Source organism: Ranitomeya variabilis, chromosome 5 (genome assembly GCF_051348905.1).
Source record: "Ranitomeya variabilis isolate aRanVar5 chromosome 5, aRanVar5.hap1, whole genome shotgun sequence".
NCBI classification, from domain to species: domain Eukaryota; kingdom Metazoa; phylum Chordata; class Amphibia; order Anura; family Dendrobatidae; genus Ranitomeya; species Ranitomeya variabilis.
Window position 1 is genome coordinate 632,862,931 of NC_135236.1, and position 288,358 is coordinate 633,151,288.

Consider the following 288,358-nt stretch of genomic DNA (forward strand, 5'->3'; position numbering starts at 1 on the left):
CTCCAAAGACTCCTTAACATAACTCTGCATGGCGGTATGTTCAGGCACAGACAGGTTGAAAGGTCGGCCCTTAGGAAACTTACTGCCTGGAATCAAGTCAATCGCACAATCACAGTCCCTACGCGGTGGAAGGGAACTGGACTTGGGCTCATCGAATACATCCTGAAAATCAGACAAAAACTCTGGAATTTCAGAAGAGGAAGAAGAGGAGATTGACATCAAAGGAACATCATTATGAACCCCCTGACAACCCCAACTAGTCACAGACATAGATTTCCAATCCAACACAGGATTATGTACCTGCAACCACGGGAAACCCAGCTCGATAACATCATGCAAATTATGCAACACCAGAAATCGACAATCTTCCTGATGGGCTGGCGCCATGTGCCAAAACTGGGGCTTATTTTTAGCCAAAGGTGTAGCATCAATCCCCCTTAAAGGAATAGGATTCTGCAAAGGCTGCAAGGGAAAACCACAACGCCTGGTAAACTCAAAACCCATTAAGTTCAAGGCGGCGCCTGAATCCACAAATGCCATGACAGAAAATGATGACAATGAGCAGATCAAGGACACCGATAACAGAAATTTAGGTTGTACAGTACTGATAGTAAATGAACTAATGATCCTTTTTGTCCACTTAGGGCAGACTGAAATGACATGAGAAGCGTCGCCACAATGACTTTGCTCTAAGGATGACGCCACAGCGCGCACAGTTTGACGCTCCCGCAAGCGCCGATCAATCTGAAAGGCCAGAGACATAGAATCACTCAGACCGGAAGGCGTGGGAAACCCCACCATAACATCTTTAACGGATTCAGAAAGACCCTTTCTGAAAATTGCCGCCAAAGCATCATCATTCCATTTAGTCAACACAGACCATTTTCTAAATTTCTGACAATACAATTCTGCCACCTCTTGACCCTGAGACAGGGCCAACAAGGTTTTCTCCGCTTGATCCACAGAATTCGGTTCATCATATAATAATCCTAAAGCCTGAAAAAAGGAATCTACATTAAACAAGGCTGGATTCCCAGGTTCCAGGAAAAATGACCAATCCTGTGTATCGCCACGCAGCAGGGAGATGACAATTTTAACCTGCTGAATGGAATCACCGGAGGATTGCAGTCTCAGAGCAAAAAACAGTTTACAATTGTTTTTAAAACCCCAAAATTTGGACCTATCACCAAAAAACAAATCAGGAGTAGGAATCTTCGGCTCTAAAGCAGGAGTCTGAACAATATAATCAGAAATACCCTGTACCCTAGCAGCAAGCTGGTCTACACGAGAAGCTAATTCCTGAACATCCATGCTGGCACATGACTCCTCAGCCACCCATAAATAAAGAGGGAAGAAAAGACAAAACAGACTACAGAAAAAAAATGGCTCAACACCTTTCTTCCCTTCTTCTGAGATGCATTTAACTCAATATGGGCAAGTTGTACTGTTATGATCTGGTGACCTTGGAGCCGCATGAAACTTTCTCTGGAGTCGGTGGAACCTGTACTGACCGCAAATCCTGAACTAACACCGCAACTAGAAGTAGCCGTGGGGTGTGCCTAATATACCCTAGACACCTCGACACAGCTGGAGGACTAAATACCCCTATAGATGGAAATAGGAATGCTACCTTGCCTCAGAGCAGACCCCCAAAGGATAGGCAGCCCCCCACGAATAATGACTGTGAGTAGGAGAAGAATAGACACAGGCAGGTAGAAAACAGGATTTAGCAAAAGAGGCCACTCTAGCTAAATAGGAAAGGATAGGACAGATTACTAGGCGGTCAGTATTAAAACCCTTCCAAAAATATCCACAGCAGATAATACAAAAAGTTCCACAATCTAACTAAAGACATGGAATGTGTTGTGAACTCTATTTTTAGGCTCCCTCTAGTGGTCACAAGCGGTACTGTGTAGTTTTGTCTTTCTGCAGGTTGGCTGCATCAGCTGGTTCGTTATCCTTGGTTGGTTTCCTATTTAACTCACCTGGATACTCAGTTCCTTGCCTGCTATCAATGTATTCAGTGCTCTTCAGATTCCTTGTGATTACCTTGCTCCCAGCCTCTCCAAGACAAGCTAAGTTTTTGACCGTTCATTTTTTGATTATCAGCATTCATCATGTTTCTTGTCCAGCTTGCTAAGATGTGATCCCTCGCTTGCTGGTTGCTCTAGGGGACTGAGTTTCTCCCCCCACACCGTTAGTTGGTGCAGGGGTTCTTGAAATCTCAGTGTGGATATTTTGTAAGGGTTTTTTACTGACCGCACAGACCCCTTTACTATTTTCTGCTATCTAGTATTAGTGGGCCTCATTTGCTGAATCTGTTTTCACCCCTGTGTATGTGCCTTCCTCTTACCTCACCGTTATTATTTGTTGGGGGCTTCTATATCTTTGGGGATTATTTCTCTGGAGGCAAGAGAGGTCTTTCTTTCTCTCTAGGGGTAGTTAGTTCCTCAGGCTGGCTCGAGACGTCTAGGATTTTTAGGCACGTTCACCGGCTACTTCTAGTGTGTTTGGATAGGTTCAGATTTGCGGTCAGTCCAGTTTGCCACCTCCCTAGAGCTTGTCCTATGTTTGTTACTTAGCTGGAGTAATTCGTGATCCTCAACCACTAAGGATCATAACAGTATAGCAGGCCAAAAAAGTGTTTAATGCATCGCAGAAGTGGGATAAAAAGTAGACCTGAGTACATTTTTTTATTTTTCCTCCCGCTTTTCCTTTGCTGCAGTCTGTTTAGCTTCTTTCATCCCCTTGAACTCTGGGTGGTTTTGAGCTCAGCTGCAGACATGAATATTCAGACTCTGACTTCTAGTGTGGATCATCTTACTGCACGGGTGCAAAGTATTCAGGATTTTGTTATTCATAGCCCTATGTCAGAACCAAAGATACCCATTCCTGAGTTGTTTTCTGGAGATAGATCTAGGTTTCAGAATTTTAAGAATAATTGTAAGTTATTTCTGTCTCTGAGACCTCGTTCCTCTGGTGATTCCGCTCAGCAAGTTAAAATTGTTATCTCCTTGTTGCGTGGCGACCCTCAAGATTGGGCCTTCTCTCTGGCGCCAGGAGATCCTGCATTGCTTAATGTAGATGCATTTTTTCTGGCTCTTGGACTGCTTTATGAGGAGCCTAATCTTGAGAATCAGGCAGAAAAAGCGTTGCTGGCTATCTCTCAAGGTCTGGATGAAGCAGAGGTGTATTGTCAAAAATTTCGGAAATGGTCGGTGCTTACTCAATGGAATGAGTGTGCCCTGGCTGCAAATTTCCGAGAAGGTCTTTCTGAGGCCGTTAAGAATGTTATGGTGGGGTTTCCCACCCCTACAAGTCTGAGTGATTCTATGGCTTTAGCCATTCAGGTTGATCGGCGTTTGCGGGAGCGCAAATCTGCTCATCCTTTGGCGGTATTTTCTGAACAGAGACCTGAGTCTATGCAATGTGACCGAACTCTGACCAGAATTGAGCGACAAAGTCATAGACGTCAAAATGGGTTGTGCTTTTACTGTGGTGATTCTACTCATGTTATCTCAGCATGCTCTAAACGTTTAAAAAAAATCACTAAACCTGTCACCATTGGTACGATACAGCCTAAATTTATTTTGTCTGTTACTTTGATTTGTTTTTTGTCGTCCTACCCGGTTATGGCTTTTGTGGATTCGGGTGCTGCCCTGAATCTGAAGGATTTGTCGTTTGCCAGGCGCTGTGGTTTTGTCCTGGAGCCTTTGGAATTTCCTATTCCTCTGAGGGGAATTGATGCTGCGCCATTGGCTGAGAATAAGCCTCAGTATTGGACGCAAATGACCATGTGCATGACTCCCGTACATCAGGAGGTGATTCGCTTTCTCGTTCTGCATAATTTGCATGATGTTGTCGTTTTGGGTCTGCCATGGCTGCAGGCTCATAATCCAGTTTTAGATTGGAAAGCTATGTCTGTGTCAAGTTGAGGTTGTCAGGGAATTCATGGCGATACTCCGTTGGTGTCTATTGCTTCTTCCACTCCTTCTGAGGTCCCTGAGTTTTTGTCTGACTACCAGGATGTATTTGATGAGCCCAGATCCAGTGCCCTGCCCCCTCATAGGGATTGTAACTGTGCTATAAATTTAATTCCTGGTAGTAAATTCCCTAAGGGACGACTTTTTAATTTGTCTATACCAGAGCATCCCGCGGTGCGGAGTTATATAAAGGAGTCTTTGGAGAAGGGACATATTCGCCCATCCTCTTCCCCTCTTGGTGCAGGATTTTTTTTTGTGGCCAAGAAGGACGGTTCTTTGAGACCTTTTATAGATTATTGTCTTCTGAATAAAATCACAGTCAAATTTTCAGTATCCTTTGCCACTATTGTCTGATTTGTTTGCTCGGATTAAGGGGGCCAGTTGGTTCACTAAGATAGATCTCCATGGTGCGTATAACCTTGTGCGCATTAAACAGGGAGATGAATGGAAAACAGCATTTAATACGCCCGAAGGCCATTTTGAGTACTTAGTGATGCCTTTTGGACTCTCTAATGCTCCTTCTGTGTTTCAGTCCTTCATGCATGACATCTTCTGAGAACATCTGGATAAATTTATGATTGTTTATCTGGATGACATTTTGGTCTTTTCTGATGATTGGGAGTCCCATGTGAAGCAGGTCAGGATGGTGTTTCAGGTCCTGCGTGCTAATGCTTTATTTGTGAAGGGCTCAAAATGCCTCTTCGGAGTACAGAAGGTCTCCTTTTTGGGTTTTATTTTTTCTCCTTCTACTGTGGAGATGGACCCAGTCAAGGTCCAGGCTATTCATGACTGGACTCAGCCTACGTCTGTTAAGAGTCTTCAGAAGTTCTTGGGTTTTGCTAATTTTTACCGTCGTTTCATCACTAATTTTTCTAGCGTGGTTAAACCTTTGACGGATTTGACCAAGAAGGGTTCTGATGTGACTAATTGGTCTCCTGCGGCCGTGGAGGCCTTTCGGGAACTGAAGCACCGGTTTTCTTCAGCTCCAGTCTTATGTCAACCAGATGTCTCTCTCCCCTTCCAGGTCGAGGTTGATGCTTCTGAGATTGGAGCAGGGGCTGTTTTGTCGCAGAGAAGCTCTGATGGCTCTGTGATGAAGCCATGTGCTTTCTTTTCAAGAAAGTTTTTGCGGAATTATGATGTTGGTAATCGGGAGTTGTTGGCTATGAAGTGGGCATTTGAGGAGTGGCGACATTGGCTCGAAGGAGCTAAACATCGTGTGGTGGTCTTGACTGATCACAAAAACCTGATTTACCTCGAATCTGCCAAGCGCCTGAATCCTAGACAGGCTCATTGGTTGCTGTTTTTCTCTCGTTTCAACTTTGTGGTCTCATACCTGCCTGGTTCGAAGAACGTGAAGGCTGATGTACTTTCTAGGAGTTTTGTGCCTGACTCTCCAGGAGTTTCTGAGCCGGCTGGTATTCTCAGAGAGGGAGTGATTTTGTCTGCCATTTCCCCAGATTTGCGACGAGTGCTGCAGAAATTTCAGGCGGATAGACCTGACCGTTGTCCACCAGAGAGACTGTTTGTCCCGGATAGATGGACCAGCAGAGTTATTTCCGAGGTTCATTCTTCGGTGTTGGCGGGTCATCCTGGGATTTTTGGTACCAGAGATTTGGTGGCTAGGTCCTTCTGGTGGCCTTCCTTGTCGCGGGATGTGCGTTCCTTTGTGCAGTCTTGTGGGATTTGTGCTCGGGCTAAGCCTTGCTGTTCTCGTGCCAGCGGTTTGCTTTTGCCTTTGCCTGTCCCGAAAAGGCCTTGGACGCACATTTCCATGGATTTTATTTCGGATCTTCCAGTATCTCAGAAAATGTCTGTCATCTGGGTAGTGTGTGATCGTTTTTCCAAGATGGTCCATTTGGTGCCCTTGCCTAAGTTGCCTTCCTCCTCCGATTTGGTTCCTCTATTTTTTCAGAATGTGGTTCGCTTGCACGGCATTCCTGAAAATATTGTGTCTGATAGAGGATCCCAGTTTGTGTCCAGGTTTTGGCGGACTTTTTGTGCTAAAATGGGCATTGATTTATCTTTTTCGTCGGCATTCCATCCTCAGACTAATGGCCAAACCGAGCGAACTAATCAGACGTTGGAAACTTATTTGAGATGTTTTGTTTCTGCTGATCAGGATGATTGGGTGACTTTTTTGTCATTGGCCGAGTTTGCCCTTAATAATCGGGCTAGTTCTGCTACTTTGGTTTCACCTTTTTTCTGCAATTCTGGTTTCCATCCTCGTTTTTCCTCGGGTCAGGTTGAGTCTTCTGACGGTCCTGTGGTGGATTCTGTGGTGGATAGGTTGCAGCAGATTTGGAACCATGTGGTGGACAATTTGAGGTTGTCACAGGAGAAGACTCAGCGCTTTACCAACCGCCGCCGCGGTGTGGGTCCCCGACTTCGTGTTGGGGATTTGGTGTGGCTGTCTTCTCGGTATGTTCCTATGAAGGTCTCCTCTCCTTAATTCAAGCCTCGCTTCATCGGTCCTTATAAGATCTTGGAAATCCTTAACCCGGTGTCTTTTCGTTTGGATCTCCCAGCATCGTTTGCCATTCATAATGTGTTCCATAGGTCTTTGTTGCGGAGGTATGTGGTACCTGTGGTTCCTTCTGTTGAGCCTCCTGCTCCGGTGCTGGTCGAGGGAGAATTGGAGTACGTGGTGGAGAAGATTTTGGATTCTCGTATCTCTAGACAGAGGCTTCAGTATTTGGTGAAGTGGAAGGGCTATGGTCAGGAGGATAATTCCTGGGTTGTCGCCTCTGATGTTCATGCGGCCGATTTGGTTCGTGCCTTCCACGCGGCTCATCCTGATCGCCCTGGGGGTCTTGATGAGGGTTTGGTGACCCCTCCTCAAGGGGGGGGTACTGTTGTGAACTCTATTTTTAGGCTCCCTCTAGTGGTCACAAGCGGTACTGTGTAGTGTTGTCTTTCTGCAGGTTGGCTGCATCAGCTGGTTCGTTATCCTTGGTTGGTTTCCTATTTAACTCACCTGGATACTCAGTTCCTTGCCTGCTATCAATGTATTCAGTGCTCTTCAGATTCCTTGTGATTACCTTGCTCCCAGCCTCTCCAAGACAAGCTAAGTTTTTGTCCGTTCATTTTTTGATTATCAGCATTCATCATGTTTCTTGTCCAGCTTGCTAAGATGTGATCCCTCGCTTGCTGGTTGCTCTAGGGGACTGAGTTTCTCCCCCCACACCGTTAGTTGGTGCGGGGGTTCTTGAAATCTCAGTGTGGATATTTTGTAAGGGTTTTTTACTGACCGCACAGACCCCTTTACTATTTTCTGCTATCTAGTATTAGTGGGCCTCATTTGCTGAATCTGTTTTCACCCCTGTGTATGTGCCTTCCTCTTACCTCACCGTTATTATTTGTTGGGGGCTTCTATATCTTTGGGGATTATTTCTCTGGAGGCAAGAGAGGTCTTTCTTTCTCTCTAGGGGTAGTTAGTTCCTCAGGCTGGCTCGAGACGTCTAGGATTTTTAGGCACGTTCACCGGCTACTTCTAGTGTGTTTGGATAGGTTCAGATTTGCAGTCAGTCCAGTTTGCCACCTCCCTAGAGCTTGTCCTATGTTTGTTACTTAGCTGGAGTAATTCGTGATCCTCAACCACTAAGGATCATAACAGGAATGTATGTCTGCCACTCCAGAGAATCCAACAAGACTGAGAAAATACTGACACAATCTAAGCTGGACAAGAAAACACAAAGAATAGCACTGAATTGTGAAGCACATCGCATGTGTGCCACAGGAAAAAAAAACAGACACTTTTCTTTGCTGATTTGGCAGAAAGGCAGGAGGAACCAAGCAGAGGTCCAACACCTCCCAACAACAATTGACAACTGGCAAGGACTAATGAATCCTGCACGCCTAAATACCCCAGTCAGAACTGCAATCAGCAGATACACCTGACCAGGACTGCAACTCAGGGGCAACTGCATTACCACCTACAACCACCGGAGGGAGCCCAAAAGCAGAATTCACAACACCTGTCCCCCCCAGGCGTTTGTTACTGAAAGAGCCACCTTGTGCAGCAGTAATGCTGCACAAGGAAAAGGTAGCTCTTTTAGTTTAGCTCCTTGCAGACGCAGAACTTAACACTTATAAAATGTGTCCCCTCATACCGTGAAACTGTCCCGGAGGTGGGACTTTCCTTCGTAATGTGACGCAGCACAGCCGTCATTCCTACCCCCTGTAGTAATTATAGGGGATAACTCAGGAGACTGTTTGCGTGGAACAAGACAACTACAGGACACAGTTTTATAAGTGGTAAAGTCTATATTATCACACGGTGATTCAAACAGGTGCAGAGAGAAACTCAAGTCCACAACACTTGGTGCAAATAATAAACGCAGCTTAACAGTCTATAGGAAACTTCAGAGGGAAATGCAATCAAGCAGAAAGTCTATGAAGCACAGTTATTCTTGAGGAAACTTGACACAAATAAATCCTTGTTTAGTCCAAACACAGCAGGAACTCAGAGCAGAGTAGCAGGATCACCACACAGGTTCACAGGAGCAGGTGTATAGCCAGGGAGTAATCAGAGGTCAGGAGCTGGATGCAAGGCAGAATACTCTAGCACAGACTGAAGGCTGGGGTGGAGTTTTATAGCAGGAAGACACAGTGCACATGAGACCAAAGACGCCATCTTGGAAAAGGGCAGTATTGCACAAAAGGTAAAAAAATGTTCAGAGTCCCGACACCCCCTTGGCGCCGTGCGCCGCCTCCTTAGCTTTGTTTGAATCTGTCCAGGAGCCTGCCCTGTTATGTTCAACCTTGGCCATGTGCTGTTTGCTCTGCCCATCTTCTGACATCATTTGGTGTCACGCAGACTGGGGCTGTGCGGCTGCGCTGCCCGAGATCCCACCTCACAGTCTCTTCTGATTTAATCATACTGCTGGCCTGGGATCCATGGGCATGCGCAGTGCATGTCTTCACCTCAGGCTCTCACTCATCTCCCTCCGCCTTCTTCAGATGGTGCGCCGTCAGGCAGGCTCTGGGACAGATTCAAACAACGCTAAGGAGGCGGCGCATGGCACCAAGGGGGTAGGGATGATTGCTGTGCTGCATCCTATTATGAAGGAAAGACCCACCTCTGGGATGGTTTCACGGTATCAGGGGACACATTTTATAAGTGTTTAGTTCTGCGTTTGCAAAGAGCATAATTAAAAGAGCCACCTTTTCCTTTTGCATCATTGGTGCTGCACAAGGTGGCTCTTTCAGCTATAAACGCCTGGGGGGGTTAAAGGTTCCCTTTCAACTATCTCCAATTAGGCCTTGGCATACACTCTGCTCCTCCTGCTGACCCTGGGCTCCAACACCGCCAGTTGCTGCTCGGAAGTGCTGGCTGCACAGAGAAAACACTCGCCACTGTGTCAGTGGGGTTCAGTAACGTCAGCTGCTCCCCTGCTATGTATCCGGCAACGTGTCCTGCAAACGCCACGCAGACACAACAGACAATAAGCTGCCTCCAGTGCAGGCTTCGTCCTACACTCTGCTCCTCCTGCTGACCCTGGGCTCTAACACCGCCAGTTGGTGCTCGGAAGTGCCGGCTGCACAGAGAAAAACACTTGCTCCTGTGTTAGTGGGGTTCAGTCAGGGCCGGACTGGGACTAAAATTCAGCCCTGGCATTTGAAGTTACACAGGCCCACTTGTCACATGGTGACTGTATAATATCTTTGTACACTTGTAGGCAGGGCCGGTTTTAGGCAAAGTGGGGCCCTAGGTAAATTTTAAAATGGGGCCCCAAATGCTAACGTATTGCACATCACACAAAAGCATTTCGGTTGTATTTACGTGCGCTGAGTTCAGGCCGCTAAATGAGTTTGATCGACAATACGGAAGTTGTTCAACGCTTGTTTCCCGGCCTCTTTTCACCAACTGAGGAATAATGATGGGACAGAACGATCACTAATAGATCACTATCAGATCACCATACAGTATCATGTTATCAGCAGCACATCTACAGTTTACGCTGGCGATGTGCTGCTGAGAGCAATGATTTTTGTTCCAGCAAGAACAATCTGAATATGCAGCATTTTACTTGTTTAGTAAAATACATCCCATAGTCCTCCATATATTATAATGTGCCCCACAGTCCTCCATATAGTATAATACACTCCCTATAGTCCTCCATATTAAAATACACTGCTCAGTCCTCCACATAGTATAATACACTCCTCACAGTGCTCCATATAGTATAATGCACCGCCATAGTCATCCATGTACTACAATTCACTTCCCATAGTATAATGCACCCCATAGTTCTTCATATAGTATAACGTATTCCCCATAGTCCTTGATACAGTATAATGCAGCCCACATATAGTATAAGGCAGCCACCCCACAGAGTATAATGTAACCCCCCATAGAATATAATACAGCCCACCTCCCCATAATATATAATGTAGCCCCCCATAGAATATAATGCAGCCCCCCATAGTATATAACACAGCCTCCCCCATAGTATATAACACAGCCTCCTCCATAGTATATAACACAGCCTCCCCCATAGTATATAACACAGCCTCCCCCATAGTATATAATATACCCCCACAATAGTATATAACACAGCCACATAGTACATAACATGGCCTCCCCCATAGAATATAATATACTCCCCATAGTATATAGCAAAGCCCGCATAGTATATAGCACAAACCGTATAGTATATAGCACAGCCTGCATAATATAGCACAGCGCGTGTAGTAGATAACACAGCCCACGCAGTAGTATACAGCACAGACCAAAGAGTAGTATACAGCACAGCCCAGAGTACTATATACAGCACAGCCCACAGAGTACTATATACAGCACAGCCCACAGAGCACTATATACAGCACAGCCCACAGAGCACTATATACAGCACAGCCCACAGAGCACTATATACAGCACAGCCCACAGAACACAGCCCACACAGTAGTATACAGCACAGACCAAACAGTAGTATACAGCACAGCACAGAGTACTATATACAGCACAGCCCACAGAGCACTATATACAGCACAGCCCACAGAGCACTATATACAGCACAGCCCACAGAGTACTATATACAGCACAGCCCACAGAGCACTATATACAACACAGCCCAGAGTACTATATACAGCACAGCCCAGAGTACTATATACAGCACAGCCCACAGAGCAATATATACAGCACAGCCCACAGAGTAATATATACAGCACAGCCCACAGAGTACTATATACAGCACAGCCCACAGAGTAATATATACAGCACAGCCCACAGAGCAATATATACAGCACAGCCCACAGAGTAATATATACAGCAAAGCCCACAGAGTAATATATACAGCACAGCCCACAGAGCAATATATACAGCACAGCCCACAGAGTACTATATACAGCACAGCCCACAGAGTAATACATACAGCACAGCCCACAGAGTACTATATACAGCACAGCCCAGAGTAATATATACAGCACAGCCCAGAGTACTATATACAGCACAGCCCACAGAGCAATATATACAGCACAGCCCAGAGTACTATATACAGCACAGCCCACAGAGCACTATATACAGCACAGCCCACAGAGCACTATATACAGCACAGCCAACAGAGTACTATATACAGCACAGCCCACAGAGTACTATACACAGCACAGCCCACAGAGCACTATATACAGCACAGCCCAGAGTACTATATACAGCACAGCCCACAGAGCACTATATACAGCACAGCCCACAGAGCACTATATGCAGCACAGCCCACAGAGCACTAAATGCAGCACAGCCCAGAGTACTATATACAGCACAGCCCACAGAGCGCTATATACAGCACAGCCCACAGAGTACTATATACAGCACAGCCCACAGAGCACTATATACAGCACAGCCCACAGAGCACTAAATACAGCAGAGCCCACAGAGCACTAAATACAGCAGAGCCCACAGAGCACTAAATACAGCAGAGCCCACAGAGTAATATATACAGCACAGCCCACAGAGTAATATATACAGCACAGCCCACAGAGTACTATATACAGCACAGCCCAGAGTACTATATACAGCACAGCCCAGAGTACTATATACAGCACAGCCCACAGAGTACTATATACAGCACAGCCCACAGAGTACTAAATACAGCACAGCCCAGAGAACTATATACAGCACAGCCCAGAGTACTATATACAGCACAGCCCACAGAGTAATATATACAGCACAGCCCACAGAGTACTAAATACAGCACAGTCCAGAGTACTATATACAGCACAGCCCAGAGTACTATATACAGCACAGCCCACAGAGTACTATATACAGCACAGCCCACAGAGCACTATATACAGCACAGCCCACAGAGCACTATATACAGCACAGCCCACAGAGCACTATATACAGCACAGCCCACAGAGCAATATATACAGCACAGCCCACAGAGCACTATATACAGCACAGCCCACAGAGCACTATATACAGCACAGCCCACAGAGCACTATATACAGCACAGCCCAGAGTACTATATACAGCACAGCCCAGAGTACTATATACAGCACAGCCCAGAGTACTATATACAGCACAGCCCACAGAGCACTATATACAGCACAGCCCACAGAGCACTATATACAGCACAGCCCACAGAGCACTAAATACAGAACAGCCCACAGAGCACTAAATACAGCAGAGCCCACAGAGTAATATATACAGCACAGCCCACAGAGCAATATATACAGCACAGCCCACAGAGTAATATATACACCACAGCCCACAGAGTACTATATACAGCACAGCCCACAGAGCACTATATACAGCACAGCCCACAGAGTAATATATACAGCACAGCCCACAGAGCAATATATACAGCACAGCCCACAGAGTAATATATACAGCACAGCCCACAGAGCAATATATACAGCACAGCCCACAGAGTACTATATACAGCACAGCCCACAGAGTAATATATACAGCACAGCCCAGAGTAATATGTACAGCACAGCCCAGAGTACTATATACAGCACAGCCCACAGAGTACTATATACAGCACAGCCCACATAGTACTATATACAGCACAGCCCACAGAGTACTATATACAGCACAGCCCAGAGTAATATGTACAGCACAGCCCAGAGTACTATATACAGCACAGCCCACAGAGTACTATATACAGCACAGCCCACAGAGTACTATATACAGCACAGCCCATAGAGTACTATATACAGCACAGCCCACAGAGCACTATATACAGCACAGCCCAGAGTACTATATACAGCACAGCCCACAGAGCACTATATACAGCACAGCCCACATAGCACTATATACAGCACAGCCCACAGAGCACTAAATACAGCACAGCCCAGAGTACTATATACAGCACAGCCCACAGAGCACTATATACAGCACAGCCCAGAGTAATATGTACAGCACAGCCCACAGAGTACTATATACAGCACAGCCCACAGAGCACTATATACAGCACAGCCCAGAGTACTATATACAGCACAGCCCACAGAGCACTATATACAGCACAGCCCACAGAGCACTAAATACAGCAGAGCCCACAGAGCACTAAATACAGCAGAGCCCACAGAGCACTAAATACAGCAGAGCCCACAGAGCACTAAATACAGCAGAGCCCACAGAGTACTATATACAGCACAGCCCAGAGTACTATATACAGCAGAGCCCACAGAGCACTATATACAGCACAGCCCATAGAGCACTATATACAGCACAGCCCACAGAGCACTAAATACAGCAGAGCCCACAGAGCACTAAATACAGCAGAGCCCACAGAGCACTAAATACAGCAGAGCCCACAGTGCACTAAATACAGCAGAGCCCAGAGTACTATATACAGCACAGCCCATAGAGTACTATATACAGCACAGCCCACAGAGTACTATATATAGCACAGCCCACAGAGTACTATATATAGCACAGCCCACACAGTAGTATACAGCACAGAGCACAGCCTGCATCTCTTCTCTTCCTCCACCCCCCCGAGAATGGCCCCACACAGTCCAGTAAAAAAAAAAAAAACCTCTCCTCACCTCTCCTCGTGCCCCGCATTGCTTCCTGGTTCCTGCTCCTGTCTCAGCAGCTGCAGTCTGCCCGGGACACAGCAGGTGCGCGATGATATGACGTCATCGCGCACCCGCAGTGTCAGAGGCAGAGCGGGGAATGATGGGAGAGGGAGCGACAACGGACGCTCTCTCCTCCATCATTGCGTTCAACTGTACCGGCGTCTATACGCCGGTATAGTTGAATGCGATGGCGGGGGCGGGGGGAGGCGGATCGAGCGGCCCACTACTGGCACCGGCCCTTCTGGCATTTGCCAGAAGTGCCCGATGGCCAGTTCGGCCCTGGGTTCAGTAACGTTAGCTGCTCCCCTGCTGTGTATCTGGAAACGTGTCCTGCAAACGCCACGCAGACACAACAGACAAAGAGCTGCCTCCAGCTCAGGCTTCGGCCTACACTCTGCTCCTCCTGCTGACCCTGGGCTCTAACACTGCCAGTTGGTGCTCGGAAGTGCTGGCTGCACAGAGAAAAACACTCACCACTGTGTCAGTGGGCATAGCTCCCAACCGTCCCTCATTGTGCGGGACTGTCCCAGATTTGATGTTTTGCCCCGCAGTCCCGCACGGGACGCTCTGATCCCGCAGACAGCAGGAAAAGCGAACCGACACGCCCCCTTGTGTTAAGCCACACCCCTGTGTTAAGCCAAGTCCTGGGTCACCTCCCGACTGACCAACCCCCCCCCGCGCGCCCCCCGCCCGCCTTCCTTGAAGACGATACTCACCTTGCTCCAGCGATGCCTGGTCTCGGCGTACACAGCTCGTCCTGAATGAGCAGTCATGTGGTACCGCTGATTAAGGTCATGAATATGCACATATTCATGACCTTAATGAGCGGTATCACGTGACCGCTCACGCAGGAAGAAGGTGCTGCGCCGGGAGTCTGGACATCAGCACGGCTGCGCGATGTGAGACAGGTGAGTATGAGGGACGGGGGACGGGGGGATGAAGGAGGACATAAGCCGGCGCGCCATGCAAGATTGGAGCAGGAGCGGGGGCGTGGGGGGATAAGCCATGCATCCAGGGGGGAATATGAGCCATGCATTCAGGAGGGGGGATATGAGCCATGCATTCAGGGGGGGGGAATATGAGCCATGCATTCAGGGGGGGGAATATGAGCCATGCATTCGGGGGGGAATATGAGCCATGCATTCAGGGGGGGAATAATATGAGCCATGCATTCAGGGGGGGGGAATAATATGAGCCATGCATTCAGGGGGGGGATGTTGTGAATTCTGTTCTTGGGCTCCCTCCGGTGGTTATAAGTGGTAGCGCTGCTGTCTGTCCTTCACAGCAGTTATCAGGTGTGTCCACTCTGGACTGGGCTATTTAGTCTGGCTTCACCCTTTAGTCAGTGCCAGTTGTCCATTGTTTCTGGAGGATTCACATCCCTTCATGGTTTCTCCTGCTTCCTGGTCTTTTCACCAAGATAAGTTCAGCTTGTTTTGCAGCCCACATTTTGTGGGCCTCATTGTTCAGTGCATTTCATGTTTTTTCTTGTCCAGCTTAATCTGTGTAAGGATTTATGCAGTCAAGCTGGAATCTCTGGAGAGGCAGATATACCCTCCATGTCTTTAGTTAGATGTGGAGTTTTTTGTATTTTCTGGGGTGGATATTTCCTAGTATTTTAATACTGACCGCATAGTTCTCTGTCCTATCTTTCCTATTTAGCTAGATTGGCCTCCTGTTTTTAGCCTGTGTATGTTTTTTCCTCTCCTCTCACAGTCAATATTTGTAGGGGGCTGCCTATCCTTTGGGAATTTTCTCTGAGGCGAGATAGTTTTCCCTTTTCTATCTATAGGGTTAATTAGTCCTCCGGCTGTGTCGAGGTGTCTAGGATCAGTAGGTACATCCCACGGCTACTTCTAGTTGCGGTGTTAATTTCAGGGTCCGCGGTCAGTACAGATACCATCTTCTCCAGAGTACGTCCAATGCTACTCCTAGGCCACCAGATCATAACAGTACAACTGGCCAACAATAAGTTAACCGCATCTCAGAAGAAGGGGAAGAAAGTGCTGAGCCATTTTTTTTTCTGTACTCTGTTGTGTTTTTTTTTCCCTCTTTACCTCTGGGTGGTTCAGGAGCTTGGCGCTGACATGGATGTTCAGGGACTTGCTTCTCGTGTGGATCAACTTGCTGCTAGAATACAGGGTATTTCCGATTATATCATTCAGACTCCGGTTTTAGAGCCTAGAATTCCAACTCCTGATTTGTTTTTTGGGGACAGGTCTAAATTTCTGAGCTTTAAAAATAACTGTAAACTGTTTTTTGCTCTGAAGCCCCGTTCCTCTGGTGATCCCATTCAGCACGTTAAAATTGTCATATCTCTGTTGCGTGGCGACCCCCAGGATTGGGCATTTGCCCTGGAACCTGGGAATCCGGCGTTGCTTAATGTAGACACCTTTTTTCAGGCGCTTGGGTTATTGTATGATGAACCTAACTCTGTAGAGCATGCTGAGAAAACCTTGTTGGCCCTGTGTCAGGGTCAAGAAGCGGCAGAATCATATTGCCAGAAATTTAGAAAATGGTCTGTGTTGACTAAATGGAATGAGAATGCTTTGGCAGCAATTTTCAGAAAGGGTCTTTCTGAATCCGTTAAAGATGTTATGGTGGGGTTCCCCACGCCTGCTGGTTTGAGTGATTCTATGTCTCTGGCCATTCAAATTGATCGGCGCTTGCGTGAGCGCAGAGTTGTGCACGCTATGGCGTTGTCTTCCGAGCGGAGTCCTGAGCCTATGCAATGTGATAGGATTGTGTCTAGAGCTGAACGACAAGGATTCAGACATCAGAATAGGTTTTGTTTTCACTGCGGCGATTCTGCTCATGTTATTTCTGATTGCCCTAAGCATGTCAAGAGAATCGCTAGTTCTGTTACCATCAGTACTGTACAACCTAAATTTCTGTTATCTGTGACCCTGATCTGCTCATTATCGTCATTTTCTGTCATGGCATTTGTGTTCAGGCGCCGCTTTAAATTTAATGGACTTAGAATTTGCCAGACGTTGTGGGTTTCCCTTACAGCCTTTGCAGAGTCCTATCCCTTTGAGGGGGATTGATGCTACACCATTGGCTAAAAATAAACCTCAGTTTTGTACACAGTTAACCATGTGCATGGCGCCAGCCCATCAGGAAGATTGTCGTTTTCTGGTGTTGCATAATCTGCATGATGCTATTGTGCTGGGGTTTCCATGGTTACAGGTGCATAATCCGTTGTTGGATTGGAAATCTATGTCTGTGACTAGTTGGGGTTGTCAGGGGGTTCATGATGACGTTTCTTTGATGTCAATTTCCTCCTCCCCCTCTTCTGAAGTTCCTGAGTTTTTGTCAGATTTCCAGGATGTTTTTGATGAGCCCAAGTCCAGTTCCCTTCCACCGCATAGGGACTGTGATTGTGCTATTGACTTGATTCCAGGCTGTAAGTTCCATAAGGGCCGACTTTTCAACCTGTCTGTGCCAGAACATGCCGCCATGCGGAGTTATGTTAAGGAGTCTTTGGAGAAGGGGCATATTCGGCCATCTTCTTCTCCATTGGGAGCAGGTTTCTTTTTTATTGCCAAGAAGGATGGCTCCTTGAGACCCTGTATTGATTATCGCCTCTTGAATAAGATCACGGTCAAATTCCAATACCCTTTGCCTTTGCTCTCTGATTTGTTTGCCAGGATTAAGGGTGCTAGTTGGTTTACTAAGATTGACTTTCGAGGGGCATATAATCTTGTTCGTATTAAGCAGGGCGACGAATGGAAAACTGCGTTCAATATGACCGAGGGCCATTTTGAATATCTTGTGATGCCATTCGGACTCTCTAATGCTCCATCTGTGTTTCAGTCCTTTATGCATGATATATTTCGGAATTATCTTGATAAATTCATGACTGTATATTTGGATGATATTTTGATTTTTTCGGATGATTGGGAGTCTCATGTGAAACAAGTCAGGATGGTATTTCAGATCCTTCGTGATAATGCCTTGTTTGTGAAGGGGTGTAAGTGCCTCTTTGGAGTACAGAAGATTTCTTTTTTGGGCTTCATTTTTTCTCCCTCATCTATAGAAATGGATCCGGTTAAGGTTCAGGCCATTCATGATTGGATCCAGCCCACATCCATGAAGAGCCTTCAGAAATTTTTGGGCTTTGCTAATTTTTATCGCCGTTTCATTGCCAACTTCTCCAGTGTGGTTAAACCCCTGACCGATTTGACGAAGAAAGGTGCTGATGTGACGAATTGGTCCTCTGCGGCCGTTTCTGCCTTTCAGGAGCTTAAACGCCGATTTACTTCTGCCCCTGTGTTGCGTCAGCCGGATGTTTCTCTTCCTTTTCAGGTTGAGGTTGACGCTTCTGAGATTGGGGCATGGGCCGTTTTGTCTCAGAGGAATTCTGATGGTTCCTTGATGAAACCGTGTGCCTTCTTCTCTCGTAAGGTTTCGCCTGCGGAACGCAATTATGATGTCGGTAATCGTGAGTTGTTGGCTATGAAGTGGGCATTTGAGGAGTGGCGACATTGGCTTGAGGGGGCTAATGTTGTGAAATTGGATTCTGGGCTCCCCCGGTGGCCACTTGTGGAATTGAACTTGTGTGCATCATCCCCTCTGTTCACCTGCTCCTATCAGGATGTGGGAGTCGCTATATAACCTTGCTCCTCTGTCAGTTTCTTGCCGGTCAACAATGTAATCAGAAGCCTTCTGTGCTTGTTCCTGCTACTAGACAACTCCCAGCTAAGTTGGACTTTTGTCCTTGTGTGTTTTTGCATTTTGTTCCTGTTCACAGCTGCTGTTTCGTTACTGTGTCTGGAAAGCTCTTGTGATCGGAAATTGCCACTCTGGTGTTATGAGTTAATGCTAGAGTCTTAAAGGAATTTCTGGATGGTGTTTTGATAGGGTTTTCTGCTGACCATGAAAGTGTCCTTTCTGTCTTCCGGCTATCTAGTAAGCGGACCTCGATTTTGCTAAACCTATTTTCATACTACGTTTGTCATTTCATCTAAAATCACCGCCAATATATGTGGGGGCCTCTGTCTGCCTTTTGGGAGAATTTCTCTAGAGGTGAGCCAGGACTGTCTTTTCCTCTGCTAGGATTAGGTAGTTCTCCGGCTGGCGCTGGGCATCTAGGGTTAAAAAACGTAGGCATGCTACCCGGCCACTTCTAGTTGTGCGGCAGGTTTAGTTCATGGTCAGTATAGTTTCCATCTTCCAAGAGCTAGTTCTCATATATGCTGGGCTATGTTCTCTCGCCATTGAGAATCATGACAGTTTGACCGGCCCAAAAAAGGGTTAAATTACTGGCTGAGAAAGGAGAGAAAAAAGAAGTCTGCTACAATTTTTTTTTTTTTTTTTTCCTCTAGTTCTGAGTGTGCTCTTAATTGAATCACTTGCTAGTCTGCCTATACTGCAGCCTTCCTCTCTTTCTCTCCTTCTAATCCTTGAATGGCTCTGTGTTCACCTGTTTCAAATGGATCTTCAGAGTGTAGCTACAGGTTTGAATAATCTCGCCACAAAGGTACAAAATTTGCAAGATTTTGTTGTTCATGCACCTATGTCTGAGCCTAGAATTCCTTTGCCTGAATTCTTCTCGGGGAATAGATCTCACTTTCAAAATTTTAAAAATAATTGCAAATTGTTTTTGTCCCTGAAGTCTCGCTCTGCCGGAGACCCTGCACAGCAGGTCAGGATTGTAATTTCCTTGCTCCGGGGCGACCCTCAAGACTGGGCTTTTGCATTGGCACCAGGGGATCCTGCGTTGCTCAATGTGGATGCGTTTTTTCTGGCCTTGGGGTTGCTTTATGAGGAACCTCATTTAGAGCTTCAGGCGGAAAAGGCCTTGATGTCCTTGTCTCAGGGGCAAGATGAAGCTGAAATATACTGCCAAAAATTCCGCAAATGGTCTGTGTTTACTCAGTGGAATGAGTGCGCCCTGGCGGCGATTTTCAGAGAAGGTCTCTCTGATGCCATTAAGGATGTTATGGTGGGGTTCCCTGTGCCTGCGAGTCTGAATGAGTCCATGACGATGGCTATTCAGATCGATAGGCGTCTGCGGGAGCGCAAACCTGTGCACCATTTGGCGGTGTCTACTGAGAAAACGCCAGAAAATATGCAATGTGATAGAATTCTGTCCAGAAGCGAGCGGCAGAATTTTAGACGAAAAAATGGGTTGTGCTTCTATTGTGGTGATTCAACTCATGTTATATCAGCATGCTTTAAGCGTACTAAGAAGCCTGACAAGTCTGTTTCAATTAGCACTTTACAGTCTAAGTTTATTCTATCTGTGACCCTGATTTGTTCTTTGTCATCTATTACCGCGGACGCCTATGTCGACTCTGGCGCTGCTTTGAGTCTTATGGATTGGTCCTTTGCCAAACGCTGTGGGTATGATTTGGAGCCATTGGAGGCTCCGATACCTCTGAAAGGGATTGACTCCACCCCATTGGCTAGTAATAAACCACAATACTGGACACAAGTGACTATGCGTGTTAATCCGGATCACCAGGAGGTTATTCGCTTTCTGGTGCTGTATAATCTACATGATGTTTTGGTGCTGGGATTGCCATGGCTGCAATCTCATAACCCAGTCCTCGACTGGAGAGCTATGTCTGTGTTAAGCTGGGGATGTAAAGGAACTCATGGGGACGTACCTTTGGTTTCCATTTCATCATCTATTCCCTCTGAGATTCCTGAATTCTTGTCTGACTTTCGTGACGTTTTTGAAGAACCCAAGGTTGGTTCACTACCTCCGCACCGGGAGTGCGATTGTGCCATAGACTTGATTCCGGGTAGTAAATACCCTAAGGGTCGTTTATTTAATCTGTCTGTGCCTGAACACGCTGCTATGCGAGAATATATAAAGGAGTCCTTGGAAAAGGGACATATTCGTCCTTCGTCATCTCCCTTAGGAGCCGGTTTTTTCTTTGTGTCTAAGAAAGACGGCTCTTTGAGGCCGTGTATTGATTATCGACTTTTGAATAAAATCACGGTTAAATATCAATATCCGTTACCACTGCTTACTGATTTGTTTGCTCGTATAAAGGGGGCCAAGTGGTTCTCTAAGATTGATCTCCGTGGGGCGTATAATTTGGTGCGAATCAAGCAGGGGGATGAGTGGAAAACCGCATTTAATACGCCCGAGGGCCATTTTGAGTATTTGGTGATGCCTTTTGGTCTTTCAAATGCCCCTTCAGTCTTCCAGTCCTTTATGCATGACATTTTCCGCGATTATTTGGATAAATTTATGATTGTGTATCTGGATGATATTCTGATTTTTTCGGATGACTGGGACTCTCATGTCCAGCAGGTCAGGAGGGTTTTTCAGGTTTTGCGGTCTAATTCCTTGTGTGTGAAGGGTTCTAAGTGTGTTTTTGGGGTTCAAAAGATTTGTTTCTTGGGATACATTTTTTCCCCCTCTTCCATCGAGATGGATCCTGTCAAGGTTCAGGCTATTGGTGATTGGACGCAACCCTCTTCTCTTAAGAGTCTTCAGAAATTTTTGGGCTTTGCTAACTTTTATCGTCGATTTATTGCTGGTTTTTCTGATGTTGTAAAACCATTGACTGATTTGACTAAGAAGGGTGCTGATGTTGCTGATTGGTCCCCTGATGCTGTGGAGGCCTTTCGGGAGCTCAAGCGCCGCTTTTCTTCCGCCCCAGTGTTGCGTCAGCCTGATGTTGCTCTTCCTTTTCAGGTTGAGGTCGACGCTTCTGAAATCGGAGCTGGGGCGGTGTTGTCGCAGAGAAGTTCCGACTGCTCCGTGATGAGACCTTGTGCTTTTTTTTCCCGTAAATTTTCGCCCGCCGAGCGGAATTATGATATTGGGAATCGGGAGCTTTTGGCCATGAAGTGGGCTTTTGAGGAGTGGCGTCACTGGCTTGAGGGGGCCAGACATCAGGTGGTGGTATTGACTGACCACAAAAATTTAATTTACCTTGAGTCTGCCAGGCGCCTGAATCCTAGACAGGCGCGCTGGTCGTTGTTTTTCTCTCGGTTTAATTTTGTGGTGTCGTACCTACCGGGTTCTAAGAATGTTAAGGCGGATGCCCTTTCTAGGAGTTTTGAGCCTGACTCCCCTGGTAATTCTGAGCCCACAGGTATCCTTAAAGATGGAGTGATATTGTCTGCCGTTTCTCCAGACCTGCGGCGGGCCTTGCAGGAGTTTCAGGCGGATAGACCTGATCGTTGCCCACCTGGTAGACTGTTTGTTCCTGATGATTGGACCAGTAGAGTCATCTCTGAGGTTCATTCTTCTGCGTTGGCAGGTCATCCTGGAATCTTTGGTACCAGGGATTTGGTGGCAAGGTCCTTCTGGTGGCCTTCCCTGTCACGAGATGTGCGAGGCTTTGTGCAGTCTTGTGACGTTTGTGCTCGGGCCAAGCCTTGTTGTTCTCGGGCTAGTGGATTGTTGTTGCCCTTGCCTATCCCGAAGAGGCCTTGGACGCACATCTCGATGGATTTTATTTCGGATCTGCCTGTTTCTCAGAAGATGTCTGTCATCTGGGTGGTGTGTGACCGTTTCTCTAAGATGGTCCATCTGGTTCCCTTGCCTAAGTTGCCTTCTTCTTCCGAGTTGGTTCCTCTGTTTTTTCAAAATGTTGTTCGTTTGCATGGTATTCCTGAGAATATCGTTTCTGACAGAGGGACCCAATTCGTGTCTAGATTTTGGCGGGCATTCTGTGCTAGGATGGGCATAGATTTGTCTTTTTCGTCTGCTTTCCATCCTCAGACTAATGGCCAGACCGAGCGGACTAATCAGACCTTGGAGACATATTTGAGGTGTTTTGTGTCTGCGGATCAGGATGATTGGGTTGCTTTTTTGCCTTTGGCGGAGTTCGCCCTCAATAATCGGGCCAGCTCTGCCACCTTGGTGTCCCCGTTTTTCTGTAATTTGGGGTTTCATCCTCGATTTTCCTCCGGTCAAGTGGAATCTTCGGATTGTCCTGGAGTGGATGCTGTGGTGGAGAGGTTGCATCAGATTTGGGGGCAGGTGGTGGACAATTTGAAGTTGTCCCAGGAGAAGACTCAGCTTTTAGCCAACCGCCGTCGTCGTGTTGGTCCTCGGCTTTGTGTTGGGGACTTGGTGTGGTTGTCTTCTCGTTTTGTCCCTATGAGGGTTTCTTCTCCTAAGTTTAAGCCTCGGTTCATCGGCCCGTACAAGATATTGGAGATTCTTAACCCTGTGTCCTTCCGTTTGGACCTCCCTGCATCCTTTTCGATTCATAATGTTTTTCATCGGTCATTGTTGCGCAGGTATGAGGTACCGGTTGTGCCTTCCGTTGAGCCTCCTGCTCCGGTGTTGGTTGAGGGTGAGTTGGAGTACGTTGTGGAAAAGATCTTAGACTCTCGTGTTTCCAGACGGAGACTCCAGTATCTGGTCAAATGGAAGGGATACGGTCAGGAGGATAATTCTTGGGTCACTGCCTCTGATGTTCATGCCTCCGATCTTGTCCGTGCCTTTCATAGGGCTCATCCTGATCGCCCTGGTGGTTCTGGTGAGGGTTCGGTGCCCCCTCCTTGAGGGGGGGGTACTGTTGTGAAATTGGATTCTGGGCTCCCCCGGTGGCCACTTGTGGAATTGAACTTGTGTGCATCATCCCCTCTGTTCACCTGCTCCTATCAGGATGTGGGAGTCGCTATATAACCTTGCTCCTCTGTCAGTTTCTTGCCGGTCAACAATGTAATCAGAAGCCTTCTGTGCTTGTTCCTGCTACTAGACAACTCCCAGCTAAGTTGGACTTTTGTCCTTGTGTGTTTTTGCATTTTGTTCCTGTTCACAGCTGCTGTTTCGTTACTGTGTCTGGAAAGCTCTTGTGATCGGAAATTGCCACTCTGGTGTTATGAGTTAATGCTAGAGTCTTAAAGGAATTTCTGGATGGTGTTTTGATAGGGTTTTCTGCTGACCATGAAAGTGTCCTTTCTGTCTTCCGGCTATCTAGTAAGCGGACCTCGATTTTGCTAAACCTATTTTCATACTACGTTTGTCATTTCATCTAAAATCACCGCCAATATATGTGGGGGCCTCTGTCTGCCTTTTGGGAGAATTTCTCTAGAGGTGAGCCAGGACTGTCTTTTCCTCTGCTAGGATTAGGTAGTTCTCCGGCTGGCGCTGGGCATCTAGGGTTAAAAAACGTAGGCATGCTACCCGGCCACTTCTAGTTGTGCGGCAGGTTTAGTTCATGGTCAGTATAGTTTCCATCTTCCAAGAGCTAGTTCTCATATATGCTGGGCTATGTTCTCTCGCCATTGAGAATCATGACAGGCTAAGCACCGTATTGTGGTCTTGACCGATCATAAGAATCTGATTTACCTGGAGTCTGCCAAACGTCTGAATCCTAGACAGGCCCGATGGTCCCTGTTTTTCTCCCGTTTTGATTTTGTTGTCTCGTATCTTCCGGGTTCAAAGAATGTTAAGGCTGATGCCCTCTCTAGGAGATTTTTGCCTGATTCCCCTGGGGTCCTTGAGCCGGTCGGCATTCTGAAGGAGGGGGTGATTCTTTCTGCCATCTCCCCTGATTTACGACGGGTTCTTCAGGAATTTCAGGCTGATAAACCTTACCGCTGTCCAGTGGGGAAACTGTTTGTTCCTGATAGATGGACTAGCAAAGTGATTTCTGAGGTTCATTATTCTGTGTTGGCTGACCATCCTGGGATTTTTGGTACCAGAGATTTGGTTAGTAGGTCATTTTGGTGGCCTTCTTTGTCACGGGACGTGCGTTCCTTTGTGCAGTCATGTGGGACTTGTGCACGGGCCAAACCTTGCTGCTCACGCGCCAGTGGGTTGCTTTTACCTTTGCCGGTCCCTGAGAGGCCTTGGACGCATATTTCTATGGATTTTATTTCGGATCTTCCGGTTTCCCAGAGGATGTCGGTTATCTGGGTGGTTTGTGACCGGTTTTCTAAGATGGTTCATTTGGAACCTTCCTCTTCTGAGTTGGTTCCGTTGTTTTTTCAGCATGTGGATCGTTTGCATGGCATTCCGGAGAATATTGTGTCCGATAGAGGTTCCCAGTTTGTTTCCAGGTTTTGGCGGGCCTTTTGTGCTAGGCTGGGCATTGATTTGTCTTTTTCTTCCGCATTTCATCCTCAGACAAATGGCCAAACCGAGCGAACTAACCAGACTTTGGAAACTTATTTGAGATGCTTTGTGTCTGCCGATCAGGATGATTTGGTGGCTTTCTTGCCATTGGCCGAGTTTGCCCTTAATAATCGGGCTAGTTCTGCTACCTTGGTTTCACCTTTTTTTTGTAATTCTGGGTTTCATCCTCGTTTTTCTTCGGGGCAGGTTGAGCCTTCTGATTGTCCTGGGGTGGACTCTGTGGTTGACAGGTTGCAGCAAATTTGGGCTCATGTTGTGGACAATTTGGTCTTGTCTCAGGAGGAGGCTCAGCGTTTTGCTAACCGTCGGCGGCGTGTGGGTTCCCGGCTTCGGGTTGGGGATTTGGTCTGGTTGTCTTCCCGTCATGTTCCTATGAAGGTTTCTTCCCCTAAGTTCAAGCCTCGGTTTATTGGTCCTTATAGGATTTCTGAGATTATCAATCCAGTGTCTTTTTGTTTGGCCCTTCCAGCCTCTTTTTCCATCCACAATGTTTTTCATAGATCTTTGTTGCGGAAATATGTGGTACCCGTCGTTCCCTCTGTTGATCCTCCTGCCCCGGTGTTGATTGATGGGGAGTTGGAGTAGGTTGTTGAGAAGATCTTGGATTCTCGTTTTTCAGGTTTTTTTTTTTATTGCCAGGAGGATAATTCTTGGGTTGTTGCCTCTGATGTTCATGCTGACGATTTGGTTCATGCCTTCCGTTTGGCTCGTCCTGATCGGCCTGGGGGCTCTGGTGAGGGTTCGGTGACCCCTCCTCAAGGGGGGGGTACTGTTGTGAATTCTGTTCTTGGGCTCCCTCCGGTGGTTATAAGTGGTAGTGTTGCTGTCTGTCCTTCACAGCAGTTATCAGGTGTGTCCACTCTAGACTGGGCTATTTAGTCTGGCTTCACCCTTTAGTCAGTGCCAGTTGTCCATTGTTTCTGGAGGATTCACATCCCTTCATGGTTTCTCCTGCTTCCTGGTCTTTTCACCAAGATAAGTTCTGCTTGTTTTGCAGCCCACATTTTGTGGGCCTCATTGTTCAGTGCATTTCATGTTTTTTCTTGTCCAGCTTAGTCTGTGTAAGGATTTATGCAGTCAAGCTGGAATCTCTGGAGAGGCAGATATACCCTCCATGTCTTTAGTTAGATGTGGAGTTTTTTGTATTTTCTGGGGTGGATATTTCCTAGTATTTTAATACTGACTGCATAGTTCTCTGTCCTATCTTTCCTATTTAGCTAGATTGGCCTCCTTTGCTAAATCCTGTTTTCAGCCTGTGTATGTTTTTTCCTCTCCTCTCACAGTCAATATTTGTGGGGGGCTGCCTATCCTTTGGGAATTTTCTCTGAGGCGAGATAGTTTTCCCTTTTCTATCTATAGGGTTAATTAGTCCTCCGGCTGTGTCGAGGTGTCTAGGATCAGTAGGTACATCCCACGGCTACTTCTAGTTGCGGTGTTAAGTTCAGGGTCCGCGGTCAGTACAGATACCACCTTCTCCAGAGTACGTCCAATGCTACTCCTAGGCCACCAGATCATAACAGGGGGAACATGAGCCATGCATACAGGGGGGATATGAGCCATGCATACGGGGGGTGGAATATGAGCCATGCATACAGGGGAAGGGGAATATGAGCCATGCATACAGGGGGGGATATGAACTATGCCTACAGGGGGGAATATGAGCCAGTTTACAGGGGGGGTTATATGAGCCATGCATACAGGAGCGGGAATATATGAGCCATGCATACAGGGGGGGGGAATATGAGCCATGCATACGGGGGGGGCAATATGAGCCATGTATACAGGAGGGGGAATATGAGCCATGCATACAGGAGGGGGGGATATGAGCCATGTATATGGGATGGGAGGGAGATGAGCCATGCATACAGGAGGGGGGGTCATTATACAGTATTGAGCATCATGTGGGATCATTATACAGTATGGAGAACTGTGTGTGGCCATTATACAGTTTGGAGCATCATGTGTGGTCGTTATACAGTATGGCACATCATGTGTGGCCATTGTACAGTATGGAGCATCATGTGCGGTCATTATACAGTATGGAGCATCATGTGTGGCCATTATACAGTATGGAGCATCATGTGTGGTCATTATACAATAAGGAGCATCATGTGTGGTCATTATACAATATGGAGCATCATGTGCAGTCATTATACAGTATGGAGCATCATGTGCGGTCATTATACAGTATGGAGCATCATGTGCGGTCATTATACAGTATGGAGCATCATGTGCGGTCATTATACAGTATGGAGCATCATGTGCGGTCATTATGCAGTTTGGAGCATCATGTGCAGTCATTATACAGTATGGAGCGTCATGTGTGGCCATTATACAGTATGGAGCATCATGTGCGGTCATTATACAATATGGAGCATCATGTGAGGCCATTATACAATATGGAGCATCATGTGCAGTCATTATACAGTATGGAGCACTGTGTGGCCATTATACAGTATTGAGCATCATGTGTGGCCATTATACAGTATTGAGCATCATGTGTGGCCATTATACGGTATGAAGCACTGTGTGGCCATATTTTTTTGTTTAATTATTGTATATGAAACAGTGTGATCAGCAGTGCTAAACGGGTGTGGTTGGGACGTGGATATGGGTGTGACTAATTATGAATGGGTGTGGTCAGAGGCGTGGCCTAAAATTTGCCACTGCGCGCATTGCGCGCCGCAACCTTTGTCCCTCTTTCCCGTCTTCAAAAGTTGGAAGGTATGTCAGTGGGGTTTAGTAACGCCTGCTGTTCCCCAGCTGTGTAGCCGGCAATGTGTCCTGCAAATGCCACGCAGACACAACAGACATTAAACTGCCTCTAGTGCAGGCTTCGGCCTACACGCTGCTCCTCCTACTGACCCTGGGCTCCAACACCATTAGTTGCTGCCTGGAAGTGCTGTTTGCACAGAGAAAAACACTTGCTCCTGTGTTAGTGGGGTTCAGTAATGTCAGCTGCTCCCCTGCTTTGTATCCGGCAATGTGTCCTGCGACCGCCACGCTGACACTCCTTAAGATATTAAACTGCCTCCAGTGCAGGCTTCGGCCTACACGCTGCTCCTCCTGCTGACCCTGGGCTCCAACACTGCTAGTTGGGGCTGTAGGAAGACAATCTTGAATAGGTCCCCCTGGTTCCAGTACCGTCAGCTGGTTCCGGGCAGAGCCTGTGGCTTAGGTGCCTCCTTCTGGGTATCCGAGTTCCACCAACGTCAGGTGGTACTTGGTAGTGCTTACTGGCACGGGTACCTCCTGCTTAGTAACCGGGTTCCAGTACCGTCAGCTGGTCCTCGGTAGTTCCATTGGCTCTTGGACCTTTGGGTAGCCATCCGTGTTCCAGTACCGTCAGCTGGTTCTTGGCATTTCCTCAGCCTTCTTGTACCTTCTGCTAGATTTCCAAGTTCAAGACCCTAAAGACGACGACCCTGAAGACCGAGAAGCTGAAGAACAAGAAGCTGCAGAACAAAGAGCAGAAGAACATTAAGCATAAGACTAAAAATCTGAGCAAAAGATATTATCTAAATTATAAGCAGAAGAAGACTAAGCAGTGTATGGGGGTGAGTCTGTTCCTCCTCGTGGTGCCCCTTGAAAAAGCCTGCTGCTGCAGGCCAAACTGAACGCGGACAAATCCTGTTGTAACTCTTGTGACAGGCAGAACGAAAGGTGTAACCTTCACACTTTTATAGATAACAACGACAGGAATGCCTGTCACAAATAAGAATATGATGAAGTAGAATATGAAGAAGAATAATAGTTTAATAAAAAGAATATGAAGAATGTAACAAAAAAAATAATAGGTAGAAGATGAAGAAGAAGATAAATAAGGTGAAGAAGAATTTGATGTCAAAGATGCTGCTGCTGAGGATGATGAAGAAGAAAGTGTGGGAGAAGTAAAAAAGAAGGTGAAGGGCATGGAAGTAGTGAAACATCAATATCTGACAAAATAAAAAAAATCTTAACATAGTCAATATCTTTGTAACTCCGAACGTCTTAAAAAAAAAAAAAAATTCCTGCTATTCTATTTGATTGGGCTAAACCTCTATGCCTTTAATGTCTCCACCACCTCCCCCAATACATCCTACATTATTCTTAGTTGTTTTCCTTCATGTAGAATGAACCTACAAGGAAAGAAAGGGTTTATTTTAATTCCGATATTTTGGTCCCATTGACTTGCATTGGTATCGGGTATCGGTATCGGCGATATCCGATATTTTTCGAATATCGGCCGATCGAATCCGATACCGATACTTTAGGATATCGGAAGGTATCGCTCAACACTAGCCCTTACACTCTGTTGTCTGAGTAGTATTATGCCCAGCCACGGTGAAAGGAGAGCGGGCGTTCGGTGTAATGATCTCTGTTCCATGCGGCTTTGGCTAGCGCACTAAGGCACCCGTGTCTCCACACCCTATATTAGGCATAATGATTTTTAAGAGGAAATGTGACCTTCTGATTAATCATGGCAACATAGTTTTATCACAAACCATGGAGTTGCAAATAGGGCCTTTTGGCTGAACCCTGTATTAGGCTTAATAATTTTTAAGAGGAAATCTGGCCTTCTGGATCCTCACTGCAACACAGATTTGCTGTTTTTATGGTTCAATAAAGCATTGCCACACAGCTTTACTCTCACCCTGCACTGTCTGAGTAGTATTACGCTCACATATGTAGGAGAGCGAGCGTTCGGAGGGATGATCCCTGGTTCAAGCAGTTTCGGGATTTTTACTTTTACCCACTGTGAATTTACATAACTGTATTCATATGGGTTTGAAAATTTAGTTTTGCCTTCTGTTCAATAAAATTTTTATTTTTTGAGTTGGCCATTTATATTCATTACCTCATACTGATATGTGGGATACAACTTTGCTAGATATATTATACTCTGTGTGCAGAATTACTAGGCAATTTATTTTTTTTAGCGTTTAATTTTATCATTGAATAACTCCAGTGCTGTCAGTCAGTCCAAAAGCTAAAACTTTATTAATTCTGAAACCTGAATCTTAAGAAAGCAAAAGTGAGTTTTTGTCTTTCTTAGGAGAAATCCCGTCTCCACTATGTGACAAAACACGCAGGCGGCAGACCTGCGTAAACGGACATGCGGCGCATCTTTTCTGAACGCAGCATGTCTATTTACAGTGCGGCGACGCTCCGTCGCCGCGCCATAACTTTCCCATAGATAATCATTAGATGCAGTAAAATCGCATCTAATGATTAGTGAAATGCGTAGAAACTGCGTTAATGCAGCTTACTACGCATGTCACATGCCGGCTTACCTGTTCCGCCGCAGGAAGCCCCATGTCAACTGCAGTTCTCGCGGTAAGATAAGTTCTCGTGATAATAACTTAACTTACCGCGAGAACTGCCGTGCACGTGACCGGGGGTTACCTCCAGTCACACTAGGCTGGTTCTCACGGCCAGCTAGATCATCTACAAGCTCTGCTATGTCTGGATATCAGGAATCCAGATGTAGCAGAGCTGGACTCATCGTGGGACACTCGTTATGGGATATCTGCGGACAGGGAGTATGAATTTGTTTTGTTTTTTTGCTTTTTTGCAGGACAAGGGTCTTCAAGAGGATTGAGCGTACAATAAAGATATGGTCAAAAAGTGTCTGTAATCATTTCATTAAAATACTTTTTTCTAGTGTCTGTTTTATTTACACTTTACTAGGAATAATAATGGATAGGCGTCTTATTGACGCCTCGTCATTATTAACCGGGCTTAATGTCACCTAAGGTGTCATTAACCTCTTATTATCTATTATCTTATCTTATCTATGCAGCGTGCAGCTGCATAGAAATACATGCAGCTGCACGCTCCGCACCCGAGTGCCGGCGGTAGTGCCGGGTATTAAGATGCGAGACTCGTCCGAGTTTCTCGCTTGTGTGATCCATCTATCGTATCTATCGTATCCATCTATCCATCGTATCTATCAATCAATCATCTGTTTATCTATTATCTATCTATCGTATCTATCTATTATCTATTTATCTATTATCTATCTATCATCTATCAATATATCTAACTATCGATATATCTATATTTATAGATAGATATATCGATAGATAGATACCATAGATAAATACGATAGATCCATAGATAAATATGATAGATAGATAGATAGATAGATACAATAGATAGACAGACATGATAGATATGTATCGTATCTATCTATTGCATCCATCTAACGTATGTATCTATCTATCTATCTATCTATCTATCTATCTATCTATCTATTAATCTATCTAGCTGTGTGTGTATATTCTTCAATGGAGTATGTAAATGAAGAGGTTGGACAAGAAATGACATCACAATTCTTTTTTTTTGTATATCTTTATTGAGCTTACAAAAACACACACAAATCCGCATGAAAAAAACGCATAAAAAACCGCATGAATTATGCGTCACAAACGCGTCAAAAATGCATGAAAAATCCAGGTGACCTGCCAGTGACCTCAGGTGCAGATTTGGTGCAGATTTTACCTGCGTTAAATCCTGATCAAATCCTGATGCAATCCTGAACATGGACACATACCCTAAGTGTGCAGAATTATAATGCAGCTAAATGAAAAAAGAAAATTATCACATCTCAATTGTATATTTTTATGTTAACCCCTTCCCGACCCATGACGCCACATAGGCGTCATGAAAACCCGTGCCAATCCGACCCATGACGCCTATGTGGCGTCATGGAATGATCGCGTCCCTGTAGATCGGGTGAAGGGGTTAACTCCTATTTTACCCGATCTGCAGGGAGAGGGGGAGTGGTGCTTCAGCCCAGGGGGGGTGGCTTCACCCCCCCGTGGCTACGATCGCTCTGATTGGCTGTTGAAAGTGAAACTGCCAATCAGAGCGATTTGTAATATTTCACCTAAAAAACAGGTGAAATATTACAATCCAGCCATGGCCGATGCTGCAATATCATCGGCCATGGCTGGAAAACCTGAAGTGACCACCCCCCACCCCACCGATCGCCCCCCCACCGCTCCGTTATGGGGTCCGGTCCCCTCCGTCCTGTGCTCCGCTGCCCCGTGCTCCTGCCCGCTCCCCCGTCCTGCTGTCCGCTCCCCCCGTCCTCCGATCACCCCCCCTGTGCTCAGATCCACCCCCCCACCACCCCTTCATACTTACCGATCCTCCCGGTGTCCGGCCGTCTCCTCGCTGGGCGCCGCCATCTTCCAAAATGGCGGGCGCATGCTCAGTACGCCCGCCGGCCGGCAGATTCCTTACAGGTACATTTTGATCGCTGTGGTAGGTTCTACCACAGCGATCAAAATAAAAAAAATAATAAATAAACCCCCCCCTTTATCACCCCCATAGATAGGGACAATAATAAAATAAAGAAAATATATTTTTTTTTTTTCCCACTGTGGTTAGGGTTAGAACTAGGGTTAGGGTTAGAACTAGGGTTAGGGTTACGGGTAGGGTTAGGGTTATGGCATGTGCGGATTTGGCAGCGGATCCGCAGCGGATCGGCCGCGGATCCGCAGCGGATCCGCGGCGGATCCGCAGCGGATCCGCGGCGGATCGGCCGCGGATCGGCAGCGGATCGGCCGCGGATCCGCAGCGGATCGGCCGCGGATCCGCAGCGGATCGGCCGCGGATCCGCAGCGGATCGGCCGCGGATCCGCAGCGGATCGGCCGCGGATCCGCAGCGGATTGGCCGCTGCGAATTCGTAGCAGTTTTCCATCAGGTTTACAGTACCGTGTACACCTATGGAAAACCAAATCCGCTGTGCCCATGGTGCGGAAAATTCCGTGCAGAAACGCTGCGTTGTATTTTCCACAGCATGTCAATTCTTTGTGCGGATTCCGCAGCGTTTTACACCTGTTCCTCAATAGGAATCCGCAGGTGAAATCCGCACAAAAAAACACTGGAAATCTGCTGTAAATCCGCAGGTAAAACGCAGTGCCTTTTACTTGCAGATTTTTCAAAAGTCGTGCGGAAAAATCTCACACGAATCCGCTACGTGGGCACATACCCTTAGGGTTAGGGTTGGAATTAGGGCTAGGGTTGGAATTAGGGTTACGGGTGTGTTGGGGTTAGGGTTGTGGTTAGGGGTGTGTTGGGGTTAGGGTTGTGATTAGGGTTATGGCTACAGTTGGGATTAGGATTAGGGGTGTGTTGGGGTTAGTGTTGAAGTTAGAAATGAGGGGTTTCCACTGTTAGGGCACATCAGGGGTCTCCAAACGCAACATGGCGCCACCATTGATTCCAGCCAATCTTGCATTCAAAAAGTCAAATGGTGCTCCCTCCCTTCCAAGCCCCGACGTGTGCCCAAACAGTGGTTTACCCCCACATTTGGGGTACCAGCGTACTCAGGACAAACTGGGCAACAACTGTTGGGGTCCAATTTCTCCTGTTACCCTTGCAAAAATAAAAAATTACTTGCTAAGACATAATTTTTGAGGAAAGAAGAATTATTTTTTATTTTCACGGCTCTGCGTTGTAAACTTCTGTGAAGCACTTGGAGGTTGAACGTGCTCATCACACATCTAGATAAGTTCCTTGGGGGGTCTAGTTTCCAAAATGGGGTCACTTGTGGGGTGTTTCTACTGTTTAGGCACATCAGGGGCTCTGCAAATGCAACGTGACGCCCGCAGACCATTCCATCAAAGTCTGCATTTCAAATGTCACTACTTCCCTTCCGAGCCCTGACGTGCGCCCAAACAGTGGTTTACCCCCTCATATGGGGTATCACTGTACTCACAACAAACTGGGCAACAAACATTGGGGCCCAATTTCTCCTGTTACCCTTGTGAAAATAAAAAATTGCTTGCTAAATCATCTTTTTTGAGGAAAGAAAAATGATTTTTTATTTTCACGGCTCTGCGTTGTAAACTTCTGTGAAGCACTTGGGGGTTGAATGTGCTCATCACACATCTAGATAAGTTCCTTGGGGGGTCTAGTTTCCAAAATGGGGTCACTTGTGGGGTGTTTCTACTGTTTAGGCACATCAGGGGCTCTGCAAATGCAACGTGACGCCCGCAGACCATTCCATCAAAGTCTGCATTTCAAATGTCACTACTTCCCTTCCGAGCCCTGACGTGCGCCCAAACAGTGGTTTACCCCCACATATGGGGTATCACTGTACTCACAACAAACTGGGCAACAAACATTGGGGCCCAATTTCTCCTGTTACCCTTGTGAAAATAAAAAATTGCTTGCTAAAACATCTTTTTTGAGGAAAGAAAAATGATTTTTTATTTTCACGGCTCTGCGTTGTAAACTTCTGTGAAGCACTTGGGGGTTGAATGTGCTCACCACACATCTAGATAAGTTCCTTGGGGGGTCTAGTTTCCAAAATGGAGTCACTTGTGGGGAGTTCCTACTGTTTAGGCACACCAGGGGCTCTGCAAATGCAACGTGACGCCCGCAGAGCATTCCATCAAAGTCTGCATTCCAAAACGTCACTACTTCCCTTCCGAGCCCCGGCATGTGCCCAAACAGTGGTTTACCCCCACATATGGGGTATCACCGTACTCAGGAGAAACTGGACAACAACTTTTGGGGTCCAATTTCTCCTGTTACCCTTGCAAAAATAAAAAATTCTGGGCTAAAAAAATATTTTTGAGGAAAGGAAACACATTTATTATTTTCACGGCTCTGCGTTATAAACTTCTGCGAAGCACTTGGGGGTTCAAAGTGCTCACCACACATCTAGATTAGTTCCTTGGGAGGTCTAGTTTCCAAAATGGGGTCACTTGTTAGGGAGCTCCAATGTTTAGGCACACAGGGGCTCTCCAAACGTGACATGGTGTCCGCTAATGATTGGAGCTAATTTTCCATTCAAAAAGCCAAATGGCGTGCCTTCCCTTCCGAGCCCTGCCGTGTGCCCAAACAGTGGTTTACCCCCACATATGGGGTATCATCGTACTCAGGACAAACTGGACAACAACATTTGGGGTCCAATTTCTCCTATTACCCTTGGAAAATTAAAAAATCCTGGGCTAAAACTCATTTTTGAGGAAAGAAAAATTATTTTTTTATTTTCACGGCTCTGCGTTATAAACTTCTGTGAAGCACCTGGGGGTTATAAGTGCTCACTATGCATCTAGATAAGTTCCTTGGGGGGTCTAGTTTCCAAAATGGGGTCACTTGTGGGGGAGCTCCAATGTTTAGGCACACGGGGGCTCTCCAAACGCGACATGGTGTCCGCTAAAGATTGGAGCCAATTTTTCATTCAAAAAGTCAAATGGCGCTCCTTTCCTTCCAAGCCCTGCCGTATGCCCAAACAGTGGTTTACCCCCACATATGAGGTATCAGCGTACTCAGGACAAATTGGACAACATCGTTCGTGGTCCAGTTTTTCCTTTTACCCTTGGGAAAATAAAAAAAATGTTGCTAAATGATCATTTTTGTGACTAAAAAGTTAAATGTTCATTTTTTCCTTCCATGTTGCTTCTGCTGCTGTGAAACACCTGAAGGGTTAATAAACTTCTTGAATGTGGTTTTGAGCACCTTGAGGGGTGCAGTTTTTAGAATGGTGTCACTTTGGGGTATTTTCAGCCATATAGAACCCTCAAACTGACTTCAAATGTGAGGTGGTCCCTAAAAAAAATGGTTTTGTAAATTTTGTTGTAAAAATGAGAAATCACTGGTCAAATTTTAACCCTTATAACTTCCTAGCAAAAAAAAAATTTGTTTCCAAAATTGTGCTGATGTAAAGTAGACATGTGGGAAATGTTATTTATTAACTATTTTGTATCACATAACTCTCTGGTTTAACAGAATAAAAATTCAAAATGTGAAAATTGCGAAATTTTCAAAATTTTCGCCAAATTTCCGTTTTTTTCACAAATAAACTCAGAAATTATCGACCTAAATTTACCACTAACATGAAGCCCAATATGTCACGAAAAAACAATCTCAGAATCGCTAGGATCCGTTGAAGCGTTCCTGAGTTATTACCTCATAAAGGGACACTGGTCAGAATTGCAAAAAACGGCAAGGTCATTAAGGCCAAAATAGGCTGGGTCATGAAGGGGTTAAAAAATATGATCAATATGGCCACACTTCTTTTCAATAACAGTCAAAAGCATTCCATCCATAGAGTCTATCACTATTTGAAGAAAGTGTCTTCTAAAAACTGGCTGTAGGTTTGGAGTTGATTTTGAGTCCATATTCAACCTGAAAAGATCCAGCTAGCATATCTTCAATATTTCCGGCCCACAGTAGTACCCCATCTCAACATTCCTGACATATGTGTCAAAGTGGAGGTCTATGCCTGTTACTGATGCAACCACAGGCCAATCCATCTGGTCCATCAGGATATTTCTTGGTCCAGTCTCGATGTATCAACGTACATATGTGTCTTATTCAGTAGTGGTCAGGTTTTAGCCCTCCTTACCTCAGCCATGTCTCTAAGCATTAAATACCTTGTACTTCTGGGCCTACACGGTGGTTGCAGTCTTCCTGGTGGCTTCAATTTTGATTCTTCTCAAATCTTTGGCAGTTAATGTTATGTTATGTTTTTCCTCAATGTGTTTTTTTGCAACCCTGTTGAATATTTGCAACAAAACATTTGATGGTTCTGTGATCACTCCCCAATATCTCAGCAATCTTAATAATGCTGCATCCCTCTGTAAGACTGTTAACAATTTTTCCAGTCAGTTAAATTTGCTTTTTTTTGGTCCATTTTGTGGAAATTAAGCTGCCTAATAATTCTGCACAACTTCATAAAGGTTATTTTGTCTTTAGGACTTATCCCCCTCATTACACAAATACATATCACCTGATCTGCTTCATCCAATAAGCATTCAAGTTTATACAGTTTAGAGTTGGAAAATCTGCATAATAATAAAGATGATGTGGTCAAAATACTCACGTGCCTAATAATCCTGTGTATAGTCTCACAGTATATTCATGGAATAATGATGATGACCAACCTCCGCACAATATAATTTTTGACTCACTGGAAACTTCTTAAGTTCTATTCTTAATTCTCCCACTTCTCTTCCTACAGCTTTGGGATATTTTCTAAAAGTAGAAACTATAAAGAAGGAACAATCTGTTTTTTTTTTTTTTGAAATCTTGCGTTCCGCTGGATTCAATGGTTAACTACTAGAAACTCCCTAATAATGGCTTCAACATATATTTTCCTATATAGCTTCCTGGCAAGTATTGAACTTAAGTATTTTACTCAATAAAACTCTAAAAAAAAAAAAACATGAGTGATGCTGTTTATATAAAAACACAACCTTTTTTAAATCAACCCCCTTAGCCATAGGACAGTATTCTGTACTCCAATGATCTCCAGGAGGAAATGTTTTGAACCAAGATTGCCAACAATCTGTGAATGCACAGATAGTCTAAACAAAATGGATTATACTTATTATTTTACCTTTCATATTATCTCGAGCTTTAGAAATATGCAATCATGTAATAAAGAAGTAAGAACACCCCATAGAAAGTGGGTTTCATCTGAGGACTAAGATGGCAGCCATCAGAGCTTTCATCAGGGCCCTGTTTGCCATGACAATCCATCGGCACCGTGCATTGCAATCATATTGCGGAAGGTGAGGTAATAAGAGCCGATGCAGTAATTAAACAATTTAATGCCGCTGTGTGTGATTGATAACAGCAGTGTTTAAATGGGTAAACAGCATAAATCAGTGCTAGTTCCTTAAATATTCCTTCTGTGTTTCACAGCCAGCATCTGCCATTTATGGTGCAGGTTCAGCTACTGAGTCTGTTCCGTACACCGGCACCTGTCATGTTGTGAAGCATTATCAGGTTGCAGGGTCTATTTTTGGTGAAGTTCAAGATGATCAGACAGTATCTTTTCATAAAATGAGAAATTCATAGTGCATTCTGAGGTGGGTACAATGACCACTCGCTGATGTGGAGCGCCCCCACTGTCGCAGGGCCGAGGGGTACCCGGTACCGGGCCTCTCTGTCTCGGTTCTGGGTTTGTCACGGTGGCTAGACCCGGTCCGTGACCCTGCTAAGGGGCGTCCAGTAAAAGTTGAGAGTGATAAGGTGTGGTGCAGGGTGCGATGAATAACGAGGACACAGGGTTGCAGTCTCTTTACCTCTTTACTGAAGGCTTCAGGATCCTCAATCCAGAGTACGGTTAACAGGGCTGTCTGAGACCGGCCGGTCCGATGGCACCTCCAGAGTTCCCTTTGCAGGTGGAAATCTGTGCCTTCCTTCTAGCGCTTGTGTGTTGTAGTCCTTCCCTGCTGAGCACCACGGGATAGTCCTCACAACTGTTGTGTCTGTTTCTGATGTTCCCTCACAACTGATTCTGATGTTCTTCTCCGTCCCCCAGATGATATGGCTAGGACGCACCCGTATGACGGGTAGGCCTGGAGTTCTTCCGGGACCCTAGAGTCGCCCCTCTCCCACTGTTGCCCCCTGTGTCTGCTTAGGTGATTTAGGTGAGACAGCCCGCCTATAACTGACTGTCCTGCCATTCGTTTGAAGTAAGGCTTGGAGCCAGTACTTCCTCGGCGTTTCCGGCCACCGGCTACACGCCTCAGTAGGATGTTGCCTCGATCTTACAGCACGACTCCTACTGGTGTTTTCTCCTTGCTGCTTTGATCTCGTTTCTCACTCTTCACAATAAACCTCGCTTCTTGTCCTTTCTTGGGGTACCGCCGCGATGAAGTGCAGGCGCGGTCCCATAACGTTCTTTCTGTTCGCTAGGCCTCTGTCAGGATCCCACCCCTGACAGGGACCCCCCTGAATATTCCCCTGCAACACCCTCTGCCACAGGATGTTGCCTGGTTCCAACCCAGTCAGCTTTCTGTCTAACTTTCTATCTAACCCCCAGTTTTAGCAGATTGTGAGGAGTGGCCTAATACATAGTGCCCTTTGCTCCCCCTGGAGGCCAGACTATGAAGTGTATTGGTGTCTGTGATACCTGGTCAGGTGAACTCCTCCAGTGCCTTCAGACGTACCATCACTCCCCTTAGCGGCGGAGCGATGTTACTGCAACGACCAGGTCTCTGGGGCACTTCACTCTCCCCCGGTTAAATCCAGTACTCCCGGACTGGGAAGAAAACAACAATACATGTCAGCAAAAAGACATACAATTTTGAAATGCAATAACAAGTAATAAGTAATAAGAACAGTGCTTCCCTTTATGGGAGGTGAGGACTCTTAAACGTTACAAACATGGTTAAATATTTTAAATAACAGACTATAAATAACTTCTATTACCCAACCGGGTATTCTACTGAGTGCAAATTCTGAACAATAATTCAACATTGCCTTTAAGGACGTATAAGCTGGATCCACTAAAGGCCTAGGATAAAACTTCTAAAATATAAATTAACTCTTCTTCGTCTTTCTTTCCTAAGTGCAATATTTTCTTGTTACTCTCTGATTGTCTCATGCAGGACCACCTGTCTATCTGCCCAGGCCTACTGCCTTTTTTCCTAGTACAGTATCACTGAGCCATCTCTCTATGGCTCCTAGGAGGACTCACTCACTAACCCCTACGGGTTCACTTTCCTGTCCTCATTCTCCATCACATTATTAAGCATTTCCTATAATCAACTAACTAACTACATATAACTTTTCAATGTAAAACATTATTTCTATTTATTCTCTTGCAAGGCGACATTGTATCTTAAATACAACTAACGAACATTCCCTTTAAGAGGGAGCCAAGTTTCTTTGATGTAGTGCAGCTACTCATGCTGCCAGTCCATGTAGACAGAAACTCCAATGCTGTTCCCAGGAACAGTTTCTTCGCAAAGAGTTCTCTTTTGTTGTAAAACCAGTAGGGGGCACCTTTAAGAAGGTGCAAACTATTTACAATAAGTTTGTAATCATGCAGTGTTCATGATCCAGCAGTTCTCTGTAACAGTGATAAAAAGGAAACAAAACAAAAAGGCAAAATAGGGATCCCGGGTAAACTAAGGGATCCCTTTAAGAGTTAACCCTAGTCGGGTTATAGCAGCAGAGAAACACAAAAAGACAAACAGTTAACTATATACATTTTCGTGGTTCCGAGGTTTATCCTCTTAGAGGGTTACATTGCATCAATTGGTGGCGGACACTCGCCGGCCGGGGAGGTTGTGGCCTTCCGTCTTCGGCGGGTGCGGTTTCAGTATGATTAGTTGGTCTCCCAGACATGGTCAGATCACCCGGTGTCTGGATTCGAATATCGGCTGTGGTTGCAAGTTCAGTGGCAGCAAAAATACACACCGTAGCAACAGTAGCGGTGTTGGTCAAATCAGGGTTGGTCATCAGCGGGACAGCAGGTGGTGCTACCACCGGCTCACACCGTTGGACATCTCGAGCGCACCACCCCTGCGCGCTCCGGTGGCGGGTGTAGGTCACCTGGTCCCCTTTATATGGTAGCTGTGTGTCATATCGATTGCAGGATGGAGTTTTCACATTGTAGCTGGTAAAGAAGATGTCAGTCGGTAGTCCCGGTTCCTGTATAGAGCCCCAACCCCGCTTCGGGTGAAAGGCTAGTACAGTCCCCTGCCTGACTGAGTTCCTCCTGTTGTGTTCAGTCTTTGGTCTCTGTATTCTCGGTGGGTCATTTGGTTCTGTCTCCCCTCGGTTTTGCCATTGTCGAATTTAGCATTGTTCATACTGTTCCCAGGTGAGCGCAGCAATGCTGAGGCCCTCCTGCCTGGCCCCGTCTGGCGCGATCCGCGGGGTGTCCCATTGGAAGGTCACCCCCTTTGAGCTCACATCTAGCGGTTCCCCCATCGTGGTTGGTAGTGGAGGCACCAGCTTCTCCATGGTGCCTGGGGTCAATATCACTAGCTCAGCGGTGAAAACTCGGTTATTGTCGGGCTGGCGAGTGGTCACGGGAGCAGGGTCGGTCAGGAGAGTAGGATCAGTCGGGGGAGCAGGGACGCTTTCCATACCTGCATCTGATGTGATTCCACCGATGTCAATCTGTTCCGTTGACAAGGACACTGGAATCGACTGCAGCCCGGACTGCGGTTCCTCCAGGGCGATCTCCTGATGCAGCTCCGACCCCCATTGCTTCGCATCGGCTGGCTCCATGTTCGGTCCGGACCCTCCAGCTGTAGTGGACTCGGGTCCGTCTCCAGTGGACGAGGACAGGCCGGGATCACTTCGCCATCGCTCGAGCACTCGCTGATCATCTTCGTTGTCCTGCATTCGATGGCTACACATGCACCTGGCTCTGCCATTTCTAAGGGGGGGAGCTCCCTCTTCACCTCGTTCCCGCCGTTGCAAATCAGGGGGCGGTTCTCCTCTGCTTCTGGGCAGGTCGTCATCTCGCAGCAGTAGCCGGAGGGGGTGGTCGCCACCTTTGGCGCCGCTTCGGTAGTCTCCTCCCATGGCACGCCCTTCTTCTTCCTCTGCGCTCCCCGTGGCGCTGTAATGGCGGCGGTTTTGGCGGGAACTTCTGGCGGCAAGTGGCAATCCACAGTCTTTGTAATAAGACACAGTCCAAGCACAATAAATCACAGTTCCAAGGCACACATGACCTGATTCTTCAGGCTTAAGTAGATCCTGTTCGTGATGCCAAGTTGGAGCGCCCCCACTGTCGCAGGGCCGAGGGGTACCCGGTACCGGGCCTCTCTGTCTCGGTTCTGGGATTGTCACGGTGGCTAGACCCGGTCCGTGACCCTGCTAAGGGGCGTCCAGTAAAAGTTGAGAGTGATAAGGTGTGGTGCAGGGTGCGATGAATAACGAGGACACAGGGTTGCAGTCTCTTTACCTCTTTACTGAAGGCTTCAGGATCCTCAATCCAGAGTACGGTTAACAGGGCTGTCTGAGACCGGCCGGTCCGATGGCACCTCCAGAGTTCCCTTTGCAGGTGGAAATCTGTGCCTTCCTTCTAGCGCTTGTGTGTTGTAGTCCTTCCCTGCTGAGCACCACGGGATAGTCCTCACAACTGTTGTGTCTGTTTCTGATGTTCCCTCACAACTGATTCTGATGTTCTTCTCCGTCCCCCAGATGATATGGCTAGGACGCACCCGTATGACGGGTAGGCCTGGAGTTCTTCCGGGACCCTAGAGTCGCCCCTCTCCCACTGTTGCCCCCTATGTCTGCTTAGGTGATTTAGGTGAGACAGCCCGCCTATAACTGACTGTCCTGCCGTTGGTTTGAAGTAAGGCTTGGAGCCAGTACTTCCTCGGCGTTTCCGGCCACCGGCTACACGCCTCAGTAGGATGTTGCCTCGATCTTACAGCACAACTCCTACTGGTGTTTTCTCCTTGTTGCTTTGATCTCGTTTCTCACTCTTCACAATAAACCTCGCTTCTTGTCCTTTTTAGGGGTACCGCCGCGATGAAGTGCAGGCGCGGTCCCGTAACGTTCTTTCTGTTCGCTAGGCCTCTGTCAGGATCCCACCCCTGACAGGGACCCCCCTTAATCTTCCCCTGCAACACCCTCTGCCACAGGATGTTGCCTGGTTCCAACCCAGTCAGCTTTCTGTCTAACTTTCTATCTAACCCCCAGTTTTAGCAGATTGTGAGGAGTGGCCTAATACATAGTGCCCTTTGCTCCCCCTGGAGGCCAGACTATGAAGTGTATTGGTGTCTGTGACACCTGGTCAGGTGAACTCCTTCAGTGCCATCAGACGTACTATCACTCCCCTTAACGGTGGAGCGATGTTACTGCAACGACCAGGTCTCTGGGGCGCTGCAGATGCACAAAGCAACTCTAATCAAGAACATCTGGTGAATTAATATCTTCTGCTACTGTGCCAAAAATGTCCGCCTCATCTGCCCAGAGCACATTGTTCCAGAAGCTCTGTAAATATTCATGTGGAAAAATTAGTTTTATACTAATGGTCTTGGAACATCTCATGATAAGGAACTGAGGTTCTTATAGCCATCTTGGAGCATCTTGTATTCTGTCATCTGGCTAAACTTGCCATGACAAAATCTTCCAGACTTTTAGATAATGTTTTGCAGAGTGGAATGATTAATCTTGAATGGTTTAATAATCCTTTCCATCCTTATCATGTCTTGTTGGCATCTGTAACCTTCATTTTGAAGAACTCTAGAAAGCTCTTTGGATGTAGACATGTGATACCGCACATACAAAACAAAATATCTTTAGCATCTGTATATGAATGGTACGACAGTGCCTGATGGACCCCTCTAACTCATAATCGGGGCCCATCGGAATCAGTTGAATTTCTGTTCTCATTGACAGCAAAAATAAAGTTGGATTTTTAGCTATCAATTCAGATTGAATTGTTAGCAAGAAACATTGGTGCTCATTTAATAGACCACACACACATGCAGACAACAACTGTATGGGGAAAAACTATTGTTTATACAATCGTTCATGTCTCCATATAGCATCATATTGTTAGCAGCACTTCCCCTGTTTGCATGAGTGATGTGCTGCCGACAACAATGATTTTTATGCCAGCAAATGATCTGATCACACAAAAACCAAGCATTTTGTTCGTTCATCAGGAGATCGACAGCATGTGCAATAACTGGAAACAGGCATCGTCTAAACTTTAAGCTGAGAATTTTAACATTTACATTGGCATTGGAATATTTTGAAAAAGACATTGTCTCTTTTGTTCTTTTGCTCCATTGCTGGGCGCTGATAAGGTCTTGTTTAAGTTCCTCTTACAGACTTTGCCAATGTCAAAGAGGAAGCATTAAAAGCTATTGAGACATACTCTGTGTCCACATAAACTTACACTTGACTCACTGCAGGAGCTTATAGAATGATGCAACTAATAGAACTGATGTGTAAAATAATTGATGGCTGGCTGCCTGGTAAGAAATGTTTTATACCAGTTACTATATCAGTATCCTATTCCTAACAATTACAGAGTAGCCATCTACAATGGCCTGAGAAAGTATTCATTCACTCCTTTGGTTTCTTACCTATTTTGTTACATTACAACCTGTAGCGTCAGTGTCCCTGCACATTTCTCTCCTCCACCGACAGGGACTCACTCACCGCCGCGGTCCCTGTCCTGCACTTCAGTCCCTTCTGGCTGCTGCCCAGGGTCTGAGCACTACTCTCAGACCCCCAGACACTGTTCTAAGGACCTGTGTTCCCTACTTCTTAAAGGGACAGCAGGCATTATCCTAAAGTGTCCACAGCCAATGGTTGGGACACACTTGTTATTTAAGGCACCTACACCTAATGGGAGTTGCCTGCACAATGTGTAACGTTTTCTGCACGCATGCTTTTTCTCAGGTCTCCTGTACCCACTTGTCAGTTTAACTGTCCTGTACCTGTCTGCTCATACTTGCCTTTGTTCCTATATTTCAGCTGTACCCGGCAGCACTTGCCTGCTTGTATATCAGCCATGCCCACCAGCACTTGCCGTGCCTACCTGTACACCAGCTGTACAAGCCTTCACTTGCTGTGCTCTCCTGTATCTCAGCCATACCAGCCTGAACTTACCGTTCACACCTGTATCTGCCAGTGCCTCCCTGTTTACCAGCCGTGCCCATACCTGCTGCTCCTGTGTTATTCCCATGCCTGTCTGTACCAGTTGAACCTTCCCTTCTAGGCCATTTTAGCTTCCTGCCCCTTGGGGATCAACATCAGAGGTCTGTCCTGGTGTAGCACCTGGAGTTCTTCTGGAACCAGGTCTAACCCCACCATCAGGGGCTCTAACGAAGAGTCAGGTGTTCACTAGATAAGCCCTTCCAGGCTCTAGTTGGATCCACCACTCCCATTGCACAACCTGTGTTTAAATATTTTTTTAATCAGATTTGTGTGTGTTGCATCAGCACTAATAGTCTAAGTTGGTGAAGTGAAGTGAGAAAAATCTATGCATAAAGTAAATTTATCTGATAAAATACCTAAAAATTTGCCTTTGCATAAGTATTCACCCTTTTGCTATGATGCCCTCAAACATTTCTGGTGCAAGCAATTACTTTCATATGTCAAATCTTTAGTGAAAGGAACGCTAAATATGTGCAATATATGTGTCACATGGTCAATCAATTTATACATACTTTTCTGAAAAACCACTGAGGCTGCAACACCATTAAGCAAGAGGTACCTCTAATCAGACAACACGATGAAGACCAAGGAGATCTCCAAACAAGTCAGGGACAATGTTGCTGAGAAGTACAAGTCAGGGTTTGGTTATAAAAAATATATGCCAATCTCTGATGATTCCCTTGAGCACCATCAAATCCATTATCTTTAAATGGAAAGAATATGGTACCACAGCCAACTAGCCAAAAGAGTTCCGCCCACCAAAACTCTCAGCCCGGGCAAGGAGGGCATTAATTTGAGAGGCAGTACAGAGACCAAAGGTAACCCTGAAGGATCTGCTGTGTTCACAAGCAGAGACAAGTGTTTCTGTCCATATGACTAGTGATGGGTGAACTCATGGATGTTTGGATTCTGCTGGATCAGCCAAACATCTAAAAAAGTTCGGTTTGGGTACCAGAACGTTACCCGAACCCGGACCTCATGCAGATAAATGGGGGGTCCCGAACATCCATTGTTTGTCACACTGTCATCTGCATGACAGCGCTGCAACACAGGCTCTGGATGGCGGTAAGATCATTACTGTAGGTCAGAGAGCTGCGGTTCCCACTCTGTCAGATGACAGCGTGAGCCAGCAGCTGTGACCAGCGGTAAAAAGATTACTACTGTGAGAAAGTTCACCGGAGTTCAAACCTGACAAACCTCTGTGAGGCCACTGGTGTTCATCGGATTTGAACTCCTGTGAACTTTTTCATGGCATCTCAGGGCTAGACACTGCAGGAGCAGTTATGCTTCTGTCAGTGTGTTTAGGATGATGGGAGATCAGTCACTGATGTGACTGCTCTCCAAATCTTCCAAGTCTTCGTAGGACAGTATGCATTATTTTCACATCAGACAGGTGAGGGAAATGGTTGTTTATTATTTTCTATTTTTTTTCCAGGGGACAAGGGCTTCAATGGAATAGGTGTAAGATGAGTACAATGGTTGCTTATCATTTTCTGTTTTTTACAGGTGACACGGACTTTAATGGAATAGGTGTAAGGTAAGTATAGCTGTGCTTTTGCATCTTTATTGCAAATAAAGGTGTCTATGTCTTTCTTAAGATTAAAGTATTTTATTATGGCTGTGACTTTTACACAGTCTAAGTATGGGATTAGTAATGGGGTGTCTTATAGACGTCTCTACATTACTAATCTGTGGGCTTAATGTCAGTGGCCATAAAACAGCTGATAGCAACACCACAACCATTACCCCACTTGCCACCAAACCAGGACAAGTCAGAAGAGCTAGGCAAAGTGCCAGAATTGTTGCATCTAATAGATGCACCTTTTTTGGGTTGGCTGCAAGCTGCTATATTTAGTCCTGGGGGGCAATATCCATGGCCCCTCAACAGATTGAGAATACCAGTCCCCAGCTGTTTGCTTTAGCTTGGCTAGTTGTCAAAAATGGAGTGTCACCATGCCATTTTTTTTAACCCCTTTACCCCCAAGGGTGGTTTGCACGTTAATGACCGGCCCAATTTTTACAATTCTGACCACTGTCCCTTTATGAGGTTATAACTATGGAACTCTACAATGGATCCCAGTGATTTTGACAATGTTTTCTCAGGACATATTGTACTTCATGATAGTGGTAAAATTTCTTTGATCTTACCTGCGTTTATTTGTGAAAAAAATGGAAATTTTTATGCCATTAAATCACAGATTTATGTCACACAAAATACTTAATAAGTAACATTTCCCACATGTCTACTTTACATCAGCACAATTTTGGAACCAAAATTTTTTTTTGTTAGGGAGTTATAAAGGTTAAAAGTTGACCAGCAATTCCTCATTTTTACAACACCATTTTTTTTTTAGGGACCACATCGCATTTGAAGTCACTTTGAGGGGTCTATATGATAGAAAATATCCAAGTGTGACACCATTCTAAAAACTGCACCCCTCAAGGTGCTCAAAACCTCATTCAAGAAGTTTATTAACCCTTCAGGTGTTTTACAGAAATTTTTGGAATATTAAAAAAAAATGAACATTTAACTTTTTTTCACAAAATATTTACTTTAACTCCAATTTGTTTTATTTTACCTAGAGTAACAGGAAAAATTGGACCCCAACAGTTGTTGTACAATTTGTTCTGAGTATGCTGATACCCCATATGTGGGGATAAACCACTCTTTGGGCGCATGGCAGAGCTCAGAAGGGAAGAAGAGCCATTTGACTTTTCAATGCAAAATTGACTGGAATTGAGATAGGATGCCATGTTATGTTTGGAGAGCTCCTGATGTGCCTAAACATTGAAAACCCCCACAAGTGACACCATTTTGGAAGGTAGACCCCCTAAGGAACTTATTTAGATGTGTGGTGAGCACTTTGACCCACCAAGTGCTTCACAGAAGTTGATAATGTAGAGCTGTTAATATAAAAAATAATATTTTTTCACAAAAATGATCTTTTCGCCCCCAATTTTTTATTTTTCCAAGGGTGGCAAAAGAAATTGGACACCAAAAGTTGTTTTGCAATTTGTTCTGAGTACGCTGATACCCCATATGTGGGGGGAAAACCACTGTTTGGGTGCAAGGGAAGGAGCGCCGTTTGACTTTCCAATGCAAAATTGACTGCAATTGACATGGGACGCCATGTCGCGTTTTGAGAGCTGTTGTGAATTGGACTTTTTGGCTCCCTCTTGTGGTCACTAGCGACATGACACTTTGAGCTTCTTTCTCTAGCTTGGTACCCACCTGGCTCGTTAGTCCAGGGGTGTTGCTATTTAAGCTTCCTGGATTTTCAGTCTGGTGCCTGGCATCGTTGTAATCAGTTCCTTTCTGTTTGCTCCTGTCTGCTGGTCCTGGTTCTTGCAAAATAAGCTAAGTCCTGCTTCCTTATTTTTTGGTTATTTGCATTTGCTCTTATTTCTGTCCAGCTTGTACCAAATGTGATTCCTGATATAGCTGGAAGCTCTAGGGGGCTGATATTCTCCCCCCGTGCCGTTAGACGGTTCGGGGGTTCTTGAATATCAGCGTGGAAATTTTGATAGGGTTTTTGCTGACCGTATAAGTCATCTTCCTATATTCTGCTATTAGTCAGTGGGCCTCTCTTTGCTAAAAACCTAGTTCATCCTTACGTTTGTCTTTTCTTCTTACCTCACCGTTATTATTTGTTGGGGGCTTGTATCCAACTTTTGGGGTCTTTTCTCTGGAGGCAAGAAAGGTCTATCTTTTCCCTTCTAGGGTTAGTTAGTTCTCCGGCTGGTGCGAGACGTCTAGAACCAACGTAGGTACGTTCCCCGGCTGCTGCTATTTGTGGTGCTAGGTTCAGGTATACGGTCAGCCTAGTTACCACTGCCCTATGAGCTGTTTTTTTGTGTTTGCAGACTTGGTAATAAATTCTGAGACCCTCTGCCATTGGGGTCATAACAGTATGCCAGGCCAAAGGTGTATGTTTAATGCATTGCAGAAGTGGGATAATAAGAAAGGAAATTCTGAGTTGTTTTTTTTTTCTCTCCTCTTTCTTCCTCCCCTTTACCTCAGAGTGGCTTGAGCTTGCTGCAGACATGAATGTCCAGACCTTGATTACTAGTGTGGATCAGCTTGCTGCTCGTGTGCAGGGTATTCAAGATTTTGTTACCAGTAGTCCTATGTCAGAACCTAAAATACCTATTCCTGAACTGTTTTCTGGAGACCGATTTAAGTTTAGGAATTTCAGGAATAATTGTAAATTGTTTCTATCTCTGAGACCCCGTTCGTCTGGAGACTCAGCTCAGCAAGTTAAAATTGTTATCTCTTTCTTGCGGGGCGACCCTCAGGATTGGGCTTTCTCGTTAGCGCCAGGAGATGCGACATTGGCAAATATTGATGCGTTTTTTCTGGCGCTCGGGTTGCTTTACGAGGAACCCAATCTTGAAATTCAGGCAGAAAAAGCCTTGCTGGCTACCTCTCAGGGCCAGGATGAAGCTGAAGTGTATTGCCAAAAATTTCGGAAATGGTCCGTGCTTACTCAGTGGAATGAGTGTGCTCTGGCCGCAAATTTCAGAAATGGCCTTTCTGAAGCCATTAAGAATGTGATGGTGGGTTTCTCCATTCCTACAAGTCTAAATGATTCCATGGCGCTGGCTATTCAGATTGACCGGCGTTTGCGGGAGCGCAAAGCCGCTAATCCTCTGGTGGTGTTGTCTGAACAAACACCTGATTTAATGCAATGTGGTAGAATTCAGACTAGAAATGAACGGAAAAATCATAGACGTCTGAATGGGTTGTGTTTTTACTGTGGTGATTCTACACATGTTATATCAGCATGCTCTAAACGCCTAACAAGGGTTGTTAGTCCTGTCGCCATTGGTAATCTGCAACCTAAATTTATTTTGTCTGTGACTTTAATTTGCTCATTGTCTTCCTACCCTGCTATGGCGTTTGTGGATTCAGGTGCTGCCCTGAGTTTTATGGATCTGTCATTTGCCAAGCGCTGTGGTTTTGTACTTGAGCCGTTGGTAAATCCTATCCCTCTTAGAGGTATTGATGCTACGCCATTGGCGGAAAATAAGCCGCAGTTTTGGACACAGGTAACCATGTGCATGACTCCTGAACATCGGGAGGTGATTCGTTTTCTGGTTCTGCATAAAATGCATGATTTTGTCGTTTTGGGTCTGCCATGGTTACAGACCCATAATCCAGTTTTGGATTGGAAGGCAATGTCAGTGTCAAGTTGGGGCTGTCAGGGAATTCAAGGTGATTCCCCGCCGGTGTCTATTGCTTCCTCTACTCCTTCGGAAGTTCCTGAGTATTTGTCTGATTATCAGGATGTTTTCAGCGAGTCCAGGTCCAGTGCTCTTCCTCCTCATAGGGATTGTGACTGCGCTATAGATTTGATTCCAGGTAGTAAATTTCCTAAGGGAAGATTATTTAATCTGTCTGTACCTGAGCATACCGCAATGCGTTCGTATATCAAGGAGTCTCTGGAGAAGGGGCATATCCGTCCATCCTCTTCCCCTCTTGGTGCAGGATTCTTTTTTGTGGCCAAGAAGGACGGATCTTTGAGACCTTGTATAGACTATCGGCTTCTGAATAAAATCACTGTTAAATTTCAGTATCCTTTGCCTCTGTTGTCAGACTTGTTTGCCCGGATTAAGGGTGCCAAGTGGTTCACCAAGATAGATCTTCGTGGTGCGTACAACCTTGTGCGCATTAAGCAAGGAGATGAATGGAAAACTGCATTTAATATGCCCGAAGGTCATTTTGAGTACTTGGTGATGCCTTTTGGGCTCTCTAATGCTCCTTCAGTTTTTCAGTCCTTTATGCATGATATCTTCCGGAAGTATCTGGATAAATTTATGATTGTTTATCTGGATGATATTCTGGTTTTTTCTGATGATTGGGACTCCCATGGTAAGCAGGTCAGGACGGTGTTTCAGGTTTTGCGTGAGAATGCTTTGTTCGTTAAGGGCTCAAAGTGTCTCTTTGGAGTACAGAAGGTTCCCTTTTTGGGTTTTATTTTTTCCCCTTCTGCGGTGGAGATGGACCCAGTCAAGGTCCGAGCTATTCATGATTGGACTCAACCCACGTCAGTTAAGAGTCTTCAGAAGTTCTTGGGTTTTGCTAACTTCTACCGTCGTTTTATCGCTAACTTTTCTAGCGTTGTTAAACCTTTGACGGATATGACCAAGAAAGGTTCTGATGTTGCTAACTGGGCTCCTGCAGCCGTGGAAGCTTTCCAAGAGCTGAAGCGCCGGTTTACTTCGGCGCCTGTTTTGTGCCAGCCTGATGTCTCACTTCCCTTTCAGGTTGAAGTGGATGCTTCTGAGATCGGGGCAGGGGCCGTTTTGTCGCAGAGAGGCCCTGATTGCTCTGTAATGAGACCATGTGCTTTTTTTTCTAGGAAGTTTTCGCCTGCTGAGCGGAACTATGATGTTGGCAATTGGGAGTTGTTGGCCATGAAGTGGGCATTTGAGGAGTGGCGTCATTGGCTCGAGGGTGCTAAGCATCTGTGGTGGTCTTGACTGATCACAAGAATCTGATGTATCTCGAGTCTGCTAAACGCCTGAATCCTAGACAGGCCCGTTGGTCATTGTTTTTCTCCCGTTTTGACTTTGTGGTCTCGTACCTACCAGGTTCAAAGAATGTGAAGGCTGATGCTCTTTCAAGGAGCTTTGTGCCTGACTCTCCTGGAGTTTCAGAGCCAGCTGGTATTCTTAAAGAGGGAGTAGTCTTGTCAGCCATTTCTCCGGATTTGCGACGTGTGTTGCAGAGATTTCAGGCTGGTAGACCTGACTCTTGTCCACCTGACAGACTGTTTGTTCCTGATAAATGGACCAGCAGAGTCATTTCCGAGGTTCATTCCTCGGTGTTGGCAGGGCATCCGGGAATTTTTGGCACCAGAGATTTGGTGGCTAGGTCCTTTTGGTGGCCTTCCTTGTCACGGGATGTGCGGTCATTTGTGCAGTCCTGTGGGACTTGTGCTCGAGCTAAGCCTTGCTGTTCTCGTGCCAGCGGGTTGCTCTTGCCTTTACCTGTCCCGAAGAGGCCTTGGACACACATTTCCATGGATTTCATTTCAGATCTTCCGGTGTCTCAGGGCATGTCTGTCATCTGGGTGGTATGTGATCGCTTTTCCAAGATGGTCCATTTGGTGTCTTTGCCTAAGCTGCCTTCCTCTTCCGATCTGGTTCCTTTATTCTTTCAGAATGTGGTTCGCTTGCACGGCATTCCTGAGAATATCGTGTCTGACAGAGGATCCCAGTTTGTTTCCAGGTTCTGGCGATCCTTTTGTGCTAAGATGGGCATTGATTTGTCATTTTCGTCTGCCTTTCATCCTCAGACTAATGGCCAAACGGAGCGAACAAATCAGACTCTAGAGGCTTATTTGAGGTGTTTTGTTTCTGCAGATCAGGATGATTGGGTGACCTTCTTGCCATTGGCTGAGTTTGCCCTTAATAATCGGGCTAGTTCCGCTACTTTGGTTTCGCCATTTTTCTGCAACTCTGGTTTTCATCCTCGTTTTTCCTCGGGACATGTTGAGCCCTCTGACTGTCCTGGGGTAGATTCTGTGGTGGATAGGTTGCAGCGGATCTGGAATCATGTGGTGGACAACCTAAAGTTGTCACAGGAGAAGGCTCAGCGTTTTGCCAACCGCCGCCGCGGTGTGGGTCCCCGACTTCGTGTTGGGGAATTGGTGTGGCTGTCTTCTCGGTTTGTTCCTATGAAGGTCTCCTCTCCTAAATTTAAGCCTCGCTTCATCGGTTCTTATAAGATTTTGGAAATCCTTAATCCAGTGTCCTTTTGCTTGGATCTTCCGGTGTCGTTTGCCATTCACAACGTGTTCCATAGGTCTTTGTTGCGGCGCTACGTTGTGCCTGTGGTTCCTTCTGTTGAGCCTCCTGCTCCGGTGTTGGTTGAGGGCGAGTTGGAGTATGTGGTGGAGAAGATCTTGGATTCTCGTCTCTCCAGACGGAGGCTTCAGTATCTGGTCAAGTGGAAGGGCTATGGTCAGGAGGATAATTCCTGGGTGGTCGCCTCTGATGTTCATGCGGCCGACTTAGTTCGTGCCTTTCACGCTGCTCATCCTGATCGTCCTGGTGGTCTTGGTGAGGGTTCGGTGACCCCTCCTTAAGGGGGGGTACTGTTGTGAATTGGACTTTTTGGCTCCCTCTTGTGGTCACTAGCGACATGACACTTTGAGCTTCTTTCTCTAGCTTGGTACCCACCTGGCTCGTTAGTCCAGGGGTGTTGCTATTTAAGCTTCCTGGATTTTCAGTCTGGTGCCTGGCATCGTTGTAATCAGTTCCTTTCTGTTTGCTCCTGTCTGCTGGTCCTGGTTCTTGCAAAATAAGCTAAGTCCTGCTTCCTTATTTTTTGGTTATTTGCATTTGCTCTTATTTCTGTCCAGCTTGTACCAAATGTGATTCCTGATATAGCTGGAAGCTCTAGGGGGCTGATATTCTCCCCCCGTGCCGTTAGACGGTTCGGGGGTTCTTGAATATCAGCGTGGAAATTTTGATAGGGTTTTTACTGACCGTATAAGTCATCTTCCTATATTCTGCTATTAGTCAGTGGGCCTCTCTTTGCTAAAAACCTAGTTCATCCTTACGTTTGTCTTTTCTTCTTACCTCACCGTTATTATTTGTTGGGGGCTTGTATCCAACTTTTGGGGTCTTTTCTCTGGAGGCAAGAAAGGTCTATCTTTTCCCTTCTAGGGTTAGTTAGTTCTCCGGCTGGCGCGAGACGTCTAGAACCAACGTAGGTACGTTCCCTGGCTGCTGCTATTTGTGGTGCTAGGTTCAGGTATACGGTCAGCCTAGTTACCACTGCCCTATGAGCTGGTTTTTTGTGTTTGCAGACTTGGTAATAAATTCTGAGACCCTCTGCCATTGGGGTCATAACAGAGAGCCCCTGATGTGCCTAAACATTGAAACCCCCCACAAGTGACATCTTATTGGAAAGTAGTCCCCTAAGGAACTTATCTATATGTGTGGTGAGCACTTTGATCCACCAAGTGCTTCACAGAAGTTTATAATGTAGAGCGGTAAAAATAAAAAATCATATTTTTTCTCAAAAATGATATTTTCGCCCCCAATTTTTTATTTTCCCGAGGGTAACAGAACTGGACCCCAAAAGTTCTTGTGCTATTTGTCCTGAGTATGCTGATACCCCATATGTGGGGGTAAACCACTGTTTGAGTGCATGGCAGAGCTGGGAAGGGAAGGAGCGCCGTTTGACTTTCCAATGCAAAATTGACTGGAATTGAGATGGGACGCTGTTTGGTGTCGAGTTCCTGCCTCTGCACAGGGGCAATCTCAGACCATCTCCGCTGCGGTCTCCCATTCTTCTCCAGCCACAGTGGAGCCAGCACAGTGGAGACGTCGGTCCCAGCGTCTGTCTCAGGCTGATACTGGGTGACTGGTTACTACTGTTCTTTCAGTCTCTGCCTTTGTAGCCAGCGCTGATCAGCAGCGAGCAGACCTTTCTGGGACTAAGTCCTGCTTTTCCCATACTGGGCATGCCCACGGGATGACCTCCCATTGGAGGTCGGGGGTCACATGCGCAGGTCCTGAAGCAGTTCCTGTTGGACCACTAGGAGGGTCCTTAGTGCTAAAACTATAAAAGGTGTGCATGGCCGCACGGCCATGCGCTAGTATCAAACCTATGTTATGAGCTCAGCGCCAGTGTGGTCATGGTTGTATGTGGTCAGGGTTTGGCTTAAATAAGCCCCTAGAACACCGGCACCTCCGGTGAGGAGTTTTGTGTATGTGGATTCAGGGCTGGCGTATAGCCATTAGAATTCCGGCTCCACCGGAGAGGAGTTGCTTGTGTGTTAGTCTGAATGCATGACCACTGCATGCAATAGTCAGCTGACACCCGGCCGCGTGGCTGATCGGTGATGACGTACTATCCCGTCGGTGGTCATACGGCCCCATACCACCTCGACGGGATAGTACGCCAGATGTCAGAAATGGGTTAATTATTTAAATAATTTAAAAAAATGGTGTGGGATCCCTCTATTCTTGATAACCTGCCATGATAAAGCTGACAGCTGAGGATTGCAATCCACAGCTATCAGTTTTGCCTGCTCAGCTTATCAAAAATAGAAAAGACCCCATGTCATTTTTTTTCAATTTAATTATTTTTAGCACAGGTGGTGGCTGATGAATACTCCCATCATCGGTGTCTGCTCTCACTGTTATCAGTGACAGCAGGCATAGGCTGACGGGAGTAGCACACTTTCATTAACTGATGCATGTGACCAGAGGTAATCTTTTTTCTGCCCGTCACGGCTGCTGGCTCATACTGTCATCTGACAGCAAGGGAACCACAGCTCTCTCACCTGCTGTAATGATCTTACCACTGATCAGAGCTGCAGATGACAGCATGGGTAACAGTAGCACAGACTTCCAGGAGAATTCTGTGCCTGAAAATTAGGTCTCTGATACAGACCTCGAACTTCATTGTTCGGGTTCACCCATCTCTACATATGACCACAATGGTAGTATTATAGCAAATAAAGAAGTAACCCCCAATGTATGAGTAGGAATACATGAGCATATTTCCTAAAGCAACATAAAGAGTAACAGGGAAAGTACAATGAAGAAAGTATAAATACCAAATGCTGGGAGGTGTGTGGCAATGTCCCCAAGATGTATGACATTTTTTTTTCACATTTTTAGTCTAACTGTATAACTATGTTTTATAATACATTTTTAATATGATGTAATAAATATTTATATATTTATCACTACTTTTAATTACATATACAGGTACTTCTCACAAAATTAGAATATCATCAGAAAGTTAATTTATTTTAGTTCTTCGATACAAAAAGTGGAACTCATATATTATATTGAGTCATTACAAACAGAATGATGTATATCAAGTGTTTATTTCTGTTTTGTTGATGACTATGGCTTCCAGCCAATGAAAACCCAAAAGTCATTATCTCAGTAAATTAGAATAATTGACAGAAAACATCTGCAAAGGCTTCCTAAGCATTTGAAAAGGTCCCTTAGGCTACGTTCATATTAGCGTTGCGTCAGGCGCAGCCGCGGCGACGCATGCGTCATGCGCCCCTATATTTAACATGGGGAGCGCATGGACATGCGTTGCACTTGCATTTTGTGACGCATGCGTCACTGTGGTGCATGTGTCAGGGCGCAGAGGACGCTGCATGATGCAGTTTTTTCTGCGCCAAAAACCATGCAAAAGTGGACGCATGCGTCACAAAACGCTGCGTTGTGCATGCGTTTACATTTGCGTTGTGCGTTGCGTCGCCGACGCTGCACCACACAACGCAAATGTGAACGTAGCCTTAGTCAGTTTCAGTAGGCTCCACAATCATGGAGAAGACGGCTGACTTGACAGATGTCCAGAAGGCTGTCATTGACACACTCCACAAGGATGGTAAGCTACAAAAGGTCATTGATAAGGAGCTGTCTGTTCACAGAGTGCTGTATCCAAGCATATTAGTGGAAAGTTGAATGTAAGGAAAAAGTGTGGTACAAAAAGCTGCACAAGCAACCGGGATAACCGCTACCTTGAAACAATTATTAAGAAAAGACTATTCAAAAATTTGGGGTAGATTCACACAGAGTGGACTGCTGCTGGAGTCATTTCTTCAAGAGCCACCACATACAGACATATCCATTACATGAGCTGGACAGTGTCGCATTTCTTGTGTCAAGTCACTCATGACCAATAGACAACGCCAGAAGCGTCTTACCTGGGCCAAGGAGAAAAAGAACTGGACTGTTGCTCAGTGGTCCAAGGTGTTATTTTCAGATGAAAGTAAATTTTGCATTTAATTTTTGAAATCAAGTTCCCAGAGTCTGGAGGAAGAGTGGAGAGGCCACAATCCAAACTGCTTGAGGTCTAGTGTGAAGTTTCCAGAATCAGTGATGGTTTGGGGAGTCATGTCATTTGCTGGTGTACGTCCACTGTGTTTTATCAAGACCAAGGTCAGTGCAGCCATCTACCAGGAAATTTTAGAGCACTTCATGCTTCACTCTGCTGACAAGCTTTTTGGAGATGGAAATTTCATTCTCCAGCAGGACTTGGCTCCTGTCCATACTGTGAAAAGTACCAATACCTGGTTTAAAAACAACAGTATCACTGTGCTTGATTGGCCAGCAAACTCGCCTCACCTTAACCCCATAGAGAATTTATGGGGTATTGTCAAGAGGAAGATGAGAGACACCAGACCCAACAATGCAGATGAGCTGAAGGCTGCTATCAAAGCAACCTGGGCTTCCATAACCCCTCAGCAGTGCCACAGGCTGATCTCCTCCATGCCACGCCACATTGATGCGGTAATTGATGCAAAAGGAGCCCCGACCAAGTATTGAGTGCATTTACTGAACATACATTTCAGTAGGCCAACATTTCAGATTTTAAAATCATTTTTCAAGCTGGTGTAATAAAGTATTCTAATTTACTGGATAATGACTTTTGGGTTTTCATTGGCTGTAAGTCATAATCATCAACATTAACAGAAATAAACACTTGAAATAGATCACTCTGTTTGAATGACTTTATATAATATATGAGTTTCACTTTTTGTATTGAAGAACTGAAATAAATTAACTTTTTGATTATATTCCAATTTTGTGAGAAGCACCTGTATGTCTAACAACATGCATTTTCAATGTAGTTTACAAATTGCTCACATTTGCTTATTGCTTCACACAGTTGAAGTATATCTTCAATAAAATGACAGAGGTGGGAAAACTTGAAAAATTGTCAGTGTATCAAGTACTTATTTTCCTCACTGTATATGGAACTATAGAGAGAGTTATCTTTCTTCTAGACGTCGAGAACTATTTCTTTACAAACAAATATATTATTGAAATCTGTCCATGTAGAAGCTATCTAGCAATAGCTGTATTCACAGACTGGAGATACTGGTATAAGGGTATACAGCTGATACAGGCTGGTATGATTTCCAAGAGTGGAAATGTACAATGCATGGTGAAATACAGGTTGCTAAAGGTGCCTGATATGCTATAATTGGTTGTCATCCATTTATCACTTAGACTAATGTATGTATGGTAGATCATTTAGCATCCCATACGCCCACTCAATCACCTGTTACATCTAGATTCCATCTCCCTTCATTTATTGCGATGGGAGGTCGAAATACAGTCTGCAAGTACTTGCTTGGTTGTATTCGAAACTCACATAACGTTTCTTCGGAAGAGCTGGTTTCCACTTAAAGGATACCTTTCCATTCCAAGGTGGTCAGACCTGGACTGAACAAGTCAAGAGACTGGGGAACCTTTGTTTCTGGAGAGATGGGACTGACATGTATATATTTATATATCACATATCCTGTGTAGTTGCCCTAAATTACTGTTGCTAGACAACCCTTTTAGTTGCTCTGATGTTTTTGATTGGGAAAAGAAACTCAAGTATTTCATGAGACTGTCTATTAAAGTGACTACACTGAGAAATGTGGGTCTCAGAGGTAGTGTCTCTCCTTGTGTAGGGTGACATGCCTGACATGTTTGTGTAAGGAGACTTTTAGCAATCCTAAATGTCAATATAGACCCTTTAATGAACCTTGTCATAGGATTTAGGACAAAAACTAAAGCCATACGAGAATCTCAATTTTCAGACTCGTGTTTCAGAGCGATGCCTCTGCATATACTAAGATATGGGAGTTTTATGTATTTTCCGGAAATTAGACGGTGATTCAAATAGAGATAGGGAACAAGGACTTATGTGACTAATGATGATCTCTGTACATTACTAATACTCCACAGAGAACGCAGTCGATAAATCCCATAAAATATATCTTTATTAAATACATTAAAAAGTCAATAATACATAGAAAAAGGTACAAAGGAAACAATGGGGTAGATAGAAAAGAACTATTGTCCATGCACAAAGCACATAGGGCTATGGTGTGACACCCCCTGAGGAAGGAGCATCTCGGTGTTCCGAAACGCGCGTCGGGGTGGGCTCGGGGTCTTTCCACCGTGGATGCACATCAGGTAATTCATTCGGGAGTACATATATGTATATTATTAGTGACTCCGATATGGTCTTGTGCATTTGCTATATACTACTGACCTCAGGATGACTATTTAATAGTGATGTGCTTCCAGATATATTTTTATCCACCTTGTGTGGTTTGGTATTAGCATCCGATTATGGATTACTGCGGTGTTATGACCCCATAGCCCTATGTGCTTTGTGCATGGACAATAGTTCTTTTCTATCTACTCCATTGTTTCCTTTGTACCTTTTCTATGTATTATTGACTTTTTAATGTATTTAATAAATATATATTTTATGGGATTTATCGACTGCGTTCTCTGTGGAGTATTAGGATCTCTGTGTTTTCAGCTGTCCCTTGATTTAGTCCTAGCATACACACATGGAGCACCAATGTAGGTGTCCATTTGGGTTTAAATAATATGCGTGTCCCCTGTGTGTAAAATGTATGCCACAATATTATCTTTGTTCTGTACATTACTGCAGATTATGTTGGTGGTATACAAGCACTAGAAAATAAAGTAATAGAATAAATAATAGCTTTGATTCTACAAGACACTCCCTATTCACCTGTAGGTCATTGTGGACTAGAACATTATGGTGAGACTTCCTGTAGTTTGTGTTTTCTTCTGCTTTAGGAGGGGTGGAGGAGCCCAGATAAGAGCAGATTATGGTAAGCAGAGGATGACTTCTTCCACCACAGGGTTTTGTTTTAATTTACCACAAATCCATCAAAGATAGACTCTGTGGTGAGGAATTTCCCAGCTCAAACTGAAATAACACAGACTTCAAAGACACTGAACATTGAATGACCTAATAGTCTTCTCATGTCTGACTCCCCCGGGTTATCTTATTAAAGTGAAACATAAACCATTAGGTACAAATGCATGATGACTCCTAAGAAATTCCTCTACATTGCCGGAACCTTTGTGGATTTCTCAATTGTCAAGTTTAGGCAAAATGTATTTAATTTGGGTGAAGTAATACAGGAACTGTACAGTCTGTTTAAAAGTTTTAGGCTACGTTCACATTTGCGGTCAGCGCCGCAGCGTCGGGCGCCGCAGCGGCGCCGCATGCGTCATGCGCCCCTATATTTAACATGGGGGCGCATGGACATGCGTTGTGCTGCGTTTTGCGCCGCATGGCCGCAAGCGTTGGACGCAAGAAACGTATCAAGTTGCATTTTTTTTGCGTCCAACTTTCGGCCAAAAACGGCGCATGCGGCGCAAAACGCAGCGTTTTAGCGTGCGTTTTGCCACGTTTTTGTTTGCGTTGTGCGCTGCGGCGCCGACGCTGTGGCGCACAACGCAAATGTGAACGTAGCCTTAGCCAGGTGTGGAAAACTTGATGCAAATCAAGAATGCTTTAAATTAAGTTTAATTATTTTTATCAATTAACAAAGGTTGAACTTTATGGGCCTAGGACTTTTTTTCAACCTATGTAACAAAATGGAAATTGAATGAACAAAAGAAAATCTAAATCAAATCAATATTTCATGTCACTACCGTTTGCCTTGATATTAATTCAGCAGGTAGGTTGTTCCAAACATCTTGTAGAACTAATTATTATTATTATTATTCATTTTTATAGCGCCATTTATTCCATGGCGCTTTACATGTGAAATACGGGGCAAATATAGACAAATACAGTAAACATGAGCAAAAACAAGGCACAGGGGTACATAAGGAGGGAGGACCCTGCCCGCGAGGGCTCACAGTCTGCAGGGGATGGGTGATGATACACTAGGAGAGGGCAGAGCTGGTTGTGCGGCGGTTCAGTAGGTTCAGGATCACTGCAGGCTGTAGGCTTGTCGGAAGAGGTGAGTCTTCAGGTTCTTTTTGAAAGTTTCTATGGTAGGCGAGAGTCTGATGTGCTGGGGTAGAGAGTTCCAGAGTATGGGGGAAGCACGGGAGAAGTCTTGGATGCGGTTGTGGGAAGTAGAGATGAGAGGGGAGTAGAGAAGGAGGTCTTGAGAGGATCGGAGGTTGCGTGTTCATGTCACAGATGTATGGAGGAGATAGGTTGTGGATGGCTTTGTAGGTCATTGTGAGGGTTTTGAACTGGAGTCTCTGGGCGATAGGAAGCCAGTGAAGGGCTTGGCATAGGGGAGAGGCTGGGGAATAGCGGGGAGACAGGTAGATTAGTCGAGCAGCAGAGTGTAGGATGGATTGGAGTGGTGCCAGAGTGCTAGAGGGGAGTACAGAGAGTAGGAGGTTGCAGTAGTCGAGGCGGGAGATGATAAGGGCATGCACTGGTGTTTTTGTGGTGTCACGGTCAAGGAATGTGTGGATCCGGGAAATATTTTTGAGTTTGAGACGGCAGGAGGTGGCAAGGGCTTGGATATGTGGCTTGAAAGAGAGGGCAGAGTCGAGGATCACTCCGAGGTACCGGGCGTGTGGGACTGGGGAAAGTGAGCAGCCATTGACATTGATGGATAGGTCTGGTGGAGGGGTAGAGTGAGATGGGGGAAAGATGATGAATTCTGTTTTGTCCATGTTCAGTTGTAGAAAGTGAGCAGAAAAGAAGGCTGAAATAGCAGACAGACAATGCGGGATTTTGGTAAGTAAGGAGGTGAGGTCAGGTCCGGATAGGTAGATCTGCGTGTCATCAGCATAGAGATGGTACTGCATACCGTGGGATTCTATGAGCTAATGAACTAATCACATAACTTCAGTTAATTATTCTTGCACAAATCCTTTTGACTTTTCATATAATCCTAGACAGTGTCACAGAGCAAAATTAATCTACGTGACCCGCACTGATGCTATCCTTAATAATAATAATAATAATAATAATAATAATAATAATTTTATTTATATAGCGCCAACGTATTCAAAATCGCTTTACAAATTATAGAGGGGATTTGTACAGACAATATACATTACAGCATAACAATAATCACTGTTCAAAACAGATACCAAGAGGAGTGAGGCCCCTGTTTGCAAGCTTACAAACTATGAGGAAAAAGGAGAGACACGAGAGGTGGATGGTAACAATTGCTTTCGTTGTTCGGACCAGCCATATTGTAAGGATTGGGTGTTCATGAAAAACTGCATGAACCAGTTAAACAGCCTAAATATGTAACAGTACAGACACAGAGGGTTTATTAACTGCATAAAGCGTATGAGCACATGATGCGAGTAACCTGATTATGGTTTAAGTTTTTTGAATTGGCAACACAGAGATAGTTAGGTTAATGCATTGAGGCGGTAGGCCAGTCTGAACAAATGCGTTTTTAGGGCATGCTTAGAACTGTGGGGATTGGGGATTAATCATATTAATCTGGGTAGTGCATTCCAAAGAATTGGCAAAGCACGTGAAAAGTCTTGAAGATGGGAGTGGGAGGTTCTGATTAATGAGGATGCTAACCTCAGGTCATTAGCAGAATGGAGAGCAAGGGTAGGGTGGTAGACTGAGACCAGGGAGGAGATGTAGGGTGGTGCTGAGCCATGGAGTGCTTTGTGGATGAGGGTTATAGTTTTTTGCTGGATTCTGGAGTGGATGGGTAACCAGTGTAATGACTGGCACAAGGTAGAGGCATTGGTGTAGTGGTTGGTGAGGAATATGATCGTGGCTGCAGCATTCAGGACAGATTGGAGCTGGGAGAGTTTTGTAAGAAGGAGGCCGATTAGTAGAGAGTTACAATAGTCCAGACGAGAATGAATGAGTGAAACAGTAAGAGTTTTTGCAGAGTCTAAAATAAGAAAAGGGTGAATTCTAGAAATCTTTTTGCAGTGCAAATAACAAGAGCGAGCCAGTGATCGGATGTGGGGGGTGAATGAAAGCTCGGAATCAAGAATGACCCCAAGGCAGCGGGCATGTAGCTTGAAAGTAATGGTGGAACAGCACATGGAGATGGCAATGTCAGGCAAAGGTAGGTTAGTAGAGGGAGAGAACATGAGGAGTTCAGTTTTTGACAGGTTCAGTTTCAGATAGAGTGAGGACATGATGTTAGAAACAGCGGTAAGGCAATCACGGGTGGTTTCTAAAAAGGCAGGCGTGATATCAGGGGAAGAAGTGTATAATTGGGTGTCGTCAGCATAGAGATGGTACTGAAAACCAAATCTACTGATAGTTTGTCCAATAGGAGCAGTATACAAAGAGAAGGGGAGGGGGCCTAGGACTGAACCTTGAGGAACCCCAACAGTAAGAGGAGGGTGAGAGAAGGAGGAACCAGCAAAAGATACAGTGAAGTCAGAGAGCTCGGAGGACAACCAGGAGAGAACGGTGCTCTTGAGGCCGATGAAGAGGAGCATAGTGAGGAGGAGCTGATGATCCACAGTATCGAATGTTGCGGAGAGATCCAAGAGAATTAGCATGGAGTAGTGACCATTAGATTTAGCTTTTAGTAGATCATTGGAGACTTTAGTGAGGGCAGTTTCAGTAGAGAGTAAAGAGCGGAAGCCAGATTGTAGAGGGTCGAGAAGAGAGTTATCTGAGAGATAGCGGATAAGACGGGAGTGGACCAGGCGTTTGAGGAGTTTAGAGATGAAGGGAAGATTAGAGACAGGTCTATAATTTGCGGCACAATTTTGGTCGAGGGAGGGTTTTTTAAGTAATGGATGTATGATGGCATGCTTAAATGAGGAGGGAAAGATATCGGAAGAGAGAGAAAGGTTGAACATTTTTGTTAGGTGAGAGGTGATAGCCAGGGAAAGGGACTGGAGGAGATGTGACGGAATGGGGTCACTGGTGCAAGTGGTCGGGCGAGAAGATGCAAGGAGCCTGATTACTTCTTCTTCTGTAACTGGTTCAAAGTCAGAGAGTGAACTAGATGCAATGGGGGAGGGAGGACAGTGCATGGTATGAAGGGATTGGGAGATAATTTCCTGTCGGATGTGGTCAATTTTTTCTTTGAAGTAATTGGCCATATCATCAGTGTAGAGATCCATGGTTGGGGCCTGCACTCTCGGGTTGAGTATGGAATGAAAAGTGTCAATGAGATGTTTCGGGTTATTGGACAGCGAAATGATGAGGGTGTTAAAATGGGTGTGTTTGGAGAGGTGAAGGGCAGAGTTGTATGTTTTAAGCATGAACTTATAATGGATGAAAGCTTCGGGTAGATTACATTTTCTAAACCAATGTTGATACACAATACACAGATTGTCAATACATAACACCTGTGCCCAATCAGGGGATTAGATAAACAAAATCCCATGCAGCAATTATATATATATCCTACAAGAGAATACTGCAGAAAACCAGGATACATAAATATGTAAATTTTATTAAATAAAAAACTAATAAACAAACATAATTCAAGATGCTTTAAAAGGTGAATACTACAAAGGAGCCGCAGATCAGAGGTTAAACAAATGCTAGATAAAATGCCATTGTCCACATTGACATAAATTGGTGTAAATAGCAAGTCCAAAAATAGGAACAATCTACTAAGCTGGTACAAAAACATCCAGCACCAACACCTATTGCAGACAAAAGGAACATAAGAAGTTAAAGTAAAGCTATTCCCATTGCCATCTGAACAAGCAGCGTTAAAGACATTAGAGGAATTGGCCATCGAACACCAGGGTCCATCTTTAGGTAAGATTCCCCACTCTCTTCGCCCCAAATCTACTAAATTCCCTCCTCTATCGGCATGTCCTAACGTGGAAATTTTTGTTCAACTTGCCACCAATGATTTGGATAACATACCATCCTATATCCATAAAGGCAATTTAACTATGTCTCAGCATCAGTGTATCAAACGCCTTAAAAATCTGAAGGACATTGTAATTAAACCGGCCGATAAAGGCGGAAATATTGTTATATGGCCAACTAAGTTGTACGAAGCGGAGGCATATCGCCTATTGAGAGATACATCTTGTTATAAAAAATTAACGTACAATCCTTTATCCTCATATAAGGAACAACTACGGAAGATTTTATGGAAAGCAGAAGAAAGGCACATTATTACTACTGAAGTACGAGATATCCTATTGGTCAAGGATCCCCGAATTTCTACATTATACCTCTTACCCAAGGTTCACAAAAACCTACGGGTTCCCCCAGGTAGGCCAATCGTATCTGGGGTGGGTGGCCTTACGGAGGGCATTGGAAGATACATTGACTCGTTCCTCAAGCCCCTGGTGGAGACGATCCCATCTTACACTCGGGATACGTCTGATTTTTTAAAGAAGATTGACTCGATTCACATTGACGAGGATATGATCCTCGCCACATGTGATGTTGAGTCTCTGTACACTAATATACGTCACCAGGATGGCTTGAGGGCGGTCTCCCATTTCCTGGCCATGACAGACCTGTCAACTGATGATTCTGAATTTCTGTTGATTTTGTTGGAATTTTTGCTTACAAAATTTTTTTTTCTTTTTAACGGGTCCTTCTTCCTGCAGCTCCAGGGAACAGTAATGGGGGCGGCATGCGCACCCTCTTATGCTAACCTGTTCCTGGGGCTGTGGGAGAGGGACCTCTTCTCGTCAGATCGGGGTGTATCTATGGAGTGGGTCATTTTTTGGGCCCGCTACATAGATGACATTTTCCTGATCTGGCGGGGAACCCCTAATGAGTTAAAATTTTTCTTTCAAAATCTTAATATCAATGATTTGAATATTCATTTATCCTTTAATTTCAGTTATCATCAGGTTGAATTTTTGGATGTTCTGGTCAGGAGGGGTCCTGATGGTCTTCTGTCTTCCGATGCCTTCCGTAAGGTCACAGCAGTCAACTCAGTTCTTCATGCAAGTTCTTCACATCCTCCTCATGTAGTTAATGCTGTCCCCACGGGACAGTTTTTACGAATTAAAAGAATCTGTTCAAATTCATTGGACTTTGAAGCCAGAGCAAAGAAGATGAAGACACGTTTTTTGGAGAGAGGCTATAGTAAAAGGTCTATCAAAAGAGCATACAACAGAGCAAGAAATACGGATCGGAACCAATTGTTGTACTCCTCAAATAAAAAAGAATCAACCAACCAGGTAAGATTGGTCACAACCTACAATTCCCATTGGAACAAGCTAAACGAAATTATGGCAAAATATTGGCCTATACTTCTAGCCGACCCTATACTTAAGCAATACCTCACGCCTAAACCATCTTTAACAGCTAGGAGATCCCCTAATTTGGGTGACATGCTGGTTAGGAGCTACTATACACCCAAGACTCCATCTCCCATTTTTGGCACTGATCAGAAACCATTACCAGCCTGGGGCTGCAAGCCATGTGGGAGATGTGTGGCATGCCCTAATATTGTGGTGGCAAAAGACTTCTCTTCATCTGATGGTCGTATTTTTAAAATAACTCACACCATCACATGTTCAACGATGGCGGTGATTTATTATGCGTCACGTCCCTGCGTCAAAGTATACATTGGGCTAACAACAAGAGCCCTCAAGGTTAGAGTTAGGGAACATGTGAGAGACATTTTGGCGGCTAAAGAAGAAAAAAACAATGAGGTTTTAAAAAGTGTACCAAGGCACTTTAAAGATTACCATGCCTGTGACCCTAGTGTCTTGCAGGTTAAAGGGATTGATTGTGTACGGTTGGATCTTCGGGGTGGTAATGTGGGCCGTTTATTAGCCCAGAAGGAGGCTCGCTGGATTTGGGAGTTACGTACCTTATATTCACAAGGTTTAAATGAGATGATGAGTTATGCCCCCTTCCTCTGAGCTCTATGTCACAGGTTTTTTAATTGGCCTCGTCAGGGGTTTTTTAATTTGTTAATATATAATTTTAAAATATGTATAAATAATTAATATGTCTCTTTCTTTCTTTAGTAATTTTAGTGTTTATGGGTAGAAATTTTCTGCTATGGCTGCTCTTATGGCGAATAATCAACTGGTTGTACCATCAAGAGGACCTTATATGAATGCTGCGGACGTCTGGTTCACTGATTACATGATTTTCATTGCACTTTGCACTTTATCCTATGTCTCATATGTTGTAGTGTATATAATGGTGGTTAAATAAATTATACCACCTGTATTTTTGTAACTATTTTAGTATTTATTGCACCATTATATTTATACGTATGTTATAGTTTGTTATTCATTTTTCACGAAATCATATTGTTTCTTCAGCAGTACTTTTTACTATTATAATAATGTTTCACTTTGTATTGCTTCAACACAATCTCAGCACTGTTGCACTTTTATTGTCTATAGATATTATAATTCTATGTACCAATTGCACTTTTATTGTCTACAGATACTATATTTCTATGTACCAAAAGATCCGCAATTATCATTCGGTCCCTTTATTTTCCTTGGCTGGCCTGTGCGCATGTCCGTTTGAGCTGGTTACTTACCATCGCTGATGGCGTCTTTATCGCTACTAACATCATGTGCGGGCGGTGCCTCCCATGTCACAATGTGGGAGGTTCTTGCCTGCTCACATAGCGATGACGCACCCGGTGATATGGACGTCTCCTGACTCCGACTGGGCATGCGCCGCTACAGGGCCGGTACTCGGCGTCATTTTAACTCTGTAACCTTATTGGGCGGTCATGTATATTTATACTACGGCAAGACCTGACGACGCCACTCCCCCGGAAGAAGGCACGCACGCCGAAACGCGCGTTGGGGTGGTGGCGCCGCAGGTCTGAGGTAACTATGCTTTACTTTAACTTCTTATGTTCCTTTTGTCTGCAATAGGTGTTGGTGCTGGATGTTTTTGTACCAGCTTAGTAGATTGTTCCTATTTTTGGACTTGCTATTTACACCAATTTATGTCAATGTGGACAATGGCATTTTATCTAGCATTTGTTTAACCTCTGATCTGCGGCTCCTCTGTAGTATTCACCTTTTAAAGCATCTTGAATTATGTTTGTCTATTAGTTTTTTTATTTAATAAAATTTATATATTTATGTATCCTGGTTTTCTGCAGTATTCTCTTGTAGGATATATAGATTAAATTTTCTCCACAGACGTTCAGTGCACTTGTAGCACCGCTGCAGGAAACGTGCTTGCAGCGTGTGCCTTTGTTGTCGCCGTCTGTGCCGAGTTGTTCTATGTATAGGATGTGCAATTTCATTCAGGGCACTATATTATTATTATTATTATTATTATTATTATTATTATTGCGCCATTTATTTAATAGCTTTACATGTGAAGGGGTGTACATAATAAAAAACAAGTACAGTAATCTTACACAATCCAAGTCATAAACATAAAGTTGTAGCATACATAGTACATATGGGGAGAATCATGGTATGTAATATATACAGATAGTGTACTACCCTAAATATGTATGTCACGGACTTAATAGGGACAACTGCCAAAACAGAAATCCTAATCACCACAAAAACGCAGTTATATGCCGTAAAATATCACTTTTATTAATATACCTTTAAAAACAGTATAAATGTATAGGCACAAAGGACAAAGGTGTCAGTATTCCGGGTTTTCCAAGTTACCTTGTGAATGTTTTTGCCCTTTGTTAAGATGGAGTTTGCTGTTTCTGTCTGCCCTACTTCCTGTTCATTTGTTTAAAACCCGGGTCAGGTGTCAGCCTCACTGCTGGAGTATTCTGCTTGGTTTCTCCATCAGCTCAGCTGCTTGTCTGCTGTACTTCTACCCGTGGCTCTGGACATTCTCTGCCTATGTAAGTTACGCTCTCAGTCTGTTGGCTTGGGAACTTAACCCTTGGTTCTCTCCTCCGGGTAAGAACTCTGTTTGGAACTGTGTTTGGGGCTTTGCTGCTGGACTTAGACTGTGTTTGCTACTTAATCCTTATTTACTCCCCCCGGTGGGAGCTACTGGAAATTACACCAGTATAATTCTCTATGTGAACTTGTTTCTGGACTTACCCGTGTTTATGCCACAACTGAGATAAACTTATGAACTTGTTTCTGGACTTACCCGTGTTCGTCCCACACCTGGGATTAACTTGTGAACTTGTTTCTGGACTTACCCGTGTTCGTCCCACACCTGGGATTAACCTGAGGACTTGTTTCTGGACTTCCCTGTGTTTACTTCATACCCGGATTTGACCCTTTCTGCACCAGCTGTGTTTGGATCTGCACGTCACCCGTCTCACTCACCTTGCCAAGGACTTTGGCCTAAGAACTCTTCTGTTTTGCTGTTTATGGCTAAGGGACTTGTTTCATTGCAAGTTATCAGTATATTGTTTGTGTGTTTTTGCTGTGTTACAAATACACTATTTTGCACTAAAGAAACCCGTCTCTGTCTGTTCATTGCCCCATGCTACCAGAATCTTAAGAGTTCCTACAAAAGTATAACAAAAGGTAAGGGTGGTGAAACACTGAACCTCAGTACACTGTACACATAGGGAACCAAACAAGAAAGGAGTATAAATGTCCACAAAACCATATTTAAAACAATGATAACTTTTATTACACAAACTTAAGTAACAAACAAATCCATAGTAATAATGAATATATATGCAGTACGCTCCTGCATATATATTCATTATTACTATGGATTTGTTTGTTACTTAAGTTTGTGTAATAAAAGTTATCATTGTTTTAAATATGGTTTTGTGGACATTTATACTCCTTGTTTGGTTCTACATTGCTGGAGTTGTTCAGTTGATTGGACACCCTTGGGGTGTTTAGGGAGGGAATTTTACCCTCAGTTACATGATATTGTGGGGCTTACTGATTACGCTTGTATACTGTACACATAGGGGCCTGTGGTACCACCCATAGCTAACACACACAGCAGCACTAAGTAATATTGAGATACCAGCCCATTTGCTGCACACACCAGGTATGGTAGATACACTTCTGTTTGCACCTATTTAGGTGTTTGATATCAGGCCTGCTCTACTATATTAACTATTCTCTCTATTTACATGGGCTGGTATCTCAATATTACTTAGTGCTGTTGTGTGTGTTAGCTATGGGTGGTACCACAGGCCCCTATGTGTACAGTGTACTGCGGTTCAGTGTTTCACCCCCCTTACCTTTGTCCTTTGTGCCTATACATTTATATTGTTTTTAAAGGTATATTAATAAAAGTGATATTTTACGGGATATAACTGCGTTTTTGTGGTGATTAACAATCCAAGTCATGACTGGTACATGAAGAGAGAGGACTCTGCCCGTGAGGGCTCATTCTACAAGGGATGGGTGAGAATACAGTAGATGAGGGCAGAGCTGGTTGTGCAGCAAATTGGTCTAGCAGTGGTTACTGCAGGTTGTAGGCTTGTCAGAAGAGGTAGGTCTTCAGGTTCTTTTTGAAGGTTTCCACGGTAGACGAGAGTCTGATGTTGTGGTAGAGAGTTCCAGAGTAGGGGTGATGTGCGGGAGAAATGTATGCGAGTGTGGGAAGAGGAGATAAGAGGGGAATATAGAAGATCTTTTGAGGATCGGAGGTTGCGTGCAAGTAAGTACTGGGAGACAAGGTCACAGATGTATGGAGGAGACAGGTTGTGGACGGTTTTGTATGCCATGGTTAGGGTTTTGAACTGGAGTCTCTGGGTAATGGGGAGCCAGTGCAGGGATTGACAGAGGGGAGAGGCCGGGGAATAGCGGGGGGACAGGAGGATTAGTTGGGCAGCAGAGTTTAGAATAGATTGAAGAGATGCGAAAGTGTTAGAGGGGGCCACAGAGCAGGAAGTTGCAGTAGTCAAGGCGAGAGATGATGAGGGCATGGACTAGGGTTTTTGCAGATTCTTGGTTGAGGAATGTACAGATCCGGGAAATATTTTTGAGTTGAAGTCTGCAGGAAGTGGAAAGGGCTTGGATATGTGGTTTGAAAGAGAGATCATTGTCAAGAATTACACCGAGGCAGAGAGCTTGTGGGACTGGAGAGACTGGGCAGATATTTACTTTATAATAATAATAATTATAATAATAATTTTATTTATATAGCGCCAACAAATTCCGCAGCGCTTTAATGGATAGGTCTGTTGGGGGATTCAAGTGAGATGGGGAAAGACTTTGCAGGGTTTCATTGCAATGCTTCAGTGCATAATCAGGACTTGAGATGGATGAGATGGGGGCCAATGATGACTGTAAGTTCTTAAGTTTCTGCGTGTTAATGGCCTGTATGTTTCTAGAAGTGTGGAAAGTGGGGTGACCTGAGCAGGATGACAGTTCTTGATAGAGAATGAAAGAAGGTTGTGGTCAGAGAGCAGGAGAGGGGAGTTTGTGAAATTGTCCACTGAGCAAAGCCGGGAGAAGACCAAGTCGAGGGAGTTTCCGTCTTCATGCATTGGAGAGTTAGTATGCTGCGAGAGGCCAAAAGAGGAGGTTAGAGATAAAAGGTGAGAAGCAGATGGGGAGAGAGGAAAAGCACTGGGTATGTTGAAATCACCCATGATGAGAGTGGGGATGTCACAGGAGAGAAAGTGTGGAAGCCAGGTGGCAAAGTGATCTAGGAACTGATGAGAGGGGCCGGGAGGATGGTACACCACCGCCACTCGCATGGAGAAGGGGATGTACAGTCTGACCGCGTGGACTTCAAAGGAAGGGAAGACAAGTGAGCGTACTTGAGGGATAACGTGGAAGGTACATTTGGATGAAAGGAGCAGACCAACGCCTCCACCTGCTCTGTTGTCCGATCTTGGGGTATGAGAAAAGTGAAGTCCACCATATAAATGAGCAGCAGCAGCGGTGGTGTCTGACTGCTGGTTCCAGGCTTCAGTAAGAGCCAGGAGGCTAAGAGAATTAGAAACGAAGAAGTCATGGATGAAATGGAGTTTATTACACACAGAGCGAGAATTCCAAAGGGCACAATTGAAAGAGGCAGAAAGCATGCATGGGATAGTAATAAGGCTAGAGGGGTTTCTGAGTGTAGCAGTTGGGAGGTTAGACTTGCTATAACATGGGGGGGGGGGGGGCGGGGTTGGGAGAGATGTCTCCTGCGACTAGGAGAAGGAGGATAGAAAGAATGAGCAGATGGTTAAGTGATTTGTGAGAGCGCCTCTTGTGTTGAATGGTGGGACTGAATGGATCAGCGCTGTTAAGCAATGTGAACAGAGCATGAGTGCTATATATAGGAGAGGAAAGGACAGAGGGGCCGATATGGATTGAGTGTAAAGAGTTAATGCAAGGGCGGTGAATGTGAGTGAATGCAGCAGCCAGGATATAGATTATACAAATGTATATGGTGAGTATTTGTTGTGTTCCAAATGTACAGGGAATAGATTTATTTGATCTTCTTCCCTGTCTCCTGCCCTGTCTAACTGCCATGTTTTAACTGCCAGTACTTTGATAAATGTACTTACTACTTAGATTTTAAAGTGCATGATTAATAGTGCACAAATGCTCCCCGCACAAATGCTTCCCCAGGCAATGTCTGCATATATAGGAGGGTGGATCTTAGATCCTACTTGAGACAGCAGGACACAATAAATGTAGTGAACAGATAAACAAATGTCCAGGCCTACATGGATCATAAACCACTTTGAAAACAGTTGTGTGACCTCTCTGCATAAGGACAAGCAGAAGTACGTTCAATATCTATATACAAAAACAAATGCTTACTAAGATGGCTGACAAATCTAGATACATGGAGGATTCAGTGCTGGAGATAGAATAAGTTAGATACCATTCAGGTTGCTTGCTGACAATGAATGGAGTAAAAAGACATGCAAGGTAGTTCAGTTCACAGTTTGAATGATATGATTACCTGCACCTGACAGACTCAATGATGATGTTGAGGAGGCCATATCATCACTTCCAGAGCTACTTATTCTCTTTAATGCTGATGATTAAAGTTGAGCAGATCTTTTGGAATTCAGATTTGCCGCTTTTGTCAAGTTATCACGAAAATTAATTTGCCGCTAATCTCATGACTAAAAATTCTCTGACTGTAAAATACAGTGGGGAAAAAAGTATTTAGTCAACCAACAATTGTGTAAGTTCTCCCACTTAAAAATATGAGAGAGGCCAGTAATTGACATCATAGGTAGACCACAACTATGAGAGTCAAAGTGAGAAAACAAATCCAGAAAATCACCTTGTCTGATTTTGCAAGATTTATTTTGCAAAATATGGTGAAAAATAAGTATTTGGTCATCTAAAAACATGCAAGGTTTCTGGATCTCACAGACCTGTAGCTTCATCTTTAAGACGCTCCTCTGTCCTCCACTCATTACCTGTAGTAATGGCACCTGTTTGAACTTATTATCAGTATAAAAGACACCTATCCACAACCTCAAACAGTCACACTCCAAACTCCACTATGATGAAGACCAAAGAGCTGTCGAAGGACACCAGAAAAAAAAATTGTAGCCCTGCACCTGGCTGGGAAGACTGAATCTGCAATAGGCAAGCAGCTTGGTGTGATGAAATCAACTGTGGGAGCAATAATAAGAAAATGGAAAACATGCAAGACCACTGATAATCTCCCTCGATCTGGGGCTCCACGCAAGATCTCACCACGTGGGGTCAAAATGATCACAAGAACGGTGAGCAAAAATCCTAAAACCACACGGGGGGACCTAGTGAATGACCTGCATAGAGCTGGGAGCAACGTAACAAAGGCTACCATCAGTAACACATTACGCGGCCAGGGACTCAGATCCTGCAGCGCCAGACGTGTCCCCCTGTTTAAGCCAGTACATGTCCAGGCCGATCTGAAGTTTGCTAGAGAGCATTTGGATTATCCAGAAGAGTATTGGGAGAATATCTTGTGGTCTGATGAACCCAAAGTAGAACTGTTTGGTAGAAACAAAACTCGTCGTGCTTGGAGGAGACCGAATACTGAGTTGCATCCAAAGAACACCATACTTCTGTGAAGCATGGGGGTGGCAACATCATGCTTTGGGGCTGTTTGTCTGCAAAGGGACCAGGACGACTGATCTGTGTACATGAAAAAATGAATGGGGCTATGTATCGTGAGATTTTGAGTGCAAATCTCCTTCCATCAGCAAGGGCATTGGAGATTAAACGTGGATGGGTCTTTCAGCATGATAATGATCCCAAGCACACTGCCAGGGCAACAATGGAGTGGCTTTGTAAGAAGCATATGAAGGTCCTGGAGTGGTATAGCCAGTCTCCAGATCTCAACCCCATAGAAAACCTTTGGAGGGAGTTGAAAGTCTGTGTTGCCCAGCAACAGGACCAAAACATCACTGCTCTAGAGGAGATCTGCATGGAGGAACGGGCCAACATACCACCAACAGTGTGTGCCAACCTTGTGAAGACTTGCAAAAAATGTTTGACCACTGTCATTGCCAGCAAAGGATATGTAACAAAATCTAGAGATGAACTTTTGTTAATGACCAGATACTTATTTTACACCATAATTTGCAAAAAAATCTTGCCAAATCAGACAAGGTGATTTTTTGGATTTGTTTTCTCATTTTGACTCTCATAGATGTGGTCTACCTATGATGTCAATTACAGGCCTCTCTCATCTTTTAAGGGGGAGAACTTGCACAATTGGTGGCTGCCTAAATACTTTTTTCCCCACTGTATGTGTATAGCACTTTGACTTCCCATTAGTGATGAGCAAGTATACTCGTTACAAGCATGCTCGGGTGGTCTCCAAGTATTTCGATGTATGTTAGTTTATGTCTACGCAGCTGCATGATTTGCGGCTGCTGGACAGCTTGAATAGGGTTGCATAGGGTTGCCTGTTTGTTAGGGAATTCCTACATGTATTCAAGCTGTCTAGCTAAATCTCTGAGCACGCCAAAATTCTCGGAGACCACCCGAGCATGCTAGGGAAATCTCGAGTAACAAGTACACTCGCTCATCACTACTTCCCATGGTGTTAATTGAACTCATTTTGAGCTCTGGAATGCAAACATAGCCTTTTAAATGTCATCCTCACCCTATCAAATTGGAGAAAAAAGATGGTTATGCATAGTGGCAGCAAACAGAAGAAGCTGTGTTATTTTAATACAATAATTCCTGTTTGGGGACTATCAAGACAAGAGCTTACCACTTTGTTAAATGAAGAAGCAATATATTTTTCACAAGCCATCCAAAAATTATCCCTTTAATTAGGGAGACAAAACAGGTGTACTGTTTAAGGTAGAGAAATTATTGTTTCTCAACTAGGAGTAAAAAATGCATCTTTTTTAGGTCCACAAGGGGTTTGCTAATCATAAACTGATAAGATAATTAAAAAGGCTTCTTCTTAAGTCTTCCAAAAATTCGTCTTTGCTTCTGGAGACAAAATAGGTGTACTGTTTTCAAACTGATGACGTTATGGCTTGTTGTCACTAAGCTCTCTCAAAAATTAGCCCTAATTTGAGAGCTGTTTCATGTTTGTGTACCGTAGCGAGAGTACATTTCTCTGCTTCAGGAGTACTGTTTAGCACTATGAAACACAGTGGGCAGCCAGGAGATGTGTGGCTGTGCAGTGACTGAGATAAGAGCAGCACGATATAGAGTCAAGACTAGGCAGGCAAGGCGATATTTGACAGTTTAAGGGCATTAACGGCAGCCCTGGCAGCAGCAGTACAGTTTGGTACTATAAAACACTATGAAACACACTGGGCAGCCAGATGTGTGGCTGGAATGCCTGGGCAGTGACTCTGGCAGAAGCAGCATGCTAGAAAGCTAGGATAGGGCTAGGCTAAAAGATGTGTTGCAGTTTAGGGTAAGCAAGGGTAGCCTTGGAAGCAGCAGTACTGCAGTATAGATGATACGTTGGACAAGGAGTAGATGCCTGGCTGGCTGAGTATGGTCCACAGCACTGGCAAAAGCAGAATAATGTAGAAGACATACAATGGACAGTCAGGAAGTCAGACAGATGGAATGGATGATTTAATAAACCATCAATGAATGAAAGTCTGCACTGATCCAACAAGATTGCATGATTCATGTCGACAAATGTAAGGTTTTCCACACTTGTGGTGGATAACCCAGTCCTCTGTGTTGTGGCAAATCCACTGGCACACTGAATACCCTCTCTGACAAGACAATGGAGGCTGGACATGACATGACAGTATGCTTACAGCAAACTGGGCCAGTTCTTGACACTGGACCAATCTGTTGACCCAGAAGCCCAAGGATTCAAAGCTGAGAGTATCTCACTGAGAATGGACACAGTATATGTGAACGTGGCTGTTCAGCTGGTGTATCTGTGTTTGCTGAAGACCACCACGTTGTCACAAAGGCAGAATATCTTGCCCCTCATGTCAAATATCTGTAGGTATTACTGCTGCTTTGGCTCCTTATTGGAGCCCTAATACGGGCACGGGAGGAGGAATTTTGTGTATGCGTGGATCGCAAAAGGCTCTGCTGGTATGCTGCTGTGCCACCGGGTATTAGATCAGGCAAGGAGACCTGAAGTCCCCTGCCCTCTGGATTTTGCTGCCGGGACTTCAGTACCCATGCAACCACGGGCTCCGGTATCTGGTCCTAGCGCTCAGCTCTGGGTGAGTTTAATCACAGCTCCACTCCCCAGGTTCCGCTCTACTCTCCTACTGACACCTGGTAAGGGGACCCTTCATTGCTTCCAGGCATGACATTACTCTCTGTGAGGCAGGCAATGCCACTGTGGCAACCGGACACCTGGGGTGCCACACTACCTTTAAAATAGCTTCTTGTACATTACTAGATTAAATGTAAGGGAATGAGCTAATGAACTTCTTACATAGCTCACGATCACTTGTGGATTGATAGTGATGCAAGGGCCACGATACGATTCCTGAAGAAAGGTCATGCCTGTCTCATCCAATGTGTATTACCAGTCAAAAATTTCACAGTAACCACCTAAAATCACCATTAATATTACTTTGCAAATTGCTACAAAATGTACAGAAAAAGATACTGATAGATTACTTATTTACAGATGATATTTGAGCTCCCTCTAACTTTTAGCCATTATTTTGCAAGGTCCTACTTCTCCGCACTGGAAGTTTAGCAAAAACTTCTCCACACTGAAATTGCTTTGACTCTAATCATTGTATATAAGCCGTCGTCCTTGGAGCCGCTGCTGTATAGTATGCTGTATCTAAACAAAGGAAAATAAAACTAGTTGAAGCTTCTTTGTAAGCTAGCAAGCTCGATACTGGCTCACAGCTGCCGACTTATCTCAGGTCAAACAGAACTTCCCATTTCCTGGACCATACAGTGTCCGGAAGACAAACGTCAGGACTCAATCAGTGACAGGAAGTCAATGAGCTACTCTGTTGAGTCAGAATGTAGCCACATGATTTATGAAATCGCTTCCTTGTCTAGTGCTACAATTCATGATCTTTGTCTTGTGTGTTCATCACATGCAGTCTTGTCTCTTGGAGAAATGGGAATTCTTTGTAGCACTTGAAAATGGTAGTTGCTCTAATATTTCTGCAATACCCTTTATGTCTGGTTAAATGAAACTCATGCAAACAAACATGCAGGAAGAAATACATGAAATTTGGTGCAGTGGTGATAGTGCAAATAATTAAGATTGCAATCAAACTTTTTCCACACTCTGTTGCCAATTAGGTTTATTAGCAAAGTTTACAACATTTTGCTGTTTGCAATAAACCAATCAAATATGAACAATATACAGTGCTCAGCATAAGTGTGTACACCCTGTTTGAAAAGTAAGATTTTAATCAATATCTCACTGAACCCAAGACTGAGTATCATAGAGCAGTTTTTGAACCATATCAAGTAAGCGAGGTTAATATCTTTCATTACAAAATCTTCAGTTTTATTCAGGTTAGTTAATGCAAAAATGAATAAACCCAAACATCCAAAACTCCTACATTTAGTAGTTTGTATGACCTTCAGGATTTTTAAGGACAGCACCAAGTCTTCTATGCAGGGAATAAACAAATTGGCGACATCGCAACATCTATCTTTACCGTGATTGCCATATTGTAGAGGCTTCCCTTTCTTAGAAGTTATCCTTCATTACCACACCTAATAGTCCCAGATTCTCCCAAATAAACAAACGAAACATCATTTTGGATAAAATTGGCCAAATCAGCCTTTATTACAACAAACATAACGGTAATAAATAACTTGGGGTGAGGAGGTTCTTGGAGCTTCAAAACCAGGCAAAAGCCAAAATATATGTGTAGCCATCTGGCTTTACGTTTTTAATTCAATGACTCCCAGGGACTCCACCCTAAAAGTCCCCAAATTCCAGGCAATTACCATAATTACAAGCCAATAGGAGGTTCCCATCTCCAAGATGTACAACACCCACCAATATTTTGACACCAACTTCAAGAACCCCTCCCCGCCTGCCGAAATGACACCAAAAACATTAACCGTTAACCAATTAAAATCCACCTATTTACCTTTAAGAATATTAATAAACAGAGGGAGGATGGGCGTCACCTTTCTGAATGGTGACAACCTGCAGATTAGGTAGCCACCTCCCCCCTCCTGCCTTTTATAGCCTCACTCTTTCTCCCCATGTAACCCTCACCCTCCAGTTTCACTCTTCCCCTTAAACTTTTGCTCTCCGTCTCCATGTAACCTTCCCACAACCTCAACATTAACCCCTGCTCTGCAATACATAGCTGAGTCAGCACTGCACCCATGGATCTGCGGCTACCTTTTTCTCTTGACTGCAGTATTGAAGAGGCATCCCTTTCTTAGATTTTCCACTTCTTTACCAGACCCAATATCCTAGTTTCTCCCAAATAAACAGACAAAACACCATTTTGGATGAAATTGGCCAAATCGGCGTTTATTACAGCAAACATGACAGTAAAAAATAACTTGGGGTGAGGAAGTTCTTTGAGCTCTAAAGCCGAACGGAAACCAAAATATGTACAGCATATATAACCATCCTGCCTTACACCCAAACACAACCACAGGCTCAGGAGCACCTCATGGCCAGAAAACATTTTTTATCCACTGACTCACAGAGACCCCACCAGTAGTGTTGAGCATTCCGATACCGCAAGTATCGGGTATCGGCCGATACTTGCGGGTATCGGAATTCCGATACCGAGATCCGATACTTTTGTGGTATCGGGTATCGGTATCGAAACAACATTAATGTAATAATGTGTAAAAGAGAGAATTAAAATAAAAAATATTGCTATGCTCACCTCTCCGACGCAGCCTGGACCTCACCGAGGGAACCGGCAGCGTTGTTTGCTTAAAATTCGCGCGTTTACTTCCTTACGTGAAGTCCCGGCTTGTGATTGGTCGCGTGCCGCCCATGTGGCCGCGACGCGACCAATCACAGCAAGCCGTGACGTAATTTCAGGTCCTTCAGGATTTTAAAATTACGTTCTGGCTTGTGATTGGTCGCGTCGCGGTCACATGGGCGACGCGACCAATCACAAGCCGTGACGTCACGGGAGGCTGGACACGCGCGCATTTTAAAATGCGCGCGTGTCCAGCCTCCCGTGACGTCCCGGCTTGTGATTGGTCGCGTCGCCCATGTGGCCGCGACGCGACCAATCACAGCAAGCCGTGACATAATTTCAGGTCCTTCAGGATTTTAAAATTACGTTCTGGCTTTTGATTGGTCGCGTCGCGGTCACATGGGCGACGCGACCAATCACAAGCCGGGACTTCACGTAAGGAAGTAAACGCGCGAATTTTAAGCAAACAACGCTGCCGGTTCCCTCGGTGAGGTGAGTATAGCAATATTTTTTATTTTAATTCTTTCTTTTACACATTAATATGGATCCCAGGGCCTGAAGGAGAGTTTCCTCTCCTTCAGACCCTGGGAACCATCAGGGATACCGTCCGATACTTGAGTCCCATTGACTTGTATTGGTATCGGGTATCGGTATCGGATTGGATCCGATACTTTGCCGGTATCGGCCGATACTTTCCGATACCGATACTTTCAAGTATCGGACGGTATCGCTCAACACTACCCACCAGGCAATTACCATAATTCCAAAATCAATAGGAGGTTCCCATCTCCATAATGTATAACCACAACCAATATTTTGATACCAACTCCAAAACCTCCTCACCCGCCACAGAGAGCATTACCTGAACACCTTGAAATGCGAGTCCCTCCAACAAGAAACATGCCCTTTCCACCACTTCTTGAGTCTTGAGCACTCACAGATCAATACATATTGAGTTCAAATGAACCCCATCACGGCAGCACAAATTACCTTCCCCAGACTCCAAGTCTTCATGCCTAACTATGACCCCCCCCCAGTTCTCGGATAAAAAAAAACTCCCCACAACTCTATTAACTTTTATCCTTGTTTTGTTAATTTTTTCCACTGATTGAGCAGCTCGCCATACTTTTCTGGGCACAATATTTGACCAAACTATCTTCATAGTTGGACATGACACCCACAAATGCAACAGATCATGGCAGATATCCCTTATTAATTCTATGCAGGGGTGAACCCCCAAATCCTTGCCGCCGACATGTAACACCAGCACTTCTAGGGGGTGATCCAGCCTGGCGAAACGGTGAAAATCTGGCAGTACCTGATGCCATCTAATACCACAAGCTCATATCTACCTACTGTAATTGCCACATTATTCTTGGAAAACCCCAATTGACACTGGTTTTGTTGAACGTCGGTCCTTGACGCTCCCCAAGAAATGAACGAGTGGCCTAATATGCACACTAGCTATGTTCCACCTACGGTGAAAAAAGAAAGGGGGGGAGGAAGAGCAGCACTTGAGAACAACCACTACTAACCCTCTCTTTTTTTTTTTTTTACATTAAATGATGGAGCACAAAGAGTATTTATATCTCCCAGATACCCACCTGCCAATCTGAACTGCATTTGAAGGTAAGCCTCCAATTCTGCCTCTTTTACAGCACCAATTCTAAATGAGTGCAGTGAAAATGTATTTGCATCTAAACCCAGAACTGTTAACCAATTTTTAAACACAGCCCCAAGCTGATATCACAAATAAAAGACCCATCCCTATGTCTTAATAATGAGCCTGCCTTGCTCCCGCCTAAAAAAACTGTAATTTTTAAAACATTACTGGGCACATGCTGGACCATTTTAACCCTTTAACCCCCAGAACTTTTTTCGGCTTTGCGTTTTCGTTTTTCGCTTCCCTCCTTCACAGAGCCACAACTTTTTTTATTTTTCCATCAATATAACCTTGTGAGGGCTTATTTTTTTCAAGAAAATATTTCAAGTGCGATGAAATTGCAAAAAAAGTGCAATTCCACACTCGTTTTTTGTTTGGCTTTTTTGCTAGGTTCACTGCATGCTAAAACTGACCTGCCATTTTGATTCTCCAGGTCATTACGAGTTCATAGACTCCAAACATGTCTAGGTTCTTTTTTATCTAAGTGGTGAAAAGTGAAAAAAAATTCCAAACTTTGCTAAAAAAATTAAAATTGCGCAATTTTCCGATACCCGTAGCGTCTCCATTTTTTCGTGATCTTGGGTTGGGTGAGGGCTTATTTTTGGATGCTGAGCTGACGTTTTTAATGATACCATTTTGGTGCAGATAAGATCTTTTGATTGCCCATTATTGAATTGGCCGGAAGCGCTTGTTAAATGCCGCTGTCAGAGGCATTTAACTAGTTAATAGGCATGGGTGGATTGCAATTCCGCCAGCGCCTATTGCGGGCACATGTCAGCAGTTAAAAACAGCTGACATGTCCCGGCTTTGATGCGGGCTCACTGCCAGAGCCCACATCAAAGCGGGGGTTCTGCCATTGGACGTACTATTCCATCCGAAGGCAGAAAGGGGTTAATGCCCTCAAGATAACTCTTTTACCTTTACCCATCTGATCGGTTTTTGAATGACTTACGCAGAATTCCACTGACTTCAAGCCACTGCGGCATCTTGACTCAATATTCCTCTCTCCCTGACTGAAGATGGTGCCACCAATTCCCTTATTCTCATGGCCCCATTGAAAGCCAGTTTAAAAACACCGCTTCGAAAGGTGAATTACAAACTCGACCCAGCTTCCCTCCCTTTTGGTGCAAAAACTTAAAGAAGTTGCATCATGTTTTTTGGGGAGCACTAAACTTTATCAGCATGCACAAGAGACAATAAAAATGCAGCAAAAACGCTGCAAAACCTGCTTTTCGTAAGCAGTTTCTTTACTGCAAAGAGACAGCAGGTTTTTCCTGCAGAAAAAAACGCCGCAAAAACATGTGTGAACATAGCCTTAACATTATGAAAGTCTCTTAGGGATTATCCCCTTAACCACCTAACAAGGGTTGGGCACCCGTTCACGTCAGAGCTAATGTGTTGGCTCCTCCCCTGGTAATGTCCCTGGTGGGGGTAATCGGTTGTTCCTGCTAGGCCACAAGTCCTCCTAACAAAGTCTACCAAAGCACGTTGGTTCTCCTTCACTTCAATCGACCCCACACCCTGTCTGTTGTCTTAGCCCAGGCCAACCTGTGTACCATACATTATTGCTGGAAGCAACGGCCCGACTCACTCGTATCTCCTGTTCATCACCGCAGGCGTCCATTTCCGGTCGGAGTCTTCTCACAGATTCCGTGCTTGACTGACAATGGGTAACACTCAAGTCTGGGGAAATGAGGTCTGGACTCCGGGTCTTGACTGGGGTCATTGGGACTCTGGATTTTGACTGGTGCAGCTCTGGGATTCAGGTTTTGGCTGGCGTGTTCTGGATTTTGACCAGCACAAATCGGGTCCTCAGGCCTTAACCGGCATAGTCAGGAATCGGGGTCTGACGTAGTGCCGCTTGTGTTTTGAATACAGGTGGACAGCAGCTTGCTGGCACATGCTTATTGCTGAGGCCTGTCGCTCAAGATGCAGCATCTTCTCCTGTCCACATCTGGACTACTCTCTCCTCTGGGCCAAACCCGGCCCTGATTTGGTGCACAGACCTTTTATATTCAGGAACTCTGTCATCAATGGGACCTGACTAAGTGCTATATCCAGTCTCGTCCCCACTGAAACCATTCCTCTTCTGGTTGGTTCCTCAGGTCCTGTTTGGACGGTAGGTGTGGAAGTCATCTCACACCAATGATGCACAGCACTGGAAATTTTCGTGGTTACTGTCACATCCTCTTACATGGCTCCAGTGGCAAAAATGAGCTTTATTGCTCTCAGGAGCCTACGTCTTTCAGTCAGTACCTTGAGTGATGACTGTAGCCAAGCTGGTGCACCTGCATGACTGAAAGCTCCTGGGACTGCATGACTGACAGCTCCCTTTAAGTAGATTTAATGTGTAGTGGTCTAAGTTCATTTGGTGGGGCACTGTGGCCAACCTTGTCTTCCAGACTATTCAGTAACTTTATTTAAAGCGAACCTGTCAGCAGAATTTTGCTCAGTAAACAACAGACACTGTCAGGTTGGCACTGTCATACTGATTAAAATGATACCTTGGTTGATGAAATCCGTCTTGTGGTTGTTGTTTAATCTGTATTTGTAGTTTTCAGTTAATGAGATTCTGGTCCTGTCCTGGTGGCCTGTGGGCGAGGCTTTACCTGGTGCTCTGCTTACATATGCAGGTTTACGGGCTTATGACAGGTCACTGATCCTTTAGTGACCTGTCCCCTATTTTACATACTGCATATACTATGATGGATTTAGAAAAAAAAATTACATTGAGCAAAATGGTGGCAGCGGAGGCATGTACAGTATCATGTGTAGCATTATGCTTATAATATTGGCGGGTAAAAAAAAAATTACCTTCAACAAAGTGGCGCTGACGGGGGCACATGCACTATAGCATCTATCATATTCTGAAAGATGCTACTACGCTGGCGCTGCCGCCGGAGCCATTTTACTGCAGCCATCTCCTTAACTGAAAACAATAAATATAGATTAAACACCAACCACAAGATGGATTTAATCAGTCAAGGTGTCATTTGAATCAGTATAAAAGCGCCAACCTGAAAGTGCCTGTAGTTTACTGATCAAAATCCTGCAAAATTTTTTGTTTCCTGTATCAAGTGAAATGTTATTTAAAGAGTATAATGGCATTGTGAGTGAATTAAAGGGTAAAATACAGTGTTGGAAGCCATGCAATTATATTCCTAATCACCATTTGTTTTAGCCTTCTACTCCCATAATGTTATTTAAGGTCTTCAAATACGGTACTTTGTTTTGGGAAGTGGGTGTGGGGAGAAGGAGATGAATTTCCTCTCTATTTTTATGCACAGTTTTATATATTTAGCAGTTTATAAAATGTGAAGGCGACACATTGCAGCTGGATGTAAGGAAACAGCTCATGTAGACAGTTTAATTCCTTGAGGGGATGAAAAATTTGCAAATATAAGAAGAAGACTTAAATGCCAGATATGATGAGATTGACGGTACTTTGTTGCATGTAGAAGCTCCCTTTGGAACAAAACTATGTGCACCCTTGCTGCCCAAGAGAGAGTACTAAAGCGAATATCAGTAGCTGGAGCTTAATAAACTGTTAAGCTGGCAATTAGTGCACTGTTGAGCATTCCGATACCGCAAGTATCAGGTATCGGCCGATATTTGCTGTATCGGAATTCCGATACCGAGATCCGATACTTTTGTGATATCGGGAATCGGTATCGGGATCGATATTAATGTGTAAAATAAAGAATAAAAATAAAAAATATTGATATACTCACCTCTCCGACGCAGCCTGGACCTTACCGCTGTAACCGGCAGCTTCCGTTCCTAAGAATGAGTGCTTGAAAGACCTTAGATGACGTCGTGGCCTGTGATTGGTCACGTGACAGGATACCTTCCGATATTTGGTGTCCCATTGACTTGTATTGGTATCGGGTATCGGTATCTGCGATATCCAATACTTTTCGGGTATCGGCCGATACTATCCGATACCGATACTTTCAAGTATCGGACGGTGTCGCTCAACACTACTGGCAATACATCAAAGAAACTGCTCTATTGGTTTTCCTTTGACCGCTGCTACAGGGTATCATCTACCAGCTCTTCTTTCCTTCAACTTCCCATTACTGTTGAGGTTCCTCAAGGTTCAGTCCTAGGTCCTGCTCTTATTTCTAAATATTGCCCCTGTTGGACAAACCATCAGCAGATATGGTTTCCAGTACCATCTCTATGCTGATGAGATGACACTCAATTAAAAAAATATTCCCCTGACATTAATCCCACCTTAATGCTAAATACCAGGGTGTGTCTGTCTGCCATCTCTAACAGCATGTTTTCCCTCTATCTGAAACTGAATGTCTCCAAAACTGTACTTTTCGCATTTTCTCCCCTTGCTAACCTACTTATGCCTGATATTGCAATTTCCTTGGGTGGTTGGACCTTAACGCCATAGCAGCACATGTAAGGGTAAGAACATGCTGCCCTTGTTTCCCTCTTGAAGAAAACAAGTTTCAATGAAATGTAATATAAATGGTGTTGCAATATGCTATGCGGTGTAATGCAATGTTGTGATATAATGTGAATTGTGATGTACGTCAGATATATATAGTTTGACTATAGGGATAGTTAGAGTTAAGTGCTGGGACTAGCCCAAAGAGGGAGGAGCTTTGCTGCAGGGTCAGAGAGTTCGATAGGGCCTGGCGTGCATAGTAAGCAGACCTAAAGGTCCCAAGTGAGCGGTGATGCATTCTGGGGTGACCCTAAGTGAAAATAATCATTCAAAAAGCATGCAATGTTAAGTTGCATTTTATTGCATGAAATACGTATTTGATACAATAGAAAAACAGAACTTACTTAATATTTGGTACAGAAACCTTTGCTTGCATTTACAGAGGTCAGACATTTCCTGCAGTTCTCGACGAAGTTTGCACATACTGAAGCAGGGATTTTGGCCCACTCTTCCATACAGATCCTTTCCTTATCTTTCAGGTTTCAGGGCTGTCGCATTGAGTTTCTGCTCCCTCAAAAGATTTTTTTTAATGGGTTCAAGTCTGGAGACTGGCTAGGCCACTCTAGGACCTTGAAATGCTTCTTACAGAACCACTCCTTAGTTGCGCTGGCTGTGTGTTTCAGATCATTGTCATGCTGGAAGACCCAGTCATGACCCATCTTCTATGCTCTTACTGAGGGAAGGACGTTGTAGGCCAAAATCTCGCTATACATGACCCCATCCATCCTCCCTTCAATATAGTGCAATTGTCCTGTTTAGAGATAGGCAGATAACAGATCCAGCGGGTTCAGCTCAACAGTTACAAAAAGTTCGGGTTCGGGTACCTGAACAGTACCTGGACCGAAACCAGAACCCTATTCATTTGAATGGGGGGCCCGAACATCCAATGTTTGCCGTGCTGTCATTTTCATGACAGCGATTCAAACAGCGCTTCTGATCAGCGGTAAAATCATCACTGATGGTCAGACAGCCATGGTTCCTATGCTGTAAAAAGACAGCGTGATCCCGCAGCTGTGAGCGGAGGTATAAAGTTTTCCTCCAGCCACTGGTGTCAGCTGATGGGACTACTGCTCCCATTAACCAACACCTGCTGCCGATAATAATGCCGGGGTCACAGTTTCAACTGCAATGGGAGAAACTCGTGCAAGTCTCTCACATCAATACCCAGCACTCCCGCGACACTCGGGACCGGAGTGTTCAGCTGCATAGAAACACATGGCGATCCCGAGTGCTGGTGGCAGTGACGGGTATTGATGCGAGTTTCTCGCATTGCAGCTGCAAGTGTGATCCCGGCCTAACAGTGAAAGCAGGAGCGGCTGATGAGAGTATTCATCAGCCAGCTCCTGCGCTGTAAATAAATGATTAAACAAATAACCAACGTGGGTTCCCCTGCTTTTTTGATAACCAACCAGGAAAAACTCACAGCTGGGGGCTGGTATTCTCAGGCTGGTAAAGGACCATGAATATTGCCCCCCAAGCCTAAAACTTGCAGCCCACAGCCACCCAGAAAAGGCACATCTATTAGACGCATTGCAATTCTGGCGCATTGCCTGGTTTTTCCCACTTGCCCTGTAGCGGTGGCAAGTGGCGTTCATGTCACCTTTGTATTGTTAGCTGACATCAAGCCCACGGCTTAGTAATGCAGAGGCGTCTATAAGACACCTATCCATTACTAATTATATAGTTGTATGGTAAATAAACACACAGCCAGAATAAAGTTTATTATTTTAAATAAAACAAAACACAGTTTTCCATTTATTTATTTATTTATTTTTTAATAACAAGCACAGTTATTCTCACCTAATGGCAATTCCTCATCCTCTGTAATAAAACAAAAATAAAAAACAACAAACTCCCTCACCTGTCTGTCGTTCTGTCCCACGCCATGATCCATGTCAGGGGGATAAACAGTTTTCAACCTGGACAGTGCCAAGATGTGAACGTGAAAGCTGAGAACCACTTTGGAATGAGCTGCTGCAGCGTCTGTGATTACTAGTGACGTAGGTTACTGCTGGTCACTGAGGCTGTTTTCCCAGCCGGGCTGAACTGATGTGACCTCAGTGAGATCCTTGCTAGCACTGTGAGACTTTAGTCTCACGGTGCAGAGGCGAGTTCACCCCAGTTCACAGGGAGAATTTCAGTGCGGTGAATTTGAACTGCATCCTCCTCCATTTCTTCCTTGGCACCTGCACCTTTACTAACAGCTTGCCTGGTACCAATAGCTCCACTCGATTGCTGTAATCTACCCTCCAATAGCATTCGCCTATGTGATGACAGTCTGGAGCTAAAAAGAGATATTGTAATCCCTTCCACATCCTCCTCTTCCTTTGGGGCCACCACTTCCTGCCTCGGGATATTCAAAGTGTGCTCCAGCATGTAGATGACTAGAATAGTGATACTGATTACGGTATCGTCAGGTCTAGCCATCTTAGTAGCCATTTCAAAACTGTTTAGCAGGGTGGTGCAGAGGTCCTTCATCTGTGCCCACTCCACACATGTGACTTACACCACGTCCGTACTGCAATGGCCCAGGCTATTCAAAAAGACATACTGCACTAAGGCTCGTCGCTGTTGCCACAGTCGTTGCAACATGTGCAGAATAGAATTCCACTCTGTAGGAACATTGCAAATCAAATGGTTAACTGGTAGGTTGAAAGACCTCTGTAGCGATGCAAGTCGATGACCTGCCGGGTTTGATCATCAGAATTGAGCACACACTGATCGTGCTTTCTGCAGCAGTGCATCCAGGCCGGGATAGTGGAGGAGAAATTGTTGTATCACCAGGTTGAGGATGTGGGCCATGCAAGTCACATGTGTGTGGTTTCCCAGGTGTAGGGCTGCCACAAGGTTTGCATCGTTATCACACATGCCCTACCCTGCATTCAGGCTCACTAAAGACAGCCATTGCTCTATCTCAGCCTGGATAGTTGTCTACCACTCTTGAGCTGTGTGACTGTGATCTCCAAGGCATATTATTTTTAACACTGCCTGATTGCGGTGAGCCCTGGTTGTGCAGTAAGCAGTTGGAGGGGGATTCTCTACACTGTTGGAACACGTCTCATTACGGAAAGGCTGAGGGTGCAGGTGTATGCCTTAGGGAAGGTAGAGGAGACAGAAGCTATGGAGGAAGTGTTAGGGTACTGTCACACTCTGCAACTTTCCAACGATCACGACCAGCGATACGACCTGGCCGTGATCGTTGGAAAGTCGTTGTGTGGTCGCTGGAGAGCTGTCACACAGACCGCTCTCCAGCGACCAACGATGCCGAAGGCCCCGGGTAACCAGGGTAAACATCGGGTTACTAAGCGCAGGGCCGCGCTTAGTAACCCGATGTTTACCCTGGTTACAAGCGAATGCATCGTTGGATCGGTGTCACACACACCGATCCAACGATGACAGTGGGAGATCCAGCGACGAAAGAAAGTGCCAAACGATCTGCTACGACGTACGATTCTCAGCAGGGTCCCTGATCGCTGCTGCGTGTCAGACACAGCGATATCGTATGGATATTGCTGGAACGTCACGGATCGTACCGTCGTAGCGACAAAAGTGCCACTGTGAGACAGTACCCTAAGGTAGAGAGGTTTGTCCCTCAAGCCTTGGGGACTCCAAGATTTGCTGTCTAGTGACACCTTGGTGTATAGTGTTTTATTTCACCATCCCTTTGTGTGTAGTGGTTTAGTTCTCCATCCCCTGGTGTCTAGTGATTTAGATAGTGGTTTAGATCTCCACCCCCTGGTGTGTAATGGTTTACTTATCCAAAATCAGGTGTTTAGTAGTTTAGTTCTCCAAAGCCTGTTGTCTAGTAGTTTAGTTTTCCATCTTCTGGTGTGTAGTGGTTTAGTTATCCAAACCTAGGTGTATAGTAGTTTAGTTCTCCATCCCCAAGCGCCCTGCAAGCCTTGGGGATTCCAAGACTTGTGAAGCAGCCCTTGCCCCCACAGCTACAAGAGTCAATCAGTGCCCAGTCAGCAAAATGTAACGCCCCTGGCTATGATTGCTCATCCAGGTGTAAGGGTACTGTCACACATTGGCACTTTGATCGCTACGACGGTACGATCCGTGACGTTCCAGCGATATCCATACGATATCGCTGTGTCTGACACGCAGCAGCGATCAGGGATCCTGCTGAGAATCGTACGTCGTAGCAGATCGTTTGGAACTTTCTTTCATCGCTGGATCTCCCGCTGTCATCGCTGGATCGTTGTGTGTGACAGCGATCCAGCGATGCGTTCGCTTGTAACCAGGGTAAACATCGGGTTACTAAGCGCAGGGCCGCGCTTAGTAACCGGATGTTTACCGTGGTTACCAGCGTAAACATAAAAAAAAAAAAACAGTACATACTCACATTCCGGTGTCTGTCCCCCGGCGTTCTGCTTCTCTGCACTGTGAGCACCGGCCGGCCGGAAAGCGAGCACAGTGGTGACGTCACCGCTGTGCTTTCCGGCTGGCAGACACAGTGCAGAGAAGCAGAACGCCGGGGGACAGACACCGGAATGTGAGTATGTACTGTTTTTTTTTTTTTTACGTTTACGCTGGTAACCACGGTAAACATCGGGTTACTAAGCGCGGCCCTGCGCTTAGTAACCCGATGTTTACCCTGGTTACCCGGGGACTTCGGCATCGTTGGTCGCTGGAGAGCTGACTGTGTGACAGCTCCCCAGCGACCACACAACCACTTACCAACGATCACGGCCAGGTCGTATCGCTGGTCGTGATCGTTGGTAAATCGTTTAGTGTGACAGTACCCTAAGTGGTGAAATGCACCCTGGCAGACAGATCTTTTCAGGGAACGGCTGATGTTGCTTGTGACATGCTAGTGTAGAGCAGGCACAGCTTTCTTAGAGAAGTAATTGCGACTGGGTAACTGGTCCTGGGAGACTGCAACGGCCATCACCATTCGACTGCGGATTTCCTGCAGTTTTTGTGCGGATTTCACCTGCGGTTTTACACCTATGGATTCCAATAGAGGAGCAGGTGTTAAACGCTGCAGAATCCGCACAAAGAATTCACATGCTGTAGAAATTACAACATAGAATTTCCGCGTGGTATTTTCCGCATCATGGGCACTGCGGATTTGGTTTTTCCCCTTTAAGTGCAACCGGACCGAGTATCCCCATTGCCCTGGTGGGTGACTCAAGTGCATACTGCAGTTTTTGTCATGTGGATATTCGGTCTGTAGAGGAAAAAAAAATAAAATAAAAAAAAGTCATCTGAACAGCTCAATTGAATAACATTGGTCAGAGGGCTGGCGGTTTTTCTTTTTCAAGGACCAAAATTATAGTCTTGTGAACTTATCCTCACTATATCCAACCAAATGCACCACATGGCCATATGTTCCACCGTAGCGTCATTTGAACTAATTTCTATTGATATCTATGGAGGAACAATACCTACTTGTGTGAACAAGCGGCTGTGACAAATTTAGCGCCGTTCAGGTGCCACCTGATGGGTTAGTAATTGGCGGTGTTTTATGGACGTCTTTTCATTACTAACTCATGGGCTTGATATGTCAACGGATAATACACAGATAATATTAACTAAATAATTCCACTACCCCAACTGCCTCCGAACCTGGGCAGTCAACAAGAGCTAAGGCTAAGCGCCAGAACTGATGCATCTAATGGATGTGCCATTTCAATGGTGGCTGAGAGCTGGTCTTATTAGGGTGGGAAGGGGCCAATATCCATGGACCTTCCGTACCTATTAATATCAGCCCCCAGCTGTCTGCTTTGCCTTTGCTGCTTATTAAAATAGGGGGGACCCCACTTTTTTTAACGGTCAGCCCATGTTTAATACTCGGCAAATGCAAAGCAGACAGCTATGGTCTGATATTAATAGACTGGGAAGGTCCATTGATGTCAGCCTCTTCCTATCACAATACGACCAACTCACAGCAGTCTGTTTTCCCTTAGCGTGTTATTCAAAGTAGGGGGGAACCCACTTTTTTTCACTTATTTATTTCTTAGTATTTTTCATTTATTTGTAATAAATAAATGAAAAAATATGGCATGGGGTCCCCCTTATTTTTGATAACCAGCCAAAGTAAAGCAGACAGCTGTGGTCTGGGCTGGGATCAGTCATTTTGCATTGTGACCGCTGAGCACCACCGAGCACTAATCTGATCTTGATGTTTTTAATTGTAAAAAAGAGAAGTTCACCAGCACAAACATCAAGGATATAATAAAATTAATTATACATTGGAAAAAATTAATAAAAAATCTGAAAGTAGGAGCCTCAAAACTTAGGTATAGGTTCTGAGGTTTCTACTTTTATGTTTTTAATCATTTTTTTTCCCACTAAAGAATTAATTTTATTATATCCTGGACGGTTGTGCCGGTAAACTTCCCTTTTCTACTATTTTGCCTGTGATCACCAGTGTATGCGGCACTCTCAGGAGAAACTCCAGCTTGATACTCATTTGCTCATCCACAAAGTCGTAAGCTCCACAATCCCTCTCTCTCCTCCCCTAAATTTTCCCTGATGTTTTTAATAATTTGGCTCCAGAATGTCCAGACTATTTCTGACAATCATAATGCAGCTGCAGTTTAGCATTTATATTTGGATTGCAAATCCTGGATTCTAAACTTAACTCCGATCTCTATAGGACCCAGAAGAGACAAAAAAAAAAAAAAAAAAGTAATGACTGCCCGACAATCATAACCTAAAAGGAAACAAGAATGACACAGATCATGGTGTCACGCAGTTTTATTGGTGGAGAAAAATATATATAAAGCACACTTTTTTTTCTTTTAAATAAATATCAGGTCAGATCACACTGGCATTTTACAGAAGAGATCATTTGGAAGATTAAATACTAAATGCAATTTATTAAAAGAAATATTCCTCTATTTTGTCTGATCTTAATAATTGTATCTCTATTAGCTTTAGAAAATCCAACCACTTTGGTCTTATTTTTCTCCAGAAGTGAAAAATCATTCCAAATCACATGATAATCATTACTTTGCTTTATTAAAACAGTGACTTGTTGTTCTATGCAAATATTAATAGGCGGGAGTGACTTGCAGTACCATTTCTCACCATATTGCTGATTGCATTGTTCATTGGAAACCAATGCAACAGTGCCACCACTCATTTTATTCTGGAAAAAAAAAAATGTTTTTTGAAGTCTAGTCACTCTAAAATAAAGGACACACAGTTTAATTGAAGGGTTTATCAAGGACTATATATATATATATATATATATATATATATATATATATATATATATTTTTTTTTTTTTTTTACTGTGGGACTAAGAACTAAGAGGCAGATAGAAGGTAAGCGCCCATCTCCGCCAGCGAAGAGCTGGCCGCTCCTGTCGGCAATTCAGTGGCTTCTGCTGACGTTGCGTCTCTTGTTTTAGTAATTACTTATATTCCCTTGGACACAATGCTGAATAATCTTTCCTAGAACCCTGTTGTGCCTCTATATACTTCCCTTCCAGTAGGAAAAATAAATAAATTGGCATCAAAGCAGGACTACCCCATCCCCATTGTCAATAGCGTTTGTCTCTATACAGTCTAAGGCCACAGTCACATGAGCGCGGATTCTGATTCTGATTGATACTAGCGTCAAACTCGGATCACAGTAAACTGACACTCTGATCAGATTCTCTTATCTAAGAAAATCTGATCAAACTGTAGAGAAGATGGAGAACTTTATTTCTCCATCTTCTCCATTGTCTGAGCCCATGGATGTCGGGCTGCACTCGGATGACAACTGTGTCCGGTTCGGTGTTTTACATGCACCTACAGACGTGTAGGGGTGCACATGATCAGATTATTAGATGCACTTGTAGACGCTGCATATTTTTTGAATGACGACTCAGCATGAGAAAAAAAAGATGCAGATCTGCACTGTCTCATAGTATGACATTGGTCCGAGTGCCATCTGATACAACATCGAATAGCACTCGTCAGATGTACACGCAGATGGGGCACAGGAAGAAAAGAAAAACAATGCCAGATTGAGGAGAACGGCAGCATTTACTCCATGTAAAAGGAAAAAGAAAAATGTATATATGTCATGCGATAGGTCCTCTGCAAGGTCATCACAATTCAGACCGCCATGACAACTAGACCAGGCAAATCTCAAATGCAAAAAACCATACTGGTCTCCAAACATAGGGCATTGACGTATGAACCATTCCTTAAAGTCTTTGGCCCTTCTTGATCAAGACAAACGATTTTCACGCTGGTCTTGAGAGGAGGCGTGCTGGAGTCAGACGCTCCACATTCATTAAGAGACGTGTGCCACCATGTGTTCCTCGCCACAGATCTTACTCCAGTCTTGTGGCGTAAAGCACATCGGTGGTTGCCATGCCCCCGTCCCATCCCAGCTCCGCTAACTTTGTCACAGCGGATTGAAAATGGTGGAGAATGCCACAAGTCACAAAATTGTAACGCAGTCTTACATTGCGCCAAAATTTTGAGAATTCTGGTGTAAGAGCTGTGGACCATTGGGCCCATGGACTACGATTTCTATTAGTAGATTGTAAAAGTGAACAGGACTGAAAGTCATCAAGGGTTAATTGCAAGAACTGGACTATATTATGTAGCTGAACACAAGAATTAGAAAAACATCCTATTGTTTAGATCATTTAGTGCTAAAAGTGCCTATTAATCCTTGGCGAGGCCATCTTCATCCTCACTGATGTGCGTCCGCTCTTCAGACACTCCGCTCTCATCTATGTTTTCCAGCTCATCCGCCCGCTGGATTGCCAGATCTTCCAGATTAACAGTAGGGAGTGTGTTCTGCTCCGGATACACCCAAGGCTTGAAATGAGGGTCGTGCTTTCTCTTCCATTCGGGATACTTTAAACCGGCCTTGTAAATCTTTTTCATTGCCTGTACGGAATCAGGAATAATAAAGAAAATACAAATGTTACGCTTCCTCGCTACATCTTGCCTTGTTGCAGAATTGAGGTCTAGCCTAAACATTGATGTTGGGTGCATTCATAAGAAACCATAGAGATTTGTGCCAGTATCGATCGTACTGTGGTAAAACACCATGTAAATGCATGAACAGCTATGTACACCTTCACACACAACTTTCATTTCTCATTTTTAATTTGCTGCCTAAAAACAAAAGCCTTATGACAAATTCCCTTTTAACTTTTGCTTCCCTATCAGTGCCCCCGATTCCATCGATGTGTCACTTGCTGACATTCTCATAAAATCCCCGTTTCTGCTGCTGCACATCTACCAATTATCTAACTGCTGAGCTCTGTATAACCCCGCCCCCACCACTGATTGGAAGATTTCCGTGTACACTGTGCATAAGCAGAAGGCTGCCAATCAGTGATGGGGGCGTGGTTGGACTACATGGCTGCAGCTTTACTAGTCCACTAGTGATAATCTCCTGCTGATAAAACAGTGATTTTATCAAAAGCACAGCAAGAAGCCCAGTAAGTGATACATCGCCGGAATCAGGGTCTCTGCCCCTACATTATACCATTATACTGCACTCACATTACCTGGCGAAACTCTGCTGACAGATTCACTCTAAAGGAAAATTCAGACTTTTTAATCTGTAGGTGTGCCACTATTGGCTCCATCAATCAGTGGAATGGGACAATGCTGCGATATCATGGACTATGTGTTGAAAGTGCCGCATGTGTAAGAATGAAGTGCCACTCGTCACCGCCACCTCCAGCAGATGGTTGTCTGTCAGATGGGAAATTAATGTAGTGAACGTTGCAATTAAGATTTTGGGTTTCCTTTAAATACAAATCTCCATTTATACAGCCACCCAAAACCTAAGGTTTGGGGAGGGCTGAAGGTTGCGTCGGCAGCAGAACGGTTATAGTTTGTATATATTTCTACCTCACTGACTACACTTATGGATCACTGCATCCTTGGATTCATTTTATACCTCAGTTACTGTTTTAGCACTAGAATATTTATTTAGTTGTGAAAACTTTCTTACCTTTGGAGCCACAAATTGAGAAACTTTATTCACCACCCACTTTGGTAACGATCCTTCAATATTTAAAAAAACAAAAAAAACAAAAAACAAGTGTTAACCACAGAAGTGTAACATCCGAATGAGTCCCACAATGTCTGTCAGTTATTTCATCCTTCTTTTCCACTAGATTTCTAAAACGTAATATGGACAAAACAGAATTCATCATCTTTCCCCCATCTCACTTGACTCCCCCAATGAGCCTATTCATCAAAGTAAACGGCTGCCCACTCTCCTCAGTCCCACAAGCTCGCTGCCTTGGTCTAATCTTGGACACTGATCTCTCTTTCAAAGCACATATCCAAGCCCTTTCCACTTACTGCTGACTTCAAATAAAAAATATTTCCCGGATCCGTACATTCCGCAACCGAGAATCTACAAAAACCCTAGTCCATGCCCTCATCATCTCCCGCCTCGACTACTGCAATCCCCTGCTCTGTGGCCTCCCCTCTAACACACTCGCACCCCTCCAATCTATTCTAAACTCTGCTGCCCGACCAATCCACCTGTCCCCCCGCTATTCCCCGGCCTCTCCCCTCTGTCAATCCCTCCACTGGCTCCCCATTACCCAAAGACTCCAGTTCTAAACCCTAACCATGACGTACAAAGCCATCCACAACCTGTCTCCTCCATACATCTGTGACCTCGTCTCCCAGTACTTTCCTGCACGCAACCTCCGATCCTCACAAGATCTCCTTCTCTACTCCCCTCTTATCTCCTCTTCCCACAATCGCATCCAAGATTTCTCTCGCGTATCACCCCTACTCTGGAACCCTCTACCACAACACATCAGACTCTCGCCCACCATCGAAACCTTCAAAAAGAACCTGAAGACCCACCTCTTCCGACAAGCCTACACCCTGCAGTAACCACCGATTGACCAAACCGCTGCATGACCAGCTCTACCCTCACCTACTGTATCCTCACCCATCCCTTGTAGACTGTGAGCCCTCGCGGGCAGGGTCCTCTCTCCTCCTGTACCAGCTATGATTTGCATTGTTCGAGATTATTGTACTTGTCTTTATAATGTATACCCTTCTTCACATGTAAAGCGCCATGGAATAAATGGCGTAATAATAATAATAATAATAATGAGGTCCGCCATTTTTATAGGTTGTAACATGTTATTAGACTGTAAAATAATCCTCTGCTTCAGCTTGACAAAGTCTACACGGACGTGTTCTCCTTCATATCAACAGCACCACCTAATGGACAAATAGGCTCACTGCGTTCTACAATCTGCAGACTTTTAAAAATGTATACCCAATGAGGGTGCTTTGCTCAATATTTACATCGTGGCCAAAAGCGCAACTAATATTCCAATGTTTATTATTGTAGTTGAGCTTTGGATGTTGGGTCATCAGGGGCTTTCTGTGTTTTGTTTGGTATAGCCTGAATGACTAATAGTATTGACATCACTGACTGGCTGTAGAATTGCAATGTGTTCTACATGTGATATGTGACCGGCACTTCATGTGTCTATCTCCAAGTATTAGGGGGCATTCAGACTGAGCAAGATCAGAATGCAGTGCACAGACTGGCCGGCAGCTCTCTCCACCTGAATGTGACAGCTGCATAGAAATACCTGAATTTATCACACTTTGGTAAGGAGAGCCGCCGGCCAGTCCGAGTTCCAATCTTGTTCTGATTTATACCCTAATACTTAACAGCTACCAACATGTGTGCGGCCCGGGCCCTGCTCTGGTCTTAGTATTTTGGATATAACGGTGTTGTCATGACAGTTGGTATACGTGAATCCCCATGAGTTTCTCTACCCACCTTTTTTACTCCTCATTTTTACCCTTCAACCAAACGGCCCGACCGCTTTATCTGAAATAAAAAAACTGACCACAATGGTATTTGGATAAGTTGGCCACAGCAGCCGTTTATTAACACATAATAACAAACAGTTTATTTATTAAACATTAACCACGGGGAGGGTGGTCCTCGAAGCCCCAAAATGTAATAAACTTGGCCTCCAGACCATAAAAACTTGTCTTCCATAACCGTAAAACTTGGCCTCCAGGTCACGTCTTGCCTCTAGCCGCTACGCTCCAGCTCAGAGACGCCCATAGACTCACCCGGCCAATTTCCTCCAAAATTACCCATATATCCTAATTATCACCTCCATGTGATCTTTTTGTTCCATTCCAAATTTGTTCACCCACGGGGGAGTCCAGGACCTTAGAGATCCCCCCCCCCTCCGATCCACCATTTCCATCACCACCAACCTCGAGGACCTCCCCCCCCACGCCACCAGCATAAATGTTCTGACCCCTCAAACATTTATGTCACGCCATACCAAAATACCTTTCTCAATGCCCTCTTGAATCGCCAGACACCACAAATCTAGACCTATCGCATTTAAATGGACCCCATCTTTCCTCCAGTATTCCCCTTGCCCAGACTCCAGATCCTTATGCCGAACCACAAGTGCCCCATTTCTCACCATAAAACGTGAAATCGCTCTGTTTAACTTAATCCTCGCCTTGTTCACACCATGAACAGATCTTGCCTCGCGCCAAACCTTCCTGGGCACAATGTCCGACCAAACAACCAACAAACGTGGAAACATAGACCAAAGCCGTAACATGTCAAACTTGATATCCTTAATTAGTTCCCTACAGGGACGTTTGCCCAAGTCATTGCCCCCCAAATGAACCACCAACAAGTCTGGCACCCGATCCAATCGAACAAATCTGTGGAATTCCGACAGCAATTGCTTCCACATCATACCCCTGTTTCCGATCCACCTCAGGGTTCCACGCGATCGGGGCACTCCCAGTTGTCTCCCGTCCGGCCGAACGTCGGCCCTCAATGCCGCCCAGAATACAAATGAATGACCCATGATCCAAATAAGCAATTGCCTCGGCTCTGAAAATAGAAAAGGAAACATCAACACCGTATAACTGAAAAGGAAAACTGCGGTCAATTAGATCAATCCGTTACAACAAAGACGGGCGAATGTAAGAACGAAATCTTACTGATTCCCACCGACCGATCCTCTGAACCATTTCATCTCCTAGACCCCTCCTGGCAGCCTCCGTTGCCGCCCCAATCCGGAATGAATGCCCACTAAAATTCTTCGCTGAAATGCCCCCTTTTTCCAAACAACGTCTAAATACAGTCAAAAATTGAAAACGGGAGAGAAATGACCCATCCTTATTCACTAACAATGGGCAATCCCCCGAACCTGGACCAGACAGGAACTCCCTCAAACATTTTACCGGGCAAACTGGAGAGCCGTTTACCTCAAAAAGAACCACTCGACAACCTTTACCTGCAGTATCCGTTTTGGAAGAACGCAAAATTATCACTAGCCTGTCCCCAAACATGTCCACATCCTGCCTCAGTATACCACCTTTCTTACACTTGGAAGGACTAACCAATTCACCTAACCGAAACGCACCAAAAAATGCTAGAGAAAATGCTAATCTAAACAAAATTACTTCCCCCATATCCGAACACACAGCCTCTAACTGATTTTCCAGATTTAATAAAACTTCATATGACACCGGCCGCCTACCGTCTGACACCTTCCAGCCTTTACGACAGCCTTTTACCACCTGCCGGACCAGAAACGATTTTGTCAAATCCTGCAACCCTCTAAGTTTAAAGCCAAAAGCCAAGCCTGATAACGAATTATTGATTTTTTAACACTGACCAACCTGACTCCCAGATATGACCGATAAATAAAATCAATTTGCTTTCGTCCTCTAAATCCGCACCCATCTGATTTTTCCACCGGACCCAAGAATCCCAGGCCCTCGTATAGTGCGACCAAGTTCCAGCCGACAGCGATCTGGCCAACAAGTCTCTCACTGCCCCAGCGGAAGATTCCAAAGCTCCTCTGAACAAACCTTCCCCGTGGGTTCCACTTGAGGTGCCAACTCCCGAACACGATCCCACTGCGAAGAAGAAAGAGCTTCAAGAATTTTGTTATATTTCAAAACCCCAAGCTCCGCCGTGACCCACAAATTAAAATTCAAACCAGCCCAAACCAATTGTTGTAAAACTCGCAGAAGAGAGTGTTTTGATGATGACAACGAATTAATAGCCTCCATGGCCCCAACTGAGTCGCAACAAAAACATATTTTCTTGTCTCGAACATTGCCTCCCCATAGTGTCAAAGCTACCACGATAGGAAAAACTTCGCGTAGTGTAATATCAGCCACTAAACCGTTCTCTTTCCACGTTTTTGGCCACTTGGCCACTAACCATTCGTTCCGAAAAAACAAAGAAAAACCCGATTCGTCCGCTGAACCGACCAAAATGCCGAGAAACTCCGCCGACACCACCGGCGCAATCCAGAGTGACTTTCCATTGTATGAATCCAGAAAAAATTCCAAAACTTTCAAATCATCCTTCAGATCCCTTCTAAGCCGTATGAAATGATTTGGCGCCCTAATCCCAACCGTGGCCAATGAAAGTCTACGACAAAAGGCTCTTCCCATTGGCATGATCCGACATGCGAAGTTCAGTTTACCAAGCAACGACTGGACCTCACGAAGTGTTACCTTCTTCAAGCTACCCACACGCTTCACCTCCAATCTCATGTTCACCAGTTTGTCCTCAGGCAATCTACACTCCATTGCCACCGTGTCGATTTCAATACCCAGAAAACTCAAAGATGTAACAGGCCCAACCATTTTTTCCGCTGCCAACGGAACGCCAAATTTTTTAGCCACCCCTTCCATCGAGTGAAGTAAAACCGAACAATCCGAAGAAAAGGCCGACCCAACAAACAAGAAATCATCCAGATAATGAACACAAGAACCGAGTCCTGTCACGTCCTTAACTACCCATTCTAAAAACTTACTAAATGCTTCGAAATAGGCGCATGACAATGAACACCCCATCGGTAAACAACGATCCACAAAAAATCCCCCGTCCCAAAAACAACCAAGCAAATGCATACTGTCCGGATGAACTGGTAGCAGTCTAAACGCTGCCTCAATGTCCGTCTTTGCCAACATGGCCCCTTGTCCACATTTTCTAACCCATGACATTGCCGAATCAAAAGAAGTATATAACACAGAACACAATTGGGGGTCAATTCCATCGTTTACCGAAGAGCCCTTCGGAAATGAGAGGTGATGAATCAACCTGAACTTGTTAGGCTCCTTTTTTGGTACAACCCCCAATGGCGACACTCTCAGGTTAACCATGGGGGCTGTGTCAAACGGCCCAGCCATTCTACCTAAAGCCACTTCTTTTTGCAATTTTTCAGTGACCACTTCTGGGAATTCCCTGGCTGATTTCAAATTCCTGGTTGATAACCTCACCTCCATGTCAACAAAAGGGATCTTGAATCCCTCCCGAAAACCATCACGCAACAATTTTGCAGCCTCTTTGTCAGGGTATTTATTTAGGAAGTGCTCCATCTCTTCCAGCCGAACCGGTGTCACCCCTTTTTTCAAAACCCTCAGATCCCTTCTGTTTTCCTCCCTTGAAGCACTTCGACACCCCATGATTACCTCCGCAGGCGGAACACTCGTGTTTGAATTTGCACTTGGCGCCGAACCTGCATGCGCCGTCATTGTATGAGAAGCACAGTCCTTTCTGTACTGCCACCGAGTGCCCTGACTGCCCTGAACCCCCGGTGCCCCCAAGAAACGATTGTGAACCCGAACCCCCTTTTCCAGGGGCCGTCACTCTCATCCATAGAGCTATGTCTTTATGTTCCCATCTAATGTTTGGACGAACTGCTTTCCTCTGGCGGAATTGTTCATCATATCTCAACCATCCTTGTCCCCCGTATACTCTATATGCCTCCCCTATGGTATTCATATAGCAGAATAGGGGCGAACAATTTTCTGGCGCTTTTTCCCCAATCACACTAGCCAATATAGCGAAAGCCTGTAAGCAATTATTGAATGTGCGGGGTATCAAACGAAAACGTCTCCTCTCCTCGTCTTCCTTTTTATACTCATCCCGTCTGACCCTGTCTAAATTAAAACGTTCAAGAGGGAGAAGTGAGAATATCTCCACGTATTCCCCCTTCCAAATCCTATCCCTTACTTCCTGCTTTAAATGTGTTCCCAGAGGCCCCTCAAAACAGACACACTTCACATTTTGCAGCATCCCCTAAACGCACTGCTTCATCTTTATCTTTGCCCCCGTTATCAACCGCCGTGGATACCTGACCCGTTATTGCGTTGCCCGAAGCCGCCTCGTCCCCAGCCGCCGCAGTAACCCCCGTTACCTCGCTCTGTACCACAGGACGTGACTCCAGACTTCTTTCTCCATCCCCTATACCCCTTCTATTACCTAACCAAGCCGCCGAGGGAGATAACGTACCCTGCGCACTCCCCGCCTCCCATAACCGCACTAAATCTTTAAGACTTTGTAATAAAACACCAGAGCCGCCACTAGCCCCCCCAACAGATAATTCCTCCCCCCTTGCATTCACATTTGAGGCTAGTGCAGGTAAGTAAAAAGAAGTGCAGTCTCGCTCACCTGGCTGCCTGGGTGCTGTGTTCCCAGCAGCCGCCAATCCGGCGTCCTGACGCGATCTCTCTGGGCGCATGCTTCCTCCATCCTCGTGCTGTCCCATGGAAGTTGATGCAGTGTGCAGCCAGCCTGACTCGACCGCTGCGTCCCCAGTGTCCATACGTCCCACATGTCCTGGTTCAAATCCATCTGATGATCCTCTTCTTCTAAATGAATGGCCTAATCCATGCTCCCCCCTCCTCTCCCCCTCCCCAGTGGCCAGAGATTCCCTCCCTCCTACTACACAGCGATCTCCTCCATGCCTGCGGTCAGCTTCGCCCCCCCTCCCCCTCCCCCTCCCAGCTGCAGCACAGGGACGTCCAGCTCTGCTCTCTGTAGCAGCAGCAGCAGCCGATGAGCAGGAGGAGACTCCCCACTGCCACTCACCAGCCGCCCTGCGTGCTGATGCTCGCCCCGCCGACTCCTCACTGCTGCTGGATGAATGCCGAGCCTGGGGCCGAACCGAAGGGGCCCCAGCCGTTCCTGACCCCGGATCCCTGGCTCCTTCTGCTGCTGGTGAGTGCTCGTGTTGCCGGCTTCCCCCCTGCGCTGAAGGCACCTGACTAGCAGGCCCTCGTGTGCTCTTCAGTACCTCTCTGCCCCGCCGAGCCGAGCCCATTCCTGGTTGGGCAGCGGCCGCTCCTGCTCCTGGATCCACGCTTCCTCCAGACGCCATCGCTGCAGGGGAGGCCGACACCTCCCCCTGTTGCAGGCCCCGCCGGTGTTGCGGATTCCTCCCAGCCGCAGGTTTACGCGCCGGCTGCCGACGCTTCGTGACCGCGGCCGGAGGGTCCCTAGAGGGGCTCCTTATACGGCGCCGGGCCCTGGGGGTAGCCTCAGGGCTGAGGCGCTCCGGAGGCCTAGACCTCCGAGTCTGTCGCCCTGCACTTAAACCTTGGGGTTGGTCGGCTCCCTCATCAGGCAGCAGGCCCTGAATGGATGCCTGCAGCCATCCCGCACCTCTGGTTCCCGCAGCCGCTCTCAATTGCGGCAAAATCGCCTCAATCTCCATAACTAAAATCAGCTCTGAGCTTGTTTCTAGTACGGTGGGGGACCTAAAATGGTTGCCCCACTGAGATGGCCGTTGCCCCTTATACTGCCCGCCCTTACTCCGCCTCTTCTCCCCATTCCCCCTCCCCCTAGCCATACATCATTCCCCTGATTCAAATTTATTAACCCTTCCCCACCCAAAATTCCCTCAACCCAATGCTTTCTCATGTATTATCACTTAACCCTGTCATGGCGTCCTCCCTTTGAAGGCCTGCGGCCCAGTACGGCCTTACTAAGCGACAGTGCAGATGACCACTGCAACCGATGTAGATGTCATGACTCGCCGAGCTCAGCGACTGGCTGCAGCGGTGATGTGATCTGCATCCAAAACTCTGAGGCCTCAGCAGCAGCTTAGATCTAGTTCTGGACCAGGGGAGGGTGAGGACCTGCAGTGTTATGTTATGTATATAAAAGCGTTTAGGGGTCTGCTTTTCATAGTGTTGAAACCCCTTTAATTCACGCTCCCCTTAGAATCCCTCGGTACGCAGAGTCACAGCTCAGCCAATATATCATGTCAGTGAGAACCTAAAAGTTATTGATCAATGCAAAATACGGATTTCACAAGATTTATTATTCTTTCTTGGAACTAATTCGGAGCCATGAGACGGATGCCTCGTCACGTTACCTTTCGGGTCGACTTGTGTGAGGTAGTAAAGAACACAGCTATTGTCTCCATTGGCTTTAATTAAATATCCAGTCTGCAAGGAAACGGCTCTGACAAAGTCTTTTCTTGGAGGGTGTTTCTGTAAGGGAACACAAGTCATTGTGATATAGTATACATAAATGCTGCTGTTCTTCCAAATCCGGCATTGTTTTACATTTTTTCCTGCGCCTTTTCATTCCTGAGATATGGCCCATCTTCCCTGTATACAAAAATGTAAGCAGTTTAGCCAACTGGGTGGGGCTCAATAAAAGGAAAAAAACAAACAAAAGGGAAGATTTGAACACCATGCCCTCTTGGATAACAAGACTAGATTTATATTCATAAAAGAGGGGGATATATTACAGGAACGCGGAGGTGCAGGGATAAAAGAAAAACGATGTCAGATACAGGAGAACAGCATTATTTACACCAGGTAATAATAAATCACATGTTTAGAACAAGTGATAGATCTTTTATTTAAAGGGAATCTGCCAGCAGGTTTTTGTTATGGAATATGGCAGCAGCCCAATGTAGGAGCCGGGACCCTGATTCCATTGATGTATCACTTTTTTTGGGAGTGCAGCAGTTATGACAGAATCACAGTTTTCTCTGCTGCAGAGCTCAGAATGCTGAGCTATGTATAACCGAGCCCACACCCCTAATTAGCAGCTCTCTGTGTACACAGTTTATTGACAGTAAGCTGCCAATCAGTGCCGGAGGAGTGGTTGGACTAGGAGGCACAAGACACCTAGTCCTGTTGTGATAATCTCACACTGATGTTATTTAAAACATCAAAACACAGCCCAGCTACTAACATATCACTGGAAGCAGGGTCTCTGATTACCTGTTGACAGATTCTTTTTAAAGCTGATCAGTCACCAAAATATGTTCCCCTATTTATTTGCAGCACATCATAAGGAGTAATATTTTCCCAGTTTGTACCCAGCACAGAATAATAATAATAATAATAATAATATTTGTTATTTATATAGCTCCAACATATTCCACAGCACTTTACATTACAGACGTTTACTGTATTCACGGGGTGTTTTCCCAACCTGCTCACCATTGACTGACGGTCATAGTGTATGGAGACAGATAAAAAGAAAATAATTTATTGACTTTTCTAGCTTTTAATTTGACATTGAACAAGCAGTTTGTGGAATTTGGTACACCAGAACAGAAAGAAGGAAGGAGATGGCAAGGACTAAGCTTTTCCTGTGGAACCCAATTGGTTCTTGCGCCCCAAAGCAAAATCTGTGACAGGCGGCTCGTTCCTTCCATGTGAGTGTAAGAGTGTGTACGGAAGCAACATGCTCTTCTTCCTTCACTACTAAAACTGGTGCAATTTTGTGTCTCACAAATGTCTTTTAAGTGCATAGAATATCACTGGCACTAATGTTTTGATATTGTGATAAGGTTAGGGTATGGAATGAGGACTTAGATCTAAAAGATAAGATAAGGAACTATAGCTAGGATAGGGTTTAGTACAGTGGAGGGCACTGTAGGTTGGGAAGTAGTTATATACAGTTAGGTAAGGGTTAAGTATAGATGAGAACAGCCCCAGTTTAGGGAATTTCCCAGTTGGGAGGGGTAGGAGCAGTAAAAAGACTAGGACACTTCCTGGTAGTTAGTTAGATGGAGAAGACAGTGAGATGAGAAGAAAAGCAGATTGAGCTAAGGGCCTGGATAGCACTGAAAAGTACGGTACTCCAAAGGAAGTAGCTTGTGGGCGGTCGCTACTAACTTCAGCGGGTCTTCCAAGGATATCCGGGGCCTACGGCCTGAATCAGGCACAAAAGCATGAGCCTTATTCACCTTCTGTAAGGGGAAGGCAGATGGGAACCATGTTAGAAGAGTGGGCCGGAAGCACGGGAGCTGTAGGGGTGGAAAGAGTGTCTCCAGGGCCAGTGGTACAAGAAAGTGAAGAAAAGATCAGGATGAACAAGTGGACACCTACTGTGCTGTGTCTGCAATTATCATCTGATGCTAAGAAAATTGAGTTATTGAAAAAGGGAACAGAGTCTGTCGTAGAATGTGTGGTGGCATCCGGGTCTGGGATCACAACTCCAAACGTGAGTGTTGTACACTATACACAAACTACCAACAGACAGGACGTTATCTTGTATTTGTGGGGTGCCAGGACATGGAGAAACAGCAGCCCCTCACCATGACTATCACCCTGGCCACCTCACAGAAGATTAGGAGACTGAACTTGTAGATTTTAAGCCCAGGGGGTCGGGAAGCACAGGAAAGTATGTACTTTTGGATCAGCATGTGGACTGACGTCACTAACTTCAGCAGACCTTCCCTGAATGTCTGGGACCTATGGCCTGAATAAGGTAAAGAATGCCTTATTCACCTTCCAGACGGGGAAGTCAGATGGTGAACTGCATCAGAAAGGCAGGTCACAACCCATGAAAGCTGCAAGGCCGGACAGAGTATCTCATGGGCCAGGGGTGCCAGACAAGAAAGGGATAACTCAGGCTGAAAAAGACGTGAGTGTAACATCGTATTGTGCTGTATCTATGATGGAAGTTAAACTGTTCAGCACATTTTGTTTGTTTAGAAAGGATCAAGTGTCTCCTGTTCAATGTGGAGCTGATCCAGAATCCGGGAATGCAGAGTCATGCAAACTCACACAATGGAGAAATTAAGTTCTCCATTTTCTGCACACCTGTGATCCCATTCTCACATGCGAGAGAATCGAATCGCAGTAAGTGGACACTCGGCTCACGCTCGCAGCAGAGTTTGAGCTGAGGATCATTTCCATATAGCATCTGATTCTCTGCGCTAGTCTGAGCGTACCCTTATTGTACTGGTGCCTATAAGCCCCTTGTGCACCAGGGCCTGGAGCTATTCCCCTGTTTAGGGAGCTTCTCTTGTTCAGATACTCCACCATTTTAATAGGTCTCATAGGTAGTGCGTTTGTTTTTGTGAAAGATTAAAAATAGGCTACCAATCAAGTAGCAATTTGGGCATATGGAAACTTTTAATCTTGAGCATTTAATTCAATCTTGGCTTCTTGAAAATGCTCAAGTTATTTCAAAACTGTGACAAAACGATGCTAGAAAAAAAAAAAGACTAGTTTCTATATGGAGCAATGCGACACGTCCTCCTTGACATGCGTCACCTTTGGACTGATCTCATTACATAAATGTGATGAGTTTCTACAGGTTTGAATATCAAGCATTAATAAAACTGCACAAAACCATATTCAGGCCTTACCGGGTGCTTAACGGAGTAATTGATTATCATGTAATCATTGCCAAGTGGCAACCAGGACCTCAGGGTCACAAAATCTCTGTTCTTAAGTGGACTTGGACACTTCCCTGTAATGAAGAAATATAAAATGACAGAACAGAGCAACATGGCATAATGAAAAAAACCTCAGACTACAAAGCTGCGATATCGGAAAGCAAACACATGCCACCAAGTAAACTCATTCATCTCCATGTAGGCTCATGTTCATGACTCACAATATAGCCGAAAATGACTATTCAGCTTAATTATTGAGTTCTGGTGTTTCGGTGAAGACCATTGAAAACGTGCATAAAATCAAGCACACAGTTATGTAATCCCTATAGAAAAAGTTGTCAGTAGCATGGGATGAAGAGTTCAGTAATTGTATCTCTTTTATATGATGCCATCTTTGTTTAGTCAGACCTTAGATTTACCCTGGACATCTATAACTGCGTCAGGCTGCACAACATCACAGAATTGGGTTGTTAAGCGTGGAGCTGTATGGTGTGAAGAAATCTACAATTGCATCATTCACTACAGAGTTACTACCTACATACATGATGTGTTGGCCTAATGCATATTGATCTGTATGTATTGCAACAACTATTGTTTGTTTAATATGATGTGATTTATATATCTGCATGCATATTGTTCACATGTCAACAAAGTTAAAAAAAAAAAAAAAAGTCCTCATTTACAGACAGGATGTTCCTCCTCCCCTTCCCTGTGAGCACATTCTTGTGTGTTCAGCTGAAGGTCACAGCAGATCTCTCTCTCTCTCGCTCTCTCAGAAACCAGATTGATCCTGTTCTCATGTTGTAAGCTGGATGTTCTTAATTCTTAATAAATGAATATTCTCTGTTGCTTGTTGTGGACATCACGCTGATTAACCCGCTGCTAACAGGTTATGGGCCCAGGAGTCAAAGCAATACCAAACCTCCAGAGCACAGAGATAGAAAGACAACAGCAAACTGAGAAGAAGCAAAATGGCCGCCAGCAGCAACTCAACAAAGTTTACAGTGCCAAGCCTGAATAACCAGAACTACCAATCCTGGAAATTCAAGGTGAAGATGCTGCTGATAAGAGAAGGTATGTGGAAATACACTCAGGACCCTAAGCCTGACCCAGTACCACAGGAATGGCTAGAAATGGATCAGAAAGCACAGAGCACCATATCACTCAGTATAGAGGATGATCAGATTGTGCATGTGTGCAAGTGTGAATCTGCAAAGGAAATGTGGGAGCAGTTGCAGAAAGTACATGAGAAAATAAATTTAAGTAATAAACTCTATCTAATGAGAAAGCTGTATCAGTCTAAGGTACACAATGACCAGGACATGCAGGACTACATTAGAAATACTCTGGAGACCATAGAGCGCCTGCGGGGCATTGGGGAAGATATGAAGGACTTCCATGTAGCAGCACTATTACTTAGTGGTCTCCCAGAAAGCTATGACACGCTTGTAACTGCACTAGATGCACGCCCAGATGATGAGCTGACATTGGAGTACGTCAGAGGAAAGCTTGTAGATGAATATAAGAGAATGGCAGAAAATGTGAGCAGCAAGATATGTAACAAGGAAACTGCTTTACAAATACATGATGTGCCCACCAGCAGAAACCACCCTAAAGAGACATGTGAATGTTTTGTATGCAAGAAGCCAGGTCATTTAAAAGCTGAATGCAGAGTCTGGAAAGCTAAAATGAATCAGCTGAAAAAGCAAAACAGTCAACAGAGAGTTAAGAGTGCTGTATCTGGAAACAATGATTCGGCAAATACTGAAGCTGCATTCACATCAGTCAATGCATTTAAATCAAAGCATGCGTGGTGTATAGATTCTGGTGCAACCAGTCACATGACCAATGACAGAGACTTCTTTACTAAGCTTAATCAAAGTAAGTCAGAGAAAGTGATAATGGCGAATGGTCAGTATATGAACTCAGAAGGCATAGGAGACGGTTATATTGATTGTAACATCTCTGCAACACAAAGTAGAAGGATCCATGTAAAGGATGTACTATATGTGCCTAGTCTTGAAAGTAATCTATTATCTGTGAAAAAGCTCACAAAACAAGGTAATGAAGTTACATTTAAGGTAGATAGCTGCATCATCTCAAAAGAGGGTCACACATTAGCAAAAGGAAAAATCAGAGATGAACTGTATCAGTTGAAATGTAAAGAGTGTGTATGCACAGCTAAGCAAGAACTGCACAAGAACTGTATTCATGTATGGCACAGGCGGCTTGCGCATAGAGACCCAGAAGCAATAAGAAAGTTATTTCAAGAACAATTAGCTGACAATATTACAATTGATTCATGTAATCAGACAATGAGGTGTTCCAGCTGTATCAAAGGGAAAATGTCCAGAAAGGCCTTTCCTAAGAAAAGTACTACAAGAACAGAACAACCACTAGATTTAGTACACACGGATATCTGTGGTCCAATGCGTACTCAGACCCCTGGAAAGAAGATATATTTTCTTACATTTATTGATGACAATTCAAGATATACAGTTGTCTATTTACTTCACAGCAAAAATGAAGTTCCAGAGAAACTTGGAATATATCTAGCTGAAGTACATAACAAGTTTGGAAGAATGCCAAAAACTTTACGTGCAGATAACGGAACGGAGTATACAAGTAATGAAACACAGAGCATTTTAAAGAAAAATGGAATCATATTTCAAACTACTGTACCATACAACCCTGAGCAAAATGGTGTAGCAGAAAGAAGGAACCAGACACTCTGTGAAAGCGCAAGGAGTATGTTATTTGATGCAAATTTGCCTACAGTATATTGGGGCGAAGCTATTATGACGGCTTGTTATCTTCAGAACAGACTACCAAGTAAAGCGACAGAGAAAATTCCATTTGAGCAATGGAATGGTACAAAACCAAAACTACAACACATAAGGATTTTCGGAAGTAAAGCATTTGTACATGTTCCTGTCATGATCTCTGCAGGCAGAGATCATAGCAAGCCTATAGAGGGACAAGCTCTCGGAAGATGGAACTATACTGACCATGAACTAAGCCTGCCGCGCAACTAGAAATAGCCAGGTAGCATTTCCTATTTATTGCTAGATGCCCAGCTCTGGCCTAAGACCTAAATAGCTAGCAGAGGGAAATATAAGACCTGGCTCACCTCTAGAGAAATATTCCAAAGAAGACAGTAGCCCCCCACATATAATGACGGTGAGTTCAGATGAAACAACAAACGCAGCAGGAAAATAGTCTTAGCAAATTTGAGGTCCGCTTACTAGATAGCAGAAGACAGATAGTATACTTTCATGGTCAGCAGAAAAACACTAACAAAACACCATCCAGAGATTACCTTAAACTCTGGCATTAACTCATAACGCCAGAGTAGCAATCCCTGATCAACGAGAGCTTTCCAGACACAGTAACAAAACTTCAGCTGTGAACTGGAACAAATAGGCAAAACAAAACATGGACAAAAGTCCAACTTATCTAGTAGTTGTCTAGAAGCAGGAACAAGCACTGAGAGGCATCAGATAACATTGTTGACCGGCAAGAAACCACCAGAGAAATGAGCTTAAATAGCGACACCCACTACTGATGGAATCAGGTGAAACAGGAAAGAGGATGACAAGTCCAATTCCACAAGCGGCCACCGGGGGAGCCCAGAATCCAAATTCACAACAGTACCCCCCCCTCAAGGAGGGGGCACCGAACCCTCACCAGATCCACCAGGGCGACCAGGATGAGCCCTATGGAAGGCACGAACAAGATCAGAAGCATGAACATCAGATGCATTGACCCAAGAATTATCCTCCTGGCCGTAACCCTTCCAGTTGACCAGATACTGGAGTTTCCGTCTGGAAACACGAGAGTCCAAAATTTTCTCCACAACGTACTCCAACTCACCCTCAACCAACACCGGAGCAGGAGGCTCAACTGAAGGTACAACAGGTACCTCATACCTGCGCAATAACGACCGATGAAAAACGTTATGAATGGAAAAGGACGCAGGGAGGTCCAAACGGAAAGAAACAGGATTAAGAATCTCCAATATTCTATAAGGGCCGATGAACCGAGGTTTAAACTTAGGAGAAGAGACCCTCATAGGGACAAAACGAGAAGACAACCACACTAAATCTCCAACACAAAGCCGAGAACCAACACGACGATGACGGTTGGCAAAACGCTGAGTCTTCTCCTGGGACAACTTCAAATTGTCCATAACCTGCCCCCAGATGTGATGCAATCTCTCCACCACCGCATCCACTCCAGGACAATCCGAGGATTCCACCTGACCGGAGGAAAATCGAGGGTGAAACCCCGAATTACAGAAAAACGGGGACACCAAGGTGGAAGAACTGGCCCGATTATTGAGGGCGAACTCTGCCAATGGCAAAAAAGCAACCCAATCATCCTGGTCAGCAGAGACAAAACACCTCAGATATGTCTCAAGGGTCTGATTAGTCCGCTCGGTCTGGCCATTAGTCTGAGGGTGAAAAGCAGATGAAAAAGACAAATCTATGCCCATCCTAGCACAGAATGCCCGCCAAAATCTAGACACAAATTGGGTACCTCTGTCAGAAACAATATTCTCAGGAATACCGTGCAATCGGACAACATTCTGAAAAAACAGAGGAACCAACTCAGAAGAAGAAGGTAATTTGGGCAGAGGAACCAAATGGACCATTTTAGAGAAACGGTCACAGACCACCCAGATGACAGACATCTTCTGGGAAACAGGCAGATCTGAAATAAAATCCATCGAGATGTGTGTCCAAGGCCTCTTAGGAATAGGCAAGGGCAACAGCAGTCCGCTAGCCCGAGAACTACAAGACTTGGCCCGAGCACAAACGTCACATGACTGCACAAAGACTCGCACATCTCGTGACAGAGAAGGCCACCAGAAGGATCTTGCCACCAAATCCCTGGTACCAAAAATTCCGGGATGACCTGCCAATGCAGAAGAATGTACCTCAGAGATGACTCTGCTGGTCCAATCATCCGGAACAAACAGTCTATCAGGCGGACAACGATCCGGTCTATCCGCCTGAAACTCTTGCAAGGACCGCCGCAGATCAGGAGAAACGGCCGACAAAATTACTCCCTCCCTAAGGATACCTGTGGGTTCAGAATTACCAGGAGAGTCCGGGTCAAAACTCCTAGAAAGGGCATCTGCCTTAACATTCTTAGAACCCGGTAGGTACGACACCACAAAATTAAAGCGAGAAAAAAATAAAGACCAGCGCGCCTGTCTAGGATTCAGGCGTCTGGCAGTCTCAAGATAAATCAAATTTTTGTGGTCAGTCAATACCACCACCTGATGCCTAGCCCCCTCGAGCCAATGGCGCCACTCCTCAAACGCCCACTTCATGGCCAAAAGCTCCCGATTCCCAACATCATAATTCCGCTCTGCGGGCGAAAATTTGCGAGAAAAGAAGGCACAAGGCCTAATGACGGAGCAGTCGGAACCTTTCTGCGACAACACTGCCCCAGCTCCGATCTCCGAAGCGTCAACCTCAACCTGAAAAGGCAGATTCACATCAGGCTGACGCAACACAGGGGCAGAGGCAAAACGGCGCTTAAGCTCCTGAAAGGCCTCTACAGCATGAGGGGACCAATTAGCAACATCAGCGCCTTGTCTGGTCAAATCAGTCAGTGGTTTAACGACATCCGAAAAACCAGCAATAAATCGGCGGTAAAAGTTGGCAAAGCCCAAAAATCTCTGAAGACCCTTAAGAGAGGAGGGCTGAGTCCAGTCACAAATAGCTTGCACCTTGACGGGATCCATCTCAATGGAAGAGGGAGAAAAAATATACCCCAAAAAGGAAATTTTCTGGACCCCAAAAACGCACTTAGACCCCTTCACACATAAAGAATTAGACCGCAGAACCTGAAAAACTCTCCTGACCTGCTGGACATGAGAGTCCCAGTCATCAGAAAAAATCAGAATATCATCCAGATATATTATCATAAATTTATCCAGAAAATCGCGGAAAATATCATGCATAAAAGACTGGAAAACTGAAGGGGCATTAGAAAGACCAAAAGGCATGACCAAATACTCAAAGTGGCCCTCGGGCGTATTAAATGCGGTCTTCCACTCATCCCCCTGCCTGATCCGCACCAAATTATACGCCCCACGAAGATCAATTTTAGAGAACCACTTAGCACCCTCTATACGAGCAAACAAATCAGTAAGCAATGGCAATGGGTATTGATACTTAACAGTGATCTTATTCAGAAGCCGATAATCAATACATGGTCTCAAAGAGCCGTCTTTTTTTGAGACAAAGAAAAACCCAGCTCCCAAGGGAGAAGAAGATGGACGAATATGTCCCTTTTCCAAAGACTCCTTTATATATTCCCGCATAGCAGCATGTTCCGGCACAGACAAATTAAACAAACGACCCTTTGGATATTTACAACCCGGTATCAAATCTATGGCACAATCGCACTCACGGTGCGGAGGTAACGACCCAAGCTTGGGTTCGTCAAAGACGTCTTGATAATCAGAGAGGAACTCAGGGACTTCAGAGGGAATGGACGACGAAATAGAAACCAAAGGTACGTCCCCATGAATACCCTTACATCCCCAGCTCAACACAGACATTGCTCTCCAGTCCAAGACTGGGTTGTGAGACTGCAACCATGGCAATCCCAGTACCAAATCGTCATGTAAATTATACAGCACCAGGAAACGAATAATCTCCTGGTGATCCGGATTGATACGCATGGTTACTTGTGTCCAGTATTGTGGTTTATTATTAGCCAATGGGGTGGAGTCAATCCCCTTCAGAGGAATAAGAGTCTCCAAAGGCTCTAAATCAAAACCACAACGATTGGCAAAGGACCAGTCCATAAGACTCAGAGCGGCGCCAGAGTCAACATAGGCGTCCGTGGCAATGGATGACAAAGAGCAAATCAGGGTTACAGACAAAATAAACTTAGACTGAATGGTGCCAATGGAAACAGACTTATCAAGCTTCTTTGTACGCCTAGAGCATGCCGATATAACATGAGTAGAATCCCCACAATAGAAACACAATCCATTCTTCCGTCTAAAATTCTGTCGCTCGCTCCTGGACAGAATTCTATCACACTGCATACTTTCTGGCGTCTTTTCCATAGACACCGCCAGATGGTGCACCGGTTTGCGCTCCCGCAGACGCCTATCAATCTGAATAGCCATTGTCATGGACTCATTCAGACCTGCAGGCAAAGGGAACCCCACCATAACATCCTTAACGGCATCAGAGAGACCTTCTCTGAAAGTTGCCGCCAAGGCGCACTCATTCCACTGAGTAAGCACAGACCATTTACGGAATTTTTGGCAGAAAACTTCAGCTTCGTCTTGCCCCTGAGATAGTGCCATCAAAGTTTTTTCTGCCTGAAGTTCCAAATGAGGTTCCTCATAAAGCAAGCCCAAGGCCAGAAAAAACGCATCCACATCGCGTAACGCAGGATCCCCTGCTGGCAATGAGAAGGCCCAATCTTGAGGGTCATCCCTGAGCAAGGAAATCACAATCCTAACCTGCTGAGCAGGGTCTCCAGCTGAACGAGACTTCAGGGATAAATAAAGCTTACAATTATTTCGGAAATTCTGGAAGCTAGCTCTATTCCCTGTGAAGAACTCCGGCAAAGGAATTCTCGGCTCAGATACCGGAGCATGTACCACAAAATCTTGTAAATTTTGTACTTTCGTGATGAGATTATTCAAACCCGCAGTTACACTCTGGAGATCCATTATTGTCAGGTGCACACAGAGCATACAGAGATTAGGAGGAGAGAGAGAAAAAAGACTGCAGCAAGGCAGACTGGAGGGAAAAAAAAAAAAAAAAATTCCAGCAGACTTCTTATAACTCTCCTTTCTCAACCTGGGTCTTTAACACTTTATGGGCCGGTCAAACTGTCATGATCTCTGCAGGCAGAGATCATAGCAAGCCTATAGAGGGACAAGCTCTCGGAAGATGGAACTATACTGACCATGAACTAAGCCTGCCGCGCAACTAGAAATAGCCAGGTAGCATTTCCTATTTATTGCTAGATGCCCAGCTCTGGCCTAAGACCTAAATAGCTAGCAGAGGGAAATATAAGACCTGGCTCACCTCTAGAGAAATATTCCAAAGAAGACAGTAGCCCCCCACATATAATGACGGTGAGTTCAGATGAAACAACAAACGCAGCAGGAAAATAGTCTTAGCAAATTTGAGGTCCGCTTACTAGATAGCAGAAGACAGATAGTATACTTTCATGGTCAGCAGAAAAACACTAACAAAACACCATCCAGAGATTACCTTAAACTCTGGCATTAACTCATAACGCCAGAGTAGCAATCCCTGATCAACGAGAGCTTTCCAGACACAGTAACAAAACTTCAGCTGTGAACTGGAACAAATAGGCAAAACAAAACATGGACAAAAGTCCAACTTATCTAGTAGTTGTCTAGAAGCAGGAACAAGCACTGAGAGGCATCAGATAACATTGTTGACCGGCAAGAAACCACCAGAGAAATGAGCTTAAATAGCGACACCCACTACTGATGGAATCAGGTGAAACAGGAAAGAGGATGACAAGTCCAATTCCACAAGCGGCCACCGGGGGAGCCCAGAATCCAAATTCACAACATGTTCCCAAAGAAACAGGAACTAAGTGGGAATCTCATGCCAAGGAAGGCATCCTGGTAGGCTACAGTGAAACCCAGAAAGGTTATAGAATTTTACACCCAGAGACAAACAAGGTCACAATAAGTAAAGATGTAGTGTTTGATGAAAACTTTGTGTCACCCAAGTTTTATGACATTATGCCAGTAGTCCAGATGAAGCAACAACAACAATCTCAATCACAATTACAAGACAACGAAGAAAAGAATGTGGAAGTCTGGCTGGACTCTTCAACCACTGAAGGAACAACAAAAGGCCAAAGTGAACCTGAAATTAGATGGTCGTCAAGATCAAACAAAAGAATACCAGCTAAACGTTTATCCTACGTTGTGAAGACACTGCCTGAGTCAGCATCAATGTGGATCAATGCCGCGAATGAAGAAATGAACTCGCTTCATCAACTTCAAACTTGGAAACTCACTGAGTTACCACAGGATAAAAAGGCAATTAAGTGCAAATGGGTATTTAAAACCAAATATGATTCTGAAGGTAAAGTCCACAGATTTAAAGCGAGGTTGGTCGCAAAAGGATATTCTCAAAAATATGGCGAAGACTATGATGCTACTTTTTCCCCGGTCGCTAAGCAGACAACATTTAGAGCATTGTTGGCGGTAGCTGCAATGCAAAGGATGTTTGTCAGACATTTGGATATCAAAACTGCATTTTTAAATGGGGACATTGAGGAGGACTTATACATGACTCAACCTGAAGGTAATGTAAAGGAAGGTGAACAGAATCTTGTTTGCAAACTACAAAAATCTCTTTATGGTCTTAAGCAATCGGCGAGAGCATGGAACACTAAAATGAACAAAGTCTTGTTAGAAGAAGGATTTAAAAGAGGTCAAGCGGATCCATGCCTGTACACGAGATATACAGATGGAAAATGGATGTATATTCTCTTATATGTGGACGATGTAATTGTAGTTCATCAAGAAGAAGCTGAAATTGGGAAAATTACTAAGATTTTTAACCAGCATTTTGAAACGAAAGACCTAGGAAATGTGACATATTATCTAGGAATCCACATCCAGAGAGAGGAAGATGGAAGTTTTCTTTTAAATCAAAGTGCAAAGATTAATTCAATTTTGGATCAGTTCGGAATGACGGAGGCCAAAGGTGTATCAACGCCAATGGAATCATCCTACCTGAAACTGGAAGATGTCCTGTTGCCTAACAATGAGAAATATTGACAGGCAGTGGGGGCACTTCTATATATATCAACTATGACTCGACTGAATATTACAACAGCAGTTGGAATATTGTGCAGATATGTGGAGAAACCGCGCCAAAAGGACTGGAATGCCGTTAAAAGAATTCTCCAATATTTAAAAGGGACACAAGGTGTAAATTTAAAGATATCTGCAGCAGGAAATATAAAACTCACCGGCTATGTTGTCTCAGATTGGGCTGGTGATTCGCAAGATCGTAAATCCACAAGCGGATACGTATTTAAACTTGGAGAAAGTTCAATCTCCTGGTCTAGTAGAAAACAAGTATCTGTTGCTTTGTCATCTGCAGAAGCTGAGTATGTATCCGCAGCCTATGCAAGTCAGGAGATCATTTGGCTAAGACAACTGATGGATGATCTTGGTAAACCATTAACTCAGCCAACGGTGATATATGAGGACAACCAAGGATGCATTAAACTTGCATGCAGTGAAAAGATCAGTGCTAGAACTAAGCACATCGACGTCAGATGTCATCATCTACGTGATTTAATAGATCGTGGCATAATTCAGTTTGTTTATTGTGAAACTGATAAAATGTTAGCTGATATTTTGACCAAGCCATTGCCACGACCTAGGTTCCAAGAATTGAGAACCACTATGGGACTGACAGAATAAGTAGTTGTTGAGTGGGGGTGTCGGCCTAATGCATATTGATCTGTATGTATTGCAACAACTATTGTTTGTTTAATATGATGTGATTTATATATCTGCATGCATATTGTTCACATGTCAACAAAGTTAAAAAAAGTCCTCATTTACAGACAGGATGTTCCTCCTCCCCTTCCCTGTGAGCACATTCTTGTGTGTGCAGCTGAAGCTGAAGGTCACAGCAGATCTCTCTCTCTCTCTCTCAGAAACCAGATTGATCCTGTTCTCATGTTGTAAGCTGGATGTTCTTAATTCTTAATAAATGTTCATTCTCTGTTGCTCGTTGTGGACATCACGCTGATTAACCCACTGCTAACATGATGTAAGGACAAGCCCTTTGTATCGGGAGTTCCATGGTCTAGTGGCTGCATACAAACCTAAAATGATCATTATTCACAAAACCAAGCATAAGTTGGAGTGGAGGAAAGTGGTTCCCAATGGACTCTGCAGCGGTGGAAAATATTCTCTGGGGTGATGAATTATGTTTTGATGTTGTATCATCCATATCGGATCTTGGTACTACGGAAAGTGCTCCACTCCCTAGTGACCGATGCATAGGTAGTAGAGGCGACACAAGCAGTTTTGTCAAATGATTAGTGGGACTTGTGGTGCTGCCCAAATAGAGCTGGTCACTTAACACCTTAACATTGATCATTTAGTTAGCTGCTTCCGGTAATCCTTGGGTGGGGCCACACTATATTCAATCCTCCTCCACACTTCCTGTTATAAACTGTACTTATCCTGTTCTGCTTGCTTTTGCTCTTGTCTTTGCCTCCCAGTTTTAATCTTGACTTTAGCTTCTATTTTGATCACCTGACCGTTTCTCAGTTTTGTCGCTGACTATACTCTTACGGCTTTGACCTGGAGTCGAGGTTATTCTTCTAGCTCACTACACCGGCCAGCAGCCAAGCCATTCTGTGGATATTACCAAGGGGTTTCTGTGTAAGTCATGTTCCCAGTATTGGGCATTAAAAGGTTACAGCCTGGAATCTGCTAAGAGAAGTGGCTTGTGCAAAGCCTGTCCTGGAAACCTTGGTAAAAGTTGCCAACCTTCATTGAACAGTGAACTTTTTCAACTATGCAGCAGCATGATGGATGAATCGGAGTTTGGCAGATGCCAACTACTGAAATGTCTAGTTCCTAGAGCACCATTTTGTGGAGGAGGGCTAATGGTACCAAGCTGTATTTCGGGGTTCGAGATAGAATTTGCACTTCCATTTAAGAGAATATTTAATTTTTCAGCATAAGATGACATTTTTGACAATTACAAGTTTCAAACTTTGTGGGAACAGTTTAAGAAAGGCCCTTTAATGTTGTAACATGACTACTCCCAGATGCAAAAAGCAAGGTCTGGAAAATATAGTTTGACCAGCATAGCATGGAGATACTTAAGTGGTTCACTTCACACCAAGAGAAAACCTTCGGTAAAGACTTGGAACACTGATTGTTAGCTAGGCCCACTCGTCCAAGAGCGGTGTCTCTACAATTGGTCATTTAAATACAATTTTTTACAGATATTTTCCAATGTCTTTTGGAAAGTCTTTCTACAATAGAAACTCTAAAAAAAGGTGGTTCAACTCCATGTTAGCCCATAAATATTGGAACAGAAGGTTGAATAGTACCCTATATAGGTTCAAAATAAGCTCTTACATGAGTAGTACCCCACATCAGCATTAACTGTGAGCCTTCCAATGTCGTAGGTATCGATCATGTTCGTATCCCACTTCTTGCGGTAGCTGGTGTCATGCAGCACATCATAGAGAACCTCTGCGGAGACATCTTTGCAAATAATACGCATCTGTAACAGCACAGAAGACAGGAACGTTGTTTAATTGTGTAAAACATGCAACTTTTTTTTAGCAAGACACTGGCCTACTATGGTCAGTCGGCTCCCTCAGGCATCAGATGTGAATACTACCTCTGCACTCCCTATAAATTTTGCTTCTAGCCTTCTCATGTGCTTCTTATCAGAAACATTACACAAAACGGTTGATGTACAAAACCCACTTCTAGGCAAAATGTGCTTCATGACTTTGTTAAAAAAGTAGATTTTTTTATGGTTCCCCAAAGAGAAGTTTGCCTAAAACATGTAGTAGCCTATTAATTCTCAGAGACCTTAATCATTGTAAATGCTGCCAGATTTTCAATCTAAGCCAACGTATAACTATGGAACAATAAGAACAGTCGAACCATCAGACCCCAGAGTAACTCACTGGGTCATACTCCGGTCATTGCCTGCTCTGAGGCTGCATATCATGAAGTAGACATCACAGCAAGAGTTGAGCTCTGATATAACCAGAAACCATTACCTAGAAACCCAAACTGGTCCATGATATCAAATCTTCAGAGATGGTGTAAATAATTCATGAAGACCTCCTCCGCTGTGTCTCTGTATCCCTCGGGGCAGGAAGTGACTGCTTTCGCAATGAATGGAATGTCAGCATCAGTCATTAGGGTCACTTGAATATTTAATGAGCCCTCGGCTCTGATGTTGAGTAATTAGAGAGCTACCCTTTATTTTACTGGCGTCCACTTTGTTTTGATTATTTCTCACTCTTATTAATGCAGCAGTTTAATCTCAGTGGGTGAGCGGCTGAGGATATGGCTGGAATATCAGGTGCCTGTGGAGTGCTGGGAGAATAGATTACAGTTTTTCTAAGGCTCCTAAGTTTTTGGGGTGGGAAATGCTGGGCTATGTGAGGTATTAATAGAAAAGGTATCTAAAATGCATTACTATGTAAAAAAAATGACAACTGTGCTTAATACTTGGATTTAAGAAAAAATATTGGTAAAAATATTATAATTCTTCTAGAAGGTCGAAAGGATTAATGTTTGGCCCTTCCACCAAATTTTTCATGTTGAACTTCACACACAATGTAATAGTGGCCGAAGACTGGAATAGATTTTTATTGTACGCTTTTAAATGTTGCTTGCTTGTTGAGAAGATATTTGGCATCTAATAAGTAAAAAAAAGGAAAGTGGGTGTTATTAGATAGTTTTTCAAAGGGTGTGTACTTCTCCCTATAGAAATTGTTCAATCATAAGCAGACAACAACACTCAAAAGGAAAGAAGAACATGCCTCTAAATACCGGAGATGTAATAATACAGCTTTTATCTCCTGGTCTAACCTACTGCATGATTAAAAAGTGCAGCTGAGTTTAACTGTGTCACATTACAAATCCTTATATCAGATCTCTTCCTCTCATTGTCTGCTCTGCTGTACTTTCACTTTCTTCCACAGTGCCTATCTGGAAGCGAGTCTGTTATGCTCAAAGCATCTTGTAATTGCTCTGCAATGGGAGCAGAGCTGGGTGTCATTAAATCTCAGACCTGAATAAGCTTATTGTGCGCTCACTGAAGAGAGATTACAAGTTGACCTTAGTACAGGAGATACAAATGAGATATCTCTATCCAGCTAGGCAGTGTGGAGGATTCATACAGCTGAACTGATCAATACATTTCACACATTGATTGTGGGGGAGTGTTCTTTTTCTGCTTCGTTGCTGCCTGCTTATGATTGAACAACATACAAGAAGAAGTACACGCTCCAAGTGAAAACTAATACCACCCACTTACACTTAAAGTTAACAAAATAGGTATTAAATATTTTGATTGCCAACATCTCAGCAATGGAGAGTCAAAAAAAAAAAAAGAAGATATTATGTCTAGTGATGAGCGAGTATACTCGTTGCTCGGGTTTTCCTGAGCACGCTCGGATGGTCTCCGAGTATTTGTAACTGCTCGGAGATTTAGTTTTTGTTGAAGCAGCTGAATGATTTATGGCTGCTAGCCAGCCTGAGTACATGCGGGGGTTGCCTGGATGCTAGGAAATCCCCACATCTAATCAAGCTGTCTAGTTGCTGCAAATCATGCAGCTGAGGCAAGGAAAACTAAATCTCTGAGCACTAACAAATACCCGGAGACCACCCGAGCAACGAGTATACTCAGCATAAACAAATTTGATCCTCTTTAAGGAGAGCTCCAGAAAGGCATAGTTAGACTGAGGCCATTTCAGAGGAAATAATATATGCAAATGGATTCTTCACAGAGTAAATGGACAGGGTCTTTATTGCCACCTACTGGACGTAGTTATCCAAGAAGTTAATATCATCCCTAGAATAAGCGTTGCCACATGATTTAGGATATAAAGTAATAACTTCTCAAATCTCAAAAGGAAAAAGAGCATCAATTGGAGATTGATGTACTGTATAGGGGTTCTTGCCTTTTTCCCATGCAATGTAGGAGGCTACATTGTTCCTTGAGCACGGACCCTATATCAAGATGCTAAAATACACTCCAGACCCCTGACAACACTTTCTTTCCAGAAGCTATGGTGGCGGCAGAGATCAAAGCAGATGGCGGGCACTGCACTCGCCTCTCCCACAGCGTTCATCACCCTGGATCCAGGATGTTTCAGAGGAGGTGGCGATGCAAGAAACTAGTGAGTAATTTCAAAAACTTCCTCCTGTGATATCCTGGACACTGGAAAAATGGACACTGCGGACGGGGAGTGCAGCCCAGCCTCCTGTGACGTCCCATTTGAGACTCCTCTTTAACGAAACGTCACATGTAGCACAGCAAGAAAAAGCACATGTAGGCATTAGCTAGATAGGGAGAAATGTAGGGTGTTTTATAATAAAGCTAATGACAAGTCGTAACAGTTTAAAGATAGATATTTAGAAAATACATTTTAAGTGTCGGTTCAACCCTTTAATACAAAAACAAAAATACAAAATAAAAAATGCAAAAAACTAGTACACTTACTGCCAAAATTATTCTGCTGCTGGCCTGTTCAGCTGATCTGGTACATGCAGATGGCTGGATAAAGCAGCAACTACTGTAGCCATACTGGTGGTTTCCATACAGACACAGAACCAATGCAGTATTACAGAATATTAAATACTTACTACAGCTTTATATTTATTCTCCTTATTTTTGTATAAAAAGAACCCCTAACTTTGTCCACACAAAGCAACAAGATAAACAATTTTCTTAACCGATTTTAAACTGTTTTGCCTTAATATAGACATTCTTGGCATTTCCATTTTTGTTCTAAATAGATTATTTTCTGGATGTAGCACAATGAGACGTATTCTGACTCATGGGTATGTAGAACGCAGTGGTGCCTGGATAGGCCAATTCTTTTGGGCGCTTCCGTATTGACCTGTACTCACGTTCATACCGATTTATCAGATAGCTTAACTCAGCCACGTTCTCATGTAAGAAGACTCCAGGAAAAGAGGATTGCTTTAACTGAAATTCTTGTATTATGATGAAAGCAGCAGGTAAAAAGGAATATTCAACAGAGGACATGTAATAGGATGCATACAGATATGGGGATGATGACAAAATGGAGAATAAGGGCGTGAACAAACATACATCACAGGACTACAGTGAGAGAGTTGGGACAAAATAAAGGGAAAGGCAAACTTCTGCCTAGAAAGAAAGGATGGAACACAAACAATGCAAACATTAAATGATTTCTCAAGTCGTGGGACATGACACTCCCCGTCTGAAATCCTTGGATTTCACGATGTCCGTAATTTTTCGAAGTCGTTCGAACCTGAAAAAACAAGAGGAAGAAAACATGCATGCAATAATAAACATAAAAGATTTTTAAGTCCAACTCGTTGTTGTTGACCCGTAGATCACACCGAAAGATAAGTTCAAGTATATAAAACCCATCTTCAGATTGGGGAAGCCGCAAACATGCAAACTCTTCCACCAACCCAGAATCCAATGGGAATGTTAAGGGTTCAATCCAATGGAAAATGTCAACATTCAATAAACTGGGGAATGAGGAGGAATGCTCCCCGCCGTGAACAACGTCCAGGAGCATGTTCAGTTCATGTGATGTCCTCCTTTCGTAGAAGCAGCACGAGTTCAGTGACCGGGCGGAAGAAGGTTCGGGTAGAGCCCCCTTTTGTCACCTTAACTTCTACCTTACGAGTCTTTCCGTCCTCACCGGGTAGGACTTTGGTGATAAGTCCCATTGGCCAGTCATTACGATGAGCCTCTTTGTCCTTTAAGAGAACAAGGTCTCCTTCTTGGAGATTGGGACTGGGCGTCTGCCATTTGTGACGGTTTTGAAGCAAGTGTAAATATTCGGTCTTCCAGCGATGCCAAAACACATTAGCCAGGTGTTGAACTTGTCTCCACTGACGTTTGTAAATGTCCTTGTTATCGAAATTCCCAGGTGGGACTGTAGCGGCTCCAATCTTCTGTGTAAGGAGTGTAGCTGGAGTAAGTATCGTTGGAGCATCGGGGTCAGATGATACTGGAACCAAAGGTCTAGCATTTATTATGGCTGACACTTCTGCGAGGAAGGTGACCAGAACTTCATGAGTAAGGGGAAGTTTATGGTCCAGCAACATGGAGTCGAGGATCCTTCGTGCAACACCAATCATGCGTTCCCAAGATCCACCCATGTGTGAAGAGTGTGGAGGGTTGAATACCCAAGTGCATCCATTGTCGGACAAGAAGTTGTCAAACTGCAGTTCCTTGCAGGCTCCTACAAAGTTTGTGCCGCAGTCGGACCGGAGTTGTTTGGCAGGTCCCCGGATGGAAAAGAATCTTCTTAGGGCATTGATGAAGCTGGAGGTATCCATGGATTCAATAACCTCGATGTGAACTGCACGGATACTGAGACAGGTGAATAGGACAGCCCATCGCTTACTGTTCGCGGCTCCTCCACGGGTTTTCCTGGTAACAACCGACCATGGCCCGAAGACGTCTACACCAACATATGAAAACGGTTGGTCCATGCTCAGTCGATCTGCTGGGAGGTTCGCCATTTGTTGTTGTTGGTGTTTTCCTCGTAACCTTCGACACTTGACACATCTATGGAGAACTGAAGAGACGCACCTCTTCATTCCCATGATCCACAAGCCAGCAGACCTGATGGCACCTTCAGTAAGATGTCTGCCTTGGTGCTGTACTCGTTCGTGATAGTGCCGAATCAACAGAGTAGTGACGTGATGTCGACCTGGAATGATGATAGGGTTCTGCTCCTTATCGTATAGGTCTGATTTACTTAAACGTCCTCCCACTCTTAGAAACTTGAGATGATCGACTACTGGATTCAAGTCGAGTAGAGTGCTGTTTTTGGACACGCTGACTCCCTTGGTAATACTGCCAATCTCATGTGAATATTCTTCTTGTTGCACACACCTGATGATAACTTGTTCAGCATGGTCTATGTCGTCGGCAGTAAGACGACTCTTACACACGTGCCAACCATGGCACCCTGAGGGCTTGTCCTTTGTAAAACAGCGAGCAATGTGAATGAGACGAGCTACAGTTCGTACAACGGAGGACCAGCTTGAAAAGCGTTCAAAACGATGAGACTTCAAACCTTGCCTAGATGTCATTGAAGTATAGTGAGCAGAGATAGTTTGTCTTATCTCCTTGTCAGATTCTGGTTCCACCAGCTCATAAGCATTTTTGGTGTTGTTCGCACAGAAATCTTCGTACAGGAGACTGGGAGGCGTTAACCACATGTTGTCATCAAGCTTAGAAGCAGCTGCGAGTCTTGTACCTCGGTCGGCTGGGTTTAAATCGGTGGAGATGTGATGCCACTGCTCAGGGGTAGAAAAACTTCTGATGCGCTCTACTCTGTTGCTCACATATGTATAGAACTGCTTTGTTTGGTTGTGAATGTACCCGAGTACCACCCTGCTGTCAGTGTAGAAGGTAAAGGAATCAATTGTAATGTCCATTTCGTCTTGTACAACTTCAGCAATTTCTACTGCCAATACCGCAGCGCAAAGCTCGAGTCTGGGTACAGAGTGTGCAGGCTTTGGAGTTAATTTGGCTTTACCCAGGATGAAACCACAGTGTACCTTGTTAGCTCCTAAGGTCATCAGATAAGCTACTGCGGCTATGGCTTCTGTAGATGCATCAGAGAAAATATGGACTTCTCTTCTGATTGCAGTCGAAGGTGATCTTGGAGAATAACAACGTGGGACTTGGAGTTGCTCTAAGAACTTCAGAGACTTCTTCCACGCCTCCCACCTTTGCTGTTTCTGAGTTGGGAGCGGGGTGTCCCAATCCGTGTTCTCGGCCGTAAGCTGTCTTAACAGTATCTTGCCTTGAATAGTGATGGGTGCTACAAACCCGAGAGGATCATAGATGCTATTTATGACAGATAGGACTCCTCGTTTGGTAAAGGGTTTGTCATAGGGTGACACTTGGAAAGTGAAGGTGTCCCGTTTGATATCCCACAGTAGACCAAGGCTGCGCTGTGTTGGAGGAACATCGGAACCCAAGTTGAGGTCCTTTAGGTTTGTGGCATGGTCCTCAGATGGAAACGCGTTCATTACCTCTTGACTGTTAGAGATAATCTTGTGGAGTCTGAGGTTTGATGTGGATAGCATTTCCTGTGTTCTGGAGAGTAGGTCAATTGCATCTTCGCTTGTGGGCAAGGACTTGAGCCCATCGTCCACGTAGAAGTTCTTCTCTACAAATTGCCGAGCATCGGAATCGTACTCTCTCTCACCTTCCTGGGCTGTCCGTCTCAGTCCATAGATCGCCACAGCAGGTGAGGGACTGTTGCCGAAGACATGGACCTTCATCCGGTAGTCTATGACCTGATTGTTGACGTTGTTGTCCTTGTGCCATAGGAACCTAAGATAGTTTCTGTTGTCTTCTTTCACAATGAAGCAATGAAACATCTGCTGAATGTCGGCCATTATGGCAACAGGTTCTTGTCTGAAGCGGATCAATACTCCAAGGAGGCTGTTGTTCAGGTTGGGCCCAGTTAGGAGCAGGTTATTGAGAGAGAGGCCTTCAAACTGAGCACTGGAGTCAAACACCACTCTGATCTGATTAGGCTTGCGAGGGTGACAGACACCAAAGGATGGAAGATACCAACATTCTTCTCCCTCCCTCAGTGGTGGCGCAGGTTCAGCATGATTTCTGTCAAAGATGTTCTGCATAAAGTCAATGAAATGCTTCTCCATCTCTGGTTTCCTCTTTAGGGTACGCTTTAAGGATGAGAACCTTGCAGTTGCTTGCTGCAGGTTGTTCGGCAACCTCACTCTTGGGAAACGAAAGGGTAAAGGAGCTACCCAACTGTTGGAGTCGTCTTGAACAAATTCTTTATCCATAACCTTTATAAATTCTTTATCTTCCCTTGTGGGTGCCAACTTGTTGTCATTACTTGTGGAATCGAACACTGATGACCCGAGGTTTTCTTCCCAGGACTGGAGTGTGTTCATGTTGTTGAAGGATTCCTGTTGCCACTTGGTGTTGCTCACTTTCTCTTTCACCCAGTAGTGATGTGGGCATGGTTGGAAATGGGTGCTGCGACCATTTGACAAAATGTGTGTCTTGTAAGAGGAGATGTTGTTAGGTCTCTTCATCTTGTGTATGCAAACATTGCCTATGATTACCCAGCCTAGATCTAAACGTTGGGCAAATGGTGCATCGTGTGGTCCATTAATTTGCTGACGCACCTTGTGCAGCCGGAGGATGTCTCTGCCTAGCAGAATCAGGATATCTGCACTGTTGTTGAGGGCTGGTATCTTGTTTGCTATCCCCTTGAGATGTTGGTGATGAAGAGCAGCCTCTGGCGTTGGGATCTCTTCTCGATTGGATGGAATCTGGTTGCACTCGACCAGTGTAGGTAACGGTATCTTGACGGTGTTCTCGAGAGATGTCGCTGTAAGACCACTGGCCCTTCTCCCATAAACCTCTGTAACACCACTGCAGGTACCTAAGGTGTAAGGGTAGGCATTTCCCTTTAAGTTAAACATATCAAAGAGTTCTGACCTTGCAAGTGATCGGTTGCTCTGATCATCCAGAAGGACGTACACCTTCACGGCTTTCTCTGGGTGACCGTTGGGATATACGTTCACCAGGCAAATCTTCGCACAGGACTTGTCCCAGAGGTCTTCTCCGCAGACTTCTGTGCATGAAGAAGATATTGTGGTATGGCTTGCAGTTTGAGCTGCGTCCTCCCCGCCATGGCTCGTGGTGGGGGAAGGAGTAAGTGTAGAGTCAGGACGGAATGGGTGGAGTGCTTGTACGTGGTCCTCACTGTCACACTCCATGCACTTAATTGTAGTTTTACAGTCTTTAGCAAGGTGTTCAGTAGAAGCACAACATCTGTAGCATACCCCGAACCTCTTTAGAAGCTCCTTGCGTTCCTGGAGCGGATTCTTCCTGAAGCCGATGCACTTTTTTAAGGGATGTGGCTTCTTGTGGATGGGACATTCACGATTTGGGTTCTCTATCTTTTCACCTTTGTTACTCTTGTCTGGGGCTGGTGTTGGTAAGGGAAGAATATCCGTCTTCTTCACTGACACTGGACCTCTGCGGTTTCTGTCGTTCGAGCGTGCGCTGACGTATTTAGAAGGAGGTGAAGCTGGGCCACTGGATTCTTGGTAAGAAAAGCTTGGGTCGTTCTTGCGCTCTGCCACGTCTTTTATAAACTCACAGAAGTAGGAGAATGGAGGAAATGACACTTGATGGTCTTTCTTGTATTTTGACCCTAGTGTAGTCCACCTTTCTTGCACGTTGTACGGTAGCTTGGAGATAATGGGATTTACTCCACGAGCAGTGTCCAGGTAGCTGAGGCCAGGTAGGTGGGTGTCTGCCTTGGCCAGCTGGAGCTCTAACAGCAAGTCACTGAGCTCTAGGAACTTTGAACTGTCCTTGCTTGATATCTTTGGAAAACTCTGTAATCGCTTGAACAGTGCGTCCTCTATGGCTTCTGGACTGCCAAAGTTTTTCTCTAGTCTTTCCCATGCAGCCATGAGACCAGCCGTTGGATTACTGATATGTACAGACCTGAGTCTCTTGACACGCTCGGTGGATTGTGGTCCTAGCCATCTGATTAGCAGGTCCAGCTCTTCGGCAGCAGTGATGCCGAGGTCACTAGTTACGGTTCTAAAGGCATTTTTCCAACCTCTGTAATTTTCAGGTTGGTCGTCAAACCTTGTGAGACCGGTTTTAGTAAGTTCGCGGCGAATCATGTACCTTGCGAAGTCGGACATGTCTGTTCTTTCTGACTTAGGATGCACGAATGTGGGCTGAGCGGTGTTGTACATAGGAGTGGAGACGTCTTGGACTTGAAACGTGGGTAAGTATGGAGTGGCATATGCATTTAGTCCAGCAACCGGTTTGGTGGGTATAGTCTCTGCTACATGCGGAGCTGGCACTGTGCGGTTGTCGAGAGTATAATGACCTGCCGGTATATTGGGTTGCGTGTAGATAATAGCCTGTGGAGTTTGATGAGATGCAGGGTCTTGGCGCATACTGGAATACGAAGGAAGTTCAAGTTTGGGAGCATTGTACTGACCTTGAGTGTAGGGTTCTGTAAGTTGATCGGCATCCTGGTGTCCTGGAGAAGCATGAACGCCATCAGAAGTGTTAGTGATGATCTGCGGTTCGCCATTTTGGCTTAGCACGTAGTCTCTTGTGCGTTCAATAGGGTCCTCCGCCTCCACTTCACACAAACTGATGCTGTCTCTTTGACTCCCACTGATAGCTCGCTCCAGGATCCTTAACTCCGCCATGGCTGTTGCGTGCTCACATTCCTTCTCCAGAGCTTCCTTGCGTGCTGCATCCGCATCCATTTCTGCTCTCTTTTGTGCTGTGGCTGCATCCATTTCTGCTCTGGCTGCTTCTATTTCTGCTCTCTTTTGTGCTGTGGCTGCATCCATTTCTGCTCTCTTTTGTGCTGTGGCTGCGTCCATATCTGCTCTCCTTTGCGCAAAGGCTGCTTGTATCTTAGACGTTTCTGCCTTAGCACGTGCCCTTATAAGCTGCTGGCTGAGAGTGGAATATTTTGATGAACTTGACCTAGATGAGCGTTTTGAGTGCTTAGACGATTTGGATGAGCGAGATGATGCATCTGGTGTCCGTGCAATTTTAGCCTCTATCTTTGTCTTAATGTCGCGTACGGTGCAGTCCCTTTCAGAATTAAGCTGCTGGAAACTTTGCAATTCTTTTAAAGTCTCTGGCAAATTCAGTTTCTTCAGGAGAATAATGTATTGGTCAGTCTTCTCCATATACCTTTGGTATGCTGTGCATAATTGTTCTAGGGCTCCCTCAAGTGGTAACTCATGAGAAGCAGGCCTTGATACAGTGTCTATGTGACTCAGCACTTTCTCCCACAGTGAAGACACATCACTATATACAACACATTTTTCAGTCTCTAAATTCTCCATGACTTTCCATGTAGGTTTAACTGTACGTTTTCCTCTTTCACTAGCTGGTGGATGGGGATCTGGGTCTCTGTCCTGTGTTTGTAAGTCTGGTAGGGACATTGTATTCCTTGCTTCAGACATGATTTGCTTGCAGGCAGGAAGAGTAGATGATGAGGGTTATACTTCTCACTGTTTATCTGCAGTGTGTGCTTCTATGCACACTGGGGTCTGGCTGGGAACTGGGTTACTGTGTATCTGGGAAATGTCCTTTTCCACTGAGGTTCAGCACAGACCTTGAGTTACTGTCTCTGAAGGCAGGCTATTCCTTTTTACTATTCTGACTCATGGGTATGTAGAACGCAGTGGTGCCTGGATAGGCCAATTCTTTTGGGCGCTTCCGTATTGACCTGTACTCACGTTCATACCGATTTATCAGATAGCTTAACTCAGCCACGTTCTCATGTAAGAAGACTCCAGGAAAAGAGGATTGCTTTAACTGAAATTCTTGTATTATGATGAAAGCAGCAGGTAAAAAGGAATAGTCAACAGAGGACATGTAATAGGATGCATACAGATATGGGGATGATGACAAAATGGAGAATAAGGGCGTGAACAAACATACATCACAGGACTACAGTGAGAGAGTTGGGACAAAATAAAGGGAAAGGCAAACTTCTGCCTAGAAAGAAAGGATGGAACACAAACAATGCAAACATTAAATGATTTCTCAAGTCGTGGGACATGACAAGACGAGCTATCCAAGTATCCAAGTGCTTCCAAACAAGTATTTTTGGCCAAATAAAATCTCTGGAGCTTTCAGGGATTGAAAGTCCCAACAAAGGTACAGCAGTTGGAGGGAATTTCCTGCCAAGTGCTGCCCGCTGTAATGGCTGGATACAGTGTGTAAATAATTCAATAGTTGTTTAATCAGAGGCCTTCTTGTTCTTCTCTATATTACGATTATTCTGATGGTTAGGAGTTCAGGTCACTGGCAAAAGAATCTAGTAATAAAAAGTGGAAAAAGGTGAAGAGACCTAAGGAAAGATCAAAACTCCATGGACATTTTTATATTTGCCTGGTATTGCTAATAGGGTGTCTACAACGGGGATGAGGAACTTTTTTTCTGCCAGTAGCCATTCCGATATTTAACCTAATTTTGGGGCTGTACAAAATTTTCAGCTTGAAATTTATCCGGCTATATTTTGTCAAACATTTAATTAATTCACCCGTAATGTAATGACTGGAGCTTCTTCTCTTTGGTGTGACTGTGATGTTAGGTGATATGGATGATAATGCTTCTCATAATGACTTTTCCAGGTTTGAGTTGGTTTTGAGAACAATCAATTTTTTGTGATGAATTTTTAAAACAACTCGCAGCAGTAAGTTCCTCACAGTGGGAAGTTCATCACTGCTCACATTACATTTATAAAACTCAAGCAATGGGGGGACTGCAGTTTACATCACACAGAGGACACAAAGACTGCTGTATATACATCACATAAGAGATACAGACTACTGTATATACATCACATAGATGCTGTGGTGCAGCATATACATCATATAGGAAATGCGATGAATACATATCACAGGAGGGGCTGGGAGCATATACCTCACAGGCGGGCTGGGGGCACCCTTACTGTCTGTGGGACTGGAGCACAGAGCACACTGACTATGTCCACATAGTACGTCCTGACGATGGCAATAGCCAGCGTCAGGACATTATTATTCATTGCACATGCAATAAAGTAGTAGTTGACACTGGGTGCATGTGATTACAGTGTAAGGAGCAATTTAAGGACCAGCAGCTGGCGTAAGGGATGGCAGAACCTTCTCGGGGGCGAGAGAAAATGACTTTGCAGGCTGCAAACGGTCTATGGGCCAGAGGTTCCCCACCTGTGGTCTACAACAAAGAATAGATATGCAGAGGAAAATCCACACCAAATCGTTCAGTTTTTTTTTTGTTGCTTTTTTAACGGGCAGGATATTGCAGATTTGCCATAAATTTAGATGTGGAAATCCGCAATTATATTTATTTCAGGCACATTCACTCAAATTGGCCACTAGATTGGATTTGCTTAAAAAATCAAATCTGCATCAAAAAAGACATTTGTTATATTCTGAGGTCTCTTTAAACCCCAAAGCATAATAATCAGAGGTCTGGGAAAAGGTTCTTGAAAAAAATAATATACTGCTTATATTAATATAATAATATAAGACTATACTTGGCAGCTCTCATTCCGCTCTTCTTACTTCAGATAGAGTCTTCAGGCATTGACTAAGCATCAAATGGTTTCACCCCAAGTGACCATGTAAAGCATATTCAGGTCTTAAACATCCAGGCAAAAAAATGCGGAGAAGACCAATGTGAAGTTAGTGGAGGATCAGATTGTGAGTGGCGGCAGAGTAGGTGAGGGTCGGGGCTCGAGAGCAGGAGAAAATAATATTTTCAAAATTATTTTAATCCTGATGACCATAAGAGCTTACACTCATCAAGAAAGACTTACTCTGGAGATGGAAAATGACTTTGCTCTGCTTGGAACTGCTGATGTGTGATGGCCCGTACTGATCACCATTGTACAAGGTATGATAACCCGTAAGCAGGGTCGGACTGGGGCACCGGGACACCAGACAAACCTCCGGTAGGCCCCACCCCCAGCCCCTGCCTCCTTCATTTGTGCCTGCCCTGCATGCTCATAGCGGCGGGGAGCAGGGCGCACTTTATTGTATAGCCGGCACCGGCTGGCAAACTGCACAGGTGATGGGAAGTGCAGGCGCAGCTCCTTCACATCACCTGCTGCCGCTGCCATTACTCTGCCAGGAGAGCTGTGCGTGCAGAGTGCCGACCATCACTTCAGCCAGCACAGTCTGAGGAACAGCTGACTGTGAGGCTGAGAGGAGACACGCACACAAGCTGACCTGCAGTCACCTGTTTCCTGTGCTCTGTCCCTCTGCTCCTCTTCCACAAAGCCCTGGGCAGCAGTGTAAATGCTGATTGGCTGCAATTCAGCCAATCAGCGTTAGTTTTCTTTGTGTGAGCTCACAGCACAGCTCAAGCAAGGAGCTGTGCTGTTATTGGTCAGCTGTCCTGCCCAAGCAGCACACAGCATGGTCATATATTGTGCAGAGGGATGGCTGCAGTAAGTGTGACTGTAAATACAGAACTATATGATGCCTGCACCCCGAGTAGATCTCCGGCCACAGAGGCAGGAAGGGGAGGGGGCCCCATGCAACCTAAAGGTGACACAGGGGAGGCCAATGATATTCTAATTTTCTTGTGGGCCTCCTCCCCCATTGTGTCAACCACCTCTATTTTACTGTGGCTCCCCTTTCCCTCTCTGAGCAGGCCCATAGGAAATTAGAGGTAAAATAGTGGGGGAGGGCCCACAGAATATTGGGTGACACAGTAGGGGAGGGTGCCCACAGGAAAATAGAGGTGAAATAATGGGGGAGGGGGCCCACAGGATATTAATTGACACAGTGGGGGAGGGGGCCCACAGGAAAATAGAAGTGAAACAGTGGGGGAGGGGCCCACAGGAAAATAGAGGTGACACAGTAGGGGAGGGGGCACACAGGAAAATAGAGATGAAATAGTGGGGGAGGGGGCCCACAGGAACATAGAGGTGAAATAGTGGGGGAGGGGGCCCACAGGAACATAGAGGTGAAATAGTGGGGGCCCACAGGAACATAGAGGTGAAACAGTGGGGGAGGGGCCCACAGCAACATAGAGGTGAAACAGTGGGGGAGGGGGCCCACAGGATATTGGGCGACACAGTGGGGGAGGGGGCCCACAGGAAACTAGAGGTGAAAGTGGGGGGAGGGGGACCACAGGAAAATAGAGGTGAAATAGTGGGGGGAGGGGCGCCCACAGGAAAATAGAGGTGAAACAGTGGGGGAGGGGGACCACAGGATATTGGGTGACACAGTGGTGAAGGGGGTCCTCGGGTAATTAACACCTTTACGACATAAGCCTTAAATGTATGGTGCGTGTTAAATGCCACTGTCAATCTCTGACAGCAGCATATAACACATGCCAACATGTGTGCGCATCATTCTCTCACCCATTGGCGCCCATGATGTGATCATGGGTCACCGATGGGTTGTAATGACAGCCAGGGGTCTTCTTCCTGTAGCCAGGCTTTAACCCCTTCACCCCCGGAGCTTTTTCCGTTTTTCCGTTTTCGTTTTTCGCTCCCCTCCTTCCCAGAGCCATAACTTTTTTATTTTTCTGTCAATTTGGCCATGTGAGGGCTTATTTTTTGCGGGACGAGTTGTACTTTTGAACGACATCATTGGTTTTACCATGTCGTGTACTAGAAAATGGGAAAAAAATTCCAAGTGCAGTGAAATTGCAAAAAAAGTGCAATCCCACACTTGTTTTTTGCTTGCCTATTTTGCTAGGTTCACTAAATGCTAAAACTGACCTGCCATTATGATTCTCCAGGTCAGTATGAGTTCATAGACACCTAACATGACTAGGTTCTTTTTTACCTAAGTGGTGAAAAAAAATTCCAAACTTTGCAAAAAAATAAATAAATTAAATTGCGCCATTTTCCGATACCCGTAGCGTCTCCATTTTTCGTGATCTGGGGTCGGGTGAGGGCTTATTTTGTGCGTGCCGAGCTGGCATTTTTAATGATAGCATTTTGGTGCAGATACGTTCTTTTGATCGCCCGTTATTGCATTTTAATGCAATGTCGTGGCGACCAAAAAAACGTAAATCTGGCGTTTCGATTTTTTTTTTCATTACGCCGTTTAGCGATCAGGTTAATGCTTTTTTTTTATTGATAGATCGGGCGATTCTGAACGCGGCGATACCAAATATGTGTAGGTTGGGTTTTTTTTTTATTGATTTATTTTGATTGGGGCGAAAGGGGGGTGATTTAAACTTTTATATTTTTTTTATTTTTTTCACATTTTTTTTAACTTTTTTTTTTAACTTTTACCATGCTTCTATAGCCTCCATGGGAGGCTAGAAGCAGGCACAGCCCGATCGGCTCTGCTACATAACAGCGATCATCAGATCGCTGTTATGTAGCTAAAATGCAGGTGTGCTGTGAGCGCCGACCACAGGGGGGCGCTCACAGCCACCGGCGATCAGTAACCATAGAGGTCTCCAGGACCTCTATGGTTACAATATACAAGCATCGCCGACCTCCGATCATGTGACGGGGGTCGGCGATGCGCTCATATCCGGCCGCACGGCCGGATGCGGTAGTTAAATGCCGCTGTCTGAGTTTGACAGCGGCATTTAACTAGTTAATAGCGGCGGGTGATCGCGATTTCACCCGCCGCTATTGCGCGCACATGTCAGCTGTAAAAAACAGCTGACATGTCGCGACTTTGATGTGCGCTCACCGCCGGAGCGCACATCAAAGCGGGGGTCCCGACATGTGACGTACTATTCCGTCACATGTCGGGAAGGGGTTAAAGGAGACTGTGATTTCTGCTATATGCAGTGATGCTGTGGCATCACTGTATATAATAGCACATGCGATCGGATGATCGCATCTTCATGTCCTCTAAGGGGGCTAACTGTACCAGTGAAAGGTAACAACATTTTTTTTAAAATTCCTAAAAGTTCAAGTCACCCCTTTTTATCCCAATGAAAATAAATATATTTAAAAAATAAAAAATAACACATATTTGGTATTGCTGGGTTCAGAAAAGTCCGATCTATCAAAATATAAAAACAATTAACCCGATAAGTAAACACCGTAAGTAGAAACAACTTAAGAACGCCAAATATCCTTTTCTTTCTGTTCGCCACAATTCCACAAAAAAAGCTATAACAAGTGATGAAAACCACATCTATCCCAAAATCATACTAATAAAAACAATGTCTCGCCCCCAACAAAAAGCTATGATACAGCTTCCCTGTGTGTAATAAAATACGCAGCAGTCGCCGTCTTCTGCCGCTGTGTCTTGCTTCTGTCTTCTTCATTGCAGTGGAATATGGCCACAGGTAAGTATTTTACTACACACACTAGACCTACATTACTGCTCTCCTGTGTAGTGTGGTATATAGAGATGTATATATATATATATATATATATATATATATATATATATATATATATATATATATATATATATATATGATGTGTCCGCTGTCCTGTGTGGTGTAGTATATAGAGGATCTGTCAGCTCTCCTGTGTAGTGCAGATATATAGAGGATCTGTCAGCTCTCCTGTGTGGTGTAGTATATAGAGGATCTGTCAGCTCTCCTGTGTGATGTAGTATATAGAAGATCTGGCAGCTCTCCTGTGTGGTGTAGTATATAGAGGATCTGTCAGCTCTCCTGTGTGGTGTAGTATATAGAAGATCTGGCAGCTCTCCTGTGTGGTGTAGTATATACCGGATCTGTCAGCTCTCCTGTGTGGTGTAGTATATAGAGGATCTGTCAGCTCTCCTGTGTGATGTAGTATATAGAAGATCTGGCAGCTCTCCTGTGTGGTGTAGTATATAGAGGATCTGTCAGCTCTCCTGTGTGGTGTAGTATATAGAGGATCTGTCAGCTCTCCTGTGTGGTGTAGTATATAGAAGATCTGGCAGCTCTCCTGTGTGGTGTAGTATATACCGGATCTGTCAGCTCTCCTGTGTGGTGTAGTATATAGAGGATCTGTCAGCTCTCCTGTGTGATGTAGTATATAGAAGATCTGGCAGCTCTCCTGTGTGGTGTAGTATATACCGGATCTGTCAGCTCTCCTGTGTGGTGTAGTATATAGAGGATCTGTCAGCTCTCCTGTGTGGTGTAGTATATAGAGGATCTGTCAGCTCTCCTGTGTGATGTAGTATATAGAAGATCTGGCAGCTCTCCTGTGTGGTGTAGTATATAGAGGATCTGTCAGCTCTCCTGTGTGATGTAGTATATAGAAGATCTGGCAGCTCTCCTGTGTGGTGTAGTATATACCGGATCTGTCAGCTCTCTTGTGTGGTGTAGTATATAGAGAATCTGTCAGCTCTCCTGTGTGGTGTAGTATATAGAGGATCTGTCAGCTCTCCTGTGTGATGTAGTATATAGAAGATCTGGCAGCTCTCCTGTGTGGTGTAGTATATAGAGGATCTGTGAGCTCTCCTGTGTGGTGTAGTATATAGAGGATCTGTCAACTCTCCTGTGTGGTGTAGTATATAGAGGATCTGTCAGCTCTCCTGTGTGGTGTAGTATATAGAGGATCTGTCAGCTCTCCTGTGTGATGTAGTATATAGAAGATCTGGCAGCTCTCCTGTGTAGTGTAGTATATAGAGGATCTGTCAGCTCTCCTGTGTGGTGTAGTAAATAGAGGATCTGTCAGCTCTCCTGTGTGGTGTAGTATATAGAAGATCTGGCAGCTCTCCTGTGTGGTGTAGTATATACCGGATCTGTCAGCTCTCCTGTGTGGTGTAGTATATAGAGGATCTGTCAGCTCTCCTGTGTGATGTAGTATATAGAAGATCTGGCAGCTCTCCTGTGTGGTGTAGTATATACCGGATCTGTCAGCTCTCCTGTGTGGTGTAGTATATAGAGGATCTGTCAGCTCTCCTGTGTGATGTAGTATATAGAAGATCTGGCAGCTCTCCTGTGTAGTGTAGTATACAGAGGATCTGTCAGCTCTCCTGTGTGGTGTAGTATATAGAGGATCTGTCAGCTCTCCTGTGTGGTGTAGTATATACCGGATCTGTCAGCTCACCTGTGTGGTGTAGTATATAGAGGATCTGTCAGCTCTCCTGTGTGATTTAGTATATAGAAGATCTGGCAGCTCTCCTGTGTGGTGTAGTATATAGAGGATCTGTCAGCTCTCCTGTGTGGTGTAGTATATAGAGGATCTGTCAGCTCTCCTGTGTGATGTAGTATATAGAAGATCTGGCAGCTCTCCTGTGTGGTGTAGTATATAGAGGATCTGTCAGCTCTCCTGTGTGGTGCAGTATATAGAGGATTAATCAGCTCTCCTGTGTGGTGTGGTATATAGGATCTATCCTGTGTGGTGCAGTATATAGAGGATTTGTCAGCTCTTGTGTGTGGTGTGGTATATATAGAGGATCTGTCAGCTCTCCTGTGTGGTGTAGTATATAGAGGATCTGTCAGCTCTCCTGTGTGATGTAGTATATAGAGGATCTGTCAGCTCTCCTGTGTGGTGTAGTATATAGAGGATCTGTCAGCTCTCCTGTGTGATGTAGTATATAGAGGATCTGTCAGCTCTCCTGTGTGATGTAGTATATAGAAGATCTGGCAGCTCTCCTGTGTGGTGTAGTATATAGAGGATCTGTCAGCTCTCCTGTGTGGTGTAGTATATAGAGGATCTGTCAGCTCTCCTGTGTGGTGTAGTATATAGAGGATCTGTCAGCTCTCCTGTGTGATGTAGTATATAGAAGATCTGGCAGCTTTCCTGTGTGGTGTAGTATATAGAGGATCTGTCAACTCTTGTGTGTGGTGTGGTATATATAGAGGATCTGTCAGCTCTCCTGTGTGGTGTAGTATATAGAGGATCTGTCAGCTCTCCTTTATGATGTAGTATATAGAAGATCTGGCAGCTCTCCTGTGTGGTGTAGTATATAGAGGATCTGTCAACTCTCCTGTGTGGTGTAGTATATAGAGGATCTGTCAGCTCTCCTGTGTGGTGCAGTATATAGAGGATCTGTCAGCTCTCCTGTGTGATGTAGTATATAGAAGATCTGGCAGCTCTCCTGTGTGGTGTAGTACATAGAGGATCTGTCAGCTCTCCTGTGTGGTGCAGTATATAGAGGATCAGTCAGCTCTCCTGTGTGATGTAGTATATAGAAGATCTGGCAGCTCTCCTGTGTGATGTAGTATATAGAAGATCTGGCAGCTCTCCTGTGTGGTGTGGTATATAGAGGATCTGTCAGCTCTCCTGTGTGGTGTAGTATATAGAGGATCTGTCAGCTCTCCTTTATGATGTAGTATATAGAGGATCTGTCAGCTCTCCTGTGTGGTGTGGTATATAGAGGATCTGTCAGCTCTCCTGTGTGGTGTAGTATATAGAGGATCTGTCAGCTCTCCTTTATGATGTAGTATATAGAAGATCTGGCAGCTCTCCTGTGTGGTGTAGTATATAGAGGATCTGTCAACTCTCCTGTGTGGTGTAGTATATAGAGGATCTGTCAGCTCTCCTGTGATGTAGTATATAGAAGATCTGGCAGCTCTCCTGTGTGGTGTAGTATATAGAGGATCTGTCAGCTCTCCTGTGTGGTGTAGTATATAGAGGATCTGTCAGCTCTCCTGTGTGGTGCAGTATATAGAGGATCAGTCAGCTCTCCTGTGTGGTGTGGTATATAGGATCTATCCTGTGTGGTGCAGTATATAGAGGATCTGTCAGCTTTCCTGTGTGGTGTGGTATATAGGATCTATCCTGTGTGGTGCAGTATATAGAGGATTTGTCAGCTCTTGTGTGTGGTGTGGTATATATAGAGGATCTGTCAGCTCTCCTGTGTGGTGTGGTATATACAGGATCTGTCAGCTCTTCTATGTGGTGTGGTATATAGAGGATCTGTCAGCTCTTGTGTGTGGTGTAGTATATAGGATCTATCCTGTGTGGTATTTTTAAACTGCATGGTGGGCCCCAAGAAAGATTTTTCTCTGGTGGGCCCAAGGTACTCCAGTCCGACGCTGCCCGTAAGATGACACATCTGCAGGGCATTATGGCGAGGCTGTGTGTGTCAACATATCATCACGTTAGCCCACTCTCTGATGCTGCAGCAGTGTGGGAAATGGTGCCTGGCAATTTTTTTTGCACGAAACGCAAATCAAATCTCAAAGTGTTCTAATTCGTGTGAAATTGTGAATTTTAGGAAATTCTATTCAAACTCAATCCTCCACAAAACGATCCACTTATCTCCACAGACAATCATTCATTTGATGATTTCTTATCTAACAGCTATCATTCATGTAGAACCTTAGGAACTGAGGTTTGTGGTCATTCTGAAGCTGTTGCTTTCAGCGCCAGTAGAGCTTGTCCCACCCATGCAAGGGTTATCGGAGACTTGAGCCTGTGCCTAGGTTTAATATCATGAAAGAACCAAAAGAGTCCGTACCACCTAAACACCTGCAGTGCTGCCGTCCATATCCCTATGTGCCTATGTTTGGGATAATAATAAGGTGTAAAAACTAATTAACAATGCATGCCAAATACATATCGCCAACGAATATAAATCGGTATGATAATAGTATTGTAATCTAAATATACATCCAGCACTATTATAGCGATGACTGACGTTATGTGAATGAACCACTTGACCACAATTTTCCATCTTGTCGAGTGAAACCCCTTTGTTGTTACATCAATGGGGGAACCGAGTCTTGTCATCTCATTATCTTTCATCCATAATTAAAAGGAACAGAAAACGAGTCGTTTGAAAGTGCGAGCAGCCTCTTGAGCAGCTATTAACAGCCAAGAGGAGACATTACAGAAATACAGAGGCTCGGTGTAGAAAGCCATTAACCCCTTACTGACTTAGTGTAACAATGAGTAACCACAGTACATACAAAAAATAATGTAGAAAATGTTCAGTTAGTTTTACCATCAGTAAGTGAGGAACAAAACTGAAGAGTGACCACCATGATATTTTTCTATATACCTTGGTTATAACGGTCAGTGATATGGTTTTCATAGAAGTGCCAAGTATTATTAACTAGATGGTGGCCCGATTCTAACGCATCACGTATTCTAGAATATGCATGTCCACGTAGTATATTGCCCAGCCACGTAGTATATTGGCCAGCCACTTAGTATATTGCCCAGCCACGTAGTATATTGCCCAGCCACGTAGTATATTGCCCAGCCACGTAGTATATTGCCCAGCCACGTAGTATATTTCCCAGCCACGTAGTATATTGCCCAGTCACGTAGTATATTGCCCAGCCACGTAGTATATTGCCCAGTCACGTAGTATATTGCCCAGTCACGTAGTATATTGCCCAGCCACGTAGTATATTTCCCAGCCACGTAGTATATGGCACAGCGATGGAGTATACAGCACAGAGCCATGTAGTATACAGACTTAAAATAAAAAATAAACATATACTCACCTTCCGAAGGCCCGTTGAAGTCCTGGCCCTGTGTGTGGTGCACGCGGTAGCTTCGGGTCCCAGGGTTGGTATGAGCTCAGGACCTGTGATGACGTCGCAGTCACGACCGTGACGTCATGGCAGGTCCTTGTCGCATACCATCCTTGGCACCGGAACCTGCCGCTTGCATGGAGTGGTCACCGGAGCGTCGCGGGGAGTGGGAAAGGCGGCAGAAGGTGAGTATATAATGATTTTTTATTTTTTTATTATTTTTAACATTAGATCTTTTTACTATTGATGCTGCATAGGCAGCATCAATAGTAAAAATTTGGTCACACAGGGTTAATAGCAGCGTTAATGGAGTGCGTTACACCGCAGCATAACGCGGTCCGTTGGCGCTGCCATTAACCCTGTGTGAGCGCTGACTGGAGGGGATTATGGAGCAGGCACTGACTGTGGGGAGGAAGGAGTGGCCATTTTGGCGCCAGACTGTGCCCGTCGCTGATTGGTCGTGGCTGTTTTGCCACAACCAGTCAGCGACTTGGATTTCCGTGACAGACAGAGGCCGCGACCAATGAATATTCTTGACAGACAGACAGAAGGACAGATGGATGTGACCCTTAGACAATTATAGAGTAGACTAGATGGTGGCCCGATTCTAACGCATCGGGTATTCTAGAATATGTATGCGTAGTATATTGCACAGTCCATGCAGTATATTGCACAGCCACGCAGTACATTGCGCAGCCCACGTAGTACATTGCGCAGCCACGCAGTACATTGCGCAGCCCACGCAGTACATTGCGCAGCCACGCAGTACATTGCGCAGCCCACATAGTACATTGCGCAGCCCACACAGTACATTGCGCAGCCCACGCAGTACATTGCATGTCCACGTAGTATATTGCCCAGTCACATAGTATTTTGCCCAGTCACGTAGTATAATGCTTCATGCAGTTATGGCCCCATAGATGCCCCATATAATGCCCCATATATTGCTCCATGCAGTTATGGACCCATAGATGCTCTATATAATGCTCCATGCAGTTATGGCCCCATAGATGGCCCATATAATGCTCCATGCAGATATGGCCCCATAGATGGCCCATATAATGCTCCATGCAGTTATGGCCCCATAGATGCCCCATGTAATGCTCCATGCAGTTCTTTATGGCCCCATAGACGCTCTATACAGCATTGTGCCACATGTAATGCTGCTGCTGAGGCAATAAAAACAAAATATCACATACTCCCCTCTCGTCGCTGCTCCTCAGCGTCCCGTCTCTCCGCACTGACTGTTCAGGCAGAGGGCGGCGCAGTTATATACTGTGTGGGCTGTGCGATATACTATGTGCCCTGTGTTATATACTGCGTGGCCTGAGTTATATACTGCGTGGCTGCTATATACTGCGTGGGCTGGGTTATATAGTAAGTGGGCTGTGTTATATATAGTGCGTGGCCTGTATTAACCCATCTGGTATTCTAGAATATGTATGTATGTATATAGCAGCCACATAGTATATAGCACAGGCCACGTACTATTTGTCTGCTATATACTACATGCCTCCTATATACTAAGTATATAACACTGCCCATGTAGTATATAGCACAGCCCCCGCAGTATATCACACAGCACATGTAGTATATAACACTGCCCATGTAGTATATAGCACAGCCCCCCGCAGTACATCACACAGCCCACGCAGTATATAACACTGGCCACGTAGTATATAGCAGCCCCTGCAGTATATCATACAGCCCACGCAGTATTTAGCAGTGTGGGCACCATATCCCTGTCGCTGATTGTTCGCGGCCGGCCACGTAGTATATAGCGTAGTATTCTAGAATATGTATGTAGTTTATTTATGAAGATTGAAGAATAATGCAATAATGGGTAAAATATATTTATTATCATTATATTTTATTAGTCATAGAACTTAATACAATTGAATGAAATTATGAAACAGATCATCAAAATATATAAACCACATTACATGAACTGTAACTGTATTTAAATAAATCATCGGACAAAAGAAGGACATTGACACTATAATATATTAATTAACAATATCAAGCCAAAATATTTTTGTACACCACATTTCTTGTGAATACCTTTTGACTACCTATAAGCAACTTTCCTTGTAAAGAGGTAGGAAGAACTTGCACCTTGACGTTGGATCTCATTTTAACTCTTGAAAATGCAACGTAGAGTTGTCCATGACCAAAAAAGGGCTGCGGTAGATATATGCCAACACGGTGTAGAGTTTGACCTTGTGACTTGTTTATTGTCATGGCAAAAGCTGGTTTTAAAGTCGAGGATTCTGTTTACGTTCTTGTTTAATGGCCATGACAATAGAAGGCATTTCAGTACCATTTTGTACAGCCCTCTGTTCCTCCTCAGCTTGAACGTCTTTTTTTTTTGTAAATGTACAGCAATTTGGTTCATCAGTTCAGCATCACACTTTTCGTTTTCTTTTAGGTTCATCCTTTGTTCTGTAGCCTCATTTGTATCAATGATGTAAAATTGTGCAAATTTTGGTGGTTGTCCTATTTCTGGGTGAAGTGTTCCAGTGCGGTGGTAGATCTGGCCGTGAATTTTAAAACAATACGGTCCGAATCCAGGGGGCGGTGCAATGTTGGCACCGAATGAAGCAAACGCATGAGAGCTTTTGATGCTTCTGATATTTTCCATGAAATTTCTACTGTGTTGATGCATTCCTTTCATTGACTGCTCAAACAGATCTGAGTAGTGAGGTCTCGGTAGCATAACTTTTCCTTTTTGGCAGCATTGAGTAAACTGATTGTCAGATGGTTTTTCATCAATGAAATTCAGAGAGTCGAATTTAGAGCAAACTGCATTCATATTCCCACAGTAGTGTTCATGAATTGTACTTTCATTGTCTGTTACGTAATGTGCAAGTTGTTGAATATGGTCCTGGTCATGCCTTAGTTGGTAGAGCATTCGTTTTTTATGAATTTGGCAATCATGTTGTTCCTGTCGTACAACAGTTTGTTGTGGTGTCTCCGGTTGGCGACGGTGTCTGTGAGAGTCCGCATCCTGGGCTTGTCTAGCAGCAGTTTGTTGTGGTGTCTCCTGTTCCCGATGTTGTCGTTTTCTTGCTGCTGCTGCTGCTTTTCTGTCATCCTCATTGGCGTATTTTCGTTTACGACCCATTCTAAGATAGAAACATAGGGAGATGCCACCCATACAGGGAGACGCAGGCACACACCCTACACAATGGCGGCACTTGACAGCAGTGGAGGAAAATGATGATTCCAGAATTCGCGGCAGACTGTGCCCAGGGCCGGACTGGCCATAGGGCACTTCTGGCAAATGCCAGAAGGGCCGGTGCCAGTGGTGGGCCGCTCAATCCGCCGCCCCCGCCGTCGCATTCAACTATACCGGCGTATAGACGCCGGTACAGTTGAATGCAATGATGGAGGAGAGAGCGTCTACAGACGCTCCTCTCCCATCATTCCCCGCTCTGCCTCTGACACTGCGGGTGCGCGATGACGTCATATCATCGCGCACCTGCTGTGTCCCGGGCAGACTGCAGCTGCTGAGACAGGAGCAGGAACCAGGAAGCAACGCTGGGCACGAGGAGAGGTGAGGAGAGTTTTTTTTTTTTCTGGACTGTGGGGCCATTCTCGGAGGAGGTGAGGGGAGGAAGAGAAGAGATGTGGGCTGTATATAGTTCTCTGTGGGCTGTGCTCTGTGCTGTATACTGCTGTGGGCTGTATATAGCTCTCTGTGGGCTGTGCTCTGTGCTGTATACTGCTGTGGGCTGTATATAGTTCTCTGTGGGCTGTGCTCTGTGCTGTATACTGCTGTGGGCTGTATATAGCTCTCTGTGGGCTGTGCTCTGTGCTGTATACTGCTGTGGGCTGTATATAGTTCTCTGTGGGCTGTGCTCTGTGCTGTATACTGCTGTGGGCTGTATATAGTTCTCTGTGGGCTGTGCTCTGTGCTGTATACTACTGTGGGCTGTATATAGTTCTCTGTGGGCTGTGCTCTGTGCTGTATACTGCAGTGGGCTGTATATAGCTCTCTGTGGGCTGTGCTCTGTGCTGTATACTGCTGTGGGCTGTATATAGTTCTCTGTGGGCTGTGCTCTGTGCTGTATACTGCTGTGGGCTGTATATAGTTCTCTGTGGGCTGTGCTCTGTGCTGTATACTACTGTGGGCTGTATATAGTACTCTGTGGGCTGTGCTCTGTGCTGTATACTGCTGTGGGCTGTATATAGTTCTCTGTGGGCTGTGCTCTGTGCTGTATACTGCTGTGGGCTGTATATAGTTCTCTGTGGGCTGTGCTCTGTGCTGTATACTGCTGTGTGCTCTGTGCTATATATAGTTCTCTGTGGGCTGTGCTCTGTGCTGTATACTGCTGTGGGCTGTATATAGTACTCTGTGGGCTGTGCTCTGTGCTGTATACTGCTGTGGGCTGTATATAGTTCTCTGTGGGCTGTGCTCTGTGCTGTATACTACTGTGGGCTGTATATAGTTCTTTGTGGGCTGTGCTCTGTGCTGTATACTACTGTGGGCTGTATATAGTTCTCTGTGGGCTGTGCTCTGTGCTGTATACTGCTGTGGGCTGTATATAGTTCTCTGTGGGCTGTGCTCTGTGCTGTATACTGCTGTGGGCTGTATATAGTTCTCTGTGGGCTGTGCTCTGTGCTGTATACTGCTGTGGGCTGTATATAGTTCTCTGTGGGCTGTGCTCTGTGCTGTATACTGCTGTGGGCTGTATATAGTTCTCTGTGGGCTGTGCTCTGTGCTGTATACTGCTGTGGGCTGTATATAGTTCTCTGTGGGCTGTGCTCTGTGCTGTATACTACTGTGGGCTGTATATAGCTCTCTGGGCTGTGCTCTGTGCTGTATACTACTGTGGGCTGTATATAGTTCTGTGTGGGCTGTGCTCTGTGCTGTATACTGCTGTGGGCTGTATATAGCTCTCTGTGGGCTGTGCTCTGTGCTGTATACTACTGTGTGCTCTGTGCTATATATAGTTCTCTGTGGGCTGTGCTATGTGCTGTATACTGCTGTGGGCTGTATATAGCTCTCTGTGGGCTGTGCTCTGTGCTGTATACTACTGTGTGCTCTGTGCTATATATAGTTCTCTGTGGGCTGTGCTCTGTGCTGTATACTGCTGTGGGCTGTATATAGTTCTCTGTGGGCTGTGCTCTGTGCTGTATACTGCTGTGGGCTGTATATAGCTCTCTGTGGGCTGTGCTCTGTGCTGTATACTACTGTGTGCTCTGTGCTATATATAGTTCTCTGTGGGCTGTGCTCTGTGCTGTATACTGCTGTGGGCTGTATATAGTTCTCTGTGGGCTGTGCTCTGTGCTGTATACTGCTGTGGGCTGTATATAGCTCTCTGTGGGCTGTGCTCTGTGCTGTATACTACTGTGTGCTCTGTGCTATATATAGTTCTCTGTGGGCTGTGCTATGTGCTGTATACTGCTGTGGGCTGTATATAGCTCTCTGTGGGCTGTGCTCTGTGCTGTATACTACTGTGTGCTCTGTGCTATATATAGTTCTCTGTGGGCTGTGCTCTGTGCTGTATACTGCTGTGGGCTGTATATAGTTCTCTGTGGGCTGTGCTCTGTGCTGTATACTGCTGTGGGCTGTATATAGCTCTCTGTGGGCTGTGCTCTGTGCTGTATACTACTGTGTGCTCTGTGCTATATATAGTTCTCTGTGGGCTGTGCTCTGTGCTGTATACTGCTGTGGGCTGTATATAGTTCTCTGTGGGCTGTGCTCTGTGCTGTATACTGCTGTGGGCTGTATATAGCTCTCTGTGGGCTGTGCTCTGTGCTGTATACTACTGTGTGCTCTGTGCTGTATATAGTTCTCTGTGGGCTGTGCTCTGTGCTGTATACTACTGTGGGCTGTATATAGTTATCTGTGGGCTGTGCTCTGTGCTGTATGCTACTGTGGGCTGTATATAGTTATCTGTGGGCTGTGCTCTGTGCTGTATATAGTTCTCTGTGGGCTGTGCTCTGTGCTGTATACTACTGTGGGCTGTATATAGTTCTCTGTGGGCTGTGCTCTGTGCTGTATACTACTGTGTGCTGTATATAGTTCTCTGTGGGCTGTGCTGTATATAGTACTCTGTGGGCTGTGCTGTATATAGTACTCTCTGGGCTGTGCTGTATATAGTACTCTCTGGGCTGTGCTGTATATAGTACTCTCTGGGCTGTGCTTTATATAGTACTCTGGGCTGTGCTGTATATAGTACTCTGGGCTGTGCTGTATATAGTTCTCTGTGGGCTGTGCTGTATATAGTTCTCTGTGGGCTGTGCTGTATATAGTTCTCTGTGGGCTGTGCTGTATATAGTTCTCTGTGGGCTGTGCTGTATATAGTTCTCTGTGGGCTGTGCTGTATATAGTACTCTGTGGGCTGTGCTGTATATAGTTCTCTGTGGGCTGTGCTGTATATATTACTTTGTGGGCTGTGCTGTATATATTACTCTGTGGGCTGTGCTGTATACTACTGTGTGGACTGTGCTGTATACTTCTACGTGGTCTGTGCTGTATACTACTGTGTGGTCTGTGCTGTATACTACTGTGTGGTCTGTGCTGAATACTGCTGTGTGGTCTGTGCTGAATACTGCTGTGTGGGCTGTGTTATCTATTACGCGAGCTGTGCTATAGTATGCAGGCTGTGCTGTATACTATGCGGTTTGTGCTATATAATATGCGGGCTTTGCTATATACTATGGGGAGTATATTATATTCTATGGGGGAGGCCATGTTATGTACTATGTGGCTGTGTTATATACTATTGTGGGGGTATATTATATTCTATGGGGAGGCTGCGTTATATACTATGGGGGGCTGCATTATATTCTATGGGGGGCTACATTATATATTATGGGGAGGTGGGCTGTATTATATTCTATGGGGGTTACATACTCTGGGGTGGCTGAATTATACTCTGTGGGGTGGCTGCATTATACTCTGGGGTGGCTGCATTATACTCTGGGGTGGCTGCATTATACTCTGGGGTGGCTGCATTATACTATATGTGGGCTGCATTATACTGTATCGAGGACTATGGGGAATACGTTATACTATATGAAGAACTATGGGGTGCATTATACTATGGGAAGTGAATTGTACTACATGGATGACTGTGGCGGTGCATTATACTATATGGAGCACTATGAGGATTGTATTATGCTATATGGAGGACTATGAGGATTGTATTATGCTATATGGAGGACTATGAGGAGTGTATTATACTATGTGGAGGACTGAGCAGTGTATTTTAATATATGGAGGACTATAGGGAGTGTATTATACTATACGGAGGACTATGGAGCACATTATAATATATGGAGGACTATGGGGTGTATTTTACTAAACAAGTAAAATGCTGCATATTCGGATTGTTTTTGCTGGAACAAAAAGCCTTGTTGTCAGCAGCACATTGCCAGTGTAAACTGTAGATGTGCTGCTGAAAACATGATACTGTATGGTGATCTATTAGTGATCGTTCTGTCTCATCATTATTCCTCAGCTGGTGGAAAGAGGCCGGGAAACAAGCGTTGAACAACTTCAGTATTGTCGATCAAACTCGTTTAGCGGCCTGAACTCAGCGCACGTAAATACAACAGAAATGCTTTTGTGTGATGTGCAATATGTTAGCATTTGGGGACCCATTTTAAACTTTGCCTAGGGCCCCACTTTGCCTAAAACCGGCCCTGCCTACAAGTGTACAAAGATATTATACAGTCACCATGTGACAAGTGGGCCTGTGTAACTTCAAATGCCAGGGCTGAATTTCAGTCCCAGTCCGGCCCTGACTGTGCCCATCGCTGATTGGTCGAGGCCAGCCGGCCTCGACCAATCAGCAAGGCGGGATTTTCGAGACAGACAGACAATTAAACCCTTAGACAATTATATATATAGATGGCCCAAGATCCCTGATGACAATAGTGCAAAACACCATCTGCAGCAGTGTTCCCCAACTCCAGTCCTCAAGAGCCAGCAACAGGTCATGTTTTCAGGATTTCCTTAGTATTTCACAGGTGATGGAATTATTGTCTATGAAGGTGATGGAATTCTCAGCTGGACAATACTAAGGAAATCTTGAAAACATGACCTGTTGGTGGCTCTTGAGGATCGGAGTTGGGGAACACTGATCTGTAGCAGTAGGGGCAAACTTATATTTTCAAGAATAGGGCAGTATCCTATTGAGGGGTACAGACTGGGGAGACTTGTGAAGTTTTACATTAAAAAGGTTTTTAAGACTTATCATATTGATGACCTAGCCTGCAGAGTTGCAGTACCTATGAATGGCCACTACACTCAATCACTGTTTACATTGCCAGAGCTAAAAACCACAGATTGTTGGGGATGCCAAGTGTCGGACCCCCATGGATCTGATATTGATGACCTATCTTATCAATAAAACCAAACAAATCTATTACCTTTCTCTCGTGTTGTGTTTCACTCATATTTTGTAATGACCAGTACGCTGGTCGTTATTTGAGAATGGGATACAACACGGCGCTGCTATGTATGACTCTGACCACGATATGATACCAAACCAACTTCTCTTTATAACTTCGTGAAACAGATAACAGGATTTTACTTTTCAACAAAATATGGGGCCACAACAGCCACAAAACACCAAATACAAATTATGCAGACTGAGAAGTCACAAGTGCCAGCTTCACGGACAGGAGCAGGACTACCCCAAGGCTATGCCACTCCCTCCCTTATCCAGTACAAGGCCTATCTGGGGTTCTACCGTGACACGTGGTCCTCTCAGGTAAATAATCTTACACCCACCTGTACAATACATTCCGGGTACTCTGTGTATATATATACATATATATGTATAATATATATATATATATATATATATATATATATATATATATATATATATATATATATATATATATATATATATATATATATATATATATATATATATATATATATATATACACACTCACTGGCCACTTTATTAGGTACACCTGTCCAACTTCTTGTTAACACTTAATTTCTAATCAGCCAATCACATGGCGGCAACTCAGTGCATTTAGGCATGTAGACATGGTCAAGACAATCTCCTGCAGTTCAAACCGAGCATCAGTATGGGGAAGAAAGGTGATTTGAGTGCCTTTGAACGTGGCATGGTTGTTGGTGCCAGAAGGGCTGGTCTGAGTATTTCAGAAGCTGATGATCTACTGGGATTTTCACGCACAACCATCTCTAGGGTTTACAGAGAATGGTCCGAAAAAGAAAAAAAATCCAGTGAGCGGCAGTTCTGTGGGCGGAAATGCCTTGTTGATGCCAGAGGTCAGAGGAGAATGGGCAGACTGGTTCGAGCTGATAGAAAGGCAACAGTGACTCAAATCGCCACCCGTTACAACCAAGGTAGGCCTAAGAGCATCTCTGAACTAACAGTGCGTCGAACTTTGAGGCAGATGGGCTACAGCAGCAGAAGACCACACCGGGTACCACTCCTTTCAGCTAAGAACAGGAAACTGAGGCTACAATTTGCACAAGCTCATCGAAATTGGACAGTAGAAGATTGGAAAAACGTTGCTTGGTCTGATGAGTCTCGATTTCTGCTGCGACATTCGGATGGTAGGGTCAGAATTTGGCGTCAACAACATGAAAGCATGGATCCATCCTGCCTTGTATCAACGGTTCAGGCTGGTGGTGGTGATGTGCAGCCGACAAATCTGCGGCAACTGTGTGATGCCATCATGTCAATATGGACCAAAATCTCTGAGGAATGCTTCCAGCACCTTGTTGAATCTATGCCACGAAGAATTGAGGCAGTTCTGAAGGCAAAAGGGGGTCCAACCCGTTACTAGCATGGTGTACCTAATAAAGTGGCTGGTGAGTGTGTATATATATATATATATATATATATATATATATATATATATACACACACTCACTGGCCACTTTATTAGGTACACCATGCTAGTAACGGGTTGGACCCCTTTTGCCTTCAGAACTGCCTCAATTCTTCGTGGCATAGATTCAACAAGGTGCTGGAAGCATTCCTCAGAGATTTTGGTCCATATTGACATGATGGCATCACACAGTTGCCGCAGATTTGTCGGCTGCACATCCCTGATGCGAATCTCCCGTTCCACCACATCCCAAAGATTTCATGTTGTTTACGCCAAATTCTGACCCTACCATCTGAATGTCGCAGCAGAAATCGAGACTCATCAGACCAAGCAACGTTTTTCCAATCTTCTACTGTCCAATTTCGATGAGCTTGTGCAAATTGTAGCCTCAGTTTCCTGTTCTTAGCTGAAAGGAGTGGTACCCGGTGTGGTCTTCTGCTGCTGTAGCCCATCTGCCTCAAAGTTCAACGCACTGTGCGTTCAGAGATGCTCTTAGGCCTACCTTGGTTGTAACGGGTGGCGATTTGAGTCACTGTTGCCTTTCTATCAGCTCGAACCAGTCTGCCCATTCTCCTCTGACCTCTGGCATCAACAAGGCATTTCCGCCCACAGAACTGCCGCTCACTGGATTTTTTTTCTTTTTCGGACCATTCTCTGTAAACCCTAGAGATGGTTGTGCGTGAAAATCCCAGTAGATCAGCAGTTTCTGAAATACTCAGACCAGCCCTTCTGGCACCAACAACCATGCCACGTTCAAAGGCACTCAAATCACCTTTCTTCCCCATACTGATGCTCGGTTTGAACTGCAGGAGATTGTCTTGACCATGTCTACATGCCTAAATGCACTGAGTTGCCGCCATGTGATTGGCTGATTAGAAATTAAGTGTTAACAAGAAGTTGGACAGGTGTACCTAATAAAGTGGCCAGTGAGTGTATATATATATTTATACGACTAATCATTTGAGCCAACACAATATGTACACAGTGCACTGTCCTCTTTGCAAGCGATCAGAGCGGACGCCCTGATGGAATATCCTCAACCAGAAAACAACTGGACTTGTTATTCTGACGTCCGGCCACTAGATTTAATCAGCTTCCTAGGTCACCAAATTATCTGGTACAGGTGCAGGTGACGATTCAGTTCAGTCCCAATAGTATTCCACGGAGCTCTCCTATGGCATTCACGTTTACCAGAGTCTCGATATATAGGAGCTAACACAGTCTCCATCAGTCCATCTGTAGTCTCAATAACCGGAATGTTCTTTGAGATGGTGCAAACCTTATCTAACGCTCCTGAACTAACTAAACAGTGGGTGCACCGATCACACATCCCAGTTTAGTCACGGAAGCCGCTCCCTCTGGTTCCCACCGTTCAATTCGGATCACTTCAGGCTCCCTATTCTTCCGTGTCTCTCAGGCAGGACTTCTCCAAATTTTACCTCACAAATTTTCAGCCTCTACTACTTCCTGTTTCCAGCGCTTTCTTCTCTTGTTCAATGGCCTCCAGTGGCTGAACTAAGTTATTGCAGCATAATTTCTAATAACAGAAAACATTAACATGCTACACTTCTATATCATTGCTATTGCTTTATGCATGAATGTACAATGCTGGCTATTCTGACTGCATAACTAAGCTGCAAATGTTGGGCGCTTGAGATACCGCTTCTAGTCTCTCCTTCAACCGTTACTCAGACGAAATGATGTCCACTGATCACTTTAAATCTACTGTAGGAGGCATGTATGAAGATTCCGGAAGAAGGTTTATTTTCCAACTGAATTGTTGTAGATCTGCACACATATAGCAGGTAAAGACTTTTCTGACTAGAGCTGCAAACACATGAGCTTCCCAGATGGCTGATAGACAGTGAATGAGGAAGAAGAATGGAGAAAGGAGGGGTTACTGATGTTAGAGCTACAACAGAGAGAGAGGGGAAGAAAGGACAAACTTCTAAAAAGGGCAAACCTTAATGCATAGCAACAAAACAGCGCAATATCACAATACAATGATAATGCAATACTGTCTGTGTTCTGTTTGATGAATCCTGTCATGAATCACACTCTTTGAGTATCGCCAGGCTCTTTATTCACATCATATCTCAACCTCCATTACATGAAAATCCAGTGTACAACAAAATCCAACAAGTTCCAAACAAAGAATATAGAACACACATAAAAGTAGTGAGACCCCTAGAGGCCACATGAACATATAACATATCGCTACATCCTTTCTCTTTTAACTGGAGGAACAATAAAAGATACTAAACTAAAGTATACTATGACAAAATTAGAAATTAACCTAGTACGTCCAGTTAGATATAATCTTTGAGGTGTGCCGGCTTTTTGCTAATTCTGCCAGTTCTGGTAATATAAGATGTGTCCCTTTCTACATCTGGTATATCTGGTAGTTCTTCTGATATTGTCTGTCTCTGGCCAGAGTCCTCACCCTGATGATCAGCTGTCACTGTTGGTGCCTGACTTGTACTTTCTGCCTCGTTGTCTTGGGTGTCTGGATACTGTTCAAAAGGCCATGAATCATCTCTTTCTCGCGTTTTCCTCAAATATCTCCGATTCCTCCTTAGTCTTCTTCCGTCGTCTGTTAGAATTGCGTAGGACCGAGATCCCAGTTTCTGGACAACCTTTGCCTTTTGCCAGTGTGTGTCAAATGTGCTGCTTGGCTGCAGCCGAATGTTGTCATTTCTCTAGAGCTCAGGCAGATCCTTTGCAGATTTATCGTAATAGAAAGCTTGCCTCACTTGATTCTTCTGTAATTTAGCTTCGATGTTTCCCAGCAGCTTTGGCTCTAACAGATGACAAGCAGTTGGTACGAGTGTCTTTGTACGCCTACTCATGAGCCTCTGTGCCGGACTGCTGTCTAGGCCTTGGGTGGGTGTGTTTCTATGATCCAGTATAGACAGATATACATCAGCACCCGCCTGGTTTGCTTTCTGCATGAGTCTTTTGGCCGTTTTTACTGCTGGCTCTGCTTTCCCATTACTCTGAGGATGTCTCGGAGAAGACGTCTGGTGTTCAAATTCCCACTTCTTACTGAAAGTTTTGAATTCTTCCGACGTAAACTGTGCCGCATTGTCAGAGAAAACGATATCTGGAATGCCATACCTGGCAAAATGGGCTTTGAGTTTTTTAATCACTGTTCTCGCCCTTGTGTCCTGCACCAAATCAACCTCCCAGAAGTTAGAGAAATAGTCCACTGTAATCAGGTATTCTTTGTCATTCCATGTGAACAAGTCTGTTCCTATTTTTGACCAAGGCCTATGTGGAATTTCATGAGGTTGCAATGTCTCCTTTGGTTGCTTATCATTGCAGGATGCACATGAAGTGGACAAGGGCAAGGCCGCCCATGCATATCCATGATCTGGCCCAGCAAAACTTCCACACTCAGATTCCATCTTAACAAACGTATCTTTACCGTTAAACATTTTCATTAACACAGGGGAACACAATAATAGACAGTACAAAATATGCCTATTCACAGAAATAACGTGTAATAAACTTTCCCTCACTGTCCCTATCCACACGTTACCAGTTCCTTTGTTCCAGGAGGTTATCTTCCCACGTCGCAGGCCTGTCTGTCAACGCTGCAGGGAGACGCTCCAGCCGAGGAGAAAACAACAGGGAGTAAACAAAACTCTGTCTCTCAGGTCCAGACTGTAATCCTTGTGGTTCAGCAGGTAAGGGTGGGGTGTTCGGCCTCTCAACAGAGGACCCGCTTACAGTTCATGGGCTCCAGGATCTGTGAAGATGTCACCGCTGAGTGCTCCGCAGTGTGGGAGCTGGGAACAATCTGGATGTCAGCTTCCAAGAGAGAGGGGTTATCCAGGCAATCCTCTATCGCCTCAGCAGGAGGACACCAGATCACACAGACTTCTCTCTGTACCGACTGGTTTCCCGGGCTCTTCTTCTTCTCTCCCTCCTTCCTGGTCACATGACATAACAGGGGGGAGTCTAGCCAATACAGTTTGTTTCTCTGTAATCACATTCGGCATAGGTATAACTTCTGGCCACACGGGGGCAGTGTCTGTCACAGATTCTATGTCAATGATAACAGAACAGTCACAGCCGGCCAGCTCATTACACGCCCCCCCACTTGAAGGTTGGCAGTCCCTGTCAACGACTGTCTCCAGGGCGGCGATGGCTGTGGAGGTTGTAGGACCCGGCTGTGAAAAGGGCCACACATATTGGTCTCTGTAGGACTGTCCCGGGGGCACTCCTGCGGTGGTCCTTGCTGTCCGCCTAACGGGTGCTAGTCTCTCTCCCCGATCAGTCACTCCACTCTCCGCCCCAGTCGGTAAGTCAGTCGAGGAGGTAAGGGGTGCAGACGTGTCAGTCAGGCGAGCAGGGGTAGGGATGTTTTCCACTTCTACATCCCCGGTATCGGTGTCTCCCACAGTATTAGTGACATCCGTCTCTCTAGGCATTAAAGGAGGGGAGTCAGGCTGAGAATGACAGGGGCGCAACATGTTACGGTGCAGGGTGCGAAGGCTGCCGCTGTCTTCGTTTTGTACTTGGTAGACGGGGCCACCAGGGTACAGGTGTCCAATGATTCGATAGACTTCGGTCTCCCACTTGGGCCGGAGTTTTCCTTGTGGTTTCTTTACACGAACTAGGACTAGTTGACCCACACTCAGTAGGTCTTCTTGTACTGGAAGTGGATCAGTGTGGACCTGGTCCTGGATCTGCTGTTCCACCAGCCGGTATACAGTTTCCATCCTTTGACGGTGTGCTTGTAGCCAGGAAGGATAGGTACCACAGGTGTCTTCATCAGAGGTAGACAGGTGTAGCTCATGGATGCCTTTGCCTGGGCGGCCAAAAAGGAGGGTGTAAGGCGTGTATCCGGTGACAGAATGGACTTGATTGTTATAGGCCCACAGCAGTTCTGGGAGGAATCGAGGCCAGTCGGGCTTTTTGTCTTCTGCTAAGGTTCGGATCAGTTGTAAGAGAGTCCGGTTGAAACGTTCACACGCGCCATTCCCTTGTGGATGATACGGGGTGGTCCTGGACTTCTTGATTCCATACATCTGCTGAAGTTCTTCAATGACTCGCCCTTCGAAACACGCCCCCTGATCCGAGTGCAGCCGCTCCGGACACCCGTAGACCCGAACGAAGTGTTGACAGATGGCCTGTGCAGCTGATTCGGCAGTCTGATCTTTGGTAGCAACAGCGACGGCGAATTTCGTGAAGTGGTCCACCATCACCAGACAGTACTGGTAGCTACTATTCGCCATTCCGATCAACAGATAGTCCACCATCAACAACTCGAGGGGCCTGGATGTGCTAATGGTCTGGACGGGTGCACGCTGCTCAGTAGACTTGTACGACAGCTTAGGCAGACGTTTTCAACCAGCTTACGGAGTCCTGGGCAAAAAATGAATTGCTGGGTCCACCGGAGGGTCTTGTCTATGCCGAAGTGCCCGTTCCTTCTGTGGGCTTCAGCCACCATCTCATGGGCTAGCTGCACCGGGACGACAATCTGCAAACATTCTTCCAGCATATGGGATAAAAGGACCCTGCGATACAAGACTCCATCCTTCACGATCAGCCGATCCCATTGGGCAAGTAGGGCAGAGGCCCTGGTTGATAGTCGGGATCTTACTTCGGAGGGTGGTTTCTCTTGTGTCTTCACATTCAGTAAGACATGTTCAGGGTCTCGATCTTGAAGCTTGGCCCATTCTTGTTGGGACAGGGGGAACCCCACTACGGCTTCGATTCCACCTACAGCATACTGGCGGCTATCTTCTATTTGTTTAGCTAGCCGGGCAAAGTCGGGCAGTTCATCTCCCTCCAACTCTTCATCCCGGTCCCCCACTGGCGGGGATGATGTCACTCTGGAAAGGCTGTCAGCATTCTGATTCTCTGTCCCCGCTCTGTATTTAATTTTGTATTGGAATCTAGAAAGCCTTGCCATCCAGCACTGTTCCATTGCCCCTAGTTTGGCAAGCTAGGTGAGCAAGAGGATTGTTGTCTGTCACGACCAGCACCTCCGCCCCTGTCAGGTAGCCAGCAAACTTCTCTGTCATAGCCCAGGTCAGGGCCAGGAGTTCCAGGCGGAAAGAGCTGTAGTTGACGGGGTTCTTTTCGGTGTCACGGAGGGATCTACTGGCATAGGCTATTACGCGTTCCTTGTTATCTTGGACTTGGGAGAGGACCACCCCGAGACCTTGAAGGCTGGCGTCGGTGTATAACTGGAACGGCAAGGTGTAGTCTGCAAATGCCAGAATAGAGGGTGATGTCAGAGCAGCTTGAAGCGCCCGGAAGGATTTTTCTTGGTCGGGCCCCCAGCTGATGCGTCGTCCTCTGGGACTGTTCGTGGTTCCTCGGAGGGTCTCATGCAGTGGTTCCGCAAGCCGGGCAAAGTCCTTGACAAATCGGCGGTAATAGCCCGCTAGCCCCAGGAAAGCCTGGACTTCTTTGATGGTAGTTGGCTGTGGCCACTCTTGGACAGCTGCTATCTTCTCTGGAGAGGGTTGGACACCTTCGGCCGAGATCCGGTGCCCCAGATAATCGATCTCCTGCTGGAATAGACGGCACTTGCTGGGCTTCAACTTCAGGCCGTGTTTCTTCAAGCGCTGGAACACTTTGCCAAGCTTGTGAAGATGATCCTCGAAGGTGGCGGAGTATACCACGATGTCGTCAAGGTATATCAGCGTGAATTCGAAGTTGAAATCTCCCAGACAGCGTTCCATCAGTCTCTGAAAGGTCCCTGGTGCGTTACTCAAGCCGAATGGCATCCGGTCAAACTCGTACAGGCCCATGGGAAGGATGAAGGCGGTCTTTTCTCTGTCCTTCTCACTCATGGGGACCTGCCAATATCCACTGGCCAAGTCTAGAGACGAAAAATATTTGGCCTTTTTTAGGGCGGTCAGTGACTCTTCGATCCGGGGGAGTGGATAGGAGTCCCGGATCATGCAAGCGTTCAGCCGACGGTAGTCTACGCAAAATCTCAGGGATCCATCTTTCTCTTTGACTATCACCACGGGTGCAGCCCATGGGCTCTGGCTCTCCCGCACCACTCCGGCGTGTAGCATAGATTCTAAGAGGCTTTTCACCTCCTGGTATTGTTGAGGTGGTATTTGTTGGTACCTCTCGCGAATAGGGGCAGTATCGCCCATGGGAATCTCGTGTTGGATACTGGTGGTGTACCCGAAGTCGGTGTCATGCTTTGCAAAGGAGTCTTGGTGTTCTCGCAGTAGTTTCTCCATTTGAGACACTTCCTGTTTGGTGTACTGGGATGGGTCCAGTTGCACTTTTTCCAGTAGTTTTCGCCCAATGTCTTCATCATCTGCTTGAGCATTCATGGCTGAGACAGTTACCGTCCAGCCATCTTCTGTAGATGGGGTGAATTGTAAGGGTCCCATGGGGTTCACTTCTGTGGGTAGAGCATATACTCTGGCAAGTTGCGTGCCGGCTTCAAGTGCTACACCTACGTCTGCTGTGTTGTTCAGCCTGACAGGGACTCTTCCGTTCCTCACGACGGCTAGGGTGCGGGCGACTAGTGGGTTTAGCTTACTCCCACTTGGAGCCCTCGGCTCGATTAACACTTCAACTCCTTCAAGCTGTCGGTTGGTGTTAAGAGGCAGGGAAATGACTGTCTCTTTTTCAGCGGGCAAAGTAATCCGGGTACAGCGGGGCACTTTAATGGCTGCTAGGGGTAGTTGTTCCGTTGCCATCTGTTGAAGTCCAACGGTCCGGATTACGCGCTGGAACGCCAGACGAGTCGGTTTATGTTTGGTAACTTTCTGCCAGTACTTGGGCCCTTTTCTTTTCAACAGCATAAGATCCAGGTCTTTGAAGATATTCATTCCAATTATTACTGGGGTCTCGGAGCCGAAGCCTTCCTTGACAATGACGATTCCTCGTTTCCCTAGGTCTTGTCCACAGGCCTTCGTATCCATCCAGGCGACTCCGGTTACTGGAATGTGTAGGTTTGTCATGCTCGCGCCCAGACTGGTTGGCGCGGGCGTGCGGGGGAGTGGCCCCACTGGACCACAGACCAAACCTCCCTGGAAGGGGCGTAACTAAGTAGCTTCCTAGGTGTTCGCTGGAGCCTCTGATGGTGAGGTCAGACTTGTGCAATAGGAAGCTACGAGGTACCACTCCAGGGTGGAGTCTGGTTGTGGCTGCTGATCCCACCGGGGAACGGAACATAGACAAGCAAGCGGGCACGGCTGGCACATAGGCAGGCAGACGGGTACAACAGGAACACTGTCAGGCAGGCGGGCACGGCTGGCTCTCTGGTAGGCAGGCGGGCAAGGCTGGCTCTCTGGCAGGACTGGTAGACAAGACTGGTACACTGGAAGAACCGGTAGGGACCGGTCTGCAGGCAGGTATGTAGAACGGGTAAGAACCTGTTCAGACACGAGGACCTAGGAGTAAGTAGATAAAGACCGCAAGAGCGGATGCAGAGAGAAAGCACAGGAGCTAGAGCCAAGAACAGAAATGCAGGAGGCGGAGCCAAGAGCAGGAGGCGGGGCCAAGTGCAAAACCGCAGGAGGCGGAGCCAAGAGCTGGAGGCGGAACCAAATGCAAAACCGCAGGAGGTGGAGCCAAGAGCTGGAGGCGGAGCCAAGTGCAGACAGGCAGGAGGCGGAGCCAAGAGCTGGAGGCAGAGCCAAGTGCAGGAGAAGTAGAACCGCAAAGAGCAGAGCCAGGTAGAACCGCAAGGAGCGGAGCCAGGTAGAACCGCAAGGAGCGGAGCCAGGTAGAACCGCAAGGAGCGGAGCCAGGTAGAACCGCAAGGAGCGGAGCCAGGTAGAACCGCAAGGAGCGGAGCCAGGTAGAACCGCAAGGAGCGGAGCCAGGTAGAACCGCAAGGAGCGGAGAGGAGCTGCGGGAGGGGGTCTCTGCAGCAAAGCTGAGCAGAGCCACAAAGAATGTGGAGAGAAGCTGCAGCAAGGGATAACTGCAACAGCAGAAGATAAGCTGAGTAGAAAGGAACAGAAACGCAGAAGTGAGGAGCAGAGGTAAAGTCACAAAGGTTCAGAGCAGGCAGAGCTGCAAGAGTGCGGAGTGAAAGCAGACTGAGAATACAAGGAAAGACAACAGGGAAGGAAGCCAAAGAATAGGAGACCGAGGTAAGACTGAGTGCAGACAAGGCAATGGAACAAGACACAAGGACAAAGACACTGGGACCAGGATATTCTGCCTCCTGGTGGGCGGACAACAAGACCAAGGAAATAACACAGAGAATCCTCCAGAGAGGGAGTAACTCAGAGCAAGGCCAGGCAAACTCAGAAGCAAGACACTAACTGAGCTAACACATTGCACAGGCCCAGAACACTGGGTGAAGCTGCACTATATACTGGAGGCCTCTTGGTAATTGGTCAGGAACAAATTGGACAGATGCACCTGATTGCTATAAGAACCAGAGAGTTCAGGTGCCGCCCCTCTATACACAGAACTATGAAGCATGCAGAGAGCAGAGACACAGAACATGGAGGTGGCAAGAAACAGAAACCACATCATGGCCTGGAGCAGTGGGTAAGATAGTGTGAGAAATGCGAGGCCATGCCGTGATGCCAGCAGAGTTGTTACAGTACCCCCCCCCCTTTACGGCCCCTCTTCTTCAAGCCAGCCAGAATAACTTGTAGAAGAAGGATGGGAGCACACATAGTCCAGGCCAACATGACATCTTCAGGGTAGAAGGCGGCAGGAGGGTCACCAGGTATCTCAGAAAACAAAGTCTTTTGGTACTCAACAGGGTTAGCTTCCACAATGAGCAGGACCACCTCCTCCAGGTACATAGGTAACAGGGACTTGAATGCTGCCGTCTTAATATCTTCACCAGCCAGACACTCGGAAACTGGAAACCGTCTCATAGGATTCAAATTTTGCCCAACAGGTAGTAGAGAAGCTCCCGGATACTGAACACAGGAAAAGTCACTAGAGATGAGTGTGGAGAGCATCAGCTCCACCGGGTCAGAGAAAAATTGAGGTGAACAAACTTCTGTCTTGAAATCTTCACCAGCCGGCCACAAGGACGCAGAAGGTACAAACATAGGAACCATCTTCTGCCCGTTATCCAGAAGAAATCGTCCAAGCGGCGGGGATGTTCCTAGGAACGGAACACAGGCAAAGTCGCTGGAGACGTGTGGAGAGATAGTCACCGCTTCCCCATCTTCGGTGACATTAGCACATCTTGACTCGACGACTAAGTGTTTACTGGTATAGTCGCTGGAGATGTGTGGAGACATAGTCACCGTTTCCCCATCTTCGGTGACGTCAGCACAGCTTGACTCGACGACTAGCAGACCAGCAGAAGAAGATGTCACTGCTGAGTGTCTTTGACGCATGGGAACCAGACACTTCTCAAGACTGGGTAAGTTCAAACGAAGCACCTTACTGCAACTCTTGACCAAAGCGGGTGGTAGAGTCTTTGGCTTAGAATGACCCATGGGCATAACAGACAGCATACGGAAAACAAACTTCTTCGTGTATAAGGCTCCAACTTGGAGCTGTAGTTGTCCTTGCAGGACTAGACTGCTCTTTTGCAGGGTTCGGCCATTATCAGGCAACGCCCACACTGGGTTCTGGAGCTGAAGAACGGAGACCATACACCGACTCCGTATGACAGGCGGCTTAGACACACCAAAGCTCCCAGAAGGCAGAGAAACAGTCATTAACTTAGATGGAGAGGAAGTACTCTCGCCAGGGGCAGCCTCTCCAACTGGCCCGAGGTTTTGGAGCTTAAGATCCCCTGGACAGAGGCCATCCAGGTGTTCCTCACAACAGCAGCGACATTGTATGCCCTTCTTATGGCTGATTTCAGGCTGCTGCTTTGCCAGCCCACTCTCAACAACCTTCTTAGGATTCACACAGGTAGCTGCTTTAACGGGTAGAGGAACAGGAGGGTCACAGACGGTCATGGCTTGACGTGGGGGTTTCTTCACGGGTTTCGCCCGTCTGGAGCGCCTCTCGGATCTGGATGGGGAAGACTTAACAGGAGCAGCAGGACAAGGCTTGTCAAAGACTTTACGGAAGGCCACTAGGAAGGCCCCTAGGTTCATGACGATAGGATCCCCTGCTTCCCAGAGGGGAGTTATCCATATTAGAGCATCTTCGGCCAGGTAGGACATGATGTAACCCACCTTGACCCAGTCAGAGGGGAAACAAGCTGCATTCTGCAGGATGTAGCGTAAGCACTGCTTCAGGAACCCCTGACATTCTTCAGGATTCCCATAGAACCTAGGTGGGTCAGCTGGGTAGTGCTCCTCCTCATAGGCCTGAAGTTGCTTGAAGAGAGCATTAGAGACTATAATTGGGTCAGAGGTCTCTTCAATCTGAACCACCCTTGGTGGAACAAATTTTTCAGGTTGCTCATACGGGCAGGAAAAAAGTTCATCATGCTCTGCGAGCGGTAGGACATGGGATACAGCGGAGGCCATGGCCTGTGCAAACTGTCATGCTTGCGCCCAGACTGGTTGGCGCGGGCGTGCGGGGGAGTGGCCCCACTGGACCACAGACCAAACCTCCCTGGAAGGGGCGTAACTAAGTAGCTTCCTAGGTGTTCGCTGGAGCCTCTGATGGTGAGGTCAGACTTGTGCAATAGGAAGCTACCAGGTACCACTCCAGGGTGGAGTCTGGTTGTGGCTGCTGATCCCACCGGGGAACGGAACATAGACAAGCAAGCGGGCACGGCTGGCACATAGGCAGGCAGACGGGTACAACAGGAACACTGTCAGGCAGGCGGGCACGGCTGGCTCTCTGGTAGGCAGGCGGGCAAGGCTGGCTCTCTGGCAGGACTGGTAGACAAGACTGGTACACTGGAAGAACCGGTAGGGACCGGTCTGCAGGCAGGTATGTAGAACGGGTAAGAACCTGTTCAGACACGAGGACCTAGGAGTAAGTAGATAAAGACCGCAAGAGCGGATGCAGAGAGAAAGCACAGGAGCTAGAGCCAAGAACAGAAATGCAGGAGGCGGAGCCAAGAGCAGGAGGCGGGGCCAAGTGCAAAACCGCAGGAGGCGGAGCCAAGAGCTGGAGGCGGAACCAAATGCAAAACCGCAGGAGGTGGAGCCAAGAGCTGGAGGCGGAGCCAAGTGTAGACAGGCAGGAGGCGGAGCCAAGAGCTGGAGGCAGAGCCAAGTGCAGGAGAAGTAGAACCGCAAAGAGCAGAGCCAGGTAGAACCGCAAGGAGCGGAGCCAGGTAGAACCGCAAGGAGCGGAGCCAGGTAGAACCGCAAGGAGCGGAGCCAGGTAGAACCGCAAGGAGCGGAGCCAGGTAGAACCGCAAGGAGCGGAGCCAGGTAGAACCGCAAGGAGCGGAGAGGAGCTGCGGGAGGGGGTCTCTGCAGCAAAGCTGAGCAGAGCCACAAAGAATGTGGAGAGAAGCTGCAGCAAGGGATAACTGCAACAGCAGAAGATAAGCTGAGTAGAAAGGAGCAGAAACGCAGAAGTGAGGAGCAGAGGTAAAGTCACAAAGGTTCAGAGCAGGCAGAGCTGCAAGAGTGCGGAGTGAAAGCAGACTGAGAATACAAGGAAAGACAACAGGGAAGGAAGCCAAAGACTAGGAGACCGAGGTAAGACTGAGTGCAGACAAGGCAATGGAACAAGACACAAGGACAAAGACACTGGGACCAGGATATTCTGCCTCCTGGTGGGCGGACAACAAGACCAAGGAAATAACACAGAGAATCCTCCAGAGAGGGAGTAACTCAGAGCAAGGCCAGGCAAACTCAGAAGCAAGACACTAACTGAGCTAACACATTGCACAGGCCCAGAACACTGGGTGAAGCTGCACTATATACTGGAGGCCTCTTGGTAATTGGTCAGGAACAAATTGGACAGATGCACCTGATTGCTATAAGAACCAGAGAGTTCAGGCGCCGCCCCTCTATACACAGAACTATGAAGCATGCAGAGAGCAGAGACACAGAACATGGAGCTGGCAAGAAACAGAAACCACATCATGGCCTGGAGCAGTGGGTAAGATAGTGTGAGAAATGCGAGGCCATGCCGTGATGCCAGCAGAGTTGTTACAAGGTTATTAGGCGCAATTATCTTAATGGTGGTATCTGGATCACAAGCAGTTCTTGGTTTGAGGTACTTTTCATAAAACTGTTCAGAGATCGTGGTCACTTGCGACCCAGTGTCCATCAATCCTTGCACCGCAACTCCCTCCAGAAGGACTTCAAGTATAGGACTACTCGAGGCAAGAGTACTCCGTTGCTGGTTCTGTTTTTCTACACCCCGTTCTCTGTCCCCCTCTGCTGCTCGAACCTCAGCTGCAGGGGTGTCTAGTTTAACGGCGGCCATTGTGGTGAGACCTGGCGTGGTGGCTCTGCTTGTGGATGTAGCCGATATTCTGTTTGTCGTGGTAACTGATGGTTTGTTCGTTGAGGACAACGATTCGCCCTGTGGCGAGGGTCACCACATGACCAACACGGTCCCGCGGGACAGCTAGGTCGTATCCGCTGGTCTCTCTGTCGTTCTAGTGTTAACTGTGACACCTGTTGCTGTAAATCTGCTACCATCTGTTTCAGCTCCTCGGTGTCACTGTTGGGCTGTTTACTGTCTAATATGGATCTGCACGCAGCGCTTTGAGTCCCCACATCCATGACGGGTCCCCTAGAACGTTCTATGGCTTCCTGCTTGACTTCAGCGAAGGTGAGAGTCGGGGTCATCCGAATCAAGTCCTGTAGCATACGGTTAAGATACTGGTCTCTCAGCCCTATAACGAATTGGTCTCAGTACCAAGTCACGAGGAGCTATAGTAGCCAGTTGTTCCCCTCTTGCACAGACTTGTTCAAGGAGTACCTGAAGGGCATTTGCATATTGGGGAATGTCCTCCCATTCAAGCTGTGTCCGTCTGAAGAACAGGTACCGCAGTGTTCCCTGGTACGTAGTAGGTCCATAGGTCTTTTCCAGCACCTGCACCAAATCCTCCAACACACGCTGCCCCCTGACCATCTCCAGTCTGACTGTCGTCCATGCCTCCCCCTCTAGCGTCAGTACCGCCATTTCCGCCAAGGTCTTAGGGTCAATATTATACATTTCTCCCAGTATCCGCACTTGTTCCGCCCACTCTGGTACGGGGTAGTTTCGCCCGCCAAATTTCCTGACCTGGTTTACAATGGACATCGGCGGCGGTTTCTGACTGTATACTGGGCCTGGGTGGGAATCCTGCTGGGCACAGATCCTGCCGACTACGCCAGATGAAGTGGACGAGGGCAAGGCCGCCCATGCATATCCATGATCTGGCCCAGCAAAACTTCCACACTCAGATTCCATCTTAACAAACGTATCTTTACCGTTAAACATTTTCATTAACACAGGGGAACACAATAATAGACAGTACAAAATATGCCTATTCACATAAATAACGTGTAATAAATTTTCCCTCACTGTCCCTATCCACACGTTACCAGTTCCTTTGTTCCAGGAGGTTATCTTCCCACGTCGCAGGCCTGTCTGTCAATGCTGCAGGGAGACGCTCCAGCCGAGGAGAAAACAACAGGGAGTAAACAAAACTCTGTCTCTCAGGTCCAGACTGTAATCCTTGTGGTTCAGCAGGTAAGGGTGGGGTGTTCGGCCTCTCAACAGAGGACCCGCTTACAGTTCATGGGCTCCAGGATCTGTGAAGATGTCACCGCTGAGTGCTCCGCAGTGTGGGAGCTGGGAACAATCTGGATGTCAGCTTCCAAGAGAGAGGGGTTATCCAGGCAATCCTCTATATCGCCTCAGCAGGAGGACACCAGATCACACAGACTTCTCTCTGTACCGACTGGTTTCCCGGGCTCTCCTTCTTCTCTCCCTCCTTCCTGGTCACATGACATAACAGGGGGGAGTCTAGCCAATACAGTTTGTTTCTCTGTAATCACATTCGGCATAGGTATAACTTCTGGCCACACGGGGGCAGTGTCTGTCACAGATTCTATGTCAATGATAACAGAACAGTCACAGCCGGCCAGCTCATTACACACATATTTCACATTGTGCTATGTAATTTTTTATGTGGTCATTCATTCCTGGCCAATAAACTGATTCTCGTGCACGACGTAGGCATCCTTCCATGCCTAAGTGAGAAGAGTGCAATGTTTTCAATATGTCTCTTCTGAGAACTTCAGGTATAACAGCCCTGTCTCCTTTAAAGATGATTCCTTGCTGCACTGACAATTCATCTCTTATGTGGAAGAATGGTGAGACGTCCCTCGGAGCATGCTGCTTGTATTTTGGCCAACCCTGCAAGATGACAGTTTTTAAACTCTGGAGACTTTTATCCTTCTCTGTAAAAATCTGGATTTGCTTGACCTTTGCTTTTGACACTGCAAGGTAGTTACTCATGTTGATGGTTTTAATGTCTTCCTCCTCATCCTTTGTGCTAGGAAGGTAAGCTCTGCTTAGCGTATCTGCAATCAGTAAGTCTCTTCCTGGACAGTACCCGATGTCAACATCATATTTCTGAAGCCGCAACAGCATGCGCTGTAGTCTCTTTGGAGCATTTAGTAATGGTTTCTTTGTAATACTCTCCAATGGTTTGTGATCCGACTGCACTGTTACCCGTCGACCATAGGTGTACTGGTGAAACTTCTCCATCCCAAATACCACAGCCAGTAGTTCCTTCTCAATCTGCGCATATCCCTGCTCTGTTGTTGTAAGGGCTCTGCTTGCAAATGTAATTGGCTGTTTGTTCTGCATTAATGTGGCTCCAAGGCCTTTTTCCGAAGCATCACATTGTACCACCACTTCTTGATCTGGATCGAAATACTTTAGGGTTGCTGTATCTGCAATGGCATTCTTTACTGCTCGGAAAGCAGTCTCCTGGCTTTCTGTCCATTCCCAACGCACATCTTTGTGGGTTAGCGGTCTCAGTGGCTCACACATGTCTGACAGATGTCTGCAAAATTTTGAGAGATAATTCACCATGCCCAAAAATCGTTGTACTCCAGAAACATCAGTAGGGGTAGGCAAATCTTGTATTGCTCTCACTTTTTCAGGATCCACTCTGACCCCAGTTGAAGTCAGTCGATGACCAATATAGGCCACTTCTGTCATTTTCAATTTGAATTTGTCCAAATTCAGCTTTATGTTTTTTTCTCTGCATCTGACCAAAAATTGTATCATCTTCTGATCGTGATCTTCGACTGCAGATTCCATATTTTCACCTTCTCCCACTATCAGGATATCATCCGCTATTGTCTTCACTCCAGTAAGTCCTTCCAAAGCCTGCATCAATTTCTGCTGGAATATCTCTGGAGCAGGTTTTAGTCCCATGGGCATTTTCAGCCATTTAAAGCGTCCAAATGGTGAAGAAAATGTTGTCAATAAACTTGAATCTTCAGTCAGGGCCACATGCCAGAATCCATTTTTTACATCACATACAGAAAATATTTTAGCCTTTGATAAATCTGGTAGGATATCATCTAATGTTGGCATTGGGTAATGGTTTCGTTTCAGCGCCTTGTTGAGTGGCTTAGGATCAATACATATTCTTAACTTGCCCGATGGTTTCTGTACTATGACCAAACTGCTGATCCAATCTGTGCTCTTATGGACTGGTGCTATCATGCCTCTTCTCTGTAGATCTTGCAGTTCTACTTTCAGCGGTTGCATTAAAGTTACAGGCACTCTTCTTGTGGGTAATCTGGTGGGCTGCACTGTGTTGTCAATTTCTAGCCTATATTTACCTTCAAAGCACCCATCACCTTCAAATACATCAGCATACTCTGCTTTTATTTTCTGCATGTCCAAGTTGTGCTCTGCATTTAGTTTTGGATTTTGTATATCCTGGGCAACTTCAACAGACATAATGTTCTGAGACTGTACTTTTATTAAGTCCATTGCCTGAACTGCTTTTACTCCCAGTAATGGTACATGGTTACCACCCCGTAACACGGTAAATTCAACTCTATAACTCTTTCTGTTACATGGGTTTCGTATTTTTAGCTTACATGTCCCCATTGGTTTCAGAACACTTTTGTTGTACATCACCAGTACCCTTGTCAGTTGGCTCAATAGAAACCTGTTTGTTTAGCAGATCAAATGAAATTACATTGCAGCTTGCTCCACAATTCAGCTGAAATCGAATGGGCTTCTCATCCAACAAGAATGTTGCATAAAGCTGCTTGGCATCCTTCACTACTGACTGCCTGACTACATTGACTTTCTCTGTTGTAGACTGCATTTGTAGCCATGTAATGTCCTCTGCACTGTCAGTGTCTGGTGTCACAGCGTGGAGCTGTCTGTACTGTTTGCCTCTTCCCTGCCTGCAGACAGCAGAGTAATGATTCTTCTTGCCACATGACCTGCAGGTTTCCCCATATGCTGGACACTTGGTTTTGTCTCTCTCATGTCTTTTCCCACAATATTTGCAGTGGACAGTGTTTATAGGGTAGTCTGGTCCTGTCTTTCCTTTCATAGATACTGCATGTACCTTGTCATCATCATTCTCACTGGTGCCTGCCATCATCTTCAGGCTGTGCTGTGTGAGCTCAGCAGCCCTGCAGATTTGCATACATTTCTCTAAAGTCATGCCTTCCTCTCTCAGTAATCTTTCTTTGAGATGACTGTCCTTTATGCCACACACCATTCTGTCCTTGATTAGACTGTCCCTGATCTCTCCAAAGCCACATGTTTCTGCAAGTCTCCTCAGCTCTGTCAGATATCTGTCCACATTTTCACCATCCTCCTGATGTCTTGTGAAAAACTTATATCTTTCCACTGTCTCATTCTTCTTTGGGTCACAGTGTTTATCAAATGCCTGCACAATGTCTGCTAGGAGGAGGTTGTCTGTGTCTGGGAGCAAGGTGTGGGCTAATTATCTGCCATTTTCCCCAATTAGGTAATAAAACAGCTTTACTTTCCGTTTGACGTCAGTGGGGCCCACAGTCAGATCCACATACAGTGTAAACTCTCCCTTCCAATGTCTCCAGGTCTGGGACAGATTACATTAAGTGACATCCAGTCTCTGAGGGGGCTTCAGACCAGTCTCCATTTTGCTGTACTGTCAGGGAATCTGTACTTACAGTTGCAGTGATCTGTGCAGTTCCAGCCTCATATAAGCTCTGAGAATTTGCAGGTTCTGTGCCCGGCTGCCACCATGTTCTGTTTGATGAATCCTGTCATGAATCACACTCTTTGTGTATCTCCAGGCTCTTTATTCACATCATCTCTCAACGTTCATTACATGAAAATCCAGTGTACAACAACATCCAACAAGTTCCAAACAAAGAATCTAGAACACACATAAAAGTAGTGAGACCCCTAGAGGCCACATGAACATATAACATATTGCTACAGTCTGTACAATTCCCAAATCATCCGACACGACACTGGTGACTTTGGGGTATGTAGTTAGAATTTATTTAAATAGAATCCGGTCACCAGGTTTCTGCCACATAATCCAAGTTCAGAATAATGCGGCGACCATGATTTCAGCAAAGTGTCACTTACTGAGCTACTTGCTGTAGTTGTGATAATCTCCAGGTGATAAAACTGATTTTATCACTAGAATACTAACTGATTAGCAACTTTCTGCCTAGAAACACTAGACTAGAACATTGCTGGAGGGTACGATCTATGGATCAAATAATGATTACTTGTCTTTCATGACTTGGCACGGAGTCAATTAGAATCAATGCCAAACTGACAGTAATGCGGTAGGCAGTGGTGTAACTTAAAACTCATGGGCCCCGATGCGAAAGCTGCAACGGGCCCCCATATATTTTAAATCTTTAATAGCAAGTCTTTTAAGGGACTTTTTTTTTTTGAGGCCCCTTAGGCTCCAGAGCCCGGGTGCGATTGCAGCCCCTGAACGATTGAAGCCCCTGCACCTGTTGTAGTTACACCCCTGGTGGTAGGTGCTGGGGTCTGATGAGTGCTCACCACTGGGGCCACAGAAGGCAATTAAATGATTCATTGTCCATCTAAGGGTATGTGTCCACGTTCAGGATTGCATCAGGATTTGGTCAGGATTTTTCATCAGTTTTTGTAAGCCAAAACCAGGAGTGGAACAATTAGAGGAAAAGTATAATAGAAACATATGCTCCACTTCTGCATTTATCACCCACTCCTGGTTTTGGCTTACAAATACTGATGAAAAACCCTGACCAAATCCTGATGCAATCCTGAACGTGGACACATACCCTAAAAGTTATCTTGTGTTAAAGATTTAGGGTGCACCAAGGACATGTGCCTTGGGTACTGAATACCAGGAGAAGGGGACATAATATACTTTTCTTTGTCCAGAGTATTTAGATACAGGGCTAGAGCAGCCAACTAACCCTTCTATTGAAAGATGGCCTACTTATAGCTCAGGGGGGTTATTCTGAAAGCTGCTTGTGAGCCAGAGGTGGCTCCCAGCTACTGGTTAGGGAAGATTGCCCTAGACAGTAACCACAATTGTGCTGCTGATCCATGGATTCATGTTTATGATGTATTGAGGGGAGATAGGCATTTTAGGTAAGAATATACTACGTTTGCGCCTACTGACAGTCGTATAAATCTGACCAAGATCGGACCACATTGCTTGGACTTCCCGCGGCTCTCTCGACTTTAGCATTACCGCTGCATAAAAATTTATCAAACATGGTGCAGGAGATAGTAAAAATATAACGGAGCGGCACGCACTACTGGTATATGAAATATCGGCTCTTTTAGCTTCCTGCATCAACAATCACAGAATCTAGTGCCCATAACCTGTAATATTATATTTCAAGAAAGGTATACAGGCCCTCATTGAACTTTTGTCGAGAATCAACCATTACAACATCATGTGGCAGAAAGTTTCATAGTGTCACTGCTCTTACAGTGAAGAATCACGGTCTGTGATGTTGATTAGAATATGTTATACTTCTTCATCTGAGCATACGCAGAGTGCACTTAGCCTTTCTTGAACAGTGAACGATGTACAGACAGAAATCACAACCTATGTTCAGAGGGTGACAGCAAGGAAGGCACATACACTCACCGGCCACTTTATTAGGTACACCATGCTAGTAACGGGTTGGACCCCCTTTTGCCTTCAGAACTGCCTCAAATCTTCGTGGCATAGATTCAACAAGGTGCTGGAAGCATTCCTCAGAGATTTTGGTCCATATTGACATGATGGCATCACACAGTTGCCGCAGATTTGTCGGCTGCACATCCCAAAGATGCTCCATACAAGGCAGGATGGATCCATGCTTTCATGTTGTTTATGCCAAATTCTGACCCTACCATCCAAATGTCGCAGCAGAAATCGAGACTCATCAGACCAAGCAACGTTTTTCCAATCTTCTACTGTCCAATTTCGATGAGCTTGTACAAATTGTAGCCTCAGTTTCCTGTTCTTAGCTGAAAGGAGTGGTACCCGGTGTGGTCTTCTGCTGCTGTAGCCCATCTGCCTCAAAGTTCGACGCACTGTGCGTTCAGAGATGCTCTTAGGCCTACCTTGGTTGTAACGGGTGGCGATTTGAGTCACTGTTGCCTTTCTATCAGCTCGAACCAGTCTGCCCATTCTCCTCTGACCTCTGGCATCAACAAGGCATTTCCGCCCACAGAACTGCCGCTCACTGGATTTTTTTTCTTTTTCAGACCATTCTCTGTAAACCCTAGAGATGGTTGTGCGTGAAAATCCCAGTAGATCAGCAGTTTCTGAAATACTCAGACCAGCCCTTCTGGCACCAACAACCATGCCACGTTCAAAGGCACTCAAATCACCTTTCTTCCCCATACTGATGCTCGGTTTGAACTGCAGGAGATTGTCTTGACCATGTCTACATGCCTAAATGCACTGAGTTGCCGCCATGTGATTGGCTGATTAGAAATTAAGTGTTAACAAGAAGTTGGACAGGTGTACCTAATAAAGTGGCCAGTGAGTGTAGATTAAAGCTCTGAAGCCTGCAAAATAGTGAACACAGCTCTTTGCTATAATATAGGCTTTAACTTCACATCAGTACAATATTTAAAGGGTCTTAGGGTACCGTCACACAGTGGCATTTTCATCGCTACGACGGCACGATCCGTGACGTTCTAGCGATATAGTTACGATCTCGCAGTGTCTGACACGCAGCAGCGATCAGGGACCCCGCTGAGAATCGTACGTCGTAGCAGATCGTTTGAAACTTTCTTTCGTCGCTGGATCTCCCGCTGTCATCGCTGGATCGTTGTGTGTGACAGCGATCCAGCGATGCGATCGCTTGTAACCAGGGTAAACATCGGGTTACTAAGCGCAGGGCCGCGCTTAGTAACCCGATGTTTACCGTGGTTACCAGTGTAAAAGTAAAAAAAAACAAACCGTACATACTCACCATCTGATGTCCGTCAGGTCCCTTGCCGTCCGCTTCCCGCTCTGACTGTCTGCCGGCCGGAAAGTGAGAGCAGATCACAGCGGTGACGTCACCGCTGCACTCTGCTCTCACTGTACGGCGGCACTCAGTCACAGCAGGAAGCAGACGGCAAGGGACCTGCCGGACATCAGATGGTCAGTATGTACGTTTTTTTTTTTCTTTACTTTTACGCTGGTAACCACGGTAAACATCGGGTTACTAAGCGCCGCCCTGCGCTTAGTAACCCGATGTTTACCCTGGTTACCAGCGAACCTCGGCATCGTTGGTCGCTGGAGAGCGGTCTGTGTGACAGCTCCCCAGCGACCACACAACGACTTACCAACGATCACGGCCAGGTCGTATCGCAGGTCGTGATCGTTGGTAAATCGTATAGTGAGACGGTACCCTTACACTGCAGAGGTGATGTCATGTGAACAATGCACATCACCGCTGCAGACAGTCTTACTTAAAAACTTACTTTATCGAGTGAGACAGTGCCCCAGGCAAGATAATTAAACAACACTTATTGTCCAAATACTGCACACATGCAATTGCTTACCTCTGGATCTCAGTCGGGAATTTGCAAATAAAGTTTAGTGCCTCCGTAAGGTTCTCTGGTGCTACCGCGTTCGTTCACATCACTGACTCTTACCTGTGTTAGCTTCACACAGCCAGGCATACAACCACAGCACCTTCATCTCTGCTGCATATGAAAACCAAACACAAAACTGAACCACCTGAACCTTTATTGCAGGTTTAAATGAAGACTGTGTGTGAGACCCGGACTGCAGGGAGAGATCTGTCCCACTACCATCCTACAGATCTCTCCAAAAATAATAGCCCAAGACAGGATTCCACAGCCGTGGCTGTGATTACAATGCACTCCAGCGGTAGAGATGACGCGTTTCATCCGTGCAACAGTCTTACTCATACTCATGACTACAGCCAATCACTGAGCTTTATGTCTTATATCATCAACATCAGCATAGCCATTGAGCACAATGATTAGCGGCAGCAGTGACATCAACACTCAAAGACCAGAGCAGCAATGGAGAGTCAACGCTGCACCATGGGAGGGCGAGTGCCTCGTCTTTTTGCTTTTGTAACATAAACAAATTGTTATGGTTTGTATATAACTGTTTAGGGCCCAATTTTCTTAAAGTGGAAATCCCCTTTAATACAGAGTGTATTCACAATATGTTAAATGTTATTCAAAGTCAACTCTATACTCAAAGTACTGGATCTTCAAACTGGAGAGCTCCCGTTAGTCTTCTTTACATTTCACACTTCAGGAGTGCCTCTTCTGCTGACTTCGCACCTCCATCCACTCCTCTTTGTAAAAAGAAAAATAAATGTCTAAACCCGTTTCTAATTAGAAGATGAGCCGTTTCTGCCAGCGCTGCAGTTATTTGGCTACAAGTGCAGACATTGGAAAATATATCTTCAGAACATATATAGAATTAGCCTCTGGGGGGGGGGAGAAAAAAACATTTTCCTCTGTACTGAACAATCTTCTGAGTGGCCCAAATTACTATCCAGAAAAGTGGCCAAAAGGATACCCAGATAATAGGGTTGTCAGGCAAACTAGAATATACACCTCACAGAATAGATATACTGATGCAATGATACATAGTGTAGATGGCGAAATATAAACATTTAGTAGTCAGGATTAAAAAAAAAATATAGAAACACCGTTGTCAGCTCGAAAAACTGATTCAGAAAGACTTTACACCTCTCAGGCCGGGTCCAGCTGTCGACATGCCCTTGGGTCAGCTATTACAGCTAAAGAAAGCTGATGGCTCTTGTAGATTTTTTTTTATATGCAGCTGTGCAGAAAAAAAAAATGAAATGCTTCATAAAAATTAATAATTGCACCTCTTGACTTTGGCTAATTTTTTTTTAACTCCCAAAATTATAAAAATCAGGTCCCTGGTTTGCACTCAGAGAGGACCCTATATTTACTAAAGTTAACCATTTTATTACTTATTTATTGATTACATGATTATTTGCTCATCAGTTGGGTTCAATCCTTGAGTGCCCCATTAATACCCAAGAGTGTGGCTGGGCAGAGCCTTGTTTGTAAAGAGCGGAGGCCACACATATGAATCTGCACTTAATTCTCTAATGGACTGCTGGAGATAGGAGAGTACGGCACTTGACTTTGTGTCAACCCTGTAGAGCAGTGTTCCCCAACTCCGTTCCTCAAGAGCTACCAACAGGTCATGTTTTCAGGATTTCTTTAGTATTGCACAGGTGATTGAATGCTTGCCTGTCCAGGTGATGCAATTATCACCTGTGCAATACTAAGGAAATCCTGAAAACATGACCTGTTGGTGGCTCTTGAGGATCGCAGTTGGGGAACACTGCTGTAGAGAATGAATAAAGTGTCACCATAGAGCAAGAATGGTGCCCATTCTCAGTTTCGCTGGGGTTCCCAGCAATTGGACCCCTATCTAATGGATAGTCGATAACTTCTAAAGATGTTCCTTTAAGGGGAATCGGTCATGTCCCAAAATGCTATTTACATGCAGATATAGAGTTATTGTGCAGATAAATAAAATTCTGCCTGGCCTCCTGATTGGAGCTGCAGCTACAGGGAGAAAAATAGAACTTATATCCTCCCTGCAACCGACAGTGCAGGGAGCTTTTAGTCATTGCTCACTATACAGTGGGTGTGGTTGTAATTATTCCCTTGCACTTTGATTACCAGCTTGCACCACAGCACAGAGCAGGCTGTCAATCAATATATCAGGGAGTGATCATAGACTGCTCAGAGACTAAAAGCTCCCTGCATTGTCCTATGACTGGGAGTGAACAGCTGCAGGGAGGATATAAGCTAATTTCTCCCCTGTAGCTGCTGCTCTAGCTTGGCAACCATGCAAGATTTTAACACTTTATCTACAGAACAACTGTAAATCTTCAGGGACATAGCGTTTTTTAGACATTCATCTTTATTTTATGGTGAATTTTTATTTACTAAAATAGACCTGACTGGGGAGCCAAAAGATGGTTGTGAACAGATTTTTACATTTTTGATAACTGCAGCATCTTTTGTGCCTTATCCTTTGCACTATTGATGTGTACTATGTGGCATTTATGCCGCTTTTGCTACTAGTTTTCTTGAAACATTTTATAGTGCCGCTTCTTCAGAATGAATAATGCAATTGCCACACAAGTACATTTAGTCTTTGCGGTGGCTTACAATATGGTAGAGCTGCTACTCCCTTGGTTCACCAATATGACCATTTATGAACCAAGCCTCACAGATCAATACACAACCATTATGTTTTTATTCAGGTTGCCGGACAGATAAATACTGTAAAACAGAGCATCTGTAACCGAAAACTCTATACTATTTAGTATGCATAATGGCTCAAAAAATAGATCTCTCTCAAGTCCTATTGACCAGTCAGGAGGGAGGACATCGCTTAAACATTAAGCCTGTTCCTCCTTGTAGACAGGTTTAAAGAGAACCGGTCACGTGAAAAATTGCTATTAACCTGCAGATATGGGATTAATCTACAGATTAATAGCGTTCTCAGCCTGAATTTTGAGCACCACTGTTGGGAGGAAATTGACTTTATTCCTCTTGATAAAGTTAGGGTTGGAGTAGGTTTCAGTCATGGGGGTGGTGCCGGCATGGTATCAGTTACCGCTCTGTGTTTAGAGCCTCAAAACTGACTGGCAGCAGACCCTAATGCCAATTCGGCGGTCAATCAGTGCTGGGTCGCAGTTACAGTCGCCACTCACTATACACAGTGCGGTGACCGAACCCGCACCTGAAACCTGAACGTCACTGGTCGAAATAAAGTTAATTTCCTCCAGACAGCGGGGATCTACGTGCCATCACCAGGCAGGTTAAGAATGCTATTAACCTGAAGCTTAGCCCCATATCTGCAGGTTAATAGCGTTTTTTCACATGATGGATTCTCTTTAGAACACCACTCCAAAGTTTTCTTTTTTTTTGTCCCCAAGTGGTGGCACTAATGTAAGTTCCCTGCTCCTTTACTTACCAGATGCTGTCTTTAGCTGTTTCTGACACTGCTCAGTCCTGATCCGTCATATTTTGTCCACAACTTTTGACTGTCCAGAAGTCAGAGGTAACGGTCACAAGCTTTCAATGTCAGCCTATTGCCTATAAGCCTTATATTGAATTGTGATTTCCATATCGTCCAGCAAACACTGGAGAGATCAGCCAGGTACCAACCTGCAGATAACAATCGGAGTGGCGCTCATAACAGATGAAAACGGCGACTGGTGAGTATAATACTAGGGGCAGAGAACTTAGACCACCGCTGAAATAAATAAATAAAAAGTTCTGGATCGGTCCTTTAAAGCATTGATGACTGCAGGAAAAGGTACTACCTTGGCCCTTTTGTATTGGTTTGCAAAGCAAGAAATGAAATATGCCATTCTTATGATTCAAGCCTTTGAAAAGAGCTTCTGGGGCTCCTTAGTGGGGGCAAATGCACCCACCAGCTGAATTATATTTGAAAGAAAGCCCATTATTTTTTACTTCTTTTACAAGACTTCTGCCAAATTAGTATATGTCCATTTTGTATCATTTTTCTTTTTTTAAATTCTTGTTGATGGCGCTATTCCCAAGTAACACCCAAGGAACTTACAGTATCCAGTCTCACATTGTCGCTATCACAGTGGGTTCTGAACCACTTCTATAGTGGATCTATCATCAGTCTTCACAAAACAACATAAATAGATCTCATAGACTTGAGGCTTGTGTAAATGTAAGAGAGTAAAATAGTGTGCTGCAGGACACCCTTACAAGATACAGTTTCTCCTACATTTGTTAGGTTGTTCCACTTCCTCAAATGTGTTGTGTTCTGCTTAAAAGGCCATAGGCAGTACCCCTGTTTGAGTGCATAGGTGTTTGGGGAACTCTTGAATTGCAGTTGTGTGCTGCCATTGGGGCTTAAACATGCATTGAGTTGATTGGAGTTGTGCGTGGCACGTGGTTTAGACGACTCAGTGGGGCTCTAAATGAGGGGCAGGATTAGAACGCTCCCACCATCCCTAAGTATATAAAGGTCTGCATTTCCCATCATCCCAGGATGAGTTGTAGAGGGTGAATAGAACAGGTAGGAGCTACCCAAGAAAATTCTATTTGTAGGTGAGGTAAGGGCACATACATAAGAGTGGAGTGACGCCACGATCTACGTTGCTTTAGGTCAGAGAACCTCTAACTGTTAAGAGCATGGAAGACTTGTCATCAGTAAGTGAGTTTAGCGGCTATAACTTAGTTTTGGTGAAGTTTAACCCACAGAGTGAGGAAGACCAGAAACAGAGAGAGAAGTTGGTTTTGGCTAACGGTGGGGAGTGCGATTGCTGAGAGTGCAATAGCGTGACCCATAAGGTTGTGAGAGTGAGGAGTGCAACAAAGTGTGAGGTCCCCAGATGCGAATTGATCTAGAATGCCCAGATATAATCAGGTCCAAAAGAGGAAAGCATTCCATGAAACACATCTACTGTATGAGAGGGTGAAAGAGGCAGAAAGGACATTAAGCGTAGCAGGCTGTAATGGTGGAGAACTGTGGATGACATAGTAGGCTTGAGAGAGTCATAAGTTACTGTGCTGGAGGGGGCATATCCTACTCAAGTTACACTCAGATGCAAAGTGGAAAAGAGTCAAAAAAGAGAAAGAGGGAGAGCGAGTGAGAAAGAGAGGGAGGGCGAGCGAGAGAGTGAGAGCGAGAAAGAGAGAGCGAGAAAGAGGGATAGCGAGCTAGAAAGAGGAAGAGCGAGCGAGAAAGAGGGAAAGCGAGAAAGAGGGAGAGCGAGCGAGAAAGAGGGAGAGCAAACGAGCGAGAAAGAGGGACAGCCAGCAAGCGAGAAAAAGGGAGAACGAGCAAGAGGGAAAGCAAGCGAGAAAGCGGGAGAGCAAGCGAGAAAGAGGGAGAGCGAGCGAGAAAGAGGGAGAGTGAGCGAGAAAGAGGGAGAGCAAGCAAGAGAAAAAGCAAGCAAGAAACAGGGAGAGCGAGTGAGAAAGAGGCAGAGCGAGTGAGAAAGAGGGAGAGCAAGCGAGAAAGAGGGAGAGCGAACGAGCGAGAGAGGGACAGCAAGAGAGCGAAAGAGGGAGAACGAGCAAGAGGGAGAGCGAGAAAGAGGGAGAGCGAGCGATAGAGGGAGAGTGAGCGAGAAAGAGGGAGAGCGAGCGAGAAAGAAAGGGAGAGCGAGTGAGAATGAGAGGGAAAGTGAGCGAGAAAGAGGGCGAGCGAGAAAGAGGGAGAGCGAGAAAGAGCGAGTGAGAAAGAGAGGGAGAGTGAGTGAGGGGGCTTGGCTGGGTGTTTGAACTTCATTGATGGGGGTGCTGCATGTTACAGATGACTTTGGTTGGCAAGGACCAGATGTTGAGGACTTCAATGAGGTAGACCACCAGTAAAAAATAAATTATTTACTAAACAATAACTTGGTGGGGAGTATGTACAAAAGATAGCACGTACAGTGGGGAATAAAAGTAATTAGTCAGCCACCAATTGTGCAAGTTCTCCCACTTAACCCCTTTCTGCTAGCTGACGGAATAGGACGTCAGCTGGCAGAACCCCCGCTTTGAAGTGGGCTCCGGCAGTGAGCCCACCTCAAAGCCGCGACATGTCAGCTGTTTTGTACAGCTGACATGTGCGCGCAATGAGCGCGAGCGGAATCGCGATCCGCCCGCGACCATTAACTAGTTAAATGCCGCTGACAGCGGCATTTAACTAGTGCTCCCGGCCGCGCGGCCAGGACTGCTTGCACCGCTGACCCCCGTCACATGATCAGGGGTCATCGGTGTATTGCTATAACAACCAGAGGTCTCCTTGAGACCTCTATGGTTGTTGATGGCCAATTGCTTTATACGCCACCCTGTGGTCGGCTTTCAAAGCTACCCTGCATTTATGCTACATAGAGGTGATCTGTGCTTCACCTCTATGTAGCAGAGGTGATCGTGTAGTGCATGCTTCTAGCCTCCTATGGAGGCTATTGAAGCATGCCAAAATTAAAACAAAAAGTGTTTAAAAATATAAAAAAACATATAAAAGTTCAAATCACCCCCCTTTCGCCCCAATCAAAATAAAACACTAAAAAAAAAATCAAACCTACACATATTTGGTATCGCCGCATTCAGAATCGCCTGACCTATCAATAAAAACAAAGGATTAGCCTGATCGCTAAATGGCGTAGCGACAAAAAAATCAAAACGCCAAAATTACTTTTTTTTGGTCGCCGCAACATTGCATTAAAATGCAATAACGAGCGATCAAAAGAACGTATCTGCACCATAATGATATAATTAAAAACGCCAACTCGGCACACAAAAAATAAGCCCTCAAACGACCCCAGATCACGAAAATTGGAGACGCTACGGGTATCGGAATATGGCTTTTTTTTTTTTTTTTTTTTTTTTTTTTTATAGCAAACTTTGGATTTTTTTTTTACCACTTAGATAAAAGAGAACCTAGACATGTTTGGTGTCTATGAACTCATAATGACCTGGAGAATCATAATGGCATGTTAGTTTTAGCATTTGTTGAACCTAACAAAAAAGCCAAACAAAAAACAAATGTGAGTTTGCAATTTTTTTGCAATTTGATCGCACTTGGAATTTTTTTCCCATTTTCTGTTACACGGCATGGTAAAACCAATGTATCGTTTAAAAGTACATCTCATCCCGCAAAAAATAAGCCACCATATGGTTATATTGATGGAAAAATAAAAAAGTTATGGCTCTGGGAAAGAGGGGAGCAAAAAGCGAAAACGAAAAAAGCTCTGGGGGGTGAAGGGGTTAAAAAGATGAGAGAGGCCTGTAATTGACATCATAGGTAGACCACAACTATGAGAGTCAAAATGAGAAAACAATTCCAGAAAATCACCTTGTCTGATTTGGCAAGATTTTGCGAATTATGGTGGAAAATAAGCATTCAATCATTAACAAAAGTTCATCTCAATATTTTGTTATATATCCTTTGTTGGCAGTGACAGAGGTTTTTCTGTAAGTCTTCACAAGGTTGGCACACACTGTTGGTGGTATGTTGGCTAAATACTTTTTTTCCCCACTGTACATGGCTTAATATTTCCTTCAACACACGGAGCATTTTCACACACAGTCTCAGTTCCTTTCTCTGAACTGCTTTTTTTCTGTCGCCACTAGTTCACCTGCCTTCACCACAACCCACCACTGTACTACAGTCCAGTAAGTGAGAGGCTTATAATTCAACCCGCAGTTCCACACTCTCATTTTCTCTTAGGGGGAACTAGTTTGCCACTGTCAAGAATATGGGGGGGATTTAATGGCAGCTTACAATCCTCCTTCAGCATGTGTAGCTGTAACAAGACACTTGGCTTAGCAGATAGTCCAGCCCAAACAGCTAGTATCCAGCCTCATACAGGAAGACCACCTGTGGAGCCCATGCTGTCTGACTGCTTCATTCAAACTTCCTCCAGTCAGGTAGGAATTCATATGGAGATTTAAGGAGAATATGGAGTTATCATACGTCTTAGTCACACACCGGTTACATTTTCAAGATCTCTGGGACAGGCCGAACGCTTTACAGGGTCTCGATCATTCCCAGAACCCCAGGGTGGGGAGATACGCAGAACAGACAAGTAGAAGCCAGAAAAGTAGTGTTTGGTCTCCAAGAGTAGTTGGAGCACGGCCGGATCTGATGGCACCAGAACCGGTGCCCTATGACCTTCTGTTGGGAAGTTATGATCCTTCATAGGTTTTGGGAGTTTTAGCTACAAACACCTAGTAGAGGGAGATAAGGCCCATCCCGAGGGCGAAAAGAGTGTGACTGACCAAGAGGTAAAAAGGCTTGTATAAGGCCATGTGCTCTCTCTCTTTGTCATGCTTGCAGTTCACTTCTCAAGGGGGGCCACGTTGAGTAAAGTGCTGGGAGGAATTGGAACCAGCTGGCAGCTAATGCCCCCATGTGGCCCAGCACACATGGTCGAACATGAAACCGGTAATTGAAATGATTCATCTGCTTATATGTTTTATACATCACCTGTATTTGCATATCTGACCATTGTATATGTATAAGCATTGTGCATATAGGGTTTTATTTTGTGTGACCTTAAGGCAATTCAATATATATTGTAACCTTGGGCTGCTCTTAACACCATCCATGAATCCACATGTCTGCGTTCTCTGTTTTAACTTCACATGCTACCGGGGATGGTTTCTGGCCCGATGTAATACCAGTCTGTTAACCGAATTATAGTATATCTAACGGTGAACTGATGGCAGTCCTACCGGGCTGGCGGTAATCTGTTTTACAGGTGCTGATGAAAGAGGCCTCTCAGCCTGTCAGTGTTGTGAGTGAGTATGGTGCCACGCCAGTGACGGAATGGACCGCATCCTCTCACTCCCAGTGTCTCTCTGGTCCCGTGTGGACAGGGAGTGTCCATGTAAAACAGTGCCATGCTGACCTTACATGTCCCCAGGGGGTGCAGAATGTGACATTGGTGCAAGTGAGGAGACCGTACCACATGATCCTTCCAAAGTGATAGTGACGTCAGGCGGGTTGGGGAGGTGTGGGTTCATCACATCTGTTATCAATGGTGGGATACTGCGTGATCTCTCCATGGACATCTTTCAAAGCCACTATGGCTGTTACTTAGTTTCTCAGCTTGTTAATACAATGGAACTCCAGACTGGAAACTTCTCTTGGTCTCACGTTCCCTGTTCCATCCTGGCCCGTTACCTCTCTGAGTTATGAACTCTGAGCCTTACTGCTAAGCGTCCTGTCCCAGGACCTATCTCCAGTGCATACTTCTGTCTTTCTATCACTTTTCCATGCTCTTCTCTGGATCTTGCTATCCACTGCCTTGGTCTCCACTGACTTTGGGGACATCCAGTTCATGCGGCTCTGCTGAGTACTCAGACTGAAGGTCTGTTCTAGCTGCAAGCTAGGCCTCCTCTCACTCACTACCAGGAAGTCCTCTTTGATGTTGCTGCATAGCCCCTCTCTCTGTGGGTTAGTCCCAACTTTTAACGCACTACCTGTTGCTTGGCAGAACACAGCTTCATCACATGACAATGCAAAACAAACAAACATTATGAATGCATCACATTACAACAGACGTGTCTTCAAGGGGGAAAGTGGGCAGCATGCCCATCTCATTACATACATATTGAAAAATCCACAAAGATAAAGGCAAAATTTATTAGCTGGATACATACATCTAATGAAACACATGTAAGGGGTTACAATGAACAGTCTCAGCTTTCTAACCCCTTTTTAAAGCACATCCTGGTACAATGTAAATATGGTTTGTTTTATAATTCTCTTTGGCTAGTGCTGTATATACACATGTTTAGTATTTTGGCTTCTGCGGCACAATGTTTAATGTGTGTTTATAGAGAAAACACAGTGCTAAATGTAGCCACTAGATGGGGGCACAGAGATCATCGATAGTAGGAATAAGGGAATTTGCATGTGAATAGTAAAGATAGGAGGGGCACGGGGGATAAGGCAGGAAGGACTTCCTGATAGAGTCAGTTGGAGCCGGGGCGCCCATTCAGCTCGGACGGGCTAGTTAGCCCCAGGCAACACCGTGCCATGTAACGTTTTTAAAAGAGTAAGGCCCAGCCATCTAGCAATGGTGGTCAGGACCTCATCAGAGGAAGCTGCTGCAACATTTCTAGCAGTGCAGCTTTAGTGGGAACTGTGTCCTCGTTATTTGCTGCGACCTACACCACCACCTACACCTTTTATTGGGCGCCCCTTAGCAGGACCATGGACTGGGTCGGGCCACCGTGACATCCTCAGAACCGATAGACCCAGTACCAAGTACCCCGCTGTCCTGCGTTTGGGGGCCACTCCAACTTGGCATCACGAACAGGATCTACTTAAGCCTGAAGAATCAGGTCATGTGTGCCTTAGAACTGTGACTGAATTGTGCTGAATCGTGATTTATTGCAAAGACTGTGTACTGCTATTTTCCGCCAAAATCCGCCATTACCGCGCCATGTGGGGCGCGAGGGGAGGAGCCATAGCTTCGTGGGCGGAGCCGGCCGAAAAGAGCGCGGAACAAGAAGACGCGGTGAGGTGCCGATTCCGGAAAAGGAACCCCGACTTCCAGTAGGTTAGCAGAGGGGAGGAACGGCCATGTCTGATCCAGGAGGAGCAGAGGCGTCGGTCGCAGCCGCAGACCCGGGGGCACCTCCAGGCCCCGCAGTAGGCGCAGCCACAGGCCTTGTACCACCGCCGGTTTCCGCAGAGCTTGCCGCCCCCAGCAGCCAGCCGGATACTGCCGCAGCTACAGCAGCCATAATGCCCTTCTCCATGCCGTACATACCGGGAGCGGCCTGGCTCCCGTGATACTCTGGAGAGTCACATACATTAACTGACTTTAAAGAAGGGATCTGCAGCCTGCTTGAGTTTTATCCCCTGACAGAGCCTCAGAAAGTTCATATGATAACAGGCCAACTCTTTGGAGCGGCTCTGAGGAAAGTGAAGTCCTGGCCCGCCGCGGATAAGAAAACTGCGCAGCAGATCTTTGCAAAGCTTAAAACCACCTTTGACACCCGAACCGCTACAGAAATTAAATTAACGTTCTATGGGTGTAAGCAGAGACCGCAGGATAGTTTACGGGACTATGCCCTTAATCTCCAAGAGGCACTGCGGGCCATCAAACAGAATGACCCAAACAGCATGCAGGATGAGGATAAACTCCTGAAAGAGCGGTTCATCGAGGGGCTCCTGAGCAGTCACCAAAGGGCCCAACTGCACTTCCTGGCCATGCAGAATCCAGACCTGACTTTCGCGCAATTCAAAGATAAAGCCATCCAGGCGCTACAGGAGTGACAGCCCAACCGTGCAGTACTTCCCAGGCGTCAAGCTCTCACGTACCACCAGGAGGTGGTGCCAGATGCCCCAATTGCCGCCGAGCCTGATGCCCAGATCCTGGAGGACGATTCCCCTGCAGAACTACGCCTCCAGATGCAGGAGCTGACCAAGAGCATTGCTGCCCTAGCCCGGACCGTACAGTCCCTACAGGAGGCCCCCAAGGAGAAGATCCAGCTGGCTTCCAGACCGGAGGATGTCCCCTGGATGCGACAGAGGAGGATTCCGCCAACCAGAGGCAGGGACGACGATCGCTTTCATCGGGACGGACGAACTATCTGCCGCCGCTGCCACCAGGTGATCCACCTTGCAAGGTACTGTCATTTAAACGAGCAACCCCTGGGGCAGAGGGCCAACCCCCAGGAGTAGGATGATCAGGCCCGCAAAATTGGAGAGCCAAATACATTGGAGGGCGACCAGTTCTTCCTATCGTGATCGACGGTATCCCCATGAACGCTTTGCTGGACACCGGTTCTCAGGTGACGACTATGCCTTACGTACTTTATAAACGTTATTGGGAGGACACCGACATTACTCGTGGCCCCGATGATGATTTCACCATAATAGCCAGTAATGGTCAGCCATTGCCACAAGTGGGGTATAAAGAGGTCACCATCAAAGTGGGGCGAGTAGAATTGGAGGCCCAAGGGATTGTAATTGTTGATATTGACCGCCGTGAATGTAATCCCATGATGACCATTGGTACTAATGTCATAGAAAATTGTCTTGCGGAAGTTATTGTCTTATTACGGCAGGTAGCAGAAACAGCTGGCTATAGTGAACAACGCGCCCTGCAAAAAGAAATCAGGGCTCTGATGCAGAGACAGCAGGTGGAGCTGACTGGTGGTGAAATTGGTCATGTCACAGTGAGTGATTCAAACCCCATTGCGATACCCCCCCAGGAGTGAATTGTTAATATGGTGTCTGGCAGCCATAGGCCTCAGGGGTAAAGACTATCAGGCCCTGGTAGAACCTGTATATTCAGATAATAGGCCTACCCTCCTGACAGCCCGAGGGGTGGTTGACGTCCGCAAGGGGAGGGTGCCAGTACGTGTTCTTAACTGTGGGGAGGAGGAAGTCCATCTAACCAAATATGCCACACTTGCCAAACTGTTTACTGTTAATAATAGTGTGATACAGGCACCCGGACCCTTGGTCCTGTCCAATCAGGTTGAGAACAACGGTTCTGCAGGGCAACTGAAAGATTGGTGTCGGGAATTGCACGTGGGCACTGACTCTACTCCATCTCACCAGAAACAGGGGGCCTACAGGGTGGTTCATGACTACGAGCGGGTATTTAGCAAGCACCCCCTAGATTTTGGGCAGGTAAAAGGGATTCAACATCATATCCCCACAGGAGATCATCGACCCATAAAAGAGAGATACCGTCCTGTACCCCCAGCTCATTATCAGTGTGCCAAAGACATGTTGCGAGAGATGAAGGAGGCTGACATAGTGAGAGACAGTTGTAGCCCCTGGGCAGCTCCATTAGTCCTCGTTAAGAAGAAAGATGGCACAATGAGGATGTGTGTTGATTATAGGCAGCTAAATCGCATTACACATAAGGATGCATACCCACTGCCCAGGATAGAGGAGTCCCTGGCTGCTTTAAAATCTGCTAACTACTTCTCTACCTTGGATCTCACCAGTGGGTACTGGCAGGTTCCCGTGGCAGAGGCGGACAAGGAGAAGACGGCCTTCGCGACGCCGATGGGTCTCTGCAAATTCAACTACATGCCCTTCGGATTGTGCAATGCCCCGGGAACGTTCCAGAGGGTGATGGAGTGCTGTCTGGGGCACAAGAACTTCAAAACCGTGTTGCTATACCTGGACGACAACATCGTCTTCTCCAAGACTTATGAGGACCATCTGAAGCACCTGGCCGAGGTGTTCGAAGCCCTGTCCAACTTTGGTCTAAAGGTAAAACCGTCCAAATGCCATCTGCTAAAACCCAAGGTGCAGTACCTGGGCCATGTAGTGAGTGCCAACGGGGTGGCCCCAGACCCCGACAAAGTCACGGTGATCAAGGCCTGGCCAAAGCCCGGCAACCTCCATGAAGTCCGGCAGTTCCTTGGGTTGGTAGGCTATTACAGGAGGTCTATCAAGGAGTTCACCAAGAAGGCCGCGCCATTGCAAAACCTGTTGGTGGGCCAATCCAAGAAAACCAAGGGTAAGAATACCCCATTTGATTGGAACGAGGGACTGGAAGGATCGTTCACGTGTTTGAAGCTGGGGCTGACGGGAGAAGAAGTACTGGCCTACCCTGAATATGACCAACCGTTTTTGCTGTATACGGATGCCAGCAACCTATGACTGGGAGCCGTGTTGTCCCAGGTCCAGAAAGGCAAGGAGAGGGTAATCGCTTACGCCAGCAGGAAACTTCGTACCACTGAAAGGAACCCTGACAACTACAGTTCCTTTAAGCTGGAATTCCTCGCCATCGTTTGGGCAGTGACGGAGAGGTTCAAGCACTAATTCACCGTCTTCACGGATAATAATCCACTGACGCATTTGGACACAGCAAAACTCGGGGCCTTGGAACAGCGGTGGATGGCCCGGCTGTCCAATTACGACTTCACCATCAAGTACGGGCAGGACGCACGAATGCGAAGGCCGATGCCTTGTCCCGGATATCCAACTTGCCAGAAACGGGGGAGGACCCGGAGGCACTTGAAGAGGTAGAGCTGCCCGCTTTCCATCGCCCCAAAGCCACTCAGTGTTCCCATCATGTGAAGAACAGGCACAAGAACAAACAGGACGCCATGCTGAATCCCCTGCCCCACCATGGATGGGCAGAGACCCAGGATGGTGACCCCGCGGTCCGTCGGGTGAAAGAGGTCCTGACGCAGGCAGGTTTGCATCCCGGCCCGGATGATCCATAAGAGACAACAGCTGTGGAAGGGGAGAGGCAAACTGTTTATTCACGATGGTAAGCTGTGCCAGAGAAGCATCGACCCACGCACTCATGAATTGGTATGGCAGATAGTGGTTCCAAGGCAAGATGCGCCAATGGTTCTGGGAGCGTACCACGATGGGGCCGGCCACTTCGGATGGAGGAAGTTGGAGAGGCTACTCCGAGGGAGGTTCTATTGGATTGGCATGAAGAAAGCCATCGAGAAGTGGTGTCGAGAATGTGGCCCATGTAGCCTACGCAGAAAGGACCGCGACAGCAACGGGCTCCCTTGCAGCCCATCATCACCAAACGGCCGCTCGAACTGGTCGCGCTAGATCATGTGAAGCTAACACCTAGCCGGTCAGGCTGTCTACGCTCTTACCATCGTGGATCACTACTCCAGATTCCTGGTAGTTGTGCCTGTCAAAGATCTAACGGCCAGGACGGCCGCCAAAACCTTCCAGCAGTACTTCTGTAGACCTCATGGGTACCCGGAGAAGGTACTGACAGATCAGGGACCAGCATTTGAAGCGGAGGTGTTCCAGGAGTTCTGCAATCTGTACGGGTGTAAGAAGATCAGAACCACACCGTACCATCCACAAACCTGAGAGTCATGAACTGTGCATGGCCAAACTTTCGCAACGTTCAAGTGTCCTCACCTCCCATAAAGGGAAGCACTGTTATATTTACTTGTTCATAGCATTTACTTGTTCATAGCATTTCAAAATTTTGTATGTCTTTTGTTAACATGTATTGTTGTTCTTCTTTTCCCAGTCCGGGAGTACTGGATTTAACAGTGGGGGGAGTGCAGCGCCCCAGAGTCTGGTCATTGCAGTAACGTCACTCTTCCACCAGGGGGGAGTGTTGGTACGTCTGATTGCACTAAAAGAGTTCACCTTGCAGGTATCACAGACACACAGTACACTTCACACTCCGGCCGCCAGGGGGAGCAAAAGGTCCTATCTACTAGGCCACTCCTCACACTTGGGTAAAACTGGGGGTTGGATAGGAAGTTAGGGAAAAAGTAGCTGGGGAGAGTTTGAGAGAGGAGCTGTCAGGGGTGGGATCCTGACAGCGGCCTAGGACAGACAGAACGTTACAGAGCCGTGCCTGTGCCTTATAGCGGCAGACTCCTAAGAAAGGACACAAAGCGAAGCATATTGTGGAGAAGTGAGAAACGGGATCACAGCACAGAGGAGATAGAACCAGAAGGAGTCGTGCCTCAAGATCAGCAACATCCTTCTGAGGCGAGTAGCCGGCGTCTGGAACGCCGAGGAGGTAATAGACTCTACGCATTACTTTGAACCAACGGCAGGGCAGTTAACTTTAGGTTGGCTGTCTCTCCTTTACACCTAACGAAGACAACGGAGGCAATTGTGGGAGAGGGGCATCTCTAGGGTCCCTATAAAATAACTCCAGGCCTACCCCATCATACGGGTGCGTCCTATCCAAACCATCTGGGGGACGGAGAGAAAGAACAGAAACATACACGACAGTTGTGAGGACTATCCCGTGGTGCCCAGCAGGGAGGTACTACAACACACAGGCGCTGGTAGGAAGGCCACTGATTTCCACCTGCAAAGGGAACTCTGGATGTGCCTTCGGACCGGCCGGTCTCCCTGTTAACAGTGCTCTGGATTGCGGATGCCGAAGCCTTCAGTAAAGAGGTTAAGAGACTGCAACCCTGTGTCCTCGTTATTTGCTGCGACCTACACCACCACCTACACTTTTTATTGGGCGCCCCTTAGCAGGACCACGGACCGGGTCGGGCCACCGTAACATCCTCAGAACCGATAGACCCGGTACCGAGTACCCCGCTGTCCTGCGTTTGGGGGACGCTCCAAAGCCTTAGGTATGCAGAGCTATGGACAGTGTGTTCATGTGATGAGAGGTCAGGGCGCGCTAACGCAAAGGCTTTCAGCCATGACTACCTCCCCTGTACCTCCCTCACACATGCATCACTATGTACAGTAAGTGCCAGCTCCTGTGGTATATGCAGCTACAATAATTCCCTGAACAGTACTGGGAACGGGACTCCTCCTCCTTTGCTGTGTGTTTGCATTGCAGAATATTCACAAGGACCAATTTAATGATTTCTCTGAAGAAGCTTTTCTGCATATTCAGAGAATTCACATTGTGCTGCAATGCAATAATCTACGACTGGGCTCCTCATTATCTGCAGTTGTCTAGCTCCATGCCAGTTTATAACATTTACAGCATACAAAGATTTTAAGGGAACATGTCATTATTTTTCAGCATTTTAAAAGGGAATTTGTCAGCTGACACATGATGCCAAAGCCACGGGCAGCAGGAATCAAAGTCTGAATGCACGATTGTAGCCAGGTATATTTTTCTCTGAAATGCTTTTTGGCATTTCAAGAGAGGTTGTATTCTAAAGATTCGGCAGGGGACTGTAGAAGGAAGCAAGACTAGCTTAGCACCACCACTGGATGGAGTTTTTCAGCATCTCTTAGGTGATTGACTAATGTCTTGCTAATACACACATGGGAGAGACCAGTCAATTCCTTGAAGAGTGCTTGAAAAAGGAAACCATTGCTTTATTCGCCTCTTCCCATAGTCTGTAGCTGGACATTCAAAGTATATCTTTACTGAAAAGCTGACGCGTTTCAGAGAAAAACATGTCTGGCTGCAATCATGCATTTGGACTCAGATTCATGCTTCCCATAGTTTGGACAGTGTAGGGGGGTGGTATGGTACCACTTCTTCTCTTGCTACTCATCCCCACGTATGTTCTAATATAATGCAAATTTGTTGTGCATGTAAATGAGTGTTGTGACAGGACGGCCACTAGGTGTCAGCAGTAGAAGGCACTAGAGGGAGGAGCAAGTAGATTACTGAACAGCGGCAGGAAGTCAGTAAGCAGAGCTCGGGAAGCCATGCCCTGGGCAAGAAGTGAATAGAGTGCAGTGCCTGGGTGACCATGCCCAGGGCAAGAGGTACAGTAAATAGAAGTTGTGTTGCAGAGATGGGGCTAGAGTACGGAGAGTCCAGACCTCTGGGACCAGAATCAGTGGTTGGGAGTATCATCCTGAGGATGCCCCTTAGAGGCAAAGCAACACTACAGAAATAGTGTGGACCAGTGACAGTGTAAGCGCGCTCAGGCAAGAGGCCAGTACCCGTTGAGTCAAGGGTCCACGTGAGTACAAGAGTCTGGCAGCTTGAGACCAAAACAGGCTCAAGACGGTGTGCGGGCTAAGGTACTAGAAGAGAGTCCGGCAGCCTGAGACCAAGACAGGGTCAAAACGTAGTGCAGACTGGTGCACAAGAAGAGAGTCAGCAGCTGAGGCTGAGGACTGAAGAGGCTGTGAAGAAGGGATACAATTCATATCCGAGTAGCACAGCTTCCCAGGACAAGACTAGAGGTTCAGCAACTAGAACAGAGTATGAAGGACTGCCTGCTGCTTATAACCTGTTTCTGAAGATATTGACACTGCTAAACCTTTTTGTAACCTGTGCCTGAAGACATCCATTTTGCAAGTAAACGTTTCTGTTATAAAAAGCATTGGATGTGCCATTGTCTGTCTCTTCGCCTCCCTGGGAAGGAGAAGTGAACGCGAAGCGGAAGTAACCAACTGTATAGCAGTACCAGGACTTTATTTTTTCATGTACAAGGTGACGGGGTGCTCACTGACTGTTGTTTAGTGAACTCGCCCACGACTACCATCCTGCGCCACCTAGTTACACTAGCATAAGGCAGCTGGGTGACTACCTTTAACCACATTATTAGCTTTTTACCAATCTGTGTATTACACCCCACAAGAAATAACTTTGAACAACATTTGCTAGTGGTGAGCTGCTGTCTAATGGGTGTTTCCGAACCATCCTTGGTGCCAGCTGTGAGCCTGTGAATCCCACCTCCACTTCTGTCTGATGTGGATGACATCATATGGACGGTCAAATGGGCGGCTTAGCTAAGATTGTCAACACATGCCCTTTTGACCACTCGGCACTCATTTTTGGAGATATTCCAGTCTGCAATCCTATGATCGGCTTGTAAAGAAGTGATTAAAATGACACATAGGGTGTATGTTAAAATGGTTCTCCGGGAATAGAGAAAATGATCGACTAAAGAAAACAAACCCAATTTTAGATAACTAAAAGGAAAGGTCATAAATAACTTCCAAATACTTTTAATTAAATCACAATTATTTTGTCTAGAGACATAAATGCTATTGGATTAAAATAGCCGCTGACTTGTTTCACTGAGAGAAACCTGTTCTAGAATGTTCGTACAGGAGCCTGTGAGGATGTGCAGAAGAAAGCTCCGCTTCGGTGACCTGGACATTCTAAAAATTATTATCCAGAAAGACAAGGTACACAAAAGTGTGAGAGGCCTCTTCTTACCTCATCACCTCTGGTATCTCCATTACTAGATCGGATAGATAGGATGGACAGCAGTGTGAGCAGCTTCTTCTTACCTCATCACCTCTGTTCTCTCCATTAGATCGGATAGATAAGATGGACAGCAGTGTGAACAGCCTCTTCTTAACTCATCACCTCTGTATTCTCTATTATTAGACTAGATGGATAGGGCGGACAGCAGTGTTAGCAGCCTCTTCTTACCTCAGCACCGATATCTCCAGTATATGATCAGATAGACAGAGTGGACAGCAGTGTGAGATACCTCTTCTTACCTTAGCACCTTTGTTATCTCCAGTAGCATTACTGGAGCTCATCATCCCACATATGTAGGGGGGCAAAGCTTCCTGCTGCACATGATTTCAGGCCCCTGTCCTAACATCCTAGGATATTCTGTCTAGGACAAGTTTCCCTCAGTGAAACAAGATGGCTGCCATTAATACACTTATGACCTCCTTAGACAAAACTATTATGATTTGTTAATTAAATGTACTTAGAGATTGAATGACATTTCCTTTAGTTATTTAGTTTTTTTCTATTCCCAAAAAAATTGCTTTAACATGCATTCTATATACCGTCTTCATCACTTTTTTACATTCCTATTATACTCCTGCAATCTAGAATATCTCCATAAATAAGTGACGAGTGGTCATATGGGCATGTGTTGACAATTCTGTCAGCACAGATTGACTGGTAAAGCAACATGCATGCGCTCGGTGCACCTTTAGCGTGGTCAAACAGTTCAGTGCACCTTTCTACCTACGTTCACAGCTAGAGAGAGCACTGATCTGGACCATGGTTCGCGAAGCATTCCATCAATCTGTGAGAAGTTCACAAAAGTACACACATGGGCAGAATAAAGAGCGGCGAGTAAATGATAGGCAATTAGCAAGCCAGCCTCTAAAAAAGGAGTGGATCTGCTGGGGGTGACCACAAATCATTTATCTGTTCTCATCCTTTTTGTCTATTTTAGTCACTTTTATGACAAGAAAAGTAGCTGTGTCAGCACAGTGTCCAGAGCATGGAACAGATACCAGGAGACAAGTCAGCACACCAGGAGACGTGCATGGGGCCATAGTAGGGCAACAACCCAGCAGCAGGACCGCTACTTCTCCTTTGTGCAAGAGGAACAAGAGGAGAAGTGCCAGAGCCCTGCAAAATGACCTCCAGCAGGCCACTAATATCCGCTCAAACGGTCAGAAACAGACTCCATGAGGGTGGTATGAGGGTCAGACATCCACAAGTGGGTGTCGAGCTTACTGCTCAACACCATGCAGGGTGATTGGCATTTGCCAGAAAACACCAAGATTGGCCGATTCGACATTGGTTCCCTGTTCTAGTCACGGATGAGAGCAGGTTTACACTGAGTACATGTGACAGAGTCGTGAGACGCAATGGAGAACTTTCTGCTGCCTGCAACATCCTCCAGCATGACCAATGAGTCAGGAATGCTGTGAGGAGACATTTCTTTGGAGAGCCGTACAGCCCTTATGTACCCATAGGTACCCTGACTGCCATTAGGTACTGGGTGGATGAGATCCTCAGACCCATTGTGAGACGATATGCAGGTGCATATGATGATAGGCCTCAAGTGGTTGAAGTGTGTAGTAGTTCCTGCATGATGAAGGCATTGATGCTATGAACTGTTTTGCCCATTTCCCAGATCCAAATCCAATCAAACACATCTGAGACATCATGTCTCATTCCATTCACCTCTACGTTGCACCACAGACTGTCCAGGAGTTGACTGATGCTTTAATCAAGGTCTGGAAGTAGATCCCTCAGTAGAACATCCGCCGCCTCATCAGAAGAATGCCAAGGCGTTGCAGGGAGGTTATACAGGCATGTGGAGGCCGCATACAATACTGAGCATCATTTCCTTGTCATTAGCCATTTTCACTGAAGTTGGATCAGCCTGTAATTTGAATTTCCACTTTGATTTTAAACATCATTCCAAATTCAGAACGCCATGGGATATTAATTTTGATTTACAGTGATCATTTTTATGTTTTCTTGTTCTCAACGCATTCCACTATGTAATGAATATTTTCAACTTCAATATTGTATTCAGTGATATATAGGATGTGGTATTTTAGTGTTCCCTTTATTTTTTTGAGTAGTGTATACAGATAATATTCTAATTTTGTGAGAAGTATCAAAAAGTTAATTTATTTCAGCTCTTCAATACAGAAAGTGAAGCTCATGTTATATAGAGTAATTACAAACAGAGTGATCTATTTCAAGTGTTTATTTCTGTTATTGTTGATGATTATTTCATACAGCCAATGAAAACCCAAAAGTCATTATCTCAGTAATTTAGAATAATTAACAAAAACATATGCAAAGTCTTCCTAAGCATTTAAAATGGTCCCTTTGTCTGTTTCACAATCATGGAGAAGACGGCTGACTTGACAGATGTCCAGAAGCCAGTCATTGATACACTCCACAAGCAGAGGAAGCCACAAAAGGTCATTGCTAAAGAAGCGGGCTGTTCAGAGTGCTGAATCCAAGCATATTAATGGAAAGTTGAGTGGAAGGAAGAAGTGTGGTAGAAAAAGGTGAACAAGCAACCGGGATAACCGCAGCCTTGAAAGGTTTGTTAAGAAAAGTCCATTCAAAAATTTGAGGGAGATTCACAAGGAATAGACTGCTGCTGGAGCCATTGCTTCAAGAGCCACCACACACAGATGTATTCAGGACATGGGCTACAAGTGTCACATTCTTTGTGTCAAGCCACTTATCACTAGTGTTGAGCATTCCGATACTGCAAGTATTGGGTATCGGCCGATATTTGCTGTATCGGAATTCCGATACCGAGTTCCGATATTTTTGCTATATCGGAAATCGGAATCGGAAGTGTGCGGTGCGTATGGTTCCCAGGGTCTGGAGGAGAGGAGACTCTCCTTCAGGCCCTGGGATCCATATTCCTGTAAAAAATAAATAATAAAAATAAAAAATATTGATATACTCACCCGTCCGGCGGCCCCTGGACCTTACCGATGTAACCGGCAGCCTCCGTTTCTAAGAATGAGTGAGTGTAGGGCCTGCGAAGACGTCGCGGCTTGTGATTGGTCGCGTGAGCGGTCACATGAGCGGTGACGCGACCAATCACAAGCCGCGACGTCATCGAAGGTCCTTCACTCTGCATTCTTAGGGAACGGAGGCAGACGCTTGCAGCGGTGAGAGTTGGGGCCGTCAGAGGGTGAGTATATCCATATTCTTTATTTGTATTCTTTATTTTATACATGAGTATGGATCCCAGGGCCTGAAGGAGAGTTTCCTCTCCTTCAGACCCTGGGAACCATTCCAATATTTTGTGTCCCATTGATATGCATTGGTATCGGGTATCGGTATCAGCGATATCCGATACTTTTTGGGTATCGGCCGATCCAATCCGATACCGATACCTTTGCATATCGGAAGGTATCACTCAACACTACTTATCACCAATAGACGCCAGGAGCATTTTGCCTGGCCAAGGAGAAAAAGAACTGGGCTGTTGCTCAGAGGTTCAAGGTACTTTCAGATGAAAGTAAATTTTGTGTTTCATTTGGAAATCTAGGTCCCAGAGTCTGGAGGAAGAGTGGAGAGGCACACAATCCAAGCTGCTTGAGACCTAGTGTGAAATTTCCACAATCAGTGATTGTTTGGGAGCCATGTCATCTGCTGGTGTAGGTCCACTGTTTTATCAAGACCAATGTCAGCGCAACTGTCTACCACTAAATTTTGGAGCACTTCATTCTACCCTCTGCCGGCAAGCTTTTTGGAGATGGAAATTTCATTCTCCAGCAGAACTTGGTACCTGTCCACACTGCCAAAAGTACCAATACCTGGTTTAAAAACAACAGTATCACTGTGCTTGATTGGCCAGCAAACTCGCCTTACCTTAACTTCATAGAGAATCTATGGGAGTATTGTCAAGAGGAAGATGAGACACCAGACCCAATAATGCAGACGAGCTGAAGGCTGCTATCAAAGCAACCTGGGCTTCCATAACACCTCAGCAGTGCCACAGGCTGATCGCCTCCATGCCACGCCGCATTGATGCAGTAATTGATGCAAAAGGAACCCCGACCAAGTATTGAGTGCATTTACTGAACATACATTTCAGTAAGCCAACATTTCGGATTTTAAAATCATTTTTCAAACTGGTATTAGAAAGTATTCTAATTTATTGAAATAATGACTTTTGGGTTTTCATTGGCTCTAAGCCATAATCCTCAACATTAACAGAAATAAACACTTGAAATAGATTACTCTGTGATGACTCTATATAATATATGAGTTTCACTTTTTATATTGAAGAACTGAAATAAATGATTTTTTGATGATATTCTAATTTTGTGAGAAGCACCTGTTTATGTCACACTTGAAAACCTTTCAGTTAGGTTTGGGTGCGTCAGAAGCTCTGCATAGGCCTGTCTGTGTGAAACTAAGCACAAAGAGGAGACGTGAGGAAAGCCATTACCGCACCCACGTGTTATACGGTGGTGCGGTCGTCCATAGCAACAGATTGATACAGACATTCCAGCTGCGAACTGGAGGATAAAGTTTTGGATTTGTTTATAAGTTGAAAAATAAAGACGTTTAAAATTAAACTTTGTTGGGTCACTGCCTCATTGCCGCACGGATGAGAAAGTCACTGCTTTACAATATATACACACACACTTATTTTTTTATTTATTTTTTTTTTTTAAACGTGCTCCCTTCTCCCCCAATTTTAAAAAATAGAAAATTATAGGTTTTCTAAAATAATATACATGAAAACAATAGTGGCTCTCGGATGCAACAACTCCTTAATTACTTTTTTTTTCAAAATAAGCATTATACACTGCGTGCAGAATTATTAGGCAAGTTGTATTTTGATCCCATGATACTTTTTATACATGTTATCCTACTCCAAGCTGTTTAGGCTTGAAAGCCAACTACAAATTAAGTAAATCAGGTGATGTGCATCTCTGTAATGAGGAGGGGTGTTGTCTAATGACATCAAAACCCTATATAAGGTGTGCTTAATTATTAGGCAACTTCCTTTCCTTTGGCAAAATGGGTCAGAAGAGAGATTTGACGGGCTCTGAAAAGTCCAAAATTGTGAGATGTCTTAAAGAGGGATGCAGCAGTCTTGAAATTGCCAAACTTTTGAAGCGTGATCACCAAACAATCAAGCGTTTCATGGCAAATAGCCAACAGGGTCGCAAGAAGCGTGCTGGGCAAAAAAGGCGCAAAATAACTGCCCATGAATTGAGGAAAATCAAGCGTGAAGCTGCCAAGATGCCATTTGCCACCAGTTGTGCCATATTTCAGAGCTGCAACGTTACTGGAGTATCAAAAAGCACAAGGTGTGCCATACTCAGGGACATGGCCAAGGTAAGGAAGGCTGAAAAATGACCACCTTTGAACAAGAACCATAAGATAAAACGTCAAGACTGGGCCAAGAAATATCTTAATACTGACTTTTCAAAGGTTTTCTGGACTGTTGAAATGAGAGTGACTCTTGATGGGCCAGATGGATGGGCTAGAGGCTGGATCAGTAAAGGGCAGAGAGCTCCACTCCGACTCAGACGCCAGCAAGGTGGAGGTGGGGTACTGGTATGGGCTGGTATAATCAAAGATGAACTTGTGGGATGTTTTCGGGTTGAGGATGGAGTGAAGCTCAACTCCCAGACCTACTGCCAGTTTTTGGAAGACATCTTCTTCAAGCAGTGATACAGGAAGAAGTCGGTATCGTTCAAGAAAAACATGATTTTCATGCAGGACAATGCTCCATCACATGCCTCCAACTACTCTACAGCATGGCTGGCCAGTAAAGGTCTCAAAGAAGAAAAAATAATGACATGGCCCCTTTGTTCACCTAATCTGAACCCCATAGAGAACGTGTGGTCCCTCATAAAATGTGAGATCTACAGGGAGGGAAAACAGTACACTTCTCGGAACAGTGTCTGGGAGGCTGTGGTGGCTGCTGCACGCAATATTGATCGCAAACAGATCAAGCCACTGACAGAATCTATGGATGGAAGGCTGTTGTGTCATCATAAAGAAAGGTGGCTATATTGGTCACTAATTTATTTTGGTTTTGTTTTTGCATGTCAGAAATGTTTATTTCTAAATTTTGTGCAGTTGTATTGGTTTACCTGGTGAAAATAAAAAAGTGAGATGGGATTATATTTGGTTTTTATTAAGTTGCTTAATAATTCTGCACAGTAATAGTTACCTGCACAAACAGATATCCTCCTAAGATAGGCAAATAAAAAAAAAAACCACTCCAAGTTCCAAAAATATTAAGCTTTGATATTTATGAGTCTTTTGTGTTGATTGAGAACATAGTTGTTGATCAATAACAAAAATAATCGTCTAAAATACAACTTGCCTAATAATTCTGCACGCAGTGTATTGTTATTTAAAGCCTCTGATGCTTTGCAAATCTGTGGCCTTAGTGGCCTTGTTGAGGAAGACAGCATAAGACTGTTGATGGCAGTGAGTAGCTTCAGTGTTGTACAAGGGACGTCATCCTTACAGCCGTGAAAGCACAAAACTCCAAGTATCTTGGACGTGCTCAATCTCGTAGATTATATTTGAGTCAACACATCTGCATGATTTGCAGCTGCTAGATAGCCTGAATACATGTGGTGATTCCCTAACAAACAGGAAATCCCTGCATGTGTTCAGGTTGTCTAACAGCCACAAATCATGCAGCTGCGGGGACACAAACATAATCTACGAGCACGCCCAAGATACACGGAGAATACCCGAGCATGCTTGGAAAAGTCGAGTAACCAGCACACTCGCTCATCACTAGTAGAGAGGTGTCCCTGGAGTAGCTGCAGTAGGCAAACATTATTTTTCTTGATTTTTTCCTACCCATGGCTCATTATCTAACAGATAACCCTCTTTAATTCACATGTATCCATGAGATTTGGAGCGCCGTTTCAGTATAATGGATCTCTGACTGATATGAACTTTGATAAGTAGTGTTGAGAGATACCTTCCGATATTCGAAAGTATCGGTATCGGATTGGATTGGCCGATACTGGCAAAATATCGGATCTTGCCGATACCGATACCCGATACCAATACAAGTCAATGGGACACAAATATCGGAAGGTATCCTGGATGGTTCCCAGGGTCTGAAGGAGAGGAAACTCTCCTTCAGGCCCTGGGATCCATATTCATGTAAAAAATAAAGAATAAAAATAAAAAATATGGATATACTCACCCTCGCTCGGCCTCTGGCTGTCACCGCTGCAAGCGTCTGCCTCCGTTCCTAAGAAAGCAGAGTGAAGGACCTTCGATGACGTCGCGGCTTGTGATTGGTCGCATGACCGCTCATGTGACTGCTCACGTGACCAATCACAAGCCGCGACGTCATCGCAGGTCCTACACTCACTGCATTCTTAGGAACGGAGGCTGCCGGTTACACCGCTAAGGTCCAGGGTCCGCCGGAGGGGTGAGTATATCCATATTTTTTATTTGTATTCTTTATTTTTTACATGAATATGGATCCCAGGGCCTGAAGGAGAGTCTCCTCTCCTCCAGACCCTGGGAACCACACACTGGGAACTTCCGATTCCGATATCACAAAAATATCGGAACTCGGTATCGGAATTCCGATACAGCGAATATCGGCCGATAACCAATATTTGCAGTATCGGAATGCTCAACACTATTGATAAGTGATTGATCAGCCCAAAATATGCAGCAATTTCTAAAAACAGTGCCATTATTATCCATAGGCTATGTCTGGTATTGCAGCTTGCAAGTGAAGACCAGGTCTTTGCCTAAACTTAAAATGCAGCTGTAAATTCAAGGGATTTCATTCACAGGCTTGAAGGGAACAGTGGAAGATGTTCACAAATCTCTTATATGTGCCAACTAGAACTCTTCATATAATCTTCATAATATACTTGATGTTAGTAAGAACATCGCTCGTCATCATCCCTATCAGTGTTAGGAAACTCCCCGATTATGACGTCTTCGTAAAGGCCACAGATCATGTAATCAGTAGATAAAGTCTCCACAGCTCATCGGACAGATGAGACCTGTAGCATTTCATCAGCAACAAGATACCCCCGTACCATTGTTAAATATTAAATATAGAACACTAGAAGACGGCAGCCATCTCCTGTATATAATCTGATAATTGCTGCTTGTAAAACACTCCACGCTAACAAGATCATGTGATCTCCACAACTCTGTACACAAGATCCTAATATACAGTAGACACTCCGTAATGACCTGTCCGGGACAGAGTGGTGTTAAATTAACCTTCACCCTAGGCTATTTTCCATTTGTGCCTTTCTGTTTTTTGCTCCCCTTCTTCCCAAAGCCACTACTTTTTTATTTTTCCAACAATATAGCAGAGTGAAGGCTTCTTTTTTGAGGAACGACACCATTGATTTTACCATATAATGTACTAGGGAAAATTCCAAGTTGTTCCACAATTGTTTTTTTTTAAGTACGTTCACCAAATGCTAAAACTGACCTGCCAGTATGATTCTCCAGCTCATTATGAGTTCATAGACACCAAAGATGTAAAAGTTTATTTTTTATTTAAGTGGTGGAAAAAAAATCCAAACTTTGTAAAAACTAAAATAAATAAAATGGCGCAATTTTCCAAAACCCATAGCATCAACATTTTTCGTGATCTGGGGCTTGTTAAGGGCTTATTTTTTGCTCACCACTAGTGATAAGCGAGTATACTCGTTACTCGAGATTTCCTGAGCATGCTTAGGTGATCTCCGAGTATTTGGATGTGCTCAGAGATTTAGTTTCTGTCTCCGTAGCATCATGATTAGCGGCTGCTAGACAGCCTGAATACATATGAGGATTTCCTAAGAAACAGGCAGCCCCCACATGTACTCAGGCTGGCTAGCAGCCACAAATCATGCAGCTTCGGAGACAGAAACTAAATCTCCGAGCACATCCAAATACTCGGACATCACCCAAGCATGCTCGGGAAATCTCGAGTAACGAGTATACTCGCTCAACACTACTCATCACACTTCGTTTTTAACAATACCATCTTGGGATAGATGCAATGTTTTGATCACTTGGTATTGCATTTTCTTGCAATATTGTGGTGACCAAAAAAACCTAATTCTGGAATTTTGTATTTTTCTTCTCATTACATCGTCTACGGATCAAATTAATTCTTTTTATATTTTGATAGATTTAGCCATTCTGATATTTTCTTCATTTTTTAAATACTTTAAAAACATTTTTTTTTTTCATTTTTTTACATGCTTCAATAGTCGAGACATGAAGCTACGATCTTCTGATCACTTGTGCTACACAGAGCAGGACTGCAACTCATTGTTAGGGCTAGCGGAACGCACCAAATAATAAAGAGGTAGATATGAGGTGCATTTGCAGCCCGGGGTCCACCGTGCAGAGATGGAGATGGAACCTGCTGCTGAGTAATGGCGGATGGATACTTGCTCACATGTGGGTTAGACCTCACCCAGTATGTATTGTAGTGAACTCTGTTGCTTCACGGAGTCGCCAGAATACGCTACGCCCTGTTAGCAGTCACAGGGTGCAGCTGCAAGACACTAGTAGGATCCCTATGAATCACCACCACTAAACTGGTGATTGGACTCGCTCTGACCCTCGGTGGCTTTTGAGCCCGCGCCTGAGGACGCCCTGAGTGAGATGCAAAGTCCAAGCGGGAATTCCCACCCTACACTGACAGGCTGTCAGGAAAGCGCACTGATTGAACATGGTGCCATACAGACGGGCACTGCAAAAAGGCACTTTAACGCGTGCTACGTGTGCAGGTAGCACTGTCAGGCACTAGATAGCTTCCACCATTCGCGAGCAGTCAACATCACAAGGAATGGGAATGATTAAGGAGCTTTCATCCATTGACAGTCATTCATCTACACAGACACACACAAATTATCAAGTTTATACTAGCGCATGGCCATGTGGCCATGCAAACCTTTTATAGTGGAAGCTCTCTGGGACCTTCCTAGTGATCCAATAGGAGCTGCTATAGGACCTGAGCATGTGACCCCTGACCTCCAATGAGAGGTCGTCTCTTGGGCATGCTCAGTAGAGGAAAAGCAGGGCTTAGTCCCAGGAGCATCTGCTCGCCGCTGATCAGTGCTGGTTACAATGGCTGGACCTGGAAGGGCAGCAGTAACCAAGCACACAGTATCTGCCTGAGCCAGACGCTGGGACCGACGTCTCTGCTGAGCAGGCTCAACTGCGGCTGGAGAATGGGAGACCGCAGCGGACATGGTTCGAGATTCCCCCTGTGCAGAGGCTTGAACTCGACACCTAACACTCATCTGCCAGCCACTGGGGAGCCATGCTAACCCTTCGGTACCCTTCGATTATGTGAAAGGGGTGCCGATGGGCATTGTTTGTGATGCGCTTATGTTAACAGCTGTAGCTGGATCGAGATTCCACCCCTGGCTGTTAGGGCACATGTCCGCTGATTAAATCAGCTGTCATGTACCCGAAAAGATGCAGGCTCATAGCCAGAGCTCACATCAAAAGGGAAGATAAGACATGTGCAGTATATATATGGTGCATGTCATGAAGGGGTTAAATGGGTCTTGTATTTTCAGAAAAGTTGATCTAATTTGATTGATAATGTGCTGACAATCACTTTCAATTCATTCAATTTAAAAATAAGATTATCTTACTGCAGAAAATGACTCAAATACCTGCCACTAGGCGTCTCCCTTCTGTATATATTTTTATCTACTTCTATTGCCTGTTGTCAAGTGTAATCCATCACTAGCAGCAGATAAGCAGAGTCAGATTTCAGAAAGTGGGGCTGGGTCTTTGGCTCTCTGCTTGCAATAGTATTTGTCAGCAGGTTTCTGCTACGCAATTTGACAGTAGTATGATGTAGGAAAAGAGACCCTGATCCCAACCAGAGTGATCCATTTCACGTGTTTATTTCTGTTAATGTTGATGATTATGGCTTACAGCTAATGAAAACCCAAAAGTCATTATCTCAGTAAATTAGAATACTTTATAACACCAGCTAGAAAAATTTTAAAGTCTGAAATGTTGATCTACTATAATGAATGTTCAGTAAATGCACTCAATACTTGGTTGGGGCTCCTTTTGCATCAATTACTGCATCAATGCTGTGTGGCATGGGGGCAATCAGCCTGTGGCACAGCTGAGGTGTTATGGAAGCCCAGGTTGCTTTGATAGCGGCCTTCAGCTTGTCTGCACTGTTAGGTCTGGGGTCTCATCTTCCTCTTGACTATACACCATAGATTCTCTTTGGTGTTAAGGTCAGGCGAGTTAGCTGGCCAATCAAGCACAGTGATACTGTTGTTTCCAACCAGGTATTGGTACTTTTGGCAGTGTGGATAGGGGCCAAGTCCTGCTGGAGAATGACCTTTCCATCTCCGAAAAGCTTGCTGTCAGAGTGAAACATGAAGTGCTCTAAAAGTTCCTATTAGGCTACGTTCACATTTGCGGTGTGCGCCGCAGCGTCGTCGCCGCAAGAAAACGCATGCGTCGTGCGGCCCTATCTTTAACATTGGCGCCGCATGGGGCCACATGTACATGCGTTGTCATGCGTTGTGTTGCGTTGTACGCCGCATGCGGCGTTAGGGCGCACCTGTCAGGGCGCGGCAAACGCAGCATGTTGCATTTTTTGGGCGGCGTCGACCTTTTAAAAAACGCATGCGTCGTGTTTGTGTCGTGTTTGCGTCGTCGATGCGCCTTATTCCCCATTGAATTGTATTGACAACGCAGACGACGCAAGTACTTGCGTCGTGGTGCGTTGTACCACGCATGCGTTTTCAATTAAAAAATGCAAAACATTGTCTAGACTTTGTCTAGACACTAAAAAAACACTATATGTATATATATAAAAAAAGGGAGGTTGCCATTGTCTTTCACAAGGCTATCAGAGAAGACAGAGAGGATCAGAGAAGACAGAGAGAGGATCAATCTGCTTTCAAAAACTTTAAGTATATTAATTTCTCTTTGCATTTTTTTTATTCTGTGTTTTATTTCTTGATTTTTATTTAATTTGTGCAATGTTTGGTCTGTGCTATTGTACGGTTATGGCACTGTGGGTTGTTATTGAAATATTGTGTTTTTTAATCTGGTTCTGATGTACTTCTGGCGTTATGCTGGCGTTTCTTGTCTTCGGCCTTGCTTGATTTTGGATTGGTTTTGGATTGGTTTTGGGTTGTTCTGGTGTCATGCGGTTGATCAATGTCTTTTTTTTGGCTGATTTTTTATTGTTAAATTTCTGGTGCATGTCTTTTTCTGGTTTCTATTGTTGGGGGTAACCGTATGGCGTTTTCTTGGCTCATGTCTTGCTGTGTTTTATTATGCTGTTGGCATTTTTTTTTCTTTCCTTGAGTGTCTTTTCTTGCTGGTGGGGGGGGCAACATTTATGATGTTTCATTTGTATTGTATTGTTCCGTGTGGCTATATGCCATTCTATTTTCAATTGTATTTTTATATTTTTTTTATCTCTGATGGTTTTACATCGTTTTCCGTATGGCATATATCTCCTTCCTTGACTGTTTGCATTGCCAAGTGTGTAGTATGCATGTTTTTTTTTTTTTTTGGTGTGGCACTTTTTTTTTAGTTTCATGGGTTTTTTTTTCTATTTAACTATGGTTTATCTTTTGGTTTGCTGTATATTGTAAAACAGCGGTTGTCCCGTAATGTTTATTGCTTATTATCTAGAATGGTATTTATCACCTTTTTCTGATGTATTTCTGTGGTTATATGTCACCAGATGGTGTTGTTTTGGATCATGTCTTGTTGTAATTGTAAAGTATGGCGTTCATTAGTTTGCCATTTCATTGTGCCTTTTTTTTTCCTGTATAAATAAAGGTTTTTTTTTTTTGTTTGTTTGTTTTTTTTAAATTTGGACATAGGTGTCTATTTTTGCTTAATTTTGTTTGGGTCTATTCTGGATGAAACTTTTTCTTACTCTGCATTGTGTTGTATCTTCTATTGTATTCTCTTGCAATGTATGGCGTTGTGGTGTCGCTTGTTGAGTTTGCATTGTCCTATCAGTCAACAGTCCATTGTGGTTGATATATTTTTGGGGGGGCTATTTTATTGTATGTGGCATTGTTAGCTTTGGATGTGATTTTTTGCTCATTTTATCATTGCAGAACAAACTTGCAAGAATGGCGAGTGACTCAGAACATAGCCAATCGGCGCAGGGGAGTGCGGTGAGTAATTATGTCCAGTCACTGTCATTTGTAGCATTGGCAATAATTTTTGTCTACAATTTTTACAGGCTTCTTCAAGTGAGGGGGAAGGCACTCAGCGGGAGCAGAGAGCTCGGGGCCAAGGTGTGGCGTCAAGACGGCGAGTGAGTATTTTTTTTTTTTTTTTCTTGACTAGCATCCTGCTGTGAGGAACAGTACATTTGAGTAGCATCCTGCTTTCACTAGGGATAGCTTTTAAGGGCTGCAAGTATTGGGGGAAGGTAACAAAGTTGAACTCCCTGCACAAAAACATACCTAAATACAGGTGTAGAAACCAGAAATATACATACATCAAATGGCAAAGACAGGACAGGGCAAAGGTACATATCATGACAGGTGCTGGTGGTTGTTAATATTTGCATATTTGTAACCTTAATGTTTTCTAGTTTTTCTAGGTTTCACAAAGGGACCAAGGAGATAGTAGGATTGATGTGGACCTCCTTATCACCTGCATACAGGAGCGTGGCCCGTTGTGGGACAGCCGTGACCCCCGGTACATGGACCAGGTGGTGTTGAGGCGTTTGTGGGTTGAGGTGGCAAAGTCGCTGTGGGATGGCTTTGAAAGCGCTTCAAGCAGTGACAAAAGCAACTTTGGTGAGTATTGCTGATACGCCGTGCTGATACACTGCTATGACCCATCATGCCAGGATAAACACAACCGTGTGTGATGCGATCAACGCCTTCAACTTTGCATCGCACACGGTTGTTTTATCCTTTTTAAATGCTAAATATGTAACCTTTTTTTTTCTTTGCATTCACAGTTAAAAAGTTGAGGACCAGATGGCGATCCATGAAGGACCGTTTCAATAAGGGGCTCCGTAATGAGGAGGAGCAAGCTCGGAGTGGTGCTGCTGCGGCCAAGTCTGTGCCCTATAAGTACAACAGGGCATTACAGTTCCTAAGACCGATCCTTGGCCGCCGACAGTAAGTATTTTGTCCACATACCATATTGCACAACCACATTGTACATTGCCCAGCCACGTACATTGTGCATCCACATAGTATATTGGCAGGCCACTATATCGCAGCCACATAGTATATTTCCCAGGCACATAGTGTATTGGCCATCCATGTAGTCAGCGTAGCATATTGGCCATCCACGTAACGTTTTCCCTAGTGGGATGGTATATAGCCCATTAGTAATTTTTTGGGTTAAGCGTGAGTCCTTGTAGTCCATGACAGGTTACGTTCTGAGTCAGGGTAGTTCTGATCGCAGGAATAATGATGACGTCTCGATCACATGATCCTAACGTCATGGCCGTTCCTGCGATCAGATCAGCAAAGTCACTGTGTATATATATATATATATATATATATATATATATATATTTTTAAAGTTTTATCTTGACTTTAAATTTTATACTTTTTTTGCGGCATATGCAGCGTCAATAAAGATTTTTGGACAAAAAAGTTTTTTACCGATGAGAGTGGTATGCGGTCAAAAGGCTTTGGCAGCGGGAAGGAGCAGTCATTTTCTGCCATTGGTACGTCCATGATTGTTATCGTCAGCCATAACGGTCAGCTGGCGATAACAATCAGCAATTTATTATAGGCCACACAGACTGAGAGACAGAGGATTGTAATGTATTGTTGTGCCATGTAATGTTAATTTTATTACAGGAGTTGGCGTATGTGATAGGTTATTAATTGAAGACTAATTTTTCCCTTATCTTTTCACAGAACACACAGCAGCACCCTCGAGTGAGCGAGCCCCTCAGGAGCGGACCTTCATGAATCGCCATCTGACCCGTCACAGCCCTCCCACAGCGACAGCAGGCTTGCACCACCATCTGGAGAACCGGCAGCCGGTCCATCAGGTGTTCCCCTGCCCGAGGCCTCTGGCGCTCCTTCGTTCGGGAATTCCCGACAGCGCCAGCGGGCCTCAGACAGGCCAGCCATGCCCGAATTTTTGCATTTGAGCACGGTCTTCCAGAACGGTTTCAAGGCGTTGGGCGATAGAATGGACACTGCTCTGTCCAATATCGACCGGCGCCTTGAAAATATGGAATCCGAGCTCTCGAGGCCTGCAAAACATTTTTTTAGTGCCATTGCTTAGGGCATGGTGGAACACCTTACGCCGGAACTCCAGATTTCGGTGATGCAGGCCTGCAACACTGCCTACGTGAGGGCTCTGCAGCAGGCTCGGGTCATGCAGTCAGCGACAATGCCCGTAGTGCCGTTGCTGGCTAGCATGACTCCGACTCCTGCTGCAGAGCCACTCCAGCCACCCCACCGAGGTCCACGTGCGGAGCGACGCCACCACAGGCACCATAATATTGTGCCGCTGACTCCTGCTCCTGCCAAGCCCTCATCCTCCCGTAGTCGTCATCATGCTGTGGGAGCTGCCGCGGGAGAGCAAAGAAAGCGAAAAAGGAGGAGGACACACACTGAGGCTCTGGCTGCTCCAAGCCAGACACCAACTTCGCAGCAGGGGACGAGCCGCAGCAGGAGCAGCCAGGGCCATTCAAGAACCAGGGCAAGACTGGTTTTGCCTCCTCCCTCCCCTACAGAGGTGGCGGTTTCGTCGCCAGTGTACCCTGAGGAGGGATTGGAACTACCATCAAGCCTATTGGACTCTGGCTCATCATCCTCCGCTTCCTCTCCCCATTCCCAACCAGAAACTTACCACTCCCCCATGGTGGCTGAGGTTGATACCCCCTAAGTTTATTTCCCCTTTTTTTTTCTGTTTCCCCCCAATAAAAATTGTTCTTTTTAAAACATCAATATTTGTTCTTATTTTGCAGTATACTTCTCGGCAATTCACGCCGTGCGCCGTCTACACATATTTTGTGCTTCAAACACGTCATATATGCAATGTCAGACAGTATTTTTACAATTTTTATTTTGCCTTTTTTTGGGTGTCTCTCATTGCTGTATGAGGTGTTTACAAACACTAAGGGTATGTGTCCACGTTCAGGATTTGGTCAGGATTTTACATCAGTATTTGTAAGCCAAAACCAGGAGTGGGTGATAAATACAGAAGTGGAGCATATGTTTCTATTCTACTTTTCCTCTAATTGTTCCACTCCTGGTTTTGGCTTACAAATACTGATGAAAAATCCTGACCAAATCCTGATGCAATCCTGAACGTGGACACATACCCTAAAGGTACCTTCACACTTAAGGTACCGTCACACTAGGCGATATCGCCAGCGATCCGTGACGTTGCAGCGACCTGGATAGCGATATCGCTGTATTTGACACGCAGCAGCGATCTGGATCCCGCTGTGAAATTGCTGGTCGCTGCTAGAAGGTCTGCACTTTATTTGGTCGCTAGGTCGCCGTGTATCGCCGTGTTTGACAGCAAAAGCAAGGATACCAGCGATATTTTACACTGGTAACCAGGGTAAACATCGGGTTACTAAGCGCAGGGCCGCGCTTAGTAACCCGATGTTTACCCTGGTTACCAGCGTAAAAGTTAAAAAAACAAACAGCACATACTCACCAGCGCGTCCCCCAGCCTCTGCTTCCTGACACTGACTGAGCGCCGGCCCTAAACTGAAAGTGAAAGCACAGCGGTGACGTCACCGCTGTGCTGTTAGGGCCGGCGCTCAGTCAGTGTCAGGAAGCAGAGGCTGGGGGACGCGCTGGTGAGTATGTGCTGTTTGTTTTTTTAACTTTTACGCTGGTAACCAGGGTAAACATCGGGTTACTAAGCGCGGCCCTGCGCTTAGCAACCCGATGCTTACCCTGGTTACCCGGGGACCTCGGCATCGTTGGTCGCTGGAGAGTGGTCTGTGTGACAGCTCCCCAGCGACCAAACAGCGACGCTGCAGCGATCGGCATCGCTGTCGCTATCGCTGCAGCGTCGCTTAATGTGACGGTACCTTTAAGCAACGCTGCAGCGAAAAAGACAATGATGCAGATCACTGCAGCGTCGCTATTTGGTCGCTGGAGAGCTGTCTGTGTGACAGCTCTCCAGCGACCAACGATGCCGAGGTCCCAGGGTAACCATGGTAAACATCGGGTTGCTAAGCGCAGGGCCGCACTTCCGATGTTTACCCTGGTTACCAGTGTTAAACGTAAAAAAAAACCCAACAGTACATATACTCACAATCGCGTCCCCCGGCGTCCGCTTCCCTGCACTGACTGAGTGCCGGCCCTAACAGCAGAGCGGTCACGTCACCGCTGTGCTGTGCATTCACTTTACGGCCGGCGCTCAGTCAGTGCAGGAAGCGGACGCCGGGGGACGCGAAGGTGAGTATATGTACTGTTGTTTTTTTTACATTTAACACTGGTAACCAGGGTAAATATCAGGTTACTAAAGCGCCGCCCTGCACTCAGTAACCCGATATTTACCCTGATTACCATTGTAAAACATCGCTGGTATCGTTGCTTTTGCTGTCAAACACAACGATACACGGCGATCTGACAACCAAATAAATATGATATGGTATGGTATAAATATGTTCTTTGAAGCAGGGTAGAAAACTTAGAAAACATTTTTATTAAACAACAACATTTAAAAAAAAAAGGGTTCCAATTTTTTAGATAAGGCACATTACATTTGTGAAGTATAGGTAGATGTAAAAGTTGACCTAACAAAACCAACCTAAATGGATGACATTTATTGCACATAATACTGGAGAATTATTTTATTATTATATTTTATTTTTAGCACAGTAGAGGTATTTATTGGTGTAGTTAAAACCAGAATACAGTCCAACAGTAACATAACACTACACCATTTGATCTTGCCATGACACACGGCCAACATCTGAAACAAAATAGGCCGCAAAACGATCCCTCATCTGCGCAATTTCCACACTTGTCCTCAGAGGATGATCATGGTAATCAAGCAATGGGTTGGCTATGGGTTCATCGAGTTCCACGTTCAGTCTCTCTTTGGCCATAATGTAATTGTGGAGAACCACACAAGCCTTCACCACCTCATCCACTGTTTCAATTTTAAGATTAATGGCGGATCCTAATATACGCCATTTGGAGACAAGGATGCCAAAGGCGCACTCCACAGTCCTTCTGGCCCTGGACAGTCTGTAATTGAAAATCCGTTTTGTATGGTCCAAGCCCCGACTGGAGTAGGGTTTCAATAGGTTGGTCGACATTTGAAATGCCTCATCCCCAACCACAACAAATGGCATCGCAGGGCCTTCGGTGTGAGGAAGAGGTCGTGGCTGTGGGAAATGAAAATTGTTTCCATATAATTTTTGGCCCAAATCCGACTCCTTAAATGTGCGTGAGTCATTTGCACGGCCAAACGCACCAATGTCCACTGCGAGAAACCTGCAGTCCGCACCGGCAATTGCCATGAGCACAGTTGAAAAGTATTTTTTATAATTGTAGAAAAGGGATCCACTTTTTGCAGGCTTGGTAATCCGAATGTGCTTTCCATCCACTGCGCCAATACAGTTTGGAAAAGAACACACTTGCTCAAATTTATGTGCGTTGGCCTCCCAGATTTCACTTGTAGGGACGGGTAAAAATTCCTCCTGGAGATTATCCCACAAAGCGCGGCATGTCTCAGCAATAATTCCGGAAAGAGTGGAGACTCCAATCCTGAATTGAAAATGAAGTGATCTCAAGGTCTCTCCGGTAGCCAGGAAACTGCCAAGAAGATAAAGAAATTACATTAAAGTACATTGCAATTTATAAAAGTACATTGACCATACCAAACCCCAAAAAAATTAAAAAAAACAAAAAAACAAAGGGAAGAACATATCACAGTCATTCAAACAGCTACGTACCGTAGAGTCACCAGCAGCCGTTCCTCTACGGAAATAGCTCTCCGGAGCTGCGTGTCCTGCCTGCTAATGGATCCTTCCACCCGACGCAGAAGATAGCGGAAGCTGTCTTGAGACATCCTGGTATATTCGAAATATTTCTCCAGGTTGTCATTGAGTTCGCCAAACAAGCAATGGTAGGCTCCACGGCTCTCCCGGACTTCCACGATAGGGTGTATCCAAAAGCGGCGACGACTCCATCTCCGTTTTTCCCTTTCCCTTTGATGAAAACAGGCGACAGCATAGGCATTAGCCAAGGCAAATTCCATCTCCATATCCATGTAGATACTGTCCATGGGACGCTCCATCATGAATACCAGCAAAATGGGAGGAATTCATCTCTGCCAGGGTATATATACACAATTACATTACACCAACCCTCTTCTAGCCATTGGTGGTCCTTATCTAGTGTGTAGACTCTTTTTTTTTTGGGGGGGGGGGGATGAAGAATGACTCACTGTAGGAAAACGCATGCGTCGAAAAACGCAGCGTTTTTTTGGTCAAAACGCAACTGCGTTTCCAAAAAACGCAGCGTTTTGACGCATGCGTTGAACGCATGCGTCGAAAAACCATGCGTTTCTATTGCGTTTTTGTTGCGTTGTGGCGATGATGCTGCGGCGCACACCGCAAATGTGAACGTAGACTAAGACAGCTGCGCTGACTTTGGTCTTGATAAAACACAGTGGACCTACACCAGCAGATGACATGTCTCCCCAAACCATCACTGTTTGTGGAAACTTCACACTAGACCTCAAGCAGCTTGGATTGTGGTCTCTCCACTCTTCCTTCAGACTCTGGGACCTTGATTTCCAAATGAAATGCAAAATTTACTTTCATATGAAAACACCGTGGACCACTGAGCAACAGTCCAGTTTTTTTTCTCGTTGGCCCAGGTAAGACACTTCTGGCTTTGTCTATTGGTCATGAGTGACTTGACACAAGGAATGCGACACTTGTAGCTCATGTCCTGATATGTATGTGTGTGGTGGCTCTTGAAGCAATGACTCCAGCAGCAGTCCACTCCTTGTGAATCTCCCCCAAATTTTTGAATGGCTTTTTATTAACAATCCTTTCAAGGCTGCAGTTATCCCCACTGCATGTGCACCTTTTTCTACCACATTTTTTTCTTTCACTCAACTTTCCATTAATATGCTTGGGTACAGCACTCTTTGAACAGCCCGCTTCTTTAGCAATGATCTTTTGTAGCTTACCCTCCTTGTGGAGTGGGTCAATGACTGCCTTCTGGACATCTGTCAAGTCAGCAGTCTTCCCCATGATTGTTGAACCTACTGAAACAGACTAATTGACCTTTTTAAAGGCTTACGATGCCTTTACAGGTGTTTTTTGTTAATTATTCTAATTTACTGAGATAATGACTTTTGGGTATTCATTGGCTGTAAGCCATAATCATCAACATTAACAGAAATAAACACTTAAAATAGATCAGATCACTCTGTAATGACTACATATAATATATGTGTATCACTTTTTTTTTATTGAAGAACTGAAATAAATTAACTTTTTGATGATACTTTAATTTAGTGAGAAGCATTTGTACTTGAATCACTATGTACAAAGGCAGCATCTTTTTCATTTAACAATCTACCTAGTTCATTGTTCTATACATTTGTGATTAAGGATAATGTCACATTTGCATGTAGTTGAAAAGTAAAGCTCTGGAGGTCATTAGTGGTGGGTCCTTGGCATCCCAGTCCAACACTGATGTGGAGTCCTGTGTAAACCCCCACAGCCTTCTGTGCACATTGTATAACAAGACAGAGCTGCTAATCAATGGTGAGGGAGTGGTTGGATTAGGAGGCACGAGGGTGCTTGTCCTTTAGTGATAATCTCCTGCTAATAAAACACATTATTGAAAAAGAAAAATGCAGCCTAGTAAGTAACACATCCCTGGAAACAGGGTCTCTGCCCCTACATCATGCTGCTCTTGGTTTACATAGCAAAAACCTGCTCACAGATTCCTTTTTAACCTGTGTGCATTAAACAACTGCAGAAGCAATGCATGCTGGGAAGTGAAGGGAGTTACATTTCAGCATCTAAAGTTATGATGAAAAACCGCAGACCCAGAAAGTTGCTGAGCATTACAACTGGGACAACTCCTGCATACAGAAACAAATTGATACAATAAAGAGTTATCATATCAACAGATACAGCTATCCATTGATACACTCAGTTTCAATTTCTCAGTTTTCAATATCTCTGCTTGCAGTCATTCAATAAGAGTAAGTACAAACTACTGAACTCGCCAAGGAATAATATCTTTACTCACGGATGACGAGCAAGTCAAGCAAGTCACAGCAGTGAAGGCCCTCACAGGCCCAGAGAAGCGTGTTGGAGAGCTTGGTTTGCAACCTGAACTCTATTCCCGGGGTGATTTGCTTCTCGTGCTTGAATGAAGAACAAGGTTTAATTCATTGGCGAGAGCCGCAGTTTGTACTTTTGGATTGTATTTTGAGAATGACAACATTATTGCAGAGCACCACCCGGGTTAAGAGCATGGGTCCCTTACCTCTTGTCTTCTGGACTTTACAGCTGTCTATATTGTGGAGTCAGTCAATAGGAACCATCATTGCTCACTTTATAGGAATACACAAGTGCCATGGCTTATTAGACTAATCAGTCATCACATGGAACAAGCCATAATTTGGATTTTTACGGCATTCCATTTTATGGTAGTATTCTTACCTGTAAGCGCCACTTCTGGGAGAAAGGGGGCTAAACTGCCAAGAGTTTTGAAGTCAACACTGATCACGGCAGTTGCATGTCAGCTGTATAACACAGCCAGCACCCTCTGTGTATGGCGTGTGCTCCACTTCTGTGACTATTCTTTACACTTCCACCCGATGTGATGTACATGTATGACAATGTAGGAAAGACAGTTACTTATTCATTTAAAAATAAAACAATTGTGGAACATCATATTAGGGAATTCTTAGTTAATAGAAGCGGTCCATCGTTCATGATTACATTATTAGTCCAGTATGCAGAGCAGTTACAAAAAAAAAATGTAAAAGGTTATTTGAGCTAAATTGTAATTTGAACTAAATGCTTGTCTGAGTCGAGGTGTTAGAGTTGGAGTCAGAGTTTGAGTCTGAAGTCAGGTAAATTGAGGAGTCAGTGGTTTGGCTTACTGACTCCACAGCTCTGGTTCTCAAGAACAGAATTTCTCATTTTATAGATTATAGTTTGTTGCCTAGGTTATCATCCACCTCTGCAGTCTGTCAGCAGCCTGTCACCTAGCCAAGAAGCGCTTTTGAGCTCTTAACTGTAGAATTTGCAAGTGATGCTCTGAAGCTGGCCAGTTGGCTGAATCCAGCCAGCTTTAGTGCCAATGTTCCTCCCATGCTGCAGAGGCAAATTTGTGAGTACACAGCCTGAACTTGAGTTGCAACAATGCCGCTAGTCTAAACTGTCAATCAGAGAGTGCACACCCCCCGGCAAGCAGAAATATGGGAGAATGAGGAGAGGTGTGCTCCTGAAGATCTATGTTGAGGTTTTTCCATTAAAAATGATCATACACTTGATTTATACAAAATCGATCATACATGGCATGAATATGAGAAGTGAGGCTAGGTGGAAATGGAGATACAAAAACAAGGCTTCATAGAGCAACCCTGTTGGCATAAGAATATGTAAACCCAAAGTTACTTCTGCTCACTTCTTGGTGTTAAATTAAGAATAGAACCACACTGTGCACCATGCCAGATAATGAAAGCATTGCAGCCACAGTTTCCCAGATTGTAGGAACATTGTCATCTAGGGATAATAAAAGGAAAATAAGCTTGATAGTCGGTACTCTTATGGAGCAAAGAATTTCTCAAAGATGTGTAGATTCCATAAGAAATAATTTCATTGACCAGTCAAAGTATCTTGAGCTCAAACTGATCTGTTCATCAGGACAAGTCTTCCACTGCGCTAACCATCAAGCCCATTTTTCATATATTATCCTTGGTTGTGAAAAGGGTATTCTTGATATCGCAGAGGGAACCCACCTAAGATGTTTTAGGTTTTTCTTCTATGTACAAGATGTCTGCCTTTTCTGTATTCCTTGTGTCTAACGTGCAAGTGGGGTTAGAAGAGAGCCATACACCAATCAGACTTGTGCTTGCCGGCTATGTTGAGGATTAATCAGGTTTCAATAATGGGCAAGACAGGAGGAGGCAGTTGTGTGCACAATTGGTGCCAGGAGGATTGAACTGTGGACACCTTGCATCATGTGGCCTTGACCCGGTTACATTCCTTTTCTCCAGAAAAGGAGGACATAGTCACATTGGTCATCATTGGTCACATTATTTAATCTTGTAAACAAGGTTTTAGTGGCTTTCATGGTCATGCAATGCAGGTGTCTGGATGCAACACACGGAGGGCAGAAGGTGGAAACAGTCAGAAATAGTTGTAATTCTATTTATACACAATGATTTCAAAGTAACTCTAAACAATTAGCATCAGTAACTAGCCAGATCAACATTAAAACAAAGATAATACATTTGGAAAAAACAAAGAAAGTCTCTATCTAACGTCAATGTTCTTTGCACAAAGGTGGTGTGCCCAGTCGTGGGAACCACCATGTAAGTTCTCCCTCTGCAAATCTGACCCTAATGAGGGTCACCGTGTTTTCCCTCTAGGCCGCAAGTCTCATTCTGATGGAGTTATCAGAGTCTGTTGAGCCTCCCATGCACAAACCGGCCTCTTCCTAACCTGTGACCCTAATCCCTCCAAACCCCGATATAATAGAGGACAGCTGGAAGTGATCACCCTGCTCACGTACACTGTCTCTCCTCAGTCGAAGTCGTGTCCTGATGGTTGCAGTCTCCTCACGGATTTTCTTGCCTTGACCGTTGGCGGAAGTCTCTTAGGATTGGAGCAAAATGGACTAGGCCTAGGCTCTTGACGGGTGACGTTTGGTCTCCTGAACTTCACTGGCATGGGTCACGAATCATTGTCCCGACTAGTGCAGGCGGAACTCCGAGTCCTCCTGAAAACATGACCTGTTGGCGTCCCTCGAGGAATGCAGTTTGACACCTCTGGTGTAGACTTTCTGCAGGGGCCTGTTATGCTGGTCTCAGTGGAATTCCAGGAGCGTGTCTGCTCAATTCTCTTCTCTGGCACCAAGTCTGCCTTCGGTTTGGTGTGCAGGGCTTTTATATTGAGGATGTCTTTCCTGTGGGTCACCTCATCAGGTCCAGGACATGAAGTTGCTCCCCTCAATTTGGTCCTGCTTGATTTCGCCTGGACAGCAGATGTAGTCTCTTATGGCAGATCATGCAAGGGCTCTTCAGGGATATCACTGCTTCTTATTACAATATCACTTCTTCTTATTACATTCAGCAAAATGATTTGGAAAACCCTGGTCCTGCGCCCATTTAGGTTGTCCTTGGCTATCAGACCAAAAGCCAATCACGTGTATATGTTATTAAGGAGAATGAAAGAGCAGTGAATATTCCAACATCTGAGGTGCGCAACATGACGGGGCCATATATACCAGCATGGGGGCCCATATATACCAGGATGGAAGCCACATATATCAGGATGGGTGCCATATATACCAGGATGGGGATCAGATATACCAGGATGGACGGATCCATAAATACCAGGATGGGGGGGGATCCACATATTCAGGATGGAGGGATACATTTATTCCAGGATGGAGGGATCCATTTATTCCAGGATGTGGGATCTATATATACTAGGATGGGGGATCCACATATACCAGGATGGTGGGATCCACATATACCAGGATGGTGGGAGCCACATATACCAGGATGGTGGGAGCCACATATACCAGAATGGAGGAATCCACATATATCAGGATGAGAATCATCTACTGTGTACCAGGATGGGGATCATGTACAAGGATGGGGATCCATATATATTCCAGGATGGGGATAATATATTGTATACTAGGATGGGAATCTTATATAACAGTGTGGGCCAAGGATGGGCGACATATCAGGATGGGGGACATTATTACCCCATAACAGTGTGTCATGACCATATTTTTGCTTCAAATTTTAATTTCCCTCATCTAAAACCTAGGTGCATCTTACAATCCAGTGCATCTTATAATCCGCAAAATACGGTATCTTCAGGGCAGCATCCTCCCTATAGTCTGGAAGAACTCATTTACATGAAGTTATAAAGATGATCTCTCAAAAATATGGCATGTGATATGAGCATACGGTAGGTGTTTTTTACAGCTGTCTATAACCTGCATGCCTATATTAATAGGTTATATACAGTACAGACCAAAAGTTTGGACACACCTTCTCATTTGAAGATTTTTCTGTATTTTCATGACTATGAAAATTGTACATTCACACTGAAGGCATCAAAACTATGAATTAACACATGTGGAAGTATATACTTAACAAAAAAGTGTGAAACAACTGAAATTATGTCTTATATTCTAGGTTCTTCAAAGTAGCCACCTTTTGCTTTGCTGATGACTGTTTTGCACACTCTTGGCATTCTCTTGATGAGCTTCAAGGCGTAGTCACCGGGAATGGTCTTCCAAAAATCTTGAAGGAGTTCCCACAGATGCTTAGCACTTGTTGACCCTTTTGCCTTCACTCTGCGGTCCAGCTCACCCAAAAGCTAGTTCAGTGTGCCTTAAACTTTGAATAAATCCCCAACAGTGTCAACAGCAAACACCCCCACACCATCACACCTCCTCCTCCATGCTTTACGGTGGGAACCAGGCATGTAGAGTCCATCCGTTCACCTTTTCTGCGTCGCACAAAGACACGGTGGTTGGAACCAAAGATCTCAAATTTGAACTCATCAGACCAAAGCACAGATTTCCACTGGTCTAATGTCCTTTCCTTGTGTTCTTTAGCCCAAACAAGTCTGTTCTGCTTGTTGAGTGTCCATAGCAGTGGTTTCCTAGCAGCTATTTTACCATGAAGGCCTGCTGCACAAAGTCTCCCCTTAACAGTTGTTGTAGAGATGTGTCTGCTGCTAGAACTCTGTGTGGCATTGACCTGGTCTCTAATCTGAGCTGCTGTTAACCTGTGATTTCTGAGGCTGGTGACTTGGATAAACTTATCCTCAGAAGCAGAGGTGACTCTTGGTCTTCCTTTCCTGGGGCGGTCCTCATGTGAGCCAGTTTCTTTGTAGCGCTTGATGGTTTTTGCCACTGCACTTGGGGACACTTTCAAAGTTTTCCCAATTTTTCAGACTGACCTTCATTTCTTAGAGTAATGATGGCCACTCATTTTTCTTTACTTAGCTGCTTTTTTCTTGCCATAATACAAATAATAGTCTATTCAGTAGGAAGTGAAAACCATTCCCGGTGACTACCTCTTGAGGCTCATCAAGAGAATGCCAAGAGTGTGCAAAGCAGTCATCAAAATCAAAAGGTGGCTATTTCGAAGAACATAGACTATAAGACATATTTTCAGTTGTTTCACACTTTTTTGTTAAGTATATAATTCCACATTGTTAATTCATAGTTTTGATGCATTCAGTGTGAATGTACAATTTTCATAGTCATGAAAATACAGAAAAATCTTTAAATGAGAAGGTGTGTCCAAACTTTTGGTCTGTACTGTAGCTCATAAGTGGTGTCAGACTCCCTTTAATAAACATGTAAAACACAGTAATAGCAGTTCCATAAAACATATTATTAAAGTAAACTGCATGTACAAGAGACAGCGCTGCTGCAGCCGGTAATTTTACAGAGAACAGGAAAATAACTTTGTTCTGTGTAATGAGAAGAAACTACTACACGAGCATGTATCAGATGACACCAATTCAGTTTACCAGTCACCGGACAGGAATTTTATAAAAGTAGGTTTAAAAACAAAGGGCCACATTTATTACTACTGATGTTATATCTGGAATAAAAAATAATGAAAGAAGAAAAAAAATTGACCACTGTAAGCACCTAGGAATTTTGATATTAACCCCTTGACCACTGTAAATCTCTCTCACTGATAGGGGTAACTATTTTCTTTTTAAGGAATAATGTTTCAAAAGGGTATGTTCACATGGATTATTTTACCTGGATTTTAAAGAAGATCCAAAATCAAAGAGTATTTTAAGTAGATTTGTTTCAAAATCGTCTTCAAAATTCACATAGGGTATGTGCACACGTCAGGATTTTATGCAGAAATTTCCTGAACAAAACCAGTGATTTTCTGCATAAAATGACCATGCTTGCGTATTTTTCGGCAATGCGTTTTTATCGCAGAAAAATACGCAGCATGTGCACAAAAATTGCGGAATGCATTCAAAATGATGAGATGCTTAATGTATGCATTTTTATGTGTTTTTTTCCTCGTAAAACCACCAAAAAAAGTGCAAAAAAACGCAAAAAAATCCGGAACGTGTGCACATAACCATAAAAAAAAAAAAAACTTGGTCAAACAAATCCTTCCTCCAGTAATGGTCTCATTGAACCCTTTACATTTTCGCTCCCCCAAAAATGTTTTTTACATTTGCTGATCACCTTATCTGTATTTAAACCCCTGAAATCACACTTATGTAAATGGGTTTTCTGGGCTCTAGATACATTTCAGAAGTTACTCTATGGGACTTAACACTACGGAATTGTGATAGTATGCAATGCACACAGTGTCATGATTGGGCAGCATGGTGGTGCAGTGGAAAGCACAGCAGCCTTGCAGCGCTGGAGTCCTGGGTTCAAGCCCCACTAAGGACAACATCTGTAAAGAGTTTGTATGTTCTCTCCGTGTTTGCGTGGGTTTCCTCCGGGTACTCCGGTTTCCTCCCACATTCCAAACACATACTGATAGGGAATTTAGATTGTGAGCCCCAATGGGGACAGTGATGATAATGTGTGTGCAACCTGTAAAGCGCTGCAGAATATTTTAGCGCTATATAAAAATAAAGATTATTATTATTATGATTACCTTGTAATCCCAGCATGAATGAGTGGTCACGTGACCACAACTATGTGATTTGAGTAGTTGTGGTCACATGACAACTAGATTCTCATCTGTTCTATTAAGAGACATGGATGAGAATCTTGTCTAGAGCTTGTAAAACCCCATTCAATTCCTGCTAAGGAATTCAAAAGTTATAAAAATGGAAAAAAATACCTTAAACCACTCAGAATCATGATATAGTTTATGGTGTTGTTATTTGTATTCTGAATGGCAGCAACCTGTTGACAGCACCACATCCAATTACTGTGGAAAATATGCATAGGAGCCCTAAATACTGTATGCTATGTGTGCAGTGTATGATGATATTATGTAAGAACTATAATTAAGTAGGATTTAGAAATAAAACACTATATGAACAAAAGTATTGGCACACGCACGACCATCATTGCATTGAGATTTTCATTTAGTCCAATTGCCTTTGATGAATAAAGTTCAGCCTCTCGCCATGCAGTCTGCCTGGACTCTGGAATTGGGAATTGTAGGACTAAACAGCCCACTCTTAAAGAGAAGGCCCCACAATTAACCCCTTACCTAAAATATAACAACACTGCTTGACGTTGGACTTAAAAAAGGCCACTGCAGCCTCAGTTATTAAACCAACAACAATAAATAAAATCAATCAATAGTTTAACCACCTAAAAAGGATGATGGGGAGTCTTGGAATGAAAGTGTAGAAGTGGGCCAGGGCCGTAGTCACGGCTGAGCTCCTCAGGCTTTTCATGCCCTGGCCTACCTCCACATAAAAATCATTTTCCCTTGTCAGCTCACCTGCCACTCCATTCTCTGTGTTAATGTAATGACCAGAGGTCCGAATAAGATCCAGTGAGTCACAAACCAAGACTAAGGCAGAAATCTCCAAACGGTATTTACTCAAAGGCAAAATAATAAAGGTAATATGGAGAATATTAAAGTAGATGCACCCCAAAGATACACCAGCTCAGCAGCAGCTGAAATCACTGTGCCACTCCAAGGTCTCCTGAGAACTGTATGCTACAAAAGACTAGTAAGAAATTTACCTAACAAGGAAACTAAACAGGAACAAGTGTAAATTGATTGTAATGTTATAAAGGGAGTCCCTGGAACGGCACACTGAGTATAACTTACACAACTCTAATATTAGATACACCTCTAAAGTAACAATTAAACACTCTGCGCAGGGATACCCGGGTATCTATGACTATTGGTACCGTATCCTGAGATAGATCTCCTCTCAGGTAAGAATCCGCACAGGCTGCAGCCCAGTCTATATCTTCAGCGCCAATAAGTTACAGCAAGCTCCTCTTGTCTGATCGGCGGATGCCGAGCCCAAACGCCGGGGACTTAGTTAGTGGCCTCACGATACTGTCTCTTCTTCTGTAGCTCCTAGGAATGCTTCCACGACAACCCGTCAGTCTCTGTATCAGCAATCGGTCAGACTTGTTTCTCCAATCAATGCACAGGGAATCACAGACTCTCAAACACGTAGTGGGTCTTTAGTCAAGTCTCAGTCTTTTTAGATAATGGATTAGCTCTTCTTCAGAATACGCTGGCAACGAAGTCTCTCAAAGGTTAACAAAAGATTGGCTCTTCTCCAGGGGAACGTTAGCAAGACTAAGTCTCTCCACAGCTTCTTTTCTCTACACACTCGCAGTAAAGTCCACACACTGACTCCTTGCAATATCACCGCAGCTTCTGTCTTCTCTTCCCGCACTTTCTCTCTCACTTCCTTGTTTCATTTTTACACAGAAGACACCAGACCCCACCCACCAGCCCAGATTGTCTCCGGGATTCTGGCAGTATCAGAATTTGTCCCTTGCTGCAGCAGGCAGAAACCACAGGGTCCTAGTGCTCTCTCAGTGTGACTACAGTTCACCCTCTTACATGGGCAGGACTCCTTTACAGCTCCTGTTGGGCTATTTCAGCAACTTGTGGAATAAGGGAAACACAGTCCAAATGCCACTTCAAACACAGAACTTTACTTCTATTTCTTCTCAACACATCCAGGCATGTTACATCAGGTCTCATAGTACACGTTACTTCAGCTTTCCCTCTGTTCCTATCTTTCTCATATGTCTCGAGCCCGGGTCCTACCACGACACATGGTATATCAGCGTCCTCCCTGTCCAGATTCTCTACCTTTTGCAGTTCCCTCAGTCGTTTCGCCCCGAGTCTGAGGGTATCAGCCCAAGCTGCAATCTGCCACATGGCAAGTGACCTGCTAGTCTTTCCTGCAGTGTTTTCTCCTGCAGCTACAACTTTGGTAGCTCGCACTTTCAACACGTCTGCAGCTGAAACTAGCTCTCCTTTCTTCCCTGGATGGTTGGGCACAGCACTTAGAATATTATGGTGTCTTACTGCTGCTCAGGATAACAGCCCACCCGAGCTCTATGGGTGCCCAGGCCCTTCTCTGCCTAACCATGAACCTCTCCTGTACTTAACACAGTGACACCCCCCTACAGTTAACCATCTACTCTGTAATGCCCCACCTAGTGACCTATTTCCATCACTGCACTTTCCCTATATACAATGCAGTACAACAACATAAACATATTATAGAAAAATATACATGTAAATACACATAAACAAATATACTTTCAGCAACAATATTTACATTTACAAGTTTTGTACACTGGAAGGGCAAGAGGTTCCGAACAACTCCCTTAACCCTCTTACAAAAGTTCAAATTTTTCATATTGCAACAGCTGCTTGACTGGCTTGAGGGCACACAGCTCCATGTTGCCTACATCAGATGTCCCGTTGAGACCAAAGCCCAGTAGGGATCCACTTATAACTGTATTAGTGACATTGCACCACATGGGAGTCACCCGTCTCTGTACTGGGTTCTCCCTCATCCTTGTGTGTGCAGCGCCCCAGAGTCCTGGTCGTTGCAGTACTGACGCTCTGCCACTAAGGGGAGTGATGGTACGTCTGATGGCACTAAAGGAGTTCACCTGAGCAGGTATCACAGTCACACATTACACTTCACACTCTGGCCACCAGGGGGAGCAAAGGGTTCTATGTATTAGGCTACTCCTCACACTCTGGTAAAACTGGGGGTTGGATAGGAAGTTAGACAGAAGCTGACTGAGTTTTGCCCAGGCAACATCCTGTGAGAGAGGGAGTTACTGGGAAGATTCAGGGGGGTCTCTGTCAGGGGTGGGATCCTGACAGTGGCCTAGCGAAAAGGACAGAACGTTACAGAGCCGCGCCTGCACCCGTTGCGGTGGCATCCTAAGAAAGGACAGGAAGCGAGGTTTATTGTGGAAAAGTGAGAAACGAGATCACAGCACAAAGGTGAATAGAACCAGTAGGAGTCTTGCCTTAAGATCGTGGCAACATCCTACTGAGGCGCGTAGCCGGTGGCCAGAACGCCGAGGAAGTATTGGGCTCCAAGCATTACTTCAAACAGCGGCAGGACAGTTAACTTTAGGTTGGCTGTCTCACCTAAATCACCTAAGCAGACAACGGAGGCAATTGTGGGAGAGGGGCGTCTCTAGGGTCCCAGAATAACTCCAGGCCTACCCCGTCATACGGGTGCGTCCTAGCCAAATCATCTGGGGGACAGAGAGAGAAAGAACATCAGAAACAGAAACAACAGTAGTGAGGACTATCCCGTGGTGCTCAGCAGGGAGGTACTACAACACACAGGCGCTAGAAGGTAGGCACTGATTTCCACCTGCAAAGGGAACTCTGGATGTGCCTTCGGACCGGCCGGTCTCAGCCAGCCCAGTTAGCAGTGCTCTGGATTGCGGATCCTGAAGCCTTCAGTAAAGAGGTAAAGAGACTGCAATCCTGTGTCCTCGTTATTCATCGCACCTTGCACCACGCACCATCATCATCACACCTTTCATTGGACGCCCCTTAGCAGGGTCACGAACCAGGTCTAGCCACCGTGACAACCCCGGGACCGAGACAGAGAGGCCCGGTACCGAGTACCCCGCGGCCCTGCATCTGGGGGCTCTCCAACTTGGCGTCACGAACAGATCTACTTAAGCCTGAAAAATCAGGTCATGTGTGCCTTGGAACTGGTGTCTGAACTGTGCTTGAATTGTGACTTATTCCAAAGACTGTGCATTGCCGATTCCCGCCAAAACCGCCGCCATTACAGCACTAAGAGGAGCGCAGGAGAAGAAGAAGGGTGTGGAAGTGGGCGTACGCAAGCTGAAGAGCGCAAAAGACAATGGCCGCCCAGTCTAAGTATTGCTGTATCCTGAGGACGTGTCCGTCAGCGGCTGAGGTCCGCCTCCTCATTCTCTATGGAGGGTGGAGACCATGGAGACGGGGCTGCCCCTGAAAAAGAGAGCGGGAAGAAGATCCAGAGGAGGGGACAAAGATGGCGACTTCCAGGACACCGCATGGGGACGACCCGGCTCAGCGCAGCGCTGCATCACCCGCGGCAGTCCCGGATTCACCGTTGCTGCAGGGACTGACCATCGCGGAGCTGCCGATGGGGAGGCCCAGCAGACAGTCGCCTGATGACTGGGAAGCCACAGCTGAAGCCCGGCAGCTGGCGCACTGCCGAGAAGCCCAACAGTTCCCCGTTGGGCCATCCAACGGAGATCCGCCTGTCCCCCGTGTCTCCCACTCTACCCGCTCCGACCGCGGCAGACCCACGAACCCTGCCAGTGGATCGTGAGCCATGGGAGCCGGACCTGAGGATCCTGCCGGTGACGGAACGCCGACGACACCTGGTGGCGGCGTGGAGGAAACAGCCCCGACCTGTGGCCACGATCGACCTAACGGGTGATGTGGAGGTCCCACCATCGAAGTGGGGTGTGGTGGTCATCTTTAACTCCCAGGAACGAAGGGGAGTCATCCAGGAGATTGGGGAGCCACTAAAGGTCCACGTCACCCGGAGCGAGGTGGAGCCTTGCTATGGAGAGATCGATGCGGATCGCGACCTGGAACCCGGGGATGCCGTGACCTACACCCGGTGGCAAAGAGGGACCGGTTGGATGGCCCGGGGTGTCCAGCGGTGCGCAACCCTTCAGGCAGCTACTGAGGCTCAGGGGACCGTACCCGTTGTGGGAAAGATGACAGAAGCCCCTGCTACGGACCACCAGGCTGCCCAGACCCATCGTGTGACTATTGGTCCCACCCGTTCTCGGCTGAGAAGGGTGGTCGGTGAGGTGAAGCCGCTGTCGCCAGAACCAGAGTAAGCTTTGATACTCTGAAACTGTAAATAGTTACTTTTTTGTCTTCCTGATGTTTTGCTGCTTTAAACCTGACCAGGGTTATTCTTAAAGGGATCCCTTTGTTTACCCGGGATCCCTATTGTTTTTGCTTTTTGTTTTTGCTTTTGTTCATCGTTATTTACAAAGACTGCTGAATCATGGACGGTGAATGGTTCACAAACTGTGTTGTAAATAGTTTGCACCTTCTTAAAGGTGCCCCCTACTGGTTTTACAAAAAGGAGAACTTTTTGGAAGAGACTGTTCTTGAATACAGCGCAGAAGTTCTTGCCTTAAACGGACTTGCAGATAGAGAGTCTGCACTACCTCAAAGAGACTTGAGTCCCTCTTAAAGGGAATGTTCACGTGTTGCACTTAAGTATGATGTTGCCTTAAGAAAAAGTTGGATTGTAATAATGTTTACATAGGAATAGTATGTAGTTAGTTAGGTAGCAATAGGAATTGTTTAATGATGTTACTAGAGATTGAGGACAGGAAAGAGTTGAAAGCCGAATTTCAATAAAGAGAACCCGTAGGGGTTAGTGAGTCCTCCTGGAAACCATAGAGAGATGGTTGATTGATCTTATACTGTGAATAAAAATTGAGCTTATAGAAGAAAGAGAGGCAGTAGTCCTGGACAAGTAGCCAGGCGGTCCTGCATGTTCAAAGTAACAGTGTTGTATTTAGAAAATAAAGACAAAGTTAATTTATATCTTAGAGTTTTATAGTAGGCCTTTATTGGGTTCAGCTTATACGCCCTTAAAGGAAAAGTTAAATTATTGTTCAAAAATTTGCACTTAGTAGACAGAATACCCGGCTGGGTAATGATGGTTATTTATAGTCGAGTTAGTCATAAGTGTTATTTATAACCTTGAGTAAAAATGTAAATATGTTTCTGTTTGTAACGTTCAAGCGTCCTCACCTCCCATAAAGGGAAGCACTGTTAAATTTACTTGTTCATTGCATTCCAAAAATTTGTATGTCTTTTGCTAACATTTATTGTTGTTCTTCTTCCCAGTCCGGGAGTACTGGATTTAACAGGGGGGTTGGGGGGGGGGGGGGGGGGGGGAGTGCAGCGCCCCAGAGTCCAGGTCATTGCAGAACTGACGCTCCGCCACTAAGGGGAGTGATGGTACGTCTGATGGCACTAAAATAGTTCACCTGACAATGTATCACAGTCACACATTACACTTCACACTCTGGCCACCAGGGGGAGCAAAGGGTTCTATGTATTAGGCCACTCCTCACACTCTGGTAAAACTGGGGGTTGGATAGGAAGTTAGACAGAAGCTGGCTGGGTTTTGCCCAGGCAACATCCTGTGAGAGAGGGAGTTACTGGGAAGATTCAGGGGGGTCTCTGTCAGGGGTGGGATCCTGACAGCGGCCTAGCGAAAAGGACAGAACGTTACAGAGCCGCGCCTGCACCCGTTGCGGTGGCATCCTAAGAAAGGACACGAAGCGAGGTTTATTGAGGAGAAATGAGAAACGAGATCACAGCACAAAGGAGAATAGAACCAGTAGGAGTCGTGCCTTAAGATCGTGGCAACATCCTACTGAGGCGCGTAGCCAGTGGCCGGAACGCCGAGGAAGTATTGGGCTCCAAGCATTACTTCAAACAGCGGCAGGACAGTTAACTTTAGGTTGTCTGTCTCACCTAAATCACCTAAGCAGACAACGGAGGCAATTGTGGGAGAGGGGCATCTATAGGGTCCCAGAATAACTCCAGGCCTACCCCGTCATACGGGTGCGTCCTAGCCAAATCATCTGGGGGACGGAGAGAGAAAGAACATCAGAAACAGAAACAACAGTTGTGAGGACTATCCCGTGGTGCTCAGCAGGGAAGTACTACAACACACAGGCGCTAGTAGGTAGACACTGATTTCCACCTGCAAAGGGAACTCTGGATGTGCCTTCGGACCGGCCGGTCTCAGCCAGCCCTGTTAGCAGTGCTCTGGATTGCGGATCCTGAAGCCTTCAGTAAAGAGGGTGCGAAACATCTAAACCAATTGAGTTTAAATGAACTCCATCTGACATCAAAAACTATCGAGAAGGGGCTTCCAATTTGTGGGGGCTTACCAGGACCCCATAAACCTCATAACAAAACGAGACATCTCTCAATAATCTTTAGTGCAAGTCTTATTAATCCCTTCCACCGACCATGCATGTTTCCATATGAGACACGCTACAATGTCAGACCAAATGAGCACCAAACATGGATGGGATGACAAAAGCCTAATGCCATCACACTTAGGCTTCCGTCACACTAGCAGTATTTGGTCAGTATTTTACATCAGTATTTGTAAGCCAAATCCAGGAGTGGAACAATTAGAGGAAAAACATAATAGAAACATATGCACCACTTCTGCATTTATCACCCACTCCTGGTTTTGGCTTACAAATACTGATGTAAAATACTGACCAAATACTGCTAGTGTGACGGCAGCCTAAATGTCATGGATCAAATCCCTCGAAGTCCTAGAATCCCAAATCATTTCCACCCATGTGCAGCACACGAATATCAAGTGGTCTTTGCAAAACAAAATGAAATTGAAATTTGGGCAATAACCGGCTCCAGAGGATGCCCCTAACCACGATCCAATGTTCTGGGAAAAGAGAAATGGCTCCTCGCTCCCCAAAAGAAATTCAGCAAATTTAGTGCACCCAAATCCAAATGCCCCCTTCTTTCTGAGCCCCAGTGTGCCTAAAACACATTTTAGCACCCACATGTTTGGCATTTCTGTAGTGATAAGAGGGTCATTTGAGGGGGAAGGGGGTAATTCTGCACTTAGGGGCCCTGTATATTGAGTTCGCAAACTATTCTAGGAAAATCTGCGCTCCAGGAGGTAAATGGTGCTCCATCCCTCCCGAGTCTCGCTGTGTGGCTAAGCAGTACTGTACAGCCACATATGGAATATTTCTAGAGCAGAAGCAGCAACTATTTTTTCTTCACTGCCCAGTGGTATAAAAGTCTGTGACACACCTGTGGTGTCAATATAATTACTGGAAACCTAGATGAATTAAATGGGGTCACTTATTGGAGGGGTTCTGCTGGGTTGGCACCTCAGGGGCTCTGCCAAAGTAACATGGCACCCTCAAACCAGTGCAGCCAAATCTGCACTGTAATATGGCACTCCTAAGTCAAATGCTGCTCCTTCCTTTCCAAGCCCTGCCATGCACCCAGTGGTTTTCCTTCACATATTGGGTATCAGCGTACTCAATTTGTATGGTCCATTACTTTAGTGAAAGTAAAAAAAAAAAAAAAAATTGGATCTAAAGAAAAATTTTTGTGAAAAAGTTGAATGTTTATTTTTTCCTTCTACATTCCATTAAATCCTGTGAAGCACCTGAAGAGTTAATAAACTTCTTGAATGTGGTTTTGCGCACCTTGAGGGGTGCAGTTTTTAGAATGATGTCACTTTTGGGTATTTTCTGTCATATAGACCCCTCAAAGTCATGTAAAATGTGAGGTGGTCCCTAAGAAAAAATATTTTGCAAATTTTGTTGTAAAAATGAGAAATCGCTGGTTAACGGTTAACCCTTATAAATTACATGAGGGAAATGTTATTTAGTAACTACTTTGTGTGACATGATTCTCTGATTTAATGGCATAAAAATTAAAATTTTCACCAAATTTACAACTTTTTCACAAATAATCGTAAGTCATATCAAATAAATTTTACCACTGTCATGTAGTACAACAAGTCACAAAAAAAAATAAATCTCAGATTCAGTGGGATCCATTGAAGTGTTCCAGACTTATAACCTCAAAGTGAAAGTGGTCAGAATTGAAAAAAAATTGGCTTGGTCAGGAAGGTAAAAACTTTGTTATATTTTAGTTTTGCTTGTGTTAAAAAAAAAAAAAAAAAGAAAAATTTAAAACTTCTAGATACACTAGCGGCCGGACAACTATTAAATAAGGCGTCTTGTTTAAAAATTGCCTTGTGTATCTTCCCTATTTACTGCCCAAGATGTATTGCAAAATACTGTGCAGATTGAATCATTTATTCGCTAAGATTTGAAACCAGCATTTCATTGCTTGCCTGGAGCAATGTAGACATATTGCTTTGGAAAGATACTGTATGTGCAGTGGTAATAGAAAAGCAAATGGATATAGGGAGGGGTAACATGCATATATCACACGTCTTCAAGAGATGCAAAAAGTCCCATCTGCGGTGTGGAAATGATAGGACTTCGCTTATGTACATCCCATACTCCGATGCCCTAGATTTGTCAAAGCTGAAGTGCTTTAAAAGCAATGCAATAATTTTCAGCCTCATAGAGTTGCAGTTACTAACGCTGAGCTACCTGCACACGGTTATCGCCAATGAAGAGACACCGACTCCTAAAAAGAGTGTTTGATCTCCTAGAAATAACCTGAAAGCCAAGTGTTTCAAGTGTCAGCATCACAGATGAAAGTTATTCCACCGACTTTCTGCTAAAACCCAGCTAAATTCTGAAAAGAAATGTATTACTGTATTACTAAATAGTTCTCCTGATCATTGGGCATCGCCGATTATAGCTTCTGTCTTGTGCGTTGTTATCTCGGTCTGGAGTGAAGAGCTGGTTGTTGGAGATTCGTTGCTGGTGGTGTATTTTCCTTTGACTTATTTACTCCTTCCTATATTTGTGTTTATTTTGCCCTGCACATTTATAGTGTATTCCTGAGTGACTGCGGCGTGGTGTATATTTTCCTTTATCCTTGTCTGTGCTAACTGTGGGTACTGGTGTATTGCATTCACTGGGTGGAGGGCAGAGGTTTCCAGCTCAGGGTTGTATCAGGAGGCAGGGTGAGGTTCGAGGCCTGGACATGCACACCATCAGTGTAAACTCCAGGTAGAGGGTCAGTAAGGATTTCCCTAGTCTGAGGGAAACTGCAGGGGCCCGGGTTATTAGCTCTTGCTCACCTAGTCTCCCCGTGACATTATAATCGGCGACGCCCAATGATCAGGAGAACTATTTAAAGGCAATGGGCATGACCCAGCTTCCAATCCGAGGATCAGGTAAATTAACCCCGGAACAGCTAGATAAAATCTAGCCGACGCCAATGAGCATATAGTGGTCAAAAGCGGAATTACCGCTGTCTGTCGAACGACCTGGTCTGAACAGCGTCCGACATGACAGCACCTTCCTCCTGTAACAGCACACTGGTAGTGGAAGGCTTGCAGCACCTTAAAGGTCTTCCACGGACAGGATTTGTATTAATGACTCCTTCTCACATGTCATAGGTGGACCTTTGCTTTCAACCTGTGCAGAGATCTGGACTTACGCAGGAATCTCTTGACTGAGTTCATGGAGTGGTTGCTGAAGGAATCTTGCAGAGCATGGTATAATGGCAGAATCAGTGTAAAGGACAGTAACAAAATAATCAGGCTGTAGAGTAGCCAAAACAGAAGCAGAGGTCGGTAACAGGATATCACATGGAGAATAAAAGGAAGCAGAAGTAATAGGACGGAACCAGGGTCATGTTAAACCTGTAACTGGCACTGGAAACCGAGAGCTAGAGATTTAAGGCTCAAACTTTGGAGTTTAAAGGGACACAATAGGAGGAATAAGTACAAGTACTCTGCGCCTGGATGGCACCAGAAGCCAAGTCTTGGAATGCCAAACAGAAGCAAAAGGAGCATGTACAGTCATACATATTAAATCTACCTTTTTGTTTTTCAACTAGCTTAGTCTTTCTCTTCTTTGATTTACAGCTCTGAATTTACAGGAGCCAGAGAAGGGTAAGTATAGATGGAAAATAAGCTGGGAAATTGCACTTAAGGCTGCCGTCACACTAGCAGTATTTGGTCAATATTTTACATCAGTATTTGTAAGCCAAATCGAGGAGTCGAACAAATAGAGGAAAAGTATAATAGAAACATATGCACCACTTCTGCATTTATCACCCACTCCTGGTTTTGGCTTACAAATACTGATGTAAAATACTGACCAGATACTGATAGTGTGACGGCAGCCTAACTGTTTCGCCCTGCCAAGAGTGTGCAGGGTAAACAGAGCACCTGTGCTTTGTTTGAAAAGTCAAATTCTATTTAACCACTAAAAAATAACTAAGCTATAAAATATCAAAAAACTTTAACTTGTCACTTAAGGGGGTGTCTACTCTATGTGAACTTATACTCACCTCCTGTGCTGGCGCTTTTCTAGTGGGCTCTCATGCCGTTGCTATGACACGTGTGCCCGGCGCCCAATCAGCTCTGGCGTCACTCTCTTCACCTTCGTGTGAATTGAACATGAAGAGGGAGTCCGGGTTGCAGCTAATCCAGGACCTCCTCTTCATGTTCAATTCGTATGACGTCGAAGACAGTGACGCCAGAGCTGATTGGGCACAAGGCTCACGTGATAAGAACCGCATGAGACCTCTGGGAACGCAAGTGCCGACATCACCACAACGGCGCCGGCACGGGATGCAAGTATAAGAGGACACCGGACACTACAGCCAGCTTCATAGAGGTTTCCTTCTGGCTCACATTCTTGTTGTCTTGAGAATGCACAGTCACCCGTTTGCACCTAACAGATAACCTTGATAAAGGCCGAGATTTGGCCAAAACCTTTGTTCTGTTATACATTGAATATAGTGAAATGAACATGTTTTTGAAGTCTTCTCCAGTTTGTGCCACAGGTTTTTCATTTTGTCTAGTCTCTGTGTGAGGTTATATTGTGGTGATGACAAACTTGACATTATTGTATATTGAATACTGTACTCATGAATTACCCTATGTTCACAAATTGCTGGAGACCTACCAGAGCAGAACAGATGAAAGATGAAGATGACAGGTAAGCATAAGAGTAGGTGCAGGGACCTTACATTAATGGCACCACTCCAGTGCTACAATTGATAAAAAACAATAAAACACTGGAGTGTGGTTTTAAGACTAATCACTAAATTCATGGTTCTAAAAACCTGAGATATTGTAATAGGATACTGTAGCTTAAGGATAAGCCCCAGCTCAAGACACAGTCAATTATTTTCTAAAGACATCACTATAAATTGAGACAGAGGTATAGCATGGCAAGTCATGTATTGCAGCCCATAGCCCAGCAATAATGTCCCCATACAAACTAATGATGCCCCCTGAGTAATCTTGTCAAAAGCAATAATGCCACCTTAGCGCCACTCCCAAACAAATATAGTTTATATTCACCTAATTTTCATTGACCAAGTGCTCTTCTCTCCTACACACTGGAGGCACAATGCAGGGACATCAATGTGCCACCTCTGTGCCAGGACGCTGATGTCTTGTAGGCCATAGTACTACGTAGCCTGTATAGTATAGAGAATCCTACTGTATAGGTGGCATTTTGAAATCAATAGAGATTACAGTGGCGTTCGCCGAGAGATGGTTGTGCATTAGCGACAGCACTTTACTTTTATTTGTGCCTAACATTTTGGGCCCATAGCAAACGGCCCTGTAGCCTTCAACTGGGTTGAGATACTGAGATAGGAAATGGTCACACATTCAGTATTTTAAACCCCAAACCAGGAAAGGGTGATAAATACAGAAGTGGTGACTAGGGTTGAGAGAAACGGATCGGACAAATTCAAAAATCGCCGACTTTCGGCAAAGTCAGGTTTCAAGAAACCCGACCCTAGTGTGGGATCAGCCATGCGGTCGGCGTTCTTCGCGCCAAAGTCGCGTTTCATATGACGCGTTCAGCGCAATTTTTCAGCCAATGAAGGAGGACGCAGAGTGTGGGCAGCGTGATGACATAGGTCTCGGTCCCCACTATCTTAGAGAAGGGCATGACAGTGATTGGCTTGCTTTCTGCGGCGTCACAGGGGCTATAAAGGGGCGTGCATGCCGACCACCATCTTCTGCCGATCGTAGCATAGGGAGAGATTGCTGCAGCTTCATCAGAAGAAGGGATATAGTTAGGGAGGGAAGATTAACCCCCAAACCGCTTGTGCTGTAGCGATTTCCACTGTCCAACACCACCTTTTTTTTGCAGGGACAGTGGAGGGTATATTTTTGTGCATCAGCTCTGTAGCTTATTAGTCTGCCTTTATAAGGCTCCCTGATAGCTGCATTGCTGTTTGTACGCCGCTGTGCAAACCAACTGCTTTTTTAAAAGCAAAAATCCTGTTGCTCCTTTCTGCACAATTATCTTGTTTATTTGTCCACACTTTTGTGTGCAGCAGTCCTTTGTATTGCTGCCATACTTGTCCTGAGATCATTGTAGGGAGATTGAAATTGTACTACAGTCCTTGGATTTTTTCATATATCTTCCAGCCACTTTCTGCCACTTACAATGTGTTGTGTTATACACTGGGCTGCCTGAGTTTTGGTGCAGGGTCCACAGGGGACAGCCATAGTGGGACAGTTCTGCCTAGCCCACGGTCTAGGAAACAGTTGGCTGTAGGCGTTCGCCACCCCTCCTCCTCCTCCTCCAGAAGCGAAAGCTCGTTCACAGAGCGCAGTCGCACGACCACTCCATCCGCAGCTGCCAGTGTTGACCACGAGGTGTCCCATTATCGAACAGCTAGTGGCAAGCGTCAGCAGGCTGTGTTACAAATGAAGTGTTTGGGCGACAACAGACACACCGCGGAAGTACTGGCCGAGTACTTGCAGCAAGAAGCTCAGTCATGGCTGGGCAGTGTACATCTTGAGGCAGACAAGGTAGTCAGTGATAACGGAAGGAATTTTATGGCTGCCATAGCCCTTTCAGAACTGAAACACATACCTTGCCTGGCTCACACCTTGAACCTGGTGGTGCAGTGCTTCCTTAAAAATTATCCGGGGTTACCAGCCCTGCTCCTGAAGGTGCAAAGACTTTGCTCGCACATCCGCCGGTCGCCCGTACACTCCAGCCGTATGCTGAACCATCAGCGATTGCTGAATCTTCCCCAGCACCACCTAATAATTGATGTTGCAACAAGGTGGAACTCCACACTGCACATGCTTCAGAGGCTGTGCGAACAGAGGCGTGCTGTAATTTATTTGTGGGAGGATACACATACACGGGCAGGCACTTGGATGGCAGACATGGAGTTGTCTGGTGTGCAGTGGTCGAAGCTACAAGACTTCTGTCAAGTCCTTCAGTGTTTTGAGGAATGCACATGGCTGGTAAGTGCAGACGACACCATCATAAGCATGAGCATCCCACTAATGCGTCTGCTGATGCAAAGTTTGATGCACATTAAGGAGCAGGCGTCTGCAGCCAAAGGGAAGGGAAGCCTTGATGACAGTCAGCCATTGTCAGCTCAGGGAACTCTCCTGGATGAGGTGGCGGACGAAGAGCAGGAGGAGGAGGAGGATGATGGGGATGAATATTTATGGGAGGAGGATGCTTCTCAGGGGGCAACAGAAATTGGTGGCATTGCAAGGTCAGGTACAGGGTTTTTGCGGGACACAAGTGATGTTGATTTGCAAGAAAGTGCTCCTCAACCCAGCACAAGCAGTGAATTGACACCTGGAACATTGGCCCACATGGCTGAGTATGCCTTGCGTATCCTAAAAAGGGACCCCCGCATTATCAAAATGATGACCGATGACGATTACTGTTTGGCCTGTCTCCTGGATCCTCGATATAAAGGGAAATTACAAAATATCATGCCACATGAGAACCTTGAGCAAATATTGGCTACTAAACAAGCATTTCTTGTAGACCATTTGGTTCAGGTATTCCCAGCACACAGCAACATGGCAGAGGTGTTAGAGGTGCACAAATCCGAAGTGGTGTTGGACAGAGGGGTTTTATGACCAGGTTGTGGAGTAATTTCGCAATGACCGCTGACACGACAGGTACTGCTGCATCCATTCAAAGTGACAGGAGACAACATTTTCCCAGTATGGTTACGAACTACTTTTCCGCCCTTATCGATGTTCTCCCTCACAGGTCATTCCCTTTTGATTACTGGGCATCTAAAATAAACACCTGGCCTGAATTGGCAGAATATGCATTACAGGAGCTCGCTTGCCCTGCTGCTAGTGTGCTATCAGAAAGAGTATTCAGTGCTGCTGGTTCAATACTGACCGAAAAAAGGACACGTCTGGTTACCCGAAATGTTGATGATCTAACCTTCATTAAAATGAACCAATCATGGATTTCAAATTATTTGGCCCCACCTTCCCCTGCTGACACGTAGCTTGCCTGAAAAATGTCTTGCTTTTGGCCTCCTCTTACTGACTTCTCCAATTCCTCCATTTGCAGCTGCTGAATGTCCACCATAGGCCATTTTTATCCATCCCTAAATGGGCTGACTCCCCCCACAGGGCCGTGGTCACCACCTGGTGCAAGCATCTGTGCCGTTTGCCTGGACAGGTGGGTGTGCACACTCTTGGGCGACGGCACTGGCACAGGATCCCTCATAGTACAATGAAGTGTCTCTGACGGTGGTGGTGCACAACCAACGTCAGACACGCCATCGTAATATGAGGGGCCCTGTGCCAGTACCGCCGCCCACGAGAGAGTGTTCCCACCCAACTCGAACAGTGCTCTACCACTTGCAATACTTACCTCTCCCTGCTCCACCACTGTGTAGTCTGTGCTGTTAAATCCTTCAATGGCACTGCCAATACAAATTTATTGAAATGATAGATGATAGTAAAAATATACAGGGGCCCTGGTCTCCATTTAGACCAGTTAAAACATTGCGCCTACTACCACTGTCTGCTACTTAGCAGAGGAGCCCACCCCTGTACCTAGCTATGCCACCTGTTTATTTATGATCAATTTTTTGGCAGAGATTTAGCCCACTTTATTATTTGGGCCTACTAACTGTGTCTGCCGCTCATTACAGTTGTCCTCCACTGAACAAAGCAATGCCGCCAGTTTAGTCCTGTTACCAATTTTGAACTGCATTTAGCCCACTTTATTATTTGGGCCTACTTACTGTGTCAGCCACTCAATACAGTTGTCCTCCACTGAACAAAGCAATGCCACCAGTTTAGTCCTGTTACCAATTTTGAACTGCATTTAGCCCACTTTATTATTTGGGCCTATATCTGTGTTTCCTCCTCATCCTGCCTATTGCCCAGCCACTGATAGATTAGTCTGCTGGTACATTGACCCAGACCACTACATTCCCCTTGCACTCTACACAGCCAGAATCTGACCCTGCTGAAAGTCAGGTTCCCCTTCCCGCATGCTATACCACCTTACACGGGGACAAAGAGGAAGGTGCAGATGAAAGTGCAGGTTCCTTCATCAGGTGGGGGGGCATACTCGTTGGAGACGTCACTGGCACAGGGCCCCTCATAGTACGCAAAAGTGTTTCTGCCGGTGGGAGGCGCCACCCGCCATCAAACACACTGCCGTACTATGAGGGGCCCTGTGCCAGTGCCATTGCGAATGAGTGGGCCCCCCCTGCTTGCTCAGGATCACAGCACTTGCAAAGTTGAAATACTTACCTCTCTCTGCTCCACCGCCATGACGTATTCCGCGTTTCCTGGGCCCACGAAAATCTTGAGCCAGCCCTACCCCCCCCACAACTTTAGCCAAATGACCCCCAGTTTTCAATGCCTAACTATTATTATAAAGTAAATTAAGATTGACAAGCTTCAGTAATAAGAATTGATGTTTTTGGAATTAAAATGGGCACTGTAGGTGTTTTCCTGTTCTCCACTCACTGCCGACTTTAATTCCCCGTTGACTTGCATTGGGTTTCGTGTTTCAGTCGGCCCCCGACTTTTCGTAATAATTGGCCGATTTCACCCAACCCGACTTTTGACAAAGTCGGGTTTCGTGAAACCCGACTCGATCCGAAAAAAGTAAAAGTCGCTCAACTCTAGTGGTGACGTGTTTCTATTATACTTTTCCTCAGATTGTTCCACTCCTGGTCTTGGCTTATAAATACTGAGGTAAAATACTGATCGTGGCCTTATCCTTAGTAGTGCATGTTTCATATCTGCAGTGTTGCCCTGCCTGTCACAGACTAGTGGGACTTGCTGCAATATAGATGGTATACATAACTTTCACATTCATCTACTATGCAGGTGTATGTAAGCGGAAACATCTGCTTCAATGTAATGGCTTTTTCAGGTAACCGGTTAAGTAGACAATTTTTGGGCAACTTCGTTTCAGCCCTATAGGAGGGATTACACTTTGTTCTACACTTCTTGATAACACCTAGAAATATAACTAAGACTCCTTCAATCAGCCTAAGGTGTTTTTAAATGGAGCTTGATCCTATCTGTCAATACAATAGTAGGCCTTTAGCTTTAGTTTAGGGTTTTAGTGGTGCGCCTTGTCGCTGGCTGTTGGGCTCACACGAATTGGCCAATTTGTGCGCTAAGTACATACATATTTTAACATGTTTTCTACAGCAGTAATGCAATTCCAATTTCATATATTCAATAAGAGTGCAGCTTAAATTTATTACTTATATAGAGTGGCTCTCTTAGCTTGCACCTGTTCACATTTGTCTTCTTCTGATTAGACGTGCCGGTCCTTTTTTTTTCTTTCTATATTAGCTGCACAGAAATACATGGGGCTATAACAATCAGGTCAAGACTAGAGAACTGCCGGCCAGTCCAATTTATATGGACATCTGACTGCATCTTTACACGTGTACCCACACGGCTGTAATTTCAGTCTGTGCCAAGTTTTTTTTATTTTTTTTCGTCCCTGCTTTTCTCAGGATCTGTTCCAATTTTTAGCAATAAGTACCTTATTTTTCAGACTTTAATCCGAAATTTTGGGGGAAAAACGTGCATAGAAAAACAGGGGTGCATCTTATAGTCTGAATGCACCTTAGCAGAAGCAAGGGTAACAGGAGGCTGCGTCGCCACTGTAGGAAGCCGGCGTTGGCAGGAGTAGGGTGATGCTGCAGGCCCTATGCTGAGAGGAGAGGGTGTCCTGGTGGTGTAAGGCAAGAGCCATTGCTCTCCCAGCGGTGGGCTTCAGGAAAATAACGAGCAGACATCTCAATCTGCGCAAGTGTCGACTTTGGTAAGCTAAATTCGAGATATATGAGAGATCCCAATTTCACATTAAAAATTCTTTTGTTTATATGCTCTCATGACTCTAAACTTGGGGTGCATCATATAGTTCGAAAAAATTATGGCCTACAGAATTAAAAAATGCCTGCTTGATTGCACCCTAAAGCTACATTGCCACAATGAGCGTTTGATGTTGCAGATTTTCTCGATAATATCTGAACCTTTTATGTAAACTAGTTACTTGCATTTTGTATGCTTTTTTATTTACATGCGTTTTTATTACATTTGATGCTATTGTTTTTGTCTCTTCTTGGTATGCCATGTTATAAATAAAGCTGCTTTGTTTTTGACACTTCCTGGTATATTGTTTTGACTAAAATTTATTGTAGTCATGTACAGATTTTATGCATTTTTTATGCATTTCTGCCTAAGAAATGTACTAAAATTACATGTGCGATTTTTACCGGTGATTTTTCTGCATCTAATGCAAGTCTTTGTGAAAAACCAGCATAGGTTTTCAAAAACTTAGCGTAGGTGAAAGAGAAATTGACAAGTTATGGTTTTGAAACACGCACTGCAGGTCAGTTTACGCAAAGTAGAAAAGAAGCCCAGTGGGCTGGAGATTTATATATAATACCACCCACTTTGCTGGACCTGTAAGGCTACATTCCCACGATGAGATTTTGGTGAGTTTTGGATGTTGCAGATTCTCTGCACCCATTAAGATCGGTTACTTGCATTTTGTTCGAAAATGTGCAATTTCAAAAACTCATTGTGAGAACGCAGCCTAAGTCACCATATTTTTGTGCAACATAAATACACAGTCAAAAACTGACTAAACTCATTTTGGAAATTTAACCTTAGATTATTTGCACACAACACTTTTTTTTTGTTTGTTTTCCGCTCCTGGTCTAGGTTGAAACCCACCTGAAAAAGCGCCACCTAAACACTCAAAAGAATTAACGTACGCATTGCAATGGAATAACGAGTTGCTATTCATTTGTTTAGTCTTTTAACCACTTCAGGTTACCAAAGATGCCAGGCACTTTCTTCGAGCGTTTTCCATTCTGAAGACACTCCATACATCTGATGCAAGTCAATGGTAAGTCTCAAGTCAAAACTGGGCTTCTTTTTGAGCATTTTACCAACGTTATTGTTTGAAAAACTGTTAGGTCACGCTCACACGTTCAGTATTTGATCAGTATTTTACCTCAGTATTTTTAAGCCAAAACCAGGAGTGGGTGATAATACAGAATTGGTGACGTGTTTCTATTATACTTTTCCTCTGATTGCTCCACTCCTGGTTTTGGCTTACAAATACTGATGTAAAATACTGACCAAATACTGAACATGTGAACGCTGCCCTTGAGGGCTTCTCATTGTTGAATGGAGTTAAAATGAACATCTTGAAAATAAGATGCCCCCAAAACTTTGGAAAAATGTTAACTCCTCCTGCCATTGGCCAAAAGTCTAGAAAAAGTGATTAATAAACAAAACAAACAAAAAAAGCTAAAAACATTGGTGTTTTCTGGAGCACCTGACTAGGGAAGACATATTTAGCAGGAAAGGCTCACTTTAGCTTTTATAGCATAAAATCTCATTATAAGCAATTTCCGCAATATTTGAAAGTAGGGTCACCTATCGGGTGGAGTATTGGGGGACAGAGTGAACGTAATGGATTGTTATGTCGTGATACCTCATGACGATCATAAAATCACATCTGTATAAGGGTAGGTGTAGACAACCGTAGTTTCGGTCCAAGTGCAATCTGTCAAAACATCAGATCGCACTCACAATGTTATTCAGTTTCGCAGAGCACATGTCAGAGTGTGGTTTGATTTTCACGGACCGACAGAATGGCGATTATTTATTCTTCGCATCTAAGAAAAATCCATCCCACCCTGATCAGCTTAATCGGAACAATTATCTCAGATGCAGAACATGCGGTCACGCTCGCCTAGCCTTATGTTCATGGCGCCAGAAAGAGCAGCCTATGTCTCTTCTCCATTTTTCACTTATGGGAAGGATAAGTAAAAAAAGGATCAGAGCCGAGTTTGTCATTTAGCATAACTTTTTGTGATGTCTTGATGCGATCTCAGCAGTTTTCCTCAGAGCTGCAGGAAAAAAGCATTATCAAAAGAAATCATTAAAAGACTAATCCAGCTCTGCTCCATCTGTACATTTTTCCTACTACATCTTTATGGCTGCACGAGCAGACATTCCCCCTTAGGATATTTATTGGTTTTATTCCCGTAATATTTATTACAACGTATACATTCCTCCATCTACAATGCTGACAATACAATAAGTGAGGGCACTATAGTGAGGCGTGGGGGACGGAAAAAAGACGCATTATTACAGTAATGCACTTATTAACTAATAAACTGTTAACTAAACTTCGTACAGGACCCATTTACTTTTACCTTGAGTTTCTTCACAGCCTTAGTAGTGTCTTGTTCCTGGCTCCAGACCGTCACTCCTCCCTTGTTGTATTGGCACTGCCAGCCATCAGGACTCTCACACTGCTCCCGGAAAGAGTTAAAATCTGCATCGTCTGGAATATGCACCATCTTCCCACTTTTCCCAGCACTTGTCCAGTAACTCAGGGGGTTAACGTTGACCTGTCTGTACAATGCACATTAAATGATTGCCTTCTTCACATGGATCTCCGCTCTTCCCTTGAACTTGCAGTTGAGTAGAGAAGGTCTTGCCTTACGTTAAGCTTTGCAGAAGATAATTCTCTGGATTTCCATATTCCCTCTCTCCGGTTATTAGTTTGTGAATATATTCACTTATTATTACGGTTATCCACCTTCCAATGAATTTCCCAGGATAACCTCAAGATTTCTGTGCCTTTTCCCAGGCTCAGTGATCCCAGAACTGAAGTGCACCCCTCCAGGCTTGTATTCCAATAAGCTCAGCTCCTTGTCTCTGGTTTCCTACAGCCGAGCTCTCCTAGTGTATATTATTTAGCAGGTAACATCATACAGGTGTCTTGGATTCCTCACCCAGCCCATTGCATCCACTCCCTCCTCTTCATTCCCAAGCATCCTCCCCTCTCTCCCAGCCTAATCTCCATCTGTTTGACTTTGCAGCAGTTACGGTTTCAGCTCATCACCAGGCAGCTTTATCATCAGGTCCATTAAACAGGCCCGGAGCATAGGTCTTAAGTGTAGCTTTAACTAAAGGCTCGTGTCAATGACGAGAGACGTGAGCAATGCAGCAGTCTCCAAGCGGCCTTGTACTGCACTAACACTGCAGAGGATTGAGCAAGATCTGAAATAGAGTTGTAGCCAGAGAATCTCCTAAAGTATCCGGAAAAGACATGATCCATAAAATAGGTCAATGCAGCTTCTAAATGGGCTGCAGCCTGCTCCGAGCAGTGCTGTAGATCATCCTCTCTGCAGTGCACTGCATCCAAGTGGTGCAGAGAGCTGTGTAATTGATATAGCTCCGTATTACAGCAGAGTGCACTGGAGATGCCGCTGGATAATGATTCCAGGAGGGGACGTAATGTTAGATACGTGCAGAAAAAGAAAAAATGTAGTGGTTAACGAACAGTGGAAAACCGCAGACAACACTTAGGCTACGTTCCCAGGATGAGTATTGATGTTGCAGCATTTGGGCACTAGCGAGACATGCAGCCGCGGGGACTAGGACATATTTTTTGAGCACGCTGAAGACACTCGGTTAGCACCCGAGCATGGCGGATAACACCTTATCCAAGCACGTTCAATTATCGACTAATCGACACCTATTGTTTTTTCACTTTTATTTATATGTGTTTTTGACACTGTTTTTTTTTTTGTCTCTTTTTGATTTGTCATATTTAAATAAAGCTGCTTTGTTTTTCATACTTCCTGGTATTTCACTTTGATAAAACTTTATTGACACAGAGTCTTCAGCAGAAAAAAAATGCATATGTTTTTTAACTCTATACGTTCCACATCTATTCCAAAGCCAGCGGGAAAAACCACACATAAAACTCAGTGTACCCACAAGAGACATTGACAAGTGGCAGATTTCAAACAGTTTAAAAAAAAGCCCAGCGGGCATCAGATTTTTTAAAATCCCATTCACTGTGCTGGAACTGTGAAACACTGCATTATTTGTGCAATGAATATACGCAGTATAAAAAGCTCACTGCTTGAGGGAAGTTACAGGGGTATTCTCATCTCCAAGATATCTCCAATTAGAAATGTAGTATAGTTCTTCTGATTCGCTGTGTTGCTCACTGCATGTGCAGGGCATTGCAGTAACTTAGGTATCCATGGTTACAACAAAGGGCCGTCACCAGTAACATTACAGTATATGCAGAGCTCCTGCATATACTGCAATACATATATATAATTATACAGACAAGGCCATCTCCAGATTGTTGTGGGCCCCCGGGCGAAAGAGTCTCAGTGGTCCCCTTTAACAGATTCTTGAGGGACAGATGCAGCAGAGATATATAATATAGGTATAGTACAATGCCAAAAATTTCACTTACTTCTTACATTTTCTGAGTGATATCTATTGATAGGGCTCATTTCCACTTGCGAGGAAAACGGACGAGTGCAATCCGATAAAAAATGGACCCTCTCTAAGCTATTAACATCTGCCCTCAGTCACTGGCTTTACCGCTCTGGCGGAGAAAATTGCGCGGGAGCCCACACCAATTTTTTCCGCGATTTAACCCTTTAATTTCATAGCTAGAGCCCCCAAATTTGACACACAGACACTTCTTACATTAGTGAAGAGGAATATGTAATAAAAGAAGGGATATGAGATGGTTTATAGTGCCCTATTAGATAGGAGCAAGGCTCCCCCTGGTGGACTGGAGTGTGAAGTGTAGTGTGTGACTTGTGATACCTGGCAAGGTGAACTCATTTAGTACCATCAGATGTAATATCACTCCCCCTGGTGGAAGAGCGACATTACTGCAACGACCAGGACTCTGGGGCGCTGCACTTCCATACAGTATTATGGGCACCACATAGTCCTACATGCAGTATTATGGGCACCACATAGTCCTCCATACGGTATTATGGGCACCACATAGTCCTGCATGCAGTATTATGGGCACCACATAGTCATCCATGCAGTATTATGGACAACATATAGTCCTCCATACAGTATTATGGGCACCACATGCTTCATACATAATAATGGGCCTCATATAATACTCCATACAGAATAATGTATACCATATAATGCTCCATACAGAATTAACCCATATAATGCTCCATACAGAATAATGGACCCCATATATTGTTCCATACAGAATAAGGGACACCATATAATGCTACATACACCACTTTAATGGACTCCATATAAAGTTCCCTACAAATGGACCCCATATAATGCTCCATACAGAATAATGAACCCCATATATTGCTCTTTACAGAATAAGGGACCCCCTATAATGCTCCATACAGATTAATGGACTCCATATAATGTTCCATAGAGAATGGGCCCCATATAATGCTCCATACAGTATAATAGGCCCCATATAATGCTCCATGCAGAATGGGTCCCATATATTGCTCCATACAGAATAATGGGCCCCATATGATGCTCCATACAGAATAATGAGCCCCATATGATGTTCCATACAGAATGGGCCCCATATATTGCTCCAGACAGAATGGACCCCATATAATGAGTCATACAGAATGAGCCCCATGCTCCATACAGTATAATGGGCCCCATATATTGCTCCATTCAGAATGGGTCCCATATATTGCTCCATACAGAATAATGGGCCCCATATGATGCTTCATACAGAATAATGGGCCCCATATATTGCTCCATACATTTAAAAAAAATCAAAAACTTACTTTTCCTCGCAGTCCACAGATCCAGACATCTCAGTGTCCCCATCCTCAGGCTTTCTGCACTGTGACTGCTCAGAGCAGAGGGATCACTGTAGTGACATCATCATGCTCTCTGCCCTGAGATGTCACAGAGTCAGAAAATGCGGAAGACCCCAGAGCTGCAGGGGTATGCCTTCCTAGTAGCAGGTCCTAGTGATTGCACCATCAAATCAAAGTTTATCAGGAGGCCAGAGTACATACTGTAGATGATTGTTGTGAATTCTGCTCTTGGGCTCCCTCCGGTGGTTGTAATGGTAGCGCTGCTGTCTCTGAATCACAGCATTTATCATGTGTTTTCACTTTTTGCAATTTGGACAGGGCTATTTATTCTTGCTTCACCCTTTAGTCAGTGCCAGTTGTCCATTGTTCCTGGAGGATTCACATCCCTGCCTGGTCTCTTCTGCTTTGCAGTTCTTTTCAACAAAGATAAGTTCTGGCCTTGATTTTGCTGTCCACATGCTGCGGTCTTATTGTTCAGTTATTTTCCATGTTTTGTCTTGTCCAGCTTGGTCTGTATAAGGATTTGTTTAGCCAAGCTGGTATCTCTGGAGATGCAGATATACCCTCCATGTCTTTAGTTAGCTGTGGAGTTTTTGTATTTTCTGTGGTGGATATTTTCTAGTATTTTAATACTGACCGCATAGTACTCTGTCCTGTCCTTTCTATTTAGCTAGAAGTGGCCTCCTTTGCTAAATTCTCATTTCAGTCTGTGTATGTTTTTTCCCTCTCCTCTCACAGTCAATATTTGTGGGGGACTGCCTGTTCTTTGGGGATTTTCCCTGAGGCAAGATAGTTTTCCCTTTTCTATCTCTAGGGGTAATTAGTCCTCCAGCTGTGTCGAGATGTCTAGGGAGCGCTAGGTACATTCCACGGCTACTTCTAGTTGCGGTGTTAGGTTCAGGGTCTGCGGTCAGTACAGGTACCACCTTCTCCAGAGTACGTCCCATGCTGCTCTTAGGCCACCAGATCATAACAGTACAACTGGCCCACAATGAGTTAACCGCATCTCAGAAGAAGGGAAGGAAAGTGCTGAGCCATTTTTTTTTCTGTAGTCTGTTGTGTTTTTTTTTTCTCTTCCCTCTTTGCCTCTGGGTGGCTCAGGAGTTCGGCAATGGTATGGATGTTCAGGGATTGGCTTCTCGTGTGGATCAACTTGCTGCTAGAGTACAGGGTATTTCCGATTATATCGTTCAGACTCCAGTTTTAGAGCCTAGAATTCCAACTCCTGATTTGTTTTTTGGGGATAGGTCCAAATTTCTGAGCTTTAAAAATAACTGTAAACTTTTTTTTCTCTGAAACCCCATTCCTCTGGTGATCCCATCCAGCAGGTTAAAATTATTATATCTCTGCTGCGTGGTGACCCCCAGGATTGGGCATTTGCCCTGGAACCTGGGAATCCGGCGTTGCTTAATGTAGACACCTTTTTTCAGGTTTTGGGTTATTGTATGACGAACCTAATTCAGTGGATCATGCTGTGAAGACCTTGTTGGCCCTGTCTCAGGGTCAAGAAGCGGCAGAATCATATTGCCAGAAGTTTAGAAAATTGTCTGTACTGACTAAATGGAATGAGGATGCCTTGGCAGCAATCTTCAGAAAGGGTCTTTCTGAATCCGTTAAAGATGTTATGGTGGGGTTCCCCACGCCTGCTGGTCTGAGTGATTCTATGTCTCTGGCCATTCAGATTGATCGGCGTTTGCGCGAGCGCAGAGGTGTGCACACTATGGCATTGTCTTCCGAGCACAGTCCTGAGCATATGCAGTGTGATAGGATTGTGTCTAGAGCTGAACGACAAGGATTCAGACGTCAGAATAGGTTGTGTTTTTACTGCGGCGATTCTGCTCATGTTATTTCTGATTGCCCTAAGTAGGGTTGAGCGACCTTTACTTTTATAAGATCGGGTCGGGTTTCACGAAACCCGACTTTTTCAAAAGTCGGGTCGAGTGAAATCGGCCGATCCTATAAAAAAGTCGGGGTCGGCCGAAACTCGAAACCCAATGCAGTGCATTGGGTTTCCAATGGTTCCCAGGGTCTGAAGGAGCGGAAACTCTCCTTCAGGCCCTGGAATCCATATTTAAGTGTAAAATAAAGAATTAAAATAAAAAATATCGCTATACTTACCCTCTGACGGGCCCTGGTACTAACCGGGAACCTTCCTTCCTTAGAATCAGCCTTCCAGGACCTTGCGGTGACGTCGCGGTGACGTCGCGGCTTGTGATTGGTAGCGCGGCCGCCCATGTGACCGCTGCGCGACCAATCACAAGCCGCGACGACACCGTGACGTCACCGAAGGTCCTGGAAGGGCTGATTCTTAGGAAGGAAGGCTGCCGGAAAGAAGCAGGGCGTGTCCGAAAGTGAATATATACCTAATAGGAATATACTCACCTTCGGCTTCGTTCCGGCAGCCTTCCTTCCTAAGAATCAGCCCTTCCAGGACCTACGGTGACGTCGCGGCTTGTGATTGGTCGCGCGAGCGGTCACATGGGCAGCCGCGCGACCAATCACAAGCCGCGACGTCACCGCGACGTCACCGCGACGTCACCGCAACGTCCTGGAAGGCTGATTCTAAGGAAGGAAGGTTCCCGGTTAGTACCAGGGCGCATCAGATGGTAAGTATAGCGATATTTTTTATTTTAATTCATTATTTTACACTTAAATCTGAATTCGGATACCAATTCCCGATATCTTAAACATATTGGGAATCGGTATCGGAATTCCGATTCCAGATTCAGAAGATCGCCGACTTCATGGCCGACCCCACACAGGGGTCGGGTCGGGTTTCATGAAACCCGACTTTGCCAAAAGTCGGCGACTTCTGAAAATTGCCGACCCGTTTCGCTCAACCTTAGCCCTAAGCGTACCAAGAGAATCGCTAGTTCTGTTACCATCAGTACTGTACAACCTAAATTTCTGTTATCTGTGACACTGATCTGCTCATTATTGTCATTTTCTGTCATGGCATTTGTGGATTCAGGCGCCGCTCTAAATTTAATGGACTTAGAATTTGCCAGACGTTGTGGTTTCCCCTTGCAGCCTTTGCAGAGTACTATTCCTTTGAGGGGCATTGATGCTACACCGTTGGCTAAAAATAAACCTCAGTTTTGGACACAGCTGACCATGTGCATGGCGCCAGCCCATCAGGAAGATTGTCGTTTTCTGGTGTTGCATAATTTGCATGATGCTATTGTGCTGGGTTTCCCATGGTTACAGGTGCATAATCCGGTATTAGCTTGGAAATCTATGTCTGTGACTAGTTGGGGTTGTCAGGGGGTTCATGGTGATGTTCCTTTGATGTTAATTGCCTCCTCCCCCTCTTCTGAAATTCCTGAGTTTTTGTCAGATTTTCAGGATGTATTCATTGAGCCCAAGTCCAGTTCCCTTCCACCGCATAGAGACTGTGATTGTGCTATTGACTTGATTCCAGGCTGTAAGTTCCCTAAAGGCCGACTTTTCAACCTATCTGTGCCAGAACATACCGCCATGCGGAGCTATGTGAAGGAGTCCTTGGAGAAGGGGCATATTCGGCCATCTTCTTCACCATTGGGAGCAGGTTTTTTCTTTGTTGCCAAAAAAGATGGCTCCTTGAGACCCTGTATTGATTATCGCCTCTTGAATAAGATCACGGTCAAATTCCAATACCCTTTGCCTTTGCTTTCTGATCTGTTTGCTAGGATTAAGGGGGCTAGTTGGTTTACTAAGATTGACCTTCGAGGGGCATATAATCTGGTTCGTATTAAGCAGGGGGACAAATGGAAAACTGCGTTTAATACGCCCGAAGGCCATTTTGAATACCTTGTGATGCCATTCGGACTCTCTAATGCTCCATCTGTGTTTCAGTCCTTCATGCATGATATATTTTGGAATTATCTTGATTAATTCATGATTGTATATTTGGATGATATTTTGATTTTTTTCAGATGATTGGGAGTCTCATGTGAAACAAGCCAGGATGGTATTTCAGATCCTTCGTGATAATGCCTTGTTTGTGAAGGGGTCTAAGTGCCTCTTTGGAGTACAGAAGTTTTCTTTTTTGGGCTTCATTTTTTCTCCCTCATCTATAGAAATGGATCTGGTTAAGGTTCAGGCCATTCATGATTGGATCCAGCCCACATCCATGAAGAGCCTTCAGAAATTTTTGGGCTTTGCTAATTTTTATCGCCGTTTCATTGCCAACTTCTCCAGTGTGGTTAAACCCCTGACCGATTTGACGAAGAAGGGCGCTGATGTTACGAATTGGTCCTCTGCGGCTGTTTCTGCCTTTCAGGAGCATAAACGCCGATTTACTTCTGCCCCTGTGTTGCGTCAGCTGGATTTTTCTCTTCCTTTTCAGGTTGAGGTTGATGCTTCTAAGATTGGGGCAGGGGCCGTTTTGTCTCAGAGGAATTCTGATGATTCCTTGATGAAACCGTGTTCCTTCTTTTCTCGAACGTTTTCGCCTGCGGAACGCAATTATGATGTCGGCAATCGTGAGTTGTTGGCTATGAAGTGGGCATTTGAGGAGTGGCGAGATTGGCTTGAGGGGGCCAAGCACCGTATTGTGGTCTTGACCGATCATAAGAATCTGATTTATCTCGAGTCTGCCAAACGGCTGAATCCTAGACAGTCCCGATGGTCCCTGTTTTTCTCCCGTTTTGATTTTGTGGTCTCGTATCTTCCGGGTTCTAAGAATGTCAAGGCGGATGCCCTCTCTAGGAGCTTTTTGCCTGATTCTCCTGGGGTCCTTGAGCCGGTCGGTATTCTGAAGGAAGGGGTGATTCTTTCTGCCATGTCCCCTGATTTACGACGGGTTCTTCAGAAATTTCAGGCTGATAAACCTGACCGCTGTTCAGTGAGGAAATTGTTTGTTCCTGACAGATGGACTAGTAAAGTGATTTCGGAGGTTCATTGTTCTGTGTTGGCCGGTCATCCTGGGATTTTTGGTACTAGAGATTTGGTTGGTAGGTCCTTTTGGTGGCCTTCTTTGTCACGGGATGTGCGTTCTTTTGTGCAGTCCTGTGGGACTTGTGCGCGGGCCAAGCCTTGCTGTTCCCGCGCTAGTGGGTTGCTTTTGCCGGTCCCTGAGAGGCCTTGGACGCATATTTCTATGGATTTTATTTTGGATCTTCCGGTTTCCCAGAGGATGTCAGTTATCTGGGTGGTTTGTGTTATGACCCCAATGGCAGAGGGTCTCAGGAATAACTGCTAAGTCTGCAAACACAGAAAACCAGCTCATAGGGCAGTGGTAACTGGGCTGACCATATATCTAATCCTAGCACCACAAATGCCAACAGCCGGGGAACGTTCCTACGTTGATCCTAGACGTCTCGCGCCAGCCGGAGAACTACCTAACCCTAGAAGGGAAAAGAAAGACCTTTCTTGCCTCCAGAGAAAATACCCCAAAAGTTGGATAGAAGCCCCCAACAAATAACGGTGAGGTAAGAGGAAAAGACAAACATAAGAATGAGCTAGGTATTTAGCAAAGAGAGGCCCACTAGCTAATAGCAGAATATAGAAAGATAACTTATATGGTCAGCAAAAAATCCTATCAAAAATATCCACACTGGAAATTCAAGAACCCCCGAACCGTCTAACGGCCCGGGGGGAGAACACCAGTCCCCTAGAGCTTCCAGCAAGGTCAGGAATCACATTTAGTACAAGCTGGACAAAAATGAGAGCAAGCAAATAACCCAAAAAACAAAGAAGCAGGACTTAGCTTAATTTTGCACGAACCAGGACCAGCAGATAGGAGCAAACAGAATGTGTCTGATAACACCGATGCCAGGCACTGGACTAAGGTTCCAGGAGGTTTATATAGCAACGCCCCTGAAGTAACGACCCAGCTGGGTGCAAACTGAGGGAAAGAAATCCCAGAGTCATATCACTAGTAACCACAAGAGGGAGCCAAAAAGTCTAATTCACAACAGTACCCCCCCCTTAAGGAGTGGTCACCGAACCCTCACCAAGACCACCAGGGCGATCAGGATGAGCAGCGTGAAAGGCACGAACTAAATCGGCCACATGCACATCAGAGGCAACCACCCAGGAATTATCCTCCTGACCATAGCCCTTCCACTTGACCAAATACTGAAGCCTCCGCCTGGAGAGACGAGAATCCAAGATCTTCTCCACCACGTACTCCAACTCGCCCTCAACCAACACCGGAGCAGGAGGCTCAGCAGAAGGAACCACAGGCACAATGTAGCGTCGTAACAAAGACCTATGGAACACGTTGTGAATGGCAAACGAAACCGGAAGATCCAAGCGAAAGGACACTGGATTAAGGATTTCCAATATCTTGTAAGGACCGATGAAGCGAGGCTTAAATTTAGGAGAGGAGACCTTCATAGGAACAAATCGAGAAGACAGCCACACCAAATCCCCAACACGAAGTCGGGGACCCACACCGCGGCGGCGGTTGGCAAAACGCTGAGCCTTCTCCTGTGACAATTTCAAGTTATCCACCACATGATTCCAGATAAGCTGCAACCTATCCAGTGCCCACCACAGAATCCACCCCAGGGCAGTCAGAAGGCTCCACATGTCCCGAGGAAAAACGAGGATGGAAACCAGAGTTGCAGAAAAATGGCGAAACCAAAGTAGCGGAACTAGCCCGATTATTGAGGGCAAACTCAGCCAACGGCAAGAAGGTCACCCAATCATCCTGATCTGCCGAAACAAAACACCTCAAGTAAGCCTCCAGAGTCTGATTAGTTCGCTCAGTTTGTCCATTAGTCTGAGGATGAAAGGCAGACGAGAATGACAAATCAATGCCCATCCTAGCACAAAAGGATCGCCAGAACCTGGAAACAAACTGGGATCCTCTGTCAGACACAATATTCTCAGGAATGCCGTGTAAACGAACCACATTCTGAAGGAACACAGGAACCAGATCGGAAGAGGAAGGCAGCTTAGGCAAAGGCACCAAATGGACCATTTTTGAAAAGCGATCACATACCACCCAGATGACAGACATACCCCGAGATACCGGGAGATCAGAAATGAAATCCATGGAAATATGTGTCCAAGGCCTCTTCGGGACAGACAAGGGCAAGAGCAACCCGCTGGCACGAGAACAGCAAGGTTTAGCTCGAGCACAAGTCCCACAGGACTGCACAAATGACCGTACATCCCGTGACAAGGAAGGCCACCAAAATGACCTAGCCACCAGATCTCTGGTGCCAAAAATTCCCGGATGACCTGCCAACACCGAGGAATGAACCTCGGAAATGACTCTGCTGGTCCACTTATCAGGAACAAACAGTCTGTCAGGTGGACAAGAGTCAGGTCTACCAGCCTGAAATCTCTGCAACACACGTCGCAAATCAGGAGAAATGGCTGACAAGATAACTCCCTCTTTAAGAATACCAACAGGTTCTGTGACTCCAGGAGAGTCAGGCACAAAGCTCCTCGAAAGAGCATCAGCCTTCACATTCTTTGAACCTGGTAAATACGAGACCACAAAGTCAAAACGGGAGAAAAACAATGACCAGCGGGCCTGTCTAGGATTCAGGCGCTTAGCAGACTCGAGATACATCAAATTTTTGTGATCAGTCAAGACCACCACACGATGCTTAGCACCCTCGAGCCAATGACGCCACTCCTCAAATGCCCACTTCATGGCCAGTAACTCCCGATTGCCAACATCATAATTCCGCTCAGCAGGCGAAAACTTCCTAGAGAAGAAAGCACATGGTCTCATTACCGAGCAACCAGGGCCTCTCTGTGACAAAACGGCCCCTGCCCCAATCTCAGAAGCATCCACCTCGACCTGAAAGGGAAGTGAGACATCAGGCTGGCACAAAACAGGCGCCGAAGTAAACCGGCGCTTCAACTCCTGGAACGCCTCCATGGCTGCAGGAGCCCAGTTAGCAACATCAGAACCTTTCTTGGTCATAGCCGTCAAAGGTTTAACAACGCTAGAAAAATTAGCGATAAAACGACGGTAGAAGTTAGCAAAACCCAAGAACTTCTGAAGACTCTTAACTGACGTGGGTTGAGTCCACTCATGAATAGCTCGGACCTTGACTGGGTCCATCTCCACAGCAGAAGGGGAAAAAATAAACCCCAAAAAGGGAACCTTCTGTACTCCAAAGAGACACTTTGAGCCTTTAACAAACAAGGCATTCTCACGCAAAACCTGAAACACCATCCTGACCTGCTCCACATGTGAGTCCCAATCTTCAGAGAAAACCAGAATATCATCCAGATAAACAATTATAAATTTATCCAGATACTTCCGGAAAATATCATGCATAAAGGACTGAAACACTGAGGGAGCATTAGAAAGCCCAAAAGGCATCACCAAGTACTCAAAATGACCTTCGGGCGTATTAAATGCAGTCTTCCATTCATCACCTTGCTTAACCCCTTCACCCCAAAGCCTGTTTTCACCTAAGTGACACGGCCAATTTTTACAATTCTGACCACTGTCACTTTATGAGGTCATAACTCTGAAACGCTTCAACGGATCCTGGTGATTCTGAGATTGTTTTCTCGTGACATATTGTACTTTATGATAGTGGTAAAACTTCTTCGATATGACTTGCATTTATTTGTGAAAAAAACAGAAATTTGTCGAAAATTATGAAAATTTAGCAATTTTTAAATTTTTCGTTTTTATGCCCTTAAATTAGAGAGTTATATCACATAATATAGTTAATAAACAACATTTCCCACATGTCTGCTTTACATCAGCACAATTTTGGAAACATAATTTTTTTTTGTTAGGGAGTTATAAGGGTTAAAAGTTGACCAGCGATTTCTCATTTTTGCAACAAAATTTGCAAAACCATTTTTTTTACGGACCACCTCACACTTGAAGTGACTTTGAGGGGTCTATATGACAGAAAATGTCCAAAAGTGACACCATTCTAAAAACTGCACCCCTCAAGGTACTCTAAACCACATTCAAAAAGTTTATTAACCCTTCAGGTGCTTCACAGGAATTTTTGGAATGTTTAAAAAAAATTGAACATTTAACTTTTTTTTCACAAAATTTTTACTTCAGATCCAATTTGTTTTATTTTACCAAGGGTAACAGGAGAAATTGGACCAAAAAAGTCGTTGTACAATTTGTCCTGAGTACGCCGATACCCCACATGTTGGGGTAAACCATTGATTGGGCACATGGCAGAGCTCGGAAGGGAAGGAGCGCCATTTGACTTTTCAATGCAAGATTTGCTGGAATTGAGATCGGAGCCCATGTCGCGATTGGAGAGCCCCTGACGTGCCTAAACAGTGGAAACCCCCACAAGTGACACCATTTTGGAAAGTAGACCCTCTAAGGAACTAATCTAGATGTGTGGTGAGCACTTTGAACCTCCAAGTGCTTCACAGAAGTTTATAATGTAGAGCCGTAAAAAAAATTAATATTAATTTTCACAAAAAATGATCTTTTTGCCCCAAATTTTTTATTTTCCCAAGGGTAGCAGGATAAATTGGACCCCAAAAGTTGTTGTGCAATTTGTCCTGAGTACGCTGATACCCCATATGTGGGGGTAAACCACTGTTTGGGCGCATGGCAGAGCTCGGAAGGGAAGGAGCGCCATTTGACTTTTCAATGCAAAATTGGCTGGAATTGAGATCGGAACCCATGTCGTGTTTGGAGAGCCCCTGACGTGCCTAAACAGTGGAAACCCCCACAAGTGACACCATTTTGGAAAGAAGACCCCCTAAGGAACTTATCTAGATGTGTGGTGAGCACTTTGAACCTCCAAGTGCTTCACAGAAGTTTATAATGTAGAGCCGTAAAAAAAATTAATATTAATTTTCACAAAAAATGATCTTTTTGCCCCAAATTTTTTATTTTCCCAAGGGTAGCAGGATAAATTGGACCCCAAAAGTTGTTGTGCAATTTGTCCTGAGTACGCTGATACCCCATATGTGGGGGTAAACCACTGTTTGGGCGCATGGCAGAGCTCGGAAGGGAAGGAGCGCCATTTGACTTTTCAATGCAAAATTGGCTGGAATTGAGATCGGAACCCATGTCGTGTTTGGAGAGCCCCTGACGTGCCTAAACAGTGGAAACCCCCACAAGTGACACCATTTTGGAAAGAAGACCCCCTAAGGAACTTATCTAGATGTGTGGTGAGCACTTTGAACCTCCAAGTGCTTCACAGAAGTTTATAATGTAGAGCCGTAAAAAAAAATTAATATTAATTTTCACAAAAAATGATCTTTTTGCCCCAAATTTTTTATTTTCCCAAGGGTAGCAGGATAAATTGGATGCCAAAAGTTGTTGTGCAATTTGTCCTGAGTACGCTGATACTTCATATATGGGGATAAACCACTGTTTGGGCGCATGGCAGAGCTCGGAAGGGAAGGAGCGCCATTTGACTTTTCAATGCAAAATTGGCTGGAATTGAGATCGGAACCCATGTCGTGTTTGGAGAGCCCCTGACGTGCCTAAACAGTGGAAACCCCCACAAGTGACACCATTTTGGAAAGAAGACCCCCTAAGGAACTTATCTAGATGTGTGGTGAGCACTTTGAACCTCCAAGTGCTTCACAGAAGTTTATAATGTAGAGCCGTAAAAAAAATTAATATTAATTTTCACAAAAAATGATCTTTTTGCCCCAAATTTTTTATTTTCCCAAGGGTAGCAGGATAAATTGGATGCCAAAAGTTGTTGTGCAATTTGTCCTGAGTACGCTGATACTTCATATATGGGGATAAACCACTGTTTGGGCGCATGGCAGAGCTCGGAAGGGAAGGAGCGCCATTTGACTTTTCAATGCAAAATTGGCTGGAATTGAGATCGGAACCCATGTCGTGTTTGGAGAGCCCCTGACGTGCCTAAACAGTGGAAACCCCCACAAGTGACACCATTTTGGAAAGAAGACCCCCTAAGGAACTTATTTAGATGTGTGGTGAGCACTTTTAACCCCCAGTTGTTTCACTAAAGTTTAGAATGTAGCGCTGTGAAAATCAAAAAATCATTTTTTCTTTCCACAAAATGATGTTTTAGCCCGCAATTTTTTTTCCCCCAAGGGTAACAGGAGAAATTGGACCACAAAAGTTATTGTCCAATTTGTCCTGAGTACGCTGATACCCCATACATTGGGGGGAACCACTGTTTGGGCGCACGGCAGAGCTCGGAAGGGAAGGAGCGCCGTTTGAAATGCAGACTTAGATGGATTGGTCTGCAGGTGTCATGTTGCATTTGCAGAGCCCCTGATGTACCTAAACAGTAGAAACCCCCCACAAGTGACCCCATATTGGAAACTAGACCCCCCACGGAACTTATCTAGATGTGTTGTGAGAACTTTGAACCAACAAGTGTTTCACTACAGTTTATCACGCAGAGCCATGAAAATAAAAAAAATTTTTTTTTCCACGAAAATTATATTTTAGCCCCCACATTTTTATTTTCCCAAGGGTAACAGGAGAAATTGGACAACAAAAGTTGTTGTCCAATTTGTCCTGAGTACGCTGATACTTCATATATGGGGATAAACCACTGTTTGGGCGCACGGCAGAGCTCGGAAGGGAAGGAGCGCCGTTTGAAATGCAGACTTAGATGGATTGGTCTGCAGGTGTCATGTTGCATTTGCAGAGCCCCTGATGTACCTAAACAGTAGAAACCCCCCACAAGTGACCCCATATTGGAAACTAGACCTCCCACGGAACTTATCTAGATGTGTTGTGAGAACTTTGAACCCCCAAGTGCTTCACTACAGTTTATAACGCAGAGCCGCGAAAATAAAAAATATATTTTTTTCCACGAAAATTATATTTTAGCCCCCATGTTTTTATTTTTCCAAGGATAAGGCTGGTTTCACACTTGCGTTTTTTTTTAAAACGCATGTGTGAAAAAACGCATGTAATCGCGGTAAAACGCATGCGTTTTTTTAGACGCATGCGTTTTTATAGAAAAACACAAGAAAACAAGAAAAAACCAAAAAACCCTACCCCTAACCCTACCCCTACCCCTACCCCTAACCTGAAATACGTGGCACTGAAATACGTGGCACTGAAATACGTTTATATACGTATATACGTATATACGTATATAAGTGCCACGATATTTCAGTGGCCACGTATATAAGTGCCACGTATATAAGTGCCACGTATATAAGTGCCACGTATATAAGTGCCACGTATATAAGTGCCACGTATATAAGTGCCACGTATTTCATGTACATGCCACGATATTTAAGTGCCACGTATTTAAGTGCCACGTATTTAAGTGCCACATATTTAAGTGCCACGTATTTAAGTGCCACGTATTTAAGTGCCACGTATTTAAGTGCCACGTATTTAAGTGCCACGTATTTAAGTGCCACGTATTTCATGTAAATGCCACGATATTTCAGTGCCACGTATTTCACTGAAATACCGTGGCACTTAAATACGTGGCACTGAAATATCGTGGCACTGAAATATCGTGGCACTGAAATACGTGGCACTGAAATACGTGGCACTGAAATACGTGGCACTGAAATACGTGGCACTATGACTGTCAGAAAATGTTCATTAAACGGTTAGGGATGAGTTTAGGGGTAGGGTTAGGGTTTGGATCCCTTTATCACCTTGATGGTGGTGGGTGACTTTTCAGTGTGTTCTGTTTTTTTTCTATAAAAACGCATGCGTTTTTAACGCAAACAAACGCGTTGAGATCGGACGCCATGTCGCGTTTGGAGAGCCCCTGATGTGCCTAAACAGTGAAAACTCCCCAATTCTAACTGAAACCCTAACCCCAACCCTAACCCTAGTCCTAACCCTAGCGCTACTTTCACACTAGCGTTTTTTTGCATACGTCGCAATGCGTCGTTTTGGCGAAAAAACGCATCCTGCAAAGTCATCTGCAGGATGCGTTTTTTCCCCATAGACTAACATTAGCGACGTATTGACACACGTCGCAAGCGTCGTGCGACGGTTGCGTCGTGTTGTGGCGGACAGCCGGCAGCAACAAACGTTACATGTAACTTTTTTTGTGCCGACGGTCCACCATTTCCGACCGCGCATGCGCGGCTGGAACTCCGCCCCCACCTCCCCGCACCTCACAATGGGGCAGCGGATGCGTGGAAAAACAGCATCCGCTGCCCCCGTTGTGCGGCGCTTGCACAGTATGCGTCGGTATGTCGGGCCGACGCAGCGCGACGGCCCCGTACCGACGCTAGTGTGAAAGTAGCCTAACGGGAAAATGGAAATAAATATATTTTTTAAAATTTTATTATTTTTCCTAACTAAGGGGGTGATGAAGGGGGATTTGATTTACTTATATAGCGTTTTTTGGGCGGATTTTTATGGTTGGCAGCCGTCACACACTAAAAGACGCTTTTTATTGCAAACAATAGTTTTTGCATCACCACATTTTGAGAGCTATAATTTTTCCATATTTTGGTCCACAGAGTCATGTGAGATCTTGTTTTTTGCGGGACGAGTTGACGTTTTTGCTGGTACCATTTTCGGGTACATGACATTTTTTGATCGCTTTTTATTCCGATTTTTGGGAGGCGGAATGAACAAAAACCAGCAATTCCTGAAATTCTTTTAGGGGGGGCGTTTATACCGTTCCGCGTTTGGTAAAAAGGATAAAGCAGTTTTATTCTTCAGGTCAGTACGATTACAGCGATACCTCATTTATATAATTTTTTTATGTTTTGGCGCTTTTACACAATAAAAACTATTTTATATAAAAAAATAATTGTTTTTGCATCGCTTTATTCTGAGAGCTATAACTTTTTTATTTTTCTGCTGATGATGCTGTATGGCGGCTTTTTTTTTGCGGGACAAGATGACGTTTTCAGCGGTACCATGGTTATTTATATCTGTCTTTTTGATCGCGTGTTATTCCACTTTTTGTTTGGCGGTATGAGAATAAAGCGTTGTTTTTTGCCTCGTTTTTTTTTTTTTTTTTTTACGGTGTTCACTGAAGGGGTTAACTAGTGATATAGTTTTATAGGTGGGGTTGTTACGGACGCGGCGATACTAAATATGTGTACTTTTATTGTGTGGTGTTTTTTTTATTTAGATAAAGAAATGTATTTATGGGAATATATTTTTTTTTTTTCTTTATTTAGGAATTTTTTTTTTTTTTTTTTTTTTTACACATTTGGAAAAATTTTTTTTTTACTTTTTTACTTTGTCCCAGGAGGGGACATCACAGATCGGTGATCAGACCGTGTGCATAGCACTCGGTCTGATCACCGATGTGACAGGCACGTAACAGAGGCTTGCCGGCGCCTGCTATGAGGATTCTCAGCAGACGCCGGCAAGCAGGGTCATCTCATGACCCGGAAGGAGTCCCGCGGCCATCTTGGATCCGGGGACTCCTTCCAGGTCACCGGAGCAGCGCGATCTCATCGCGCTGCTCCGGTGGGAGAGCGCAGGGAGCCCCCGTCCCTGCGCGATCCCCCTCTATGCCGCTGTCACTATTGACAGCGGCATCAGAGGGGTTAAATGCCCGCGATCGGCGACAGCGCCGATCGTGGGCATTGCTGCGGGGTGTCAGCTGTCATATACAGCTGACACCCGCACCCGATCACCGCGGCGCTCAGCGCGAGACCGCGGTGATCGGGGCGCCGTACTAGTACTGCGGCTGGCACTAATGCAGTGCCGGCAGCGCCGTACTAGTACGGCGCATGTCACGAAGGGGTTAATGCGCACAAGGTTGTACGCACCACGAAGATCTATCTTGGTGAACCACTTGGCACCTTTAATCCGGGCAAACAAGTCCGACAACAGAGGCAAAGGATACTGAAATTTTACAGTGATTTTATTCAGAAGCCGATAGTCAATACAAGGTCTCAAAGATCCGTCCTTCTTGGCCACAAAAAAGAATCCCGCACCAAGAGGGGAAGAGGAAGGACGGATATGCCCCTTCTCCAGAGACTCCTTGATATACAAACGCATTGCGGCATGCTCAGGTACAGACAGATTAAATAATCTTCCCTTAGGAAATTTACTACCTGGAATCAAATCTATGGCGCAGTCACAGTCCCTATGAGGAGGCAGAGCACTGGATCTGGACTCGCTGAATACATCCTGAAAATCAGACAAATACTCAGGAACTTCTGAAGGAGTAGAGGAAGCAATAGACACCGGCGGGGAATCAGCATGAATTCCCTGACAGCCCCAACAGACATTGCCTTCCAATCCAAAACTGGATTGTGGGTCTGTAACCATGGCAGACCCAAAATGACCAAATCATGCATTTTATGCAGAACAAGAAAACGAATCACCTCCCGATGTTCAGGAGTCATGCACATGGTCACCTGCGTCCAAAACTGCGGTTTAATTTCCGCCAATGGCGTAGCATCAATACCTCTAAGAGGAATAGGATTTACTAACGGTTCAAGAACAAAACCACAGTGCTTGGCAAATGACAGATCCATAAGACTCAGGGCAGCACCTGAATCCACAAACGCCATAACAGGGTAAGAAGACAAAGAGCAAATTAAAGTCACAGACAAAATAAATTTAGGTTGCAAATTACCAATGGCGACAGGACTAACAACCCTTGTTAGGCGTTTAGAGCATGCTGATATAACATGTGTAGAATCACCACAGTAAAAACACAACCCATTCTGACGTCTATGATTTTTCCGTTCATTTCTAGTCTGAATTCTATCACATTGCATTAAATCAGGTGTTTGTTCAGACAACACCACCAGAGGATTAGCGGTTTTGCGCTCCCGCAAACGCCGGTCAATTTGAATAGCAAGCGCCATAGAATCATTCAGACTTGTAGGAATGGGGAAACCCACCATCACATTCTTAATGGCTTCAGAAAGGCCATTTCTGAAATTTGCGGCCAGAGCACACTCATTCCACTGAGTAAGCACGGACCATTTCCGAAATTTTTGGCAATACACTTCAGCTTAATCCTGACCCTGAGAAACAGCCAGCAAGGCTTTTTCTGCCTGAATTTCAAGATTGGGTTCCTCGTAAAGCAATCCGAGCGCCAGAAAAAACGCATCAATATTTGCCAATGCCGGATCTCCTGGCGCTAGCGAGAAAGCCCAATCCTGAGGGTCGCCCCGCAAAAAAGAAATAACAATTTTAACTTGCTGAGCTGAATCTCCAGATGAACGGGGTCTCAGAGAAAGAAACAATTTACAATTATTCTGGAAATTCCTAAACCTAAATCGATCTCCAGAAAACAATTCCGGAATAGGTATTTTAGGTTCAGACATAGGACTACTGGTAACAAATTCTTGGATGCCCTGCACACGAGCTGCCAGCTGGTTTACACTTGTAATCAAGGTCTGGACATTCATGTCTGCAGCAAGCACAAGCCACTCAAAGGTAAAGGGGAAGAAGAGAGGAAAGAAAAAAAAAAAAACCTCAGAATTTCCTTTCTTATTATCCCACTTCTGCAATGCATTAAACATTCAATGTTGGCCTGGCATACTGTTATGACCCCAATGGCAGAGGGTCTCAGGAATAACTGCTAAGTCTGCAAACACAGAAAACCAGCTCATAGGGCAGTGGTAACTGGGCTGACCATATATCTAATCCTAGCACCACAAATACCAACAGCCGGGGAACGTTCCTACGTTGATCCTAGACGTCTCGCGCCAGCCGGAGAACTACCTAACCCTAGAAGGGAAAAGAAAGACCTTTCTTGCCTCCAGAGAAAATACCCCAAAAGTTGGATAGAAGCCCCCAACAAATAACGGTGAGGTAAGAGGAAAAGACAAACATAAGAATGAGCTAGGTATTTAGCAAAGAGAGGCCCACTAGCTAATAGCAGAATATAGAAAGATAACTTATATGGTCAGCAAAAAATCCTATCAAAAATATCCACACTGGAAATTCAAGAACCCCCGAACCGTCTAACGGCCCGGGGGGAGAACACCAGTCCCCTAGAGCTTCCAGCAAGGTCAGGAATCACATTTAGTACAAGCTGGACAAAAATGAGAGCAAGCAAATAACCCAAAAAACAAAGAAGCAGGACTTAGCTTAATTTTGCACGAACCAGGACCAGCAGATAGGAGCAAACAGAATGTGTCTGATAACACCGATGCCAGGCACTGGACTAAGGTTCCAGGAGGTTTATATAGCAACGCCCCTGAAGTAACGACCCAGCTGGGTGCAAACTGAGGGAAAGAAATTCCAGAGTCATATCACTAGTAACCACAAGAGGGAGCCAAAAAGTCTAATTCACAACAGGTTTGTGACCGGTTTTCTAAGATGGTTCATTTGGTACCTTTGCCTAAGTTGCCTTCCTCTTCTGATTTGGTTCCGTTGTTTTTTCAGCATGTGGTTCGTTTGCATAGCTTTCCGGAGAACATTGTGTCCGATAGAGGTTACCAGTTTGTTTCTAGGTTTTGGCGGGCCTTTTGTGCTAGGCTGGGCATTGATTTGTCTTTTTCTTCCGCATTTCATCCTCAGACAAATGGCCAAACCGAGCGAACTAATCAGACTTTGGAAACTTATTTGAGATGCTTTGTGTCTGCTGATCCGGATGATTGGGTGGCTTTCTTGCCATTGGCCGAGTTTGCCCTTAATAATCGGGCTAGTTCTGCTACCTTGGTTTCAACCTTCTTTTGTAACTCTGGTTTTCATCCTCGTTTTTCTTCAGGGCAGGTTGAGCCTTCTGATTGTCCTGGGGTGGACTCTGTGGTTGACAGGTTGCAGCAAATTTGGGCTCATGTTGTTGACAATTTGGTGTTGTCTCAGGAAGGGGCTCAGCGTTTTGCTAACCATCGTCGCTGTGTTGGTTCCCACCTTCGGGTTGGGGATTTGGTATGGTTGTCTTCCCTTCATGTCCCTATGAAGGTTTCTTCCCCTAAGTTTAAGCCTCGGTTTATTGGCCCTTATAGGATTTCTGAGATTATCAATCCAGTGTCTTTTCGTTTGGCCCTTCCAGCCTCTTTTTCCATCCATAATGTTTTTCATAGATCTTTGTTGCGGAAATATGTGGTGCCCGTCGTTCCCTCTGTTGATCCTCCTGCCCCCGTGTTGATTGATGGGGAGTTGGAGTATGTGGTTGAGAAGATTTTGGATTCTCGTTTTTCGAGGCGGAGGCTTCAGTATCTTGTCAAATGGAAGGGTTATGGCCAGGAGGATAATTCTTGGGTTGTTGCCTCCGATGTTCATGCTGATGATTAGGTTCGTGCCTTTCATTTGGCTCGTCCGGATTGCCCTGGGGGCTCTGGTGAGGGTTCGGTGACCCCTCCTCAAGGGGGGGGGGGTACTGTTGTGAATTCTGCTCTTGGGCTCCCTCCGGTGGTTGTAAGTGGTAGCGCTGCTGTCTCTGAATCACAGCATTTATCAGGTGTTTTCACTTTTTGCAATTTGGACAGGGCTATTTAGTCTTGCTTCACCCTTTAGTCAGTGCCAGTTGTCCATTGTTCCTGGAGGATTCACATCCCTGCCTGGTCTCTTCTGCTTTGCAGTTCTTTTCAACAAAGATAAGTTCTGGCCTTGATTTTGCTGTCCACATGCTGTGGTCTTATTGTTCAGTTATTTTCCATGTTTTGTCTTGTCCAGCTTGGTCTGCATAAGGATTTGTTTAGCCAAGCTTGTATCTCTGGAGATGCAGATATACCCTCCATGTCTTTAGTTAGCTGTGGAGTTTTTGTATTTTCTGTGGTGGATATTTTCTAGTATTTTAATACTGACCGCATAGTACTCTGTCCTGTCCTTTCTATTTAGCTAGAAGTGGCCTCCTTTGCTAAATTCTCATTTCAGTCTGTGTATGTTTTTTCCCTCTCCTCTCACATTCAATATTTGTGGGGGGCTGCCTGTTCTTTGGGGATTTTCTCTGAGGCAAGATAGTTTTCCCTTTTCTATCTCTAGGGGTAATTAGTCCTCCAGCTGTGTCGAGATGTCTAGGGAGCGCTAGGTACATTCCACGGCTACTTCTAGTTGCGGTGTTAGGTTCAGGGTCTGCGGTCAGTACAGGTACCACCTTCTCCAGAGTACGTCCCATGCTGCTCTTAGGCCACCAGATCATAACAGATGATCCTGGCAGGGGGTGGCGCACAGGAAGAAGCAGACAAACTATTAGTAACTTGTACCACCGCCAAATTATTGCTGTCAAATTCTTCTTTCTCATTATGAAACCATTCAACTCAAACTCCAATTGTTGCTACAATTGGAAATAATCCCAAAAGTGCTATATTGCACACCAAGTCCTTCTACCTCCACTCCTCCCACCATGTACCAGAAAACCATTTACCTTGAAAATAAGCTCCAAAACCATGAGATGCCGAGGCATGAGTGAACAATTCCAAAACCAGGCTGCCCATCCATTCCTCCATCAAAACCAATCTGCCATTAAACTGATCCAAAAAGGAGGCCAACATCCTCAAATCCACCTTGTGATTGGAAGATAGCTGGATAAAATGAGCTAGATAATGAACTCCCAAGGTACCTATTGCCAAACTCCTACAAAAAATACAACCCATTGGCATGATGTGACATGCACAATTAAGTTTACTCAGTAAAGACTAAAGCTTCTTCAAGTGCAACTTCTTTGCCGACAAAGTCGTCTAAACCTGCAATCTGAAAGCCAGAATCTTGTCCATGGGTAAATGACATCCCATTACCACCGAATCTAATTCTAATTTTAAAAAACACATAATAGTGGTTTGGACTTGAAAGGTATCCCTAAATTCTTAGACACCTGTTTGATCGTATGCAATAGGAGAGAGCATACCGTGGACTGTACCGGACCAATACATAAAAAAATCGGTCAGATAATGCAACACAGACTGCTGACCCAACTCCATTCTAAAAACCCATTCCTCAAACGTATCAAAAGTATCAAAATAAGAACATGAGATGGAACAGCCCATCGGCAAGCAACAATCAAAGTAAAATTCCTTAATCCACATGCAAACCAAAAGGTGAAAGCAACCTGGATGCACAGGGAAAAGGCAGAAGGTGGCTTCAGTATCCGTCTTAGCCATGAGGGTCCCCTGCCCACACTTGCACAGCCAATGCAATGCCTTATCAAACCACACATAATAAACTGAACATAATTAATCATTGGTACCATCATTTACTGATTGACCCGCTAGGTAAGATAAATGATGTATTAACCGAAACCCTTTGGGCTCCTTTTTAGGTAAAACTCCAGAAGGAGAAACCTGCGGGTAAAGCCAAGGCAGGCTCAGAGCCACCTCCTTGGAAAGCTTGTCCATCACCTCCGTCAGGTATTCAGAGTATTCAGGCGGAAAACTGCCTCATCTGACAAAAAGGAAATCTTGAAATCAAACGTCAAACCTTCTCTGCGGCAAACAAATCTGCGGCAACTTTATCCAGATAATCCCTTATATATTGCAGCATTAATTCTATTCTCATCAGAAATGACCCCTTTTTGTTTCTCATCCTTGGCACGTCCTTTTGACTTTTTGATTATGCATGATTCCTGTCACAAAAGGAACATTTGCGTTTGAAACGACAGCTTGCGCCGTAATGGTCGTGACTGTCGTGAAATTGCCAGCAACACCCTTGTCTCTGGACAATGTTGCCAAACCTGAGGTTGAACCCCTGGCCCACGTATGAAATGGCTGCATAGGAGCTTGATCAGACACCTTAAAAAGTGATGTCCGTATGTCCCATCCCAATCTTGGTCTAACTGTCGTTCTTTGACTAAACTGTTCGACATAATGGAGCCAAGCAATACTGCCAAAAACTCTATATGCTTCAACTATAGAGTCTATGTAGCAATATAATGGGGAACAGTTTTGCGGAGATGTTTCTCCAGTCACACAAACCAAAATAGCGAAAGCCTGTAGCCAGTTACAGAATGTACGAGGAATTAGATGATATTTCCTCCTCCCCTTTTTTGCTTTCATCTGGCTTAACTTAACTAACTAACTTAACTAAACTCCCACAAGTCGAAACAGCAACATTTCCAGGGCTAGCCACCTGGCAATGTGGGTGTTTAGTATTTGGGCCTGTGGGTGGGTGGCTGGATGTTTCCACTTTCTAGTAAATGTCTGGTGTAGGGGCAACTGAACGCTGCGCTGGGACAACAAAGTGGATGTGGTTGCTGACTGTTGTGTGTGCAACCGCTGGTTGTGGGCAGGAGGCATCAGTGCCTGCTTCTTGGTCAGCAGATTGGGAAGGCAGTGGAAGGGGCAGTGGTGGGCAGACACAGATTTGGTACCCAGGCATTCCGCCCAGCTACTGTTGTGCTTGGTTGCCATGTGCTTTTGCATGCTGGTGGTGCTCAGGTTGGCAGGGTTTTTGCCTCTTCGTAACTTGATTTGGCAGATGCTGCAGATTACAGTTGTTTTATCTGAAGGACTTTCAGAAAAAAAAAACCTGCCATACAGGGTAACAACGCACCCTTGGCCTGTTATCTAGCCGAGTGGGGGGACTCTGTGGAACAGTTGACCGAGTTCTTGCCTTCATCTTGCCTGTTTTCTTGGTATAAATCCATCCCTCTCTGCAATGCTGTGCTTACTAAGCGTGCCACTGTGCCAGGTTGGATCAGTGGCCTCATCATCGACCATGTCGTCTTCCAATTCCTCAATCTGATCGTCATTCTCAGCTGCAATTTGAGGCTGACCTGATTACAAGCATGCCTCATGATTATTCTCCACCTTTTCAGACATCAGTTGACCTTCCCTAATGTGCCTTTCTCCTGGCCGTGGGTGTGCAAGTAGGTTGCGGGATGCAATGACGCAACAAAGGCAGAGCAAGGGTTAGCAATTTAATGGCAAATGATAGGGCAAATAAATGACAACAAAGTGATAACAGTCCACTCAATAAACTTATCGTGTTTGTGGCTTCCTCAGCCGCAGATGATCCGATGAGTAGGATTGAGTGAAACGGATCGGACAAATTCAAAAATTGCCGACTTTCGGCAGTCGGGTTTCATGAAACCCGACCCGATCCCAGTGTGGGATCGGCCATGAGGTCGGCAATCTTTGCGCCAAAGTCGCGTTTCATATGACGCGTTCAACGCCATTTTTCAGCCAATGAAGGAGTACGCAGAGTGTGGGCAGCGTGATGACATAGGTCTCGGTCCCCACCATGTTAGAGAAGGGCATGACAGTGATTGGCTTGCTTTCTGCGGCGTCACAGGGGCTATAAAGGGGCATGCACGCCGACCGCCATCTTACTTCTGCCGATCGTAGCATAGGGAGAGGTTGCTGCTGCTTCGTCAGAAGCAGGGATATAATTAGGGAGGGAAGATTAACCCCCAAACCGCTTGTGCTGTAGCGATTTCCACTGTCCAACACCACCTTTTTTTGCAGGGACAGTGGAGGCTATATTTTTGTGCATCAGTTCTGTAGCTTATTAGGCTGCCTTATAAGGCTCCCTGATAGCTGCATTGCTGTTTGTACGCCGCTGTGCAAACCAACTGCTTCTTTAAAAGCAAAAATCCTGTTGCTCCTTTCTGCACAGTTATCTTGTTTATTTGTCCACACTTTTGTGTGCAGCAGTCCTTTTTATTGCTGGCTGCCATACTTGTCCTGAGATCATTGTAGGGAGATTGAAATTGTAGTACAGTCCTTGTATTTTTTTTATATATCTTCCAGCCACGTTCTGCCACTTACATTGTGTAGTGTAATACACTGGGCCTGAGTTTGAGTGCAGTCTCCCCCCCAAAAAAGGGAGATTTAAATTGGCACTAAGTGGATCTACGTCAGTTCTGTTTGTCGTATATCTTCCAGCCACGTTCTGCCACTTACATTGTGTAGTGTAATACACTGGGCCTGAGTTTTTCTGCAGTCTCCCCCCCAAAAAAAGGGAGATTTACATTGGCACTAAGTGGATCTACGTCAGTTCTGTTTGTCGTATATCTTCCAGCCACGTTCTGCCACTTACATTGTGTAGTGAAATATACTGGGCCTGAGTTTTTCTGCAGTTTCCCCCCCAAAAAAGGGAGATTTAAATTCTCAACAAGTTTATATACACCTTCTACCTTGTTTTACAGTACCATATAACGGTTGTTATTTTGGTTACATTTTCCAAAAAATGAGGAAGTCTGGTGGAAGAGGCCATGGGCGGTCGTTGCCAGCTGGTAATGATGGTGGTGGTGGTGTTGGTGGTGGTGGTGGAGCATCTGGTGGTAGTGGGAAAAGCAAAATAGCACCTAAGGCTCGAGGTGTTGAGCCAGCGTCATCGTCTGGCTACACAAGGCCTCGAAGGCTCCCTTATCTGGGAGTAGGAAATCAGCTTTTAAAGCCGGAGCAGCAGGAAAAAGTTTTGGCTTTCATTGCTGACTCAGCCTCTAACTCTTTCGCCTCCTCTTCAGAAAGTTCGAAATATAAAAGCAGCGAGTCGTCAGTGGATGCTCCCGGTCAGGAACAAGTTGCTTCCTTGTGTCCTTCACCCAAAGCAAAAGTGAAGGATGTGGCAGGCGACACTACAGGTTACTCCATGGAGCTCTTTACACATACTGTGCCAGGGTTAGAAAGTGAAATTGTTAACTGCCCATTACAAGATGAATCGGACATGGATTGCACAGATGCACAGCCACAGCTAGATTATTATGCTGTTCCATTGACTCAGATCACAACATTGCCCTCACAGTGTACTGAGCCAGAATCTGACCCTGATGAGACTATGGTGCCCCGTCACGAACGCTATAGCACCTTACACGGTGACACAGAGGAAGGTGCACATTACATTGAAGAGGAGGTGATAGATGACCCAGTTGTTGACCCAGATTGGCAGCCATTGGGGGAAGAGGGTGCCGCTGGCAGTAGCTCTGACGTGGAGGAGGATGATCCGCAGCAGGCATCTACATCGCGACAGCTTTCATCTGGCAGGCCCATATCTGGCCAAAAACGTTTGACAACCAAAAACACTTTTAGGACAGCGTGGCCATCCGGTGAAAGTAGCACAGCGTGCAATGCCTGAAAAGGTATTCAATAGTAGGAAGAGTGCAGCGTGGGCATTTTTTAACCAAGATCCGAATGATCAGTGCAAAGTTATCTGTAAGAAATGCTCAAAGACCTTTAGCAGAGGGAAGAATGTCCAAAATTTAAATACAACGTGCATGCGTAGACATTTAACCAGCACGCACTTGCAAGCCTGGACTAACTACCAAATGTCCCGTACCGTTGGTGCACCCGCTCAGAATGAAGGTAGTCAGCAACGCTACATTGCTTCCCTCACTGTAAGCCCACCGGTTAGGACAACACCAGCAGCAAATGTGGAGGTATCGTCGCAAGGCTAAAGCAGTCAGGGAATCACAAGGTTCTTGGTAGGCAACACTGTATGTAGGCCAGCATCAAGAATACCATCACCAACACTCTCTCAATCTGCCATGTCCACCACCACCCCCGCTAGTTCCACCATATGCAGCTCTCCAGTCCAGCTCACCCTACAAGAGACTCTCGTTAGGAAAAGGAAGTACTCATCCTCTCATCCACGTTCACAGGGTTTGAACGCCCACATTGCTAGACTAATCTCTATAGAGATGATGCCCTACCGGTTGGTTGAAAGCAAAGCTTTCAAAGCCCTGATGGCCTACGCAGTACCACGCTATGACCTACCCAGTCGACACATTTTTGAGAGAAAAGCCATCCCAGCCCTCCACCAGCATGTCAAAGACAACATTGTCCATGCACTCAGGCAATCAGTCAGTAGAAAGGTGCACCTCACAACAGATGCATGGACCAGTAGGCATGGCCAGGGACGTTACGTGTCCATCACGGCACACTGGGTTAATGTGGTGGATGCAGGGTCCACAGGGGACAGCCATAGTGGGACAGTTCTGCCTAACCCACGGTCTAAGAAACAGTTGGCTGTACGTGTTCGCCACCCCTCCTCTTCCTCCTCCTCCTCCAGAAGCAAAAGCTCATCCACAGAGCGCAGTCGCACGACCACTCCATCCGCAGCTGCCAGTGTTGCACACGAGATTTCCCATTATGGAACAGCTAGTGGTAAGCGTCAGCAGGCTGTGTTGGAAATGAAGTGTTTGGGCGACAACAGACACACCGCGGAAGTACTGGCCGAGTACTTGCAGCAAGAAACTCAGTCATGGCTGGGCAGTGTACATCTTGAGGCAGGCAAGGTAGTTAGTGATAACGGAAGGAATTTTATGGCTGTCATAGCCCTTTCAGAACTGAAACACATACCTTGCCTGGCTAACACCTTGAAGCTGGTGGTGCAGTGCTTCCTGAAAAATTATCCGGGGTTACCAGCCCTGCTCCTGAAGGTGCAAAGACTTTGCTTGCACATCCGCCGGTCGCCTGTACACTCCAGCCGTATGCTGAACCATCAGAGATCGCTGAAGCTTCCCCAGCACCGCCTAATAATCGACGTTGCAACAAGGTGGAACTCCACACTGTACATGCTTCAGAGGCTGTGCGAACAGAGGCGTGCTGTAATGTATTTGTGGGAGGATACACATACATGGGCAGGCAGTTGGATGGCAGACATGGAGTTGTCTGGCGTGCAGTGGTCGAAGCTACAAACCTCTGTCAAGTCCTTCAGTGTTTTTAGGAATGCACACAGCTGATAAGTCAAAAATACTCTGTTGTAAAAAAATCACAGTAATAAGCAAGTGCTAGTCAAAAGATGTAAAGAAAACAGGGTATTTAGTTGATACGTTTTTTTGCAAAAAAATGTATACTAAGCTGCTCCACCAAATCGCCAAGGTATACCCTTATAGAGCAGTCCTAACTAATGTATGCAATCCCTATCTGATGTATTTAAAACCTGATTATTTGTATAGTACCTGAATAAGCAGGGTTCAGAGAGAAAAAAATATACATGTGGACATGCAGGATGGAACAGCTTAAATGCAAATGACCCACAGAGGAGTGGTGGACTCCCCAGTCTTGTAGAAACAAGAGAACAATTATAGAACCAGAAACACATGGGCTACTTGCACACTGAACAAGTCTGTAGGAACCTGTTCACACCACCAGAAAACTTGGAGACACAAAAAAAAGCACAGTGAGGTCAAAAATACTCTGTTGTAAAAAAATCACAGTAATAAGCAAGTGCTAGTCAAAAGATGTAAAGAAAACAGGGTATTTAGTTGATAAGTTTTTTTGCAAAAAAATGTATACTAAGCTGCTCCACCAAATCGCCAAGGTATACCCTTATAGAGCAGTCCTAACTAATGTATGCAATCCCTATCTGATGTATTTAAAACCTGATTATCTGTATAGTACCTGTATAAGCAGGGTTCAGAGAGAAAAATTGTTCTCTTGTTTCTACAAGACTGGGGATTCCACCACTCCTCTGTGGGTCATTTGCATTTAAGCTGTTCCATCCTGCATGTCCACATGTATATTTTTTTCTCTCTGAACCCTGCTTATACAGGTACTATACAGATAATCAGGTTTTAAATACATCAGATAGGGATTGCATACATTAGTTAGGACTGCTCTATAAGGGTATACCTTGGCGATTTGGTGGAGCAGCTTAGTATACATTTTTTTGCAAAAAAACGTATTAACTAAATACCCTGTTTTCTTTACATCTTTTGACTAGCACTTGCTGATTACTGTGATTTTTTTACAACAGAGTATTTTTGACCTCACTGTGCTTTTTTGTGTCTTCAAGTTTTCTGGTGGTGTGAACAGGTTCCTACAGACTTGTTCAGTGTGCAAGTAGCCCATGTGTTTCTGCTTCTACAGCTGATAAGTGCAGACGACGCCATCATAAGCATGAGCATCCCAATAATGCGTCTGCTGATGCAAAGTTTGACGCACATTAAGGAGCAGGCGTCTGTGGCCGAGGAAGAGGGAAGCCTTGATGACAGTCAGCCATTGTCTTCTCAGGGAACTCTCCTGGACGAGGTGGTGGACGAAGAGGAGGAGGAGGAGGAGGAGGAGGAGTATGGGGATGAATTGGAGGATGGGAGGAGGATGCTTCTCAGGGGGCAATAGAAACTGGTGGCATTGCAAGGTCAGGTACAGGGTTTTTGCGGGATACAAGTGATGTTGATTTGCTAGAAAGTGCTCCTCAACCCAGCACAAGCAGTGAATTGACACCTGGAACATTGGCCCACATGGCTGAGTATGCCTTGCGTATCCTAAAAAGGGACCCCCGCATTATCAAAATGATGACCGATGACGATTACTGGTTGGCCTGTCTCCTGGATCCACGATATAAAGGGAAATTACAAAATATCATGCCACATTAGAACCTTGAGCAAATATTGGCTACCAAACAAGCAACTCTTGTAGACCATTTGGTTCAGGCATTCCCAGCACACAGCGATATTGATGGTTCTCACACGAGCTGTAGGGGGCTACATGGCAGAGGTGCACAAATCAGAAGTGGCTTTGGACAGAGGGGTTTTATGACCAGGTTGTGGAGTGATTTCGCAATGACCGCAGACACGACAGGTACTGCTGCATGGATTCAAAGTGACAGGAGACTGCATTTGTCAAGTATGGTTACGAACTATTTTTCCTCCCTTATCGATGTTCTCCCTCACAGGTCATTCCCCTTTGATTACTGGGCATCTAAAATAGACACCTGGCCTGAATTGGCAGAATATGCATTACAGGATCTCGCTTGCCCAGCTGCTAGTGTGCTATCAGAAAGAGTCTTCAGTGCTGCTGGTTCAATACTGACCGAAAAAAGGACTCGTCTGGCTACCCGAAATGTTGATGATCTAACCTTCATTAAAATGAACCAATCTTGGATTTCAAATTATTTTGCCCCACCTTCCCCTGCTGACACGTAGCTTGCCTGAAAAATGTCTTGCTTTTGGCCTCCTCTTACTGACTGTTCCAATTCCTTCATTTGCAGCTGCTGAATGTCCACCATAGGCCATTTTATACCTCCCTAAATGGGCTGACTCCCCCCACAGGGCCGTGGTCACCACTTGGTGCAAGCACCCGTGCGAATTCCGTTTGCCTGGACAGGTGGGTGTGCCCACTCTTGGGCGACGGCACTGGCACAGGGTCCCTCATAGTACAATGAAGTGTCTCTGACAGTGGTGGTGCACAACCAACGTCAGACACACCGTCGTAATATGAGGGGCCCTGTGCCAGTACCGCCGCCCCCGAGACAGTGTTCCCCCCAGCTCGAACAGTGCTCTACCACTTGCAAAACTTACCTCTCCCTGCTCCACCACTGTGTAGTTTGTGCAGTTAAATCCTTCAATGGCACTGCCAATACAAATTTGTTGAAATGACAGATGATAGTAAAAATATACAGGGGCCCTGGCCTCCGTTTAGACCAGTTAATACTTTGCGCCAACTACCACTGTCTGCTACTCAGCAGAGGAGCCCACCCCTGTACCTAGCTATGCCACCTGTTTATTTATGAACTTTTTTTGGCAGACATTTAGCCTACTTACTTATTTGGGCCTAGTAACTGTGTCAGCCAGTCCTTACAGTTGTCCTCCACTGAACAAAGCAATGCCGCCTGTTTAGTCCTGTTACAAATTTTGAACTGCATTTAGCCAGCTTACTTATTTGGGCCTAGTAACTGTGTCAGCAAGTCCTTACAGTTGTCCTCCACTGAACAAAGCAATGCCTCCTGTGTACTCCTGTTGCAAATTTTGAACTGCATTTAGCCTACTTTTTTATTTTAGGCCTACTACCTGTGTCTGTCTGCGCCACTCCTTACAGTTGTCCTCCGCTGAACAAAGCAATGCCACCTGTGTACTCCTGTTACCATTTTTGAACTGCTTGGAGCTTACTTTTTTTACTTTTTTAAATGTCGGCCTACAAACTGTGTCTGCGCCACTCATTACAGCTGTCCTCCATTGAACAAAGCTATGCCGCCTGTTTACTCCTGTTACCATTTTTTAACTGCTTGGAGCCTACTTTTTTAAATGTCGGCCTACAAACTGTCTGCGCCACTCATTACAGCTGTCCTCCATTGAACAAAGCTATGCCGCCTGTTTACTCCCGTTACCATTTTTGAATAGCTTGGAGCCTACTTTTTAAAATGTGGGCCTACAAACTGTATCTTTGCCACTCATTACAGTTGTCCTTTGTTGTGAACAAAACTATGCCACCTGTGTACTCCTGTTACCAATTTTGAACTGCATTTAGCCTACTTACTTATTTGGGCCAAGTAACTGTGTCAACCAGTCCTTACAGTTGTCCTCCACTGAACAAAGCTATGCCACCTGTGTACTCCTGTTACCAATTTTGAACTGCATTTAGCCTACTTTTATTTTAGGCCTACTACATTTGTCTGTCTGCGCCAGTCCTTACAGTTGTCCTCCACTGAACAAAGCAATGCCGCCTGTTTACTCCTGTTACCATTTTTTAACTGCTTGGAGCCTACTTTTTTAAATGTGGGCCTACAAACTGTGTCTGCGCCACTCATTACAGCTGTCCTCTATTGAACAAAGCTATGCCGCCTGTTTACTCCTTTTACCATTTTTGAACAGCTTGGATACTACTTTATTAAATGTGGGCCTACAAACTGTGTCTGCCTCACTCATTACAGTTGTCCTCCATTGAACAAAGCTATGCCGCCTGTTTACTCCTGTTAGCTATTTTAAACAACATTTAGCCTACTTACTTACTTGGGCCTACTAACTGTGTCAGCCTCTCAATACAGTTGTCCTCCACTGAACAAAGCAATGCCACCTGTTTAGTCCTGTTAGCTATTTTTAACTGCATTTAGCCTACTTACTTTTTGGGGCCTACTAACTGTGTCAGCCTCTCAATACAGCTGTCCTCCACTGAACAAAGCAATGCCGCCTGTGTACTCCTGTTTCTAATTTGGAACTGCATTTAGCCTACTTTTTTATTTTAGGCCTACTAAGTCTGTGTGCGCCACTCAATACAGTTGTCCTCCACTGAACAAAGCTATGCCGCCTGTGTATTCCTGTTTCCAATTTTGAACTACATTTAGCCTACTTTCTTATTTGTGCCTATATCTGTGTTTCCTCCTCATCCTGCCCATTGGCCAGCCACTGCTAGATGAGTCTACTATAAGGGGCCCTGTGCCAGTGCCAACTAGTAGCCCCTCCCCTGCTTGCTCAGGATCACAGCACTTGCAAAGTTGAAATACTTACCTCTCCCTGCTCCACCGCCGTGACGTATTCCGCGTTTCCTGGGCCCACGAAAATCTTGAGCCAGCCCTGTCCCCCACAACATTAGCCAAATGACCCCCAGTTTTCAATGCCTAACTATTATTATAAAGTAAATTAAGATTGACAAGCTTCAGTAATAAGAATTGATGTTTTTGGCATTAAAATGGGCACTGTAGGTGTTTTCCTGTTCTCCACTCACTGCCGACTTTGATTCCCCATTGATTTGCATTGGGTTTCGTGTTTCGGTCGGCCCCCGACTTATCGCAATAATTGGCCGATTTCACCCGACCTGACTTTTCAGAAAGTCGGGTTTCTCGAAACCCGACTCGATCCTAAAAAAGTGAAAGTCGCTCAACTCTACCGATGAGGGTTGTAGTTCCAGCAACAGCTGAAGAAAGGTCCTCAGAAAAATGCTCCACAGCTCACGGTCCATCTTCTGGTGGCAGCAGGCGGTCTTTGGTCTCATCCATTGGGCCCCTAGTCCATAAGCTCATGCAGCCAAATTCAAGGGTGCTGCAAAACCCCAATATCAATTGTGGTCTCTAATGCGCTGGTCAGCAAGGGGGATTGCAGCACCTGGTCCTGTACACGGCCCACTCTTTTATGCATGAACGCGGCCCAAAACTTAACTGAGCCCACGACACTGTCTCTGCTCACAGTCCCGGTGCAGTGCTCATGAGGCGTCAGCTGCAGTCTGTCGTGACGCTGTTGCCAGGAACTCGGAGCACGCTTCACACACTCCTGCTCTGTCTCTGCCAGCGGAAAACTGCCTATCACTGCGTGCGCTTTTCTGTTTGCCCCACCCCTTGTGATGTGGTCTGTCTAGTTCCTTATTCTTTCCCTCGGACAACCTGGGACGCAGCCTCGACATTTCTTTACCTGGCGCAGTACAGGTGCCTGCAGCCTGGTCTTCCTCTTTACAGATGCTCACTGCACGCCACCTCCTCATGACCCTCTTAAATGGTGTACGTAGAAAGGTCTGACAAATTAAAAAGGAACATAAATAGTTCCTCAGAATGGCCAGTATTGGGGTCATATGTCTCCTGGGACTCTTGATGGGCGAATGAAGAAGGACCAGCCTCTTGGCTACTGAGACTGGACCATTTGGAAGACTTCATGGTGCTGCTTGTCAACACACTGAAGCCTTTATCTGCCATCCAACCCACAATATCCTCGCACTTGTTTGGTTAGTGTAGTTAGTGTCTGCCATCCAACCCACAACATCCTCGCACTTGGTTAGTTAGTGGTGTAGCGTGCTGACCAAAGTTTGTCAGGAACTTGGAACGAGATACAGTCACCTTCGGATCTGTTACATGGCCTTGGCGGGCACCACCACATCCACGTCCCTTAATGTCACCCTTTCTCATCTTGAATGTGTTATGCTTATGAAACAAAAAAATACTGGCTTTAGTTTTCACAAGCACCCTTACAAAGGTCCTATGTAGAAATCCACTGTATCTAGCAATGTGTGGCTATTTTTTTGGAGATCATCTTGCTGACACACTCCAAATGCGGAGTAATGAAAGTTATTGCACCTACTAAATTGTCACATAAGATTATCTGTACTCGGATTGTGCCAGTCGCACAACTCCTCGATAAAGATACGCTACTTTTTAAAACAATAGAAAATTATGGGGTTTTTTTTCTATCGTCTTGATGACACACTCCAAATGTCGAGTAATGAGCATTATTGCCCCTGCTAAATTGTCACATATGATTATCACTACCCAGATTGAAGCCAGTCGCACAACTCCTAGACAAATATTAGGTATTTGAAGTGGAAAGTAGAAGAGAGTTGCAGCATGCGCTTGCAATGATGAGAACACCCAGGTGTCTGCCTGCCTTTCACCCTCCCTCCTATTAAATCTATCCCTACTTAAATCCCCACCTAACAAACAAGAAATCTCTTGACAATCTTCAGTCCTTAAAAGAGCTTTTTGGAATAAATAATGCTCACTATACCTTTCTATCACTGTACCTACGCTTTTTTCACTGTCCCTACACTGAAACTACGCTCTCCCTACTCTGATTCCGGCTGCAGTGTGTGCAAGATGGCGCCGGCAGCCTTTAAATAGTCCCTATGACACTGGAAGGCCAGCCAATCACAGTAATGTCAAACCAATGATGGTGCGGCCATTCCTGTGATTGGCAAGCCAGCCCAGCATGTTCATTGGCTGCAAATAAAGCGCCAAACATGCTGCGTGGGTCAGTTGAATACACCGAGGTGAATACCTAATTTCTCGCCAAGTAACGAATAGCCCGAATACCGTGCTATTCGTGTGAGTAACGAATAGTGCCAAATTTATTTGCTCATCACTGTTACATACTTTTCTGCTACTGTGTGACACATATAGTGTCCAAAAAGAAGTCATTAATTGGCTATGTTCACATGTTGAGTTTTTCCTGCGTTTGATTGCTGCAAATTAAAAGCTGCGTTTTACAGCACCAGCAAAATCTATGAGATTTCAGAAATCTCATGCACACACATTGTTTTTTTCCTAATTAAACTGAAAATTGTTGCATTTTTCAATTGTGGAATGTGCAGCATGTCACTTCTTTCAGTGTTTTTTTCACCCATATAAAGCAATTAGTAAGTGCAAAATGCAGCAAAAAATGCAGATATCAGGTCTTGCTGCTTTTTTGGTGCAGTAAACTCAGAAACAGCAGGATGTGACCTCATAGGAAAAGGAAATAGAGAGCTTTGGGTGTGGTGTAATGAGTTTTAGTGATCTGTAATAATTGTAGTGAGGTATAGTGAGCTGCAGTGATCTGTAGTGAGCTGTAGTGAGGGGTAGTGAGTGAGATGCAGTGATCTGTAGTGAGGTAAAGTGAGGAGTTTATGGCAGCAGCATATTATTTATTTATAATATTTTACCAAGTATTAGAGAACCTAATAATAATGTCTTGGTATTGTTAAATGAGCATAAATGTTCCAAGTTTAATCATGCTGGTAAGTATTTTTTACTTGTAATGCAATTGCACATAATTCTTGTTAAAGCACTCCTTTGTTTCTTCCCCCCTGCTTGCAAAGTTAATTAAAATAGTGATATGTATTAATATTAAACAATAGTCGACAAATTCAACCTCCCCTGCTGTTAGGTTTGTAATTGTGTACTTTTTTATGCATAACTCATGCAATGTTAGTTCATGGCTGCACTTTTTTTAACGCAATCTGATTGCTTCACACAGCAAACATACACAGCTCAAAAATAAAGGGAACACTAAAATATTACATCCTAGATATCACTGAATGAAATATTCCAGTTGCAAATCATTATTCATTACATAATGGAATGTGTTGAGAACAATAAAACATAAAAATGATCAATGTAAATCAAAATAAATATCCCATCGAGGTTTGGATTTGGAATGATAGTCAAAATCAAAATGAAAAATCAAATTACAGGCTGATCCAACTTCAGTTGAAATGCCTCAATAAGAGGAAATGATGCTCAGTAGTGTGTGTGGCCTCTACTTGCATGTATGACCTCCTTACAATGCATGGGCATGCTCCTGATGAAGAGACGGATGTTCTCCTGAGGGATTTTCTCCCAGACCTGGATTAAAGCATCAGTCAACCCCTGGGCATTCTGTGGTTCAACGATATATGATGTCACAGATGTGCTCGATTGAACTCATGTCTGGGGAATGGGCTGGCCAGTCCATAGAATCAATGCCGTCATCATGCATGAACTGCTGACACACTTCAGCCACATGAGGCCTAGCTCTGTCATGCATCAGAAGGAACTCAGGGCCCAGTGCACCTGTATACGTTCTCACAATGGGTCTGAGGTTCTCTTCCCGGTTCCTAATTGCAGTCAAGGTACCTCTGGCAAGCACATGGAGGGCTGTGCAGCCCTCCAAAGAAATGCCTCCACACACAATTACTGACGCGCTGTCACACTGGTCATACTAGAGGTTGTTACAGGCAGCAGAATGGTCTCCACAGTGTCTCCAAACTCTTGTCACGTGTGTCACATGTGCTCATTGTGAACCTCCTCTCATCTGTGAAGAGCACAGGATACCAATGCCGAATATCCCAATCTTAGTGTTCTCTGGAAACTGCCAGTTGCCTTGCATGGTGTTGGGCTGCAAGCACAACACCCACTTGTGAATGTTGGGCTCTCATACCACCCTCAAGGAGTCTTTGTGTAACAGTTTGTGCAGACACATGGATAGTTAGTGGCCTGCTGGAGGTCATTTTGCAGGGCTCTGAAACTGCTCCTCCTGTTCCTTCTTGCATAAAGGAGGAGGTAGCAGTCCTGCTGCTGGGTTGTTGCCCTGCTATGGCCCCTTTCCATGTCTCCTGGTGTACTGGGCTGTCTCCTTGTAACTGCTCCATGCTCTGGACACTGTGCTGGTGTGACGCCCCAGGGTCCTGGTTGTCACAGTGGCATTTATTTCCTCACGGGGAGAGTGATGTTATGCTTGGAAGCGATGGAAGATTCCTTTTAACTGGTAATTAGCACATACAAGACCGTTCTGACTCCAGACCAGAAGGGGGAGCTCTACACCCGACTTCAGGGGAGCTGCTCTCTCTGGTCGGGAGGAGGAGTTAGTCGCTAGGCAGTTGCTAGGCAGTTGGGAAGAATTAGACAGTTGGTGCCAGACAGCAGACTGGAGCGGTCTGAGGCAGAAGGACGGGTGAGGGGCCATACAGCCTGAGGTGCTGTAGCTCCTAGATAGCAAGATACAGAAGGAAGAACAGCTTTTGGCTAACGCGCCGAAGAGCAAAGCACAAGAGATTGACAACAGGGGAGAATAGATAGGAGTGGGCTACATCCCTGATTGAGTGCAGACACCGGTAGCCGGAAGACCAAGGCTTTTGTGGGACTCTAAGACACATAGCAGAAACCGGCAGGACAGCTGGATTATATATCACCTGTACGCCCTAACACCCAGGAGACACAGTGACACATAGAGCCTGGGTCGTGATAGAGACCCTGTAAAAAGGCTTGAGCTACCTGTCATACGGGTTTGTGTCCCAGTTCAACAAAGGACAGAGATAACTGAGAGGATCTTGCTACAAAGCCATAGGCAGTAAGGGACTATAACAACACAGCGCTAGAAGGAAGACTTTTAACTCCAACTAGTAAAGCTGAACTCTGAACTCGCTTCCAAGCTGGCCGGACCCTACCTGTATCTGTGATCTGGCGCCCTGGACTGTTGCTACCTGCTACCATCAGTAAACAAGGTAAAAAGACTGCACAACTGTGTGTTTCATTCTTTACTGCACCACTCGCCATTCTCCACCTATTCATCCTAATTTCAAAAACCCCTTTAAAGACCTTCCCTTTAACATGGATGCCCAGGGCCATGGACCGGGTCGCTGCCACCGTGACACATCACCTTAAAGTAACGAACCCGGTACCGAGTACCCCACGGCCCTGGCGGGTGTTTCACTGACAGACACAGCTACCCTTCTTGCCATAGCTCACATTGCTGTACCATCCTAGACAAGCTGCACTGCCTGAACAACTTCTGCGGGTTGTAGACGCCACCTCATGCTACTGTACCTCTAGGGATGAGAGCAATGACAAAATGCAAAAGTGAACAAAACAAGAACAGAGAAGTGGTCTGTGGTCACCCCCCGTAGAACCACTCCTTTATATGGGTTGTCTTGCTAATTGACTAACATTGCTACCCATTGTCTGTTCCATTTGCACAACAGGAGAAATTGATTCAGAATCAGTGTTGCTTCATGTTTGGACAGGTTGATTTCACAGAAGTGTGATTGATTTGGAATTACATTGTTTTTTAAGTGTTCCCTTTATTTTTTTTGAGCAGTGTAGTTAAGCCCTTATCAACATATGATGACGTATTGTACAGTTACTTCACATGTCAGCTTCCTAACTTTGATGCATGAATGAATCTCTGACAGTGGTGTGCATCAATCCATGTTCTGATCAGTGCCCCGTGACATAATTGTGGCCAGGGGTCTACTGAAGATCCCTGGGCCTGTCATGACAGTTCACCTGTGTACGGAAGCTGCTGGCTGTTGTTCATAGGATACACTGATTTTTGCTATATGCAGGAATACTATAAGCAATCAGATGTTTGCTTCCTAAGAGGACTAAGGTTTCCTTCATAAGTCTTGGTAATTCCACTACTGGAGAAACGAGTATCAGTGAGATCCGTGGTCCATGCCCATGTGGGAGCTTCTGTGTAACATACATGTGTGGATGTGTCTTCTGTGTGTATGTTTTGTCACGATATGGTAGGAAATCATATAAGTTTAGTTCTCTTGCTAGCCTGCTGTGGGCTAAGCCCCCCTTCTTGGAGTGATTCTGTAACAGCTTGTGGCTGCCAAGACCTGACCTTCAGCTCACAAGCCCTCATCCCCCCCCCCCCCCCCCCCCGCACTAAGGTATTTACGACCGGCATTTTTTGTAGTAGATAGTGCCCAGCTTTAACTGGATTAGAAGTCTCTAGAACCATGCGGTCCTTTGTTCCATTTGTGTAAGATATTAGGCAGATGATGTAAGATAGGAGAATGATAAATACATATCCTTGATCTCCATCGAAGCATCTACCCATCACTCTAAACACAGTCGTCTAATTCCATCGGGTGAAGAAGTAGGGATTGCTCTGTAAATATTAGGACATATTTGATCTCCTTAGAAAGCTCATGTTAATACAAGCTGAATGCTGGGTGTGATATGATTCTGATATGTACTGGAACGGAGTTATAGGCATTAGACCAATTTGTATTCAAGTTAAGGCCCCGTCTCACTTAGCGACGCTAAAGCGATCCCGACAACGATACGACCTGTCAGGGATCGTTGCTGCGTCGCTATGTGGTCGCTGGTGAGATGTCAAACAGTGAGATCTTCCAACGATCGCTGCTGCGATCTCACTGTTTGACATCTCACCAGCGACCTGTAGCGACCTGTACAACGATGTCACATGGGAGCTATTATGACGATTCAGTGTCTGAGTCGTCAACGAGGTCGTTGGTAAGGTGTCAAACACAGCGATGTGTGCTACCCAGCGGGACCTCAACGATCAAAAAAAGGTCCAGGCCATTCCGACACCACCAGCGATCTCACAGCAGGGGCCGGGTCGCTGCTACGTGTCACACATAGCGAGATCGCTACTGAGGTCGCTGTTGCGTCACAAAACTTGTGACTCAGCAGCGATCTCGCTAGCGATCTCGCTTAGTGAGACGGGGGCTTTACTCAGACTGAAAGGTAGGAGGATCTGGAAAAGCCAGCCCTTTCTGTGAGGTCACAGACTGTAGGTTTTAAGTTGTTGGCAGCCCTTCAGGAGGCAGTTAGAGTCTGTTGCTGGAAGAACATGTGGGTCTGACCTGAAGAGCTGTACCTCATGCATTGGGATTTTTGGGAGCCCCTCCCCCTAGCATGGTGTTTGCCTGAACTGATATGAACTAAGAACATGTGAGTTATCTTTTCTTCCTTTAATCCTTTTATTTTCATAATTACCTTGTACATATTTGCAATTGTCTCATTTGTAACATCTTTGTAAAATATTTTATAAACTGCCTAAAAATCATTTGTGGGGTATAATATTTAATACTAGTTTGTTCTTCCTGCCCTAAACCGTACCCTGTCTCTGAAGGGAATTACGCTACTGTTTTGGGGTTAGCTCCAGACCCGTTCAATTGGAGCTGGTGGCAGCGACCGTGTGCCGGCTTTTGGGGGTCACTGTAGTGACTGCGGCTTGATAATTATTGTTCCTGCCTGAGTGGGAGTAGTTATCGTGTCGCTGCAGTGCACCCAATAGCCAGTACATAGCAGGCAGCGTTTCTGGCGACTAATCACCCTAGGTGCAGTACCTAATCTGCCCTGACAGTAAGGGGGGCGCCAGAGAACTGCAAGGTTTAAGTGGAACTGTACGCGGGATATACACAAATCCCTGCAGTTCATGGTATACTGAAGAGCAGTGGGATACCTAAAATAAGCCCCTGCTGGAAACAAGAGGTCAATAGCCTCGTGTGTGTGTTTTTTTCATCACATTGTGGCAGTGGAGGGATAACTAGGATAAGCCCCCTGCACATGTGATAGCCGTCTGCTGGTCTAAAGTCACCCCAATCCGTGACATATTGTGGGCAGCGGCTAAGGGATCTTGACAGTCACGGTGTGAATCATGACATATTGGTGGCAAGGCGGTGGGATATTAGAGCATTAGTGATTTGGTTTGAGCAATCATTCCTCTCACTAAAAACTTGCAGAAAGTTCTTGCGAGAACTCTGCGCAAATAAGTTTGGAGAACGAACTCAGTGTTTATTAGTTGTGAGACAATTGTGTACTGGTAATTATCCCCTCCCTTTCTCTTCATTTTTCTATTCTCTCTTTTATTTGGCAACCATGGTTGGGCTGGGAGAAGCCTTTTATGAACAGCAGACCAGAGACACCCTTGTTGCCTTATGCAAGTCACAGCACATTGACTATGCAAGCAAAAGCGAACTGGTCGCAGCCCTGATGCAATGGGAAGCCGCTCTAGACCACTCACAGAGCCCAGAGGCCGCAGAAGCTGGCACAAGCGAACATGGTGCTGCAGCAGAGGTCCAACCACTGAATACGGGCCCTACTGGCAACCAAGGGGGCGCAGACCTCCTCCTGCAGCTGGCGCTGCAACAATGCTCCGCAGATGACCTGGACCGACGTCTGCAGCTGATCCAGCAATACCAAGAGAGAGCCGAGCGAGAGTCCCAGGCCCAGCGAGCCGAGCGAGAGGCCCAAGCGCAGCAGGAGTACCAGCTGCAGATGGCCCAACTGCAAATGCAGGGGTCGTCCCAGAGCCGTGAGCCCAGCAGCGCTCAGACACCAAAGCCCCGGCCCGACCACTTTCCTGTTATGGAAAAGGATGGGGACTTGGACACTTTTCTGCGGGCCTTTGAGAAAGCCTGCAGACAGTACCAGCTGCCTACACAAGAATGGGCACGGTACCTGACACCAGGGCTGAGAGGAAAAGCTCTGGAGGCGTTTGCTGCCCTCCCTCAAGAACAAGATGGTGACTATGAGGCCATCAAGCAGGCTCTGATAGCCAAGTACCAGCTTACACCCGAGGTGTACCGTAAAAAGTTTCGGACCCTCCAACGTGGCCCACACGACAGTTACAGTGATGTGGTGCATGGACTGGGGACCCACTTTGACCAGTGGACCCAAGGACTGTCAGTGACCACCTTTGCACAGCTGCGAGATCTGATGATCAAAGACCAGTTCTTCCGTCTTTGCCCAACTGAGGTGCGACAGTTCGTGATGGACAGAGAACCCAAAGACGTGACGAAAGCAGCGCAGATTGCCGATGCCTATGAGGCCAACCGTAGATCGGAAGTGCGGAAGCCAGTCACCTCCAGCTGGAGAGGGGGTAAGCCTGCAACCAACGCCAGTACCCCTGCCAGCCAACACACCAGAGGTCCTGTCCCCGTGGCCAACAGCACCAGACCTACCACCGAACTTCGCCAGTGTTACCACTGCAGGCAGACTGGACACCTCAGTCACCGATGTCCAGCCAAGCAGAAGAACCCCTCATCCCAGGCCCCAGGGCCTAATGCAGCAGTTCTTTTGGTGGGTGGTGTGGCTGGGAGGGGGTGTGATAACGTACAGCATGTCCTTGTGGGAGGGCGTGTTGCTACAGGCCTCAAGGACACCGGGGCTGAACGAACCCTCATCCGACCCGAACTGGCGGCCCCTGAAGAAATAATTCCGGGGAAAACCCTAACTGTCACTGGGATTGGGGGCATCAGCTGTCCCTTACCGATGGCCCGGGTTTTTATTGATTGGGGTGCCGGGAGCGGGGTGAAGGAAGTGGGGCTGTCTGATAATTTGCCCACTGATGTTTTGTTGGGAACTGATTTGGGGAGGTTGGTTGCATACTTCGTGGATAACCCTCCTCCCCAATCTACTAATGAGGGTAAAGTTAACCCTGGTGATGATGATGATGATGATGGGAAATCGCATGTGTTACCTGACCATGCTTTATCTTGTAATGATGCATCTGTTAACCATTTTTTCCCTAGGATTGATGGTGGAAATGTTGTACCTGTGCCAACTGTATCTGATAATGATGTTTCTGTGAAAGTTGATGTGTCCATAGGTACAGGAGTGCTCAGCCACGTCGCTCTGTGGAGTGAGACGGCTGAGGAACCCCTAGCAGGGGCAAGTGTCGGTGCTACAGGAAATGGGGAGATACATGGGAACCGTGAGGAAGGTGATGCCATGCAATTGACCAGTGCCACCGAGGAAGGTAACTGGCCCATAAGTAGCAATGCTCCTGAGGTAATGGGGGTGGATGGGGAGGTAGAGCCCATAGCAGCGTCGGCTTATGGGTCTGTAGAAACCCCCGGGGAGACAGCCTACGTAGCTGCTGTCACCCGCAGTCAGAGTGCCCGGAACGCAGATAACTGTCTGCCTCCCGGACCCTCTTCAGTCATCAGTATGACTGAACCAGAGGTGGACCCAGTGCAGGTCCCAGAGGGCTCCCGTGGGGAAGGGACCCTGACGTCGCTTCTGGCTTCCCCTAGCCAGGAGTTTCAGGCCGCTTTGCACACAGATGCGAGCCTAGAGAGTTTGAGACAACTCGCCGGGACGTCATTCTCCGAGACTGATAAGGAGAAGGTGTTCTGGGAAGGAGGAAGGTTGTACCGGGAGACAGTACCCGGAGAATCACAAAAGGAGTGGTTGAGGGAAAGACAGCTGGTCGTCCCACAGCAATTCCGGGGTGAGTTGTTGCGGATTGCCCATGAGATCCCGCTAGCTGGACACTTGGGGATCAGCAAAACTAAGGCCCGGCTGTCTCAACACTTCTATTGGCCTAAGATGGGGACAGATGTGTCAAACTACTGCCGCTCCTGTGTCACCTGTCAAAGAGTGGGGAAGGCGGGGCCTGCTCTTAAGGCTCCCCTGATCCCTTTGCCAGTGATAGAGGAGCCTTTCCAGAGGATTGCGGTGGACATTGTGGGCCCGCTGGCCGTCTCCAGCAGCTCTGGAAAGCGATATATTCTTACTGTGGTAGACTACGCTACCCGGTACCCAGAGGCAGTAGCTCTGTCGTCAACTAGGGCAGATAAGGTGGCGGATGCCCTGTTGGCCATCTTTTCACGTGTAGGATTTCCCAGGGAAATGCTTACTGATCAAGGGACCCAATTTATGTCTCACCTAATGGAGGCTCTCTGTAAGAAAATGCAGGTGAAGCACCTGGTATCGAGTGCATATCACCCACAGACCAATGGCTTGTGTGAACGCTTCAATGGTACCCTCAAACAGATGCTACGCATGCTGGTTGAGACACAAGGGCGCGACTGGGAGCGGTACCTCCCACACCTGCTATTCGCTTACCGAGAGGTTCCGCAGGCCTCGACGGGGTTCTCCCCCTTCGAGCTCCTGTACGGCAGGCGAGTCCGGGGACCCCTTGGGTTGGTAAGAGAATCCTGGGAAGAGGAGCCGAACCCTTCTGAAGTGTCCATAGTGGAGTATGTCATGCGCTTCCGTGACAAGATGCAGACCTTGACGCAGTTGGTGCATGACAACATGACGCAGGCTCAGGCTGATCAGAAGCACTGGTACGACCAGAACGCCCGGGAGCGGACCTACCACGTGGGTCAAAAGGTGTGGGTGCTGGTTCCTGTACCAACGGATAAGCTTCAGGCAGCCTGGGAGGGCCCATACGTCGTCCACCAACAGCTCAACCCGGTCACCTACGTGGTCACGCTTGACCACATTCGGGGTAGGCGAAAGGCCTTTCACGTCAACATGATGAAGGCTCATCACGAACGTGAACCTTTCGTCCTACCGGTCTGCAGCGCACCCGAAGAAGGGGAGGAAGACACCCTCCTGGACATGCTGGCCCAAGCCAAGGCCCGTGGGTCCATTGAGGACGTGGAGGTAAGCGCCTCGCTAGATGAACCACAGCGGTTGCAGTTGCAAACCACACTGGAACCCTTCCGGGTCGTGTTCTCTAACCGGCCTGGAAGGACTGAGTTAGCCGTCCACGAGGTGGACACCGGGAATCACGCCCCACTATGGCGAACACCCTATCGAATCTCTGACCAGGTGCAGCAGATTATGCGCCAGGAGATCGATGAGATGTTACAGCTGGGAGTGATTCGACGGTCAAAGAGTGCGTGGGCCTCACCTGTAGTTCTCGTGCCAAAGAAGGACCGGACCACCCGGTTCTGCGTGGACTACAGGGGGCTCAACGCCATTACAGCCTCTGACGCGCACCCAATGCCGCGCATCGAGGAGTTGCTTGAGAAGTTAGCTGGCGCAAAATACCTGACAATAATGGATCTGAGTCGCGGATACTGGCAGATTCCCCTGAGCCCCGAGGCGCAGGAGAAGTCCGCCTTTATCACACCCTTTGGACTGTACGAGTCCACGGTCATGCCCTTCGGCATGAAGAATGCCCCTGCCACTTTCCAGCGGATGGTCAATCTCCTGCTTCAGGGACTGGAGAAGTACGCTGTGGCATACTTAGATGACATTGCCATCTTCAGTCCCTCCTGGGATGAACACCTGCAGCATCTCGAGGAGGTGCTCGGGCGAATTCACCGAGCAGGACTGACTATCAAGCCGGGAAAGTGCCAGATGGGCATGAGGGAGGTTCACTACCTGGGGCACTGAGTAGGTGGAAACACCCTAAAGCCAGAGCCTGACAAAGTGGGCGTGATCGTGAACTGGCCCACTCCCAGGAACAAGAAACAGGTGATGTCCTTCCTGGGCACTGCAGGGTACTATAGGCGCTTCGTGCAGCACTATAGTAGCCTGGCAAAACCTTTGACGGACCTCACCAGGAAGAAGCTACCCCACATCGTCAACTGGACAGATGGCTGTGAGGGGGCCTTCCAGGCGTTGAAGACAGCACTGTGCAACGCCCCTGTGTTGAAAGCAGTCGACAGCAGTCGACCGTTCTTGGTACAGATCAAAGCAAAAAAGTGGAAAATAAAACATAACTTTTAATACTATAAAGTCATAAAAGGCAATTCATCACCCAAGTGAACATATAAAAAAAGAGGGACAAAAAGTCCTGCCACCCTCTATGCTGTACTGCAGGACAGCATAGAGGGTGGCAGGACTTTTTGTCCCTCTTTTTTTATAGCACTTAATCTCCTCACACAAGCAGTTCCCCTGAAGACTTGGGCTTGGAAGAAACGCGTCGGGACGATTGAGGGAGAGTGCAGGGCATAACTGTACAGGGGTAGCTGTGGACTGCCCTTGTAAGGGCAGGAGCTTTGGGGATAGACTATTGTAGCCCCGTAGGGTTTGACATAGGGACTGTCATCCCACCAGTAACCGGCTATTTACCTGACTGGGGAATACTCGGCGCTCCGTTTGCCTTCTTCATGGAATTGGTGAGACCGTTCCGTTTTCTTTTATAGTCACAGTGATTACTTTTTGCAAATGTTTATTACTGTTTACTATTATCATATGCGTCTGCAGATATAGAGCTAGTGGCTAACTATTAATATCTTTGTACGGCCACTTTATATACTCTACTTTAGTTTGATCCCACATATATTGTTGGGATCTTTTAATCCTGTTTAGGGCTTGTCACTTTTTCAGAGAGTCCATTTGCTATGGCAGTGACTTGGCCCCGTCTTATATGTTCACTTGGGTGATGAATTGCCTTTTATGACTTTATAGTATTAAAAGTTATGTTTTATTTTCCACTTTTTTGCTTTGATTTGTTTAATTAACAGTGGATTCATCTGTAGGACTTGCATTCCATACACAGATATTGCTTTACTACCGTTCTTGGTACAGACCGACGCCAGCGAGTTTGGCCTTGGTGCTGTGCTCAGCCAGGTTGACTCGGAGGACCAAGAGCACCCCGTGTTGTACCTGAGCCGGAAACTTTTGCCGAGGGAAGTGGCCTACTCCACCATTGAGAAGGAGTGCCTGGCCATAGTCTGGGCCCTGCAGCGCTTGCAGCCCTACTTGTACGGTCGCACCTTCACGGTGGTGACCGACCACAACCCTCTGCGCTGGCTAAGCACCATGTGTGGAACCAATGGCAGGTTGCTACGCTGGAGCCTTGCCCTTCAGCAATTTGACTTCACCATTAAACACAAAGCGGGCAAAGAGCATGGGAATGCAGATGGACTCTCCCGCCAGGGTGAACCCACGGAGGTGCGCATGGAGGCATACCGAGAGGTTTTGCCGCCGTAGCGCACGCTAAAAGGGGGAGGTGTCACGATATGGTAGGAAATCATATAAGTTTAGTTCTCTTGCTAGCCTGCTGTGGGCTAAGCCCCCCTTCTTGGAGTGATTCTGTAACAGCTTGTGGCTGCCAAGACCTGACCTTCAGCTCACAAGCCCTCATCCCCCGCACTAAGGTATTTACGACCGGCATTTTTTGTAGTAGATAGTGCCGAGCTTTAACTGGATTAGAAGTCTCTAGAACCATGCGGTCCTTTGTTCCATTTGTGTAAGATATTAGGCAGACGATGTAAGATAGGAGAATGATAAATACATATCCTTGATCTCCATCGAAGCATCTACCCATCACTCTAAACACAGTCGTCTAATTCCATCGGGTGAAGAAGTAGGGATTGCTCTGTAAATATTAGGACATATTTGATCTCCTTAGAAAGCTCATGTTAATACAAGCTGAATGCTGGGTGTGATATGATTCTGATATGTACTGGAACGGAGTTATAGGCATTAGACCAATTTGTATTCAAGTTACTTAGACTGAAAGGTAGGAGGATCTGGAAAAGCCAGCCCTTTCTGTGAGGTCACAGACTGTAGGTTTTAAGTTGTTGGCAGCCCTTCAGGAGGCAGTTAGAGTCTGTTGCTGGAAGAACATGTGGGTCTGACCTGAAGAGCTGTACCTCATGCATTGGGATTTTTGGGAGCCCCTCCCCCTAGCATGGTGTTTGCCTGAACTGATATGAACTAAGAACATGTGAGTTATCTTTTCTTCCTTTAATCCTTTTATTTTCATAATTACCTTGTACATATTTGCAATTGTCTCATTTGTAACATCTTTGTAAAATATTTTATAAACTGCCTAAAAATCATTTGTGGGGTATAATATTTAATACTAGTTCATTCTTCCTGCCCTAAACCGTACCCTGTCTCTGAAGGGAATTACGCTACTGTTTTGGGGTTAGCTCCAGACCCGTTCAATTGGAGCTGGTGGCAGCGACCGTGTGCCGGCTTTTGGGGGTCACTGTAGCGACTGCGGCTTGATAATTATTGTTCCTGCCTGAGTGGGAGTAGTTATCGCGTCGCTGCAGTGCACCCAATAGCCAGTACATAGCAGGCAGCGTTTCTGGCGACTAATCACCCTAGGTGCAGTACCTAATCTGCCCTGACAGTAAGGGGGGCGCCAGAGAACTGCAAGGTTTAAGTGGAACTGTACGCGGGATATACACAAATCCCTGCAGTTCATGGTATACTGAAGAGCAGTGGGATACCTAAAATAAGCCCCTGCTGGAAACAAGAGGTCAATAGCCTCGTGTGTGTTTTTTTTCATCACATTGTGGCAGTGGAGGGATAACTAGGATAAGCCCCCTGCACATGTGATAGCCGTCTGCTGGTCTAAAGTCACCCCAATCCGTGACATATTGTGGGCAGCGGCTAAGGGATCTTGACAGTCACGGTGTGAATCGTGACAGTTTGTATCCTCCGTGTGCCGTCCGTGTGCACACATTTAAAACAGAACAATGCCCTAACTAATAGTCATTGAAAAAATGTTTTCCTCCAAATAACCAATTGGTTTATGGTTTCACATATTTCTTGCATTGGTGGCCTAATACCTTGTATTGTTTACGCTTGCAAGGTGGAATCAAAGCCAGAACTTTGGGATACTGCTGCAGCCAACTTCAGCAATCGGCATAAAAAGGCCGATTCCTGGGCAATTGTATGTCTCAAATTATTTCCACGCTGGAATGAAGCCAAAGCTCAGGTTCAGTGGGAGATTAAGTAAAATTTATCCATTTTATTTGTGACATAATTAAAAGGGGATATTAGGGGCTTTAATAAAAAATGTGCCGAAGCACTGACAGGCAGGTGGTTGGTATTTACCTGCTTCTTGTGCTTCGCCAGCCTGTGATTCAGCTGCTTCTGTGACGTACCATCAAGAGAGTGGTGGCTTCTTTTCCGCTCTGCCCTGTTGACTGGGCGGGTCTGCCAAAGTCATGGTGATTGACAGCAGCTCCTCGCTGCTTAACTGGTGGAGCCAGCTTTTAATCACTATGACATTGACAGTTACACCCAGTTGACAGGGAAAAGCAGAAAAGACGCCCCTTGTCTAGCAATGTGACTTCACAGAAGTATCTGAATCACAGGCAGAAGCGTTCTATGACCCCTCTGTGTTGTCGGTCTGTGTTGTCGAAGAACGGCACTGGGCACAGTAGTCAGGTAGGTACCAACTATATCTGCCTGTTATTGCTTAGGCACATTTTTATTTTCTTTGGAAAGTCCCCGATAGCACACATGAATCTTTGTGGATGTTGAGCAGAACATTGTTGTATTTCTTGTACAATATAAAATCTTAATTTTTAACTTGTAGATCGTGATGTGAGAAAACGATGGCGATTAGTCAGAGACAGACTCCATAAAGTTGTTTCTTCCCAAAATAAAAGTGGTTCCTCTCATAGCACAAAAAAGTGCTAATTATAATGAATTGTTATTTCTGCTTACAAGTAAGGAGGCACAGTTGAAACTAGAAGCTTACATACACTATATAAAAATACACATATGTATGTTTTTCTCAATATCTGACATGAAATCAGAATAAACCTATCACGTTTGAGGTCAATTAGGTTACCATAATTATTAATATTTGCCAAATGCCAGAATAATGAGAGAGAGAGAGAATGTTTTAAGTCATTTTTATTACTTACTGCAAAGTCAAAAGTTTACGTACACTCAGACTTGTCTTTAATCAATTCTGGACTGCCAATATGATGATGTCATGTGTTTGGAAGCTTCTACATAGCAGATCCCCATTTAACACCATCACATTT

At 45.3% G+C, this 288,358-nt stretch overlaps 2 protein-coding genes across 3 annotated transcripts; one reads left to right on the forward strand and one right to left on the reverse strand.

Annotated features, from left to right (window-relative positions):
* The first annotated feature begins 63,879 nt into the window (after nt 1-63,879).
* LOC143773978 (uncharacterized) lies at nt 63,880-66,291 on the forward strand. The gene is made up of 2 exons (XM_077261279.1): nt 63,880-65,350; nt 66,149-66,291. The coding sequence occupies exons 1-2, from the start codon at nt 64,097-64,099 to the stop codon at nt 66,149-66,151; spliced, it is 1,257 nt and encodes a 418-aa protein (XP_077117394.1). The 5' UTR covers nt 63,880-64,096; the 3' UTR covers nt 66,152-66,291.
* Nucleotides 66,292-91,154: 24,863 nt separating this feature from the next.
* Nucleotides 91,155-239,114, reverse strand: LOC143776649 (START domain-containing protein 10-like). Of its 2 annotated transcripts, none has more exons than XM_077266277.1 (6): nt 238,124-239,114; nt 118,028-118,175; nt 105,844-105,947; nt 102,598-102,715; nt 94,395-94,447; nt 91,155-93,313 (listed from the first exon to the last, which is right to left on the reverse strand). In XM_077266277.1, exons 1-6 carry the CDS (start codon nt 238,268-238,270, stop codon nt 93,086-93,088), a joined length of 798 nt encoding a protein of 265 aa, XP_077122392.1. In that variant the 5' UTR covers nt 238,271-239,114; the 3' UTR covers nt 91,155-93,085. The 2 variants fall into 2 exon arrangements, with proteins under 2 accessions (XP_077122392.1, XP_077122393.1); XM_077266278.1 differs by lacking the exon at nt 238,124-239,114 and adding an exon at nt 130,753-130,964.
* Between the last annotated feature and the right edge of the window lie 49,244 nt (nt 239,115-288,358).

What these genes read in the sequence shown, in the direction of transcription:
- LOC143776649 (XM_077266277.1), bottom strand. Translation starts at nt 238,270, where the DNA reads ATGGTGCATATTCCAGACGATGCAGATTTTAACTCTTTCCGGGAGCAG. An exon ending in ATTACTCCGTTAAGCACCCG is followed by an intron (nt 102,716 to 105,843) that starts GTAAGGCCTGAA and finishes GTTCCCTTACAG; the next exon opens with AAACACCCTCCAAGAAAAGA. An exon ending in CACACAAGTCGACCCGAAAG is followed by an intron (nt 94,448 to 102,597) that starts GTAACGTGACGA and finishes TAAATATTGAAG; the next exon opens with GATCGTTACCAAAGTGGGTG.
- LOC143773978 (XM_077261279.1), top strand. Translation starts at nt 64,097, where the DNA reads ATGTCTCAGCATCAGTGTATCAAACGCCTTAAAAATCTGAAGGACATT.